We start from the raw sequence: 247,991 nt of genomic DNA on the forward strand, positions 1-247,991 counted from the left end.
GTGACACCCTCTGGGCATGTTTCAGAGCTTGAGGGGACTGGATGCATGAGCAGAACTCGAAAAATTTGTAAATGTTGCTGTCTCCCACTCGGGGAGCACTATAGGCCCTTTTTATGATCCCGGTGTGCTAGAGAGGCGAGAATGGAATGGTCTCAGGTAGAAAGGTCTGTGGCGGTCCGGTTTGGGAGAGTGGTCCGGTGGAGTCCGGCGGAGGTTGCATTTTTTTTCGGTGGGCTAGACAGCGTTTGCCAGTGTTCTTCGACAGGTCTCAGTGAGACCTTTCCAACGATACCATCCCGGTCATTTTAGGTGGCCTCGATCACGATGTGCTAGAGATGCGTGGCCGGTGTCGTTGGAAAGGTCTCGGGCAGCCCGTGTTCGGTCCGGTTCAGGAGAGAAGGCCGGCGGAAGCCACTTTTCTAACCGGGGTCATGTAAAAAACATTTATCCGAGGTGTGTGACACCTCTGGGCATGACAAATAGCACAAAGGGCCTAGAGGAATGTGCAGAAAGTAATTTCGGGACAGGGTGTAAGAACCATGTCCTAAACCATGCATGCTCAGTCCGAGCAGGGTGGCACATCTTGGGTAGAAAGCACGCTTGAGTCCTCCTGGAGGGTCCAAAAAGTTATATTTTGCATTTGGGTATTTGCATATGTTATCCTGCCAGTAACATATACTTTTCTCAAAGATTAAGCCTTTCAGGTCTAAGTGCACACGAACTGTACAATTAAACTGCAAATGGCTCATTAAATCAGTTATGGTTCCTTTGATCGCTACCCACATACTTGAATATCTGTGGCAATTCCAGAGCTAATACAAGCAACCAAGCACTGACCCCACAGCCACTCCGGGGGTGGCAGGGAATGCATGCATTTATCAGACCCAAACCCATCTGGGACGGGCCTCGTGTCCAACGAAGGCAGCAGGCATGCAAATTACCCACTCCCGACTCAGGAAGGTAGTAACAAAAAATAACAATACAGTCTCTTTCGAAGCCCTGTAATTGGAATGAGTATATCCTAAACCCATGGGTGAGGACCCATTGGAGGGCAAGTCTGATGCCAGCAGCCGTGGTAATTCCAGCTCCAATAGCATATATTAAAGTTGCTGCAGTTAAAAGTTGCTGCAGTTAAAAAGCTTGTAGTTGGATCTCGGGAGTGGGCTAATATTCTGCCGTGAGGCGAGCCACCACCTCTCCCGGACCCTGCCTCCTGGCGCCCCCATTAGAAGGGTTTGTGTCACTAGCTGAGTGTTCGGTCCTGGGGCCCGGAGCGTTTACTTGGAAAAAAATCTGAGTGTTCAAAGCAGGCCACGTGGAGCCTGCTGCTTAATATGACTCAACACGGGAAACCTCACCCGGCCCAGATATGGAAAAGATTGACAGATTGATAGCGCTTTCTTGATTCTGTGGGTTGTGGTGCATGGCCGTTCTTAGTTGGTGGAGCGATTTCTCTGGTTAATTCCGATAACGAATGAGACTCCCGCATGCTAAATAGTTATGCGGCCCTGTGCGGTCGGTGTCCAACTTCTTAGAGGGACAAGTGGTGTTCAGCCAAGCGAGAGGGATCAATAATAGGTCTGTGATGTCCTTCGATGTCCAGGTCTGCACGCACGCCACAATGGGTGGATCAGCGTGTGTCTACCTTTCACCAAGAGGTGTGGGTAACCCCTTGATCCCCACTCATGATTGGGACTGGGGATTGCAACTACTTCCCATCAATGAGGAATTCCCAGTAGTCACGGGTCATAAGCTCACATTGATTAAGTCCTTCTCCAAGGGAACTTACCTTCAACTACATCGTGGTGCGTTGCTATAGCAGCTACAAGCAAAGCACTGACCCTACTGCACATCTCTGGGGGTCTTTGCTTCGGGAAGAACACCACTTAGCGAACACATGCCACTTCAGGGAATACAGCTGACTTGTGAGGCATGCAATCATCGACACCGAGTCTAACTCCATGCCGAGAAAAGAAATGCTCTGAACCGGGGAGGGCTTGCACTTTACCCAGTTGATCTGAAGCCCTAGATGGCTGAGGTGCGTGAGCACCAGGTCCCTGTGTGCACACAGCAACTCTTGAGAGTGTGCTAGGATCAGACAGTCATCGAGATAGTTGAGTATGCGGACGCCCACTTCCCTTAACGGGGCAAGAGCTGCCTCTGCGACCTTAGTGAAGACACGAGGGGACAGGGACAGCCGAAGAGGAGGACCTTGCACTGATAAACCCAGCCGTCGAGAGCAAACCATAAAAAGGGTTTGTGTCAAGGTGAAACTGAGACGTGAAAGTATGCGTCCTTCAGGTCTACCGCCGCAAACCAATCTTGATTCCAGATGCACGTCAAAATGTGTTTTTGCATCAGCATCTTGAACAGGAGTCTGTGTAAGGCCCGGTACAGAACTTGCAGGTCCAAGATTGGCCGCAACCCAACACCTTTCTTTGGTATGATGAAGTAAGAGCTGTAGAACCCTTTCCTCATCTCGGCTTGAGGGACAGGCTCTATCACGCCCTTGTTTAGAAGGGTCACGAAGTGAAGCGGACGCCGCTGACCCGGGGAGGGTGAATGGGGAATTGAATTACATAGCTGAGTCAGATGGTCCTGGCCAGCCACCATGACAGGTTGGAAAGCATTAGCCAAGCTCCGGGCGAGGGGCACTAAGGGGACAACTGCGTCTGACGTACCTGGGGTTGGGCCCTCGTGGGAGGGGGGAGCAGGCAACGCCACATCGAGGCACTTACATTGCTCGGCATAGGGCGGGTTAGCGACTAAGGAGGAGGGCCTCTTGGGCCATCCTCGAGTCTCATCACAATCGGCTGGCCGTAGATGTGGCGCGGCCGGGCGCACGAAGGCAGGGGGCCACGATCGTGACCATGGCAAGTCTAGCAGCATTGTAGGCTTTGGTCGCCAAGTTAGAGATAAGTGTAAGACATCATTAGAGACTATAAAGGGTCTACTTTTATTTGTGTACATTCACAATAACAACAAAACCTTGTACTTTTGTAAAATAAAGAAAATAAAAGGGTGAGCTGTCAGCAGTCTCTGGGTTTGCGAGCATATATCTGAAACACGTCACAAAAATGAACTGAAACTCTGCGAATACTTATCACACAAAAATGAAACATATGTCTAAAGAAAGCTTAAAATTTCTACTTTTAAATAAAACAATTCAAATTTAAAACAAATATTCTCCTGCAATGTATTCTGTATGAAACATAGCGATGTACAGTTTCTACTGGCTCAGCTAATTATCTCTAATGTGATCACACCCACTGACAGAGGGCACCATTCATACGGTAATGTGCTGAGACGATCAATGCAAACGGTAAACGCCCCCGACTGTGCCTTAAAAACATAGGTCATTCACTTGTCTGTGCGTTTGAAAGACAGCACGATACACGAGTGAGAAAACTGCTGGATCGTAATGAAGAGTTAAAATTTTCCTCAGAAGAAGAGCGGGACTGACTTGAGTCAGCCGAGGATACACTTTCGGACAAGTCATTTAGTTTTCATTAGTTGACATGCTATTTTATATAATTTACAAGTGGGACTGTTTCCAGACTTGCCAGCCAGGATTCAGAGTACTGCAATTTGAAATATGTCCTAATAAGCAAGTTTTAGTTACATTGAAATGCTGTTTCGGCTAAAGCAGATATTTAAATTGTATGCTGTATGATATAAATATGATATGTAATATGATATAAAAATAATATGAATGTTTAGATTTTTATTTAAACTAGTGTTTATGCTGCCTCATTATCATCAACAAAGCTTGTGCTTGCAAATATGTGTTCAGGATAAATGAGTAAAATGCACTTTAAATATGCCCATATTAGAAAATCAGCATATTATAATGATTTCTGAAGGATCATGTGACACTGAAGACTGCAGTAATGATGCTGAAAATTCAGCTTTGATCACAAATTGCATTTTACAATATATTAAAATAGAAAACTGTTCTTTTAAATTGTAAAAATAGTTCACAATATCAATGTTTTTTTTTTTTTTTTACTGTATTTTGGATCAAATAAATGCAGTCTTGTTGAGCAGAAGAGACTTATTTTAAATTGTAGTGTAGGTCTAAAATTAAGTAAAGTCTTTATGTAAAGAAAATGTATAGACAGATTAATTCTTTTAACTTAAAACTTGATTTTGATCATTAAGTCCCCTCACATTCATTCTCTTTCTGTCACATTCCTCATTGATAGGCCCAGAGGAGGGGTCTTACAATCAGTATTCATGATAGTTCACGCCTCCTCACATAAAAAAGTGTCCTACAAAAGTTAAATTACTATATTGTTTTGTATATATAATTTGGTGTTGCGGGAATTGCCTCCATGGCCGAGGACACTGGCTTTGGGACGCAGAGGCTACAGGTGTTGGCTCTGGGATGGCCGAGGCTTCAAGAACAGGCTTGTTTGCCGTGGCAGGCATGGGCGCTGGCTCATTGGCCATGGCAGGCCTGGGAGTCTCGGACGAGAGAGCCGTGGGAGGCTTGGACGAGGGAGCCATGGTACGCTTGGACAAGGGAGCCGTGGGAGGCTTGGACGAGGGGCGTTTACTGTGGAAGGTGATCCAATGTCCTCATCCACCTACAGTGAAAGGGGAGTCACAAAGTTGCAGAGCCACCTCCACCTAGTTTTACAATGTCCAGTGAGGATCCGCCGGAGACATCCGTGCCTGTAGTGCACTATTTAGACTGAAAATCACCAGAGCACTGTCATCATAGTGCACCATGTTAGCCAGTAAAAATGCACAGACATGATCCTCAATGGGAGAAAAAGCTTGGGCAGAAAAATTCTGACAGCCGCTAGATCAATCATGGTCAGACTTTCTATGACGAGGTAGGCAAGGGTTAAGGATCTATGGGCAGCTTTAATAAAACAAAGATAAACAAATTAACTCTGAATATAAAGAAACAAAACACAGGGACCCAATCATAAGGTAACACATGCGAAGACTGACAAAAGACCCAGGGGAAAGGGCTTAAATACACAAGGGAAAACAAGTAAATGATGAACACCTGGGGAAACAATCAGGATAAACCAATCATAAAATTAAACTACAAAACTAACACAGGAAACAGAGATGGGGAACTAAACAAGAATTTCAACATAAATGTCTAGGAAAAACAGGGAATGTGACATACACCAGTTACAGAAGCACATCACTAAACAAATGTGTACTTTTTATATTGTGTATGATCTATTAGCCTATATTTCCATGGTGTCTGGCCAAGGTCCAAATTAAAGGCATTTTCCAGGTTCAATACAAATTAAAGGGATAGTTCACCCAAAAAGGAAATGTCTCTCATTATTTACTCAACCTCATGCCATCCCAGATGTGTATTACTTTCTTTCTTCTTCTGAACACAAACAAAGATTTTAGAAGAATATTTCAGCTCTGTGGGTCCATACAATGCAAGTGAATGGTTCAAAAATTACATAAATGCAGCATAAAAGTAATCCATAGGACTCCAGTGGTTAAATCCATGTCTTCAGAAGCAATATAATAGGTGTTAGTGAGAAACTGATCAATATTTAAGTCCTTTTTTCCTATAAATCACTCAGAAAGTGAAAGTAGAGATTTATATTAAAAACGGTATAATATTAAACGGTATTATATTAAATATTGATATTTAATATGGTTTTAATATTTAAATACGGTTTCTCAATCAAAGTGATTGCATGGCTTTAGAAGATATATATTAAACCACTAGAGTCATGTGGATTACTTTAATGCTGCCGTATGTGATTTTTGAGCTTCAAAAGGTCTGATCACAATTCACTTGCATTGTGAGGTCCAACAGAGATGAATATTCTTCTAAAAACCTTAATTTGTGTTCTGCAGAAAGAAAGTCATACACATCTGGGATGGCATGAGGGTGAGTAAATCATGAGAGAATAAAAAAAAAATCTAGGTTACTGCAAGGCACTTATAGTGGAAGTGAATGGGGCAAAATTTTGGAAGGGTTTAAAGGCAGATTTGTGCAGTTTATAATTTTATAAAAGGACTTACATTACTTTTCCTGTTAAAACTTGTATAATTTGAACTGTAAAGTTCGTTGTTTACTGGATAACAGGGTTTACGGCGTTAAGTCACGGCAACTAAATTGTTAAATTAGATACAGCTTTACACAAAAGGTTAGTAAGTGATTTTTATCACACTAAGATCATGTTAACACACATATTGTTTATGTCTTGTGTCTATAATTTTGAAACAGTGAGTATTTGAAAGTTTGACAGATTGGCCCCATTCACTTTCATTGTAAGTGCATCACTGTAACACAGATTTTTTTTTTTTTTTAAAGAAAAGGCTAAATTCATTTTTGTGGTAATCAACTTTATGCCACAAATGCTGTTAATTGAGCTTAACTTGTATTGAACCCAGAATATTTCTTTAAAAATCAGATCACTTCCCCATTGCGAGTAGCATGCATGATGCCCCATCAGAGTCCTACCAGTTCTACCACTCTTTACTATTTTTGACACAGAGCTATGACAGGAATGGTAAGAGTTGTAAGGGTAGTATGCCATTCCAAACTTATCCATGGTGAAGCACAGCACTCAGGCATATCTCACAATTATGTGTTTAGAGCCTCTTGTGTTTGATATTCTACAGTTAAGCATGGATTGGTGGTGTCTAAGTAGACTAAAACATATAACTGGTAATCAGAAGGTTGCTGGTTAGATCCCCATAGCCACCACCATTGTGTCCTTGAGCAAGACACTTAATCCAGGTTGCTCCGGGGGGATTGTCCCTGTAATAAGTGCACTGTAAGTCGCGTCTGCCAAATGCATAAATGTAAATGTAACTTCAAATATCTTTCTTGTTTTTCTTTCTTCCCCCCCTTGTGTAAGCCAATGTATCTGTAAGGGGGTTAAGGGAAAGGAGGAGGCAAGAACCGGCTTGACAATATAAATAATAGTTTAATGAAGAAATAAACGAAAAACACACAAACATAAACACACAGAGCAGCTGCCTGTAATTCTCTCTCTCTCTCGAACTGTTGTCACCGGCCGCCTTTATCCTTCGCGTGCCCCCATAATGCTGATTGGGGACCGGGCGTGTGTTCTTCTAGCCTGGCCCCGCACTCTTCCGCTCTACAGTATCATTTTTATCCTTATATCTGAATGTTTCTAAAACATCGTGAACATGTCATATACAATATCTCTTTCACTGAGTAACGTTCTTCAAAAAAATTAAAAATCCTTCAAATGCAGGCAAGATGGAGAATTTAAGCATTTTTGTGAGCTTTTTCAATGTTCCATATAATTTATCTGTAACCACATATATGGATATATGCTAATAAGATGATGTGTGGATAACAAAAAACTAATTCAAATAAATATACTAAAAATATCGCTAAATCGTGCCATAGGAAGCAGTGTAATCGATCGCCACTGGTTGCTAGAAATGGTTGGCTGAGAGCTAGCCAGTTAAAGGAATAGTTCACCCAAAAACGAAATTTTCTCATGATTGACTCACCTTTAAGCCATCCCAGATGTGTATGACTTTCCTTGTTCACCACAACCGAAATTAAGATTTTTACAAGCACATTTCAGCACTGCATGTCCATACAATGCAAGTAAACGGGTGCCATCAGTTTGTTTGACAGTCCAAAAGTCATAGTTAGGCAGCATAAAAGTAATTCACACCACTCCAGTCGATCAATGAATTTTTGTGAAACAAATCAATATTTTTGTGAAAAAAAAATGACATTTTTATTAACTTTAAAAAAAAGCTTCCTCCCAGCAGTCGACGCGTCACAGAGCTTTCCTGTTACGTAAGCAAACTGCCTTGTTCACGCGAGAAGTCAGAAGTGCGTGCATTGTTTAAAACAGAGGACTGAACATTATGCATGAGTTAGGTCATTTCTAACAGCAACCGGACATTAATTGATCGACAGGAGTCATATGGATTACTTTTATGTTGCCTAAATATGATTTTTGGACCATTGAACAGCCAGCAGCCTGATGGCACCCATTCACTTGCATTGTATGTACATACAGAGCTGAAATGTGCTTATAAATATCTTCATTTCAGTTCTGCTGAAGAAGGAAAGACATACACATCTGGGATGGCTTAAAGGTGAGTAAATCATGAATTTTCATTTTTGGGAGAACTTTCCCTTTAACTTTAGGTATCAATTTCCTCAGCCTGCTTAAATAGTAGATGTTGAGATGTGAAAACAAAACAAAGGATGGTTTGGCAGAAGTTATCCTGTTACATGTTCTCTTTCTATTAACAACTGAAATAAGTTCCACACGTTCATCACTGTAACACTTGAGCAACGAGGCAGACGAGGAGATGCGGATCCAAACGCAGTTTAAACTTTATTTAATAAACAAACAGGTAAACACAAAGGAACAACCCACAATGGGGAAATCAAACATAAAAACTGTTAACTAAACACGATGTAAACAAACAAGGACTCGGGAAGGAAACACACACCAGGCTAACATCAAACAACGATAGACAAGGACTGAACAAAGAAACAGGGTATAAATACATAAACATGGGAAAAAGGGGCCAATGAACGAACAGAACTCAAACAAGATAACAAGGTGATTAACAGAAGCAAAAGGCAAACTAATGAGGACAGGTGAAAACAATGACAGAAAACACGAATGCTAACAAAGAGACTATGGAGTTACATAAGGGACTAAAGTGAAAATTAAGAAATGCAAAAGTGACAAAAATGGCAAACAAAAGGGCAACAGTGAAACAAGACAGGGTATACATAACAGAGCCCCCCCTCAAAGGATCGGCTTCCAGACGATCCTAGAAGACAAAAGACAAAAAACCCACAGAGAACAAATGATGGCACCGGGGGCAGACAGGCAGACCGGGGGCACAAGAACAAGGAGGCAGTCCAAGGGGCACAGAGGGCAGGCAGGAAGTCCAAGGGGGACCACGAGGGGAAATGAGACAGTCCACGGGGGCACAAAGGGAGATGAGACAGTCCACGGGGGCACAAAGGGAGATGAGACAGTCCACGGGGGCACAAAGGGAGATGAGACAGTCCACGGGGGCACAAAGGGACAGGTTTAGGAGGCCGGGGTGGTATCGACCAGGCAGGGACAGGTTTCGATGGTCTGGGAGCTGGCCACCGGGCAAGGGTAGGTGCAGGAGGCCTGGGAGCTGGCCACAGGGCAAGGACAGGTTTGGGGGACCTGGGAGGAGGCCACTGGACAGGGACTGGGTCAGGAGGCCTGGGGGGAGGCCTCAGGACGGGAACTGGGTCAGGGGGCCTGGGGGGAGGCCTCAGGACGGGAACTGGGTCAGAAGCCCTGGGAGGAGGCCACAGGATAGAGGCCGGCTTTGGTGGCCTGGGAGGTGGTCGTGGGCCAAGGGCCGGTTCAGGGGACCTGGGAGGTGACCACAGGACAGAGGCCGGTTTTGGTGGCCTAGGAGATGGAGTGGCCACTGGGGAGGCCGGCGGAGCCGCGTGAGGCGGAGCCAAGGAGGACCTCTGAGGCAGAGCCGAGGGAGGTGATGGCTCAGAAGGCGGAGCTGAGGGAGGCTCAGGAGGTGGAGCTGAAGGGGGCTCAGGAGGCGGAGCCGAGGTAGGCGGTGCCGTGGGAGGCTTTAGGAACGGAGACCAGGAAGGCTCTGGAGTCTCTGGGGGCAGAGACGTAGGAGGCTCTGAGGGTGGAGCCGTCGAAGGCTTGAGTGGCTCGAGAGGCGGAGCCGTAGGAGGCTCGGGAGGCTCTGAGGGCGGTGCTGAAGGCTTGAGTGGCGGAGCCGTCGGAGGCTCGGGAGGCGGAGCCGCAGGAGGCTCGAGAGGCTCTGGGGCGGAGCCGTAGGAGGCTCGGGGGTTGGAGCCCTGGAAGGCTCGAGAGGCGGAGCCCCAGGAGGAGCAGCTCTGGAAAGCTCGGGAGGCTTGAGAGACGGGGCCCTGGAAGACTCGAGAGGCTCGAGAGGCGGAGCTCTGGGAAGCTCGGAGGGCGGAGCTCTGGGAAGCTCGGAGGGCGGAGCTCTGGGAAGCTCGGGAAACTCGGAAGGCGGAGCCCTGGAAGGCTCGAGAGGCGCTGGCTCTAGGACGGGCATGACCACTGGCACTGGCTCTTGGACGGTCCTGGCTACGGGCGCTGGCTCAGGGACGGTCCAGGCTACAGGCGCTGGCTCAGGGACGGTCCAGGCTACAGGCGCTGGCTCAGGGACGGTCCAGGCTACAGGCGCTGGCTCAGGGACATCTGAGGCTACAGGCACTGGCACACTAACGTCTGAGGCTACAGGCTCTGGCTGGGTTACCGTGGTATGTGCCGGCTTGGGTTCGCTGGGCGCTGAGGGCAGAGCCAAGGGGGGTTTAGGGCATGAGGCTGCGGCAGGCGGAGGCTGGAGTGCAGAGACCTCTCCCTTTCTCCTCTTCCTCCAGGCTGATGCGACTGGCGAAGCTGGGATGCTGTTCCTGTTCAGCGTGGCTTCAGGCTCGCTGGCCTTGGCTGACGAGGACTCAGGCTCGCTGACAGTAGAGGCCGTAGGTGCTGGCTCGCTCACTGTGACATGCGTGGCCGCTGGCTTGCTCACCGGGGCAGGCATGGCCGCTGGCTCGCAGACTGGGGCAGGCGTGGCCGCTGGCTCGCAGACCGGGGCAGGCGTGGGCCGGGAGGCGGAAGCCTGTCTTTTCCTCCTCCTCCGGGTTCACGAAGTTGGCCGTGCAGGTTCAAGGGAAGCCATTGGCGTGGGGGGGGGGGTTGTTCGCTGACAGGAGGGGCTGGTTTGGTAGGGAGCGCTAGGGACGACTGGAGAGTCACCACCGTGGGTGGAGAGGTAGGGTCCTCCTCAACGACGCCCACGGTGAGCTGTGAGCCGCAAACTAGTAGGGTCGCCTCCAGGAAGTCGCAGAGCATCCAGCCGTGCGTTGCCTGTGGCAACCGCTCCCTCAGCTCCGTGTTCAAATTGCCCCTAAAGAAGACCACCAAGGCTGAGTCCGGGAAGTCTGAGATACTCGCCAGGTTCAGGAAGTCGTGGATGTGGTCTTCTATAGGGCGGTCTTCTTGCCTTAAGCAGAGCAGATTGTAGTTAGCTCGCTGAACTGCTGGATCCATTGTTTGTGGTCTATCGTTCTGTAACGCTTGAGCAACGAGGCAGACGAGGAGATGCGGATCCAAACGCAGTTTAAACTTTATTTAATAAACAAACAGGTAAACACAAAGGAACAACCCACAATGGGGAAATCAAACATAAAAACTGTTAACTAAACATGATGTAACCAAACAGAGGACTCGGGAAGGAAACACACACCAGGCTAACATCAAACAACGATAGACAAGGACTGAACAAAGAAACAGGGTATAAATACATAAACATGGGAAAAAGGGGCCAATGAACGAACAGAACTCAAACAAGATAACAAGGTGATTAACAGAAGCAAAAGGCAAACTAATGAGGACAGGTGAAAACAATGACAGAAAACACGAACGCTAACAAAGAGACTATGGAGTTACATAAGGGACTAAAGTGAAAATTAAGAAATGCAAAAGTGACAAAAATGGCAAACAAAAGGGCAACAGTGAAACAAGACAGGGTATACATAACAATCACAAACTCGCTCTAGCCGACTGGTTAGAAGCATAGTGGGTTCGGCCAATCTGTTCCTCCAATTGAGACCAACAGAAACAGGTATTTCATTCAGAAGTGTAGAGACCAGCCACAAGATTCAGCTTAACTTGCAAGCAAAAAAAAAAGTTGAAAAGTTTTGAAACTGCACATAGAAAAATGAAAATGTACTCGCAGTGCACATAGTTTTGATGGCTTTTTACTTGAAATGTGTATATATATATATATATATTTTTTTTACCGAGATAATTAGTTTTGATATTAAATACAGTATTGCATCAAAAAACCACAAATGTGACTCAGCTGGTACTGCTTTGAGGGCTAGTGATGGCAGAAACTAAGCTTTTAGAAACTCTGAATCACTTGAACCAATTGCTTCACAAAATGATTCACACTTTTGAAATGATTCACTGCATTTGTACTTTTGACCTTTTGTACAATGGAGTCTATATTCTTTATTATACAAACTTGTTATAATGGCTATTACTGTACATTAAAACAAAAATTTCAGCAATATTTTAATCAAGGGATAACTGAGGAAACCCGAGCCCTCATTGACTGGCGGACGGCCAACGAGAGTCTTTTCACCGGCAGGCGAAATTATTCAAAAAGTGAATGGGAGTGAGTATTGATTTTGAGTGATTGTATCATTGCCTGTATGTCTGGGGAAGGGTTGGAGCCAGATTTGGGCAGTCTCCATTCATAATGATTAATATCTTATTGAAGTGGCAGTGTGTCACTCTTTGTTTATGTTTTTGTAGGACAAGCGCATCTTGTACAGATCCTGGACTGCTAATGTACACATCCATAAATGCGCCCTTGGCCTCACAGATGCCCTGCAGTAGCATTGAGGGGAAAAGTTTTCTGTTTATGTAAAATTTCTTCTGTGGCTCTGCAGGAGGAAGAATCCTGATGTGGCACCCATCAATGGCACCGGCAGCACAGCGGAATGCCTCATGGCCAGCAAGGCGAACAAAGCTGACCCCACCTCCATCTCGTCTGGTTTGGGGAAAAAATAGCTCTGTGGAGGATGGTCATCATTTCCACCACGATTTTGCGCACGGTCCTGCAAACTGTGGTTAGTTGCATGTCAAAGATGCCTGCAGTTACCCTGTAGGAGGCTCCACAGGCAAGCCAGTATACATTGACCAGCACCTCAAATTCATGGCACCATCCATGGGCTTTTTGTCAGGGCAGCATCTGGACCAGCATGTTGATGCTGAAGGCTGGTTTCAATTCAGCTCAAGAAAAGAACAAGGCGAGGATAGGCACATCATTTGTGCATACATTTGTAAGGGAATTTGGTCCAGTTAAAAAATTAGATTAGATTAGATTTGTTTTTTAACTTTGTTTATTAATTGTTGTTATATGTATTATGTATTTATTGCTTATTTATGTGTTTTTACTAATGAATATTTATTCAACTTTATTCTAAATATATTGTCTGATATGAATTGTTGAAGTGTACCAGAATTAAATTTCCCTCTGACATCAGACCAGTTTGGTCAGGTCAGTGGCGGATTTAGCAATGGACCCCCGCCCAAAAAATTTACAGACTGAATGGTGGATAGGCAGGTAAAGCTAATCTATGGCCCGTAGCAAGCCTACAGTGCTTTGGTCGGTGGCAGCAGGATTAGCACAGCTAGGGCTTGGGCTATTACTACACTGTAAAAAAAAAAAAAAAAAAAGTAAAAAATAACTGTGAGATTTACAAAAAGATTTTCTCTGGCTGATTATAAAACACATTCGTTATGGCATGAAAATCCGAGAGAAAATGTGATCAGGTGTTGTTGGCTATTTATTGATGATGACATAATCATTATGTAGTGGCCTGATTCAATGATCTACAGAGAGGAATGCTTAATACGAATTAATATTTCACGTTTTTGAGTATTAAAGCTCTGTGAACCTACCGCATGCGAGCTAGCAGTGACAAACAGGTAATCTGAAGAACTTTAAAAACACATGGTGTACAATAACAGTTTTGAACTACAGTATGATGTAGACCAACACAGACATCAAGAATCAGCATATGAATCTCAACAACGGTGACAATCAACAAAATAATCAGATAAAACTCTGAACATCACAAAACAAGCTACTAAAAAGTTGCAACAATAACAACAGCAAAAATAAAAGCAGATAATAATAATAATAAAAGAAAATACTAAAGGTGATGATACACAGGGCAACTTTTTGAGCAATGTTGCCGTCAACAGGCAACCAGATGAGACACAGGGCCTACGACCGATCTAAAATATCCAGATAGAAATGTATTGCCCATTTTCAATGGGAAAGTGCCCAAGCAACATTGCTCAAAAAGTTGCCCTGTGTATCATCACCTTTAGGCAATTCAGCATAATTTATTCATGCTGCAATGTATGCTGGGAGATATTGATGAGTTTTGATTAATGGCTCCCATCATACACTGCACTTATATCATCACAGTTGTTGATAATGATTCATTATGCTGAATCTTGATGTCTGTGTGTGTGTCTGAAAGTTCAAACCTTCATTGTGCACAATGTTTTACAAATTCTTCAGGTTAACGTTATCACAACATATGATGGATCACATGCTGTAGAATCATAGGGCTACTACAATTACGTTAGTAAAAAAAAAATGTTTTACCGTAAATTTCACAGGTTGACTCACCAAAGCCTCCTCATCGCTGTCAAAATGGCCATCACTGGACAACTCTTCCTCAGTGTCAACCTCGATAACACTGTCGGTGACGGCGGGCGGCAACAACACGATGTCCTCTTCAATTTCTTGGTTGACGTTATCCTCACCTAGCATCACTTCACAGCTAGCTGCTGCTGTAGCGGCATGTTCAACTCGTTGGACCTTTTTATTCCTGTCTGTATCAGTAACGTTAGCCGTAAAAAAGTATGTCATCTTTGGCAGCGTTGCCAAATACTTATCAGCGTCTTTTCGCTTTTTTCTTTTAATTGAGCCGCTTGGGTAACTTCTTTTCATTTTCGTGTTTAGACTCGTCTTGTTTCGTCTCTGTTTGTGTACATCCCTGTCCTCCTGTCACTGTGTGTTTATCTTTCATGGCGCGCACCGTTACTGGACTAGTCCATTTCATTGTGAAAATAGGGGGTGTATGTGTAGGGACAGATAACCATGAACTGGACATTTTAACCAGTACTTCAACGTTTCAACGTATTTCTTAAGAATGTTAATAAAATGTACTATGCTTTAGAAGCGTTCATGATGATAAGGGGCCTTTTATTTGATTATTTCTTATTATTTGTTTTAGGTTGGTTGGGGGCCCCCCTACTTCGACCGCTGGTAGGGGGCCCCAAGCAGCCGCCTACCTATGCCTCTATGTTAAGACCGCCACTGGGTCAGGTACTTGCTTATGCTTGAGAAGGTATCTATTTCATTCATTGCTTGATAGGCAGTATAAGAGCGCACCTGTCTCCCCTGGTTCTGAGTCAAAAAGTTACTGTAGCCTAGGGGCGTTTCTAGGACTGGAGGAGGTTTAGGGTTTGGCCCTGCCCCATTAAAGTAGGTGTGGCTTTAGGTGACCTATATATTTTAAATAACACGCTCAACCTTTATGTTTTTTTTCTGCACTCTGGCACCTTACTTACAATGAAAGTACAGTGATTCCCACAGGATTTTTTGCGAGTATGGGGGGTGGACCTCTAATCCTCTAGGGGGGTTCTGGGGCATGCTCCTTCGTAAGAACATTTTGTACATTTTAAAGTTAAATACTTCCATCTGGTGCATTTTGAGAGCAAAATTAAGAGGCTAATGTTGCGCTCTTGTAAACAATTTTGTGCTCTTAAAGCTGCAGTAGGCAACATTGAAATAAATTGAATTGTGAGAAACAGTGGCCCCAATTCTACCCCATATACATGAAGCTCATTGCCCCCATCCAGGGTTTAATTGACAGAGCCAAGGCCTGCCTCGCCAAAAGCGATTGGCTAAAATTATCTAGACTGACACTACCCGACCCACAATTTTCACTCAGAGATAGAGTCTGTGGTGCTAATTAATCTCTCACAGGGCCTGATTTAACTTAGACATGTATCTTCCTCATCTGGGGTTTGACATCTCTTAAAATATTTTTGTATGCTCATTCTGAAAAGCAGGGTAAAAACTAGGGATGTCCGTATTGTTTCCTCAGACGCAAGTGAAGCCATAAGTAGTGTAACGTTATGCCAATTAACCTAGAAACACTAACGTTAATTTACGTTAATCATCATGATTGTAACTTCGGCAATAATATTATCTGTTTGCTCTTGTACACTGATGATGATAAATTGTGTGTGGAGTAGTGTACAAATGCCTTTGATACATTTAATGTTAGTTAACATTAATTACCTCAAAGGTTACCTCCTCAACCAAATAACGGATCCAGGAATACTCCAGTGCAGATATCTGAAAGTGTGTATGAGTGCGTGAGTTTACAGCAGCGGGTGAGGAGCTGACTGGTGCGCGAGAGAGCGCAAAGCACAACCTTTTATTTTATGTTATTATGACTGAGAAGTGCAAAAATATTTTAGATGAGAAGTGTAAAAATGTTTTTGGTTCATCATGAGACCGTGGCGGGGCAAATGAGACTATGGAGGGCCGGAAGAGTCTAGTCAATTAATGGGAAACACTGACTGAAGTACATGTGCTATTCATTGGAAATTTCAATGTGTTCCTCAAAAATGGCTAATTTCCTGATTTATCATTAAACAGTAAAACTATTTATTTTGGTGTAACATTAGTTTATTCTAATATGATCATCTAAGCCAGTCAGTAGCTGGTTACTAGCATAAGTGGACTTGCACACCCCATGCAGACCATTTATAACAGGGTTCAAAACAGTGCTATTATGAATGCAATCTTTAATACAGTGAAAAAGACACTCTATTAGCATAATATAAACATATATAAATAAATTGAAAGTCCATGAACTAAAATAAATTATTTGATGCCATGTGTGTACCTTCATTTACTATTACTATTATTTTGAATGGCCATGTAAAATGAAGCAAAGTGATAACAATTTTACCTCTTTCACCTTTTGCTGACTCTTTATGCATCGCAGAGCAAATGTGTGCTTCTAAATCACTTGCACCTTTATTAGCAACTGACACATAAGTGCCAGTTTTACATGTCATACATTCTGCTTCCCACGGATCTCGACCTGGACGAAAGCATGGGGGTTATTTGTCCAAATCTTCTGTAAATTCGCACTTTCGTTTGGGCATTGTTTCCACTCAGCTGTAATTTGCTGCTACCGTCAAGAATGTGTTGGATGCTGAACACAACGGCGCTTCGCGCGTTCGCGGAGAGATTGACAGGCAGGAATTTGGCCAATAGTTGCTGCAAGCCTCTTATAATCGACCAATTGATTTGCGAGAAGGCGGGACTTACAAAGAGGGATTAAAGCAATGCAAATATGCGCGCGCGCACACACACACACACACACACACACACAATGGAGTATTAGACCAGATGCACGTCATAATGCAACTAAAGCCGAATCCCGGCCGGACGGTTTTTTAAGGTCCGAAAAAGAGGACGTATGGTCATTTGGACGTCCTAGACCAGCCCACAAGTTTAAAAACATTAAGCTAAACATGTAGGTAACATTAGTTAAAACCTCACCATTTCACTTCTTTTCAATAAACTCCAAAAGGCTGCGTTGCTTTTTTTCTTGACTTTTAATTTTTCCTCCAGAATGACACAAGCTGCCTCTCTCTAGTGGCAGAGGGGGAGGATGTCACGCCACGTGAACTTCAAACAAAAGGTAGCAAGTATTATTGCGAGTAGCCTACATTCTTCGAAGACCTGCGTCATGAAGATTATTGCATATTCATACATAAATATTTTTGTTGTTGTTGTTGAGCTGCACCAAACATGTGTTGCCTACATTTAAAATTACTTTCGGGGCTACAGTCAAAACTTTCGGGGCTGAACTGCCCCGGAAAAATGACCTGGCGACGCGGATGCTTTAGCCTACATGATTATTGTGTCATAGACATGCAATGTCCTGTTTGTGTAGTCTGTCCTGGCTAATGACTAATGATGTAGGCCTACGTGACACATATGAGGTACAGGTACTTCTTGCATTAATGTGTAGTGATGTGTGTGCACCTAAATATACAGAGCCTGCCAGACTGAATATCAACCTGTTGATGTTTGAGTACCAAGAATACAAATGGCTGGAATGTAGGCTAATCCTTTTCAATTTTATGAATTAACCTCCCCTGGACTTGGTAGTTTATTAGGTAGACCTAGATAATCTAATGCAGACTACAACAGCCCTGCAATATATGTTAACATTATAACCTTGCTGAGGTTTTTTTTAAATTTTTTTTTAATGTAATCTGTTTTTGAGAGGTGTTTTTCCATGCCATTTATATGAATGAGGAAGTAGATAGGCCTACGCCTCTCAGTATAACCCAGGAACGTTCAACAGCACCAAACTACAACTGACACAAAAATAAATCAACACCTTTCTAAAACATTAAATAAAGACTTTATACAATATGCATTACTTTTGTTTCTCCTCATTCATTCATTAATTCGCCAACGTCCACAACAACAACCTTCCACAACCTTTTCCCTCCTCTGGCTTTTTATGTCTATGAACATTCAACATATATGCATATTAATATTTTAAAACGAAAAGAGACAGGGATTTGTTTTATGTCTTATTTAGTTTTATTGTCGTATATTGCCAAGACGATCGAGCTGAGATGGTGACATCATCAAGTAGCCTACGCGGCTGTTCTGTACTGCGTCCTCCCGTCGAGCCGAATTTGCCAAGTCCGAACTTGGCGTACTTGGTATTGAGAAACGGCCATGGCAAATCCATCCTTCACAGCCTGTTTCATTCCCGTCAAAAATCATGGATGGCGCTACTGAGCATGCCCTTATTAATATTAATAAGCCATTCGCCGGAGTAGAACTGTATTAATATTAATGAGCCATGGTTTCTCCATAGTAGGGACCTTATTAATAATAATGAGCCACGACTTCTCCTTAGTAGCATAGTATTAATATTAATAAGCCATGACTTCTCCATAGTAGGATTTGTATGGCTGTTCATTATCTCCTCACCGTGCACAAGGAAAAAAAATAATTCAACTCTCGCGATAGACGCTCACTTGTACGGCCGCCATATTGTGTGACACTATTTTGATTCTTATCTGCTGAAAGCGAGAAAGGAAGAGAGAAAATACGGGGGGAGCAGAGGGGGGAAAGAAGAAGAGCTGTCAAAAGAAATCCCCAAGTCTGTGAAACAGCGGGAGGCGGTGGCGCGGTGTTCTCCGCTCATCGCGGTCTTTAACGGAGTTAGGCCTGGGTTCTGTCAGCAGTCCGGCGGCGTCTCGGGGGTTGAAGGTGGCCGGGGAGCGGCGGCTGACACGGTGAGAGAAACGCTTCAGGGATAGGCCTTTAAAGTGTTTATGGAGTCGGGAGAGGAATGAGATGTCAAACAATTCCGCGAAGAACGCTTTTGGTGTGTTTTTGCTATTTTGTGACGTGTGCTGTGACTGTATGTGTTCCCGTGCCGTCGCTTTATTGGCCGAAGACGCGACGAGAAAAGTTTGAAAAAGTTGCGAATGTTCTTCAGCCCGTCTCGTCCCTGCATCCGGTTGAAGATTGAACTGCTGTCTCTGATCGGTCTTATTCAGTCAAACGCGCTATTTTTATTTCTTTTCAGATTGTTGACGTTTAGCATTTCCCATTTTGTGTATTTGATGAGTTGTCTGTGGAGTTTTGAGCTGATGTGTTCGTTAAAGAATGTCGGTCTGTAACTGACTTCTAACAGAAGTCTGTCACTGTCGGTTTCTTGATTCTTTTCGTCATTAATCGACTAAAAGCTGTTATACAGATAGATCGATCGCTGGGTCAGAACTTTTAGAAGGGAAATGGTTCACAAGGTCCTCAAAAGAAATCCGTACCAGGGTGGTTATCAGGCCTTCAAATCATTGGTCTGTCATATTTAAAGAATAATACTGGAAAAAATCAGGGTATATTTTCAAGGCATATCTTCATATTGTAACAGTTCAGACTAGTGTAAAGTGGCCAATGCGTTTGTGACGTTGAGCACGTCTGATGGGATGAAATGCTAAGGCAATGGACCTTATTTTATGAAGTGTATTTCACAGTCTTCTATGATGGGTTGACTGCAACGTTAAGTAGTTCAAGATATTTTGACAAAGTCAATAAAGTTGGGCCTGTAATTTAGCTCTAATAATTCCCAAAGCAATTTACTGATAACCCTTCTGCGAACGTTTTAGTTTTTTCGCTTATTTTGACTTTGTTAATGCCAACGATATACATTTTTGCAAAAGGTGTGTATTTTGGGAGGGATTTAGATATTTCATCCTCAGTTCCTATAATACACTGTGTACACAAAATAGTTACACTCATGAACTTCAGGATAAAAATGTCCCCAATGAAACCCATTAAATCTGCAATATGTGATCCGAGTGCCATTAAAGCATAAAATCATGAATTCTATGACATTATGCTTTCATTGTGGAGCCCTGGCTAGAAAATATATATATTTTTTAAATATTTTCCACCAGATGGTGCAATTTTTCTCATGTTTAGCCTATGGAGCAAATACATGCTTTCCCCCCTATTTTCTGGTTGCTGTTTCATAGAGCACTGCAGGCCAATTGAATAAATGATGCAGCTAAAATTGTGTGTTTTAAAAAATTTATTGTAGATCTGCACGTTAAAGACATAAGGAAGGAGGAATGCACACACATAGTGCACCCAGAACTGTGACGTGCTGTTGCTCTAGTGCAGTGGTTCTCAACCTTTTTTGAACAAACGCCCCCCTGACCTCTTCATGATCCTCTTAACCCCCCCTAAAAAACTGCGAAACTTGTGTACATTTTGATTGGACACATTCTTTCTACCACTCTGACAGCTGCGGCATTTGTTTTTAGGCATTGCTATGGAGATCATTTGCCGGTAACTATCCGAGTGGGTTATTAGCAACATTTAAATATGAATTCATTAATTTGCACAGACATAATTTTATTTTACATTCAAATGAACATTGTATGTGTTGTCAGAGGCTTAAACGTTGTGATGAATAACAGTGAGTAACGTAGGGTGACCACCTGGCTATTGCTCTGTTGCAGGTCAGCAGACCTGATTTTGCGGGACACGAGGGAGAGAACTTAAGTTACTATTATTATACTAGGTGAATAACTGCAAAAAGACATCTAATATGAAATCAATATTTATATTATTATGACTTTATTATTCCCACCGGCCAATTACACATTGCAGAGTAGAGATGCGCGGATCAGCTCTAACGTCACCCAAATCAGCTGTTAAAAACAAACTCACCATCACCAATGATTTTCTCCGATTAGATATCTGTACCCGATCATCACATTACAATTAAAATTCTCAGGGCCAGATGTACTAACGCTTTTGCGCCCACTTCAGGCGTATTTGTTTCGCAAAGTGCGCATAAAACCATGGCGAGTACGAACGGGACGCACCGAGATGAAAGCGCAGATTGCCTGTCGCAATTGAAAATGGGAAAATGCGCTTTTCGTGTCATGCATATGCATTCATGGGATGGACAAGGGGAAAGTGGGAGTGTCACATAAATAGATGGGAGGGGAAGCGTAAACTGCGCCTAATTATGCGCCTAATTATGTATTCCGCGTTATGTACAGATTAGCCGGTGAAAGCGCGCCTCTATTTTGCGCTGAAAATTCTCCGCCTCTTAAAAGCATGTGTAACTTAGGAAGCGGCTCTCCTGGCATATCCTCCTGGTGAAGTGGCAGCAGTAATCCGAGCAAGACGAAGACATAGGCTAAGTTGAAGAGCTGAAAAGATTTTTGCGCAGGCCGCCTGTTGAGTACCTCTGAGTAACGCCCCCCATTTGTGCCTGAGCGCCTCCCTCTCTGCTGCCTCTTTCACACCGCCCCCCAACACTGTCCAAACGCCCCCTAGGGGGCGGTACCGCCCCCGTTGAGAAACGCTGCTCTAGTGTCAGTCGCTATTACACCTTTTGAGGCCAGGGGAGTGAGGTTTACACGTACCACACAACTATCACATACCAGCTGCTCCCGTTACACTCACCCCATCCGGATCATGGCACCACTGTTACCGGTCCTACTCGACACGCTCCTATTCGAACCGGGGTTGCCGGCATGGGAGGCGGGCATGCTAACAAGGAGGCTAAAGGATACAGCTCTTAGCGTCAGTGGCTAGTGTGCCTCTTGAGGCCAGGGGAGTGAGGGTTACACATACTGCACAGCTATCACGTACCAGCTGGCTGCTGTTAAACTATAAAACACAAGTATTTTATAAAAAAAGAGAGAAAGAAAATTGAGTACAATATCCCTGAATGTGACCGTTTTGTTCTTTAAAACACATGGGGTTCAAATGTGGCTTTGATTAATTGTTTTTGCGATATTATGTTTTTCACATATATAAAATTTGCAACTTGGATTGAACCGGCTAATGTAGATACCCATGTTTGACACATTTATCATTGCATAAGATTTTCACAAAATAGTAGTCAAAATATATTGCAAAGCATGCATTATGTAATAGTCAAGTAGGCTATTCTTGTTTCTTTTGAAGAAAGCAAGAGTAGAGATGCTTTTTATCCTCCAGCAAATCAATTACCAAAACCTTATACCAAGAACTTATAGGACATTTTTATAAAATCAGCTTTATACTTACCGTTTTTTAGAGACTTATTTGAAAGGCTATGAAAAATCTATTTAAATAAATCAATGGTTCACATTAACAAGAAATATATTTAATTATTAATAATTATATTTATTAAAATGCTTTCGCTGAACCCCCCTCCCAGTAAATAACAAGAAATTATGACATTTTGTAATATGAATTTATATATATATGCATTTCCTTTCCCTATAAACCCTGTACTAAAATGATGCTGTTTAATCTTGAGATTCAGTTCCTTTTCGTTAATGTCAACAATTGACAGGATCACAAGGCAAGAAGGGTGGATATTTCATTAGTAATTAGCAGCTTGTGTCTAAGAGGTTCTCCACAGTAAAGTGTTTATAGGTGCAGTACATTAACTCATTCCATGTGTGGCTGCGCTGCCATGTAAAGCAAACATACAGATACACACCTTAAAGGAATTATTCACCCCAAAATAAAAATGGTAGTGCTGTCAATTTTATGTGTTAAGTGCAATTCATTATATAAAAATAACATGTAAAAAGTGTTTTTTTTACTCAGTTAATCATAGCCCCAGACTGTAATAAGGAATATTCCTGCCATCGGATCAATTCAGGCTTGAAGTACCACCTTCGTGTTTTTGTGAGTCCCACAGGGGCAGTAAGCACACCTCTAGCTGTACAGGCAATGCTCGACTTTACAGGCAACTATTCACACTACTGAAATCAGGCAGCTGTGTTTATGACGTGACCCAATCAAAGCGTCCGTCTGACGTGTTCAAAGACGCATAATTAGAAAATCTCTTCTAATAAGTCTACTTCAGACAGATTGGTCAAATTGCAAAATGGATTGTAAGCCAATGATAAACAGTATATTGCCTTCTAATGCCAGTTTTTATATTGTCTAATCAGTGCTTTACTCATATGCCACAATAATGTAATGTATTTTAATCATGAATTATTATTACATTTAAAATCTTTTAACTATATTTTTAATGATTATATGTAGAATTATTTTTATTTGGGGGCTTTTTTGCCAAATATTGATATGAGAGTAATTTGATTAATTGACATGTCGTGTAATTAGTTAGATTAAAACTTTTAATCAGTTGACAGCCCTTGAAAATAATGTAATCATTTACTCATAGGACCCATAGGACTGTCATTTTTCAGTTGAACACAAATGGAGATGTTTGACTGAATGTTGGCCTCAGTCAACTTTCACATTCATTGCAATTTTTTTTCCTATTCAATGAAAGTAAATGGTGATTTAAGGCTTTCATTCTTCCCAAACTTTCCTTTTATGTTCCTCTGAAGAAAGGAAGTCATACGAGTTTAGAACAGAACAACACATGTATAATGATTTAAGGTTAAATGATGACTTAATTTCTATTTTTGTTTGAACTATCCCCTTATCCCTTTCTGGAAAATAGGGATGGACATTTTGAGTCATTTTGTAGTAGAGTACTAACACAAAAAAACCCAAATCGATTACAAAGTTATTAAATAAAGAGGATGACACATGCGTTTAGGTGCGAGAAGCAGATTTAAAAACGTAAAAATCCAATGTGGCTGGTAGATGAAAAAATTATATTTCTTTCTGGCCAATTTTTATTCCATTTTACAAATGGATTTTACAGACATGAGAGACAAATAAACAATACTGTAAGCATGTTTTAAAAAAACTGCTTTTTTTAAAGAATTGTATTGTTGAATTTGATTATTTATGAAATAATTTCAGATTTTTACCTTATTACAACAAAACTAAATTTGTATTTTAAACTACATGTTATCATATTAACAACATTAAGTAACTCTTATGAGTCTCCTGAGCCTGGTTCAGTTGGAGTTAATTCAGTCAGCTCCAATTCATTCTTTGATTCACTAAAAAGAGCCGGCTCAAAAGAATAATTTATTTGGGAATCAGACTACACTGTTGCGTGTTATGTCTCGTGCTGTAGATAAAAAAAAAAATGTCTCAAAATAGTAATTTGATTCGGAATCTGTTTACTTTGGTAGAGCTTTATGTCTCGCGCTGTAGATGCAGAAGCAGTGGCGGTTGATGCGGCTTGTAGTACTAGAAAAACTGAGTATTTTATTCCAGTTTTTTGTCTGATCTATCAGAATCATCATGGTAAAAGAACGAGCGATGGATGGATCCTCATGAATACTGGCCACATATGATTTGATAAGAAGCGTCCGTAACCATCACTTCTGTAACACATTATAATGAGGATTTAAACTAAAGAAGGGAAACCATTTGTTCGTCATGTGTTTGCTTTATACAGAAAGGATCGTCTCTCTGGAAAATTATTAGTGTTAAAATAAAGTGAAAATAAAGAGTCCTTTGATCCCTTTTGCAATCATGAAATATGGCTAGTTGAAAATGTTGTTTTAGAAATGGTGCACGCCTTATGGATAAACAATGCAATTTCATAAAAATTCCATTATAGCACTGTAATGCAGGAAATTATATTCCTAAATTGGACCTTTTAAAATATATATTTTCCCTTTGCTTCAAACTTTTATTTTTCCATGGTAACGTTGACATTTCCATGGAAAAGTCCATAAGTAGACTGTAGACATATCCTAACTGAATGAAACCTTATAATGTGCATTCAGAAAGTATTCAGATCCTGAAAGTTTTTTTCACATTTTGTTATGTTGCAGCCCTATGCTAAAATGCTTTAAAGTGGTCATGACATGAGAAACCAAATTTGCCTTGATCTTTTGGTATATAAAGAGGTCTTTGTATCATTAAAACGTCCTGCAAGTTTAATATTTTAAGACGTCCTCCCCATTCTAAACGAATCATTTATTTAATCAAGCTCAAAATACAGCTCGTTCTGGATTCATGGTTAGAAGTGACGTGACGGTTAGAAGTGACGTACCAGCATTTGCATATGACCGCCTCCAGCACAAGATAACTACGCTCATTTCGTATCGCCGTGCACCTCACAAGTGTTCAGTCGATGGACAGCGAGCTCTGACAGAGACTACTTGTGCACAGGAAAATTACGATGCCACACAGATGTGCTGTTCCTGGCTGTGGTCAAACAAAACCTCTGAATAAGCTGCCGAAAGATCCAGACGTCAGGGAAAAATGGATGCAGTTTATTTTTTGCGGACGTCCCAGTCACGGCAGTGTTAACTTAAGCGTTTGTTCTGTACATTTTAAGGATGACTGTTTTGAGAACAAATCTCAATATGATGCTGGCTTTGCCAGAAAACTGTTGCTCAAAGATAAGTCCGTGCCGACTATTCTGGGAACAACGACGACGCAAACTGTAAGTAATCTATTTTAAACTTTAAACTACTTTTTAAAGCGCAATTTCATTCATTATTTCAATAATCACAGTGTTTTTACTTAGTTTACTTGCATATTGTTCTGGCTGGGGGCGTCAATAATTGATACATAGGCACTGACGTTAGCCAATCATAACTGTGGGCGTTAACACTGAAGTCTTAAATGGAAAACGCCCCCAAAACAGACTGTTTGAATCAGAGGATGAGAAACAGGGTGGGAAAAGGTCATAAATCACTAGATTTTAAAAGTTTTTCTTAAAAAAAAATATATTAATACTATAATTGCACCTAAGGGAACATAATAATACAATAAAAAAACCCATGTCATGACCCCTTTAAATAATTTATTTTTTCCACATCTGTCTACAATCCATATTACATAATGACAAAGCAAAAAACTAATTTTTGATAACTTTATTTCTACACTTTGATTAGAATCCACCTGTGGCAAATTCAATTGATTAGACATGACATCAGAGCAAAAACCAAGCCAAAAGGTCAAAGGAACTCCCTGCAGTGTGGAGGCTTCAAGCTATTCTTCGTGGCACTATTCTCTGCAGCATCCAAGCACAACTCGCCACGAGAGCAAGAACCACACACTATAGTGACCACAAGGAGGTTACCCCATGTGACTCTACCCTCCCTAGCAACAGGGCCAATTTGGTTGCTTAGTAGACCTGGCTGGAGTCACTCAGCATGCCCTGGATTCAAACCCGTGACTCCGGGGGTGATAGTCCGGGAGTTGACGTCACCCAGCAGGGAGTTCCCTACTGGGGCGCTATTCAGGACTCCATTCAGGGTCTTCAAGAAGGCAACAGTCAGAGTCCCCCCACACACACACACACACACACACAACCCGTAGGCATAGGGAGGCGACCCTCTTGTCCACCGTGGTAAACTCCAACGTTGCAGTGCTCAGCCTGGGACTCGTGAGTATCCCCACACCCACACCCTCCCATCGCCTCACACCCTGGGAAACTCCTGAGAAGAATAGAATCCATCCCCTATCCAGGAGTTCAAATCCAGAACCAAGATTGTTTGTTGAAGTAAGCCCCACCAGAGCCAACTGGTAGTGCTCCAACTCACTCACCATTTCCGCCCCCCCCCAGCGAGGTAACAAGCCTAGCCTTTGCCGCCAGGTTCTGGACCGTCGAGACCCCCGGCCTTCACTGCCACCCATATGGCAGCACACCCGACTCCTGCGGTTTCTCCAATGCGGGGTGGGCCCAAGGTACGTAGAGGGGGTGTCACGTCACTTCTTTGGGCTTTGCCCGGCCGGGCTCCGTGGCAAGCCCAGCCACCAGGTGCTCGCCGACGAGCCCTCTGTCTGGGCCTGGCTTCCTCCGGGCAGGGTAACTCCTCCTCTTGCCATTATTTCCATTGAGTCTTTGTGAACCATTCATAGTCTGGCCTCACCTGAGACCACTTTGCCTTGGGAGACCCTACCAGGAGCACCTGGCTCCAGACAACTCAGCCCTCAGGTTCAAAAGGGCACACAAACCTCTCCAGCACGATAAGGAGATGGTTCCCGGAGGGAGATTTTTAGATATTTAGTATAGCTCCTAAAGTAAATGTATGCAGTTTTAACCTGTTGATACACACCAGCTTTTTGAGCACAAACCGTGAAAATGGCATACCTGAACTTAGTGTTGCATTTACTGGACCCTTTGGAGTATGGACACAGTTGTAGTATATTTTGAAAGAAGACATTTTGGGCTTTATTTCCTAAATTTCTGAATTAATATATGTTGTTATTTTTTAAAGTTAGAGAAGATGAAGTTTATAGTAATGGAAATATTTTGTGCTGAACATGGTTTTATAATCTAAAAAAACTATAATAAAAGTGCCAAGACAACCCAGAAAGTCACTCAGTATGCCCTGGGATTCGATAGCAAAATCCAGGGGTGGTAGCCAGCGTCTTTACCACTGAGCTACCTAGGCCCCCCTTTTGTTTTGTCATTATGGGGTATGAATTGTAGATTAATGTTAAAAAAAATGATTTAACTGCAAGCATAAAGCTGCAACATAACAAAGTGTGAAAAAAATTTAGGGGTCTGAATACTTTCTGAATGCATTATATGTTAATGATCTGCACAAGCTACAGCTTTGCACTATACAAATAGGGCTCCTGCTCAATATTCCAGGCTATTAGACCAATCTTTAGTGACCATTCTTTTACCGGAATCACCTCTTCTCTTTTTCTTCCCCCCTTTTTGACCAGGTTCATCAGCTCTTCAAGATTAATCAGTGGAATTATCTTTGTAATAGTCTTTTTAGTCTCAACATTCCTCTTCTCATCTGTCAATAGATGTTCGGTCCCCTCTTTAGAGTGAAACACTCAGAAGACTGCAGCTTTTTGGGCACATTATCCTCTCAGTTGGACTCAGCAGCTCAGTTTTATTATCAGTCAGCTGAAGCTATGGTTTGTAAAAAAACATTGTACATGGGCGTTTACCATACATGTCCACTGGTGCAAAGAGAGCGGTGCTGTGCGGGCGTTTTTTAATTAGTTCACTATGAGAGCTGAGCAACAGGTTTGCGCTGGCGATTGTGGGACAGTGGAGTGGAGGAAGCGATGAGTGTCAAAGTTGAGAAATGTTCAACTTTTTGCCAACAAGAGGTTAAAACCTCCTGGCGTCAGCTAATCACTGTGGGGTGAAGGCAGTGACGTGTGTCATAGAAGTTTCAAAATGTATTGGTAGTGCTGGAGTTGCTAGTGGATTCAGTGCTCGGATCACATCATATCCTTTCATTGTGGCTAGTCTGTGGCTGGTTAACAACAGTGTTTTAAATTGACATCATATGTGTACTTTGGGTATTTGGAAATAGTTTTTGTATTTCCAACTATAATCAAGCATATTCACCTATATGCCAGATAAACTAGCGTGTAGCCATCTTCAAAATTTTGTCTCTGAACTTCTGGTCTAATGTTTTCTATATAGCGCGTGTTTACATGTTCGTCCTTGCGCTGATTACGCTTAATAAGCCGACAACGCAGCTTATCGACCTAAATGGACATAAACGGCTTATGAATAGCCAGATCGACACGAGTTGATTTTTGCCCATTTCGTGTGCCATGTAGACACCTTACCTGGTGTTCTTATTGGCTCATCCAATGTGCGCATGTGTTGAGTGCATGCCTCTTGATGGTTTGATGTCAAATGTAGAGAGAAATGCTATTATTTCAAATGTCATGTAAATGCAGATTTCTTGCCTTGTCAGATTTTTTTTAAAGATGCTGATTTTAGAGAGCAATTAGCTTATTGGTGTGCATGTAAGGGCACTTAGGTGTTGATGTCAAATTGTAATAAGCTAGCAAAGTGGATTTACTGGTTATAGTTGCCAAGTTATCATGAGTATTTTAGAGAGTTTAGGGGATGTCATAACTGGAAGCAGAGTGGGTAGATTTTAAAACATGTAATTCTTCCATTGCATTATAGTTAAGGTGAGCAGATTTTTTGATTGATAAAAGGGAACATGTGGAAGTGTATGTTTTATTTTATATTCAGTTTTCAGCTATTTTAATCACATTTAATCTTCTTAAAAATGTGGGGTGACAAATTAATTTTAAAAAGTACAAATGTAATTTCCATTAATGTTATGAACTTGGATGTGAAATAATACAAGCTGTTAATGTTTGAAGTTTGATGTCAACTACACATTTGAACACAAATGATTTAACTAATCAAGTTAGAACCTAAAAATTAAGCAGATTTACAAGTTTAACAATGAAATACTTGTATCATTAAAAAGTGCAGTGTGTCATTCTGTAGCTGTCCGAACTTGATCTGCCTGGTCCAATTTACCACAATGAGTGTCGGAAAAATGAACATTTATTGTGACAGCAAAACAGCTTACTAGAATTTTCACATAGTGAAGGGGTGGTGTAGACTCACAGCATCAAATCTTGGTGAAGAATACTTTCTGTTAGTGTTGTCACGGTACCAAAATTTCAGTAGTCGTTACCAATACCAGTGAAATGTCATGGCCCTCTATACCAATTTTGATACCACAGCATAAATATGCTAATATTATAATGTGCTATTGAACACACCAGTTTAGTTATTTTTAATATGAAAACAAACCAATGCAATCCAGCTTACTCTTCAGTTTTCCACCCTCAACATCCAGATTTATATGAAGCCAGACCCAAGTATATTAGTCCTTCTGGCATCCGTATAAAACCCCACTTGGAATACATGGACATTAATCTAGACCTACTAACACAAACCCATCTATACTCTATTCCTCCCTGGAATCTAAGAAAATGAAACATCATGTTGAATTTGGCCCAGCAAAAGAAGACAATGGTCCATCCAAATGAACACAAACAGGAATTTATAGAAATGAGATATAATTTTCCGCTTCATAAACCTGTGTACACAGATGGATCCAAAACAGAGAACGGTGTATCTGCAGCTGCAGTATTTGGACAAAAGATCTTCAGTATCCGTATTCCAGGAGAAAGCTCAATTTTTACAGCCGAGGCCCGTGCTTTACTCTTGGCTTTAGAGCAGATAGAGAGAGCACAACAACTGGATTTTTTAAATTTGTACAGATTCCAAATCTTACCTCCAAGCACTTAAATCATTAAAAACTGATCACCCCATAATTGTTAATATTATGGCATAACTGAAAGGAAATACTGCTGCAGTGAAAACTCTGACTAAGAATTACAGACTGTCAAGTTCCACCATCGGATCTCAAACCCGTATTGAATATGTATACCATATTATATAAAAAGTGGCGAATGGAACAATTGCATCCATAATAAGGTGTATGAAGTAAACCCAATTATAAATGAAAGATCTTACACAAGTTTTCCTTTTCAGTGTAGATATGACCAGACTGTTTACACGAGATGCCGTATTGGTCATTTCGCTCTTACTCATATGTTTTTATTGAAAGGTGAAGTGCCACCAACATGTGATTTTTGTCAGACACCACGGTCTATAAAACACATTTTACTGGAATGTCCTACTTTTAATGCCACTAGGTATAAGGTTTTTTTAGTGGGTGTTTTCAAAAATGTCTCACCAGCGAAATTTTTTAATTTTGATCAAATATTGAAATGAAAGGTCTTATATAATGTTTATTGTGTATTATATTGTGTATATTATCTTTTAAAATTACCTTGATCTTGCCATGAAAAAAGCCAGTGATGCTGATATGGAAATAAAAAGAAATAGGTTATTTTTAATTATTTAATGATTTAAATTATTATAGTTTATTATTATTTTCCAGAACTTTCCAGAATTTATATTTTTTTATTGTCTCTTTTCTCCCCAATTTGGAATTCCCAATGTGCTCTAAGTCCTCATGGTGGCGTAGTGACTCAATCCAGGTGGTGGAGGACAAATCTCAGTTGCCTCCGCATCTGAGACCGTCAATCCACGCATCTAATCACGTGGCTTGTTTATCGCATTACCGCGGAGACATAGCGTGTGTGGAGGCTTCACGGTATTCTCTTCGACATCCATGTACAACTCACCACTTGCCCCACCGAGAGCTAGAACCACATTATGGTGACCACGAGGAGGTTACCCCATGTGACTCTACCCTCCCTAACAACCGGGCCAATTTGGTTGCTTAAGAGGCCTGGCTGGAGTCACTCAGCACACCCTGGATTCAAACTCGCGACTCCAGGGGTGATATTCGGCATCAATACACGCTGAGCTCCCCAGGCCCCCTACAGAATTTTTTTTATAAGTTTAATTTCATCATCAAAATGGTGTCTTATCAATAAATTCTTAAAATTCTTCTTTGAAAATAAAACTTCTCAACATGAAATTTAATTTTTTTGCCAAACATTTATTCAATAGTTGTCTTGCTTGTGATATATTCCCTAAGTTTTATTATTGTTATTATTATTATTACAGTGAATATTTAAATTTACTATGTTTGTAATATATTTCTGTCACAATTTCTTAAATTTCAGGGCTCTAGCTTATAATTTGAAACATGCTTTTATTATGATGTGTATTTTTGCCGGAATCTTTGGATAAACAGTTTGCAACATGGAGACTTTTAAGTCACTTCTGAAATCTCATCTCTTTACACTGGCCTTAGAGTGTGACAAATTAAATGTAGAACACAGTTTTGGAGTGTTTGTATCTTATATTACTGGTGTTTGTGTATTTGGTCATTTTGAAATGTTTCAAATTGTATTACTGTGAAGCACTTTGTCAACTCTGTTGTTTTAAATGCTATATAATTACGGGTGAGATGAGATTAAAGCGCAAATGCTGTGATTTTAATTCTATAAATATATAGTTTACATGTGCTGCGTGGTTCACAGTAGATTAGTGCACTGCTTTGTCATCTCGTACAACGTGAATGATTCTTAATGTCTGTGGAGTTTTTTTAGTGTTTAAGCAGTCAGATTTAAAGTACGTAGCTCGTCCACAGTAAGATTGCAGCCTTTAGCAGTTTAATAAATCACACTAGGACATGTGACAATTAAAATTGTATTAATTGTCCATTTCAGTGTACAAGGAGTAACAGAGCATGTGTTCAAAATAAGCCTGTTAAAGCTGTCATGTGTCAGTCAGACTACGTGCTGTACCAGATAGAGTTGGTACTCAGTACTACTGGTACTGCAGAAACACTGGCACAGTCACATCTTTTTTATTTTTTTATCGACTTGGTATCAATGTACCAGTTCTTTTGACACAACTTTATGTACTCTACACACATAATCCATTTTGATCAACTCTTCTCAGTAGCTTCAATACAAACAGGAAGTAAGATGACAAAATTCGGAAGAGCGGAGTGTTGAAAAGGGACAGGGTTGAATATATGATGACTTTATTGACAATGTATTAAAAGGAATCATGGAATAGGGCTGGGTGTTGATACAGATTTATATATTCGATTCCAACTGAAAAGCTCTCAATTGATTTGATTTCAATTCCATTATGAGCTAATGTCCATTTTGTTTACATATGAAATTCTCTCTCAGTTAATGCTGTAAAATACAGGGGGCCTTCTAACGCAGTGATGTTAAAATATATTTGGCCCTTCCTGATTCCTTCTATTTTTGTGTATTTGTCAGCCTAAATTGTTTTAGATCTTCAAACGAGATATAACATAAAACAGAGGCAGCCTGAGTAAACACAAAATACAGTTTTCAAAAATATATATTTTTTTTATTAAAGCAAAAAAACCTAACCCCTATATCACCCATGTGAAAAACGAACTGCCCCTTTAACTTAATAGCTGGCTGTCACCTTTAGCAGCAACAACTGTAAGCAAACACTTCCAATAACTGGAGATCAGTCTTTCACAACTCTGTGGTGGAATTTTGGCCAACTTTTCTTTGCAGAACCTCTTAAGTTCAGCCACATTGGAGGGTTTTCGAGCATGAACTGCCCATTTAAGGTCTTGCCACAGCATCTCAATTGGGTTCAAGTCAGGACTATGACTAGGCCACCCCAAAACTTTAAATTAGCTTCTTTTGAGCCATTCAGAGGTGGACTTACTCCTATGCTTTGGATCATTGTATTGCTGCATAATCCAGTTGCGCTTAAGCTTCAACTCATGGACTATTGACCAGACGTTCTCCTTTAGGATTTTCTGGTGGAAAGCAGAATTCATGAATTATTGCAAGTCACCCTGGCCCTGAAGCAGCAAAGCATACTCTCACCATCACACTATCATCACTATGCTTAACCGTAGGTATGATGTTATTTTTTATGGAATTCTGTGTTTGATTTACACAAGATGTAATGGGACCCCTGTCTTCCAAACAGTTCCACTTTCGACTCATCAGTCCACAGAACATTCTCTCAAAAGGTTTGAGGATTATCAAGGTGTGTTTTGGCAAAATTCAGATGAGCCTTAATGTTCTTCTGGGTTAGCAGTGGTTTTCACCTCACCACTTTTCCATGGATGGCATTTTTGGCTAGTGTCTTTCTGATAGTGGGTAGTCATGAACAGTGACCTTTATTGATGTGAGAGAGGCCTGCAGTTCCTTTGATGTTGTCCTTGGCTATTTTGTGACTTCCTGGATGAGTTGTTGCTGTACTCTTGGAGGAATTTTGGAAGGTCGGCCACTTCTGGGAAGGTTCACTACTGTGAAAACTTCTCCATTTGGTGATAATGGCTCTCACTGTGGTTCTTTGGAATCCCTATGCCCTTGAAATAGCTTTGTAACGCTGATGTATTTCAATCACCCTTTTCTTTATAATTTCTGGAATTTCTTTCGGCCTTGGCATAAGTGTGCTACTGGGTGAGACCTTATAGACTACTTCATGCTGCTGAAAAAGTTCTATTTAGGAGTTGATTTGATTGAGCAGTGCTGGCAGTAATCAGGCCATGTGTGTCTAGTCCAGCTGAACCCCATTATGAATGCAGTTTTATAGATTTGGGGATTTAGTAACTAAGGGGGAAAATACTTTTTCTTAACACTGTAGGTACATAGTGAAAATATAAAGTTTACACATTTTATTTTATTGTTAGTTTTTCACAGCTTCCATATTTTAGCTTTATAATAATGTAGGCCTACAAATCCATATTCTGTCAATGAATAGGATGTCTTATAGTTGTATATTGTATTGCATATTTATTTATTTTCTTATATGTTTATTGTTTATTTGCAAGACAGGCTAAAACTGTACTTTCTCTTTAAGAAAAGCGTCAGTTCAGCGAGCGTCTCACAAAAGTTATTTTGTTTTCCTCGAGTGGAATTGAATGGCTTCTTTACCACATCCATGGTATGTTAGATTGGAATTAAATGTTTGTTTTTCATCAAAAACTGACTGTAAAGAACCGATAGGTTATTCAATGACAAGTGGATTGTGTGGATCTCCTCTTTGGACACACATTACATGGAATGAGCCAAGCCAAACTCTTTAACTCTCAATGAAAGTGTCTCATACTGAATTCTTCACAAATATACTACTCAATCAATCAGTGAGAAATCTGGTGTCAGAGTGAAATCTGATAGTTTATCAGCCTATGACCAATCACAGATATTTTTTTTCACATTGCATGGAATTTGGTTGCATACAAGTGATCTACAATACGTGCAATTTAGAGGGTTGCCACATAGTTAAAGGTCGATCTTGGGATTTAAAAGCATTTTAAATTATTTAATTAGCATTTAAGTGATATTGGGATCGCTCAAATGAAGGTCTCAATGCATTGGGAAATCATTTTTTACCCAGCCCTATAATAGACTGTACCGAAGACTCTTGCTGTACATTTTAAAAGTACACCGCGAAGCGGCACGTCTCTGGCATTTTGAGAGTGTTTGTTCCTTGGTGGTGGACATGTGGGTTACGAGCACTTGAGACCAATACATCCTCTCATAACTGTTTCTTGTCTTTTTGAACTGCTTTATCTCTCTCTTCTGTTTGTTTCCTTTACTGTCTTTGACTCAGCCAGACAGGATAGAGACTTTTTGGAGATAGGCACTGGCATCTCTGTGCTCAGGATAAGCTCTGACAGTGTGACTTTATACAGCAGTGAGGGTTTCCTTTAACATGACAGCCAAATATAGAGGCTAAAAGTGTACGCCTCATACCACACTACACTATTTTACACCCTGCACCATGCTGGTAGCAGTGTGCTAGATATAGCGACTTGTGCAGGACACACTAAACCATACACTTCATTATGATAGCTTGCATTATAAAAGCCAGATTTACCTCTTCTTGTAGAAGAACTCAACTTTAAGAGGAATAGTTCACCCAAAAATGAAAACTATCATTATTTACTCACCTTAATGTCGCTCCAAACTAGGATTGCAATGGTATGAGATTTTCACTGAATGATAACAGTCTCAGAAAATATCACGGTTTCACGGTATCACAGTATACGGTATTACACAATTACTATTATCAGTGAAAACGACTATATCAGTGAAGAAGTGTTTTTTTTAATATATTTACTTTTGAGCAAACTCTTTTTATTATAATTGAAACTTGACACCATTTATTTTATTGAAGTATGTGTAATAAAAAAAAGTCTCCCTTTTGAAATAAAATAAATAGAAAAAATAAGAAAGCTAACAGAATTATAAACATGATAAAAAATATCATGTAACTATAACATGTTATATAACTAAAGCATGTTAGTTTAAATGTTAAATGAACTAATACATGAAAAATAACATGAGCTGTGTGAGCTTTTAAAGTAATGTCCTATGATTATTCACAGTTAACATATACTGTAGACGCTCCTGTCTGTACCTTTAACTCAGTGTTTCTCAACTGGTTTTGCTTCAGGACAGATTTTACATTGGAAATCAAGTGTCGACCTGCCATAGATCAAACATAACCTGTATTTAATGTATCCTGGGTCGCATTTCCTTTTATGTTGCAATGTTTTGTTCATGGATTTCCAGTACAAGGACATGCATCAATTGACATTGTTTTTGTTGTTGATGTCAACATCAAAATCTACAGGAATTGTCTCTTCCCCCTTTTATAAATTGAAGAGCATTGTATTTATTACTTTTGAGATAAAATGTTCTGCATTGAATTGGTCTTTGTATCTTTTAAGCCCAGAAATAGTTGTGTACTCAATATTCTGAAGTGTATCTGTGACTAATGGGACTATTCTGCAATTGCCTAAAGTATTCTATTGCTCTACAAAGATAGATACTTTTCTATCAGGCATTAAAAAACTGAAAAAGGTGGAGATTCTAATTTGTTTTTTGCCATCTCTACTTCCCTGTTAATTTCTTATTCAGTTTTAATAATAATAATAAAAGAAAAAAAAAGAAATTTATAGGACTTTTAATGTTTGTCGCAAAGCGGGCGAGTTTACTTTGCACAAATAAAAAATACATTTACATATTCGTCTCTGGCTTGCTTTTGCTCGCATGTCAATGATTACCCCTCCACGTGTCAATGATGCTGAGATCTACTTTTATATTTAATTGAATCACTGAGAATGTTTACCTGCAAAATTAGTAGCACCAATCATCACAAGCAGCCTCAAGAATGGATACAGAGTTGCCATATAACACTTTTCCTTGAGCAGAATATTGCACTACAGATCTTAAAATTTTATCAAAGGAGGAAGTGAGACGTGTATGGTTGCCAGATTGCACAAAATAAGTATAACATTAGGCGGAATATTTCCAATTTTGCATATATAAATCTCAAACTGGTGGTGTTTTGTCTCTTGTCTGGCAACCCGGAGCATGTTAAACGTTTGTGGAGACGCGTTAGGTCCCAATGAAAGTTAACTGAAATATCCAATGAAAAATATAAAAACTAGTTTACGATAAATGAGCCTGATAAATGAGGCTGTAAATTGCCCATGTCTGCTTCAGCTGTTTGCGAGATTATCATTAAATCTTTGTCGGCAGTCCTAAATAGTCTATCACTTGGGCGGCCGCCGAAATACCTTCAATGGGAGAACCATGGCATTGTTCTTTCCCTGCTGTCAATGACCAAGTCCGAATAGACCAGTTGAGAAACACTGCTTTAACTCCCACACAAACTCATGTCAGACCCCCTCGCCTCGCTTCTCTCAGATATTTTCTGTTCACAAGTTGACGAGTCTGACAGGCAGACAAGAAATAAAGGAGATGCGCACGTGCACGTGAGATTCTCCTTCCGGTTGCATTTTTTTCTCAATACCGTAGATAAGCAAATGTACAAGGTATGATAACCGTCAGTTTTCAAACCGTGGTATACCGGGAAACCGGTATACCGGGAAACCGGTATACCGCTGCAACCCTATTCCAAACCCATGTTGATTTCCGTGGAACACGGAATAGTTGAATTCCGTGGAATAGTGATGCCGTGCTGTCAAGCTCGAAAAAGGTGAAAACATAAAATAAAACCACAGTAAAAGTAATGTTATGCACTACTGTATATGCACTATATTTCAAGTGACTCAATGACGTTTGGTCACAATACGCCATGAGAACCCAAGAGGTTTGATGTTATTGAAGTTGCTGGCATATTTGATTGACATTCTTTTAATATGTTTTGATTTGAGTGTGAAGGATACTAGAGATTCTGAAATGTTCCATCAATCTCAACTAAATGTCTTGGTGGGTTTTTTTTCCTTAATTTGTATCTCTAGTTTTAATTATTTTTTATTTTATTTTACGTAAACACTCTACATTATGGCTCTTCTTTTCAGTAATTTGTTTCCTAGCCAGACGTGATGCAATCATGTGCTGTCTTGCATGGTTGTACTTGGACTCTTACAAAAATCGACTTTTAACAATTGCTTGAAAAGGTATTTAATTATAACTTTAATAATTAAGAGTAGAGGTAGACTGCTAAATTGGTTTACAGATAATCGGTGCCAATAGTTGCGGCAAAAATCGGTTATCGGCAAAAATGTATTTAATTTACTGTTTTCCTCTGTAGCCAGCACTGAAGGATTCTACAGTATAACAGTGGCCTTTAGAGGTGAAATTAAAACAATCATGTGGGTATTTGATGTATTTAAATCTTGCATCATTGAAAATATTCATCCATATTTTTAGCCTCACTTCATTCCATATTTTTAATTGTTGCATTTCAGAATAAGAGTCCCTTGTGTGTTTTATATATTGTTAAAAGTCCCACATTATTCACCAAATAAATTTTTTTTCTGGTTATAATTGGGATTTTGGTTGAACAATAAACTGCATTTGAGTATTTTAGCCTCTGTTTCTTTGTCCATCATAGTAACAGAAGGCTAAGACATTTAAAACATTTTTAAATCTATTTTAAAAACTACTGGCCAATTAATCGGTTATCGGCCTTTCCACCTTATTCATCGTATCGGCAAAATACACCATTGGTCAAAATGTATTGAACAGATGAAGCAGATGAAATCGTGAGTGAGGGCACCTTCTTGCTAAATCAGTTAGATTGCACTTAAAGATCGATGTTAATATTTAGGCCTATATAAAAGAAAAGTCATAATAATACGTAATTTTGAATATGTGCGTTTATTATTACTTGCAATGTTATTATTACTTGTTTATTATTACACGATGTGACGTGGCAAAACTAGATCCCTCTGATGTCACACACCTGCACTGTAGACAGCTTTGTTGATTATAAACACACGTGAATGATTTATCGTGTTGCCATTTTAAATTGTATTCGTCTGTGTGGATTCATTTACTTACTCCCATTCCCCACATTTTGAACGTGGAACTTGAGAAGTTGTTGAAATTGTGCTCAATACCTGCAATACTCTGCGAATTACAGGTCTTGACCGTTGTGTAGGTTTGTTGGTGAACCACTCAAGTTGGAAGATTAAAAGGTCTGTATGTCAACGGGTTTACTGTGAACTGCATGTTTTGAAATTTGAAATTAAAAACCCTATAATGGGGACAAATATGCTTGATTTGAAATTGTAACAAATAATTGTATATGTATGTGTTAGCAATACTCTACAAGTGTGCTGTTGACACGGCTTTAGCCATTAGAGGATTTACACAGAATTAAGGAAAATACTTAATACAATAGACTCAGTGTGCACTGCCATTCATTTTCCAACCAAAACACGTTGCTTGTTTAATGGATACAGAAACATTTGTTAAGTTGATAATTTTCTTAAGTGGAATTGGAATAAGTTTCCTTTCATTTGCCTGAAGGCCAACAAATACATGAACACTGAAAAGTTTGCCAGGCACCAGATCTGTATGAGAACCCAGGGCTGTATGAGAGTTTAGCAAAAAATAAAATCTCAGTAAGAACTCCGATGTGCTGACACCATAATGCAGCTCACTAAATTGTGTTGCCTCCGACTTTTTGACCCCCCTTAGCGAGTAAATTATCCATCTAGTGACTAGCGACAATTTAACAACTTTTGTAGTCTGCTTAGTGACAGTCTTCCACATCTGGCAACAGAAAAAACATTAGCTCTATCGTGAATGACGTCTTATGAATTTTTTCTGGTGTTCTAGAGCCCCCTATGTTTTAAGCAAGGCTGCAGTTAGGAATTCTTGGGCCCGGTACAAAATGTTTTCAGCGGGCCCCCCCTCCTGTCCGTTGTCTGAGGGGGTGGGGGTTGCAGACAGTTCAATTAGTAATCGCTAAATTATTAGTTGTTAAATACTAATAGTTAAATGATTAGGTCAATGACCTAACACTACTCCTTAGTTAACACTACTCCTTTAAAGTATTGACTAGCTCTTTATCGCAATTTCTTTACGTATGTAAATTTGACATCTTGCGTAATAAATGATGTAATCACATGATTTTGCTACTTTTAATGGCTTTTCAGCAAGCCTTTGGTTACTTCCCATGAAAAATTGTTGGAAACACATTTCGATTTCATTTCATCAATTAATCACTCCTCAGAAATAGAGTAAGCTTGCATCTCCTCTGTGTCACTGTGTAATTTAATACCCAGTGTATGAACTCTTTATGTCCAAGAACATTTACCTTTACACGATCATTAAAGTGAATCTGGTGCGCTTTGGTTTCACTATCAAAGTTTGTATTTCTCCATTTATATTTGTGCTTGAGTTTGGAGTGCGCCTCTGCTGACAGGAGCTGCTCTGGTTGACGTCTGGTGGTGTGGCTCAGTGAGGCTTGGAGATCAACTGAATGACACACAAATGTGCCGTTCATGGCATTTATATATTCGCTTAACATTCACTTATTTGGGCATGAAAATGTGATTGGAAATTGAAGTGCACAATAATCACGGTTATCACAAATAACCACAGTTAATTAATTCATTAATCAATTATATAATTATCGTGAATGGCCTAGTTGGAGTTCAGTTATACCCCGTGCTACTGCTAGTCTCTTTTCATGTTATAGTATTTGGTTCTGAATTGTTCGCTTAAAAGATTCTACCTCACATCATGTGCATCAGGTAATAAATATAAAGTTACTCCTTATTCTTCTAGCTGGATTTTTTATTAAAATATTTTTCATTCAGTCCGGATAAAATGCTGCTTGACATGACATCACCACAGCCAGTCAGAACACTGATGTTTTATATAGCCTGATTAGGACAAAAATTATGGGTACACAGTACGATATTGGCCAAAATTTTGCCATCTGAGACTAATTTCGAGAATGGAAAAAAAGCTTCTCACTCCATTCACTCCCATTCAAATGCATCTAAATGCAGCAGAGCGGAAACGCAAGCTCATGCAAGAAATGTTGTACTATGATACAAACCAGAGTTTAGGCTTGGTGAACTCTGAACCATGAATTAGTACGACAAGAGGACGCGTGACCAATAGGAGACCGAATCGTCACATGCTGACCTCTTGGCTCAATTCAAATTATACTTATTTCAAAGCTGTGAGATTTATTATTGCAGGAAAGTGAGTAGACAATATACACTACCGTTAAATAGTTTAGGGTCACTTACTCATTCTTTATTTTTATTTTTTTCTCTCCACATTTTAGAAGAATAGTGAAGTCATCACAACTATGGAATAATAGAAATGGAAATATGGGAATTATGTTGTGACAATATTTGTAAATATTTGACTAAAACTGTTATATTTTAGTATAGGCACTATGTGTGCACACGCATGGCGGTGCTCTGTTCAGTTCAGGTGCATTGATCGTGAAATCAAAGTAATGCAGGTTCAAGCATTCACACATTTCCAAACATTAGTAACAGTTACAAGTAGGGCTGTCATTCGATTAAAATTTTTAATCGAATTAATTATATGGTGTCCCGATTAATTAATCGCATATACAAATATTTGCTGAGAAAGCACTTCATATAACAATAATTCAATATATAAAGATTATACATATTAATATCAACATATAATTATACAGTTATCTTTATATAATATTAATATATATATATATATATATATATATATATATATATATATATTCAGATAATTAAAATGCATTACATTCCTGTAGCAGAAGAGTTAATCATTGATAAGACAATACAAAAAGCGGCTTTAGAATACAATGTATTGTTTACTACCATATTATTGATCATAAGTCAGTCATTGTCATACAGTTCACAGCAATCCATTTCACAAGTGAATCAGTTGGAGATTTATTATGAGGGCTTGTTTAAGAGCCCTTCAATGTTCATCTGCGTCAGACATGCTTGTGTGGCATCTTGTGTGCATTGTGTCATAAACATAAAATGTTTAGGTCACTGTTTTAAGTTAAATATAGTTTAATACTCAATCTTTAAACACATCTTGAGATGCCTTAGTTCGCATTTGCGCTCCTTCAAGTGTTTTGAATGCAAGAATGTAAAGCATGTTTGTGTTGTGTGTCTGCTGAATGTTGTTTTCGTCACTGTATAAACTGTGTGTTGCTCATACAGCTGAAATTTCACTTACTGCCCTCTGGAGTAAACAGGTGGTACTACAAACTTGCATTTCTCAGGAATCTTCCCTATTATGGTCCGGGGGCATTGCTATTAATTGCGTAAATTCTTTTAACACGTTTTCATGTCAAATTAATTGCACTGAATTAACGCGTTAAGTTGTCAGCCCTAGTTACAAGTTATTATACAAATCTGCACAGAATAACAGAAAAGGAGATTAGAGCATTTCGTGAAATGCAGAATATTGTAAACTGTCAAATACACATAGCCTTTCTATGTCAAAATAAAGCTCATTGTGAAGTTGAAGTAAATACTGCAGCACCTTCAGTGTCAAAATAACAAAAATAGATTACTTTTGTATAACGCAAATCTAATAATCAGAATAACAATGATAATTCAGCATTATGTTATAATAATCAACCTGACGTGTCCCACAGTAATAATTTAGTATCATGCAATGCTCAGCTGGGGTTTCAAAAAGAAGTCAGTGAAGTAGCTTTGCACACCTTGTTCATTCACAAAAATGTATTATTAAAAACATTTGATGGTAAATAATGCTTTTTATTAAGTCAACCTATGATCCCATTTTGAGGGGCCTCTTCATTTATATTCACACAATATAGTATATTGTAATTGTAATTTTTTAGATTTTGATTTATGATTTTAATAGGGCTGCACAATATATCGTTTCAGCATCGGCATCACGATGTGCGCATCCGCAATAGTCACATCGCAGAATGTGCGATGTAATAAGATAAACATATAGTCTACAATATTTCTTTTTCCAATAGGAAATGTAGCATTATATCTGTCTGATGTTACGTAATTTACTCCGATTTATGGGTTCATAGATATACAGAGTTTATTATAATAAAAAAAAAAAAACTTTCATTGCTGCACGTTTTTGACGTGCAGGCTCTGCTTGCGCCAAAAGAAATGGAGGATTTTGTTGCAAAATTAAATGCATTGTCAGTTATATGGAAATATTTTGTCTACAGACAGGATGATGTTGACCAAAAACAGATACTTTGTCGAGATTGTCTTGTAATTGTTGCCACAACACGAGGAAACACGACCAATTTGTTTGATCATCAAGTCAGCGCCACAAATCTTTGTATGTCGAGTGCAAAGCCAGATCTAATGCCGTCCAAAGCAAAAAACTATTTCAGATGCCTTTGCCAGTGTTACACCATACGAGAAAGTTTCCAAACGGCAGAAGAAAAATAAATCAAAAGATTCACAGATTCAGTAACATTTCACCTTGCGAGAGACAATTTACCAATTAACACGTTTACCAAAGAGGGTTATAAAAACATGATCCGGTCACTAGACAAGCGGTATGTAATACAATCACGCAACTATTTTTTAAGTTATTTCTTTTAGAAACATTTAATTTTTTGTTCTATTTTTGTAAACCATAAAGGGCTGGTGTATAGCTGCACTTTTTTGCCCAAAGGGTTTAAATTGAAAGATATTTATTGTTTACATTTCTCAAAAAATAAAAAGAGGTTTGTAATCTAATTTGTAATATAATAAAATGTTAAATTACTTATTTTGTCATTCACATTAATGCCCTATTGCGATAATGAAACTTCCTTAGTGTAATGCTCTGTTTAACCTGGTTTGAGTACAGAGATAAAGCCTCCTGTAATCTCCCGAATCCCTTCTAGACACCACACTTCATTCACAAATGAGCCCCTTTATTTTAGGGTAAGCAACTTGCATTATTAATATCATAACATGTTAGATCATTGACTTTAGGGTGAATTGATAGAGGAATATAACATGAATACAATGGAACCATGGTGAATTAAACAGTGTATTAATTATTATAATAAAGTAATCTACCCAAAATAAGTCAAAGTAAAAAGTAATTTTCAGTTTCTTTTCCATGAAGATGCAGTTCCCTACAAAATCACCCCAATCATTCTAGAATAATTAATTCTTCGCCAGATGACATGAATAGCTCTATTTGAGAAGTCATCCTGTATTTTTTCATATCGCAATATATATCGCAGAAAAACAAAATATCGCAATGTCAGTTTTTTCAAATATCGTGCAGCCCTAGATTTTAATCACATTTGAGCATTTTAGAAATGTACAAATTTCACATTCTATCAATTTAAATGTCATGAAATCTAATTTTTAATAATGATACAAGCTGTTGCCACTGTTTGAAAATTCGTACACATTTTTAACAAAACAATTCACAAGGTAGGAACCTAACAATGAAAATTAGGGGTCATAATTGTGAAATTTGACTGACAATTAATTGTCAAACAAATAATTGCAATTATGATGATTAATTGCCTGTTTAAGGGCTATGATGATAAATTGTCTGTTTTAGGTGTTTCACGAATATGACGATTAATTACCATACAAACTCACTATGTGTGCTTCATGCACACAACAGTCATTTATACAAATTTTGCTTGTCATATAATAAAATAAGGGTATATAATTTCCTTTTCAGGCTTCAAAACCGTATGAATGACAGTCAAATATAAAAGTATACAATTTAAAATAATTAAATATTTTAATTATCAAAATATGTCTAAATAACTAAAATACTGAAATAACTAAAAATAGTTTCTTTTGCTTCTTTTGTAACTCAACCATCTTGTATAGCAACTATATTTATATTATATTATAGTAAAATATGTTTGCCTTAAATTCTTTCTATTTTAAGGCTCTCTGATTAACTCAAAAGCACTTAATTCTCATGAAGGAAGACTTTGAGATTCTGTTTCTTGGATGTTATCATCTCCACAGAAATAGAGCAGGGCATCTCCTCTGTCTCACTGCCTGTTATTAACACTGCGTGAATAAACCCACAATGACCACAGACATTTGCATCACATGGCCGTTAAGTGAATCTGGAGTGCTTTGCGATCACAAAATTAATACGTTTATACCTTGTTTATATTTTTGCGGGAGTTTGGCGCAAGCCTGTGTAGACTGTGTGCACATCAGAGCGCTTGAGAACTGGTTCATCTTCACATGCTCTCAAGAGAACTGCTCTTGTGACGTCCACTGTGCGGTTCCCTGAGATGCTCGGAGTTCAACTGAATGAGACACAATTGCTTTTTCCTGCACGCTCATGAGATGGCATGAAAGATGAGGCTGAATCCAGCTTCTTAATCAACTGCTATTTATTCAGTAAAAGGGCCTCAGTGCTTCGACACTACACAACTCTATCACTACCGAGTGAAATGTTAGTATTTACTTGCCAGTGGCTAATTACAGACATTTTGTTGTTCGCATAGTGCAAAATGTACTTGCATATGCGAGTGATTTACTTGCAATGTAGAGGGCTGTTAAGCTACTTTGTATCATTATATGCAATATAAATATAAAGTGTATATCAATGAAAATTATTGAATTTCATTCCCCTTGTGTTTATTTTATGAAAAATTTGTTATTATATTTTTATTTAATGTCTTTAAAATATTTAATCTACTTGGCTACAATGTCTGTTTGGATAAAATGATGGTTCTTCTGATAAAAAAACAACAACAAACAAACAAACACCTTTGAGCCATTTTAGAGCAAATAGATAATTATCAAGATATATATTGAATATCGTCAATGGGCTGCCCTTCTGCATGATAACAGCCTGGTGTTTCTTCTCTACTGTAACTGTTGCATATCTCCCACAACCTTGAAGTCTTTACTGCTCTAATGAAGTCTCTCATCCAAAAGCTGATAAAGATCACAGATGTCTTGTAACGTTGCACATTTTGTAAGAAAGAAGTCATGTAGCAATGCTTTAAACCAACGTGACTTGCAGTTACACTTATTACAGGTTCAGTCCTGCTGGAGTAACCTGTCTTGATCAAGGACACATTGTTGATGGATCATCCCTTGAGGGCATTTGTCAAACTAGGGATGTGCAAAACTACATTTTTGTGTAATCAGGCTGGTTTGGGGTAATGTCTACCAGACACAATCAAATGGTAGTCTTTTTCCTGGGTCAAAAATGGGCTTTGGTGGTGACTGACGTATAAGGTCATGTGCTCGAAGTTGGTTTATTACATAATTGCATTTAATTAATATAATAACAATTTCTTAATTGCATTTCATGTTTATATTGGATTTTCACCCTCTAAGTATATGGGAACACTTTGAATTCAGTGCTGATTTTTTTTCAGGTGCGGCCGAATAACAGCCGTGCTGATGTAGGGCCATACAGTATTCTTGCTCATGTGATATTGCTATAATATTATATTGTACTGTAGTATATTGTAATATATTATTCTATATGCATTGTAGCACCAGAAAATGAGACCGGAAGTTTCAGCATTCATGGTATTTCTATATTAGCTTAAGATTCCCTTAATAATGACAATTCTCTCAAATAATAGTTAGATCAAATAATCACCATGAAGTGATTTTTTTTAATAATTGCAACAGGCCTACTGTCAGCGCACTAAAAACCCTTTTCAGAAAGTTGTGTCTGTTTTTACAACATCGGTACTTAATTTACTTAAGCTTGAAAAACAAGTCCACCTCACTAATCGATTAATCTGTTGTTGAACTGGTCGAATATCAAGATCCATGCCTAAAATCAGCAACTGTGCATTACCATCCCTGATCTTGACCCATTACACCAAACTACCTGTTTTGTGATGTCGTTGACTGGGTCCAAAACCAAAGGTAGATGTCTTGTTGCCTCGCTGCCCTATCATTTTATGACTCAACAGACAACGTTTGCTTACAAAGGTCCCTCCAGAAACTGGTTTTGGACAGACTATATAGGCAGCATAACGTCACATCATTGCTAGGGTACCAGCAACTGATTATCGCCATCTGGTGTCCACTAAATGTAACGCGTCTGCTTCATTCAGTCCAACCGAACCACAATGGTCTAATAATATAGAACAAAATCATGAGAGTTTTTGCGATAAGTGTTTATTTGATAACTACAATGCTACTATCATGCTAGAGATGGAATCAAAAGTTAGAAAAGTGAATAAAACGTACATTATACACAAATTGGCTGTCAACTGCCTCTTCTGCCACCATTTGTTTTCTTCAGCTCAACCGCTGTGTATCCGCACGCACAGGATTGTGGGATTTCATAGACAGCTAAGGATACAGTTATGCTGCCTTCAAAAATCGATCAGGTGAAGGTATCATAGTAGACATGATGTGACGCAAACATTGGATTCGGACGTGCCATGATCCCTTCCTGCCTCCATATGTTTTGCCTCCAGAGGCAGCATTTTTGTGGTTTCAGACGCAGCCGTTATGAGCAGCATTTGTATCTCTTTCTATTTATGTTTTGCGTTCATTGTGTGGGTGTGGCAGACAGTTTAGCTCTCAAGGCATCTTGCAAAACAGTGACTGCCGTGGGCAAGGGATGGATCAGCTGCCTTTCTCTCAAACAAACAAGCAGTGGGAGCACTGTATGAAAATGGCATTGCTTATGTTTGCAACTTTTGGAGTGTCTTAAATGGCCTTTTTAGCCTTGGGGAAGACAACGGCACATTTCCCAAACAGTGAAATGACTACATGACTTCCATTTCTCTTTTTTTACTGTTGCGTTTTCTCCTCCCACATTCTTTTTTTTTTTCTTTTTTACAGATTGCACAATAGTGTCACAGATGTATACAATATCTTATCTAACAAAATATTATCTAGGCTAATGGCTGAAATCAGTTTAGCCATTTAAACAGTGTAGGACAGTGTCTATTCCCAGAAACTTCAGAATTCATGACTTTTAGAAGGCCTTACAGCTCCACAGAAAACCCTGCTTTTACAAAGCAACTATTATTATTTTAATTATAATAAATTTTTTATTTTAATTGTATGGGAGGTTAGTAGAATATTTTCAGTTTGAATCACAACTTAAGTGTGTAAATTTACCAGGTAGCTGCGTTTCCATCCAACTATTTTTATTTGCATTTTGAAAATGCGCATAAGAAATCCTGAATGATATGCGCTTGATATGCGAATAAACTCTAAAAATTTGCATAAAATTGTATGCGCTAGGAGGAGGTGGATTTTCTGTAGTTTTAAAGAGTGATTAAAATGCGCATTAAAGTGATGGAAATGGTTAATTCACATGAGTGATGACATGTCATGACCATTTGTAATGCGCGATGGCAATGTGCTCATTGAATGGGCTAGATGTGCGAGAGCTTGCTGGGACTGGCTCAATGAAAGGCCTGACCATGTCACACAATTCTTTTTTTTTTTTATTATCCCCCTTTCTCCCAATTTAGAATGCCCAATTCCAAATTCTACTTAGTAGGTCCTCGTGGTGGCACGGCTACTCACCTCAATCTTGGTGGCAGAGGACAAGTCTTTGTTGCCTCCGCTTCTGAGACCATCAGTCCGAGCCAAACAAGTCAACAGTGGAAAGAATTCAACATTTCTGGGAGTACAGTTGGAAAAGCACATACACTGTAAACTATGTCCATTTCTACACACCAGTGTAAAATATTGACAGTCCCTCACGTTCGCACATATGCGCTCCTACATTGGGGAAATCCTGGAGTTTGACGTAAGTGGGTACCCCACTATTGCAGCGCAATTCCACTGCAGGTTGCAATAGAAATATAAGTAAACAAACACTGCAACAACTCTGGAATATCTGAAAATAAAGTGAAGCAACAGAGAATAAAATAGCCAAGTCTTCTTCGGATGCCATGTAAGTTATTTACGCAAGCGTTTCGGGGAAATTATTTTGCTGTGGAGAAAGCTGCTTACTGATCGAGCTGCATGTTTACAGGAATAAAGAGTATGCCGCTTATACAGTGCATGTAAATGGGAACAACACTTTCTCGTAATAAGCCGCTTTCTGGCATCCATGTAAACATGTGGACTGTCACTGTAGTGCAATAAACATTGCCATCTTTAGCAATTAGGTATAATTTTGGCTGATATTCCAAATCTCTCCATTTGCACCATTCAGGTGTGCACACAGGCTAGTTTGATTGGCTAGCAGAATCGTACCATAAATGTCCAGTGGCATGGAAATGAATGGCCTTTTTCAATTCACCCTCTATATGAGCTGAGCAGCAGGCCCACACAGGTCAAAATATTCAACTTCCTGGCCAAAAACCACCATGCAACAGCTATTCAGTGTGAAATCTGCTGATAGTGCTGTAGTTTCTGCTGAATTCAGTGCTTGAATCACATTGTTACATATTACTGTGTTAAGATTTTGGTAACACTTGACAGTAATGTTCCATTCCTTAACATAAGTTAATGCATTAGTTAGCATGAACTAACAATGAACGATATATTTATTTACAGCATTTATTAATCTTTGTTAATGCTAGGTAATAAAAATACAATTGTTCATTGTTAGTTCATAGTACCTTAACTTAAGTAAAAAAATTCAACATTTGATTTAAAAAATGTATTACTATGTTGAAATTAACATTAACCAAGATTAATAAATACTGAAAAATAATGTTCATGTTAACAAAAGGAACCTTATTGTAAAGTGTTACCAAGATTTCAAATGCAGTTTTTTTTTTTAAGGACACATGACCGTAATAATATATTTGGTAACCGAGCAATATAGTTTGGCAAATGCCTTATACATGTTTTTTTATTGTTTGTTTGTTTGTTTATTTGATAGATTTGTTCTGCAGTAATGCAACATGATGGCTTTCCTCATTTTTCATGAATTAGTTCCGTTAGTTGAATTAGTTAAAAGCCCTCTTGAAATCCTGTTTAAGGTTGTGTTGAAGCTAGGGATGCACCGATTGTGAAAATCTGGGCCGATGCCAATATCGATGTTTCAAAGAAAAATTTGGCCGATTTATTTATTTATTTTTTGTTTGTTTGTTATTTTGTTTTTGCTGTTATTTAATCCCCCTTTTGTGCCAGTGAAACAAATAAATCTTAATTATAAAAAATAAATGAGCTGTTTTTATGTCTTTCAGCCCTGCATCACATTATCTTTGAATGAGCACAAATTCAATCATACAAATTTATGAAACAACGTTTAATGTGACCTTTTCAAATAACAAAGATTTTTTGTGTGAAAAATTACTTTTTCAAGAGCCTTTTTTAGCCTGCTATACACCTGCTCTACAGCAGAATTTTTCACTAAATCACAGACCAGACAGTAAAATACTCCCTCTCCAGAGACATTTTCTTGCACTTACAAACACACACGAAAACAAACCACACGTGCGCACGGCATCTGTTGCCCCCTTACGTCATGCCAGAGTCGTGTCTAACCAGTGGCTGTGGGTGGTATTGTAGTTCCACCTGTTGAATCTTCTCGAAACTGCAGCTGGGTAGGCAACTTTTGTCCAAGTCGACCGCAAATAAACAAGACATATAAACAGATAAACATCGGCCACTGCCATCTGTGAATGACATTGTATTTGCCAATAGGCCGATGTCAGTCAACATGGCGAATATCGGCCGATACTGATGTTTGGCCAATACATCGGTGCATCACTAGTTGAAGCTGTGGTTTGTCTTACAGTAGTTTTGATGTAGTCCTAAGAAAGCCTTTCTGCGTATGTATGTTGCAGGAACATAGATTTGATCTTGTATGCAATAAAACATTTTTGCAAGGAAATGGCAGATTCTTGCAAAAACGTATTTAAAATACTTTTTACTTGACCCTTGGATAAGCTCCGCACCTCTTGGTTACCACTTTGACAAGCTTTACAGAACTTCCCATAGGCATGAATAAGAGTTTTCCATTAATAGTGCAGTTTTTGACAAAATATTCTCATAAACGGAATAGATAATATTATTACCGTAATTTCCGGTCTATAAGCCGCAACTTTTTTCCCACGCTTTGAACCTCGCGGCTTAAACAACGATGCGGCTAATATATGGATTTTTCCCGCTTTCAAATTTTATAAAAAAAAAAAACAAAAAAAAAAACATTCTGTGACGTGCTCAGTTTTTTGCCGGCATGAAGCTTTCATTAGACCATTAGACCGGTACATTGAACAAATGAACTTTACACAGGCTTTAACGAAACACGGCTTGTAACAAAAATAAATAAGCTTTAACGAAACACGGTGTGGCAGCGGGGGCGTGGTCAAGCGCCCGTCCGGGAGAGAAAAGCGGTAAGGGCTCTTACACCTGAGCTAATGTCTAACACCTGTGTCTAATTTCAGTAAGCCTGGGTAGAGCGGCATCAAAAGGCAGCAGAGACCGAATGAGTGAGAGAGAGAGAGTGAGTGAGTGACAGACAGACACACACACGTCAGTCTAGTGTTGGCGCATAGAAGACCAAGAATTGAGAAACTTTATATTATTGATTGTAAACATTGCTGTGGCCATTAAAAGCCTTACCTGGAACGTCAAGTGCCCTTCTTGGGAAAACTGTCAAACTGGCACCAGTGTGACAGTTTTCAGCACTTGATGTAAAAACAGCGCTTTTCTCTCCCGGACGGGCGCTTGACCACGCCCCCGCTGCCACACCGTGTTTCGTTAAAGCCTATTTATTTTTGTTACAAGCCGTGTTTCGTTAAAGCCTGTGTAAAGTTCATTTGTTTCAATGTACCGGTAGGCACCTGCGGCTTATAGACAGGTGCGGCTTATTTGTGTTCAAAATAATATTTTTTTTAATATTCAGTGGGTGCGGCTTATATTCAGTGGGTGCGCTCAATAGTCCGGAAATTACGGTATGTGGGCTGGAATGAAGAGTGACATTGTAAATCATATTTATCTGATGTTTTTTTTGTAAAAGAAATTGTTAAATTACACAGTAATTTGATTGAGAACGATGGAGACTGAATCAGAATTGAGGCAAATGATTATTATAGTCACTTGAAAAGAGAAAAGCGTAATTTGATAGCAATTACACACCTTATAACATTATTTTAAGTAAACAGAACTGCTAATAACATCTCATAACACACTCACTGTGATGTTTTTAACTCTATTTACTATCACCTTTACTTAGCCTGAATCAATACGTAAATTAATTAGTGTTCATTTATTAACTTTAATTTACGTTGGAGCAAATGTAAGTCCTTGCTGATGTTATAAGTTTAATCCATAGCATACTCTTCTTGAGATTTATTTAATGATTAAAAAAAAGAAAAAACACTTTGTGTCCTCTCAAATGGTCAAGCAACAAAGTTTACATTTGTTTTATTTTTTTAATACATTTTTTTTTTTTTATAATTTCTACAAAATTACTCTGAAAACTGCTCAAACAGACATTACTCCCATAGACTCATAGGAAGCATCATATGTTTTGCAGTGTAGAATCAAAACAACCGACTCAAGAGTTATTTGTCTAGGAATTTGACTTCACTGATCGAGCTGTATGTTTCGAGTTGCTGATTTTATTGACTGTGTTGCAGTGCTACTGAATAGGAAACACTGTCAAGAATATTTTAATGCAGTTTTCCAAAATGGTTTAAGACCATTAACGGAGCCAAAAGTTATGAAAATCATACAGTTCTGGGATTATCTATTTATTTGTATTTTTCAAATTGAACCGGTTCTGATAAAAAAAAAATTGTTTTAGACTAAACGTCTAAAGAATATAGTTCTGATGTGCGGCAAAAGATTGTTGAGCTTCACAAAATGGGAAGTGTCTAAAAGAAAATAGCTAAAGCATTGAACTACCCATTTCCACCATCAGGGCAATAATTAACAAGTTCCAATCAACTGGAGATCTTAAGAATCGTCCTGGTAAAGGATGTGTCTCTATATTGTCTCCATGCACAGTGAGGAGGATGGTTCAATTGGCCAAAGAATCTCCAAGGATCACAGCTGGAGAAATGCAGAAAGTAGATGGGGTCAGAAAGTCTAAAAAAATATATATCAGACATCACCTACATCACCAAAAGTTGTTTCCAGAATAAACCCTCTGCTCTCATCCAACAACAAACTTAAGTGTCTTCAGTTTGCCAGACACTACAGGAAATTCAAATGCGACCGGGTTCTATGGTCAGATGAAAAAAATGTCAGTGGTTAAATGTGGTGCTGGAGCTGTAACATTGTGGGGCTGTTTTTCTGCCAGAGGTCCTGGACATCTTCTTTGGATACATGGCATCATGGTCTCTATCAAATACCAACAGATAAAAAATCTAAACCTGGCTGCCTCTGCCAGAAAGCTTACAATGGGCTCTGATGGGATCTTCCAGCAGGACAATGATCCAAAACAAACATCAAAATCAACACAAAAATGGTTCACTGACAACAAAATCAAGGTTCTGCCATACCAGTCCCCTGACCTAAACCCCATTGAAAATTTGTGGGGTGAACTGAAGAGTAGAGTCCATCAACATGGTCCTCTGAAGTTGAAGGATCTGGAGAGATTCTGTATGGAGGAATGGTCTCAGATCCATTGCAAGGTGTTCTCCAACCTCTTTAGGCATTATAGTAGAAGACTCAGATCTGTTATTTTGACAAAGGGAGGTTGCAAAATGTGTTGAATAAAAGGGTGCCAATAAATGTGGCCAATGCATTTGGGAGAAAAATATTTATTTAAAAATGAGATATTCCCCTGTTTCAATTGTTTTACTTCAATTAAATGTTAGATTTTTGTGATTTATTTAATTTTTTCCCCCCCGAATGATAGATCAAAAGGATAAACGATGCAGATTTTTTTCACAGACTTCTATATTTTTGGTCACAACTTTATATAATGTGTGCAATATATAGGGTTGTCAAGATTATGTAATTTGGCTGACGATTAATTGTCAAACAAATAATTGCGATTATGACTATTGTTTTAGGGTTATGAAGATCAATTGTCACGCCTCTCGCATATGACCTTTCTAACACTAAAAGCGTCTTAAAGTATGAATGAGTGATCAGGATGGTTTTCACATCATTTTGTAGCACAAACTCTAGGCTGCAAGATCCAGTTCTCAAAAGTCTTGTGGACAAATGTTTAGTATGTGTTATATGACCTTATTTCAATTAATTAAAATTTTAGTTTTTTCAAAAACCATGCATAAACGTTTGTATTTTTGAGAAAATAACATTTACACACATTGCTCACATATTATTGTAGCCCAGTTTATGCTGAATACAGTGTTGTCAGTCTTCAGTCATTAATATGTTTCTAAGCAACTGAAAAGTTCAAATAATTGAGACACTCAAACGTGCTGTTCATACCCTTATTTGGACAGTAAAATAAAGTAAAAAAAAAAAACTCGATCAGATGGTTATTTAATAATTGCGACAGGCCTAGCAATATATACATTTATTATCTTCACCAATATACTAAACAATCACTGGTGAGTTAAAAACTGAACAATTATCAGCCAGTGGCTAATCTAAACTAAAAAGATTATTTAGTATGCAAGTGATTTACCCTCATTTTAGAGGGTTGCTGAATAAAGATACATTTTGGGATTTAAGAATCGAAAATGAAGACTGCTTCACTTCAATATTTTAACTACACATTTTGTTCTTTTTCATTTTTGTTTCTGGAACCATTTTTAGTCCCAGAATGTAATTGCCCCCACTTTTCACAAAGCACTGCACTGTCAGTGGAGGTTCACGCCAAACTACAACAAAAAATTTTGTGAGGATTTTTGTGAAAATTCTATTAAATTGCCGTCCTATTGGATTTAAAAAAAAAAAGTCCTTCCCTACTTTAGCTGATTCCATTGTGTTCAATTTTTGTTTCTTGATTTGTAAACACTGTAAACACATCTGTGCAGATCATATTGTATGCTGCTTAAACTATTGCTGGATTAACTGGCTGATGGTATGAAACGACAGCATGGAATGGTATGTTTAATCAATCATGTCTCTTCATTGCTGTGTCATGTGACTTGGCTGCAATTGGTCTTTTGGTTGGCCTCAAGGTAGGGAGTAATATTTTAGCAGCTGCTTAAAAGCATTTCCGCTACAACGGTCTCCTCTGCTATAGACTCTGCACAGATAGCCTCGGCTCACACACAGCCCACCACACTGTGTATGAATAATGAATCAAATTCAAGCAGATATTCCCACTGTTTGACTTCCAAGCATGAGTTCTGATTATATTATTAGTTCTGGTCATTTGCAGAAGCCTAAATTGACCTTGAATCTTTAATAAAAATGTGAACTTGCTCTTCCGGGGATATGGCTGACTTTTCTCTGCTGACGTATGCAATGCAGTTAGGCCAAGTTTTTAGTCTGTTTTCACCCCACCCCTTTAAGAGACATGTACGCAAACCTTGTGTCAAAGCAGATAATGCAGAGATGAAGAGGTGTATTTTTGTTTGTTTCCCTCCCAAAGATCCTGTTCTCTACCCCAAACAACTATGGTTACGGGCCTGCCGGGTTGAATTTACAATTTGAAGGAGGAATAAATGCGAATTTGCGGTTGTGTTTTGTAACATTTCACAAACATTTCCAGAGGTGATCACTTCAGAATACAACACGAGTCTGTTTCGTCTGGAGTTCATTCATATTTTTTAATGCAGGTATCTTAGTATGGGATGTACAGCATTAGTAAGTGTTCTTTTTCCCCCTTTATATTAAGTGTATTGTGATTCAAAACATTGAGATTTTGATGATCAGTGTTAGGGGTAACGTGATAAAATTAACGCGCGCTAAGTAATCAGATTACTTTGAGTAACGCAATAATTTTTATTTTATGAAGATTAACATTTTGTTGTTTCCAAAAAGAAAAACAAAACATATATACAATGACTTTTAACTCCCACAACTTTTAACTCCCACTACTACCCCTCCCAATCAAGAACCCCACCCCGATCCCAAACGAACATCCCAGTGGTCTTACATAAGTACACACACACGCACAGAAAATAAAAATAAATACAATATATATAATAAAAAAATAAATATATAATAATCATACAGCTCTAAAACTATGCCCCGCTCTCCATAGTCCTTCTCCGAGAGTACCAAAACATCAAATAAGTACCCCATTTAAATGAATACCATATTCCCACCCTTCTACACAAGACCTCTTCGAAGGCTGCCACCCTCCCCATCTCCTTGCACCACTCCCGAATTTAGGGCAACAGTCTGGGGCCAAACAAAATCCGAATGCCCAACACGTCACATACAAAACTCTGTACCTTCAACCAAATTTCCTGGATCTCAGCACACCACTCAAAAAAATGGACCATGTCTCCATCCTCTGATTGGCAACACCAGCAGGTGGGTGTGTCTTTAATACCAAGCCTATACAATCTAGAGGGATTGTCCAATAGAGACAATGTAAAATCTTGAATTGCATAAATTGCACCCTTGCATCTCTAGATACAGACTTGACGTTTTTTAGAATCCCAGCCCACACTCCCTCCTCCAATACCAAATTAAAATCTTTCTCCCATAATCTCTTGATAGAATTCTGTCCACCTGACTCTGAACTAGCAGGGAGTAATACACTGATACCTCATCACCTTTTCCAAAAGCAGTAATCACCACTCCCAGAGTGTCTGCCACTTTAGGGGGGTGTATGCTTCTCCCTAAAATAGTATGAGCAGGTGGCTAAACTGTAAATATCTAAGAAACTGAGATCTGGGAATTCGCTTTGCTATCAAATTGCTTGAAATAAGAGAGGGGGTCATCTACAGGGAGCGACTGTAGCAGGTAGTTACATTTTGGAATACAATTCATTTTAATAAGATTAACCTTGCCAATCATAGATAAATGTAATGAAGCCCACCTGCCCACATCACTCAAACCATTTTATTATATGGTCAAAATTAACTCTAACTAAATCACACATATTTGCTGGGAATAAAATGCCTAAATACTTAATGCCCTGTTTGGACCACTGGAAGTTGCCCGGTTGAAAAGCTATTAATGAGCAGTACTCTGTCAGAGCCAAAGCTTCAGATTTAGACCAACTGACTCTGTATACTGAGAATTTATAGAAGGAATTAATAATCCTGTGGAGGCAAGGCAAAGATCTAGTGGGGTCGGAGATGAATAATAAAATATCTGCGTAAAGTAAAAGCTTATGCGCCACCCCTCCTGCCATCACCCTGTGGCTGCTAATGGTTCCAGGGCAAGACAGAACAATAATGGGGAAAGAGGGCAACCATGCCGGGTGCCCCTATTCAGAGTAAAATATTCTGAAATTAATCCATTTGTTTGTACCATTGATCCATTCAATAAAAGTATTTATGGACCCACATATTTTCAAAATCTTACAAATCTAATCCCATTCTACCATATCAAAACGCCTTTTCGGCATCAAGTGAGATGGCAGTGACCTGAGTCTGGTCATTCGCCGCTGACCACATGATATTGATGAAACGCCTATTGTTATCAGAAGAGCTATGACCCCGAATAAACCCCACCTGATCTATATGTATAAGACATGCCATAACTTGATCCAAGATGGCGGCGCGGTAGCACGCAGCAGCCACTCCGGATCCACAATTGTGCTATTTTTGTTAAAAAAGCCCGACTTTTGCAACACATGGACATCGGAGCAACCGGTGTTCGTGTCTACCATCGCCAGACACTACTGAAATATAAGACTCATGCAAAAACCAAGCTGCATGATGACCTGCAGGAGGCGCTACACGTACTCGGCTTGCTGCGGAGACCAGCCCTCGGCGTCGCCTGATGCCGGTGGCCGGGGGAGAGGACGTCGTAAGCGGTGTGCGAGAAAGCGGAAGTGCGGAAAGAGGGCGGGGGTCCATGCTAGGCTAAAAACAAACCCTAGCCGGCCGGCTCTCCCGTCTATCCTGCTCTCAAATGTTTGCTCCCTGGACAATAAACTGGACTATATCCGACTCCAGCAGGCTATGCAACGTGAGTTTAGAGACTGCTGCATCTTTGTTTTCACGGAGACGTGGCTCAGCGACAGAGTTCCGGATGCCGCCATTCAGCTAGACGGGCTCGCCTCGTTTCGTGCCGACAGAAATACAGCTCTCTGCGGTAAGACTCGCGGTGGTGGCTTGTGTGTTTACATCAACACGAATGGTGCAAGAACTCTATGCTAGTCTCTAGTTACTGTTCATCGCTGTTGGAGCTTGTGACTGTTAGATGCAGACCTTTTTATCTACCACGGAATTCACCACTGTTTGCATAACCGAGTTTACATTCCCCAGCGCTAACACTAAGGAAGCGCTCTGTAAACTGTATGGGGCTATGAGCGAACTGCAGAACGCTCACTCCGACGGACTGTTTATTGTCTTCGGAGATTTCAACCATGCAAATCTCAAGACAGTGCTCCCTAAATTCCATCAGTATGTGGACTTTGCAACGAGAAGGGCTGAACGCGCTTGATCTTGTTTACACAAACATCCCAGGCGTGCACCGGTGGAGCCCCGCCCCACCTCGGCTACTCGGACCACATCTCTGTTATGTTAATTCCAGCATACAGACCGCTCGTCAGACGCACAAAACCGCTTCAGAAGCAGGTGAAAACCTGGCCAGCAGGAGCCATCTCTGCTCTTCAGGACTGTTTTGAGTGTACTGACTGGCACATGTTCAGGGAGGCTGCAACATATGGCGATTCTACCAACTTGGAGGAATACACAGCATCAGTGATCAGCAAGTGCATTGATGATGTCACTTTCTCCAAGACCATCACCCCCGCTCCAACCAGAAGCCGTGGATGACTGCGGAGGTGCACACGCTGCTGAGGTCCCGAGACTCCGCCTTCAGAGCAGGCGATAAGGCAGCCCTAAGAACAGCTAGGGCCAAACTGTCACGGGCAATCAGAGAGGCAAAGCGCGCACACGCCCAGAGAATCCACAGTCACTTCCAGGACAGCGGTGACATGCGGCACATGTGGCAGGGCATCCAGGCCATCACCAACTACAGGACAACATCAGTTGCCTGTGACAAAGATGCCTCCCTTCCAGATGCGCTGAACGACTTCTACGCTCGGTTTGAAGTGCAGAACGACGTGATGGCGAGGAAGTCCACCCCTCCTCCCAACGACCAGGTGCTCTGTCTTACCACGGCAGATGTGAGGAAAACTCTACGTAGAGTCAACCCACGGAAGGCTGCTGGACCAGACAACATTCCTGGCAGAGTGCTCAGAGGATGTGCAGACCAGCTAGCAGATGTTCTTACCGACATCTTCAACATCTCTCTGAGCAGCGCCGTCGTTCCAATGTGCTTCAAGGCCACCACCATCATCCCCATGCCAAAGAAGTCTTCAGTGTCCTGCCTCAATGACTACCGTCCCGTCGCACTTACACCCATCATCATGAAGTGCTTCGAGAGGCTCGTCATGAGGCAGATTAAGACCCAGCTGCCCCCCTCACTAGACCCACCGCAGTTTGCGTATCGTTCAAACTGTTCAACGGACGATGCCATCACCACAACCCTCCATCTGGCCCTCACCCACCTAGACAATAAGGACTCATACGTTCGAATGCTGTTCATAGATTTCAGCTCAGCATTCAACACAATCATTCCCCAGCACCTGATTGGAAAGCTGAACCTGCTGGGCCTGGACACCTCCCTCTGCAACTGGATCCTGGACTTCCTGACTGGGAGACCTCAGTCAGTCCGGATCGGGAACAGCATCTCCACCACCACCACACTGAGCACTGGGGCCCCCAGGGCTGTGTGCTCAGTCCACTGCTGTTCACTCTGCTGACTCACGACTGTGCAGCAATGCACAGCTCGAATCACATCATCAAGTTCGCCGATGACACGACCGTGGTGGGTCTCATCAGCAAGAACGAGGAGTCAGCATACAGAGAGGAGGTGCAGCGGCTGACGAACTGGTGTAGAGCCAACAACCTGTCCCTGAATGTCGACAAAACAAAAGAGATGGTTGTTGACTTTAGGAGAGCACAAGGTGAACACACTCCGCTGAACATCGACGGCTCCTCTGTGGAGCTCGTCAAAAGCACCAAATTCCTTGGTGTTCACTTGGCAGAGAACCTCACCTGGTCCCTCAACACCAGCTCTATCACCAAGAAAGCCCAGCAGCGTCTCAACTTTCTTCGAAGGCTGAGGAAAGCACATCTCCCAACCCCCATCCTCACTACATTCTATAGAGGGACTATTGAGAGCATCCTGAGCAGCTGCATCACTGCCTGGTTTGGGACTTGCACCGCTTCGGACCGCAAAGCCCTGCAGAGGATAGTGAGGACAGCTGAGAAGATCATTGGGGTCTCTCTTCCCTCCATCAAAGACATTTACAAAAAACACTGTATCCATAAAGCAACCAGCATTGTGGACTGACCCCACACACCCCTCTCACAAACTCTTTACCCTACTCCCGTCTGGCAAGAGGTACCGAAGCATTCGGGCCCTCACGGCCAGACTGTGTAACAGCTTCTTCCCCAAGCCATCAGACTCCTCAATACTCAGAGACTGGTTTGACACACACGTGTCCTGAGTTGCACTTTAATTACTGTCACTTTATAACTGTCTGCTACCTCAATAACTGCTATGTGCATAGAACATTATCTCATAGTATGTTATGTTTACATTTTTAGAAACTGTCATCTTTTTGCACTACTGAGTACTGGTCGGCGCTGCACTGTCTATTGTCCTGTTCATTGTCAGAAATTTGTTGTACTGTCCTGTACTTTTTGCACATGTTTGCACGTGCACTTTATATAGGTATATGTAGGTTTTTTTATATAGGTATTTTATTTCGTTGTGTTGTCTCATGTGGTCCTGTGTTGGTCCTTTGTTGTTTTTATGTAGCACCATGGTCCTGGAGGAACGTTGTCTCGTTTTGCTGTGTACTGTACTAACTGTATACGGTTGAAACGACAATAAAAACCACTTGACTTGACTTGAACTTAATCAGTTAGCCAAAATTTTGTTTGTCAAAGTTTTAACATCTAGTTGAATCAGAGAAATTGGATGGTAACTCTTACACTCGATTGGTTCTTTGTCCTTCTTAAAAATCAGACTGATCCGGGCTTGTGTCATGGTTGGCTGAAGCTTTCCATTCTTTAATGATTCTGTATTAACTTCTAACAAAAGTGGAGCCAGCTCTGTAGCATAAGATCTAAATGATAAGATCAGTGGCAAAGCCGTCTGGCCCAAGAGCTTTGCCTGTAGGTAAAGCCTTAATTACCTCATCAAGCTCCTCCCATGCTTATCTCAGAATCAAGATAATGTTTGCTCATTCATCAGTTTAGGGAGATCTAATGGTTCCACAAAGTTTCTAGATATCTTCATCAGTAGATGAAGACGTGGAACTATAAAGATCAAGATAGAATCCTTTAAAAGCATTATTAATATCAGTGACCAAAGTAAATATTTGACCACTAGCAGTTTTCACTGAGGGAATGGTAGAAAAATACTCTCTCTACTTTATATATCTAGCCAAAAGCTTCCCTGCTTTATCCCCTGAATAGCCAAAACTCCACCTTCCGTGACAAAATAGTATTACATCTGTATTTCAATCTGGTCAATACTCTGAGGCCATCAGACGACATTTGGTGCTTCAGCTGTGCCTCAGCATTTTAAATATTACCTTTTAACTCCATGAGTTAAAATCTCGTGCTTTGGATTTTTTGATGAATGAGGCATACTGTATGATCCGGCCCCTAAGAACCGCCTTAAATACCTCCCAAGCCACGACCACAGAGGATACTGAGGACCAATTGGTCTCCCAATAAACATTGATTTCAGCCTTTAGCATTTGTTGGAATTCAGGATTTTTCAAAAGGGATACATTAAACAACTATATGATTTATTTTTCTCAAAATGTAGCAACACTTCTAAACTCACCAGGGCATGATCTGAGACTAAAATGTTTCCAATTGAGCAATCCACAACAGATGAAATGAGGGAATTAGATATATATATAAAAAAAAAAATAATAATATTCTAAAATAAATCTTATGTACTGATGAAAAAAATGTATATTCCCTACCAGATGGGTTCAAAAGTCTCCAAATATCCGTGAAGCATCAATGTTGCTCTAGGGGGCTTGCACACTTTTGCTTCACTATGATCAAGGACTGCGTCATCAAAAGATGAATGTCTCCTCCCAGTATTATATCTTGAGGGGTGCCAGCGGCTTGCAACATCCCTTCAAGATTTATAAAAAAGCTCTGATCATCAACGTCAGGTGTGTAAATATTAGCCAAATCAATCTTTGCCCCTGAATTTCTGCTGAAATAATAATGACTCTTACTAATTTATCTTTATATCAATGTAGTGACTCCCGTGCTCTTACTTGAGCCAGCACTAAAGAAAACATGTCCACCCCATATCTTATTATATTTCTTATGTTTAACAAAATAAATAACCTTCCTTCCTTTTTATGGTGTGCCCCAACCCATTCACATTCCACATGGAGAGTGACAATCCACTCATATTAACATTTCACATTTTGACATATTAGAAAAAATGTATTGTGTGTCAAAAATAAAATTATAAAGACCACATTCCACATTGGTGCATCAGTCAACCCCCGAGCTTTCCCCAGAACAAAACAAACAGAAGAATGGGATGAGAAAAGACTTGGATCAGTAGCTCCGAGCCTTGTCCTACATCGATTGTGTGTCCAGAGAAAATGTCTTGGTTTCTAAAAATATTCTAAATTTGTGTTTTATAATAAACAAGTAGTTTGATTCATGAAACAAGCCGATTTTATGACATTTTGATAGCATTAAAAACTATTCCATTCAAGTACATTGAATAATGCACCTTGAAGTTGTGGCATCTGAATGCACTGTGGATGAACGCAAAACAAGCTTCAACTGAGATGACTTAAGTGAAAAAGATTTATTTATTCATCAGATTTATTCCTTGAACATATTAGACTGGCGTTCCCCACTGAATTTTATCCTGACTTTTTAAAAACATCTAATGTTGATTCTGGCATTGTCTGTGGGCACAGCACACAATGACATTTGATGAAGGTTCAAGTGGTTATTATTCATATTCGCTACCATGTTGATGGAAAAACAATCATGTATATTCATGCTATTGATTATTTTTTATAAATATGACGTGAAGACCTACTTTTTAAATATTTGTTTTTATCAAAATCAAATACCTTTATTTTCACTCAGCCATATACACAAGGGCAACAGGGAATGTATTGGGTGCAGTTTCAAGCAACATAGTAGTATGACAATTACAATAAACATCTGATTTACACATAAGATAGTTTTCACATCATGTTACACAACACAATATGCAGTATACACAAAATCAGAAGACTGTATACAAAAAAAAATTATATACAGTATATACACAATATACTGTATACAATAAAAATACACTGTAACCCCCATGTAATCAGTGGAAATAAATATGAAGTGTTGTGATGACAAATAGCTGTTCAGTCACGATTCGGTTTGATGTATGAGGTTTGATATCTCAATTAATTAAAATACTTAAATGATACTTGAAAGTATGACAAAAATTATTATTTTTTTTTATTCTGATTAACCCTAATCAGAATAAAGTCATTTAATACACAATATGAATTCTCAATGTTCAATTAATAAAGTCTCATTTACCTTCTCTATAAGATCACAAACAAATAAACTTTGCAAAATAGTTGGCTACATTCATGCTGATCAGTTGCATGACAGGAACAAACAGAATAAGTCCTGAAAAATATGTGAAAGTGATTTTTTTAATTTAATTTGTTTGTATCACATTTTAACTTTTTCAAATAAGAAATTCTACATTCGATTAATATTACAGCTGAAGTCAAAGTTTATATACACCTTATCCAAATACATTTAAACTCAGTTTTTCAAATGTTCTGACATTTAATTAAACACATTCCCTGTCTTAGGTCAGTTAGGATCACTATTTTAAGAATGTGAAATGTCAGAATAATAGTAGAGAGAATTGTTTATTTCAGCTTTTATTTCTTTCATCACATTCCCAGTAGGCAATGCTAAAAAATGCAATTTTTTAGCATTGCCTTTTAAATAGTTTACCTTGGGTCAAATGTTTTGGGTAGACGTCCACAAGCTTATCTTCTCACAATAAGTTGCTGGAATTTTGGCCCATTCCTCCAGACAGAACTGGTGTAACTGAGTCAGGTTTGTAGGTCTCCTTGGCTCGCACATGCTTTTTCAGTTCTGCCCACAAATGTTCTATCTGATTGAGGTATGGGCTTTGTGATGGCCACTTCAATACCTTGACTTTGTTGTCCTTAAGCAGTTTTGCCACAATTTTGGAGGTATGCTTGGGGTCATGGTCCATTTGGAAGACCAATTTGCGATGAGCTTTAACTTCCTGGCTGATGTCTTGAAATGTTGCTTCAAAATATTCACATAATTTTCCTTCCTCATGATGCCATTTATTTTGTGAAGTGCACCAGTCCCTCCAGCAGCACAGCACCCCCACAACATGATACTGGGATGGTGTTCTTCGGCTTGCAAGTCTCACCCTTTTTCCTCCAAACATAGCAATGGACATTATGGCCAAACAGTTACATTTTTGTTCTATCAGACCAGAGGACATTTCTCCAAAAAGTAAGATCTTCGTCCTTATGTGCACTTATAAACTGTAGTCTGGCTTTTTTTTATGGCAGATTTGGAGCAATGGCTTCTTCCTGAGCAAACTTTCAGATTATGTTGATATAGGACTTGTTTTACTGTGGATATAGATACTTGTCTATCTGCTTCCTCCAGCATCATCACAAGGTCCTTTGTTGTTGTTCTTGGATTTATTTGCACTTTTCACACCAAACTATGTTCATCTCTAGGAGACAGAATGTGTGTCCTTCCTGAGCAATATTATGGCTGTGTGGTACCATGGTGTTTATACTTGTTTACTATTGTTTGTACAGGTGAATGTGGTACCTTCTGGAATTTGGAACTTACTCCCAAAGATTAACCAGACTTGTGGAGGTCTGCAATTTTTTTTTTTTCTGAGGTCTTGGCTTATTTCTTTAGATTTTCTCATGATGAGAAAAGAGGCACTGAGTTTGAAGGTAGGCCTTAAAATATCACAAGTACTCCTCCAATTCAGTACACATCCTATCAGAAGCTAATTGGCTAAATGCTTGCCATCATTTTCTGGAATTTTCTGAATTTTCCAATTAAATGTGAAACAATCTGTCTGTAAACAATTGTTGGAAAAATTACTTGTGTCATACACAAAGTAGAACACTGGTCTTGCTGTCTCACATGAGGTATTTACAAGGGCAGTGAGTTTTGCTACTGGTTTTTGACAAAAGTTGTTGCAAAACTAAGGCGTGAAGATTTAAGTTGCAGTGCCAGATTTTTAGATGTTGTAAGTGCCGATTTGTGATTGTACTGTGAAAATTAAAGTACAAAATGTAATGTGTAATACAAGTTTGTGTCTGTAATTGTATTTATGTGAATGTAATTTTACACATTTCTGAATAGTTTGCAATTGTGAATTCAAGACACAAGCTTTGAATTATTGTCTGAGTACAGATTGCAACATTCAACTTCAAATATTTATTGTACAAGTTCTCAAATCCAATAATGCAAGCTCTCAAGTTTTGCTACTGATTTACCTTCATACTGTCAGCTCGCGAATCACACAGAGTTTAAACTTTGCCTCAGCTCGGATAATCCACTCCGTTTAAAATCTTGGTCCTGATACAGCCGCCAACACCAGTTATTTTTCAGTGTAGAAGCACACGCATACTAATTTGGCCACACGAGAAATGTAGCGCATTCTGGTAGGAGCGGAAAGTGAGTGGCCATATCGGAGCTGAGCGCGGTCTCGTGAAATACGCTCCTGCTCTGCTCACATGCTCTGCTAGACACCGGCTTGTCTATTAGGCTTTGATCTCACAGGCAGAAAATATCTAATTGTTTTAGCCAGGCTGACTAAAATCCGTTTAGGTTTTTGTAGTCTGAACAGGACAAAAACAACACAAATGAATTTTTCAAGCTCATTAAAATCAGATTTTTCTTAATGTTTCTCAGTCTGAACAGTCAGATTGGATTTCATGTGTTTTTTTCCCCATCATTTGTTGTGTGCGACTGGTTATTTTGTCAGGTGTTGCGATGAGAAGACATGTACTGCATTCCAAATGGCATAAACGTTGCCTTTACAGGATCATTACAAGATAATTTTCAATAAAAAATAATGTAAAAAGTGAGTTCAGCATGACCGTTTTATTAAACCTTTCAGCCCTCCGACAGTGGAAGGTGAAGTATGAGGGATTCTCTTCTGATTGGAATGTACCCATATGTATGTTACAGGGTGCTTGAGCATTTTGAGCGCTTTAATACAGGAAAGGGGTCCTCTTCAAAAGTCTCGCTGTCCGACCCTTTACACTTTAAAATGGGCTACAAAGCCTTCAATAGGAGATGTTTCGCTACCCGCTAAAACAATAGGCTTGTCCCATTTGGGATGAATAAGGGGACATCTGGCAAAAATGGGACAGTTGTAATCCCTAGCTGCAATAAACATTGCATATGCTACGTCTTCTGTTTTTAAGCCATTTTCTGTGAAGAATGTGTAAATATTTGGATGCCCTCATGAAAAACATCCATTGATAACACTCATGCATGGTGAACAAATGCAAATTTTCAACATTACATGACAACTAATGTGGATGTGCTAGCAAAAGCGACTGCAGTCTGAACAGCAAAAAATCAGATCTGTCCACATATGGTTATGCAGTTTGAACTGTTAGTCTAAATTTTTTTTAGACTTTTTCCTACAGTGTGAACAAAGCCTTAGGTTACACTTAAAGTCCGACATTTTGATACAAATCTGCATTTTGTCCCATTTAGGCGCATATCCATAGTGCAGGCCCTCTTTGAGTACACGCGCGTGCGTGTAAAGCACACACACACACACACACACACACACACACACACACACACACACACACACACACACACACACACACACACACACACACACACCACACACCCACACACCCACAAGCCACCTGTCAGTTAAACGGCACACGACTACAGAGGCGAGGAAATAAAAAAGACTTGCATACTTTTCCTTGTTCGATGAACAAATGTCTATTTTGATTTAAAAATTTGGATTGAAAATATACTTTAATTCTGGAACTTCCACAAAAAGAATACAAATCTAAATAACACAAAAAAAAAAATTTCGAGACCGACCAGTGGTTGTCATGCGATCGATGTGATGAGCACTCCTGGTCTCAATGTAGATCATAGGTTCAAAATCGAAAACTACTCTAATTGATATTGAGGATATCAGATGAATTTTTCTCCCAGATGAATGTCAAGAATGTTTTATCGCCCAGCCCTACTATTGAATCCAGAATTATGGATACCGCACCATATGTCGGAGCACTGACCTCAAGAGGGCTGGTACTGGGAGAGTTTCACAGATCCCCTTGCTGAACACCAGCAACATTTCTATGGAAAAGGGGTTTCAGAGAGGTTTCAAAGGAATATATCTCCTTCAGGTTCATGGAGAGCAAGAACAGGTGTTGAGTAACCCAACACTGCTGCCATACAATGCCAAAATGCAGTAACTAGGCCAACACTGAAACTGAGAAAAATGGCTTCAATGTTTTTTGATTGTCCAACTAAATGTACATTATAAAATAGTATGTTTTCTCTAAATCTGAGCATAGTGAATCCTACCCTTGGTCAGCAGTGACAGTCAGTCCAGGCTATGGTTGTGTTCTCGGAGAGGTTGTCGTGTTGACTGACAGCTAAAACCTTGGCATGTTTCCTATACCACCATGTTACAGGCCTGTATGTAGCAGGTGATGGTCTAGATTCCACACTACACCCTCTTCATACTGTGCTAAAGTTTCTCAGAACTGACACAGTCCAGCTTGCTTCAATATCATCCTCATTTCCAGACCTGAAGACCCTCTTCATGTTGTAATACAGTCCTACTTGTCATTTTTATTTTCAGCAGTAAGCCATTAATCAGAATATGGTCTGTGGAAAGAGCTTTATCCACACAAAGCATCTCAAACAATCCAAAAATTACTGTTAATGTCAATGTGAAATCAAAATGGAGCCCATTTAAGTGGTGGCGGCTTAGTGGGCTAAAGCTCATAACTATTAATCAGAAGGTCGCTGGTTCGATCCCCACAGCCACCAACATTGGTTGCTCTGGGGGATTGTCCCTGTAATAAGGGCACTGTAAGTCTCTTTGGATAAAAGAAAATGCTTAAATGTAAATGTAACAACTTTCTCTGCCTCTAAAACAACTAAAACGCCTTGTTGATGTGGTCACTTCGAACCTTGAGGCGAATAGGCTACAACAGCAAAAGACAATGTCGGGCACTTTATTAGGTTCATAGTGGTCCTAATAAAGTTCTCAGTGTGTAATATAATTAGGATCTATGACTTGTTTACGATTTTTGGCATTTTGTTGTTACACAATTCACTAATGTGTGCATTAAGCAACTGTGTGAAGAGGCTTAGACCATGTCCACTTTAATACATTTTAGTTTGAAAGCGCATCTTTTTCTCTCTAAATGTTGGCCTTCCGTCCACACTGAGATGGCATTTTTGTCAGCAAAAACTGAGCTTTTTGAAAATGCTCTCCCAAGTGGATACATTTGAAAATGCCATCTTCACGTTGTAGTGTGGACTGCGGAAATGGATATATCGGAAAATGTTTGTTATTTGTTGTCATGTGATCCATTCAACCCAAAACAATCAAGATGGCTGCCCATGTTTTAGTGGTGCTGTTGTGCCTGATATTCATTTTGATAGCATTTTTAAAGGTAAATGTTACTTTGTACAACCTTCACATTGCATTCCATCAATGGCAACAGAACGTTTACTCACAATTGGTGTTTGGCAACAGAACAAGTGTACAATTACATTTCAGCCGTACATGCAACAGCGTTTTTTTTTTTTTTTTTTTTGCATGCGCATTAAGGGGATATAAGCATTTTCATACATTTCATTGACGACGAACAACTTTTGGAAAACATTTAAAAGCGGCAGTTTGGACAGCGTTTCGAAAACGAAAACAGTGTTTTCAAATGTGTCCGGATTGATGTAGATGTTGCCTTAATGTTTGAAGGTTAAACTGTGGTATTGTGACAAACTTTTATGTATACATATGTAATTCATGAATATTTCTAAAACAAACAAGCATATTCATCTGAATAACAGCATGTCTGAAAGTGTAAATTTGCAAATTCTTAGAATTGCCAACAATTCAAGCAAGTTCTCCTTCAGTAGAATTGCAGTGTATGTATGATTTTGTTCATGCTGCAATTAAAAAAAAAAAAAAAAGACTGGCCCAGAATCTAGGCACAATCAGCCAATCACAATCTGTGAATCCTGACTTGTCACATCTGCTGCCAGAGCTCAGTGCTTTTATAATATTTCAATATTTATATTACCAGTCCCCAAAGCAAAACTTCACTGTTAAGAACAAAAGTCTAATGATTAAAGTCTAATTTGTTAGTCAGACAACATTTATGTTATTCCAGTGTGATCTTTAAGTCAAGTCAAACTTTATTTATAGAGAACATTTAAAAACAACAGGAGTTGAACCAAAGTGCTGTTCAATCTAGAGGAAAAGTACATTACATAGTACATTATTGAATAGAAATAGCCAGAAAAGGCATTATCAGTTGAGGAAGAACTCGGTGAATCAGCAATCCTTCAGAGGAATGTTTTTGTTACTGCAAGTGTTGAAATGATGTGGTTAAAAGTAACACGAAGGGCAGGGCCTGAATTTCACTGCAGCATTATGGGTTTGCAAACAATTATAATCATGCCTGCATATTCTACTTTCATAATGCAGGAAATTCTTGTTAATGTGCTTTAGCAGACTGTTAGGGGTATGTTCATATTAGTTGATTTATTAATGTTTCCCTTTCCTTCTTTTTGAACTCATTAGAAGGCCTCAGTAGAAGGTACACACAGTCTGTGATTTCTACGGAAAGCTCCATGGATTTGAAAGCTTTTCGTCCACAAAGTTCCACACATCTCAGTATAATTGTTCACTCAAAAATGAAAATTCTGTCATTTAAATGTAATGTCTTCCCTCCGTGGAACACAAAAGGAGCAGAAAATGAGTACAGAAAATGGTTTGCCGATTACATTTGGGCCTACATAGTAGTCGCTGTTTTTAGCTTATTTTTTATTTTTCAATCTTTTTCAAGGTGTTTATTTCTACTACATCAGAATCTGCCCCACATGTTTTCATTTCATGCTTTTCCTGTATTTTAATGGTTTGTTCACACAAATGTATTTGCTCTCTCTCTCTCTCTCTCTCTCTCTCTCTCTCTCTCTGATGTAGAAGATGCTGAGTTAGTGTGAGTGTGTGCTGTGGTCGAGTCCGTTTTGTTGTGGCAGTAGACGAATGGCACAGGGAAACCAGCAGATTGATAACCAGGTTCTGTACCACCTGCGCCAGAAGTTTCCAGAAGTTCCAGAGGACGTGGTGTCTCAGTGTGTCCTAGAGGTGAGTCGGACATACTCTACCCTACCTGTGTGTCTGGAAATGGTCCTGTGTGGGAATTTTATAATGACTTTAAAGGGGTTTAAAGTGTGAAATGTTTTTTCGATATACTTTCTCCTTTCCTGGTTTAAGACCGAGACAACTATTAGAAAGCCATTTGTACGTTTTTCATCTTTTTGGTGCTCTACAAAAATGCTGTTTGTTCGAGCAACCAGACACCGCAACATTGACTCAACCAGTGACGTGAGTTTGAGCAATACTATCTGTTATTTATTTTTTTTCGTTCAAAGGCAGTTGTGGGGGAGTATTCAGGAAAGGAAATAAGAAAAATTTCACTCTGTTTGTTTTGGTGACGCTTGTGGTGCAGAAATTACACACTTCAGTTTTTAAGGTATTTTTAAAGGCACAAGTAATTTTCTTGCAACAATCTGTTGATCTGAAATAAACACTCGAAAGCTTGAGAAACAGTGCAAACGCAATAGCAAGTGTTTTCTGCAGGTTATCTGATGTGAAGCATGTTTTACAATTCCTGGTGTCTACTCTCCAACATCCACTTCAGAACTTGAATAACTTGAGAAACAATGAAAGTTAAAGTGTTCACAGGTTGGACAGTACAGATTCACTGGGTTTTTACCAGCATGTCTGTTTGCATGAGATTATAACCAATCGTTATTTTAACCGGATGTTTTATAGAAGGTAAAATAGCCTACGCTTTAATCTTTATCTGCCCAGGAACGTGCAGTCCGTCAAAAGTCCATAACCTATTCGCATGGGATTTAATTTAGGGAGACACCCTAAAAATAATTCACTACATTACCCTACATCCCCATATAAAACTAACATCCAGCATCTATGATCCTCAAAGGAACAGTAGAACATTAAGTAGGTTAAAAGTGTCAATCTTCGTTACCCTTTACGTGAACTTCCATGGACATTTCTGGAAACATCAGCCAACAGATGAGTTACGATAATTGGAAAATTTAATTTACAAAATCAGTATTTAGGTTGTTTTTCTAAAACGTAATTTTCTGAATGTGTATTGCATTTTTTAAAAGGGAAAATAACAGAAGTCATACATGAAAAATCAATGGGTGCAGACCTCTAGCTCACATTATCAGGTTCTTTTAGCCATTCGAAATCAGTGTTTGTTCATAGAACGAGAGTCGTCTGCCTTCTACTGATCATGTATCTCATGTGCCACCTGACGGTGTGCGATACAATGTGAAATTGCAGGATGTTTTTTTTTTCATCCTCAAAAGTACTCATTTTATTAAACCTGGAACCTCGTAGATGTGCGAATGCTTGTTCCTTGTGTGAAAGGCTCCATAGGAATCAATTGTTTCTATTCAAAATCGGCAAGAAATCGTGTTATGAGCATTATGACGGTTAGTTCTAAGGATCACTCCCCATTTATTACAAAGTTTTATGTTGACTTTAAAGACTTTTTTTTTTTAAACAAAACTGGTTATTTTTTAGAAGTAGATTTATGATGTATTGAGAAATAATATAAGTACCATTCTACATTGATCCTGACATAAAGATATGATTTATCATTATAATTTTTCTCTCATATTTGATACTGACAGATTGCTTTCTCAATTTCTTTCATCTTTTCCTTTCTCAGAATAAGAACGATTTGGCTGCATGTTGCAATTACCTGGCCAAGGTGAGTCCTGGTTTCTTGTATAGTGAAGGCAGCCAAAGTTTGACGGACCTTCGCAATCACATGACCCAGCTGAACCTCGGCGTCTCTCAGAATACCCATGGTGCTGTTCAGCGAGATGTAGTAAGGATGAATGGCAGCAGGACTGTCACCCCAAGTGTGAGCGATGGGCCTTTAAACGCTCCGTCTCCCACCTCTGACTTCTATAAGCCTGAAGCGCAGTCTGTGCCCGCACACACACCCACAAGCCTCAGCACATTTGGTGCCATGGAGTCCGCTCGCAAGCCACAGCCTCCTCAGCACCTTGGCCTGTACCAGATTGGGGGCAAAGGTCATGGGCCACATCCAACCCCACGCTTCAACCCTATCACAGTGACACTTGCACCTAACACCGGTCGAAATACACCTACCTCCCTCCACATTCATGGAGGGCCTCAATCGGGTCTGAACAGTCCAAATTCTATCTACATTCGCCCGTATGTGACCCAGCCGGGCTCTACACGACAGGTACAAGGCAGAGCACAGTACAGTCCCACCTCACAGCCTGCTCAGCAGATATATCAGATCACCCATCCTGCAGGCTCCCAGAGTTCTTGGAGTGGAACCCAACATCAAACTTCACATGTATACATGCCAATCAGTTCACCCACAAACACCCAGGCCCCCTCCATACCCTCGGCAGTGGTGTCACAGGCCTCCTCTTCATCACCCTTGCCCTCCTCATCCTCCTCATCTACTCCCAGTCCAGTCTCATCCTCCTTTAGCCAGTACAACATCCAGAACATCTCAACAGGGCCAAAGAAGAATCAGATTGAGATAAAGTTGGAGTCTCCTCAGAGAGGAGCCGGAGGTTCGGGCACAGCCACCGCTACACTCCTGCGCTCCAGCTCCGTCCCGCGACCTGCCCCCACATCTTCATCCTGTCCATCTTCATCTTCGCTGGCTACCAACACCGGATCCTCAACTCCGATCTCAATTGGAGGTCCGGGACTCAGCCGCAGCCAGCCCACGGTTTATATATCTGCATCTCCACCCACTGCTGCTACAACTCCATCAGATGAATGTGCCATCATCCCTAACACCCCTCGTTCACAGCCCAAGTTCTACATTTCTGCCAACACATCAAATGATGATGGAGGGGGACGAAACCCGGCCACTGTTTACTTCTCGGCCAATTCATCACTTCAGGGTTCTTCTCGAGGTTTGGGAAGCCAGGTAAGTCGGGTTGTCATAAGTTGAACTAAAATGTACATGCTAAAAATTTAAATGATGTAATGATACCAGTCTTTCTGAATCAATTCCATATGCGCACGCTGTCTGACATGCGGCTGTTTTTGAACATGCATATTTGAGTATTAACAGTGCTCGCACCTCACAGTAAATGTGGTAATGTGGTTTCACATTATAAGTCAAATGTGCTTCATTGTCAACTTGAAGTATTGTGTCTTAATTGAAAAACACTTGAAGGAAACATGCTATTCTTTTATTCTAATGTGTTCATTTTTACATAAATGTTTAACTTTAAAATGAATTACTGTGTTCAATAACATATTGGCTACTTTGCTGTGGTATTCAAATTTATTTTGAGAGTCAAGAAATTTCACTGGTATTGGGATAGTCTACTCAAATCTTGTTATCGAAACAACCCTACAGGTGAGCATGGGCCCCGCCTACATCCACCACCACCCGCCCAAATCTCGCCCCTCTGTGGGGGCTGGAGGCACAGCTTCGTCACCTCGTGTGGTGGTAACACAGCCCAACACCAAATACACCTTTAAAATCACTGTCTCCCCCAATAAACCCCCGGCTGTGTCTCCTGGAGTGGTATCTCCAACGTTTGAGCCCACTAACCTACTCAGTCTACCTGGCGATCACCATTACTCAGAGCCAGAGCCTCTGTACCATTCTGACCCGCTTTCACCTCACGTGGACAAAAGCTCAGAGCCACGCAGACTGAGCATGGGTGCTGAAGATGCTGCTTACACACAAGGTATGTGAATCAGTTGGAGGGCTGGAGAAAAGCTTAGTGTTTGAGTCGAGTGTGTCTGCATGTTTTGCAAGTTTTAAAGTTGACATCAGAATTTACTTATGTAATTCAAATCCAAATAATGTCTTATTTGGCATGATTTACCTTGATGCATGTTATTCTAAAGAGTAAAATGGTATTTCCGTAGTCTTTCATCAAAATGCAGTTACTATTCTACTGATGAAACAAGGGCTGCATCGGCAGGGAAAATAATATTCAAACTCAATATTTAAACTCAATTGTGTAGCCTACATTTAATATCTGATTTAATTGAATAATGTGTTTTTTCACATTTTATACTCATAGATTTCCATTTTTTGCTTATGGGAAGAATCAGATGTTTTTCTGTTCTAATTGTCAGCATTTCACAGATGTTGTACATAGAGCATGTACAACTTGAATTGGACCCATTGAACCTTTTAAATGTGTTGTCAGTGCTGTTTCACATTTTCTTTCACAAAGGATTTTTTATTTATTTTGTAAAATTGTGCAATTTTGCGTTATACTTTTATAAGATTCCTCTGTACCAGTCTGGACTGTTCTCATTATACACATCTACAGACTAAGCTGATTTTCAATATTTTCTCCTTTCTGCTGAAAAGTTTTTATTGTACTTTTACTTTAGGCCAATATACAGCCTAACAAGAACCTGTTATAGACTCCGAGTCCTCCTGCTTTATTTAAATAGTTTAAAGTTCTACTAAAAACGTAACGTGTGATTTATACTAAATGCTTTATGTTGTACACAAACACACTGAAACACGTCCAGTTCGCTGGGGCCCTATATGAGAAACAGTCTGCCTGTAAGGCACACTATATGTTTTATATGTTTGTTGTAAAACTTTTTCTACATGGCGCTGCCAAGAACATTTTTATTTGATACTGGTATATGCCTGATTTGGGATTTGCGTTTGTCGTGTTGATTACGCGCAGATTTTTTCCGAACTGTGAGCACAGACTTACTCATGAACATTACTCTTACACAGACTAATCTGTGTGTAACTTCCGGCTGGTGTGTTTTAAGAATGGGAATGAATGTTGAGCTGTGTGTGACATGTAATGAGCAGTTGCATTGCTGTGTTGCCTTATATGGATTTTTGCCCTGATGAAACAAAACTCATTAACAGTTGTCCATTTACACTTCATGTTCTGCTAGGTGGGTTTCCATTTTAAGGAAAGCATGATGAATTATCATTTATGTCACTATATTTGAATCCAGTTGGTATACTTTACCTTTTTAAACCCCCTTTTTATATTTTATCTGACTACTACAACTCTTAAAACCCCAAAACAGATTCTGATCCAAGTATGTGAGTGGAGTGGCAACAATTTCACCTCTGCTCAAAACATTCTATAAACACTCCACTCCAGATTGTCCATTTCTCACTCCATGGCAATATTTGTGCCTAACTACTCCAATTTATTTCAATATGGTTTTAAATATCACAAATATCTGTGCAGAATATGTATTAAATGAAAAATCAGCCACAGTATTAATACCACAGTTCTTGAATTTCATGTGTAGGAAGCAGGAAAAATGGGCAAGCGTAAGGATCTGAGCGACTTTGACAAAGGCCAAATTGTGATGCCTATACAATTGGGTCAGATTATCTCCAAAACTGCTTGTTTTGTGGGGTGTTCCCAGTATGCAGTGGTTAGTACGTACCAAAAGTGGTCCAAGGAAGGACAACCGCTTTACCGGCGACAGGGTCATGTGGGCTCAAGGCACATTGATGTGCGTGGGGAGTGAAGGATAGCCCGTCTGGTCCGATCCTACAGAAGTGCTACTGTAGCACAAATTGCTGAAAAACATAATGCTGACCATGATAGAAAGGTGTCCAAACACACAGTGCATCGCAGCTTGCTGCTTATGAGGCTGCATAGCCGTAGACAGGTCAGAGTGCCCATGCTGAACCCTGTCCACTGCCGAATGTGCCTACATAAGGCACGTGAGTATCAGAACTGGACCATTGAGCAATGGAAAAAGTGTGGTCTGGTCCGATGAATCATCGTGGACACGTGTGTGTGCGTCATTTACCTGGGGAAGAGATGGCAGCAGGATGACCTATGGGAAGAAGGCAGGCCGGCAGAGGTAGTGTGATGCTCTGGGCAATGTTCTGCTGGAAAACCTTGGGTCCTGGCATTCATGTGTATGTTACTTTGACACATACCACCTTCCTAAAGATTGTTGCTGACCATGTACACCCCTTCAGGGCAATGTTATTCCCTGATGGCAGTGGCCTCTTTCAGCAGGATAATGCACCCTGCCACACTGAAAAAATTGTTCAGCAATGGTTTGAGGAACATGACAAAGAGTTCAAGGGGTTAACTTGACCTTTAAATTTCTCAGATCTCAATCCGATTGAGCATCTGTGGGATGTGCTGGACCAACATGTCCGATTCATGGAGGCTCCACCTCGCAACTTACAGGATTTGAAGGATCTACTGCTAACGTCTTGATGCCAGATACCACAGCACACCTTCAGAGGTCTAGTGGAGTCCATGCCTCAACGGGTTAGAGTTGTTTTGGTGGCATGAGGGGGACCTACACAATATTAGGCAGGTGGTTTTAATGTTGTGGCTGATCGGTGTAAATATACAATACTATGAGAAAAGCTTTATTATTTACATTCAACAGTATTATTTACTTTCGGTCTTGAACTAACGTTAGCGCAAATCTATATAACATTTTATAAATTGGCTTGCATGTCTGGAACATTACCAAATCCATAATATTAAATAAATTACCAAATAAAATAAATTTTATATATATATACATGTATTACCAAAATGAAAAACATTAACCCTCCTATTGCATTCAGGTTTTTACCAGGGATAGGTAGATAATAATTTTTATACCACATTGTTTTTAGTACAGGATCCAAACTTTGGGACTTTGTTAAGACTATCAAAATAAACAATACATTTATTTCAGATTTTTTTTTTAATAAAATTGTTACATCTTTTGCGTTCGTGGGTCAATTTTGCCCCGGGCATCAATTTTAGATTGAATATGTAGATTTTGTTCATCTATGAATTTGATTTATTTCTTATAAGCGTTTTACTTAAATTTTGCCTCTTTCCCATACTCTCTCACATACTTTTCTGTCTCTCACTGGGATTGCATCTTGTTTACAAACATGCGCGCGCGCACACACACACACACACACACACACACACATTCCTGTAAAAATCAGACATGACAGATGTAATAAACATAACTAATAAACTAAACCAAAGGTACTACTGTCTAAATAGGGCTCGAAACAGGATTTTCTATTTTATTCAGGTTATTTTTGCAGCCATCTGATACTGAACCAGCTTGCGGCAGTTCATACGAGTAAATAGAATTGATTTAGCTTAAAATCATAGAAGAGAAGTATTAGTTGTTTACTTGAGTTGTTTTAGCTGAAAATAAAAATACTTTGGTTTCATACATTTTGACCAAGTTGTATTGTGCAGTTATGAGTAATAGGAAATTAATTCTCACATTAGATGTCAATTTAAATAGTATATTATGTTATATTTAGATGAAATTTCACAGAAATGTTGATTAAAAAAAGATGCCTTCACTTGTATCGCTCTGGTTTTGCTGTAGTTTATGTATATTTTGAAATGTCAAAGAATGTCTCAGTTTATTATTTCTAGAACAATTGCATATTATTTAACTTTTACATTTGTCATTTAACATGCCGGAAATATCAATATTTTTACATGTATGAACATTTAAGGACTCATTAATGACTTGCATTATAGTTTTAGATGAAAACCATTGGGTTATGAATGATTTATAAGCTTGAATTCCACCGGGTCAGAATTGACCCATGAATGCAATAGTTGTATGCAGATTCTGAAAGCAACAGGAGGGTTAAATTAGATCAAATAAATGAATTAACAAACAAATGTTTTTATTTAATATATAAATTAACCTAATGCTACAATTCTGTGAATGAATAAAAAAGGTTCTCTCTCCCTTAGTGATATCAGAGATTCCATCTTTCATGCCAGTAGTGTAACACTGCTTAAAACATGGTGAATTCTAAATCACAAACATCCTATCGTTCATTTATATCCCACTCAGTATGAACCGATACAGTGTCATTAGCCTGGTATGTGTATTTATCCCACTAATGGAGTACATTATGAAATGTCCAGGACCAGCAAAACTCAATGTTTACTTTTTGAAACAACCCTCAACATTTATATATGTTCTGGCATCACTAGATCATTAAACATTACTGAAACTGTTAATGGTGTGCGTGGTGTGTGTGTGTGTGTGTGTGTGTGTGTGCGTGTTTTATGAGTAATGCCCCCGATTAGTGTGTAGAGTGTAAATATATACATTTTTGTTTTCAGCACTGTGAAAGTCAACAAAACAAAATTGGCTCTACTGACTCTATTATTGCAAAGAACATTCCTGGCTGTTAAAACAGTAAAGTGCATTAAATAAAAAATAAAAACTGTTTTATTCTGTTCATATTTTAAGTCAAATGTACAACGAGGGGGGAAATGCTTCAATAGGCAGTTCTGTGTTAACATGGTGTTACTCTTGCCCTTGGGCCACAGTATATACTACCATAGACACAAATATACCACAGTGTTTTTCATTAATTACAGCTGTATGTAGGGTAGAATCATTCCCAGATAGCAGTGGTATTCGGCTGAACTCTGTGGTAAAGCGGATCATGATCCCTGGTCAGGGGCTGTTCAAACAGACGGAACACAACAGAAAGGACCAGAACGCGAGGATCTCGACCCGCACATTTCCAACTTGAACTCCTGTACAGGCAAAACCATTGCTTAATGTGAGAAATGCTGATAAGAGAGCAAGACACAATGGCCAAAGACCTCACCTACTGTAAGGGGTTGTTCACACCAAACGCTTTTGCAGCCATACAGTTTACCATTTTTTTCTATGTAAACACGCAAGACGAACGTCTTTTTGTTTTTCAGTATCATGGAGGAGTACTGTTGTTTAGATGCTGTGTCAAGTTAAAAAGAACTTTAAACCGTGTCTCGAGACACCTGGTTTCTGTTGAAGTGTATTTTGTTGCGCTTCATCTAGCCTTTTTTTACTGCAGGAATGCGATCGGTCTGAAGTTATTGCCAGTGCTTGTCACACATCCAAAATTGGAACGTGCAGCTTTAGCATTCGAATGTGCGCATTTGTCTTAACTCGACGATTATTCAAAACATTTTATTTGACAGCTGTAGTTGAGATGGAATCAGCAGATCGTGTGAAAGTTGGAAGCTCGTTCCACCACAGTGGAACAGAGAAAGTGAACAATCGTGAAATAGACTTTGAGCCTCTTTGTGATGGACCACCAGGTGCCGCTCGTTCATAGGTCACAGAGAGTGAGTCGGAGCATATAGACCATGAGAAGTGAATTGAAGTAAGACATGCTCTGGTCTTATTGTGCATGATTCTTAGATGCATGTTGTTCTAAAGAAAAACAAATGTTTTTGTAATCTTTCATTAAAATGTAATAGCTTGCTTCGCCTCTGAAACAACTTACCTTTTCAGCTGACATCACGAAGGCTGGGGCCAGCTATTGGATATTGTAAACCAATTGCCAAATAGTTATATAGGCATTGTTTAGGCCGCTGTTGGAAGGAATGCAGCATTTCTAAAATTAGCCTTTCTAATAAGTAGTCTCAAAGTCTACAAGAATCTGCTGGATCTGGATGTATCTAATAAAGGTCTGCTTGTATTCACAGCTCTGTTAGTGCATCAGCGTGCACGTATGGAACGGTTGTGGCATGAATTAGAGCTGAAGAAGAGAAAGCTAGAGAAGCTGAAAGAGGAAGTCAACGAGATGGAGAATGACCTCACGAGGAGACGACTACAACGCTCTAACTCAGTCTGTCAGATACCATCTGTAAGTTTATGTATCTTTCTCCATGACTGGTGTGAATATTTGCTCTGACAATGATTCGATTATGATTATTAACAAAAACGATGTATCTAGAAATCTGCTATGGCTGATAGCAGGGAGTCTTGGGCCTGCATCTGTTCCTTTTGGTTTTCATTATAGAGGGAGTTGGGAAGTTCACATGGGGAAAGTCTTGAACATGAACTGGCTTTAATTGTATTTTGGAAATGAATGTACATTGTGTGGAGCAGAAAGAACTTAGGATATCTTAAGCCCTGTACACTTTTACAGCTACTTTATTGCTTGATGTCGCTAGTCTCTCACATTCGTGCTTCTTTCGCTCTAACGTTATTGGTGGACTTAATGTTTGGCCATATCTTTAAAAAATGTGATCGCGTATGAGATATATTGCTGGTAAAAATAAGATCATTCAGATTTGACAAGGAATCAGTTCTATTGTCCCTAAAATGTTTTTATATAAACTATAGCATTGCTCAGTGCATCATATCATTAACAAGATGAACGATCTATCAATATATGAATCAAACTCACTCAGACTGCCAACAATTTATTTTCCATACATCATTTTATATTATATCCTTTATGTGGTTACAGACTAATCATATGGATCAGTGAAATCGCTCACAGAAACTTCTCCCCTGTCTTGCCTACACTCGACTTATCTCAAAGGAGACGGGCGATGTGAGCTCTAGTGAACACCGTCTTCACTCATATTGGTTGTCGTTGCCCCTCATTTGCATAAAGTTAAATTTATGTTTGTTGTGTTGCTCGCCACGCCCACATCTAGTCGCCAGAGATCGCTGTCATTCGTGTCACCAGAGGTCGCCTGCTCTCAATGAAAATTAATGTGATCAGGTCGCTTTGTTGCAGGAAGTCTGCATGTGTGTATGTGGCTTTATAGGAATTAGGTCTTAGTTGTTTTTTACATTTCCCTCCTTGGGTCGTAAGGTTGAATTAAATTGTTTATTAGGATATCTCATTTGTGCAGGTTGATTTTGCTGTGTAGAAACAAATAGAATGACGTTTTAATTTGACATCACCCAATTGATTTAGTCTAACTTCGTGCCAAGAAAACATTAGGACTGTGACAAGATGGGGAAATGTATGTTTTCTGAGAGAAAGTTCTCTAGAAGAAAAGGACTTTGAGTTATGGTTAACTAAGGCAATGAATGTAAAGCTTATTGTGCGATCTGTAAAAGGTCTTCAAAATGGCATGAATGGGGAATGAATTCATTAAGATCACACATGCAGTCGGCGAGTGACAAATCCTTTGCCAAGTGGTTTCTGTCTATGGCACATTTCAGTGCTAGGTTAACCATCATGCTTAGCCCAAGTGATATTACTAACACTACCATGGTGGCCGATGTCTCCAGATCTGCTTAAAAGCCCAGCAACGTCAAAGCAGCATTCAGCCCGACTGCTTTATTCCGGACTAAAGTTAACTGAGGGTTTTTTTTTTAATTAGTCCTCCAGTAGGTAAAGTTGTTGTTTGATTGCTCTCAGAATAAGTCTGTTCCCCTCATCTCAAAATTCTGCATGTACAGTTTGTTAGGTTGTAGGTAAGAGGCATTGAGATGCTGAAGCTTATGTAATGGTTTTTATATTAATACTAGGGCTGCAACTAACAATTATTTTGCTAATCGATTAATCTCCTATTATTTCTTTGGTTAATCGGATAAAAAAAATAAGTTTTATTTACTTTATTTTATGTCTTGTTTTTAAATAGAAATGATAAAGGGTGTAAGGATTTGGTTCGATTTACATTCCATCTATTTCATTACATTCATGATTCTATACACTCACAAAACTTAAATATTGAACATAGCCTGAATCATGAAAAGTTAAGTTTGAATTTATTATTATTACTTTCAGTACATATGCAAAACAGGTCCTTTCATTACTTGTAAAATATTATAGAACAAAAAGTACTGTTCATTAAAGAGTAAAATGTTCCATCTGGGATTGAGTGGGACAAGAAACAACAATCACTCTTTTAGTGCACCTGACTTTTTGTGCAGCAACCGCGACACATTAAACTGTATGCTTAATATGATCTTCTTTGAAGTGTTTATTAAGTTTTCTCGTGCGCTGGAAAACTTGGTTTGTGTACTTCAACTTGTCTCCGTTGATTTTCAAATGAGTTTCATAATGCAACATATTGCAACAAATGACATCACTGATGGAGCTTCTCCATGCTCATGGCATATATCCAAATAATCAATAATGAAATTCGTTATCAATAATAATCGCAGCCCTAATTAATACATTATGAATATTAATAACTACAAGTTATTATACAAATCTTAAAATGGGTCACAGTATCACAGAAAAGGAGATGACAGTGTTTCACTAGATTTGTAATGCGGAACATTATAAACGGTCAAATACTCACCGCACTTTCTGTGGTCTGCAAAATAAAAGTTCCAGGTAAAGGTAGAGTAATTACGACAGAAATAATATTACTATTGAACAAAACAAGTATTATCCTCATTATAATATTAATAATTCAGTATTTTATTCTAATAAAATTCAAATGGGCTCCCAAAAAGTGCTTGAACTTGTAGTTTTAGTGCACCCTGTTCGTTCACAAAAATTATTTTTTGTAAATATTAAGGTATGAAGGTCAGTATTGCTTTTTATTACTGTATTGTTGTACTTGGTGCATCTAAATATAAATTACTTAACTTTTTCTCTCAACACGCAGTGAAAGGCTGAATGCTTCCCCACAATAATTTGCACATGGAGTAAAAGAGTGATCTTGGGATTTATGAATTGATATCGAGACAAATCAAGATTGCGCTGCATCAGAAAATAGATATCTTTACCCAGTCCTAATCGTCAATAGGTATTGATGCAAAGTAATATGTCAATGTTATGTACACCTTATACTCTTGTTTTTCAGATTGAGGAGATGCAGCAGTTGAGGTGTAAGAATAGGTTACTGCAGATTGATATTGATTGTTTAACCAAAGAGATCGACCTCCTTCAAACACAAGGTGAGCCATGCTAGTCTTTCCCTTTCTATTCTGTCCACACTCAAAAAAAAAAATCTGCACTCCCTTTACCTCAAATTGTTGTCTTTTTATTTCTAACATATCAGGGTTCAAAGATATTTCAGCCTTGTGGTCTTCCTCAGTCTATCACTGTCACTTCTTCAGTGTCTCTGTTCGCACTGTTATTCCAAGGAATGTTTCATGTGTTTTCTGCACCCAAACCTGCTTTGGATCACCTTTTATTTAGGAAATTTTCTGTAAACATTTGTAACGTTTAAGAATTGTATATAAAGCCATTGAAGAATGTATGTGTTCAGATTTGTTATGCTAGCATTTTATAAATATTTAAAACACACAATTGTGTCTGTTTTTGAAGACAAACAGCTTAATAACATACCCTTATAAAATATGTTATCTACACAAGAGTGGATTGGAGCAACAGTAATTTCCCCTCGCTATTCAATGCATTCAACTCCATTCTGCGTTTTCTAATTAATCGATACTTGTTGTTTAATAATTAGGTATGTCATAAAATATTGATATATATTGATTGTTGATCAGCATATTGATTTATCGATATATTTTTGAGGCATCAATATTTTTAAATGATCCAACATTTAAATTAGAAGCCCAATTTGTATGCTTTCCAATTGTCTTATTTGGCCTCCATTTAACAGTCTGGTGTAATAGCATTAGAAGACCACAAGAGGGCGATATAACATGTATCCCACACACATACACAGGACAAGCTGAAGTGGCACAAAAGATAGTCCAAATTTTATAAGGGTTTTTTTTACTTCAAGAATGAGCAAAGTGGGGTTGAATTTAAGGTTAGTGAAACTGGTAAAACTGCACAAACTGAACGATTAGAAAAGGCGACGTTTATTATGCAGTTTCTCTGTATGTACAGTAGCATTTAATAGGTCTTTTATTCAAGCTTTCAAACTACAAAACAACATATTTGTAACAAAATAAGCTCTGTGAATAATACATTTTCAGAATAGATCATCTAGTGATAAATAATCTTTGTCCTTTGATAATGATCTGGGTCTAATTTAATGGAAAACTAAAATAGTTTAGCTCCGTGGCACTTCAGAATGTTGATGCTGAGTGTCGGTGGTGTGTTTGTACATTTTGTAAAAAATAATAAGTTTTAGACGGTACCATGTCATCCGGTGTGCGACCCCCTTTAATTTACCCTGCCACTCACACTTTACCAATGTTGTGTTGACAAATATGTCTGAAGAGACAAAGACTATTGTGCAACGAGCAGCCCTTTTTATACAGTTGAAGTCAGAAGTTTACATACACTTAACCTGAAGTCATTAAAACTCATTTTTTAACCACTCCATAGATTTCATATTAGCAAGTTGTTTAGGACATCTACTTTGTGCATGACACAAGTCATTTTGTGACAGATTGTTTCACTTTTAATTTACTATATTACAATTCCAGTGGGTCAGAAGTTTACAGACACTAAGTTACCTGTGCCTTTAAGCAGCTTGGAAAATTCCCAAAAATTACATCATGCCTTTAGGCAATTAGCCAATTAGCTTCTGATAGGCCAATTGGCTCATTGAATTCAATTGGAGGTGTACCTGTGGATGTATTTGAAGGCCTACCTTCAAACTCAGTGCCTTCTTTGCTTAACATCATTGGAAAATCAAAAGAAATCAGCCTGAACCTCAGGAAAAACAATTGTGGACCTCCACAAGTCTGGTTCATCCTTTGGAACAAATTCCAAATGCCTGAAGGTACCACGTTCATCTGTACAAACAATATTACACAAGTATAAATGTCATGGGATCACGCAGCCATCATAACGCTCAGGAAGGAGATGCTTCTGTCTCCTAGAGATGAACATAGTTTGGTACGAAACAAATGCAAATCAATCCTAGAACAACAGCAAAGGACCTTGTGAAGATGCTGGAGGAAGCAGATAGACAAGTATCTATATCCACAGTAAAACTAGTCCTATATCGACATAACATGAAAGATTGCTCAGCAAGGAAGAATCCATTGCTCCAAATCTGCCATTAAAAAAGCCAGATTACTGTTTGCAAGTGCACATGGGGACAAAGATCTTACTTTTTGGAGAAATGTCCTCTGGTCTGATGAAACAAAAATGTAACTGTTTGGGTTAGGCTTGCAAGCCACTGAACACCATCCCAGCCGTGAAGCATGGGGGAGGCAGCATCATGTTGTGGGGGTGCTTTGCTGCTGGAGGGACTGGTGCATTTCACAAAATAGATGGCATCATGAGGAAGGAAAATTATGTGGATATATTGAAGCAACATCTCCAGACTCAGCCAGGAAGTTAAAGCTCTGTTGCAAATGGGTCTTCCAAATGGACAATGACCCCAAGCATACCTCCAAAGTTGTGGCAAAATGGTTTAAGAACAACAAAGTCAAGGTATTGAAGTGGCCATCACAAAGCCCATACCTCAATCTGATAGAAAATTTGTGGGCAGAACTGAAAAAGCGTGTGCGAGCAAGGAAGCCTACAAATCTGACTCAGTTACACCAGTTCTGTCTGGAGGAATGGACCAGAATTCCAGCAACTTATTGTGAGAAGCTTGTGGAAGGCTACCCAAAATGTTTGACCCAAGTTAAACAATTTTAAGGCAACGCTACCAAATACTAACAAAGTGTATGTAAACTTCTGACTTCTGAATGTGTTGAAAGAAATAAAAGCTGAAATAAATCATTCTCTCTGTTATTAGTCTGACATTTCACATTCTTAAAATAGTGATCCTAACTGACCTAAGACAGGGAATGTATTCTATGATTAAATGTCAGGAATTGTGAAAAATATTTATTTGGCTATGGTGTATGTAAACTTCTGAAAAAATCCCGATATATATCGATAATCATCTGGAAAATCTTCTGATTATTGATGCATGAAAAAGTCATCGATCTCAAGCCTATTAATAATGATAATAATTATTCAGTATTATATTGCAGAAGTTTTTTACAGCAGTGTGAACACCCTTAAAGAGCTCCCTTTTCTCTTTAAATTGGCAGCAGAGCAAGGGCAAAACTTGACTTAATTTGTGGTCAGAAGTAGTGGTCGACCGATATGGGGTTTTAAATGTCCTCTGCCGATATCCAGAGAGCAGGAGACCTATATATCACACAATTTAATAAATAAAGTAAATAAACATAAAATTGCTAAAAATAAAAAAAAGAACAACTCTTATTTAGCACTATATTTACTCAATTTCACACAAAACAAACAAAAAATAATAATAAAAAAATATATATATTGTATTTTAAATGGTAGATAGCAGTTTCTTCTGATTTCTTTTTAGTCATAACATTTTAGTAATTTATTTGCACATGAAGAAATTGCTAATATATTAGGAAGAAGGAAATGACAGTACACACAGTAGACCAGCAAACATGGATGGCATGTGCACATTAACAATCGCATTTACTCATTTACATTTAAGAAATACAGATTCAAACCAGTAGTTCATACAGTGCATAGTGAATAAGACATTTACTTATAGCACATGTGACGTGCTTTTACCTTGGACTGCATCTGAAAACGTAGGCAGCTGATTTGCTACCTTGCTGCCTAATCAATTAATGGCTTAACTGACATCTATTTTGAATGAATGGAACTCTTAAGGAAACTGAACAGTTTGAAAAGCACCTTATTTTCATCGTACCTCCGAATGCAGCATTTTCTTGGTTTTGGATGCCGTGTTGAAGTTGCACTCGCACGCTCATGCGGATCCAGCTCGAGCAGCAGTAATCTCGTGATGCTTTAAATAGCCCGGATCGCCTGCTTGGATTGTTACGGACTTACTGTTATGATTTGTGAATCAGAGGAACTTGTGATCCTGATCCTGAAGTTTTGATTCTGGCTGATAGAATACGTGCTTCAGAGGAAGATATTCGATGAGTGCACGATGGAAAGAAAACACTGGATTTTCATGAGGTTCATGAAAAATAGATATCTGCATATTTGCAAACAGTATATATAACAAAGTTTTTGCCTTTTTCTTATTAGACAAGACAGGGAAATGTTACAGGGAACTGTTGAGGAGAGAGAGAGAGAGAGAGAGAATGAATCACAACAGCACTTTAACATTATGAGCTTTTTCTTCTCCCTACACTGGAAATTTTGGACATTCTTGCTCATGCAGTGAAAAGCCGAGGGAGAGGGAAACGGGCTGGTGCGCTTGTGCTTCGCCATCGAGGATTACACACACACCTTTACCGGGAATATTTCTCTCTCGCGTGCGTTCACTGCCTAACAAACTGGAGGAATTACAACTGCTGTTGGGGAAAAACAGGGACTTTTCTTCATCTACTGTTTTGTGATTCACGGAGACGTGGCTTTGTGGATTAATACCGGACTCTGCGCTGCAGCTGGTAGGCTTCCAAATTTTCAGAGCGGACAGAGACACGGAACTTTCCGGCAAAACTAAAGGTGGAGGAATCTGTTTTTACATCAACAGCGGTTGGTGCAACGATGTGACAGTGATCCAGCAGCACTGTTCTCCTGACCTGGAATCTTTCATCATAAACTGTAAGCCTTTTTATTCATCCCGTGAGTTTGCTTCATTAATTCTGGTTGGTGTTTACATCCTGCCACGGGCCAACGTGCTGGTCGCACAGCGCATGCTCGCCGACCAGATACTGTGTGTGGAGCGGACCAACCCGGACTCTTTAGTTATTGTCCTTGGTGACTTTAACAAAGGAAACCTCACTCATGAACTCCCTAAATTCAGACAGGTTATTAAATGCCCGACCAGAGAGGAGAACATTCTGGATCACTGTTACACCACAGTCAGGAATGCTCGTCATGCCGTCCCCCGTGCTGCACTGGGAAACTCTGACCACGTCATGGTCCACCTGATTCCTGCGTACAGGCAGAAACTAAAGCTCTGCAAACCTGTAGTGAGGACATCAAGGAAGTGGACCAGTGAGGCTGTGGAGGATCTCCAGACGTGTTTTGACTCTACTGACTGGGACGTGTTCAGGAATGCTACAAACAGTCTGGATGAGTACACAGAGGCTGTGATGTCATATATCAGCTTCTGTGAGGACTGCTGTGTTCCATCATGCACCATGGTGAGTTACAACAATGACAAATCCTGGTTTGCAGCTAAACTCAGAAGGTTAAGGTTTGATAAGGAAGAGGCCTTCAGGAGTAGGGACAAAGACAGATTTAAAGAGGCAAAGTACAAGTTTAGCAAGGCGGTGAAAGGGGCTAAACAACAGTACTCTGAGAAGCTCCAACACCAGCTCTCAGCCAACAACTCTGCGTCTGTCTGGAAAGGGCTCAGGCATATCACCAACTACAAGCCTAAAGCCCCCCAGTACATCAACGATCGACGCCTAGCCAACGACCTGAACGAGTTCTACTGCCGCTTTTGAAAGACAAAGGGACAGTCCTGTAACCGTTCCCCACGACACCTCCCAACAAAGGGACAGTCCTGAAACCATGCCCCATGACACCTTCCAACAGCTCCAGCTACAGTGCATCACCTCCATCCCCCCCACTCACCTCAGTGACGACTCTTTCTATCCATGAGAGGGACGTCAACAAACTCTTCAGAAGACAGAACCCCCGGAAAGCTGCTGGACCGGATGCTGTCTCCCCATCCAGCTTGAAGCGCTGCGCTGATCAGCTGTCTTCAGTGTTCACAGACATTTTCAACACCTCACTGGAGACATGTCACGTGCCAGCCTGCTTCAAGTCCTCAACTATCATCCCTGTTCCCAAGAAGTTAAGGACCACAGGACTAAACGACTTCAGACCCATTGCCCTGACCTCTGTGGTTATGAAGTCCTTTGAGCACCTTGTGCTTTCACACATCAAAGACATCACCAACCCCCTCCTGGATCCCCTGCAGTTTGCATACAGAGCCAACAGGTCTGTAGACAATGTAGTCAACTTGGCCCTCCACTACATCCTCCAGCACTTGGACTCCACAGGAACCTACGCCAGGATCCTGTTTGTGGATTTCAGCTCTGCCTTTAACACCATCATCCCGGCTCTGCTCCAGGAGAAGCTCTCCCAGCTAAGTGTGCCTGACTCCACCTGCAGGTGGATCACTGACTTCCTGTCTGACAGGAAGCAGCATGTGAAGCTGGGGAAACACGTCTCCGACTCAGACCATTAGCACTGGATCCCCCCCAGGGCTGCGTTCTTTCTCCTCTGCTCTTCTCCCTGTACACTAACAGCTGCACCTCCAGTCACCAGTCCGTCAAGCTTCTGAAGTTCGCGATCGACACCTCCCTCATCGGACTCATCTCTGATGGTGACGAGTCCACCTACAGGTGGGAGGTTGACCACCTGGTGACCTGGTGCAATCAAAACAACCTTTAGCTCAATGCTCTAAAGACAGTGGAGATGGTTGTGGACTTCAGGAAGAACTCAGCCTCACCTGCACCTGCCCCCATCACTCTGTGACTCCACAATCCTTCCTGGGAACTATCATTCTATTCTATTCTATTTACATTTAATAGAATAGAATACAATCTCCCAGGACCTCAAGTGGGAGCTGAACATCAGCGCCCTCATCAAGAAAGCACAACAGAGGATGTACTTCCTGGGGCAGCTGAAGAAATTCAACCTGCCAAAGACAATGATGGTGCACTTCTACACAGCCATAATCAAGTCCATCCTCACATCCTCCATCACTATCTGGTATGCTGCTACTACTGCCAAGGACAAGGGCAGACTGCAGTGTGTCATCCGGTCTGCAGGTGATTAGCTGCAATCTGCTGCCGCTCCAGGACCCTGAAGCGTGCTGGAAGTTGTGGCTGATCTCTCCCACCCCGGCCACAATCTCTTTGAGACACTCCCCTCTGGCAGAAGGCTGAGGTCCATCAGGACAAAACCCTCACGCCACAAGAACAGTTTCTTCCCATCCGCCACTTGCCTTACAAGGCCCGGTACCCACCCTGACACTCTCCACACTCCACCTCGTTCTCTACATGCCACTGTACTTACTCTGCTTTACTGCTCTCTTTTAGTTGTATTCTTACTTTTAATATATACTGTGTGGACATATTTATATTGCTTATATTTTAATACTTGTTTCTTATATTTAGAGAATGTGTGACATGCGCCTACAACACCAAAACAAATTCCTTGTATCCGTAAAAAACCTACTTGGCAATAAAGCTTTTTCTGATTCTGATTCAAATGTGTCTGATATGCGGACAATTTAGATGACAGAGTGTTGCACACCAGTCTATTATTGTAGTAACACGATGGCACATAACAACAAAACACCATGGTTGGTCGTTTACATGTCTCAGTCACTTCACATGCAAGCAGGCGATTTTCTGCACCCTCAAGAAACCAAATGGCTGAATGGGAAAATGTATTGGCTGATTTATCGGCTTCGGCGATATATCAGTTGACCATTAACTACTCGGAAGGCATTATTTGTTGTTTGTAGTTTTCACACACCCAGTTGAACATGAAAGCTGCTGTTGCAATGTGATTTTTATGCCTTTTAGACTTAAATGTTTACCTTAGCGCAGTTCAATTCACAATAGTCTACTGACTTGTACTTACACTATGGTTGCATATGGTTGCATTTTGTTTTGCTGATATTTTTAATATGCTTAAGGTGTATTGTTTTTGGACTTAAGTGACTTCGGCTTTCTGTCAAGTATAATCATTTTACTTGTTTGAAGGACAAGTACTTGACTGCTTGTTCTTCTGTCTCTTAGGACCAGACTTTAATCCAATTGCAATTCACAATTTTTATGACAACCTTGGATTCAAGGGTCCTGTACCTCCTAAACCTCCCAAAGGTCCTGCAAAGCCAGGTTGGTCTAAAAGAAACCCTCTGTCCTAATCTCTACACTGGTACAATCTATGCACATTTTTAAAGTGCTTCTGTTGTTTTTATTGATTCTAGGGCTGTCGATTTAACGCGTTAATTCAGTGCGATTAATTTGACCAAAAATTACGCAATTAATCGCACCATAATTAGGAAGATTCCTGAGAAATGCAAGCTTGTAGTACCACAAGTTTACTACAGAGGGCAGTAAGTGAGATTTCAGCTGTATGACCAACACACCGTTTATACAGTGAAGAAAACAACCCACAACTTAAACATGCGTTACGTTCTTGCGTTCAAAACACTTGGAGCGCAAATGCAAACTAAGGGATCTCAAGACGTGTTTAAAGATTGAGTATTAAACTATATTAAACTTGACACAGTGAACTAAACATTTTATGTTTATGACGCAACACAAGCATGTCTGACGCAGGTGTAGATTGACGGGCTCTTAAACAAGCCCTCATAATAAATCTCCAACTGATTGACAAATTCACTTGTGAAATGGATTGCTGTGAACTGTGTGCCAATGATTGACTTATGATCAATAATATGGTAGTAAACAATACATTGTATTCTAAAGCCGCTTTTTGTATTGTCTTATCAATGACTAACTCTTCTGCTACAGGAATGTAATGCATTTTTATTATCTGAATATATATATATATATATATATATATATATATATATGATAACTATGTATAATTATATATTGATATAAATATGTATAATCATTATATATTGAATTATTGTTATATGAGGGGCTTTCTCAGCAAATATTTTTATATGCGATTAATCACGATTAATTAATCGGGACACCATGTAATTAAGTCGATTAAAATTTTGGATCGATTGACAGCCCTAATTGATTAACTTATCTGCATTTCTGTCTATGAAACCTTTAAACTTTGCAGTAACTGTCTGCATTTCTCTATTTGATCTTTTTATTTTTTGTTTTGTTTCGTGAAACATCTACAGCTTTATATCTCCACCTCTACATTTCATTCTCATCCTCAGTTTCTTCTTTCTTTTTTTAATTCAATCTGTACATCGTGTTGTTGTGGTCATCAAGGTGCGGATCCCACGGGCGCTCTAGACAAGAGGCGACGCAAAATAAATGTCAGCTCCAAGTTAAAGCGAGACCCCTCTCTACCTCCTGTACCACCTCCTATGGCTGTACCCATGGGTGGGTCTCTCTCTCTTTCCATTTTTTCCTTCTAACTTTCCCTCTCTACCTCTAACTCTTCAGGCTTTTGCCCAGTTTGCAAAAAATACTGTCATTAATTATTCACCCTCATGTTGTTCCAAACCTTGTATGACTTTCTTTTTTCTTGTAGTTGACACTTTCTCAACTTCTCAGATATTCAACAAATGAACTAGTATCTAAAATGTTTTCTTTTTTGTTTTGACTAAAAACCTCTGAATAAATTATCTTTAAAACTATTCTATTCAAATCTGTTGACATTGTGTGCAAACTTTTTCCTTCCTTACAAACTAGTAAAGAAATGCCTCAATAGACAGTTCTATACTAGCTTGGTGTTGCACAGTATTGTCGCAGTACTCAAGCTTCAAAATCCTGCCGGAACCACAGTATTTCTCTTTAAGGAATAGTTCAGCCAAAAAAGAAAATTCTCTCTTAATTTACTCACCCACATGCCATCCCAGATGTGACTTCTTCAGCAGAACACAAATTAAGTTTTTTAGAAGAATATCTCAGCTCTGTAGGTCCATAAAAAGCTCCAAAAAAGCACAGACAATAATTTTAAAAGTAATCCATACGACTCCTGTGTTTAAATTAATGTCTTCTAAAGCGAATTGATCGCTTTAGGTTAGAAACAGATAAATATGTATGACCTTTTCACTATGAAGCTTGTGAACAGGGTTCTCTTGTAAACAAGACAAATGGACAAGTAAACAAATGGAGCTGCACTTCTGGTTGTATTGTAGCATTTCTCACATGAACATGCTAATGCGATGACGACGTTTGAGAGGCGTCAGCCGAGTCCCCTCGTGGACCCGCAATGGAGAGCGGCACTTTCCAAACTCTCTCAAGAGAATCTTTTATCTTGCTCGACTGCTTGTGCCGCACACCGCGCAAGATAAAAACATTTTATCTCTTGGCGGCTGCCGCTTGTCATTGACCAATCTGAGGGGATTTTTTTCACAACCAATCAAATGGCATGTAGCTTTTACATAGTAGTACTCACTGTGTAAGATTTTTCTGAACTTTATAACACAAACTTAAATGTAGAACTTGATGTGATTATTGTTATTTATATGTTATTTAAGGTATTTGTGAATACAAAGTTTCCAATAAAAATATGAAATATCAAAGTCTGTTGCTTTAACCACTTGCTAAAGTAAATGTAGAACTCACCTGAGACACAGAATACAATATTTACCGTAATCACCTCAGAGACATGGCATCTTGGTGCTCACTAGCATTGTTTGAACTGAAACAGTAGGGGGCATCACTGAGATGGCGCTTGCACTGGCACACTTCGCACCGCCTCTCATGTAAATGAAAAACGCCTGTACACACGAGAGGCAGGGCATGATCACAAGGAAAGCCTGCCGCCCACCGCGTCCCATGTAAAACCGCCTTTACACACTGCAAAACATCTTCCCCTTTCATGGAAGAAAAGAAGTCATGCGAGGTTGGAAAACATTGATGAGGTATTGATGACAGGATCCCACTCCTTTTATACCTCATGTAAATGGCCTTTGTGTCTTTGTTTCAGAGGGCAGTAGGAACGTGAGGGTGACGTTGAAGCCTGAGGAAGATGAGGGAGTTCCGTGGAGCTGTACTGCCTGCACTTTCCTCAACCACCCTGCCCTTATCCGCTGTGAAGAGTGTGAATTTCCACGGCATTTCTGAGCCTCACACATACACAAAGACGCATAGACAGCCACCGTTTTGCCTTCATCAGGAATCTTGGACAAACCTGTTGGAGGTTTTTCGTCTTTGTATAAAGTTTCCTATTTTCCGCGCAGTGTCAGTGTTTATCTGTTTGTGTTGTGGTGTTCACTGAAGACTGGATGATGTTTACAGCTCTTTTGTCTCTGTATAGAATGTGTGTTTGTGTTGAGAGTGAGTTTTGTGTGTTTCATGGGAGATTTCACGCACTCAAGCAGCTGAATGCTGTCAGTGATATTATTACATGTTTATAAAATGCAAACACACACAAACACTTCATACGTGTGGGTATGGATGCCAGCGTGCCTTTCGTCAGGGGACCTGTTCGTGCAAGCCACCTGAATGGAAAAACAAAAGGACTTCTTTTTTGGATGGAATCTTTTTAATTTCGGAATCTGCTAAACTCACATTTCTTTTGTTTGGTAAATTAAACCGAAAATGAAAAAAAAAAAAAAAATGCATGCTTTAGATGTACAGTTTACAGAGGAGAGTCTCCACCACACAGATTTTTCTGTACATAGTTTTAGAATGAGCTTTTCAATGCCTATTTCTTTCTGAAGATTTCACATGTATTTCCTGTAAGTATAGCTTTATAGACATCATTTATTTCTATGTGTTATTTAGTTGTTGTTGTTTTTTCAGATAATGAGCTTTAGGGTGTTTTGTGAGAACTTAAAGGGATGCTCAAATGTGCAACGGCAAATGGGGGAGAGAAAAAAAAAAGAGAATGCTTTGTCAAGCACTCTGTCCGGCGTACAAGCTGCAGACGCAGCAAAACTGAAAAAGATCACAAACTCATTCATAAGGTACATGACCTCTGAGCGGTCAAAAGACTTCACAAGAAATCCAGTAAAGCCTCAGACAACCAATGCCTTCCTATATGACAACTGGAATGTAGGTTTACTATTAGTTGAATTTATACCTGTGTGCCAAGAGGAATGATTCTTTGCTATGCATTCATAAAGCTTTATCAGAGTATTTGATATAATGTGGATTGAGAGAAAAGACTTGTTCGATTTGTCTTATGGTGTCTGGGTGCCCACCATTCGAGTATTCGCGAGGGCTTTTAAAACACTGAGTACTCACCGTTAGCCTTTATAGATTTTGAAATTTGCCAAAGTACATGAAGTGAATATCATTGTGTTCCTGAGTGTAGCGCAATTTTTCACAATGTGCCTTCAGCCTTGTAGAGGTTCTCTGTTACGGATCATGGTTTGTGACAGTATGCACAATGCCGCCTCTGCAGATGTTACAGAATTTAAACAGGTCCTTTCAAAGGTTTTCTAACTTAATTCATTGATCTAACCTTTTATTTTCTTTTTCTTTTTTCACTCAGAGGAATGTTTTGTTACCTGTCCTCAGAAGACTGCTAATGCATAAGTTGTGCATTGAAAAGTTCTGAGGTCATTATTTATAAAACAAATGAATACATTCAATTCCCAGAATGCAGGTTTCTGGTATCCAGGCTAAAAATAACTTGGAACCAAAATGATTCTAGGCTTGGAAATAAAAAGCACATAGAATAAATGTTCTTAATGTTCTCCAAGAAACTGGTTCAGAGTCATGTTTCATTCACTTTTGAAAAAGCCAAAGAAATAATCAGATCCGTCTGTCAACTTGTCATATGTGTGTATGGATTTTTTTTTAAAAAGGGGGAGAAAAGTCATTTGGATATCTAATGTTTTTGTTTTTAGCTGGGAAAACTGTCTTTGTAATAGATAAGTTATTTGTAAAAACAATTAAAAAAAATCTGAATAAATTTTGTCTCCTTTGCCTTGATTTATTCTGATTTGCTCCAAAAAAAAAAAAAAAAAAAATTTTATCAAGTAATTTGTAAAAATTAAAAAGTATTTCTTGAAACAGTTAAAACAATTTTGTCCTGATGGGACATTCTGTAAAAATATAACACTGTGTATAATGTATAACAGATATTACAGTGCCTTTGGTTACTAGAATCTAAAGTTATATGCCTTTTAATATCCTTTATCCTTTTACTGTTTTTTTTTTTTTTTTTTTTAATCGCTTTTGATGCTATTTTCACATGCAAATGGTCCATTTTCAAAACTCCAAACTGATCACACTTGTAACAAAATCATTTTCAAAACCTGCTAACATGCTTTCATCAGGGTTGTACATATTTCCTTTCATATAATCATTTCAGAACACTAAATGATTGTGACGTGTAATGGAAACATTTGCTTTAATCAACCAAACACAACAGAATGATCATCTTTCAATTGAGTCATTTAATCAAACTGTTCATTCTGTAGCAAACAATACAAGATACATGTTTCAAATGAACTTTAAAGATGATACAGTTATAAAGTCACATTAGGAAATATACTTACATTGCATGACCAAATTGACAGTACTGTAAATTCATAATGTTTATAATATCAACCCAATGTGTAATCAACAGGTGTGATCAGTGAAGAGACCGTATGATGCTGGACTGACACACTCGGTCAATCTGACAGTACAGAACATGTTCCCAGTACGTGATACTGTAAGAATTGTGTAACAAGTGCAGTAATGTATAATGTCATTTACTTTTCACTACTTTACAATATGAATGAATTGTCAGTTGAACTTTTCAGATTGGGGTGAGTTATCACATTTACTTTTAGTCATTTAGCAGATGTTTTATAGTAACCAAAGTGACTCACAAAATTGTCACAGTCCTGGAATTTGCTTAATAGTAGTTAGGGCTTTGTTTACTGAATCACATAGTGACATTGATGGTCCAGATCCTGCCTCTGATGCCCACCTTTGTGACCTCTCTGACTGGCCTCCAGTATACAGTTTCATTGTTTGATCCTGCACTATGATAACAAACTGCAAATGCTCAAACACATTCTGAATACATATGATGCATACTGTAAACAATAGTGGTTATGTATTATATAAAATGGCAATATTGTAACTAATTCATTGTTTTCCTGTTCTGAACATGTGATTTATTGTAGATGTTGATATTTTATAAAACAGTCAAACCAGTTGAAAATCTAGAGATATACCAAATAATTAATTGATTAACCATTAAGAAGAGTTGGATAAAATGATTCTCAAAGGTGTTCATATGAAGGAGAACAGATGCAAAGTTTGATGGTCATGGCGTTATGAAAGGTATATTTAGATGAAACTCTAATTTGGTTACTTTGAGATTTTGTGTTTGTACTTTGTTGAACATAAGCTGAAATGTTAATCAAAAATATATATAACATCGATATATGTTTTTTTATGTTATATTAAATCTAAGAGTTCTGAAAATGCATCACTTGAAAATATTACCAAAGCAAATAAAAAGACTTTAACATGATTAACTGCAAACTTTAGTTGAAAGTGACCATTCCAAAGAGCAATATGCAGTGCTGATGTTGAGACCAGCTCCTCCAACTACAAGTCCAATAATTGACACATTTCTGAAAGCATAAGGCATACAACATTGTGAGTCATGGACCTGCAAATTAAAGCCAAAGATTTAATAACGGACACCTGTTCATTACAGTATTATGAAGGTCATACAAGTATAAAACTGGCATGCATGAACTGACTTGAAATGTTTAAAGGACTGTGCCTAAAAAAGCATAAAGGAGATTTCAAAGAAGATGCCCAAGAATACCGCAGTTTTTACATGTCATTAGTAGAGCTGTCAATCTATAAACATTTTTAATAATCTAATTAATTGCATGTACAAATATTTGCTGAGAAAGCACTTCATATAACAATAATTCAATAGATAATAATGAAATAATCAGTTATCTTTAAATATTTAGAAATTATATATATATATATTCATGTACATACGCCATTCTATTTTATATGTCTCACTGTAATGTTCTGTGTGCACTTGTTTCTCCAATCACCAAAATAAACAAATCTATTTATTGTCTATTAGAAATTGTATTTGTACCAGCCAGGCAACAACATACTGAAATCTCAGGGAAATACACTTATTGCGTCCATCAATAAACCTGTCTGTGGTCTGCTGGAGGGTTTGTTTGCTGATCTCAAAGAGCTGCAGCTGCATTGAAAAAAAGAGAAACGTTTCATTTAGCTCACTGCACCTCTGTGTGGTTCTTAGCGGTACTGCGGTTTTTACACGCTTTGGTACTATTTTATTTATTATTATTTGTATTTATCTATATATTATTAAGAGGTACATTTTCAAAACAGTACTAATATCAAAACAGATCATTAAAATTCAGTTTTTGTATCTGTTCTCATTCAGTTTAATACAATTGTCTATCAATTTATCCAACTCATCTTAATGGTTAATCAATTAATCATTTTGTATATCTCTACATTTTCAACTGGTTTGACTGTGTTATAAAATATCAACATCTACAATAAATCACATGATCAGAACAGGAAAACAATGCATTAGTTACAATATTGCCAATTTATATAATACATTCACTATTGTTTACAGTATGCATCATATGTATTCAGAATGTGTTTGAGCATTTGCAGTTTGTTATCATAGTGCAGGATCAAACAATTAAACTGTATACTGGAGGCCAGTCAGAGAGGTAGTAATTATAGAAAGTATCAGGGGTTAAATTCTGTGAACTACAACACAGAGAGACATGTGTGGCACAAAAGGTATATCTTTACATTTTGCAGACGCTTTTATCCAAAGCAACTTACTAAAGAGCCCTTATTTCAGGGACAATCCCCCCCGGAGCAACCGCCTTACTCAAGGAAGCAATGGTGGTGGCTGTGGGGATCGAACCAGCAACCTTCTGATTACCTGAGTACCAGTTATGTGCTTTAGACCACTACACCACCACCACCTAATACAGGAGTACACTCCTCAAAATAGGTATATTATGTAGTGACCAAAAATAAATAAATAAAACAAAATTATGATCTAAACTATCTAACCTTTGCGTAGATTCCAGCTCCGCACACTCAGATCATCCTCTCAACCAACTTCTTAAGGTGCATCTTTTTTAATAATATTGAAGGAGTTTTCACGGGGGAGGATGGACTGGCGACCTGTCCAGGGTGTCCCCCGCCTTTCGCCCAATGTTAGCTGGGATAGGCTCCAGCCCCCCGTGACCCTGTACACAGGATAAGCGGTTGACGATGGATGGATGGATGGAGTTTTCACGTATGCATCACTTGACTGATTTTCCATCACTATCTTGGTTAGCTCATCCATTTAAAAATACAATTAATTATTACTCAAAATACCATTTTATAAAGAAATTCATTCATGGAATGTAATTTATACTTTACAAAACGAATGTCAAGCTTGTAAACCTAAATCTTAGCTCAAAAGGCTGCTTGTGTCGCACGTGCTTAAGTCCGCCCCTGAGCATTAGTGTGTGCAGAACAGTTCTGCACTGTTCTCTTCCTCTGAATTCCTTCCTCCTTTGAGCATTTTCAGTGTTTGGTGGCACATTACTGTACAGTTTGTAACAAATAAAGAGCTACTGTTTCATTTCAAAGGATCACACATTTGGACAGGAATAAAAGGACAGTGTGTCAGATTTGTGATATTGACCATTCTCCCTATTATGAAAGGTCTGATTTCCTTGCTTCCAATCAAGTACACAAGGTGCTCTTTGGAACATTCTCAAATCACGCTGGATGAAATGGATCATCAGGTTTTGCACAAACTTGTGGAGCCCATGCCAGGTGCATGATGTCATGAAATCACAAGCGGACTTGTCAAAAAATAGGAAGTTCTAAAATTAATTTAAAATTCCATTTTTCATTCAAATTGTTATGCTGATACTATAGGCTAATTTCCAATTATATTTGAAAAATACAATTTATTAAATATATATATATATATTTCAGCAACAATCCACATTGTCCTTCATTGTTTAATTCACAATTATTCTGCAAGCTTATCAGTAATAACCATGACATGGGTTTATAAGCATAACGCTTTATAGTCTCTTCATACAAGAGAATACATGGATACTGTATATAATCTTCCAAGATGTGTTACGTAGATGTGCTATTGAAGGATTTAAATATGGAAACAGTTCATTGGTCAAATATTATCCGAAAAAAAATAAAAAATAAATAAATAATATATATATATATATTTAAAACAAAGGGCAAAATGATAAAAAATGATAATACAATGATCCTTGGAATACACAGCTATTTAAACTGCTGCAAGTAATTTTTTGGTAATAACACACATATCATTTCTCTACCTGACAAATATTAATAAAATTTGTTGTGAGAAATCAGGCATGACTCTTTGAAAGCACAAGACTGTCTAAATAAAAAAAGAGCCAGGGAGTGGCCTGCCTTTTTTGACCAATCAGAAAATGTAGCCAATAAGTAACAATCTTTCCTTTTCAATCATTTTGCACTCTCAGGATTACTGACAAGTCTGACAAGGGGGAGCGTTTTATGGAGTCTCTGTAGCTTCAGAAAACAGCTCAAATCCCTTACAGCACCTTTAACTATGACACAGTAAATACAATTTGACATTATAGAAAATAACATGTTTTTAGATTGCTCAAACAATATACTATAAGGCCATTTAACAAATCCATCACACATTTGTTGCACAAGTAATTAAAGAGCAAAGAAAGCTAAGCTGGCAAAAAGTATTCCAGTTTAACATTTAATAATTTGACTTTAACCAGGACCAAAGTCATCTAGAAGGGACGAGGGAAACATCCTAAATCATCATTACATTTTTGTTAAAACAGTATTTTAAAAAATAACTTCTTTAAAGATGAATCAATGATACTATAACAACAACTATTGATAACAGTTTTTTTATTATTATTAAGCACATACATTTATTTATTTGTTTGGCATATTGTTGTACAATAAAGATTAATCAACACTAATATTTTAGTGTAATAATAAAGGCACTGAACAACAGATACTGAACCACTTCAAGACTGTTGTTGTTCCACAGACTGACCTTCATTGACTGAGGTACTGTATATCAATGCTAACCCTGCCATAACAACTCATTATGGTCAATGTTATAGTTTAAAAGCAAATTTGCAGAGCCACATGCCTTTCAAATTGTTATTGAGTTAAACATTATAAAAATATACTGGGAGTTATAAAAATGTGTCCATAAATGTCTTTGGAAATCTATTGTAAATGCATCTGTCTATACACAATACAAACTTCAACTCATTTAAAATATTAAAAATATCTTTGACAAATCAAATACAAACAGTTCAAGCAGCAGCTTAGAGCTTTAAAGGCCCAAATTAAATTGGAAATTTGTAGATTTTAGTTCATGTAGACAAAATGAACTTTTAGCAGTTATGCACATTTAAAAATGAACACCATTGCTCTTCCAGGAAAATTGACCAAAGATATTGACACATGTTGCAATACACAGATTTTTGTTCAGTCAAATGTTGTTGAGGGCACAAATGTAATAAAGGCCCTAACTGTAATAATTCTTACATTTTACACCAATGAACCATTTATCAGTTAGTTGTATAATGTGTAAAGTTCCTACAGGCCATTTTTTTTAAAGAGTGACTACATAATGCTGCTAGATTTCATAAGTGTACTTAGTAAATGTGAACAAATTAAGATTTGTTTAATATATATATATATATACCCAAATAATATGGATAAGGATATATGTGATAATAAACTTATGGCCATTAAACCATACACAACTGTGCATAAAGTAAAGAAACAGTACCGTTTTATCTTCATCAGCTATAACAACATCATTATATTAAATCATCAGCTATCAAAAATGAGTGCATAAACATCTTTTATGTATATATACTAATAAATGCAAACACAAAATTAAACTACCTTAAATATACCAAACAGCCTTCTGACACATTAGTATAGATTTAGAACCAAAGTTTTTACATTTAGGGCCTTTATTACATTTAGGAACAGTTGTTACATTTGTGCCCTCTAAAATGCTTTCTAATGTAAATGCCACTCCCCTTTATACCACCTGCAATCAACTAGCTAATTATGGTTTATGGCTATTTAAAAAAAGTGATGAGCCATTCAATAACCCATACACATGTTTGTTTTTCTATAATGACAGGGACTTTCCACTGTGGCAATTATATTTTCTATCTCCTAACCCCCCACAGAAGCCCTTTTGCATTTAAATATTTTCATTAATACATTATTTAGAATGCTTATTAAGCCATTTTCTCATTGTTTGGTTCTCAAAATAAAGCTGATTTCAAGGTGCTATCCTTGTGAGAACACACGCTTTCCTTAGATGTCCTTTTATGGTTATGGCTGTAGTAATTGTGTAGTAGTTCTTTGTTGGTGGAATGTTGTGAGCCTGTGATACTCTGATCAGGGCCTTCAAACTCTCCCTCACCCTGACTATCAGTTTCATACATCTACTGCTGTATGGAGGGACACAATACTGCTTCCACAGAGTTCGCAGCATATCATCAACACTGCTGAGCTCTTACAGGTTAATTGTCCATTCTGCAAAATGTTAAAGACTTCAAACAGGCTAGATGTTACAGGTCACCCCTGCATCCTCCAAATGACCACAGTTGGTTTTGCCCCAGCCTGAAAACTTACACTGGTGAATAGTGTCCTCAGTGCCAACACAAGCCACATCGTCCATCCAGATAAGACCAGTGCCTAAATATAGACGAAGATGGTCAAAAACTGTTCAAATAAATCTTATCTGCCTTCACAGTTTCATATCACAAGACAGGAGTTGAAGGTCCAAGGGAACCCATTACACTTCATTAAGATTATGGACACAGAAAAACTCTCCATTTCTTTATACTTCACAAAAAACATTGCCTCACATATGACTCTCAAGTTCACACATGTGGATTGGCCTAGTGAACATTTGTGTACTGATACGGAACTGCAATATAAGAACAATTCAGATATTTTTAAGAGTTTACTTTCACATTTTGAATCAACTAGGTTTTGTCTGCCTTGAAGTGATTCTTACCATGTCCAAAACGGGCTGTTTTGTAAATTTCTTTGGCACCTCGGTACCCAAGCATCCTACATACAACGTCTCCATCTTTCATGTCCCATACATCATCACACACAGTCCCCCACCGACGCTCGTGGAACACCTCCACTCTACCCTCATGAAGTCCGGAGCCGTTCACCAGCCTTACCAGAACTTCCTCAACTGAAATATAAATATTCAGACAATTTACTCAATTACATCATAAGCAGCTTCTTGAAAAAAAAAAAAAAAAACTGTACATATCAAATTACCAACTCATTGTAGGAGACAATTTTCTACAACTCCCTAACTGCACAAAAGCTGCACTTCATCTTAGAAGGACCAATCAGCTATGAGTTCAAGGATAAGCTTCAACAACAGAGTGAATAACCTGTACCCTACTTTATTTTCAACAGAAATCCATTGGTATAAAAATTCATTATATTATTATTATGATAATGTGATTTCCCCGCTGCAAATGCATATACATATTATTAACAGCAAATCATAATTCAGAAAAAGAAAAAGTATGTAAACCCTTTTGAATTATCTGGTTTTCTGCATTAATTGCTCATAAAATGTGATCTCATCATCATCAATGTCACAAGTATAGACAAGACACAATGTGCTTAAGTTAACAACAAACAAACAATACAAATCTTTCATGTGTTTATAGAACACATACCATTAAACCCATTAAAAAATTGTTTGTGAAGAACACGCAGCACTACTTATGGGGTAAAAAGGGCACCACATGCCAACATGAAAACATCATCGCAACGGTGAAGTACGGTGAAGGGAGCATCATGATTTATGGCTGCTTTGCTGCTTCATGGCCTGAACTGCTTGCCATCATCGGGAAAAATGTATTCCAAAGTTTTTCAAGATATCCTACAGGATAATGTCAGGGTGGCTGTGCGCCAGCTTAAGCTCAGTAGAAGTTGTGTGATGCAGCATGACAATGACAGTAAACATCAAAGTAAATCCACTATAGAATGGCATAAAAAAAAGAAAATCCACCTTTTGGAGTGTCCCAATCAGAACTCAGACCTTAACCCAATTGAGAAGCTGTGGAATGACCTCATGAGAGCTGTTCACACCAGACATCCAAAGAATATGGCTGAGCTGAAGAAATGCTGTAAGGAAGAATGGTCCAAAAATCCTTCTGAACGTTGTGCAGGTCTAATTCGCAGCTACCGAAAAAACTTGGTTGAGGTCCACAGCACTCTGAATGTTTAATGGGATGTGTTCAGTAAAGACATGAAAGATGATAATTGTTTGTGTGTTGTTAGCTTAATCACATTGTGGTTTGTCTAAACTTGTGACTTTGATGAGATCACATTTTATGACCAATTAATGCAGAAAACCAGCCAATTCTAAAGGGTTCACATACATTCTCTTGCCACTACATATATATATATATATATATATATATACTCAATGACCACTTTATTAGGTACACCTGTACATCTACTTATTCATGCAATTATCTAATCAGGCAATCGTGTGGCAGCATTGCAATACATAAAATCATGCAGATACAGGTCAGAAGCTTCAGTTAATGTTCACACAAACCATCAGAATGGGATCTCAGTGAAAAATATAGCCTGGTCTGATGAATCTTGATTTCTGCTGAGGTATCCAGATGGTGCAAATTGTACAACAAAATGAAATTGTACTTAAAGGTGCACTCAGTAACTTTTGTCTTTGTGTCATCTTGGACTTAAACTGACATCTAGCAGCTTGGATGCAGCATCAATTAAAATCAATAGTTTTCAGAGTTTAAGATGCCATTGTAGAAATGTAGTATTCAGGTCAACCATGATTACTTTAATCAATGAATGAAAGTGTCCAATAACTAATGCACTGACACAGAGGAGTAGATGACAGCATTTCTCCAAATCTGGAATGAGGAGTTTATAAAAAAACTTAGCAACTCCTTGCCAGTTTAATAAAACAATGAACATTAGTCAGTGATTCATACACCAAAAGAGGTTAATGTTCTGTAAAATTATTATTGTATCATTAATACTGTTTTATTTAACATCAAAGCTATTTAACACATCCAGATATTATTTTTGTTAATAATATTATTAACTACAATGTAGCATTTGGTATTTCTAGCACGGGAGCACGACACCGAACTGATGCGGAGCATGAGAAGCAGAGTGCCCATCTGTGTTTAGTGTTGCAGGTATCTACCACTGACTCGGCAACATCAACAACGGACGGCACGAAACAAATACTGATCAAAGAAAATTCAAATGAAGAACGTTATGGATACATTCATTTTGAACTATATCAGATTTCAGGGGAATTTTTTTCTTTGCCCAGAGCCTACATTAATTTTAAACCCTGGATGAATTTAGAGATGGAGATAAGAGATGCAACAGGTGTTTAAGTGTCTCTCTTCATCATGTAGCTGTATATTACACATAGCATTTTTGCTATTTCTGCCTTTCTTACAAAAGTGATGCATTATGTGAGGGAACGCCAAGAAAGGCACACTCGTTTGGAATGTTAACAACTTTGTTGATTATAAACAGAAACAATACATTTGTCACGTTGCTCGATTATGGAGACGTGGTATGATGCAATTTATCAAACCAAATAAACTTTCTCAACCTGCATTTACTGTTAATTTTGTCAGATGGCATTTAAGGAATTTCTTGCTTGACCTGAAATTGGCCTTCTTCAAAAGGGTCTTTCTTCTATAGCCACATTTACCATTCAGGCTGAATTGAGTCCTGTAAAATCTGGATTATGTCTGGACAGTCTCTCATAGCCTCTTGATCACTACTCTTGCCCTTTTTGAACGGCCTGATGTTAGTGTCTGGGTTATGTCACGTATTATCCAATATGCTACAATGGACCTCATAGTGCTGCTAAGAAGGTTCAAAGTTTGCCAATCTTTTATAACCCTTTCCAGCTGGTTTTCTCCAACCAACCTCATTTTGAAGAAGTTCCACTAACACTTTGAGACAATAGGGTTGATCTGATGTTTTAGTTGTGAGACCTCACAAATTGATTTGAAATGAACATGAAGGTTTTCCTTTTAGACTTACAGTAGGGTTCAAGAGTCCACCTGTTAAAATGCTTCTTAATTATTGCTCCTTAGGTAAAACAGAAGCCAACATCTTAAAGTTTGGTGTTTATTGACATTTTATGGGGCAGTCTGAACTAGTCTTAAACGGCTATACTATAAGTAATGTAGGCAATTGGTGTTACACAACTGGCTCATCACAAAGCCCTAAAAATGTTACTGACATATCCCACCTTATCCCCAACTGTTGCCATATTCTCAGACAAGCTATGTCTAGGGAAGTCCTGTGCAGTTGGATGGTTTTAAATGCTTTCAATTAAAAAGATGCAAGAAATAATAAAAAAATACAGTAAAATGTTGATGCAGAGACACCATATAATAGTGACACAAGATACCCAGAGAGAATACACAATAATTTTTCCCTTTTCCAAATCTTTAAATAAATCTTAAGAATTGCATGGTGAAGATTACTCCTATTTGTCATACCCAACATGCAGCTAATAACAGCAAGAACACCGTCTAGGTTACGTATGTAACCTCCATTCCCTATTGGAGGGAACGAGACGTTGTGTCGAAGAAGTGACACTAGGGGTCTCTCTTGAGCGCCGAATATACCTCTGATCTATGAAAAAAGGAAAATGAGAAGTTGGTGGACAGAATTTGCATGTCCTGCTCCCGGACATACGGGTATAAAGGCAGGGAAATGCGTCTTTTTCATTCAGGATTTTTCTGAGGAGCCGGAAATGGTCCAGCCACAACATTGGCTCGGCTCAGCGACGTAGCCGTTCATTCCATTAGGGAATGGAGGTTACATACGTAACCTAGACGTTCCCCGTCTGTCACTCACTTCGCCGTTGTGTCGAAGAAGCGACACTAGGGGTCCAATTTAAATCACGCCATGTGCTAAGCCGTGTATGCGTACTGCTGACACAGGAGCGGGCAGGTACTTGTACCAGCTGTATCAGACTGCACGTACCCTTCCCCAATGCCCCATAAAGTTTTCGGAATCCTTATAGTTACCCTAGGCAGGGCCTCTTTTCTCTCTATGTTTCTCTCATAGCGCAAAACGGCTGGGGCCCTTACACGTATCGTGGGAAGGGGGTCTTACCCGGTTTCCTATTTTTTCAGGGGGAAAAGACCCTGCGGAGACCACACCTGCCCAGAGAGGGGGAGGTAAATGTGCTGACATACACCACATGGGCTTTTAGGTCACATGTGGGAAGTGGCGCGGTGGTAGATCCCACCTCTTTGGAGGGAGGAGTTGCTACAGACACTGCGACCGGGAGGAAGTGGGCACTGCCCAAGGGAGACACGGGTCCGCTTGTGAGGGGACCGTACTGTGGAAAATACACACGGGGGGGAGTCCACGTAAGAGCCCTGACCTGTGGAACACCTATTCCAGTACAGGGTAGATTGAGTACCCGCAGTAGATTAGGTCCGCGAATTCCTCTGCTGAATTGCAAACCCCGAGGGCTAGGGAGGAGTCATCCAGGGAGCCGAGTGAGTGGGATCTCCTGGCAGAAAAAGCGCACGGTTTTACCTCAACCGAGGGAAAGGGTGCTAGGTGCAAGCGATCCACCCGGTCAGTCTGTCAACGTGTTACAGAGTTCTACCGGCTCGGACCTGAGAAAACACGGGACGAAACTTTCTCTACCCTGAGATTGTAAAATCTCGCAAAGGTATTAGGTGTTGCCCAACCCGCTGCTCTGCATATGTCTGCCAGGGAGGTGCCTCTGGCCAGTGTCCATGAGGACGCAACACTCCTTGTTGAGTGTGCTCGGACCCGCAAGGGTACCTGGTCTCTGAAGGGCGGGGTAGGGACCTTGGGCACGTAGCCCGGCCGCGGTCTTAGGATCACATGTGTGTCTGCCAGACCGAACTCCAGGCTAGTGTCGCTGACAGAGAACGCTTGAAGGTCCCTGACCCTCTTGATGGAGGCAAGCGCGATCAGCAGGGCCGTCTTTAAGAAGAGGGCCCTGAGTCCAACTGATTCTAGTGGCTCGAAGGGGGGTCTCTGAAGGCCCGAGAGGACCACTGAGAGATCCCAAGAGGGGAACAGGCTTGGCCGGGAGGGATTTAACCTCTGGGTGCATCTTAGGAACCTGATAATCAAGTCATGCTTACCCAAAGACTTCCGTCTACTGCATCATGGTTGGCTGCGATAGCAGCTACATGCACCTTCAAGGTGGACAGGGACAGCCTCCCCTCCAACCTCTCCTGCAGAAATGAGAGCACCGACCTGACTGCGCACCTTTGTGGGTCTTCGGCCCGAGAAGAACACCAATTCGCAAACAATCACCACTTTAGGGCGTTAAGTTGCCTGGTAGAAAGGGATCTGGCTTGGTTGATTGTGTCTATGACAGCAGGTGGTAGATCATCTAGATCTTCCGCGTCCCGTCCAGGGGCCAGGCGTGGAGGTTCCAGAGGTCTGGGTGCAGATGCCAGAGCATGCCCCATCCCTGAACAGGCAAACAGGTCTACTTGAGCCTTGCCAAGCGTTCCCAAATCAGCAGGACCAACTGGGGGTGAAGCCTCCACTCTCCACTGGGCAAGCGTTGTCGTGATAGCGCGTCCGCCACCACATTGAGGTTGCCGGGGATGTGAGTGGCACGCAGCGACTTGAGTTGCTGCTGGCTCCAAAGGAGGAGACGACGGGTGAGTTATGACATTTGGAGGGAGTGTACGCCTCTTGGCGATTTATGTACACTACCGCGGTGGTGCTGTCTGATCTGATCAAGATGTGTTTGCCCTGAACCAGCGGGAGAAAGCTCCGCAAATAATAAAAAATGGGCAAATAATACAGTCAAAAACTCTAGGCAGTTGATGTGCCAGCGCAGCGGGGCCCCTTTCCAACGGCCCACAGCTGCGTGCCCGTTGCACACGGCACCCCAACCCAATTTGGAGGCATCAGTCGTGACCAGGACGCATCGGGACACCTGCTCCAAGGGGACTCCTGCCTGCAGAAAGCAGAGGTCTGTCCAGGATTTGAATATTTGGTGGCAGGCGGGGGTGACCATCACACGGTGCGTGCCGCGGCGCCATGCTCGTCTCGGGACTCGAGTCTGGAGCCAGTGCTGAAGTGGTCTCATATGCATCAACCCCAGTGGTGCGACTGCTGCGGAGGATGCCATATGCCCCCGAAGCCTCTGGAAAAGATTTAAAGGGACCGCAGTGCCTGGCCTGAAGGCAGCGAGGCATTCCAGCACTGACTGCATGCGGTTGTTGGTGAGGCACGCTGACATTGATACTGAGTCTAACTCCATGCCGAGAAAAGAGATGCTCTGAACCAGGGCGAGCTTGCTCTTTTCCCAGTTGACCTGAAGCCCTAAGCGGCTCAGGTGCCTGAGCACCTGGTCCCTGTGGGCGCATAGTAACTCTCAGGAGTGGGCCAGGATGAGCCAGTCGTCGAGGTAGTTGAGTATGCAGATGCCGGCTTCTCAGAGCGGGGCAAGGGCTGCCTCTGCGACCTTCGTAAAGACGTGAGGGGACAGGGACATGCCGAAGGGGAGGACCTTGTACTGATATGCCTGGCCGTCGAACGCGAACCGTAGAAAGGGAGACGTGGAAGTACACGTCCTTCAGGTCTACCGCAGTGAAACAATCTAGATGCCGGACGCAAGTTAAGATGTCTTTGCCTGAGCATTTTGAACGGGAGTTTGTGCAAAGCCGGTTGAAAACTCGCAAGTCCAAGATCGGTCGTAAGCTGCCGCCTTTCTTGGGTATGATGAAGTAAGGGCTGTAGAAACCCTTCTTCATCTTTGTTGGAGGGACAGGCTCTATCGTGTCTTTGTGTAAGAGGGTCGCGATTTCCGCGCGCAGAGATTTGGCCTGTTCGCCGTATACTGCGGTAAAGCGGACGAGGGGGGGGGGCCTGGCAAACTGAATTGCGTAACTGAGTCGGATGGTCCTGGCCAGCCAGCGTGACAGGTTGGGAAGTGAAAGCCACGCATCCAAGCCCCGTGCTAGGGGCACTAACGGGACGAATATTTTTTAAGCCCCGCCAGGTACGTCAAAAATATTCGTCCCGTTAGTGCCCCTAGCAGGTAGTACGGCGTCGGGAGGAAAAGGTGCATTCCGAGGCTCTGGTGGTCCGGTGGAGGCGTCCTCTAGACTCGTCAGAACCGGCCGGCCGGGGAACAGTCATGGGGCTGAAGGCTGGGGGTCCGCGCAAACGGCCCCGAGGGGGTGTGGCAAATAAAATAAATTAAAATAAAGATTCTCCTCCCCTCCACCAGGGGACGAAGTGGTCTGCTTACCAGCTCCAGAGTGAACATCTCGGTCTCTGGGTCGATCATCTCAGGAGTGCCTGGGAGCCTTCCGGATCCTCGAGGGGGTCCGTGTGCTTCCTGCGGGCGCTCGACGCTGGGGCTGAGAGCTGGGTCCGGGTTGAGGCGGAGCTGCACATTTTCTAGCCGTAGGAGGACGCCCTCGGTGAGCTGACAGGGCTTGGCCCATAGCGGCAGGAATGCGGCGGGGCAGGATGTGTGAAATGGCCTCCGTCTGCTTTTTCACCACGGAGAACTACTGGGTGAAGTCCTCGACGGTGTCGCCAAAGAGGCCGAACTGGGAGACAGGGGCGTTGAGGAAGCGTGTCTTGTCCGTCTCGTGCATCTCGACTAAGATCAGCCACAGATGACGTTCCTGGACCAGGAACCATGTGGACATCGCCTGCCCGAGTGACTGCGCTGTGGCCTTCGTGGCCCTGTGGGCAAGGTCGGTCGCTGAGTGCAGTTCATGCAGCACGTCAGGATCAGGACTACCCTCGTGCAGATCTTTAAGTGCCTTGGCCTGGTGAACTTGAAGGAGGGCCATGGCATTCAGGGCGGAAGCGGCCTGTCCGGTGGCGCTGTAGGCTTTGGCGGTCAATGATGACGTCGTACTACAGGCCTTGGAGGGGAGCACAGGGTGACCCCACCAGCTGGCGGCATTCTCGGGGCATAGGTGGATCACAACCACCCTATCCACCTGGGGAATCGGCGTGTACCCGTGAGCCACTCCGCCATTGAGGGTAGTGAGAGCGGATGAGCGAGGGGCTTTGTGACGAGTGTAGAGGGGTGCTCTCCATGCAGTCGTCAGCTCATCATGCACCTCCGGGAAGAAAGGGACCGGGGGAGGGTGTAGCTGTGAGCGGCACGCAGACCCCAGGAACCAATCATACAGCCGCGACGGCCCGGGCAAGCATGTCGGACATCTAGGTGTCAGCCTCAGCCTGCTGGCCCGAAGGCGGCAGCCCAGACGAGTCATCCGAGTCAGATGCCGGACCGCTCTCCGATGCAGCGGCGAGCTCATCCAGCTCGGGGGGCTCCAGAGGATAGAAGTCAACGAGCGTGCCGGGGGGGCGGGAGGTTCGCGGGGTACCGAGCCATCCCCGGATCGCATCCATCGCCAGCCGCGTCGTCCTCAATCCCGTGGGAAGGAGCGACGCAGGGGGCGTTCGGTTGAAGGAAAGACACGACCACTACGTTGCCATGGTCATGTTCTTGCAGTGAGAACATGAACCATCCACAAACGCTGCCTCTGTGTGATCGCAGCCCAGCCGCACGAGACAGCGCCTGTGGCCGTCTGAAGCGGACAGCACTCTACCGCATCCAGGAACTACACAGGGGCGGAAAGGCATCTTTATAAAGACGCGTCCTGAAAAGGACGTTCAACGCCGCTGTGTATTGCTCTTTTACAGGGAATTACTCTTTTAGAGAAAATTACTCTTTTATAAACTCTTTTAAGTTTTGTGCTGTCGAAGCGGCCAGGGGCAAACTGCACTGCCGTGTAGAGAAGGAGAAAGCCACTGAAGTGCACCGTAGATCCAACAGCAGTATCGCTCAGAGGTAAAGGAACAGGTGTGTGACATGCAGCTCGCTGCATAAACGACCATCGGCTCCGAAAAAGAATTCTGAATGAAACAGATGCATTTCCCCGCCTTTATACCCGTATGTTCGGGGCAGGACATGCAAATTCTGTCCGCCAACTTCTCATTGGCCTTTTTTCATAGATCAGAGGTATATTCGGCGCTCAAGAGAGACCCCTAGTGTCGCTTCTTTGACACAACGTCGAAGTGAGCGATAGATATTCCATGAAAAATTTAAATGAACATGAAATAATTAACGTCTTGGTTCAGGTCATTGTCTACAATGAGGCTAGTAATTAAAGAGTTCACAGTATTGTAGTATGTTCAAGAAACTTTAGGAACAGTTCTGTTCATTTACACTAATGTTATCAGTTATAATCACTGTCAAATTTACAGTCTCTTTTCAGTTGACTATAAGAGAGCTTGTTTAAATTCTGATTTGCAGTATATGCTATTTTTAATCCTGTTCCTGCATAATTTAACAATTTCTTGAAAATGGGAGGTAAAAATTCCTCACACCTTATTCCAGCCCAAGTAAGAATGATATCTATATCTATAAATGCATTTTACCGAAAAGCATGCTGTTCAGAAATATTTCCATTTCATTCCTGTGGACTATTCTGTAAAGCTTGTCTGAGCGAGCAACAGAAGGTGGAGCTTGGTGAAGGGTCAATTCAGTTTGTGCTTTATATAATTAGACAAAAGATGAGTACTAAAAAGCAAGTCAATATAACTAGAAAGTAAGTAAATGTATTTGTACTATCCATTTACCATCATCATCTCCATCAAGCTCCAAATAGGACAAAAGTATAATTAAAGTAACATAGAAGTAGTCCATGACTCCTGCGCTATATTCCAAGTCTTCTGAAGACATGCAATATGTTTGTGTGAGGATCAGATCAAAATTTAGGTTGTTTTTTTACTGATAATTTTCCCCACCTTCTCATCTAGAAAATTGGTGTTTGGTTACCCACACACAAAAGCCAGTGCCATTTGAGCATCATTTTTTCATGTTCAACAGAGGGGAAGATTATCAGTAAATAATTCCTCACACAAAGCTAACATATGATTTCAGAAGACTTGAACATAGTGCATAATTTTTTTTTAAAGAATATTTATACTCTTTTTTTTTTGGAGCTTGATAGATGTGGTCACTGTGATCTGTTGTTGTATGGTAAAGAGCTGCGTAAAGATATACTATCATCAAGCAATTCTGTAATTGGGTGATGCATTCAAGAAGCTATGGCCACCATCAGCAGGACAGCACACTAGAGACTGTTTTTCTAAGAGTTCAAAGTCCTCGACTTCACATTAACCTACAACATCTATCGTTCCATGAAAGGGAGCCTTTTGTGTCTCTCATTAAAGGGGTCATGACATGCCTTTTTATAAATTATTTTAATATGTTCCTTGAGGTTCACTTATAATATTAGTAAAGTTTTTTAAAGTCATATATTTGTAAAACATGATCATATTTCACCCTCATTCTGACTTATTGAAATGCTCATTTTTGGTGCTTCTTCTCCTTTAAGGGTGCTTTCACACTTGGTTTGATTGCTTGGACCAAACCTGAGTTTGTTTCCTCCCCTACCTCTGGTCTCTGTTCACATCATATTATATGTGTCTGAACCACGGTCCGATTGCATCATCAATGTGAGTACAACGGCAGCTGTTTACCACTGTAACTATATAACAAGTCAAGAAGATATCAGCTTCACTGTTTTATTGAAGTATTCATCTCTTTGGATTTACCATCAAAACTTCACATTTAAAGAATGGCATTGCATTTGTCTGCCATGGATGAACTGATTGTGTAATGATTAGAGCTGTCAGAATTAACACATTAACACATGCGATTAATTAAAAAGGTTTTTATCTCAGTAAAGTAAAGAATCTCTGACATCGCTTCCCTGTCAGTGATAAAATTATGAAGAAAGGAGCTCTTTGGACTATTTGATGTACAAAACAAGTCCAGAGGTGACTTGTGATAGAAATCTTTGCTATGAAAAACTGTCTTAAGAATTAACATTGTGTGGTATTATGATACTTTAGCCGGCATAGTATCGTATGATATGATTATGGTATTGTGACAAGCCTCATTTTGGGAGCTTTGTTTCAACAAATGCTCTTTTTGCAGAAAGGAGGAAGTTTTGAGTTCTGAAACTTACAGACTGTTTTTATAGTACAATGATGATCAAAAGAACAAGGAATATGATTCTTCATGTCATGACCCCTTTAACATGTGTAAACAATGATTTAAACATGAATAGCTGACACAAACCTTTAATGTGTTTTATTATTATACTGTGTGTTTTTATAGGCATCAATACGGTAACTCCTTCAAAATACCTGCATCTTCCTGAGATCTCTTTGAGTGCACGTAAAGTACTGTTGCTGAAATAGTTATTAAATCTCCCTAAATAATTTAATCACACCACTGTAAAAGTTTTTCCACTGTAAAAAAATTATAGTATTGAATAGTGAATGAATAGTAGTTTTGATAAATTAAAATGATGTTCACTCACATGTGATGAAGACTCCAGTCAAATCAGTGGTTTAAAAAAGCTGCTTTATTTTACAAATGTGCCCTCCCTCATGATGGCTGCAATGTTGAGATCACTGGGGTCAAGGGTCAGAGCATAAGATTGAGTTAATCATGCTGCGTGAGTTTATTGGCGAAAGTTTTACCTTACATGAGATTAGTGCAGAAAACGAAGGACAGATGAGTGAGATGGTACAGCTGGCCTCCAAAAAGTCAGAGAAATATGTCGTAAATGTGTAACAGCTGTGTGATTTCTGGCAGCAGAATCACACCCACACAGCAGATTAAAGCCACATGCAAAGGCCATGAGTGTAGAGAATGAAAGACTGCATTACAGTGAAACAAGTATAATGATATAGAAAGTGGACAACTGCTTGAAAGAAGATGATATACATTTATTGAGATTTATTGGTGATTGCTAATTAATCAAGCAACTCTAAAGCAAGAAACATACTTTACACAAGTATGTCAACGCACACGAAAATGCTTGGTCAATGCATTGCAAGTACAAGTTTCTGTTGAACATATTTCCGTACTGTGGTGGTAACATCAGTACTCAAGGGGCAAATAGAGTAACTACAGTATCAAATCTCCTCGCCATTAAAGGAATATTCCGGGTTCAGTACATGCTGAGCTCAAATTACAGCATTTGTAGCATAATGTTGATTACCAGAGAAAATATATTCATCTGATCATGGTTACAGTAAGGCACTTATAATAAAAATAAATTGGGCCAGTTCATAAACATTAAAGGTTACACTTTATAATAAGAATCCATTTGTTAACATCAGTTAACAACAATGAAAAATACTTTTACAGCATTTATTATGTAAATTTCAACATTTAGTAATACATTTTTAAAATCAAAAGTTGTATATGTTAACATCAGTTAATACACAAACTCACATGAACCATCAATACAATTAACAATTGTATTTTTATTAACCAATACTGACAAAGATTAATACATGATGTAAAAAAATATATTGTTTATTGTTATTTCATGATACCTAAAGTATTAACTAAAGTTAACAAATAGAACCTAATTACAGTAAAATACAAAAGTACAGCCACAAGACATCAACATTATACATGTTAACATGATTTTAGTGGGATAAAATCGCTTATAAGGATTGCCAGGGTTGTGTCAACATGCAAACAGCAGTTATAATATTGGAAGGAACTGGAGACTGATAAAGGTTAGTCATTGTTAACACGTACAATATTTAATCTTGTGGCTATACTTTTGCAATGATCTGTATTTTAATGTTTATGGAATTGCCCTTTATATTTCCATTGTGAGTGCATTACTGTTCCAAGATTTTTTCTTTTCTTTTTCATAAAGCTGGGATGACTGGTATTCAATATTATGCCACAAATGCTGTTGATTGAGCTTAACTTGTATTAAACCCCTAACCTTCCTTTAAACCAGATGAATTTTTACTATTCAGATAGCTAGGTATCTACATACACACATTTATTCTTGTGCGACCCCGCGTCCACATGCGTGGACATTGTATTTTGGCTTTGATATACGCAACACATCATTTAATTTAATTTAAACTGACTGATCTCAGAAAGAGAAGGCTCTGTGCTCTCAGTAAAGTGTTAAACTTTATACTGAGACATGTGACCAAACAACATGACGTCGATCATAGCAGAGTTTGTGTTTGGTTGACAAAACAAAACTACATCTGTTAAGAAACCTAATTAAGTTTTTTACATTGAAACCTTGTTTGAATCAAAAGATTAGATTCTTTAGTTTCATCCGATATGCCATTTAAATTTTTTTAGAGATATATTACGAAACAGCAGGCCTTATAGGCCTCATTTTCCTTAAAATATCCTATATTTTCTGTGCAATATCACGTTTAGAATTAATGGATGCATCCAAAAACTGGAAAATGTTGCTTTCAGAGTCTGTATATGGACTTATGGTGAAAATAAGGTGCATTTCAAACTGTTTTGAGACTAGTGCAGACAGACAGCACACTGGAGGTTAAGTCATTTACTAAATAGAGAGCAAGAGATCAAGGGAGCATCCTATAGCTCTTTATGCAGATCAAACTTTCAATCCAAAACCATATCCATTCAATCCAAGCTTCCTGGCTGCAGATGATTTTTGAACCACTCAACATGTTTTGGCAGACATGGTACAATGATAATTAGTACATAGATTCAGAATTTATAATGTATCGTTTTATTTTAACATGATTGACAGTTATTGGATAAATGCTTTGATGAATACTTTGTATCAGAATTAATTGTGCTAATTTCTGATGTAATTTCTGTAACGTCTAAAAAAAATAAAATAATAACCAACAATCCTGGAAACATAATAAACAATTTGATAAAATAAACTGACTTTGTATAGTTTGGTATTATTTAAAGTTTCACAACTTAGTCTCACTGTCAACATATGTGGACATACTATTTGGTCTAAATGTTTTTTTTTTGGCATGTTTATTAGGGGCTAACTAGTTACAAATCAAATGGGGAATGGAAATGTACACAGCAGTCACCCTTGTGTCTCAGGAAGTTATAAGATCTCTGTCACTAAGCAAGATTCTCTTCAAACTGCTGCTCCGTCATGACCTGTTGTAATTAACCACAGACCTTATACTAAACTGACCGTAGAAGAGTTTACAGAATTGCTCGCTATACCATCACTTTTAAAAAGAATAATGACTCTGCTAGTATGTAAAATGATGGAACGTTCTAGAGAAACTTCAGAAATTTGTGAATAACCAAAGACACAAGAACAGATTTGTCTGTAAGCATGACAAAATCTAGTTATGGACTTTGACATCTGTTGTGTTCATACAACCACTGCAAGCATAATCAGTTTACCAACAGACCTGTAAACTCTCAGCAGCACGTTATTTGTCATGCAGTAAATAAAGATATCTAGATATGTAATATGTTAATGTGTGTGTTGCTAGATAGTAACATGTGCGATTCGGACAGCGGACACGCTGTCACGGCAGGTAACACTCAGCGGAGAGTGGAGACTCAACCCTCAGGTGGTCCAGCTGATTTGGGGTCGATTCGACAGAGCACAGGTAGATCTTTTTGCCTCCCAAGAATCTACACATTGCCTGCTCTGGTAATCTCTGATGGAACCCCCCCTCGGCACAGACATGCTGGCACACAGCTGGCCCCGGGGGCAACACAAGTACTCATTTCCCCCAGTGAGCCTACTTGCACAAGTCCTATGCAAGGTCAGGGAGGACGAGGAACAAGTCACTCTCGTGGTCCCTTACTGGCCCACTCGGACTTGGCTCTCGGATCTCATGCTCCTCGCGACAGCACCTCCCTGGCGGATTCCCCTGAGGAGGGACCTTCTTTCTCAGGGACGGGGGTAACCTCTGGCATCCACGCCCTGACCTCTGGAACCTCCACATCTGGCCCTTGGACCAGATGTGGAAGATCTAAGCAGTCTACCACCAGCCGTTGTAGACACAATCACTCAAGCCAGAGCTCCCTCTACCAGACAGCTTTATGCCCAGTTTATGTAGCCGCCATTGTGGCTCACCATGACACAGTGGATGGTAAGTTGTTAGGGAAGCATGACCTGATCATCAGGTTCCTTAGAGGCGCCCGGAGGCTGAACCCTCCTAGGCCATGCCTGTTCCCCTCATGGGATCTCTCTGTGGTCCTCTCTGGCCTTTGGAGAGCCCTGTTTGAGCTGCTTGAGTCAGTCGAACTAAAAGCCCTCTCCTTGAAGACGGCCCTCCTGATTGCGCTCACTTCCATCAAGAGGGTTGGGGACCTGCAAACGTTCTCTGTCAGTGACACTTGTCAGGAGTTCAGTCCAGCAGATTCTCACATCATCCTGAGACCCCGACCGGGCTACATGCCCAAGGTTCCTATGACCCCCTTCAGGGATCAGGTAGTGAATCTACAAGTGCTGCCCCAGGAGGAGGAAGACCCAGCCTTAGCATTGCTGTGTCCGGTGCATGCTTTGCGCACCTATTTGGATCGTATTCAGAGCTTTAGACATTCTGAGCAGATCTTTGTCTGCTTTGGTGGACAGCAGAAAAGGAACACTGTCTCCAAACAGAGGCTTGCCCACTGGATCGTGGATGCCATTGCCATTGCATTGGCCTACCAGACCCAGGCCATGCCCGCTCCCTTGTGGGTTCGAGCACGCTCTACGAGGAGTGTGGCATCCTCGTGGGCACTGGCCAATGGCACCTCTCTAGCAGACATCTGCAGAGCAGCGCGCTGGGCAACAACCAATAACTTCACAAGATTTTACAATCTCCGGGTTGAGCCGGTGTCGTCCCGTGTTTTGTCAGGTCTGAATACGTAGAATTCGGTAATACAGAACAGCTGGCCGGGTGTATTCCTTGCGCATAGCGCCTTTCCCCTCTCCTAAGACGAAGACATGCGCTCTACTCCCCCAGTCAAGTTCACAAGTCATGGACCCTGGATGTCCTTCCTCCCTAGCCCTCTGGCTCTGAATTATACGGAGGAGTTCGCAGCCAGACTCACTGCACTGCGTGGCCTGCTCCCATGCTAGTTATGTTGCTTCCCCCCCCTCAGGGATGTGGGGAACTACATTACGTCTTTTGGGGTGTTGGGGAAGGCTACATGCAGTCTGATGCCCCTGCAATTTTAGCACGCTGCAGCTTGCTTGCACCTGCATCTGCAGTCCACATAACACGGTTCAGTGTTGTGGCATTTTTAGATTGGGACCCCTAGTGTCACTACATCGACACAACGTCGAGTGAGTGACAGAAGGGGAACGTCTTGGTTACTGTTGTAATCTCCGTTCCCTGATGGAGGGAACGAGATGTTGCCTCCCTCTTGCCACAACAATGTACTAGCTGCTGAAATGGCCGGGACCTTACTCTCGGCTCCTCAGTTCAAAACCTGTCTGAACAGATGCACGCTTCCCTCCTTTTATACCCGTATGTCCGGGGTAGGGGCATGCAAATTATGTTTGCCAATTCTCATTGGCCTTTTCTCAAAGATAAGAGGTAACCCGATGCTCTCAAGAGAGACCCCAATTGTCACTACATCGACACAACATCTCATTCCCTCCATCAGGGAACGGAGGTTATGACAGTAACCAAGATTTTTTCATCCTTTTTAATCACCTTTCAGAATGGTTTTAAAATAGTTTTTACATTTCAAGCATAAACAAACTTTTAAAATGGTTTTATCATGAAATTTGGAATGCCTTGAACTTTCATGTCAACTACCCAGAAAGAAAAAAATGTCCGCACGGCTTCTTTTTGCCGCTGACCCTAAGCTGTCGGCTATAGGTGCGTCCCACTGGCGGGGATGAAACGTTTGCCGCCGAATTCATCACTCCCATCTCTTGCGAGATGCCGCCGGGGGACGACTGCTTCATTTTCTCTGGCGGTTGCCTCCATCTAATGGACCGCGGCCGGCTGGCGGCAAGACGCTTTGAAATGCAAGGATTTCTACTCTCAAAATCGACCAGCCATGTTGGCTATTATTATTTTTTGCTCCATTAGGGTTTATAACAGATTCTTGACTCTTGATTCCATGATAAGGTAAGGTTTAGGAAATGACATTTAAATTCTTTGAAACTCTGAAGCGATTATACAGTAATATATGTAAAATATATTGAATTATTTTATGCAAGGTGAAAATTGTTTACATTTCTTTTTCACATTTGAGACATGCACCAATAAACCAAAAATAATTCCTTTTGTAAAACTTACTTGGCAATAAATATCTTTCTGATTCTGATTAGGTTTTAAAATAGATATTTAATTCATGGTATGAACAATTTAGCAGAATAAATTGATGAAGTTGTACGTGCACAAGCGTAGTGACGAACTTCCGCTGTCGCCAGAAGTCGGCAAATCTTTTTACGGTTTACTTGCGTGTCGCCCAAAATGTCTGTTTTTACTCTATGTCTCCAGGATCTTCCGAAAATAAGCATCAGCGATGTTCATCGCATTGTTGATGCCTGGTCCCCTGCTCCGACAAGCAAGAGGGACAAGGGCTTTAAACTCTACATATCGAGTTATCCGCACAATTAGAAGGGTAAGTATTTTAATCTAATGTGGTGTGCCGGCAGATAGCGGCTAAGCTAGTTCGCCACGTGTTCATTTTTAATGTAACGTTAGTATAGAAGCTAGTTTTTTCTTAGTTTTAAAGCAGACTGTTTGTTAATTTTTTTGATAATTGTAATATCAATTGTATTAACTTGCTCTCCTCTCAGTTTCTAATAAAGATCAGGGCACAGGCGAAGTCACTGTCAGGGCATTGTGCTACAGGTCCATGAGGAAAGCAGAGAAACCTCACAGTTTGAGTGTATGGTGAAGCTAGAATTGATATGACAGCAGTTATAGGCTTGCTACTTTAATAGCCCGGTGTTCCCAATGTTCCTGGGGACTCGGCTAAGGTTATTCGTGTTTAATGTAACTCAGATCAAATGAAAACAGTTATTGTAGGCAGGTAAGTTTCCCTAGCTGGTCCCCTCCAGGTAAAATGTGTTCTTATTCAAGTTTTCAACTCAGTCATTCATTTAAGATGCAATCTTGTGTTATAAGTATTAGGCTATCATGATTATACAGTGAGCAAGCTATATAAATAAGTATTTAATATAATTAAAGTGTAGAGCGACAACCGAGGGTGTAAGGTAAAGGCTGAATATTGTAGATTTATTACAATATGTTGCATGTTTGAATTAAAATACCTGTGGATATGCAACTTCCCACTCATGAAAGTTTTATGTTCTACAAAGGAGCACACTCTACAAAGGCCTAATGGAGTAGGGATATAACAATAGCAAATTTCACTGTACAGTATCAACCAAAATCTGTATACCAATATTTCATTATTTTCTTTTTCCTCCCCTTTTACAAACAAATATTCTGCTTCAAAGAAAAAAAATGAAATTGATTTGATGTTTTCATAAGGGTCCTTCATTATGAACTTGTATGCCATGCATAACATACTGTGGATAGAAATTACAGGGAAAGTTACTGGTATGATAATTGTGGTTCTATTATATTACTATTATATTTAGTGTATTGCTAATCAATATATTGTTACTTCCCAGGTGACAGCGGCTCACTTCAAGAGCAGGTGAAGCAAGTTGGGACAATGTTGAAGACGTTTGCTCGCACTGGGCAATCAGGTACAACTTGCAAACAACACCTGTGGTTGTTGGTTTAATTCCCACTGGGGCCACCTGTACATGTAGTAGACCTAGATATAAATGTCATAGTTTAGTAGTTGAAGGACCAGGACTGACTACTTATTTTATTCTGGGAACCCCTGTAGGTGCAGATCAGACCCTAATGCTGCGACGTCTTGGAGAGTTTGGCGATGTTGTGTGTAGCATGGACAACAAAATGGACACTATGCTGCAACATTTCAGTGCCAATGTGTCTGTTGGAGAGTTATCCCTGCCAGGGGATCTGTTACTCCCCCTAGACACCCAGGAAGATTTGGTGTTGCTTGACAACAGTTTGAGGCAGGATAAAGAGCTCCAGCAACGATTTGTAAGTGCGCTGATTTCGTTTATAACGCCATAGGGTCATCTAAAAAGTCAAATTAAGATCGTACACTGCATATTCTACAGTCTGAATCCACAGCCTGTCACATTTTAAATTTATGAGAAGCTTCAGAGAAATGTAATTTGTAACACATTTGTTTTTGTATTTTCAGCTTCGGTTTTTAGCAATCAAATGTGGGAGGGACCTAAAGACAACCATGTGGTGAATGCTTCAGATTATCTTCTCTAATCACATTTCCATCAATACAACCTGGACTGGTGTAGGGGATACAGCATGTTTTAGAGACATGTTCCTGAAGACCATTGTTCAAAGTAAGTTGGATATTTTTTTATATTTAAGTAGATGTGTATGACCTTATGCCATTCAAATGGAATGACAGATCTTTATTTTCTACAGGAGCCATCCGGAAGAACCCGGCAACCCAGGATGCCACTGATGAGGCGATCCAGGTTAACGTTACGCGTTACCTGAAAGGAGCATCTGACCGTGAAGGTGGGAAAAGGCGCCGCACAGCTGAGAGGGACCCACAGCCGACCCCTTAAACCTAGGCTGACTACTGACACCCCAGCATCACTGACAACTGGAACCCTTTCTTTATCCTGCAGTCAGTAACATCAAGACCCCTAAAAAAGCCTGCTAAAAGTGTCAGACTACACTCACCCAATCCACACTGTTCACTGTGGAAATTGCTCTTTTTTTTTTTTCTCGTGACCCTGCTTTGAGGGCAGCTCCTTGGATGAATATGGGATGGTTTGTCCTTTTATACAGACGCACGAGGAATCACTGAAGATATGCCAATTTGCACTGCCTCATTCTGGAGGTCGGGGAAAACCGGTGATTCTTAGCCCACTACGCCACGCAGACCCCATCCACTCCAGACATTCTGATTGGCTGTGTTCTCTACAGCTGGATTTTCAGCTGTTAATTTCATTTGTTCCCACTTGTTGTCATGTGTAAGTTGAATGTCAAAATTTGAATGTCAAAAGTTATCCTGCGCATTCTTTGTGTAACGTGTGTAGGAGGAGGCAGACAGGGAGTGAGGATCTACGTGCAGGCTTTATTAAACAAGAATGGAAAACATGACAAACAGGAACAAATGAAACATCCACGGTGGGAAACTGAAACTAAAACATGAAAACATTGGGGGGTACACAAACTGGTTAAACACGGCAAGACAGGCAAGGCAGGCAAGACAACTATATCCAGACACATCAACGATCGACAGGGGAATGGAGAAACAGCAGGGTTTAAATACACAGGAGACATGATGATGACAAACGACAATCAGGTGAGCACAATGACACAGGGCTGGCAGTGATGAGGGCCGGGAATCATGGGAAGTGTAGTGGCTGACAATTGACAAGTGAGACACGGGGCAGACAACAGGGGATCGTGACACTTTGATACCAAAGATCTCAATTATTTCATATACAATTTGCTGCTTATTTCATTGTTACAGTGCTTAACTATTCTATTTTTAAATATAGCTTGTAAATTCTAGATTATACATCTAATACTTGATATCTGCACATTACCTGGTATCAAATATTCTACTTACCATGACTTTTGTATTGGCTTATTTCATTCCGTCAGTGCTTAACGATTCTATTATAGTTTGTAAATCCTATTTCATGCCTGATATTTGATATTGCACATTACCTGGTATGAAATATTCTACTTCATTCCGTCACAATGCTTAACTGTTATTCTATTGTTAAATATAGCTTGTAAATCCTTGTGCCACAGGTCAGCATTGCAGTTATAATGGTATATTCTACTCCAGAGCTTTACTCTAAATTATTACCACTTAACCTATTGTTAGAAATGACTTGTAAATATGATGTTATACCTCAATTTATTTGGTATCCTTTCTTTGGTACCAAATATCCTCATTGCTTATGTTTACTGGTAATTATTTTCATCCCAGAGCTGACCTCTTTATATTATTAACAATTATTTTAAGTGTTAACAATAGTGTTTTTTTATTTTTTTTACCAAAATTGAATTGGAAACCTGCATGTTCTTTAGTGTGTGTGTGTGTATATATAATGTTTGTATTTTTCTGTTATTTATATTTCAGTGATCTGACATCTTGTTTCAATGACATTTACTGTACTTTGAAATGTGGAATTAAAACACCAAATGGAAATTTGTCTTGTTTGATCAATCATTATTCTTGATAAACTGCATGCTATAAATATAAAAAAAAAATATATATATATATATATATATATATATATATATATATATATATATATATATATATATACACAATAAGCGGCGGCAGATCGCTCGAAAATAGCGTTTGCCTCCGACGCCCTGCGGAAGGTCCGCCTTTGATAAAATGGCGGCGGAATGGCCGATGGCCAGCGGGCCGGCAGTGGAACGAAGGCAGTAGGAAGGCGGCTGCCACTTTTAAAACCGGCTGCCGCCGGCGGTGCGCCATCAAACGTGTTTGCGATAACGTCATTCTGCCGCTTCTACTGCCTCCGGAGCACCGCCAGCGGCCCGCCGACTCATCGCTATCTGGGTACCCACATAACAATGTGTAAATGTTTATTTAGTGCAAAGAATTTATATTATAAATAACATGTAATCATTTAAACAGGGCAGATACATAGAAACACAATACCTCAAAATATATTTAAAATTAAACAATTGTTAGTCATAATATACTCGTACCTCTTAAAGAGCAGATTTTTGTAGATAGGTTAATATGATTAATGTGCAGATTATTGGCTCATCTTTTCACTTATTTATTCTTTAAGTCGGCAGTGTATGAATTTGTTGCCCAGATTATTCTTGAAAAAACATAACAAGCGCCTTTGTAACGTACCAAAAGTACAGTAAGCCTCTCAAGCAGCCGCAAAAATATTTACATTTTTTTTACATACATTTTTTTCTGTATTTGTGTCAAACTTGAGCACTTTTGAGCAAGATGTGGCATCTGTGAATGGTTATACTGTGATAGGTACTCTAGGTCCCAGCAATGCACTGCAACATGAATACATAATGCAGTTTACCACGTTACTGTTTATTGTTTCACTGTTTTCTGTTTTTATTTCTGGTGTTGTTGTTGTTTTTGTTATAATTTTTTGTTATTTGTTATTTGGTGATTATTGAGAGCTCATCTTTTACTTACTACAGTAATATGTTGTTTTTGGATTTCACTGTCATTGTGTTTTCTGTGTTAAAAAAATTGATTTGATTAACTTTCATTAAAAGAATTATCTTTTACTGTGAGAAATTTGTGATTTAAAAAAATAATAAAAAATCCACTTTTGTGTTCCACACCTAAAAAATAAATAATTAAAAAACAAATTATGACAGAATGACTGCTCATAGTTTCCGGGCACACATAATTTGGAAAATGTTATTAGTACTCGTGTGATTTCTACAAACTGAATGGCTATGCATTCTGTGAAATGTAAACTTCTGGCATATTGTATGACTATTTAGACTATCTTTGCTATGCACGGCGGTACTCCTTATTACAATTACACAACCTGAACTGTTATCCTCGGCTTGATTCTATAATGTATGTCACCTGCAGGGCTGTCAGAATAGTTTGACACTCGTATTATAACAATAGCATCTCTATGTGCTGAAATTAATTGACAGGAAGACATCATGTACCTTCCTGTCATCATGTACCATCAATGGTTTTAGCCTTGACATCTTAAAACCTTTAGCTAAAAATAAATATTACGGTGATCTTGGAAACAATTGAAGATTTGCTGCTTAGACTTATAAAAATCATAACAGCCAGGATATGCTATTGCTTGCTATAAATATGTAATGGCTTCATGGAACGGAACCTGTTCAACCCATCTGGATACAGTTACCTACCAAAGCCCTGACTGAAGAACAAGTATGTTTGTGATCAAGGTCATAAAACTGCACTGGTTGACTTTCATTACATCACATATTTTGGATATTTAAGCAACATCACATGAGCAAGACCAAAAAATCTGAATTGCTGTTATTGGTCTAGGCACGAGCAGGGTTGGGGAGTAATGCAATACATGTAAAGGTGTTACTTATTTTAAATACAAATTATTAGAAACTGTATTACATTACAGTTAAAATTAGGCCTGTCGCGATGATTAAATAATTGTCTGATCGCAGTTATACTTCAATTTCCAACCACATTTTAATGCCAAAAAATAAGGGAATTTTAAGGGATAGTGAACGCAAAGCGCTCCGGCTTAACTATAATGGTCGTGTAATGACCTGGCCACGCGGTGTTAATGACACAAAGTGAGGAGGAGACACATTTCTGTGGCGTGAAATTAATCACAAAGGTTTTGCTTCATGAGAAATAAGGGCTTATCATCTCTATTCCTATGAATGTACATGGTGCTTCACTATATAACATATTCGGTAGAATGGTATGTTTATTTATGTACATTTTCTGCATGGATATAAATGTTCACCTGTTTTAACTCCTTTGTCTCCATGCTCTCCCTTCTCTCCTTTCTGTCCTTTCTGTCCTCTTTCTCCTCGCTCACCTGCGGGATGAAGCACACAGTTATATTCACCTTTCAATATGCCCATTTGTGAACAGCACATTTGACTGTATACTCCCAAACATCTTATATTTCATTAAAGAGGACAAAACACAAAGAACTACATTTTCAATGATCTTTTATGGTACAAGAGCTTGAAGTATTATGAAAACATCGATTAACCCTAACTCTCAGAACTCAAGACCATCTCCCCAGTCCAAAAAGAGCATTTATTGAAACTAAGCTGCAAAAACATCTAGCTCTGAACTTGAGCTTACGTGTTTACATGTCATTAGTCCCTCATCATTAGATCATTAGATGATTCGAAACTTCTGAACAGCCAGTTAAGGTTAAGTGATGAATTGTTTTAATGGATAACAGATAGTGCTCAGGGCTGGACTGGAAAGCGCAATCGGTCAGGGATTTTACATCGCAACTGGCCCAAAAATACAGAGCAACATTGAATATTCACAATGGACAAGGATATAATTTTAGCGGAGAGCTTCTTTTGAACTTCACTATGCCAGAGTATGGATTGCAGTATGGATTAAAAAGAGGCTGCTTGGAAGTTTTTTTTTTTTTGGTGAGCATCTGCCAAGCCATCTTTGCCCGTGGAATTTTGCAGTGCAAAGGTACGTTTCAGTAATTTCAGTAAGCACAGACCTACTGATGCCGAATACACAGTAAGATCAGCCTGACAGCACAACCTTTTAACAACCATTAGCATTTTGTTTTAATGAATATATACAGTATATTCCACAGATTTCTGTAAAATTGCAATACCCATTCAATAAATCTGCGGGAACATCCAGAAAATGATTCACGTGCACGTCCCCAGATAACACGATCACCAGTTGATCCATAAAAACAGTTCCATCTTTGTCACTCTCTTCGACGTTGTGTCGGAGAAGCGACACTAGGGGTCTCTCTTGAGCACCGAATATACCTCTGATCTATGAAAAAAGGCCAGTGAGAAGTTGGCAGCTAGTATTTGCATACTCTGCCCCCGGACATATGGGTATAAAGGCGAGGAAATACTAGAGTTCATTCAGAAATTTTCTTGGGAGCCGATGGTTGTGCATGCTGTTTGCTATGAGTCACACCTGTTCCTGTATTCTTCTGACGCTCTGCATGCTGTTGGATTCTACGGCGCATTACAGCGGCTTTCTCCTTCTCTGCAAGGCGGTGCAGTTGTCCCTGGGCGCATCGACAGTGCAGTTAAAAGAGTTATTTTCTAAAAGAGCAAAATACACAGCTGTATTTGGGGCAGGCGCCACGGGCGATGAAGGCGATTTGGGGACATTGACGGGCTCTGTTCGCCGGGTAAATCCTCTCGAACCACCCGCCTCCCAGCACGCTTGCTGGCTTCCGTCCGAGTTCGGGATGAGCGATTTCTCTCCAATGGGTCAGCCACCCCCCGCGCCTTGCCTCTTTCCTACGGGATTGAGGCAGGTGCCGCGGGTGACGGAGGCGATTTGGGGATAATGATGGCTTGCGTTCGCCGGGTAAATATCGCGAACCACCCGCCTCCCCGGCACGTTTGCTTGCTCCCATCTGAGCTCGGGATGAGTGCGGCCGCTTCGCGGTCCCTTGAGCTCCTGGAATTGGATGATGATAATCGCGCCGCATCGGAGAGCGTTACAGCGGAGTCTGCTGATGACTCATCTGAGCCACCGCCTTCGGGTCTGCGCATCCAGTCTGAGCCTGATGCACAGGAGGTCCGCTATGCTTTGCCGGGTACCGCAAGCACAAGGCTGGACCGGAAAATCCTGCCCCCCCCACGGCTACTTGATCGGGCATGTGCGCCGCTCACAGCCGTGCCGCTCCCCCCGGTTCCTTTCTTCCCAGACGTGCATGACGAGTTGAGTAAGCCATAAAAGGGCACCTTCAGGTCAGAAGCACCAGCACTCGAACGGGCGATGGCCACCCCTGTGGTCCAGAAACGCAACCTATGTACTGGACCTGGTCGAAATACAGGCACCTTCTTGAACACCCCCGTCTCCCCGCTCCGTCCATTCGGCGGCACCGTTGACGACTCCGCCCAGCAGTCCTCAGCGGTGAAGAAGCAGACGGAGGCCATTTTACACATCCTGCCCTCCCGCAAACCTTGCTGCTCCACCTCAACCAAGAGTGGGCCCAGCTCTCAGCCCCAGCGTCAAGCATCCCGCAGGAAGCGCACGCCCACCGTCTCACGGAGCACTTCGAGGACCCGGAAGGCTCCCAAGCATTCCAGAGATGAACGACCCAGAGATCGAGACGTTTGCTCCGGAGTTGGTAAACAGACCACTCCGTCCCCCGGTGGAGGGCCAGGAAGAGAAACCTTCAGTTAAAGGTACTTTGTTTTTGCACGTTTTTTACTAACAGAGCAATTTCCTCTTTCTGGGTCACCTGGCCTGCAGATGCTGTTCTCACGGCACTCTGCCGCCACAGTTCAACAGTCCCGGCACGCTGGACGCGGACACTCCGCCCTCAGCCCCACGACTGTTCCCAGAGGACGCCGCTACAGGACCTCCTCCTCAGTCACTAACCCGCCCCCTGCCAGGTGTGTGGAGCAAGGTAAGAGCTTCGAGTCCTTTCTCAGCACTAGAGCCTCGGGACGCGTCCTCACCTCCCGACGCCATACTACCTGCTCCGCCCCGCTGCGAAGCCCCGCCGGGTACGTCAAAAGTTATCGTCCCCTTAGCACCCCCCAGCACGGAGCTTAGATGTGTGTCTTTCACTCCCCAATCCGTCATGCTGGCTGTCCAGGGCCATCCTACTCGGTTACGCAATTCAGTTTGCCAGGCCTCCACCCCCTTCGTGGGCGTCCGCTTTACCATTTTCCAAATCCATGCATGTGGAAATCGTCTCTTTCTTAAAGACATTATATAGAGCCTGTCCCTCCAACCGAGATGAAGAAGGGTCCCTACAGCCCTTACTTCATCATACCCAAGGAAGCGCGGTGGCTTACGACCGATCTTGAACTTATGAGTTTTCAACCAGGCTTTGCACAAACCCGTTCAAAAAATGCGCACCCAAGAACACATTTAAAACTTGCGTTCGGCAGCTAGATTGGTTCGCAGCGGTAGACCTGAAGGACGATTTAATCATCGGGTTCCTAAGAGGTGCCGGATGTTAAATCCCTCACGGCCATGTTCCACTCCTGGGACCTCTCGGTAGTCCTCGCAGGCCTCCAGAGACCTCCCTTCGAGCTGCTAGAATCAGTTGGATCAGGGCCTCTCTCTTAAGACTGCCCTGCTGATCGCGCTCACCTCCATCAAGAGGGTCGGGGACCTGCAAGCGTTCTCTGTCAGCGACACTTGCCTGGAGTTCGGTCCGGCAGACACATATGTGATCCTAAGACCGCGACCGGGCTACGTGCCCAAGGTTCCTACCACCAGGTAGTGAACCTGCAAGCGCTGCCCCGGGAGGAGGCAGACCCAGCCCCTTCATTGCTGTGTCCATTACGTGCTTTGCATACCCACCTGGACCGCACGCAGAGCTTTAGATGTTCTGAGCAGCTCTTGTCTGCTTTGGGGGACAGCGGAAAGGGAACGCTGTCTCCAAACAAAGGCTTTCCCACTGGGTAGTGGACGCCATTTCATTGGCCTATCACACCCAGGCCATGCCCCCCCTGCGGGTCCGAGCTCACTCAACAAGGAGTGTTGCGTCCTCCTGGGCACTGGCCAGGGGGACCTCTCTGGCAGACATATGTAGAGCAGCGGGTTGGGCAACACCCAATACCCTTGCAAGACTTTACAGTCTCAGGGTTGAGTCTGTATCATCCCGTGTTTTCTCAGGTCCGAGCCAGTAGAACTCGATAACACGCTGATGGGCTGGCCGGGTGAATTGCTTGCATTTAGTGTCCTTTCCCTCGGTTGAGGTAAAATTGTGCATTTTTTCTCCCAGGACATCCCACTCCTCGGATCCCTGGACGATTCCTCCCTAGCCCTCCTGGGTCCAACTCCAACTCGGACTACCCCTGTGTGTATTTTCTGCGATACGGTCCCCTTACCAAAGTGGACCCGCGTTTTCCTTAGGCAGTCCCAGGCTGCCCTCCGGTCGCCGTGTTGTAGCAACTCCCCCCTCCTTGAGGCTGGATCTACCACCACGCCACTTTCCACGTGTTGCCTAAAAACACATGTTACGTATTCACCACTCTTACCTCCCCTTCCAGGCAGGTGTGGTTTCCGCAGGGTCTTTTCCCCCTGAAAGAATAGGAAATTGGGTAAGACCCCCTTCCCTCGATGCATGTAAGGGCCCCGGCTGTCTATTGCTCTATGTGAGAAACATAGAGAGAAAAGAGGCCCAGCCAGGCTTGGCCCGTTTGTCTAGGGTAACCAGAAGGACTCCGACGACTTTTTTGGGGCATTGGGGAAGGGTATGTGCAGTCTGACACAGATGGTCATCTTGGCACGTAAGTCACCTGCCCGCTCCTGTGTCAGCAGAACACGTACACGGCTCAGCGCATGGCGTGATTTAAATTGGACCCCTAGTGTTGCTTCTCCGACACAACGTCAAAGAGAGCGACAGACGAGGAACGTCTAGGTTACGGATGTAACCTCCGTTACCTGATGGAGGGAACGAGACGTTGTGTCTTCCCGGCCAGGTCGCTGAGCCGAGCCGCTGTAGTGGCCGGACCATTTCCGGCTCCTCAGAAACATCCTGAATGAACTCTAGTATTTCCTCGCCTTTATACCCGTATGTCCGGGGGCGGGGTATGCAAATACTAGCTGCCAACTTCTCATTGGCCTTTTTTCATAGATCAGAGGTATATTCGGTGCTCAAGAGAGACCCCTAATATCGCTTCTCAACGTCTCGTTCCCTCCATCAGGGAACGGAGGTTACATCCGTAACCTAGACGTTTTGACTACGTAACCACTAATACTTAAATAATTTGTTTTTATTATTAACATGTATTAACAAAAATTTACATTGATTGTAAAACAAGTGCTAAACCAGTACTGTCTCTTTAAGAATAGCGGCAGCATCTCACAGAAGTGTTTGAGCCGTATTAACTAGAGTGGAATCGCATGGCTTCTTTACTGCATCTGTGCTGTGTGAGATTAGAATTAAACGTTTCTTTTTTTTGATTGACAACTGACAAACACCTATTCACACCAAATCTGAAACAAATTTGCTGTACATACCACAGACAAGGGGTCTATTAACACATACACTGAAATGCATAAAATGAAGAAAAAAAAATTTCACCTCTGTAAAGTAGGTGGCACTGTTCTACAAACATATTTATTCTGGTTCATTGCCCGGACATTTTAGCATTCAGCTGTTAATGACTGAGATTAATATTTCTAACACTGTTAAAGCATTTATTTATGAATTTGGCATAATTGTTTCATTATTTTCTTTCCAGGTTTTTGATGCTTTTTTAGGAATATAAAATCTGTATTTTTAAGCGAGTCAGAGGAGTAAAGAGCACTCCCTGCTAAAAAGATCCCATGCTGGTCTAAGCTGGTTAATGATGGTTTGGTGCTGCTCTAGATAGAGGACCAGTATAGCCATGCTTTTCACCAGCAAAACATAGCTGATGGTTGACCAGCATAGTCTTTCAGGTGAAGGTGGTTTAACTAGTTAAGAAGCCTAGTGGGGACACCAACACACCAGTATCACTTGGCTGGGGGACCAGCAAACAAAACAAGCTGGCGATCAGCAATGCCAGTCTTTTAAGCAGGGCTGTTGGATAAATATCAGTCCCCTGTCTATATATTTATGCACGTGTAATCTGCTACGAGTATATTCCAAACAAACTCCTGAATCCAGCTTCTCTTTTTTTATGCCGGGACAATGTAACACAAGGTACAGTGATTAAATAGATGTGAAACAGTGTTAAAGGGGACATATTATGCAAAATAAACATTATTATGTGTCCCCAGTGTGTGTAGACAACCACAAAATATGGTAAAAGACCATCCCCTCGTTTCTTTCCTTTCCCCATCAATAAATAAGAGTGTCTCCGAATGAGCCGTTCAGGCTTGCAGCCCATTATTAAGTCAAAAAGATTCACACACACACACACACACACACACACACAAAAAAAAAATAATAATATTATTATTCACAAACATAACAACTACACCTCTCTCCACTGTCCCTCCCTGAAAGCCTTCCAAAAATGCCAGATATTTGGCCCACTTCCTCTCAAACAATGAAACTGAACATTCATTTTTGTCAACAAAAATATATATATATATATATATATATTTCCCTTTGTTTTAATCATTGGGCATTTGCTGTCAGCCACGCTAACCCCCCCACATTGCACGTGTATATATATATATATATATATATATATATGTCAAGACTGCAGAACAGATATTCTCGAAGAAGAATACCGATACAAATGGCTCAGCATTTATTTGTGCATTCAATTACACATACTGCATGACTTATGTACATGTGGATGGTATAATGAACAAAGAAACCTGTATATTTGTGCAGTCTTCTGGTGCATGAATTTGTGAATTGAGCATGTGTGGACCTGTTGCGTTCATGTGTGGATTAGTTGCCTGTGGATTCTCGTGTGCATTTGCCAATCTGTTGCATGCAAGTGTTCTGACCAGTCACTGTAGTTAACACTGCGCAACCACAGACAGAAGATCCCATGCACTTATGTGCGGAATCCGAAAAGCATTCGTAGTAATGATAGAAGATAGACATACTGTTCATTCCCCTAACAAATGTAGCCAGTTTGAACAGGAACACCGTTCCCCCACGAAATTCACTCTGTGGACTCTTTTCCCCATATCCTCCCCTCCCCCCATTTCCAGCCATGACTGTAACTCATGAATGTAACAGCCATGACTGTAGTTCTCTAGCCAGAGTTTCCCTAATTGACACATAGTCATTTTTTTAACATGTATGTGTAAAATGTTTGTTAAGCACAGTCATGCTCTTTGAAAATATTGACGCATCCATTGCAGAGGAGCACAGTCAGAGCAGCCACACATTTACTGAGGCCCTGGATCACAGTGAATGTTATTGAGGACGATTCAATTACAAAAACACAGTTCTGAGTCTCAATAAACACCTCGAATGAGGCAATAAAAACAGGCGAATTGGGTGGAGTGTTTGGTAAAGTTCAGAGTGGGGGATGGACTGCTGATCTGGAGAACATTAGGGGAATTCATTATATGTTTTGGAAGGTGTTTAAGCAGCAGTGCATGTTCAGAGGATGAGATCAGTGTTTTAGTTTTTGAGCTCAAAAAAGAGATTCAGGATGAAAATAGAGATTTACAGAGAAGTGAGTAAAGCCTGGAATTTGTGATAGTTGTGTTGAAAGCCCAGTGCTTTACACTATGTCCTAACCAGGTCCTAACAAAGTTCCTAGAAACAGAGAATACCTATCCATACTCAACACGGAACTGCTGCACGATGTGACACAATCACAGCCAATCCAATCATATTTGAGGTTTCATATTTGAAGTTGTGTGGGGCAGAATTTTGGAACCATTTAGACATTTCACATTGGCCGTGGCTACCTGGTGTGACACAGCAGAAATAGAAACCTAGGGATTGACTAAAGGTTGTGATGTTCACCTCGTCTTACTGTGTACAATTCATCTGTGCACATTATTTCAAAGAGACAATATGTGTCAATTATCTTTCATCAAAATCTTATCTGTTAAACATAAAACACCTCTGAAAAAGTGTCCAGTTCAGCTGACATCACCAAGCAATCTCCACAATCAAAAATAGATTATCCTGTTATAATTGAAGAAATCACATCACAGATGTAATATGGTTGTGAATACGGTTTTTGTTGACTTTAAGCAAATTAAACACATACATTTGTGTGTTGTCCACAAGAAGCTTTAATTTTCTGTGTAGGTTACGACAGAGCTAAGTGCCATTTACCGCTGGGTAAATGGCACTTAGATTTTATTTTCGGCCAAAACACTAAACAGCAACAAAAATGACCACCTTTTCTTATCACCTGTTTATCACTATACACTGCAAAATATTCCTAATCCATGAGATCACTGCACGCAATGTCTAAAATTTGATATTCCAAATTTTGCAAATGTAGCTAATGAGAACCCCTGAAATTATCACATTTAATTTGAGGCAAAATCATTATTTGTCATTTTCAGTTTTGTTCATGGTGATTAAATCGTCTAGGTTACAAATGTAACCTCTGTTCCTTGATGGAGGGAATGAGACGTTGTGTTAATGTAGTGACCAAGGGGTTCGATCTTGAGAGTCCCAATCACCTTTGCTTTATTCAGAAAAGGCCAATAAAAATTGGCAAGTGGAATTTGCAGCTGCTCTCTGCCCCGGACACACAGGTATAAAAGGAGATGGCATGCACCACTCATTCAGATTTGCGCTGAGGAGCCAAGAGAGAGTCCTGGACATGTCAGCGGTCGGTTCAGCACCACAGCAGAAGGGACACATTTACATTTATGCATTTGGCAGACACTTTTATCCAAAGCAACTTACAGTGCAATTATTACAGGGACAATCCCCCTGGAGCAACCTGGAGTTAAGTGCCTTGCTCAAGGGCACAATGGTGGTGGCTGTGGGGTTCAAACCAGAAACCATCTGATTAACAGCCCTGTGCTTTGGCCACTACGCCACACCACTCCATCTCACCCACAACGTTTCGTTACCTCCATCAGGGAACAGAGGTTACATTCGTAACCAAGACTCATGAAGTACAAAGGAGCAGATACGGGCAAGCTGCTGCGTGCCTCTCAGCGAGCACCCGACCACATCGTGACCTTCCAGCGAGTTAGGTAAGGCATCTCCCCGATCCTGTTAAGGGTGAGTGGAGGCACTTTCCGGAGGACGCTACAGGCAGTGGCCTTTCCTGATTTTCGTATTAAGCAATTTCCCACCAAGCACCTGCTAGAATAGTGTTGGAGAAGTGCTCTTCCCTCTCCAGGAGGGAGAGCATACAGAGACCACATCCTACCAGAGGGAGGTTAACATGTGGGGAATCCCTCACATAGACTTACCCACGGGACGTTCACATATTGAATGAAGCCACTGGAGGACCCTATCTACGGAGAGGGTACACAGCAACATCGGCCGAGGCAGAGCGAAGCTCTGTCGAGGGGAAACACAGTGTTCACCTAAGGGGAAACCGAACAGTGGGAACACCTCATACGGGATTACCGAGGGGGGAATCCAAGTATGCAGGCTCACCTGAAAAGAGGCATACCACGAGTACTGGGCCTGGCGGCATTACTCCTCTGCCGAGTTCGTCACCGAATAGTGCTTAAGAAATTAAAGAGGCATCCAGTGTTCACCGGTTACGGGTAACCATTGTGGACAAGATAGCGCACATTATCACCTTGAAAGGGGAAAGGCGCAAATGCAAGCGTTACACCAGCCTGGTCTAGACTCTGGAGGTTGTAGAACCTCACAACAGTATTGGGTGTAGCCCAACCCGCTGCTCTGCCCCTTGCCAGTGCCCAGGAAGACGCAACACCTCTAGTGGAGTACGCCCGGACTCCCAAGGGGCACAAAAGGTCTTGTGATTGGTAGGCCAAGGAAATGGCATCCACAATCCAATGGGCTAGCCTCTGTTTGGAGACTGTTTTTGGAGTTATCCCCTTCTGCTGTCCTCCAAAACAAACAAAGAGCTGCTCGAAGCATCTAAAGCTCTGCATGTGGTCCAGATAAATGCTCAGGGCAGGAACTGGACACAGCAACGACAAGGCTGGGTGTTCCTCCTCTGAAGGGAGCGCTAGCAGGTTCATCACCTGATCCCGAAAGAGAGTGTTGGGAACTTTGGGCTGGGGTCTCAAGATCAGGTGAGTTTGTGTCGGCCCGAACTCAAGGCATTCGCTGGTGACAGAGAGCGCCAGAAATTCCCCAACTCTGTTGATAGAAGTGAGTGCCACAAGAAGGGCCATCTTCAGAGACAAAGTGCTGAGATCGGCCTGCTCCAGGGGCTCAAAGGGAGCTTTCTGTAAAGCAGGTAGGACCACAGAGAGATCCCAGAGGGAATCAGGCGCAGTCTTAGAGGATTCAATCTCCTCGCGCCCTTGAGGTACCTGGTGATCAAGGCGTGATTTTGTGAGGGTCTCCCGTCTAGTGAATAGTGATATGCTGCTATAGCAGCCACGTACACCTTCAGGGTGGAGGGAGAGAGCCGTCTCTCCAGCCCCTCCTGTAGGAAGGACAACACAGACCGACCACACATATCTGTGGATCTTCCCCACGGAAAGAACACCAATTTGCGAAGAGACACCACTTCAGAGCCTACAGCCACCTCATAGAGGGGGATCTGGCCTGAGTGTTCATGTCTATCACCGCTGTTTTGCAAAAAGAATTTCGGCACCTGGCCTTCACAAACACAAGTGCCGGAAGTAGACCCCGAAGCTGCCGCCAGGCGCCGCCATTTGCGCCATTTAGAATTTCAGCCGCCGCCAGCCAATAATTTCGTAAGCCAAATTGAGCCGCCATCTGATAAAGTTTCGCTGAGCCGGCTAGAATTATTTGCATCAAATAATAATTCTATCACATAGTGACATACACACACGAAATATATAAACAATACACAAGATCTATTTTCCCACTGGATTCATAACAGCACAGTCTTGTGCTCGTTGCTACGATACACAGACTCACAGTGAATTGATGACCAATTAAAATTGCTCGTTTTCCGTACAGAAGAAGCGATGCATTTTTTTCTCGCACTGAGGTGAAATGGCGGAAAGAAGCAAGCAGGGTAATTTTGATCTCACTTCTCACATACTTTCCTAATTCCTACTTACTTTTTTTTTTTAAATTAGGCCTACCCAGACTTTTGTTAAATCTTCAGGGCACGGTTGCACAAACACCTGAATCAAAGATTGATGTTATGAACCAAATATTCTGGAACGGAGAGATTTATACGGAGAGATTTATAGCACTGAACGTGATATTACTGCAGTAACAAACCACCGTTTCCACATTGCTAATTCACGACGCATACTTCAGTGTACATTGAAGTGAAATGTGCAAAACTTTGTCCAAAATAATAGGCTACTGATAACAGTGTGTGTTTATATTAAGGCGAGACACGGCAGGCAAAAACATCGTTTTTTTTTACTGGTCAATTTTGAGATTTTTGGATATTTATCTTCAATAACATGTCTTCTTTCAGACTTGTGGTGAAAAAAAGTCCGAAATACACATTTAGGTCTTTATTTTACTACACTTCGTCTGTTTGCGTCTGTAGATTTCTCATAAATACAACAAAAGTTTGCGTTCTTAATCAACATACTTCTCCGCGATCTCTGCCGTCACGCAGGTAGTGTGCCGGTGGAATGCATGTTTAGTTCCACTGGCCTACTGCTCAATGGCAAACGATCATCACTTGCTCCTTCAAGGTGTAATATGATAAGCTTCATCCATGATAATGCCAAGTTATTGTATACAACTTAGCCTACATACATTTAGCCTAAACACAACACATTGTAGGCTATTTGAAAATGTTTAGTAGCATACAGACTACAAAATAAATATGTACATACGTTGTGAAAGTAAAATCTTGTGTTTTCTTTATTACATTGTATTGGATTTTGTAGAAATATAGTGTAAGCCATGCATTGCTTGGAAATATTGAGATCTAGTAAATCAGTATAACATAGACAGTGGTGGACGAAGTACACATACCATGTACTTGAGTTAAAGTAAAGATACTCAAGGTAAAATATTACTCAAGTAAAAGTAGAAGTGCTGCCTTTAAACATTCACTTGAGTAAAAGTACAAAAGTATTTGCCAAGTACTATGATTTTTTATGGCCATAATGTCCTATTATAATTTGTCACAAGACTCTTGCTTAGTCTACATGAAGACTAATGACACTCTTGGCACACCAATCTATTAATAAAATGACATTAATTAGTCAGATATATATATATATATATATATATATATATATATATATATATATATATATATATTGAATTGAATACATTTTTTGTGTGTTTAATTTTGGAGGGAAGGGGCTGTTCCCATAAGGTATAATACATTTACAGTTTTTACTGTATATATTTTTCTCAAGTGTCTATGGTCATAATTATTAACATCCTAATGTTATGATACATTCACATAAACCTGCACAATGCCATTAAATATAAATATATATATACACATACACGTGCACACATATATACACACACACACATACATAGAATATATATATATATTCTATGTTATGGGAGCAGCCAATTTCCCTCCAAAATTAAACACAAAAACGTATTAATGCAGTGTTTCTGCTACTCCCCAGAAAAACAATGCTATTATATGAGTCATTTTAGTGTCAACATAATAAGCAATGTACATTATGCGTCAATATTTACCGATAATTGCTGCAATAATAGCTGCTGCTCTCTGCCCCGCTTAAAATCATTGGCAACGCAATTTGTTTGGAACTATTGAGAGCTACATGAATCACGTGACCGCGCGGCGGCGAGATCACTGTCGCAACCATCTATGTTCGCAACTCTCATATTTAACGGCTCTGGGGTGCGTTTCCCGTACAACGACGTAACTTGCTGCTCCACTACCGTAGTACGATGCACTGTTGAAGAAATCAACTTGCTAGTCACGACTGTTTCCCGAAACCGTATTGTCGCAAATTGGTTGTTCAACCACGTTGGTTAATGATGTCACACATGTGGTGGAGTAAAAACTACTTTTAATAAATCTGTTTGTGATCGAATTAATGCTAGATGTTTTGCTATAAATTACGGACATGTCATCTGAGGACTATCTCATATTTTTCTCAGTTATTTGCTTTATTTCCAGATTCAATCATAGGCTCGTTCTTACGCACTAGAGCACGTTCACACATGCGCACTCTTCAAAAACGGTGCTTTAAATCTATTGACAAACTAAAAGACATAAAGGACATTTGTATGTCTTCTAAATAAAAGATACTGATTGTACTGAATGTCATCTTGCTTATTTGGCTCAAGATAATAATTTTTTAAGCCCACATGTTATAATAACAAGAAACTCTGCTTCTAACCACAGGTCGAGAGCTGTCGTTCCAACCTCACAACTCTGCGATGCTGTTTGCGAATGTTCGTTGGAACGATGGTTTCGGGAAACACCGACTCGTTGAACTATGATGATAACGACGGAACTTTCGACCATAGTTGGCTAACGATGCTTTTGGGAAACACACCCCTGGTTCGCGCTTAGTAGATGCCGCCAAGGCAAGTTCAAAATAAAGTTCAAAACGCTGTACTGTGATTGGTGGCTTGTTTGACCAGTTACGTTTTTATCCACTCATAAATAAATAGGAACGACTGATTTTGAAAATGTAGTAGAGTAAAAAGTAAGATATTTGACTTTGAAATGTAGTGGAGTTAAAGTAAAAGTCTCCCCAAATTTAAATTCTTCAGTAAAGTACAGATACACAAAAAAGCTACTTAAGTACAGTAACGAATTACATTTACTTCGTTACTGTCCACCACTGAACATAGACATCTGTAGACATGAAGTGGCAGCTTCAGCCATTTGCAGCTATGAAAAGTTTGGCGGCTGCAGCAGCCATTTAGGTTTTGGCTGAGCCGGCTAGCCAGCCAATAACTTCATCAGCCAGCCATTATTCTCAAAACAAATGGCTTCGGGCTCTAGCCGGAAGGGCAGAGCATAGGAGAAAGACCCAGAAAGACATATCCACATCCAAATCACCCACGACGCTCGCCGAGAGCGGCATGCAAATTCCACTCGCCAATTTTCATTGGCCTTTTCTTAATGAAGCAAAGGTGATTGAGGCTCTCAAGATCGAACCTCTAGTGTCACTACATCGACACAATGTCGAGTGAGTGACATACAGGCAACAAATGTTTTTTAATAACTATCCAATTAGTGAAAGAATAGTAAGGGTTTGTGTAAAAAGCTTCTCTGTTGAAGGTGCTAAAGACCCCCGTAAAACACATTGTTTTTTTAAGTGGGGCAAATAGACTTGTTATTAAAAATGTTCAAAGTGGGCTCACATTGACTGATCCAATCACAATGGTTATTGATTTGTTTTACACCACGTTTCTGTTGAATGCTTGATTCTGATTAGTTGACAGACGTTATAAGGTGTGCAGAGACCAGTTGAATAAAACTGTTTCAGACTAGTCTTACTAGTTGGTCGTATAAAATGTTGGTCTTAATTTATTCAGTCAGTTGCATAAAAACTTCGATCAGTCTAATTTAATACCAAAATGTAAGACAGTGCACCACTAGGCTAACTTTTGTACACATTCCATGTTGCCATGGAAAATAATTGTCAGCTGAGCCAGTGGGGGCTTGAGTTGAGAGCTGAAAGGGGCTTGAGTTGACTTTAACTTCAACAATGCTAACAAAATGTCATGTATTTTTTATTATTTGGGTTAAAATCACTAAATTTGTTCAATAGAATCAATTTTGAAGCACTCTAGTCCTCTAATAAACAAATATTTTCAGCGAATGAAAACTGTATTGAGGGTCCACTGTCAGACATTTTTTTTAAAGCTGTTAAGGTGTCTTACATTTCCCACAATGCAACAGAGGTCGACCGATTAATCGGCCTGCCGATTAATCGGCCGATTTTTATCATTTTTTACATAACCGGCATCGGCCATTATCCAAGTATATCAAGCCGATTATTAGGCAGGCGCATCTGTGGGCAGCCTAGTGTTGTTGTGGAACACGTGTTTGACGCACACTGCCCCAGAGTCATTTTCCAGCAGAGTGAGCAGACCTCATCCAGTGCCTAAGGAAGGAGCTAAGTTCCTTGGAGAAAACAGTAAGGATTAAATTTGTATAAATTCGCAGTCAGAGAGAGAGAGAGAGAGACAGAGAGATCTCGCGCACAGCCAGCACAACACAGCCCAGCTAAATGAGTGACAGAACTAAACATTCAAACGTAGCCTGGTTTAGATCTGTGATATTAGTCTGATTTTATTTTATATTTCGCCTTCCAAAGATTATAAAAAGAATATTTATACATAAGCCGCATTCTGTCTAGCACAACTTCCTTCCCTTCCACAGCGGTGCACTGACATTTCTCCCTAAAACTCCGAAACACACCGCAAAGAGACAAGCAAACTAGGCTATTTTGGGTTTCATGTGCGCGTCTAAACGATCAACTATACAAAAAATATGTCAAAACGACCGGCTTGGAGATTCACTTAAACACAGTTTATGTCTTAAATGGACGTAGTTATGGAAATAGTTGGGAGAAAATATGCTGCATCAGGAGTCTATTAGATCTGAACTCGGTCTTAAAGGGGAAGCATCCTAATAAACATGATGACGATTGAGGCATTACTGCGAATCAAACAACAAAAGGCAAAGAGAAAATCACTTACAGCTCTTGAATGAATAACTTCTGCATTAATCTATCTATGATAAACAATGCAGTGTTATTTCACAATTGATTACTAGATTATTAGATTTCGTTTTAGACCACACCTGAACAGTAATGTTAGTAGACCTTCCTGAAATTAAATCACTGTGCCTATATAACGTTTATATTTGTTTGATATATATATATATATATATATATATATATATATATATATATATATATATATATAACAAAAAGAACCGTTAAGAATACCATTAAAGTACCGGATCGATAAACAGTATCGTTAAGATAGTAATACCATTAAAACCTTAACGATACCCATCCCTAGTTATGCCTGTGCTTCTCTTGGATGCTCTGAATATTGGATTACGTGTCTGGATTGCCCCTTAATTAAAGCTGTATTTGGATCTCAACCTTCATGTCTCGGAGCAGTTCGTAACACCTGCTTTGTTTATTTAATATATTTGTTATACATTATTTATACAATATGTTTTTACATTATACATTTTTAATTTAAGTGTCAAGTGTTCAATAAATGTATTTGTTGAGAAATTTTGTCTATCTTAAGTAATTATTTGTGTTACATTTTATCTTACAAATAAAAGGTTCAAATAAGAGGTTAAAAACAAGCACATAAGCCAAAATAAATCGGTGCATTAATCGGCCATCGGCCGACCCGGATTTCAAAACATTGGCATCGGCCTGAAAAAACCCATATTGGTCGACCTCTACAATGCAATGTTAAAATAGACTGTCTTACTAAAGACAACTGTGAGCTTGTTTTATGCAACAGGCTATCTATGCCATCTTTAGCTAGTCAAACTAAATGTTAGATGCAGTTAATGTCTATGTTTATGCAAACAGCCCCAGGTATTTCAAAGAACCATACAGGCTATCACAGCAAAATAACCATATAAAACAAAGACATTGGCTAAGATAAGAAAGACAAATAATGTCTATAATATCCTAATTTTATTTCAATTTCAGTTGAAAGGCACCCTTGCCTTCCCTCTCACTCTCTCTTTTTTTGCTTGCACCCACACCAATACTCACTCACTCACTCACTCACTCTCTCTCACACACACACACACACAAAAACACAGGCCACAAAACACGATTGAAGCAGTGAAATTACATAAAAAATTTAAAATAAACAGAATTACATTTTCGAACTAGCAACGGAGCCTCCGGATGTACCAAAACACGACGCTGAATCTGTGGCAGAAGTAATTAGTTCCACTCACAAGGGCGTTTTATGGATGAAAACCAGAAAATGTATTGAGATAAAATCCTGAATGATGTCTTAATGTATGGTAACCAAGGTATAAGTGGAATAATTGACCCTGGCCCTTTTAATTATTGAAAAATAATGCACACCCGATGTGTAATGGGCACTCAGCTGCATGTAGTGGCCACATTACCACCTCGAGGTATGCATTGTTTTTTTTATAATTCAACGGTCCGTCGTCAATTATTCCTTACATAGTATACTTGAGATGTTATGAAATGCCAAATGTGACCTGAATGAACAGAAAATGGTTAAAACTTTTCTGAAGTGGTTATTTTGTATAAGCATCATCTTAATTTGTTACTAAAAAAAGCATCATACTGTCTAAAAAGTTGATAAACTTTGCCCTATATCTGTTGTAGCCTTTTACCCCAGGTGTGGGGTAAAAGGCTTCCTCACAACCTTTTTTTAATCAAAACAACCTTCTGTTACTATTAATTTTCTCACCAATTTTACTGCTCCAATCTTGTAACACTATGTGGCAAAAAAACAAAAACAAACAAGTGCCTTAAAGTGTGCCTTTAGCCCCGTCGTACCCTATCTATCCATGTGGAGTTCTAACCTTTTGGTCCCTCAGGCCCGATGTCTCCTTTTTCTCCATTGTGTCCATCCTGACCACCTGGCCCTGCCAGTCCCCGATGACCCTGAATGCCCTTTTCCCCTGGGAAGCCTGAAACAAAAAAAAACTGAAAAATTTTTAAAACAAAACACACATTTATTCGGGACAATTTCTCTTGAACAAGATATCTAGCATAAATTTTCTTGAGAGCCTTGCATACCTCTGGATTTGAGAAAAGGCCAATGAATAATTAACAGACAGAATTTGCATGTCCCGCCCCCGGACATACGGGTATAAAGGGAAGTGGACGTGCGTCTGTCAGGAGCCGAGATTAAGGTTCGGCCGTTTACATTGGTAGGACAAGTGTCATGGCAAGGGGGACACAATGTCTCATTCCCTCCATCAGGGAACGGAGGTTACAACAGTAATCATGATGTTCCCTTTCTGTTACTCACTCAACGTTGTGTCAATTGTAGTGAAACAAGGGGTCCCATTTAAAAACGGCATGCACTAAACTGTGTTACGTGAACTACTGACACAGGCGCAAGCAAGCTACTGCGTGCTAGAAGCAACTGTATCTGCCGCACATAACCCATAACATAGAGCAGATCTAATTCTCATTTTAGACAACAACTTGACAGGAACGCTTTGAATACTTGATCATAAACATGCACTATATATGTGTAAAAATAAATAGTGGTGTGTGTTTTCTTATTCCACAAAACAATCCCTTTTAAGCATATTTCGACCATAAGCGATCCGAATGGTCGCTATGTGATAGTATCTGGTCTCATATTCTCTGTTCATGTCACATTTCTAAATATTTATGGACCAAATTTTGACGACCCAGCTTTTATTCGGAAGCTTATCAAATATTACAGAGCATGCCAGACACGCATTTAAAAATAGGGGGGGATTTTAACCATATTGGTTACCGTATTTTGGATAAATTTCCTGCCTGAGCTGGTGCCCCTCTGGCCACTTCCACTAATGTTTTAACTATTTAACTGGCTCTTATAACTTAATTGATATTTGAAGATTGAGGCACCCAGCCAATATGCAATAGACATATTTTTCACACATACATGAATCATATTCTAGGATAGACGTTTTTTTACTTGATTCTAAAATCATTCCCTCTGTTACCTCAATCAAACACCACAATTGAATAATCTCAGACCACTCTCCAGTGACCATCTCCCTTGACCTTTTTGAAATTAGACCTAAGCATAACCAAATTTGATGCCACCTGGCAACCACTCTTTAATCATCTGTCAAACGTAAGTAATAGTCAAGTTAATGATTTAAATTGATTACCACCCCTGGAGTTGTGAGTTCGAATGCAGGGCGTGCTGAGTGACTTCAGCCAGGTCTCCTAAGCATTCTCCTCGTGGTCGCTATAATGTGTGGTTCTTGACTTAATCAAGAACCACAAAGACTTAAGGACCTCTGTGTTTTTCCCCCCCTCCTCTGTCTCTCTGTGCCTTGTGATTCCTGTTCAATTTGTCCTTATTTTGTCTGTATGTTATGTTGTCATGTCTTATAATAGAAAATAAAAACATAATATTCAAAATAATAATACATTTTAGCTGTTATAAAAAGTGTGTGTGTGGTATTTTACCTCTAATTCCTGCCAAACCAGGAAGTCCAGCAGGCCCCAGGGGCCCTATATCACCCTTTTCACCCTTTGGTCCTGGTGGTCCTAAAAAGATAAACAACAATTAACACAGTTAAGGTCCAGATTTACTTCATACTAATTTTGAAAAAAATCTGGCCAAAAAGGTGTTTTTGTGTTCATTTCGGCGGTTCGGAACAGCTCACCTGGGCAAACTTTTAGGAAAACTTTTAACCTGCTGCTAAACACCTTACTCCATTGGTCCACGTTATCGATAGGTGTGACCTGAAGCTGCACCTACTACTTTGTTTATGTTTTTCAGTCAGTATTCAACGTGAACACACCAACTTACAAGACCATGTCATGTGATTTTCTTCCCAATTAATTAGTCTACAAAAGTAATCAAATCTACTCAAATGTGCCATCCGCAGCAAAAGCCATTCATACATCGCCCAAAGTAAGATATGGCTCTCTTATCATCATTCTTTTGTCTGTATTCTAAACATTATTACTCTTTTATACACCAATGTTTGCAGTTGTATCAGAGTCATCAAAAATTACTATTTTAATCAGTGCATATCATGGCTGTGTATAGCGTTAGCGCATTAATGTTATGAATTCAGAATGTAAGACAAATTAAACATTTTCTAATGCATATGTATTACTTTAAATCATCATCGAGTGGTTAAAACAATTGCTTTTACTGAATTCTACTCATAGAATGAGGCATAAAGTCATTGATAACACATTTTAAAGGTCTTACATGTATTCCTCATATTTAAATGTTCCTTTAAATGACTCCCACAGTGGTGTGACTGGTGTCTGAATGTTCGCAAACAGTATACTGTTGCTCGGCTGTTTAGAACTTCTTTTTACCCCTGAATGAATAATGAAGAACTTCTCCGGAAGTATATCGGGCCTTTAGGGGTGCTTTCACACAATTGTTTTGTTCCCAGCTAACAATTCTTGGTTCCCAGAATGTTCTGAGAATGTTTTTGGTTCCCAGGACATAACCCAGAATGGACATTCCAATGTTATCTCTTGGTTCAAAGGAAAGTTTTTTTTATGGAAATAGAACTTTCACTGCAGGGTTGGAGAACACTCCCCTTGCATCTTATGTTCTCCTAACTTTCTCCTGACCTCTTATATACTGATATCCTTTCTGCAGCCTTTCTGTATGTCAATAAATCTACAATGTCTTGTTCTTATCCATAGTATAATTAATTATTAAAATAAGCTCATCTCACATAATATGTAGTGACATATACATTAATTTCCATCCATCCACCTTTTTTTCTACCTGATTTTCCTATGTAGCCAATGGGCCGTGGAGATGCTGGAGCCTATTCCAGGTACCTCGGGCCAAATTAAAACAGGATTTTTTAAAACATGTATTTTTTATCTAACATTGTACCATACTGAAAACTGAGCCTTCATTTTTATGTTTCCTCAGCTAACTCAGCACTGGACATTACTAAGCAGATATTGAAGTAAATATCTAATATATTATTCCAAATAACCAATGATTTCAACACAGTCAGGGATTTTAAAATCAACATTTTATTGACATACATTAAACATTTTATAAACATTTAATTAACCCTAAAGTGTTAACATTCATGTCATTTCTTATCACTGAAGTGTACAGTTTAGCGGATACATTTGCTTCTCTTCATTTGAAGTCAACAATCAAAAAACTTCTTGGTAACAATCTGTAGGGTATTTACATTCAGTTAAAATATGTATTTTGCATGCATTTTACCATCATTATATGTAGGGTAATTTGCACGCATGGTAAATTTAGGAGGGAATTTAGGGTCTTGAAATATGTGAGCTATGAACTAAATTAAACTGTCCTTATTAGGTAATGAAATGTATAACGGAATTAGTCTTGTTCTACAACCATTATAAATTAGATAAATGACAAATAACTAGATTATTTGTCTTAATAGATTCTCCATCATTGAAAACATAATTCAGCATCTAATTATATCAGCTCACAATTTCTACTGTAAGGAATTAGCTTTAATAAGTGAATTATTAATTCACTTATTGGAGTGATATTATTCTCATGGCTTATTTCAATTAATATCACATGTATTTAAGTACAGCTTTGAAGTGAAATCTTTCAGAAACAGAGATGAGATTATTTATCAAATATACCACAGTCAAGTCGTCTTTGAACACAGACAAACTGTATTACTATTCTGAACATAAATCTAATCTAACACTTTTCTATACATGAGACAGGTTGGTGAATAGTGACAGAATGTGAAATAACTGATCAGTACAGTGAAGATTCACTCTATGGAGTCTATCGACAATGCCACAAGAACCATTTCATCCTTCTTTGAGTCTACATCGATTTGCTATCGGATTACACAAAATATTTAATCAATTCACCAGCAATTTGGGCACAATACTGGAGGTGTTACTTGCGTGTCCTGGTGTCCTTTGTGTTGCTCGGTTCTTGGTCGAAAGTTTGTTCCATCGATGTTTTGATCTCTTTGTATGATCAAATTTATTGTCTGTATGAGATGATGATTTTAGCTGTGACGTGAGACCTTCTCACTCCTTCTCGGGACATCGAGTCCCGAGTTCCCTTGGATCTCACATGGGAGGAAGAGTGTTCAGAGAGCAGAGAGCAACTGAAGAGCAAGATGAAGAGAGTGCAAGAGAGACCAAGAGGACGAAGAGTCAAGAGAGGGGTGTTCTTCCAGTTTGGAACTATTTGAACAGAAATTGGCCACATCCCCCAAAGGTGTCCTGCGCCAATCAGAAGTGACTTTTCAGAGTCACATGGTCAACTGGGCTGTCTTTTCCGACAGTTGAGTTATGTTTCAGACTCTTAAACATTAAAAATAGTGCATATTTAATCATGAACTTTATATCTTTATAGCAAACGGTACAAGAGACATGAAATTCACTGTCATCTGCTTTCTCTCTGTAACCAAACAAATTGCATACCAAATATGAAATTGTTTATGGATATTATACGTGTAGGTAACAAAACATGAGCCTTAAAGTTACCATTCTTTGTAGAATGAGATGAATCATACAAAATTAAAGATTATATTTATCAATTATAGGTGATTGCACATCGCTACACACATTTTAAAGAGTTCCATCAGTCTATAATCCTTCATTTGTTAGGTACAAACATTACCACAATTCAAAGTGATTTTCAGCATTATCTAGCAAGGCTAGATTAAGATGAAATGTCTTAGAGTTCTTAGTGGTCCTTGTAACCTTACAAAAGAGAAGTCTGCTTAAACTGTGTGTGGAAGATCAGGTTGCAGAGGGGCCTGAAAGGCTGTTTTTTTTCCTAGATCCAGATACAGTATATGTTGTTTTAATTCTTCTGCATATATAATCTTACAACTCCTACATCAAGTTTTTTTTTCTTCGATAATATGAGTCAAACCTTTATCAAATCAGTAACATATTTATTGAATCTCACATCTAAAAGCAATTATTTATTGAGGAAATTGACAAATGAATGTTACTCCACCAATGGCAAGGGTGTTCCTCCAATGAACATTGGTACACTTATGACTCAGTCACCAGCGACATGTTAACGAGCTTACACATTCAAGCGCAGTTGTTATTAATCAGCAGCATCATGTATAAATTACACTATTGTTCATTGTCGTTGAAGATATTCAAACAAACAGATTTATTATAACAGATAAATAAAGAAATACAATATATATGAGTGTATTTTAAACCTTCTTTTAATAACTCTAATATTTAAAAAGATTGTTTCACTTTCATAGTAATTATGAATGAAAGACATTACAAACAACATCTCTTTTAAAAAGAAAATAAGGCTTGTACTTCATAGTTTTACACTTGTACTCATCATCTAATGACATGAAAGACTACAGAAGACATGATGACATTTCCAGTAAGTGAACATAGTGAGCAAAGGTGGTCCCTGGTTTTTAAGGTGCATTGTGGGAATTTTTTTCAGTGCACTGGAATGAGTTTGCAATTGAGCCATAAAAATGGCAGATTCACTGATCAGTGCTCTGACTACTGAACTAGGGAGCTGTTTGAGACACCCATTCACATGGGCGGCACCAGAATTTTATCATTGCAGTAGCTTAACAGTTGCTATATGACCGCAAGGAGTTGCTTGCCAATTTTCAACAGATGAAGAGTTAGTCGAAGCCGACATACACAGAGTGGCAATCGTTCTTTAAAAAATCGCCACCCCACCGCAAACGCAGAAACAGACACACACACACACACACACACTCACTAAGTTAAGGTAATAAGGGCAGAGCCTACTCACCAATAGATGTCAGTCAAAGCAGGACAATGCATCTGTTGTTGTGATTCATGGCAAAAGCGTCTATGATGTCCTCCACATCAAGGCTCTTGCATGTTCTGCGTTGATGGACAGCAAAGCCAAATTACTATTCCTTGAGTCCCCACTGTTGCTCCTCAAGTAGTTTTTAACACACCGTAAACATGAAAAGCTGCGTTCACAGGTTGCAGACATGACGGGCAGTGTACACGAGATACACAAAAGTCTGTGCAAATCAATAAATGTGTCCTTGTATGGCCGGAGAACGGAGAGGAATTCATGTGTGGTGTTCACAGTTTGTCCCTGCTGCATTTTTCGGTCAAGAAGCCATCGAACTTGGTGAAGTTCAGCAGACAGGTTTTTTGTTATTACCCCGTAATGCTGGGCCATGGGTGATAGAACGCTCATCTGAAGGAATTACTTCTTTTGGGGGTTTAAGGCAGATGTGCCCTGTAGAACACCACAAGATTCGGGCGAAAACAGCCTATTCATTTCATTGACAAGTCTATCAATGACAGGGTAGTAGCAGTGCTTTCGGATGTCATCGATGGAGGTGAGTGGTGGACGTTTTCCTGTGTGGGCGTCAACTACAAATCCCTCCAGGTGGAATGCAGGCTGACCTTGTCGTCGATCTTGTCTGAACTGAACGATGATCCCTGTCTTGGTGCACAGGGCCTGTGCTTTGTCCCAAATGTCATTCCATGACTTTTTGTTTTGCTTTTCGGACAGGGATGCAATTACGGACTCAAGATCCACAGCAGATGCTAGTTGCAGATCTGGGGACTGCAAATGGTCAGACAAGAATTTGGTGGTGACGAAAGAGATCCTCAAATAGAGTGAGCTGCAAAACAAACTGTCAGTCTATCAGTGCCTTTACTGCTCTAGCTTCTGTTTTTCTTCTCGCCATCGACTGTTTGATTACATAATCAAGTGTAGCACAGATTGCTGGCAGTTTTTCTGAATGGCCCACAGTGCTGCATACTGACAAGCACATCTGGTTTTGGACATCTTTTTTAATTCAACCGACTTTTCTATTGGTTCGAGTTCCTTTTGCTTCTTGAGGAATACATTGTGTAAAAGAGAGCCAGAAAAAAAATTATGCAGCATCTGCACAACTTCAAAAAAGTCTCCTGCTGGTCCTACATTACTGACACAGTCTAATAAAACTAAATTTAAACGATGGGCATGGCAATGTACATACAGAGCATGCGGTACTTCTCTCCAAAACCTCTCCTGCACACCGCTATTACACCCTGACATTACGGCGGTGCCGTCATAGCACTGGCCAATACACATGTTGTAATCGATGTTGCATTTACTGAGTGTTTGTTTGATAGTGGTCAAAAGTGAATCAGCGTTTAGGCCATCAGCTGGAGTGAAGTGAAGGAACTCCTCCCGTATGTCATTGTTATGCAAGTACCAAACCACCACAGACACCTGCTCCTTTTTACTCACGTCTTATCCACCATCAGTGCAAAAATTCCAGCCTCCTGTACTTCCCCACTGATTTGGTCCCTTAAAATATATGCCATTAGCTCGATTAACTCACCTTGAATGTTGTGGTGTGTGTACTGGGCATTTCTGGGATTGTTGGATATTTTGTTTGCAACAGTTTTGTCAAACTTGCCAAGTAAATGTAAAAGTTCGATGAAGTTGCCCCTGTTTGATGTACCCTCCTCCTCCCTATGTCATCTTTGGGTGATGGTTTGACATGAAGTGTAACGCAATGCCTCCACAACAGCCCACATATAAACAATGTTGTCACGTACCGTCTTTGAATGTCCCTCGCTGAGTTCATTGCTGATTTTTGAGCCGCTCTCTTTTCTGTATTTTAAACTCAGACCATGCATCAATGGCGTGTTTATGTCCAGCACTCACATCATGTGTATGTAATGACTGTGTAGCTTTAACCCATGTGCTAAACCACATAATGGGTATACGCAGTTTATTTATGGAACCTGTGGCCCTGGTGAGCAAAATACCTGCAGGCAAAACAAAACGCACAGTCCATGGTCATTGAGTACTCGAGCCAAGGGTACTGTTCATACCATCGGCGATTGAACGACCGCATTTGCTGACCGTGCTTCTTTGCCAGGTATTTTCTCAACATAGGGCACCTTGGTCCATCACTGGTTGACCGACTGATGTATAGCGCAGAGGATGGGGGCAGCGCTAATTCCACTGCAGCTCGGGGTAGGGGCTAGCTGGTCCTGCTGTGAGTTACATGGCACAGGCACCTGTTCTTCATCATGGTCCAAATCCACCCTATCATGATCCTCATTGTTGTCTACCAAATCCTTGGAGATGGCAGGGTTGTCCATCACCGTTGGATTTTGCATTTTACACTGATTTACAAGAAACTTCTCCATTTTCGAACTCACCTTTCTTTCGCTATCTACATTAGCCAAGTTTACCGCCTTATTACATGAACCTCCCTGACATGCTCTCGTGAGACTGTCTAAAAGTTAATAAATAGAATTATTTCTCAACGCTGTCTTTAAGATTTTCAAATTACTTAAATATGTATATGTATGTGTTTTTCTTTCTTGAAATATATTTTTTGTTTTCTTAACAAAAGCCTTGGGGTTTCCTTGGGGTTGTTTAGCAGTTACAAGCTACCCCATGGTGCCGCCCATGCCCATTCAGTATAATTTGCATCTTTGCAGGCTACCGATGGCAATTATAATGGTATAATGCATTTCTCATCTGTCCAAACAAATCGCCTCCAGAAAGCAGCTCACATTCTTTACATCTCTTGCTATGCATCCGCAGGCTCGCAGCTGTAACATTCTGTAACATTCATCACATCATTGTACATTCATTGCATGTGTGGCAGACAAACACAAATGTCGTTCTGTGTAAGGTAAAGTTTTTGTAAAGTTTTGGAGGTAAATCCAAACAGATGAACACTTAACACAGTGAGGTCTCACCAACTGTTTCTAAGTTACAGTGATAAACAGCTGCTGTGTGTACTCACATTGATGGTGCAATCGGACCATGGTTCTGACCCAAATAATAGGGTGTAAACAATGATCAGCGGGGGCGGGGGCAGGAGGAGGAGGTGGGAGGAAATGAACAGTTCGGTCCAAGCAATCTAGCAAGTGTTAAAGCACTCTAACTTAAATTTCAGAAGAATTGAGTTCCTTTGGTTCTAGATAGAGTGCACTGCAAAAGTCATAAACAAGATAAGTGAATATGCATGGCAGAACCAATTCTGTATTAAGTTAAAGATATATTTGTCATTCATACTTTTTTTTTCCCATTGGCAGGCAGACTGGCTCTCATCAAATTACTCTTGACCTAAACTAGCATGCTATGATCCTTTGTTCAGTCTTTGTTGTACAATGGAGAACACATGTTTCCCTGCTCTTTAGTGTGTGTGTGTGTGTGTGTGTGTGTGTGTGTGTGTGTGTGTGTGTGTGTGTGTACATTTTAGTCTACTACTGGGAATGTAGTACAATCTTTGATTGGGATAGAAATGGCAATGGTGAATTAAATTAAATAAAATATACAAATGTTATAAGAACAAAAGATGTAATAAAGGTTCGTTCACATATAACAATAATATGAAAAATAAAGTGCAAAGATGTCACATTTCAAATGGTTAACATTACTTAGCATGATAGAATTCACAGCCCGTGGACGGGCCCTTAAATGTACAAAATAAAAGTATGCGATAAACAAAACTGCTGTGTGTTACATTGGTACACATGCCACATATCTTTGGAAAGCTAAATTTCTTGATTTTCTATTGATATAAACCATTTTAAGATACAATCACAACAGCAGGTACAATCTATATCTTTGTCAGACCACCAACATATAAACAACCAATAACAAAATTTAGGCAACTCACCTATGAAGCATCATAGTATTCCACTGATCCATAACTTCCCGACAAAAACGGTGTTGTTTCATTATCAAATGTCCAAATGATCAAATCAAGTAAAATGTTTAGTCCAAATCACATTATTACATCAATAAATATCCACAGACTCTTGTTGCATCATTTCAAAGCACCTGGCAGCTGTACCTAAACTTTCACATATTATCGGTAATAACTTCAGTTCAGATGTAAACATTTCCTATATCCGGTATCAAAATGGAAGCACGCACTCTGACCTTTCGATTGACACCTCATTTGACCCAATAGGAGCTTCCATGTCCTGTCCAAAGCCTTCAATACCCAATCACAGTCTGTGTCGAATGTAAGGGCATACCCACTTTCCTTTGTTTACTGATCAAACCAATTACATCGAAGAGTGGATATGACTGACGCATCGTATAGCCAATGAAATTCTGAAAACAGTGATATGCAGCTTTAGTGGGAAGATTACAGCACGGTTCTGTAATGTGTGTGCGCAAAATTGCCTTGCCATTACCGAGTGTGTCGTGCGTCTGTGCGTAAAAATATTGGAGAGCTGTTTTGGAACTGTTTACACATTTGGCGATTTAAATATGGTGAAACGGACGCGAAAAACAGGATTTTCACCCCAGGATGTGATATAAGAAGGCATTTACTGTGGAAATGATGAGTTTGGAGATGAAATTTCTGAAAACAATACGGATAATTCGGAGGCAGAGGAAATGTTTATGGAGAGATGAGACATTGCTCTGGACAAGTAAGTGTTTTCTTGTGTTTTATAACATATATTACTGTATATTCTGCATAAATAAGCTTTAGTTTGAATAATGAATACACATTTTGTAATTACCCTTTGTCATGTGTTTCCTCAGTGAGTGTTTGAACCGTTTGTGCGTGTTTTTTGTATTTGTTTGTGCGTGTGTGAGTTCATTGAGTGTTTGAACCGTTTGTGCGTGTTTTTTGTATTTGTTTGTGCGTGTGTGAGGTTTTAGTTCATTGTTTGTTTCAGATCTATTGACATGCTATATAGATGTTTTGTATATTTACTGTAAATATGTATTTATATATATATATAAATGGACGCGAAATATATATATAAATAAATCAATAAATATAAGTTGAAAATAAGAATATATGTTGTGTTTGAGAGTCTATTTGTTACAATGCGGGGAGGTGGGGGAGGGGTAGGCGTAGGCCCATCTATTTGTTACAATGCTGAATTCATGGGGGGAGGTGTAGGCCCATCTATTTGTTCCATAGTACATTGGCAAAGTATACAGTATTTGCAGTAAATATACATACAATAATACATATTTACACAGTCGAAAAGAAAAACTATATATATATATATATATACAGTGAGGAAAATAAGTATTTGAACACCCTGCTATTTTGCAAGTTCTCCCACTTAGAAATCATGGAGGGGTCTAAAATTGTCATCGTAGGTGCATGTCCACTGTGAGAGACATAATCTAAAAAAAAAATCCAGAAATCACAATGTATGATTTTTTAACTATTTCTTTGTATGATACAGCTGCAAATAAGTATTTGAACACCTGTCTATCAGCTAGAATCAAAGACCTGTTAGTCTGCCTTTAAAATGTCCACCTCCACTCCATTTATTATCCTAAATTAGATGCACCTATTTGAGGTCGTTAGGTGCATAAAGACACCTGTCCACCCCATACAATCAGTAAGAATCCAACTACTAACATGACCAAGACCAAAGAGCTGTCCAAAGACACTAGAGACAAAATTGTACACCTCCACAAGGCTGGAAAGGGCTACGGGAAAATTGCCAAGCAGCTTGGTGAAAAAAGGTCCACTGTTGGAGCAATCATTAGAAAATGGAAGAAGCTAAACATGACTGTCAATCTCCCTCGGACTGGGGCTCCACGCAAGATCTCACCTCGTGTGGTCTCAATGATCCTAAGAAAGGTGAGAAATCAGCCCGGAACTACACGGAAGGAGCTGGTCAATGACCTGAAAAGAGCTGGGACCACCGTTTCCAAGGTTACTGTTGGTAATACACTAAGACGTCATGGTTTGAAATCATGCATGGCACGGAAGGTTCCCCTGCTTAAACCAGCACATGTCAAGGCCCGTCTTAAGTTTGCCAATGACCATTTGGATGATCCAGAGGAGTCATGGGAGAAAGTCATGTGGTCAGATGAGACCAAAATAGAACTTTTTGGTCATAATTCCACTAACCGTGTTTGGAGGAAGAAGAATGTTGAGTACCATCCCAAGAACACCATCCCTACTGTGAAGCATGGGGGTTGTAGCATCATGCTTTGGGGGTGTTTTTCTGCACATGGGACAGGGCGACTGCACTGTATTAAGGAGAGGATGACCGGGGCCATGTATTGCGAGATTTTGGGGAACAACCTCCTTCCCTCAGTTAGAGCATTGAAGATGGGTCGAGGCTGGGTCTTCCAACATGACAATGACCCGAAGCACACAGCCAGGATAGCCAAGGAGTGGCTCTGTAAGAAGCATATCAAGGTTCTGGCGTGGCCTAGCCAGTCTCCAGACCTAAACCCAATAGAGAATCTTTGGAGGGAGCTCAAACTCCATGTTTCTCAGCGACAGCCCAGAAACCTGACTGATCTAGAGAAGATCTGTGTGGAGGAGTGGGCCAAAATCCCTACTGCAGTGTGTGCAAACCTGGTGAAAAACTACAGGAAACGTTTGACCTCTGTAATTGCAAACAAAGGCTACTGTATCAAATATTAACATTGATTTTCTCAGGTGTTCAAATACTTATTTGCAGCTGTATCATACAAATAAATAGTTAAAAAATCATACATTGTGATTTCTGGATTTTTTTTTTTAGATTATGTCTCTCACAGTGGACATGCACCTACGATGACAATTTCAGACCCCTCCATGATTTGCAAGTGGGAGAACTTGCAAAATAGCAGGGTGTTCAAATACTTATTTTCCTCACTGTATATAGAATACAGAAAAGATGGAAAAGTTGTGTCTAGCTTTGTAAATTACATTTATTTATTCTCACTGAATCAGATAGCGATTGGGAGCCGGATGCGGGCCACATAAAGTGGAGCAGCAGGACAGCACCTCATCAAGAGAGGAGGGCTTTCAGAGAGACCCTTGCTGAGGAGCTGGCAGAGTTGGGGTCTCACTCCACAGCCAGACCCGTATCTCCTGCTCCACGAAGAGCACATCACAGGCCATTGCACATCACCAAATCTTGCACCGCTGGTCATCTGAAGTGCAGGCAGTGTCATGCAAAGACACCAGTGAAGTACTCTTCCTGTGATGTGCCTTTGTGCTTTGTACCCAAATGTGACTGCTACAATGACTGGCATGTTGCTAGAAACATGTACAATTTTATAATGGTTTGTAAATACTTTGTGTACAAAATTCATGTAAATAGTTTGTTGTGTATTTTTTATATAAACAAATTGTCCACCATAGCACTAGTTTTGACACTTTTATATGCACAACATTTAGTTTCAAGAAGGGAAAAGGCACTCTAATGTGTTTATGCATCAGTTACTCTGTGTCAGCAAAACTAATAGTGGATCTGGATATGGAATATGATAGCTCTAAGTGTCATCTTTCATTAGAGCCCAAAATTATGACTGTACGTTGAAGCGTTCAAAAGTAGTAGCCTTTTTGTCCTAGGTTACCAAAGGGTCCTTTTGGAGTATCCAAAAGGCACTTTTGTAAAACGCCTGGGTGTACCCTTAGAAAAACATGTGTAAAATATTCATTTTTTATGGTATTGTTATAACATTTGAACTTGGACTAGGTAAGGCTTCATGCTGTGATCCCATTGTGTTCTCAAGCTAATAGCTACAAGTTATAGTCATCTGCAGGCATCTGTATGCAAAAAAAAAAATTCAGGTGGAAAAACAAACTTCTATTTCATTGTGTTCAAACTTCTATTACTCAAAATCAGTAGCACTTACAGTAATTCTGACTGCTGGGGAAAAACTTCAGAGTGTCCCCTTTCAAATGTCACCAAAACCATGCATGTACTCCAAACGGTTCAAGAACAGCTTTAAATTTACTTTGGGTATGCCTTGATTAGGCGTTTTAGGCTAATTTTACAGGATTGGGAAGAGGTTAAAATATCAGGGGGGGTACTTCAAAGGAGAATAGCATGGGCCTCCACGCACGGAGCACTGATCCCGAACACATGGGCTCACCTGATAAAGGGTATACTGCGAGTACTGGGCCTGGTGCTGTTACTCAGCGGAGGAGTAACAGCACCAGGCCCAGTACTCGTAGTATACCCTTTTTCAGGTGAGCCCATGTGCTCGGGATCAGTGCTCCATGCGTGGTGATTCCCCCTTGGTAATCCCGTATGATGAGTTGAGTTTCCACTGTTCGGTTTCCCCTTAGGTGAACCCTGTGTTTCCCTTCTCTGCCTCAGCCACTGTGGCTGTGTATCCTCTCTGTGGATAGGGTCCTCCTGTGGTATCATTCCATATGTGAATTTCCCCATTGGTAAGTTCAAGTGAAGAATTCTCCACATGTTAACCTCCTGGAGACGGAAGAGCACTTCCAGTGCTATTCTAGAAAGTGCTTGGTGGGAAATTGCTATACAGCAATTCAGGAAAGGCTCTGCCGGTAACCTCCTTGGGTAAGTGCCTCCTCCCCCTCTTAACGGGACTAGGGAGAGGCCTTAACTCGTTGGAAGGTCACGATTTGGTTGAGCGCTCGCTGTGAGGCATGCAGCAGCTTTCCCGTGTCCACTCTTCCGTACCTCGTTACACGGTTAAGCGCCTGCAGTGTTTCCTATAGGAACCTCTAGTATCACTACATCGGCACAACGTCTAGTGAGTGACAGACAGGGAATGTCTAGGTTACTGATGTACCTCTATTCCCTGATGGAGGAAACGAGACATTGTGTCCCTCCTGCCGTGGCGCTGAACCGGCCGCTGACATGGCCAGGACTCTTTATCGGCTCCTCAGCATAAATCTGAATGAGTGGTGCAAGCCATCTCCTTTTATAAGCGCATTTCCGGGGCGTTGATTGGCACGCAAATTCCACTCCCCAATTCTCATTGGCCTTTTTTATCTTTATTTTAAGCAAAGGTAATTGGGGCTCTCAAGATCAAACCCTTAGTAACCAAGATGTTTTATTTAAATCACAAAGGTGAAACCTATATTAAAACTGTTGTACCAGATGTGAAGGGAGAGAAGAATTTATGTGCGTGTTTGGTGTTTCAACAAAAGTCTTCTGCATAGAATCCACCTCGGAAGGCCACCTCCTTCCTCCGTCCTCACTTCCTTTTTAGAATTAATACATCCTTCATGATGGCAGACTTTAACAAGCTTGAGGACGGAGGTGGGAGGTTACAAGGAAGCATCAATTAGGGTACTGATAAGCACCCATGGTTCACAACTGTGATGTAACTAAAGGCTATTTGCTCTTTAAAAAAAGGTGTGACTAGCCCATGGATACGTCCCACCTAAACTTGCTTTCATGGAAGTAATTTCATGGGGTCTTTAAAGGTGTAATTTTTATTAATTTTTTTATGTTAAAATGATTTCTCCTATCCCAATTAATGTGCAAAGACAAATAGAAGTAAGCCAGTCATAGGCTGATTTAATGTTCATGTTCAGATTTATATTGATTAAGAAAGTGTATTAGCAAGTAGGAACTTTAGGAAGTAGATGCTTTTATACTACAATGACAGTCACCCTAGAGCTACATGAGGTTAGGCACACACACACACACACACACACACACACACACACACACACACACACACACATGTTGTGTTTCCATGTTTTATGGGGACTTTCCATAGACATAATGGTTTTTATACTGTACAAACTTTATATTCTATCCCCTAAACCTAACCCTACCCCTAAACCTAACCCTCACAGAAAACTTTCTGCATTTTTACATTTTCAAAAAACATAATTTAGTATGATTTATAAGCTGTTTTCCTCATGGGGACCGACAAAATGTCCCCACAAGGTCAAAAAATTCAGGTTTTACTATCCTTATGGGGACATTTGGTCCCCACAAAGTGATAAATACACGCTCACACACACACACACACACACACACACACACACACACACACACACACACACACACACACACACACACACACACACACACACACACACTTCTATTGATTCATATAAAGCTATATATAATGACTACAGACTCCCCATAACCTAAACTCTGTCCCTACCCCTAAAAGAAAACTTTCTGCATTTTTTTAATAAAAACTAAAATGTATGTATGAATAATTTTCCAATAGGGGACATCCCCTGGTGTCGCTAAAGAGAAGTTTTGTCAGATTTAGCTCACTTTAGGGAACAATTAAGTAAACCAAGATACTCTATCTCTCTCTCTTTCTCTATCAAACACACACACACACACATTTAACAATTTAAATTACCTTACCTTATTTTCATTGAAAACACACATATTTTTATATGTATTAAATATTTTTGATTTTCTCCCCTTTTCTCCCAATTTGGAATGCCCAATTCCCACTACTGAGTAGGTCCTCATGGCCTCAATCCGGGTGGCAGAGGACAAGACTCAGTTGCCTCCGCTTCTGAGAGCATCAATCCGTGCATCTTATCACGTGGCTCATTGTACATGACACTGTGGAGACTCCGCATGTGGAGGCTCATGCTACTCTCTGCGATCCATGCACAACATACCACGTGCCTCATTGAGAGCGAGAACCACTTAATCGCAACCACAAGTAGGTTACCCCATGTGACTCTACCCTCCCTTGCAACCGGGCCAATTTGGTTGTTTAGAAGACCTGGCTGGAGTCACTCAGCACACCCTGGATTCTAACACGTGACTCTGACTTTAACTCGCTGAGATACTCAGGCCCCTGACGACACATATAGTTTTATAAAGAACTGCCTCTGCATCTATTTGTATTCTGGGGGAATGTAGCTCTGTGTTCTGGGGTTAAGATCAGTTTCTCTGTTTTTCCATTTATTATTTAAGGATTTCTGACAGGTCATGCACATTAAAGCAGTGCTCCTAGATAATATCCACATGATGCCATCTGGATTAAGTCACTTCCTCTTCACAAAAATATCCAGTGGGAATGCAAAACCCACTGAGCATTTTCATTTTTTTTTCTAGTGACAAACCAATGTGCACCAAATCACAGCAGTGAGTGGAAGTGATCTATATTGACTTAAATTAGAGAGTTTGTTTGTAGCCTGCTTAAGATGCTTAGCATTGCTTATTCTTATTCTCAAACGTTCATCGTTAGATTCATCGTTCATCGTTATATGCTTTGTCATTTTACCGCACATATTTCACCTGCATCCGCGTTCCATTTTTATCGTGTTTAAGCTGCATGCATTTTTTCAGCGCACACCCGTTTTTTCTCCTCTACGGTACACAGATTATTGCAGCAATCTCAAAGCACCGCTTATCAAGAACAACCAACAACAACAAACAATTTTGTGAGGGATTCACATCAATCTCAAACCCTCACCGCTCAGGAACGACAAACAACAAACAGTTTGCAGTAAGTCATGGCATCCGCTCATGCTATTTCTTCCTGCATTGCATGTCACATGTTTACAATAGCCTCCTCCGTCAGCAATGAGGGATTCACATGTGATAAATGTAAGGAATTAGTCAAGCTGACGGAGAAGGTTAATGAGTTAGAGACTCGCATCCGAATGCCAGTGGAGGTCAGTGAGAAAGAGAAGCCGGTAGATACTGTTTCGGATGTGAGTAGTACAGAGAGCAACATACACACTTTGGTTCCGGCTGTAGAGCCCCTGCAGCAGGTCTCGGCGGCATACTCGCTCCGCAAAGAGACACCACTCTCTCATTCCTGTTAGGATTTCCAATCGATTCTCTCCACTCAGTGATACAACCACTGAGAATCATGTTAAAAGAGCCCTTGTTATTGGCGATTCTATTGTAAGGAACATGGAAATAGAGACTCCAGCCACTATGGTAAAATGCATTTCGGGGGCCAGAGCGTCTGACATCAAATAAAATGTACAAGTGCTGGCTAACGCTAAACGTAGATTTTCTAAAATTGTTATCTATGTCGGCACTAACGATGTCTGGCTTCACCAGTCGTAGATCACTAAAGATAATGTTAAAGAGGTGTGCGAATTTGCAAAAACGATGTCAGACACTGTAATATGCTCTGGTCCCCTCCCTGCTTGTCGTGGTGACGAGGTTTACAGTAGATTAGTGGATGGATGTCTGAAGAATAAAATAGGATTGTAAAGCAGTCAATGGAAAGGAGGAGGCGAGAACCGGCTTGGCAATATAAATAATAGTTTAATTATAAACTTAAAAGACAACAAACACACATATGACGGACATGTCCGTAAACTATCTCTCTCTCCCGCACAATCCTCCGCAGTCGGCCTTTATCCCTCTCGGAGGCTTGATTAGCCTGATGAGGGACAGGGTGTGTATGATCACGACCCGGCCCTGCCCTCCGCCCTGCCACAAGGATTTATAGACAATTGGAAGAGTTTTTGGGGTAGACCTGACCTGCTAAAAAGAGATGGACTCCATCCCTCAAGGGAAGGTGCCGCTCTCCTCTCTAGTAATTTGGCTCATAGTCTTAACAATGATAGTATTTGACTAACCAAGGCCCAGGTCAGGAAGCAGACAAACTGGTTAATCTGAACGTCTGCTAGCTGCCTTGAGACGTCACACAGGTCACATAAACTAAAACACATAGAGACTGTATCACCTAGATATCTCATAGAGACTGTGTCTGTTCCCCGAACTACCAAACTCAATACCATCACTAAATCATTTAGAATTTTTTTTATTAAGGTTAAACTTGATCAGAACAAACAAATTAAAAATACACGTCATATAAAAATAGGGCTACTAAACATTAGATCTCTTTCTACCAAAGCACTAATTGTTAATGTAATGATTACAGATCATAGATTGGATGCACTCTGTTTGAATGAAACCTGGCTTAAACCGGATGAATATATTAGTTTAAATGAATCTACTCCCCCAGGTTATTGTTATAAACATGAGCCTCATCTGAAGGGTCGAGGAGGAGGTGTTGCTACAATTTACAGTGAAGTTTTTGGTTTTACTCAGAGGACAGGATATAAATGTAAATCTTTTGAACTATAATGCTTAATGTGACACCGTCAGATATAAATAAAAAATCTCTGTCTTCTTTTGTCCTTGCTACAATGTATAGATCACCCAGGCCTTATTCTGATTTCCTTGGTGAATTTGCTAATTTTTTATCAGATCTTGTAGTTACTGTAAATAGAGCTTTATTTGTTGGTGACTTCAACATTCACATAGATAATGAAAATGATACATTGGGATTAGCATTTATCGATATTGTCAACTCTCTTGGAGTCAGACAAAATGTAACAGGACCAACTCATCGCCATAATCATACGCTAGATTTAATTCTGTCATATGGAGTTGATGTTGATAATATAGAAATTCTGCAGCAGAGCGATGACATCTCGGATCATTAGCTCATCTCTTGTATGCTGCAATCAGCTAATGTTATTCAATCTACATCACACTATCGTTCAGGTAGAACTATTCTTTCGACCACTAAAGATAGCTTCACTAATAATCTTCCAGATCTATCTCATACACTCAATAAACCCCAAAGCCCAGAAGAACTTGATGAAATAACAAAAAATATAAATGCAGTCTTCTCTAGCACTCTTGATATTGTCGCCCACTTTGATAAAGAAAATGAAAGAAATAAGCCAAGACTACAATGATCACACTCGTGCTCTCAAGAGAGCAGCTCGGAAAATGGAACGCATGTGGAAAAATACAAAATTAGAAGTATTTCGTGGTGCATGGAAGGATAGTTTCTGTAGATACAGACAGGCACTAAAAGCTGCCAGGTCAGCATATTTTAGTAAACTCATAGAAAATAACCACAACAATTCTAGATGTTTATTCAGTACTGTGGCTAAATTGGTTAGGAATAAAGCCTCAACAGAACCAGATATTATGTGGAATTATGCAATCATCTGTCATAGCACCTGAGAAAACAGTGTCTAATAATTTTCTTCATGTGCAACTTCAATCCTTCTCTGTCATAGGTCATGAAGAGCTAACAAAACTTCGAATCATCAAAAGCCACAACATGTTTGTTAGATCCTATACCAACTAAGCTCTTAAAAGAGGTATCTAATGTAATTTCAGAACCTCTTCTTAATATTATTAACTCCTCACTATGCTTAGGACATGTCCCAAGAAACTTTAAAATGGCAGTTATCAAACTGCTTATTAAGAAGCCACAACTTGATCCTGGAGAACTGGCTAATTATAGAATATCAAAATCCACAAAAGGAGGTAGATCCTTTTCATATTTGGCTCCTAAACTATGGAATAGTCTCCCTAACATTGTTCGAGATGCAGACACACTCCCTCAGTTTAATTCTAGACTAAAAACTCATCTATTTAACCAGGCATACACCTAATTTATCCTCTGTGGCAGGGCGGAGGGCGGGGCCGGGTCGTGATCCTACACACCCGGTCCCGTATTAGGCTAATCAAGCATCCCGAGAGGGATAAAGGTCAACTGCAGAGGATCGTGCGAGAGAGAGAGAGAATTACGGGCATGTCGGTCATGTGTGTGTTTCTTTATGTTTATTTTTAAAATATTATTTATATTATCAAGCCGGTTCTCGCCTCCTCCTTTTCCATTGATCCCTTTACACTGGGTGCTCTGCAGTCGACCTTTATCCCTCTCGGGAGGCTTGATTAGCCTAATACGGGACCCTGGTGTGTAGGATCACGACCCGGCCCTGCCCTCCGCCCTGCCACATCCTCCTACCCACAATTAGGCTGCTTTAGTTGGATCTGCTGGAACCAGAAACCAGAAACATTGATCATGATTTATAACTCTGCAATAAATTGAATGGCATCTATGCTTATATTATTTTATTTGTTTCCCTGTCTCAACCTCGGAATCCTATCCTGAGGTCAACAGAACCGGCTGGATCCAGCACCATTCCTGCTTCGTGTTGTGTGATTCGATAAGTCAGGAGAAGCGATCTATCTACAGGAGTCTGCAGTTGTATGTAAGTGTGTTTATTTCATTGTTTTTAACGTCGTTAGAGTGGTATTCATTGCTAGATCAGGTGCTGTTTGTTTACTATCTTGAACGCAGGTCGCTTAAACGTGTGTTTGGTGTGTGTGTGCGCTATATTTGTGTTGACTTGTCCCATAGTATTCGCTGCTAGATTTGTTTAGACTTGTCACATAGTATTTGCTGCTAGATTTATTTAGACTCGTCCTGTAGTATTCACTGCTAGATTTGTTTTGACCTGTCTTGTAGTATTCGCTGCTAGATTTGTTTAGACTTGTCCCGTAGTATTCACTGCTAGATTTGTTTTGACCTGTCTCGTAGTATTCGCTGTTAGATTTAGGGTTGGTTATCCAGTGTGTGTAAATCTATAGTCGATTTTGTGTCTGCAAACAGTGCTTCACAATTTTTGGAGTATTATTTATTGCTAAAGGGCAGCATAATTTATTTGCGGTGTGTGGAAGTCGCGTTTGTTCCAGCGCAACCCTCAGTTTAAGTAGCATTAAGGCGTGGCCGCTTTTTCCACTGAATGACTCGTTAAAGTGTGTATTTATTGGACTGAATGCTGATGCAGAAGCGGCAGTGGAAGTGGTAGCCCTCGTGTCTAGCCCTCCTCGTGTGAAGACCTACTTGGGTAAAGACCAGCAAGTCTACCTGTGCAAGTCCACCGAGCAAGGACACTGACAAGTCTCCACTCACCAAAGCACTTAAGTATTTTTGTATTTTTTATTATTTTACTTATACATACATACATACTAACATGTCTAGTTCACTAATAACACATGCCTTCAAGCACATCCCTGTTATCTGTTGTAGACCGTTCAGAAGATACAGATGCAAGACAAAACGCAATCCACACAACCTACGGCCGCTTTGCACTTCAACACCTGCTCCACTCTCGTTCTCAGTGGGACTCTGGAACTGCCAGTCTGCTGTGAACAAAGCTGCCTTCATTCCAGCTTTCGCCACACAGTCCACCCTCAGCATCCTGGCACTGACAGAGACATGGATACGTCCTGAGGATACAGCAACACCTGCTGCTCTCTCCAACAACTTCTCCTTCTCCCACATCCCTCGACATACTGGTATGGGTGGGCGAACAGGTTTGCTCATTCATAATAACTGGACTTTTTCACCACAGGCTTCACTATGTAACAATACGTCTGTTGAATTCCATGCTATTACTACAATGCGACCCACAAAAATACATGTTGTTGTCATCTATCTCCCTCCAGGTCAGCTGACAAGCTTTCTTGAGGAGTTGGATGTTCTGCTGTCCTCCTTTCCAAAGGATGGCAGGCCACTTGTGGTTCTTGGCAATTTCAACATACACAAGACAAGCCCCAGGCCATTGAACTGAATACTCTTCTGGCCTCATTTGACTTGGAAAGACTACACACCACAGCAACTCACAGATCGGGCAACCAGCTGGACCTCATTTTTACACGTAACTGTACCACCTCAAATATTCTTGTTACACCTTTACATGTCTCTGATCACTACTTTGTTCAATTCAACATGATTCTCCCATCCATAGTAAAACTGACTCCACCTTTGGTTTCCTATCGCCGTAACCTCAATTCCCTCTCACCCTCTCACCTTTCCACTGATGTCTCTGCCGCTCTTCCCACAATAAATTTATTTTCCATGCTTGATGTAAACACTGCCACAGACACACTTAGCTCTACTTTAACAACCTGTCTAGACAATATCCGTCCTCTCTCCTCTAGACCAGCACGTACTACACCACCCACCCCCTGGCTATCTGACGTCCTTCGGGAACATCGGACTGATCTCAGGGCAGCTGAGAGGAGATGGCGGAAATCTAAAGGTCCAGCCGATCTAGGTAAATATCAGCTTCTGCTTGCAAGTTTTTCAGATAATGTTAAAGCTGCAAAAACTTCATATTACCAGATCAAGATCAACAGCACCACAGACACTCGTAGCTTGTTTAGAACATTCAACACACTTCTCTGCCCTCCCCCTCCACCACCTGACACATCACTGACAGCAGATATCTTTGCCACATTTTTTACTAATAAGGTTACAGCCATCAGCAATACATTCACAGCACCACACCCTGTCAAACACCCACCTCCTGTATGCAACTCTTCTTTATCTATGTTCTCTCCTTTAACTGACACTGAGGTCTCTAAACACCTTCTCTCCAACCACCCCACCACCTGTTCCCTCGACCCCATTCCATCACACCTTCTCCAGGCCATCTCTCCGTCCATCCTACCTGCACTTACACACATAATTAACACATCTCTTCTTGCAGGCATTTTTCCCACTACATTTAAGCAGGCTCGAATAACCCCACTGCTGAAAAAACCTGCACTTAACCCCACACAGATAGAACACTACAGACCAGTCTCTCTCATCCTATTCATGGCACAAACACTTGAAAGGGCAGTTTTCAATCAGATCTCTCACAGAACAAGCTGCTGGATGACAATCAGTCAGGCTTCAAAAGTGAACACTCCACTGAGACTGCCCTGCTGTCTGTCACTGGGTCAGGCGATAGAAACAGGCGAGTCTCATGTGATCTCTCCATGTTCCTTTCAGGCCTTCAGAGACCCACCTTCGAGCCGCTAGAATCAGTCGAGCTCAAAGCCCTCTGCTTGAAGATAGCCCTCCTGATCCCTCTCGCTTCAAGAGGGTTGGGGACCTGCAAGCGTTCTCTGTCAGCGACACTTGCCTGGAGTTCGGTCCGGCAGATACCCATGTCCTAAGACCACGACCGGGCAATGTGCCCAAGGTTCCTACGACCCCCTTCAGGGACCAGGTAGTGAACCTGCAAGCGCTGCCCTGGGAGGAGGCAGACACAGCCTTTTCATTGCTCTGTCCGGTGCTTGCTTTACGTACCTATGTGGACCGCACGCAGAGCTTTAGATGTACTGAGCAGCTCTATGTCTGCTTTGGTGGACAGCTGAAAGAGAATGCGGTCTCCAAACAGAGGCTTTCCCACTGGGTTATTGACACCATCGCCTTGGCTTATCACACCCAGGCTATGCCCGCCCCCTTGCGGGTCCAGCACACTAGACGAGAAGTGTGGCATCCTCGTGGGCACTGGCCAACGGCACCTCCCTAGCAGACAAATGCAGAGCAGCAGGCTGGGCAACACCCAATATCTTTACAAGATTTTACAATCTTAGGTTTGAGTCGTCTCATCCCGTGCTCCCTCAGGTCTGAGGACGTAGAACTTGGAAATGCGGAACGTCTGACCGGGTGTTCCTTTTGCAAATAGCGCTTTTTCCCTCCACTGAGGTGATCATGTGCGCTCTTTTCCCCCAGGAGAGTCCACTAGATTTGCGCTGAATGTTCTTCCTCCCTAGCCCTCTGGACCGCAAATTCAGGGGAGGAATTACCCGACCAGACCCATTACGGGTACTATAATGACTCTGTACTGGAATAAGTGCTCTACAGGATGGGCCTTTGTGGATTAATCCCCCTGTGTGTATTTTCCGTGGTACAGTCCCCGCTGCCCCTGGTCACGGTGTTTGTAGCAACTCCTCCCTCACATTTCCACGTGTGGCCTGAAAAACCATGTGATGTATTTCGCCACTCTTTACCTCCCCCCAGCCTGGGCAGGTGGTGGTCTCCGCAGGGTCTTTTCCCCCTGAAAGAATAGGAGTTGGAAAATAATGCCTTCCCCGATGCGTGTGATAGCGTTAAGATAGCCCCAACCTGCTCCCATACTTGGCATGTCGCTTTGTTCCCTCTCTCCGGGATGCCGGGAACCTAAAAGGTTTGCTGATTTTTTATGGGCCGTTGGGGAAGGGTACGTGCAGTCTGACATGCAGCTTTGGCATGAGGGGTGTCAGTACTGCTTAAACGGTTCTGTTTTTTAGACTTTTTGTAAAATTACATTGGATTTATTTTGCTTAAACATGGTTTTTATTTGCACATTTTGCACCTCTTATGAATTAAACATCCTTTTAGAACACCATCCCTTCCCTCTGGTGTGATTCTCCTCACGATGACAATGCCAAATGCATAATTGTAAATGTATAAATTTTGGGTACATTTTACATGCAAGCCCCACTTCATATATTTTTACATTGGTAAAAATATGTAAAATGTTGTGTACCCCGATTTTTTACCTGTTTAAATCTGGCAACATTTCTATAAAGCACAAAGGACAAAAATGTCAGCTTTTCAACAGTAACCAAAAACTCTCCAGAGTTTTTCAGAGGATGACAAAGCACCCAGAGCCAACTGAAAAAACCACACAGGCAGAGTTATGGACAAAAACTTTATCTTTAGATGTCCCGCACAAACAATAGGAAATACAGGGAAAAGACAGAGGGGGTTGGGTTGAAACTATGTTCATTAAGGAATTTAAAGCTATAAAACAAAATTGGTCAAAAACATGCTCCTACCTTGTAATACAGTTAGGTTTTTGAGGGCCATGGAGTGTTCCCATTCCTTCAGTCTCAGATCTGCTGTGATGACATTCAGGATCTCAATCTCATTCCTCATCTGTTCTTCAAGGTGTATCTGTGTTATTTTCATGCTTGTGGCTTCATGTGATACATTTCCAATCTTCTCCTGTAGTTCACCGATCTTCACCTGGTGCAGTATCACATCTCCACTAAGTGAATGGTTTAATGTCTGTACGGTCCAGCCCACCTCTTCCAGGTGCTCTTGTAGGGTCTCTACATTTGCCACCATTGTCTTCAACATCGCGTCCTGTGCTCTGATAGAGACAGCAGCAAAGGCAAGCTCTTCTCCCAGACTGCTGCTGTTTTTTTGGCTGGAATGGCTCATCATGACCAGGTGATCCCAAAGCTGAGCCACGGAGTCCGTGGTGTGCTCAGAGAACGCCTGCAAATCCTTGATATCACGCTCCAAGCCCTGCGTTAGTCGCCCTAGTCATATTAATAACAGTAGGGTATCTATTAAAGACACTTGCAGAGAAAATTTCATTTTTTATGCTGATGTGTTCACACAGGTAGCATAAATGCAATTTGAGTCATCAGACTCGAATACATTTTGGGATTTAGTGATATTTTGCCAAAATACAAAAAGCAATGAGAAATCTGATTTATTAAGTCATTCTAGTAATTCTAGCCAAATTCATACAGTGGGTCCAAAACGTCTGAGAAATGCTTGTAATTGATTTTTTTAAATTGAATACTGCTTTTTTCTTCATTATATATTATAATCCGGCTTATAATTTGAGAAAGGTTGAATTGAAAAATTCACAACAATTTCTGAATTTCTGAGAAGGATATAGATGTAGGCATCACTCCAAAAAGGGGCGGGAGCTCCAAACTGTCATTACAGATATAGGGACCCCCTTACCTAACACTTTCCCTAACCTCCCACATGGGTGAAAGTGACTTTCCCTTCTGGAGTTTTGGAGTAACCACGCCCTCCTTTGGAGAATACGCCCCTATTTGAAGGTCTCTGGCATGCAGCTATACCTACATGGAATTTCTTAGTCAATTTTGCTTTAATTACCATATTTACATGCACTTAAGAAAACGGTTTATTCAAGGGTTTTTGCAGAAAGCTCCATTCTTAAACGTCATGTAAACGAGAACACCGAAATCCTTACACCATTTAATCTCTGAAGGTGTTTTTTTTTTATGATTTCCTGTCTCAGTGGCATACCCAAAATTAAAGGCTTATAACTTGACAAAAAAAAAAAAAAAATAGGAAGGTCAAGTTTTTTGTATCATTGTAAATCAAATTCACTCTAAAAAAGAAACTGCTGAAAAAAATATTTTTTACTTATTTTTCTGATTTGATATTATACAGTGAGGAAAATAAGTATTTGAACACCCTGCTATTTTGCAAGTTCTCCCACTTAGAAATCATGGAGGGGTCTAAAATTGTCATCGTAGGTGCATGTCCACTGTGAGAGACATAATCTAAAAAAAAAAAATCCAGAAATCACAATGTATGATTTTTTAACTATTTATTTGTATGATACAGCTGCAAATAAGTATTTGAACACCTGTCTATCAGCTAGAATTCTGACCCTCAAAGACCTGTTAGTCTGCCTTTAAAATGTCCACCTCCACTCCATTTATTATCCTAAATTAGATGCACCTATTTGAGGTCATTAGGTGCATAAAGACACCTGTCCACCCCATACAATCAGTAAGAATCCAACTACTAACATGACCAAGACCAAAGAGCTGTCCAAAGACACTAGAGACAAAATTGTACACCTCCACAAGGCTGGAAAGTGCTACGGGAAATTGCCAAGCAGCTTGGTGAAAAAAGGTCCACTGTTGGAGCAATCATTAGAAAATGGAAGAAGCTAAACATGACTGTCAATCTCCCTCGGACTGGGGCTCCATGCAAGATCTCACCTCGTGTGGTCTCAATGATCCTAAGAAAGGTGAGAAATCAGCCCAGAACTACAGGGGAGGAGCTGGTCAATGACCTGAAAAGAGCTGGGACCACCGTTTCCAAGGTTACTGTTGGTAATACACTAAGACGTCATGGTTTGAAATCATGCATGGCACGGAAGGTTCCCCTGCTTAAACCAGCACATGTCAAGGCCAGTCTTAAGTTTGCCAATGACCATTTGGATGATCCAGAGGAGTCATGGGAGAAAGTCATGTGGTCAGATGAGACCAAAATAGAACTTTTTGGTCATAATTCCACTAACCGTGTTTGGAGGAAGAAGAATGATGAGTACCATCCCAAGAATACCATCCCTACTGTGAAGCATGGGGGTGGTAGCATCATGCTTTGGGGGTGTTTTTCTGCACATGGGACAGGGCGACTGCACTGTATTAAGGAGAGGATGTATTGCGAGATTTTGGGGAACAACCTCCTTCCCTCAGTTAGAGCATTGAAGATGGGTCGAGGCTGGGTCTTCCAACATGACAATGACCTGAAGCACACAGCCAGGATAACCAAGGAGTGGCTCTGTAAGAAGCATATCAAGGTTCTGGCGTGGCCTAGCCAGTCTCCAGACCTAAACCCAATAGAGAATCTTTGGAGGGAGCTCAAACTCCGTGTTTCTCAGCGACAGCCCAGAAACCTGACTGATCTAAAGAAGCTCTGTGTGGAGGAGTGGGCCAAAATCCCTCCTGCAGTGTGTGCAAACGTTTGACCTCTGTAATTGCAAACAAAGGCTACTGTACCAAATATTAACATGGATTTTCTCAGGTGTTCAAATACTTATTTGCAGCTGTATCATACAAATAAATAGTTAAAAAATCATACATTGTGATTTCTGGATTTTTTTTTTTAGATTATGTCTCTCACAGTGGACATGCACCTACGATGACAATTTCAGACCCCTCCATGATTTCCAAGTGGGAGAACTTGCAAAATAGCAGGGTGTTCAAATACTTATTTTCCTCACTGTATATATCTTGGTGTAAATAAGACAGCTCCAAAGAAAATGCTTTTGTTTGGTTCACAATCATGTCAACTGTATCTGACAAAAATGTTTTGTTGATATGACAAAAAAATCAGTTATAGCATTACAAAAATAGTTTATCCTAGTGAACAAAGATGTCACCATTTATCCAAAAGCCTCTCCAAACAAATGAAACATAATAATTGTTCATAATAACTAATTGCAAATGCAAACACAACAATGATCAAAGGTTTGCATAGCATGCAGACATGATTTTAGCAATACGATTTCAGTCATCAGTGAGTTTGTCATGTACTTGGCACCATCTCCTAGTTGCCATATGTAACATTGTGCTTTATGTAGATTATCCAATGATCTAGTATTTTATATTTTATGTTCCATTTATTTTTTGTGAAGTTATAAGTGAAAACACGGCATATAAGCAAAACCAACATAATTGTCAAAGACATTTACTTATCTATTACTCGCTACATTTATGTATTTGGCAGACACTTTTACCCAAAGCAACTTACAGTGCACTTATTACAGGGACAATCCCCCAGAGCAACCTGGAGTTAAGGGCCTTGCTCAAGGGCCCAACAGTGGCATCTTGGTGGTGGTCAGTAACCCTGAGCCTCAACCACTGAGCCGCTATATTGTTGTCTGTGAGTAAAACAAATAGGCTGGTTTTATTCTACTCTTTGAGGGCTTTCCAACAACATATGACACATGACTATTTCATGAGTTTGATGTTTTTACTGATTGCAATATTACATACAGTGTAGGGGTGTAACATTTTTCGATAAAAAAACGTAACCATCCAATGTTCGGTAAGCATTGGCACGTGGTTCACCTCTAGTTTAATGATGCATCTGGAGCACAAGGTTTGAAGAAAACAAAGCATCAAATAGACGTGCCATACAACCACCGCTTATGCATCTGAATGAATCTGTAAATGGATACGTTCCGCCTATGTTTCATGTGGGTCAACTTAACGGCATCACAGCTGTATGTTGTGTGTAGTTAAAAAAGGCAAGCGCCAAGCGGAGAAAACCATCCGCTGATAGAGAAGCCACCTGCGTTATTCAAATCTCCTGTCTGGGAACATTTTCTTTTTGCAGTGAATTATAAGCGATGGTCAAAAAAACGTTTTTGTCGATCACTCGACACGAGTGTCGTATACTGGTAATCAGGGTTGGGAGGGTTACTTTTGAAATGTATTCCACAACAGATTACAGAATACATGCTGTAAAATGTAATTTGTAACATATTCCATTAGATTACTCAAAGTCAGTAATGTATTCTAAATACTTTGGATTACTTTTTCAGCACTGGTAGATTTTTTCACTTGTTTTGACTTTATAAACTCTGTTAGTACAGTAAGAATAAATACACATGTTAAAAATACATTCTCTGAAAAACCTAAATATCTTATGCAGTGTTGTTTCAAAAACAAGATCAATCAAATTGATCTTGTTTTAAGGATTTTTAGATATTTTTACAGGAAAACAATACAAAAATTGTTATCAAGAATATGATTTTTGCCCTAATATCAAAGGTCTTACTAGACAAAAACAAAATTATGAGCCAACGTGAATTATCTTGATAAAAAAATATGACCGTGTCTGGTAACATGTGCATGTAAAATGGCTAGAAATAGCATTTTAGCTTAGCATAAAGCTGACAATTTACACAAGGTTTATTTCTATTTCTTCTGCTTCAGACTTACCTCAAACTTACTTCTCTGACTGCTCGTATGAATGTAACACATCATAAGAAAGTGTTTCACTGCTGTTCAAAAGCACTTTGAATCACATCATTTATATGGATAAATGTTTTCCATCTGAAAGGACTAAATATAAAATTAAACAAATGACAATAAATTGAAAAAGTAATCTCTTCAGTAATCTAAATACTTTTTGAATGTAACTGTATTCTAAATACAAATGATTAAAATTGTAACTGTAGTGGAATACAGTTACTTATATTTAGTATTTTAAATACGTAATCCCGTTACATGTATTTCATTACTCTCCAACCCTGCTGGTAATACATCGATATATGATTAATCATTACGACAGCAAGGAAAGATTCCACACATTCTGCACACATTTTTAGCAGGCACTCAGTGCTAATTCGGACATGAAACTACAACTAAACTGCTTAGAGTGTTTATGGCAAAAGTTATTTTGACTATTTTGCCTTAGATAAGGGTGTGGGATTTCTGCGTATTAATAAAACACTAAAGCCACGTAACGACAACCCTTCTCTTATTCATTTTAATAACAAAGTTCCTTCTATAGTGATGTACAGCTTCTGAGTGTAAAAATGTATGTTGAGTTGAGTTTGAAATGCACTTTATGTTGATTCATGTAGCGTAATAGTTCAGGTATTAAGTTCAAATGTTGAGTTATTAATTAGAGAAAGTTTTTTTATTTTTAGTAAAGGTCCCTAATGAAAATTAACTATGGTTTTACTATAGTAATATTGTAGTAACCATGACTGCTGTCACCATGATTTTCTTTGTAGAAATCATGGTTTTCATAAGGGCTGCAACAGCTAATCGATAAACTCGATTATTATCAATAATGGAAATAATCGACAACAAATTTCATTATCGATTATTTGGATATATGCTGTGAGCATGGAGAAGCTCTGTCAGTGATGTCACTTTACAGCCTGGTGGAGAATATGTTGCATGATGAAACTCATTTGAAAAAATAAATAAACGGAGACAAGCTGAAGCTGGAAAAACATGACCCAAGTTTTCCAGCGCACAAGAGCACTTAATAAACACTTCAAAGAAGATCATAATAAGCATACAGTTTAATGTGGAGCGGTTACTGCATCATGTGCGCTTAAAAGTTGTTTCTCTCCAGCACATGAATTACATTTTATTGCTATTATCTGTTTTTAAATATACATATTATTAATTAAAACTCAGATACATATTTCTGTGTATTTTGTTTTTTGTTTTTACCACATGTGAGTCTCCATTAAACTTCATTGAGCAAGCGAGCGCACTAATTCACATCAATCAAACCAGTTGCAATGGAGAAAGGAGAGCAATCACTTTGATTAAACTCGGGCAACATAATGCCATGCATTCAGTTTCAATGTAATCAATTGTGCAGGTTTCATTGCTGCCATGCTGAAAGTGTGTGGTTTAATGTGTTTTAATGTATATTAAACTGTATTGTAATGTATAATAATGCTAAGGGTCCTGATATTTGATCGTCCTGATAATGTAATGCCAAATGTAATGTCTGATTCCACTAGTAAATTTATACCATGGCAAATTTTATTTTACTGGATAAACATACACATATGTTTTTAAGTGAATAGTTTAGAATAATTTTATCAGCGACAATACTATTTTAAAACCTACAATATTAATTTAAAATACTTAATGGTGCACTCAGTAACTTTTTTCTTCTGGACTTTTGGACTTACTCTGACACCTAGATGCTTGAATGTAGCATCATTTAAAATAAACTGTTTCGGATGCCATCGTATAATTTTGTATTCGAAGTTAGCCATGAAGCGGATTTTGCCCAGGCCACCACAAAAGCTAGAACCACTACTGTTAATGTCTTTATGAGTTAAACATTTTTAATGAGGATAAACTTACTGAGTGCACCTTTAAAATGTATGTAATCAATGACAGTGTTCAAGCATATGTATCTAAAATAATTATGAATTTTTCAGCTGGACAGAATTCTTAATTTTTCTATTCTGGTGTCACCATTGCCCCCTGCTGGGCTGATTTTTTTGTCCCACTCCATCCCCAATGGATCATTTTATTCTTTAATCAACAGTTATTTTTATTCTACAAAATTTTACAAGTAATTTAAGGAACTATTTGCATATGTACTGAAAGTAATAATAATAATAATAAATTCAAACTGATTTAAATTAAAATTTCATGATTCAGGCTACTGTACCTTTAAGGAATGCTGCTTCCTAGCAAAAACCCGCTTTCTGGTGTCCATGTAAACATAGTCAGTGACAACATGCATTTGGACTTTTTTTGGTCCAAAAATATTTACCCTGTATAGGGACTATTTTATTCTATTATATTCTATTCTTCTACATGCCAACATTTGGCAATTGTTTGAGTAGGAAATGGGTATAAATAGCTTTCTAGAATTTTCTGTCTGTGGTGGTTACCGAGCTGCTGCAGCTGATCACTGTGATTCTGAAAGAGGCTCTCCAGCTTCCAGATGTTCTCCAGAAGGTCAGTTTGTGAGGGGAGCTGGTTGAGAGATCTCTGCATGCTCTCAGAGCGTTCTCCCAGACGAGTCATGTTCTCCAGCAGAGCTTCCTGCCTCTCTGAGGTTGCCTGGTATCTAGACACTGAAATAGCAGAGAAATGGAGCGAAATGACTTATTGTTGACAATCATGGCTGATCCAAGCTTGATCAAAAGAAACTAATCCCACATTGCACAAAGCTGAGGTAATGATGTATGAGATAAAGTCTTAGGAGATGAAGGGATAACATACTCTGAACCACACGTGAACATTCTGAATTTTTACAGTACTTTTATGCTGTGTGGCTATATTGGTAACTGTGAAAGAGCACAATATTAGATATTTACAATACTTGTAAGTATATTGATAAATATATTTAATGGAATTATAATTCTCTCATCATTTATGCTGCCTCAAACTTGAATGACTTTCTTTCATTTGCAAAACAACGTAAGGCAATAGGGCCCAAAACATTCAAGATACAAAGAGGACATGAAGGCAGCATTAAAGGTAACCTAAATTACTTGCATGGTTTAATGTCTTCTAAAGCAATACGATCACATTTGATGAGAGAAAGACACACATTTTTGACTTGCATCAGAAGGGCTGTCACAATTATGAAATTTGGCTGATGATTAATTGCGATTATGGCAATTATTTGTCTATTTTAGGGCTATGGCGATTAATCGTCTCTTAACACATTTAACTTGAAATACACTGGCAGCCAAAAGTTTGGAATAATGTACAACGTTTGCTCTTAATGAAAGAAATTGGTACTTTTATTCACCAAAGTGGCATTCAAATGATCACAATGTATAGTCAGGACATTAATAATGCGAAAAATTACTATTACAATTTGAAAAAAAAAAAGTCAGAACTTCTTAAAATACTTCAAATAGTTCTCATCAAATAATCCTCCATGTGAAGCAATGACAGCTTTGCAGATCCTTGGAACACTAGCTGTCAGTTTGTCCAGATACATAGGTGACATTTCACCCCATGCTTCCTGTAGCATTTGCCATAGATGTGGTGGGCACTTCTCATGCACCTTACAGTCTAGCTGATCCCAAAAAAGCTCAATGAGGTTAAGATCCATAACGCCATGGTTACTGTTGTAACCTCCGTTACAACGTTGTGTCGAATGAAGTGACACAAGAGGTCTTCCTGGGACGCCAAACATACCTCTGAATCTGAGAAATGGCCAATGTCAAGTTGGCAGACAGAATTTGCATGCCCCCCCGGAAATACGGGTATAAAGGGAAGCGGGGCAGCAAGTGCCAGTCAGGATTTTGCACTGAGGAGCCAAAAATAAGGTACGGCCATTTACAGTGGTAGGTCTAGTGCTGTGGCAGGAGGGACACAGCGTATCATGACATTCCCCTTCAGTCACTCACTCGACTTTGTGTCGAATGAAGTGACACAAGGGGTCCCACATAAAAACGGCACGCACTGACTGTGTTACGTGAACTGCCGAGACAGGTGCTAGTAGGCTACTGTGTGCTAGAGGCACCTGTGTCAGCTGCACGTAGCCCTCCCCAACGCCCTTCAAGAGATGTCACATACAGACCTTAGGTTTCCCGCACCCCTGGGGGGTCAGGTGCTAAATGAATAGCATGGGAGCAAGCCCGGCAGCCGTGGCCTTCTCTCTCACTATGTCTCTCACATATGACGTGAAACGGCTGGGGCTATCTTAACGCTATGAAACACGTCGGGGAAGGTAGTCTTTCCCGGTCCTATTCATTCAGGGGGAAAAGACCCTGTGGATGCCACATCCTGCCCAGTCTAGGGTGAGGTAACATGAGGCAAATACACCACGAGGGTTGTGAAGCCGTACGTGGGAAATGACGAGGTGGTAGGTCCAGACTAATGAGGGGGGACTCTATAAGCACGGCGACAGGGGCAGCGGGGCTGCCTGAGGGAAACGCAGGTCCGCCGACAGGGGGACCGTACCGCGGAGAATACATCACAGGGAGTTTGCCTGGAAAGAGAACTAAGCCTGTGGAGCCCGACACCAGTACAGAGCACCTGTGACTCGTAGTGGGTCTGGTCACTACGAGAAGGCTAGGGAGGAGAACATCCAGGGAGCGACGCATAGTGGCTAACCTGGGATAGAAGGCGCACTGGATCAACTTGGTGAAGGGCGCTGTGTGCAAGCAGAAAACCCGGTCGATTATGCCGCGTTACCGAGTTCTACCGGCTCGGACCTGAAAAAACACAGGACGAGACCGACTCAACCCTGAGATTGTAAAACCCGGCAAAGGTATTGGGTGTTGCCCAGCCCGCTGCTCTGCAGATGTCTGATAAGGAGGTGCCATGGGCCAGTGCCCAAGAGGATGCCATACTTCTCGTAGAGTGTGCTCGAACCCGCAAGGGAGCGGGCACGGCCTGGGTTTGATAAGCTAAAGAAATAGCATCAATGACCCTGTGAGCTAACCACTGTTTTGAGACGGCGTTCCCTTTCCGCCATCTGCCGAAGCAGACAAAGAGCAGCTCAGAACATCTAGAGCTCTGCGTGCGGTCGAAATAGATACGCAAAGCACGTACCGGACACAGCAATGAGAAGGCTGGGTCTGCCTCCTCCCGGGGCAGCTTGCTTGCAGGTTCCCGACCTGTTCCCTGAAGGGGGTCGTAGGAACCTTGGGCACGTAGCCCGGTCACGGCCTCAGGATAACGTGAGAATGTGTCCAGGCAGGTGTCGCTGTCAGAGAACGCATGCAGGTCCCCAACCCTCTTGATGGAGGCTAAAGTGATCAGGAAGGCCGTCTTCAGGAAGACTGAATCAAGGGCACGAAGGAGGGTCTCTGAAGGCCGAGAGGACTACAGAGAGACCCCAGGAGGGGAACAGGCTAGGCCGGGGAAGGTTCAGTCTCCGGGGCCTTTCAGGAAACTGATATTTAGTCGTGCTTACCTAGGGACTTGCCATCTACTGCATCATGGTGGGATGCGATAGAAGCTACAGACACCTTCAAGGTGAAGGGGACAGCCTCCCCTCCAGTCTCTCCTGCAGGAATGAAAGCACTGACCGAACTGCGCACCTCTGCGGGTAGAACACCAATTCGCGAATGGCTTGGTTGATCGTGTCTATGACTGCAGGTGGTAGATCACTCAGATCTTCCGCATCCCGTCCAGGGGCCAGACGTGGAGGTTCCAGAGGTCTGGGTGTGGGTGTCAGAGGGTGCCCCATCCCTGAGAAAGAAGGTCCTTCCTCAGCGGAATTTTCCAGGGAGGTGCTGTCGTGAGGAGCATAAAATTCAAAGAACCAGGCCTGGGTGGGCCAGTAAGGGGCCACCAGGATGACCTGTTCCTTGTCCTCCCTGATCTTGCACAGCACCAGAGCGGTGAGGGAGTACCAGAGCGGGCAGAGGGAGTTGTCTCGGGAGGCAAAGAGATCTAGCTGTGCCTTGCCGAATTGGTCCCATATCAGCTGGACCAACTGGGGGTGGAGCCTCCACTCTCTGCTGGGCGAAACCTGCAACGACAGCGTGTCCGGCTTTGTGTTGCGGTTGCCAGGGATGTGAGTGGCGCTCAGCAACCTAAGTCGTGGCTGACTCCAAAGGAGGAGATGGCAGGCGAGTTGTCTACTACTGCTACTGTCGCGGTGCTGTCTGAATTGATCAAGACGTACTTGCCTCGGATTAGTGAGAGAAACCTCTAGGCAGTTGATGTGCCAAAGCTGCCGGGGTCCTGTCCAGAGGCCAGCGGCAGGGTGCCCGTTGCACACGGCGCCCCAACTCTGTCAAGAGGTGTCTGTGGTCACCACAACACGTCTGGGCACCTGCTGCAAGGGGACTCCGGTCCGCAGAAAGCAGAGGTCTGTCTAAGGGTTGAAAGTCTGATGGCAAGAAGGGGTGATTGTCACACGATATGTGCCGTGGTTCCATGCCCATCTCGGGACTCGAGTCTGTAGCCAGTAGCCTCTGGAATTGTTATAGAGGAACCGCTGTGCCAGGCTCGATAAGAGAGAGGGACCTGAGCACTGACTGAGTGTGCTCGTTGGCGAGACGCACTGTCACTGAGACTGAGTCTAACTCCATGCCGAGAAAAGAGACACTCTGAACCGGGACGAGCTTGCTCTTTTCCCACTTGACCTGAAGTCCTAGACGGCTGAGGTGCCTGAGCACCTGGTCCCTGTGAGCGCACAGTAACTCTCGAGAGTGAGCCTGGATGAGCCAGTCGTTGAGGTAGTTGAGTATGCGGATGCCCACTTCCCTTAGCGGGGCAAGAGCTGCCTCTGCAATCATCATGAAGATGTGAGGGGAAAGGGGGAAAGGGGGAACGCGCCGGGACTGTTGAGGTGTGGCGGCAGAGTGCCGTGAGAATGGCATTTGCGGGCCAGGTGACCCAGAAAGAGGAAATTGCTCTATTAGTAAAAAACTTGCAAAAAATACCTTTAACTGAAGTTTCTCTTCCCGGCCCTCAACCGGGGGACGGAGTGGTCTGTTTACCAACTCCGGAGCAAACGTCTCAATCTCTGGGTTGTCCGTCTCTGGAGCGCTTGGGAGCCTTCCGGGTTCTCAAAGGGGTCCGTGAGATGGGGGGCGTGTGCTTCCTGTGGGGTGCTTGACACTGGGGCTGAGAGTTGGGTCCACTCTTGGTTGAGAAGGAGCAGCAAGTTTTTTTTTTTTTTTAAGCTGCAGGAGGATGCCCTCGGCGAGCAGACGGGCCATGGCCCCTCGCGGTAGGTTTACGGCGGGGCAGGATGTGTGAAATGGCCTCTGTCTGCTTCTTCACTGCTGAGGACTGCTGGGTGGAGTCGTCAACGGTGCCGCCAAATGGACGGAGCTGGGAGAAGGGGGCGTTCGAGAAAGCGTGCTTTGTCTATCTCCCGTATTTCGACCAGGTCCAGTCCATAGATTGCATTTCTGGACCACAGGGGTGGCCATCGCCCGTTCGATTGCTGGCGCTTCTGACCTTCGTGGCCCGGGGGGCGCGATCGGTCATTGAGCGCAGTTCCTGCATCACATCAAGAACAGGACTACCCAAGTGCAAGTTTGAAGTGCCTTGGCCTGGTGTTGGTTGCAGGAGGGGCCGTGGCATGCAGGGCGGAAGTGGTCTGGGACCGCTCCACCATCGAGGATAGTGAGAGCGGAGGAGCGAGGAAGCCGGTTCCGGGCAGTAAAAGGTGCCCTTTTACGGCTTACTCAGCTCGTCATGCACATCCGGGATGGGGGGGGGGCGTGGCTGTGAGCAGCGCATATGCCCGTGGGACCAATCAAGTTGCCATGAGGGGGGGGCAGTATATTCCGGTCCAGCCTTGCACTCGCGGTACCCGGGAAAGCATAGCGGACCTCTGTGCATCAGGCTCAGACTGGGCGCGCAGACCCGAAGGTGGCGGCCCAGACGAGTCATCAGCATCAGACACCGCTGTAATGCTCTCCGATGCAGCGGCGATGTCGTCATCCAATTCCGGGACCTCAAGGGACAGGCAGGCCGGCCGCGAAGACTGCCACACTCATCCCAAGCTCAGACAGAAGCAAGCAAGCATGCCGGGAAGGCAGGTGGTTCGAGGGGATTTACCCGGCGAACGGAGCCCGTCATTATCCCCAAATCGCCTCCATCACCCGCGGCGCCTGCCTCAATCCCGTAGGAAGGAGGCAAGACGCGGGGGATGGCTGAAGTGGCTCTCATGACAAAAGAAAGCTGAGACTGCAATGCTGCCACGGCTATGTTCTCGCACTGAGAACATAAACCATTGGAGAGAAATCACTCATCCCGGAAACACGTCTTTAAAAAAGACGTTCAACGCCAGCTGTGTATTTGCTCTTTTAGAGAAAATAACTCTTTTAACTGCGCTGTCGAAGCGCCCAGGGGCAAACTGCACTGCCGTGCAGAGAAGGAGAAAGCCGCTGTAATGCGCCGTAAATGACAACAGCAGGCAGCGTAAGAGGAACAGGAACGGGTGTGTAACTCGCAGCTGACTGGATACACGACCATCGGCTCCAAAGAAAATTGCTGGATGAACTTGACGTATTTCCTCGCCTTTAGACCCTGGGATTAATATTCCATTTGATCCAAAATGTATCTTATTGGGGGACGATTCAGTTATGGACCTGGAAAATGGAGCGAACATACGATTTATAAAGATGGCCCTAATAGCAGCAAAGAAAGGCATTGCTTTGCAGTGGAAATCTGCAGACCCTCCTACTGTTACTGTGGCTCAGTGAAATATCATCTAATGTTTCAGTTGAAAGAATAATGTTTACCCTGTTTGAGAAGATTTGGAACAAATAAAATATGAAAGACTGCAACAGTGAATGTGAAAATGTGATGTATTTGTAAATGTGAATGATGTAATGTAACAATTTGATGCTTTGTCTATGAGGGAGGGTGGAGGGGAGAAAAGTTCTACACTATGTTATCCTGTTGTATTTTTTGTACACTGTTTTCATTGAAAAAAAAAACAATAAAAACTATTGATAATAAAAAACAGGTTTATTGTGAATTTTAGTCTTTCTACATAAGTTCCAACCCAGTTGATACTAAGGCCAGATGTGTGATTCATCTCCTTTCTTTCTAAATGTTAGAGCTATGCTGTTGCCTATATGTCACAGATAGGAAATATGTGTTTCATTAAATTCACACAGTGTGCAGACTATCAGCCCAGAACAATTACTACACAAGATGCCTGAAGAGCTACCTCTCTACCATGACAGTGAAAACAAAGGAACCGAGAGGACAAAACACCATATTTGGGACTTGTGTACAAGAGGAGAGGAAAAAAGTGTGGGGTCTAATCTAAAGCACTTGATGTATGTATGTGTGGGGGAAACTCAAACTGGTGTGAGTCATTTGTTCTAAAACTCTGCAGTTTAAAAGCCAATTCTCTCCATGTTTTTCTCTCACCCTGTTTTTCTCCTTCCCTTGTGGATCCTCCTTCCTTCGATTTTGTTCATATTAAATTTCAAGTGAACTGATGATGTAATGACTTCTGCTGTGAATGACTCATTCCAACTAATAACATGTGTGTGTACATGCATCTGCCAAAATCAGAACTCCACATTATTACCTACCACTTACAACATGGAAGATATAACAGGATTACTGTATATCCTTTGCATTATTATATCTTGGTTTTATTCGTATTTTATGGCAGAGTAATCTTTCAGCCAAAAATACATTACAATTAGTTGTCTCATATATTTCAGGTACAAAGATATGTTCATGAGAAAATTTCAATGCAGAATTATCACTTTTCCATAACAAACTAACAATCAAACATGAACAAGGTATCTCTGTGTTACACTAACCTATGACTGTCTAACATGCCCTGGAATACTGTATGTTTTACTGTCATATGATTTTGCTAGGGCAACAATTAGAGTCCATAACATAAACATAAAAACCCACCATGTCATTAAGAGCTAGTTTAATTGTGTAGATCTGAAGTATTTGTTTAAAGTTACTTTTCCACGAATGCTTAAACTTTTTTTTTAATTTTCTTGTGTAAAGTAAATTAATGAAAAGTTCAGACACAAAGAGAACTCTATATAAACATGCACAACTGACAATGGTTGACAGGAAGGGGCAATATTCAAGAATTGTAGAGCAGGAAATTAAAACACATCTTAGAGATGCACTGCTCAAACTAACAATCCTGTAATCATTCAGGGTGAAGAGTATAATTTATGTGTTACTAGCATCACCAAACGAAATAGCAAAAATACACTATAAATAATTTTCTTGTTTTCCTGTAAAAATATGTAAACACCAGAGACACTATTATTTTGGAAATAAAATTGTGCAAGATAAAATGGCTTTTCAAAGAACTACATTTTGTTTGTAAGTATGAAAATCTTATAAATTATTGAGATTCCGGAGATAAAGAGAGTAATATTCAGCTGTTCATTTGAAACCGATAATTTTACTTTTTGCATTTTAACTCTTTAAACTGGAACTGTAAGTTAAATAATTAAAAGCGGCCGCGACTCTGACCCCTCACCAGCAGCTGCCGCCATCCTTCTACTCAACCCTGCTCTGGAGCTATCTGACCTCATCCCATCTCCAAACCCTGCCCCCTTCCTGGAGCCTCCCCCTCGGCAGCCGGACCCCGCACCCTTCCTGGAGCCTCCTACCTGGCTGCTGGATCCCGCCCCCTTCCTGGAGCCTCCTCCCTGTCTGCTGGATCCCGCTCCCTTCCTGGAGCCTCCTCCCTGGCTGCTGGATCCCGCCCCCCTTCCTGGAGCCGCCCGCCAGACCCTTCTGGTCTGCCCTGCCGGCTCCGTCATGGACTGTCCTGGCTTTAGCGTTTTCTCATTCATGAGATTCTTGGTCCAATGCTTTTTGTTTTTGTTATCTTGTTAGTTTGTTCGTTTATTTCTTTTCTTTGGAGTTTTTTGTTTATTGCCCTGTTGGAATCAGTCTGGGCATTTTTGTTAATTTCTTTTAATTTAGCTTCTTGTGTATTATTTTTTGGATTTGTTCTCCTTAATAAAGGACTTAAAGAGTTTCTGACTGTCTGGATTTGGGTTCTTCATACCAAACCTGACAATGAGTCATAACGTTGGAAACCTCAACTTGTAAAATACAACTTGTAAATGCACATTAGTTTCACTCAAACTATATTTATTTGTTGGCCAAGTTAACATTGCTAATCGCTCTATTAAGATTATTTCAGGATCTATGGACTGTGATCACATTTGTTTAATGAAGTAAGAAGCGTAACCGAGGCAAGATAGCCGCTAAATAACATAACAAATGTTTTGCTTATTAATTCATGAAATATTAACATAAAATGGAAAAGCAGCATAGCGTTACTGACAGCAGATGATCCATATTAAAATTAGCTCAAAACAACATTAAATAGTGCATAGATGTTGTAATAATCCTCATAGAGTGACCTGATGTTACGAAGGCAGACGAGGGCAGACGAGGAGTGGGGATCTAAATGTGGTTTTATTGTAAATAACTAGACAAACACAACTGGAACAAACAAAACATCCACGATGGGAAACAAAAGATATAAACAGGGGAAATCATCCACAACGGGCTCAGGCAGGAACACAGACCAGAATATACAAGGCATAAACATTCACTTACAACATTCACATCCAAACATCTACATTCAACGATCGACAACGACTTGGGAACAAACAGGGTTTAAATACACAAACACAATGATGACTAAACGACATGCAGGTGAGAACAATGAAGTGCATGGGCAGTGATGAGGGCAGGGAATTATGGGAAGTGTAGTTTATGACAATTGACAGGTGAAACGCGGGGCAGACAACAGGGGATCGTGACACCTGACATGTTAACTTGGCTTTAAACACTGTTTCTGCTTCTTTCACATGCCATGAGTGTGCATGCGCACTGATGCTTGAAACAGCCTGACAACCAGGGAACCCACACACAGTCAGAATGAGATTCTCTAGAGCAAGCAAATAAGCCATAACAAATTATCAGATAAAATATTGCAGGTTATTCCACTAATAATATTTTGTTATCGGACAATACTAAAGTAGTCGCCTATATATCCTGCACCCCTAATCTCAACATGGCGACACTCATGAATGTGCTCCCAGCACCACATGAAAATTAAAAGAACCTTCTTCACAAAGACTAACAAAAATACTATTCTGCTATTACTATTTATTTTTGTTTAAAATTTTGGCAATTTGCAAAAATTATTTAGTGCACCTTTGAGGATGCTTAAATAATTGTATTGGTAACCATTAGTAATATATAAATATCGGCATACCATTTATAAAGCACTGAAATGTTGCCGGGTGAAAAACAACCTAGAATCATGTGTAATACTCTTCTTTGCAACCTGAACTTCTTCAGAAAGTTGAATCTTTGTGACACCTGCACTAAAAAAAGCTAGAAGCAGCCAACACAATGAATGCAGAATGCAGGTTTCTCAAGATTTCAGCTCTATGTAACTTGACACTGCATCTAAAAAATGGTGGTCCTGCGCAAGAAGCTGAAAAAAACTAAAAAATCAAAGATATGCAGTAAAATGGTCATAGACCTCCGTCCAGTGTGTGTGTAGATACATACCTGTCTTTTATGTGGTGTAAAAGCAGATTGTGTAGTTTCATTTGCAAGCCAACCTAAATTATTGCTGTTGGAATAGGTGGCTTAGGGGTCTACTCTAAACACATGGAGCATATTACAAGAAACTAGGATGAGTAGAAGTATCAGGATTAGGGCAGAAACAGGAATTGCAGAGGTGAAAAGGACAGAGAGGAGATCAGAAAGAAAGAGGTAGAACAATCACTGCAAGCCAGAGATGCTACAGCAGTTATTAGAGAGATATTTCATAGAAAAGAAACACAACCCCTTTACCATGGCAGCAAACTCAACTGCCACATGTAGAGCACGAGGAGAAAAAGAAAGCATTAGATAAGTTGGCAGACTCCACTTAGGAAAGAAAAAAGTGCCAAAGAGCAATGCCAAATTCCTGGGAGAGAGCTCAGGAGTGGTTGACTTTCCTCTGGGAATCAATTACATAAGTATCAATTAAAGTATATAGTTGTTTATTTACCTTGAGCATTACTTGCTATATGAACATTCTCTTCAAAAACTTTCATTGTGAACATAATATCATTTTGTTAAAGCAGTCCTTTGATACAGAACTTTGCTTACATGAGAACTATTATGTACACTGACAGGGTATAACAAGATAAATGCATGAATATATGAAAGCATACAAGGACTTGAGTTTGCACTTTTTTATCTTATTATCTCCCTACTTACCCAGTTAACTTACAACTACCCAGCACATACAGTAACAGCACAACACTAAACTGCCAGCCATTAGCCACGTTTACACTTTCGGGCCAGTGTGAGCCAGGGCTATCAACATGTCAGCCAGGGCCAAAAGCCTTGGACCTCGAGTCGCGAGACCAAAATCGTCCTGTATTCCCACCAACGGGCCAATTGCCCCACAGCATTGCCCTAAAACCCGCCCTTAAAGGAACTGTCATCCAACAAAGAAAATTCTCTCATGATTTACTCACCTTTAAGCCATCCCAGATGTTTATGTCTTCTTCAGCAGAACTGAAATGAAGGTTTTACATTTCAGCTCTGTTTGTACATACATTGCAAGTGAATGGTCCAAAAGTCATATTTAGGCAGCATAAAAGTATTCCACACGACTCCTGCTGATCAATTACTGTCTTCTGCAGCAAATCGATAGGATTGAATAAGAAACAAATTTGATAAATAAAAGTTTTTAACTTTAAATCGTTGCTTCCAGTTGCTGTTTGAAATTACTTAACTCTCATGTGACATTCGATCCTCTGTTGTAAACAAAGCATGCGCTTCCAACTTCTCGCGTAAAATCACCATCACGGTTATGTCATGCAACAGCTCCATGATGAGTCGATTGCTAGCAGGAAGCATTTTTTAAAAGTTCATTTAGTTTTAATTATCTATTTATATTTTTACACAAACCTTCAGAAGACATTAATTGATTGACTGGAGTTGGGTGGATTACTTTTATGCTGCCTAAATATTTTGGACTGTCAAACAGCCAGCAGCCTAATGGGACCCATTCACTTGCATTGTATGTACATACAGAGCTGAAATGTGCTTAGAAAGACAGAGAAAGAGCTGAGAAACCAGACTCTAGAGGCTAGCTAGCCCTCGAAATGAATATAGTGGAGACCGAAGCTGCTGTTTGTTTGCTTATTTTGGTCTTTGCTTGATGGAAAGCGAGACCTGACTCAGCAAAACCCCGCCTCAATCTTCGGTTAGCCTTCTTTGGCCCACGAATAATCGGAGGCTTGGCCTTGCATCATTACGTCATGTCAGTGAACATAGGAAAGAAGAACCAGCTGTCTATTTGTGGCGCCCCAAACCCAGGAACCAATCGGCTAGCCGTGAGGGCTGATGGGGGGGACGGAGGGTTCCAGACGAGCCTGTCACGCAAGGTGGCCCGGGTAAGCATAGCGGACAGCTAGGCATAGGCATCAGCATCGGAGTGGTGGCAAAACTCTCATCCAGCTCGGGGGCTCCGAGAGAGACGTAAGGCAAATGAGTGTGCTGGATAACGGGTGGTCTGCGGGGATTTACCCAGCGAAACTGCGCCCATTAAATTACCAAAACCAGCACCAGCCGCGCCGGCCCTATACCCGTGGGTAGAAGGTGCGTTGCGGGTGGCGGCTAGAGTGGCATTCCCTCGGAAGAAGGAGAGCCATGACTGCAACGTTGCCATGGTCATGTTCTCGCAGTGAGAACATGAGCTGTCCATAAACGTTGGCTTTGTGTGATCTCTGCCCAGACACGAGAGGCAGCGCTTGTGGCCGTCACAGGCAGAGAGGTAACGACCGCATCCAGGAATGACACAAAGATGGAAGGGCATCTTGAAAAAGACGTGTCTTTAAAAAGACGTTCAACGTCAGTATGTTTACTCTTTTAGAGAAATATATACTCTTTTAGAGGGCTGTTGAAGCACTCAGGAGTGTAGTAGAAGAGAAGAAGAGAAAAGATGCTGAAATGCGCTATATTTCCAATATGTATGCTCTTTAGAGGTGAGTGGAACAGCAGTGGGTTTTACTCAGCTCACTGAAACACAACCGCTCGGCTCCAATTCCCTCCTTTTATACCCGTATGTCCGGGGGAGGGGCATGCAAATTCTGGTAACCGAGGCACTTAAGAAAGACCCTACATTGACACAACGTCGAATGAGTGACTGAAGGGGAACACAAGACATGCTGCTGCTCAATTAGACAATACCCATGTAGCAGATCTTGACAAGTCAAGCTGGGGAGGTAGAGGTTCTTAGAGAAAATTTAAATATTAGGCAAATTGAAAGTACGCAATTTATTGTCTACCCAATTACACGTCAAAGACCTATCAGCTTACCATGTGAGAAGATTGGCTTGATATATCACATGTGAGCGAGCTGATTAGCTAAAAGATAATAAGTTCAAAGAATCAGATTGCGCCATTCAAAGTCGCATGCCTGAACTTAGTCATTTCAGTCATGACAACTCTTATCATGTGGGTATGCAGAGCCGGCCCAAGTCATAAGCGAACTAAACGGCTGCTTAGGGCCCCCGTGGCCACAAGGAGGCCCCCAAGAGCACATGAAATGACAGTTTGATTTTTATTTTTGTGATATATTATGTCAATGGACAAAGGGAATTATACAAAAATGCAATATTAAATACAATATTATGTTAACGGGCTGCAGGATTCAAGCACAGTCAGACAGTTAGTTGATTGAAGAGGCAGCAGCATTGCAGCAAAACAGCAATGTCACAAAAAAGGATATATCCCTCTGGTGCAGAGAAATGGAAAAAGAAGAAAACTGAAGAAGAGAAAAAAACTGCAAGATAAAGGTATGTTAAGTAGCTAGTAGCTAAACGTTAGCTGGCTAGTTAGTTAACATAGCCTAGGTAGCATATCTTCTTGTTTTAGGAAAGTTCAAGTTTGATTAAACATCTGTATAGCCTTATATATTATAATACAACATATTACTTACTAGTTTTAGATAAAAGTTTTTATCTTCTGTATAAAAATAACTTGTTCCTGGGTATATTGTTTTTCATAAAAACAAGCTTATGTTCCATAAAATTGGTACTGATTACAGCTTAACATTATTTACATTTGTCTTCCAATTTGGGATCTTTGCTATTATTTTCCAATATCATTATGCCTTAATTAGCTAGTTATATATTAAGAGTTGTTGTTTTAAGTGTACAGATGGCTAGCTGCTGTGTATAAAATTGTATGTTGTTAAAATTACAGTCTGTTCTGTCAACTATGTACTCTTATGAAACTTCCCTAGGAGCTCTGTTGAAATACTTTGGAGGTGGGGAACAACCAAAGCCACTTTCTCCAAGTGCCAGTGCTACAGCAGGTGTAGTGGTCTAAAGCACTAAACTGTTAATCAGAAGGTCGCTGGTTTGATCCCCACAGCGACCACCATTGTGTCCTTGAGCAAGGCACTTAACTCCAGGTTGCCCTGGGTGGATTGTCCCTGTAATAAGGGCTCTGTAAGTCGCTTTGGATAAAAGTGTCTGCCAAATGAATGAATGAATTGGTGAGTTTTCAACAATCCCAGATCAATATATTTATATGGATAAACCAAGCCTTTTGTTAGATCTTTTTTTATTTTTGACAGGCCTTCTAATAAGACATCTAACATGGCTAGCTTTTATAATTATAATAATAATTATTATTATTATTTTCATCTTTCATCAGGTCCATCCACTGCTGGCGAGGAGCACTTCCATGTCTGTTTCAACCTCAGCAGATGTGGCAGGTAAGTTAACAGCACAGCAGCCTTTGTATTTGCTCAGTTTACTGTAGAATATCCTGAGATTAATATTTATAACTATAATTATTAATGTAATTTCCTTATATGTCCTTCTACTTCTTGTGGGGTTCATGTATAATATCCATAAAAAAATGTCATGTTTAGTATGTAAACGTTCGCTGGCGTATGCAGAGAAAGCTGATGACAATAAATGTCATGCGTCTTGTACCATTTGCAAGATATAAATTTAATGATTAAACATGCACTATTAAACAGGACACCTTTGGGGATGCAGCCAATTTCAGTTCAAATGCTTCCAAACAGGAAGAACACCCTTTTTTTCCTTTCTTAACATCTTCCCTCGCTGGTTGTCTCTCCTGCTCTTCTGACTGCTCAGACTTCACTCTGACTCTTCGCTTGTGGTCTTCTCTGGATCTTGTCGGAACCAGATACATGCCATGTGAGGTCCAAGGAAGCTCGGGACTCAAAGTCCCGAGGAAGCTTGTCACTCTCTATGGTTCACACACCCATGAGAAGGCCTTGCTTCAAAGCCAACCTCATCATTCATACAGACAATAAATATCCGATCTTACAGAGGTCCAAAACATCGACGGAACAAACATTCGACCAAGAGCCAAGAACCAAGCAACACAAAGAATGCAAGGAAACACCACTACATGCATGTTCATCTCCAATATTGTGCTCAAAGTGCTGGTGTATTTCTTAAATACTTTGGGTAATCTGATAGCAAATCGATGTAGACTCAAATAAGGTTAAATGGTTCTTAAGGTATTGTCACCAGACTACATAAAGTTAATTTTCACTGTATTGATCATTTATTTCACATTCTGTCACTCTTCTCACCAACCTGTCTCATGTATATATGTGTTAGATTAGATTTATGTTTAGAATAGCAATAAAGTTTGTCTTTATTCAAAGATGAATGACTGGAATATTTTGATAAATAATCTCATCCCTGTTTCTTATCGATTTAGCTTCAAAGCTGTACCTAAATACATGTGATATTATTTTCAATAAGCCATTAGAATAAGAGATGTGTAAGACCAGATGTACAACTAAACAAGAGGATAAGTACATCAGAGTCTCTAGTTTGAGAAATAGACGCCTCACGTGTCCTCAGCTGACAGCTTCATTGAATTTTACCCGCTCAACACCAGTTAAAGGGAAAGGGAAGACTCAAAAGTGCAGCCTTATGGAAAGAATTGCAAAGAGAAAGCCACTTTTGAAACAGAAAAACAAAACGAAAAGGTAAGAGTAGGCAAAGAAACACAGATATCGGACAACAATTGGAAAAGACTGTAAGGTGCGTGAGAAGTCCCCGTCACATCTATGACAAGTGCTACAGGAAGTGTGGGATGAAATGTCACCTGAGCATCTGGGCAAACTGACAACTAGAATGCCAATGATCTGCAAAGTTGTTATTGCTACACATGTAGGATTTTTTGATGAGAACTCTTTGAAGTAGTTTAAGAAGTTCTGAACATATTTTTTCAAATTGTAATAATAATTAGTTATCAATGCCCTGACTTTACATTGTGATCAGTTGAATGCTACTTTGGTGAATAAAAGTACCAATTTATTTCCATAAGAGCAAACTTTTACCACCAGTGTATATGAAAACGTCCTTCTAGCTAAGTTGGTATTTTGTTTATTAGAGGAAGTCATTTACCTCTGTCTCCACTTTTTCACTTCTTTCTATCTGAAGTGTAGAGTGTGCTCAATTCTTTTTTAGCCATTTGAGAGTCCACCTCCTATATTTTGTCTCTCATCTGATCATACAATGTATTGTCAGCTCTGAAGTTTACTGACCAAATAAAGACGACTGAATGAACTAAATCTCTATTTGATTCTTGGCCTGCTTAGCCGAAAGGCTTAAACGGCTAATGACCTGACTCATTATGTGTACCTGGACCAGGAAAGCCCAGAGCTTTTTTAACTAGTTACTTAGCCTAGCTATGCGTGGATTTATTTAAACAAATGGCCTAAGATAGCAATGTGTGCCAGTATGGGAATAGCTTATTTTGAAAAAGGTGTGCTTCTATGTGTCAAAACAGACCTTCCTGTGAAGGCTAACTTACAAGCTGAGAATATTTAAATGCTAGGCAAAAAGAGAGTACGCAAGTTCATTGACTATTTGATTAGGTCGAAGGACCTATCAGCTTACACCATGCAAGTCAACTGACTTGAGATATCACATGTGAGCGAGCTGATTGGTTAAAGCTGCACTATGTGCTTTGCCAAACAGATAACAGATAAACATCATCCAGATTGCTGTGATGCTGTCCTGAACTGTGTGAGTGTGGCTGACTGGACTGAACGTAGTTTCTCCAGCCGGAACATGAGACAGCCAGTCTTTCTTTCCTGTGTTTAAGGACATGACGTAATGACGCAAGGATGAACAGCATAAGCCAGTGATTTCATGCCAAATCCCTCCCTGACAGCTCAAAATAAAAATACAAATTTCAGGCTTACCGTAGTGAATTGGGGTTTTGAACACTGTTTATGTACTCAATCAATAATGGAAATTTGTTAATTTTTAACCAAAAAACATATGTCTTACGTATTGCCGCTTCAACAGATAACAAGTTCAAAGAAACTATCAGCTTGCACCATTCAGAGTTGCATGCCTGAACTTGAACACATAGCAACCAAGCACACGAGACAAGTGTGCTCACTCTCCTCTCTCTCTCCAGAGTCTAAAACATTTATGTGAATCGGTTTGATGGTTCATATAAGTGAACAGGTTAAAACAAATGATTCACTCACTTAATATGACTTGTTGCAAAGTCATATTATTTTTAATAAATCAATTTGTTTGGACAGTATATGTAAGTGAATCAATACAGGGGTCAAAACAGCCACTGGTCAGGCATAAGGAGAAAATTACTTTAACTGCTGGTCTAGGGTCAGTTTCTCCTAAACCTTAACCCACTATTGGGACAGGAAAATTTGACTAGATCAGTGAATGGAGTCAGCTTTTTCTTCTGCAGAGAAAAGTTTATAATTTTATATATATATATATGCAGATGGTGTATACATAACTAATTTTAAATAAAAAAAATAGTACAGTTCGTGGAATAAAAAGTATTTATAAAATGATACCATTAAAAAACCATCTCCATGTTTACATTCCTATGCGAGAACCTAGATCAATCTCAAAACTAACCTGGGCTGCATTTCTTGATAATGATGGATCTTAGCTCTTAAGTGTATTATGCAAAGTTATGAATGTTCTTTCCATTTTCATATGGATTGCAACAACCCAATAAGTGCTGCATTGTTTTGTGTAGTTTTGAATCAGATGTAAACATTGTACAGGTATTTAAGTTAATGTGTTGGCAAAGTTGGTAAAAATGCTTTTGTTTGGAATTTGTCGTTCTAGGAGTCAAGGTCAGGAAATCTATTTAAAATGTAATTTTAAAAGCTTTGGGAGGGAGAAACCTTAGACTTCACCCCACACTTAGTAAATAGAACAGTAAAAATAAAAATAAAAAGTTCAACCTTAGGATATTACTTACTAAACAGTGGTTTACTTGACATATATTGTAATTACTTTGTAAAGTATCGTTAGCATAATGTCTCAGATCATAAAATGTGCACCCCCTCCCCCCACCCCATTATAAAACTATTATGTTATACCAAAACTTGTCAAACAAGTTGGACCAAATTTAGCAGAATTATTTGTCCCAACACAAGTTAAGTTTTAAGGAAAGATAAAAATGACAAAGAAAACATCCTTACCTGCTATGCAGAGGCCAAACACGGTGAGCAGTAGCAGAATATAAAGGGACACAATGGCATATTTGATTGCAGTGAAGGAGTCCAACTGACCACAGCAATTATCTGGCTTTCGCCTGTGTTTTACTGAACCTACTGTGAAAGACAAACACTGATCAATTGAAGCAAACAAATACACTTTAAATCAGGAACCACTGAGGTAAACACAGGTTTGGTGCCCTGTTTATTTAGTTAATAGAGTAACCCTAGACAACCAACAAAATGTTACTCAGCATTACAACACTACCACTGCATCCTGAAGCCTAGGCTTTCTCACCACCCAGTCAGGCAGCAATTTGCATATAAAGGCACCTCCTAAAGGCCAATTTACCCTTCTGCATCAAACCTATGACATAGGCTTTGTGTAGTGGCATCTGTATAGTTCTGCATGGTTGTGTTTGTGTCGTTCTGTGAGTACACAGCCAGATTGCTAGTGTATTTAAAAAAGATTTCTTCATTTATGAAATAATGATAGATTTCTTAAATAAACAAAAGCAATGAAAATGTATTAAATTATTGTAGCATTAAAAAACGAGTTCCCATTAATTAAGAAATAACTAATCAACACAAAATTGGTGTTGTTTTAAAGATTATAAACTGGACTTTACAACACATATAGGCAATATAACCAAACCTTAACAAGTGCTTTTTAATTTGCTGACAAATTAAAAGTATTCTGTTTCATAATTTATGAAATATCATTATTTTACTGTACATCATACTGTCAAACATAGTGAAAACATCATACAGATCAGAAAGTTCTCAAGTAGAAGACAACAAATATTTTGTCACTCACCTACCAAATATATATTGAGTAAAAGCCCAGGAAAATGTATAAGAGTTTATGTTTATAGTTAAAATTAATAGTTTAAAAGTTCTTAACAAATGTGTCTTTTTTTGTCACATTTTCACTTTGTACAAAAGTCCCCGCTTCGCACATGCCTGAGGCGAAGCATTCTGTTTAGTTTGATGCATGTATGTATATTTCAGTTCTGCATCTTCAGTGTGAGAGAGTTACATAGTTTCCTGGCTTCATCTTTATTTGTTTAAAAGTCTGTTTTTTCATTGGGTGGTGTTGCCGTGTGTTTATGGCGAAGCAAGTAATAATATTTATCACTGTTTCAATATGTTTTATAGTGTGTTGGTATGTAACAATTTAATTTACCACAGAAACATTTCAATGGTAATTACTGTGTAATAGTATGATAATCAGCTACTCAACAGATTTCCCAGTTATATTTTATCAAAGAGTTTGTTTATCACCACAAGTTTATTCTTTACTTTATATATATATTTATATATTAGGGCTGTCTATTTAATGCGTTATTTTTAGTAAAATTAATCACACTGAATTAACGCGTTAAATCGACAGCCCTATATATATATATATATATATATATATATATAAGTCAGTCATTGGCATACAGTTCACAGTAATCCATTTCACAAGTGAATTTGTCAATCAGTTGGAGATTTATTATGAGGGCTTGTTTAAGAGCCCATCAATCTACACCTTCATCAGATATACTTGTGTAGCGTCTCACGTTGCATCATAAACATAAAATGTTTAGTTCACTGTTTCAAGTAGTGTTGTCACGATACTAGAATTTCTTACTTCGATACGATACCTTGAAAAATATCGATATTCGATACCATTTTCGATACCACGGAGAAAAAAAACTGCCACTATATTAAGGGGGTAGAACTAAGTCTAGAACATGACAATGAGGTATATTTTACATGAACAAAATGTCCAGAGGTAGTGCACTTGTTCAAAAGCCTCTCAGATTGCCATACATTCAAAAACCAATAAAGTGCAAGTAAATAAAAAGTGCAATCTTTTGTATTTCCAAGTCAAATCAAATCCAATCTCAATGTCAACAAAAGATACTTAAACGTCAAGAGGGGGGTGTTGGGGTTGACTAGCTTTCATAAGGTCTCTCGCTCTCTCCCTCTCTGCCGTGCGCGCTATGTATGTTGTCGTGCGCTATCTATGTTATGCGCAGCAGTATGTTCTGTCTCGCATGTGCTTATAGATTCCGGGAGATTTGAACTAATTTGCGGGCATCAGGGAGAAGCTATCAATATGCGGGAGACTCCGGAACTTCCGGAGACTTGGGATGTCTGGCTTCATATCAAAAATATTTCCAGATAGCACTCCTGCTGTGTTCTTTATCAACCAAAACTGGTCGCGGGGGCGCCGCATGCACTCGCCATCTTTACATTCACTTCACTTTTGCTATTTAACCAGAGCGAATGAGACGAGTGCGTGTGTGTGTGTGTGTGTGTGTGTGTGTGTGTGTGTGTGTGTGTGTGTGTGTGTGTGGTGTTTGTCAACGCGCCTTTGGAGAGAAGTGAAAGTGACAGCTCGGCTAGTATCGATACTTCGGGAAATTAATATTGGTACCGTTCAGATATTTTAGTATCGATATTTATCGAAATATCGATATTTTTGACAACACTAGTTTCAAGTTAAATATAGTTTAATACTCAATCTTTAAACACATCTTTAAACACATCTTGAGATCCCTTAGTTCGCATTTGTGCTCCTTCAAGTGTTTTGAAAGCAAGAATGTAAAGCATGTTTGTGTTGTGTGTCTGCTGAATGTTGTTTTCTTCACTGTATAAACTGTGTGTTGCTCATACAGCTGAAATTTCACTTACTGCCCTCTGGAATAAACAGGTGGTACTAAAAGATTGCATTTCTCAGGAATCTTATTATGGTGCGATTAATTGCGTTAATTTTTTTAACGCGTTATTTTTTGTCAAATTAATCGCATTTTGAAATCATATTACATAGATAAATGTTCTTGTTCACTGCTGTATAACACAAGTTTCAAATCGTATATAATAATTGTTACCAGTATTATTACATTGCTGTATGGTTGCTTAGCATATGCACAAATATTTATCATGTTTATTTCTGTTTTTCTTACAGAAACCATACTTACACCATACAGTCACACATCTTATGATTCTTTCTTTACAATAAATATTTTGGATTGTAATCTGGAGTAGCTGCCATTCTTTTAAAACCGAGGAATTAGGCCAGTTGATGCACAATCAGTCAATTAATGCACAAAACATCCCACACACTTGTTACTTTGTGAAACATAAACAAAATATAAAAACAGCTGATTTTCCCACCTGAAATAATCTAAAAAAGGTGACACGATCATTGATCAGTTGATACAATAGTTCTTAAAATAATCCTGAAACAATGCACAGCTAACTCATATATATTTTCTGTCATCCTGGGGGACGGTTCAATCACAGTGGTCTGCGTTAATGTGATGCATTATTACATATTTGAAGAGTTGCACGTCAGGCTACGGCATAGGTGTAGAAGTATAATTTGGCTATAAGGATATTGGTTTCAGCCAGAGTAGTTCTTATACTATACTTTGTGTCAAAAAATGATTTATGGCTTAATTGCTGTACCTTTGACCTCTCCCCTTCCGCTCACCCCGCCCCGCACCGCCCCACCCGCCCCGCCCGCCCTCTTTCCCTCCCACCCACCTTCCCCCATTCCGGTGTGTGTGTTGTGGTGTGACGTGTTTGGTCATATCTGATGTTATATGTTTGCAGAGGTATCCGCCCCCACAACTGTGTATTTAAAAAGAGTTTAGGTTTGAAAATGAGATGTCAAGATAATGTATGGTTCATGATGAAATAATTCATTGTTGTAATCATTGAGTTGTTTTTCAGAAACATGTTAAAGTAATGTGTGTGTGGGGTTCATTTGGATTTATTATTATTATTGTAAGACATAAAAAGCAGTATTATGTTTAAAATGTGTTTAAATGACATCTTTAATGAGCGTGTAATGCTTGGTGTCAAACATGGTACAAGTTTTTTTATTAACAAAAGGGTGAAAATGTGTTTTCTAAAACAGTGGATATTGGATAAGACAAAAAACATTCAGATGGTCGCTTTAAAATAAGGATTTAATGGTTAATGATTGTTATTTACTTTTTAACAGAGGAGAAAATGTGTTTTCTAAAACAGTGGATATTGGATAAGACAAAAAACTTTCAGATGGTCGCTTTAAAATAAGGATTTAATGGTTAATGATTGTTATTTACTTTTTAACAGAGGAGAAAATGTGTTCTCTTACGAGAGGTTATCTCGTATTGCGTAAGCTAGCTTACCCCCCTCACCGCCTCGGCCTAAGATTGCGCTGAAACCTGAACAACCGAAGTCCTCCTAGCTTTGTTGAACAAACGACGGCTCAGTCTCGCCGCGGCCGGACCACCGTCAAAGCTTCGCCCCCTGTCAGTCCCCTAAGGTGCTTGCAAAAAGAGCGTTCAAAATGCTTACAATCAGGAAACTCCTCGTGCATGTGCGCCAGGGGGACTGGTTTATTTCTCTCGATCTGAAAGATGCATACTTTCAGATTCAGATAAATCCCCGTCACAGGCCATTCTTGAGATTCGCCTTCGACGGCCAGGTTTATCAATACACCGTCCTTCCGTTCGGCCTGTCCTTAGCACCCCATACTTTCACGAAGTGCATGGATGCGGCGCTCGCACCCCTGCGGAGTCAGGGTTTGCGAATTCTGAACTATTTGGACGACTGGCTGATTATGGCTAAGTCACATATGGAGCTTCTGTCTCACAGAGCAGTTCTCCTCAGCCATCTGAACAGTTTGGGTCTTGCAGTCAATTGGACCAAGAGCTCACTACAGCCCAGTCAGACAATTTCCTTCCCTGGGATAGAACTAGACTCCGTGGCAATGACGGCTCGCTTATCTACACAGCTGCGCGTGTTCAGCTGACTAGCCGCATCTTTTCAGATGAACAGCCTCACGCCTCTGAAGAAATTCCAGAGAGTGCTAGGTTACATGGCCTCAGCCGCATCAGTACTTCAGCTGGGTTTACTGCACATGTGCCCGCTTCAGCATTGGCTAAGCACCCGCGCGTCTCGCCGGGCTTGGGCCACAGGCCGCCAACCCATCAAGGTGACTCAGACCTGTATTTCAGCTCTGCAGCCTTGGACAGTGGCTGAGTGGTATCAGCGAGGAGTGACAATGGGAGCTGTATCTCGCTGAAAAGTCATCTCGACAGACGCGTCCAACACGGGTTTGGGCGCGGTCTGCGAGGGCTCTCCGGTTTTCGGCCTATGGTCAGTTCAGGAAAAGCTCCTTCACATAAATTGTCTGGAAATGATAGCGGTCGAGTATGCGCTCGTGCGCTTTCTCCCGGTCATTCAGGGTCACCACGTCCTGGTCCGTTCGGACAACAGATCTGTGGTATCCTACCTAAACCGTCAGGGCGGTGTCAGATCCAGGAACCTTTTCCATCTGACGGAACGCATACTGAGTTGGTCCCAGTGCCACCTGCGCTCGCTGAGGGCGACGCATGTGCCAGGCCACCTGAACGACGGCCCGGACAGACTGTCCAGAGACAATATTCCCCCAAGGGAATGGTCCCTGCATGCTCAAACAGTCCAGACGTTATGGCACCTATTCGGCAGAGCAGAGATAGACCTCTTTGCGTCAGAAGAGAACTCTCACTGCCCGATATTTTTCTCGAAAAGCGAGGACGCGCTGGCCCAGGACTGGCCCAGGCGCCCGCTTTACGCCTTCCCCCCGTCTCGCTATTGCCACAGGTAATGCAGAGGATCAGGGAAACGCGTCACTCGGTGCTCCTCATAGCCCCGAGTTGGGAGAATCAGACATGGTTCCCGGAGCTTACGCAGCTGTCACTGACAGCGCCGTGGCCCATCCCAGTGAGAGCAGATCTCCTCTCTCAAGCTCGCGGCACAATCTGGCATCCCCACCCAGAGTGCTGGGCACTGCATGCGTGGGTGATCAACGACTACCCGTCGCTCTGCCAGAAGGAGTAATAAATACCATTATACACGCTAGAGCCCCTTCCACAAGAAGACTCTATGCGTCAAAATGGTCTGTGTTCTCAAAATGGTGCACCGACAGAGACCTGGACCCGCGGACATGTGGGGTGTCGTCGCTGCTCGTATTTCTACAAGAGCTGCTGGATAAGGGCAGATCCCCATCCACGCTCAAAGTGTATGTGGCAGCCGTTGCGGCGTTCGCTGAACCCCTGCACGGCCAGTCATGGGGAAAAACGAGCTGGTCATCCGCTTCCTTAGGGGAGCTAGAAGGATGAACCCCCGCGCCCCCATCGGTTCCTATCTGGGATCTTTCTATAGTTCTCGAAACTATGAAAGCCCCCCATTTCGAACCACTTCAATCCGTGGATTTGAAATACCTTTCACTCAAAACCGTTTTTCTGACTGCCCTGTCATCAGTCAAACGTGTGGGAGACCTTCACGCGCTGTCTGTCAGCGCTGCGTGTCTTGAGTTTGGACCAAGTGACTCCAAGGTCATTTTAAAACCTAGACACGGCTATGTTCCCAAGGCGATCGGTACTCCTTTCAGAGCACAGGTCATTTCCCTATCGGCGCTACCAGCATCCGATAGCGAACGCGACGCCAATCTCCTTTGCCCAGTCAGAGCACTGAGATTGTATACCGCGCGCTCCGCTGCTTTCAGACGCTCTGAGCAGCTTTTCGTTTCGTTCGGAGGGCGCACCAAAGGTCTCGCCGCCTCGAAACAGACACTATCTAGATTGATAGTGGAAGCTATTGCTGCTGCATACGCGTCAAAAGACCTGCCATGCCCGTTGGGCATTAGGGCTCACTCCACTAGAGGCATGGCATCCTCGTGGGCATGGTCCAGCGGGATTCCCATTCACGACATATGTGTGGCAGCGGGATGGACTTCCCCCTCCACATTTGTCAGACTTTACAATATGGAAGTGCCCGCTCTGCAGGCAAAACTACTAGCGGTTTAATACGCTACAGCTCCCCTGGTGAGCTGCACTGATGGGACACATTCCACACAGACCGGCACCGGCGCTCTGTCGTTCCCTTCCCACTATGTGCTTATATATTACACAAACACTGACCCGCATTCTTGCCGGCCAAATCTTATTTCCCCACTCATAAGGGCTCCCCGGGTTCCCCCTTAATTCCCTGAGGCTCATACAGTGGATGCTTGGCGCGCACGGCGTTGACAATGGGTTCCCGTAGCGTAAGCTAGCTTACGCAATACGAGAGAACCTCTCGTAAGAGAACGTATCGGTTACCTAACGTAACCTCGGTTCTCTCTAGATGAGGGAACGAGTATTGCGTAGCCGGCCGTGCTCGCGCCACGGCGACTTTTTGCTTCAGTCAATGAAAACCAGGGTTCCAGCCTACGAACTACGCTTATATGCACTCTAGTCACGCCCTTTTTGGCGGGCTTTGATGCAGTGAGCGCGGACGCCTCTCATTGGATGCGAGTTCGCCCAAGCTCATCTATAGGCTGCAGCAGTTGCCGCAGAGCAACCAATGAGCTCGCTAGCTAGCCCGCTCAAGGTCTGCAGCTGCCGCACTGCGTTGACAATGGATACAAAATTAAGGATAATTTTTTGGCTTCAATATCTCAGAAAAGATGAATCTTTCCCGTAGCGTAAGCTAGCTTACGCAATACTCGTTCCCTCATCTAGAGAGAACCGAGGTTACGTTAGGTAACCGATATGTTTTCTAAAACAGTGGATATTGGATAAGACAAAAAACTTTCAGATGGTCGCTTTAAAATAAGGATTTAATGGTTAATGATTGTTATTTACTTTTTAACAGAGGAGAAAATGTGTTTTCTAAAACAGTGGATATTGGATAAGACAAAAAACATTCAGATGGTCGCTTTAAAATAAGGATTTAATGGTTAATGATTGTTATTTACTTTTTAACAGAGGAGAAAATGTGTTTTTAAACACCTCTCAGACTCCCATATGGTCTAGAGGTTAGGATTCCTGGTTTTCACCCAGGCGGCCTGGGTTCGACTCCCGGTATGGGAGAGGTGTGGCATGGTAATCAACTGAGCTCTGATCTACGTGGAGTTGTTGTGAAAACAAAGGCAATTCAGTGGCATTCTCGGCACAATGACGTGGTTTTCAACAACTATAGTCTTTGATATTGGTTTAACAAATACACGTATTATTAAAAACAATATTTCATTTAATTGCAGTTCTAACAACAGATGTTTCTAAACAGTGGATATTGATTGATCAAAATCAAAGGATGCTAGTCATTTTTAAAAATAATAAATAAATCGTTAGCAAATGCATATGTGGTATTTTATCAGTGACCTTTTTTATAGATCAAAGGTTCAGATTGTCAAAACACATCAAAGACATTTTTAAAAATATTGAAAATAGTTTATCATCCTTAATCTTTGATATTAGATTAACAAACACAATAATTAATTTTATCTGTAACACTAACAAAAGGTCTTACATTTTAAAAACAAAATAGTTCAGCTTTATAAAATACAGATTTAACACAAAAATCTTACATTAGTTCTCGTGCAGTCCTTTCATGAGCTGAGGGTTGCGATAATGGTTTAAGAACAGTGACAAATGCAAGACAGTCCTAAAACCTGTGTTAATTTCATATCATCATTTCTCTTAGGAGATATGTGTGTGTGTGTGTGTGTGTGTGTGTGTGTGTGTGTGTGTGTGTGTGTGTATGTGTGCCCTATAGAGGGTTGATGGATAGATAACTACCTAAACGTGTGTGTGTGTGTGTGTGTGTGTGTGTGTGTGTGTGTGTGTGTGTGTGTGTGTGTGTGTGTGTGTGTGTGTGTGTGTGTGTGTGTGTGTGTGGCCTATAGAGGGTTGATGGATAGATAACTACCTAAACTTTGGGTCAAAATTGGGCTTCCATGCAGAGGGGGGTAACTTTTTACCATTTGTGCGGTATGTGTGTGGAAATTGCGCTTTAACTGACAAAACATGTGCTTTGTCACTACAAATGAGTACCGTCAGTATTTTGGTAAACAGGTTTATTTTATATAGAATTCTGACGAAATATCTTTAATACAAAAGTTTGTTACATTTTTTTTTTAACCATGAGAACAGTGGATATTGAATGATATTAGTTTATTTTACTCAAACAGACGATACTGGCAGAGCAAACTCATTTAGACGGACACTTTATTAACAAGGGTTAGGCTATTTATTTTTACCAGAGACTAAAACGTATTTTAAACCAAATGTTCAGATTGGCAAACACAATATTGTCATTGAAATAGTATGCATTATAAATTGTAACTTTAGCACGTGTTGTATTGCATTTTTCCAATCAAATTAATAAGGCGTTTTTGATCCAGACTTTAAGGCGACGATCGACAAATGTTTTGTGGCGGGGGGGTGAAGACGCGCCAAGATTTCGAAGTGTCAGGGATTTTGGTATAGTCTGGACAGTCCTTTCAAATTATTCAGGCATTAAACTATCAAACATATCAATGTTGATTTATTCAGTTCTAAAAGAGTGTAACTAAACATACATCCAAGAAATAGTTTACACAAATTATATTTGTAGGCTACTATTAATATTGTAAATATCCATGGGTGCGTTTCTTCACGAGCATTCGTCTGCTGCATTTTTGTCAGATCTATATTTACCTACAGTCATAACAAGTGACATAAAAAATGCACATCCGATATAAACTCAAACAATAGAGCAATTTACTTAAATCAATGAGTGGTATACATTTAAAATTGATGTGTACCAAAATAATACATTCTGATGATTGTGCTCATACTTGTGTGAACTGTTGAATACTAATTGGGAAAATGAGCAAATGCAAGATTGGCTATGAGAGAGCAGCCAGACTTGATTGCCTCCACCTGGGTGTTGTTGCGGAAAGGAAGTGGAACGCGGGCAAAAGAGAGGATGAGGATCTGTTGATTTATTTGCAGCCTGGACTTATTAATCTGATGTTTAATAAAGTAAACTGTCTTTGTGAAATAGTCTGAGTGGTTGTGTGATTTATCTTCTGGCATTGACAAGTAGGCCTAATGAAATAACATAACTGTTACACTTGCAAAAGTTTTGACAAATGCAATGTATGTTTAACAACACGTCTTAAACATGAGAGACAAAGGCGGTTATAAAAGCAATGGATACATGAGACCATTGAATTGAATCTGAAGCGTTATAGAGAGAGAATGCCAAACGAAGTGCAAGTTCTCGATATGTGACTGAAAATGATAGAATTAAACTTAAAAAGTACAATGCTCAGAACTATGCAACCAACAAGCAACATCGTATCAACATAAAAGAACAGAGCGACAGAAGTATGCCAATATCAAACAGCTACAAAGGATATAACTATTTCTTCTTTTCGTTGTAAAAAGCAGGCTGAACGGTGTGTTGTTTACACTTTCAAACCATATGTTTGTTTACTTCTGTAAGGGGTTAAACCATTTCATTAGGTAATACGAGGTTTATACACGTGTATTATTCGGTAGTCAATCTAAAAATATTTTATTTTAAGCCATAGTAAAAAACTCATTACATTACATGTGGTCTTCAGATTTGAAAACACAACCCATTTAAAACAGGCTGTCTAGTGTATTTTGTGTGCAAATGTCACCGATGAGACACGTTTGTGTGCGAGACGGCAGCGGGTGTTTAACAAGTGCATTACTCTTTTAAAATGATATTTATCCAAGCTAATGTTTGGCATTAGTTTAGCAAACACTTTTATTTCACTAAAGCACAATAATATATATTGTTTTAGCTATAGCTCTAACAACAAATATCTTACATTTTTACCTTTAACAATGTTTCCAAATCATTGGATATTGGTTGTGAAGCAAACTCATTCAGATTTTCACTTTTAAAGATAAGGAATAAATGGTGTTACGAAAGATTACGTTTAACATTAGTTTAACAAACACGGCTATGTTACTAAATTGCAGTAACACATTTAAATGCTAATTTAGATGCATCTTTAGCACAAAGATTCTTAAATTTATTAAAGACATGAAAAGTATCTTTCTAAAACGATGTGTAAAGGGTGTGCTGCAAATTAAATCCACATTCACTAGGCAATACAGTATTTTAGCAAACAGGTTTATTTGACTAAAACGCTAATAATGTTTTTAAAGAATTCTGACGATATCTTTAATACAAAGGTTTGTTACATTTTTAATTTAAACATGAGATTCTAAAACAAAGTCTACGGTTATGCAGCAAAACACACATTAAGTTTAAATATGAACAAATATTTTAACAAAAATAAAGTTTTGTGTTTTGATTTATATTACTAAAACACGATAAAGCATTTCACGTAATTTTAGATGTATCTTTAACACATGTTGTCTTGCATTTTTACTTTTTGACAAAGAGAAATGTTTTTAAACATTAGGCTGTCTAACACATCTCTAGCAATGACGCTTTAAAGATGCTGAACATAAACTTTACCATAAAATGTATTTAACATTTTTATTTCAACAATGATCATTTTAAATGAAATACCATACATTCATTGTAAAATGTAACAAAGATTCTTACATTTTTCCACCCAAAGTCTTTCAATCGATACTGAGCTCTTACAGGAAGTCAGAGGTCTGGGGTGGGAGGTTTTTCAGAATACGCACACACCCCCCTGATCAGACCTAATGGTGTCTTGTGTAATTCTGTTCAACAAAACAATATGGTGCCATGAGTTTCCTGGTGTTTTATGGTTTGCTTTCATTGAAAAGCATGGTGACAACCAAAAGTGTGAAAGAAGGGAGATAAAAGGGTTTATTTTGTTATAAAAGTTTTTCTTTTTACCCATCAAGTGCTCCATGTAACGTTGTGAAACATGGTAGAGATGTGGTTAAAGAAGTATTGCTCTTTGTAATACAGGCAACAATTAAATATAATTACTTAAAAGAATAGAAAGTTTTTAGAAATCATTTGCTAAATCAATAGTTCAAATTCAGAGGTTTTTATAGTATGCTGTACACAGTTATCATAAAACCCATGTAAATTCAAGTGTGAACATTTCAAAGAAATGGGGTGCTAGCATACTGGACAACAATCAAATGACTTGTGATATACACACACAAGATATTTGAACACTTAATTCACACCCTGAAACTACATTCATGGTACTGTTACGTCAGTTCGGTGTCAAACACAAATGCAAAGGCTGAGTTTACTTTGACACTCATATTTTTGGTATTAATTTACTCATTCCTGGACCAAACCCCACACTCAGAAACGTGTACATGAACAAAAATGTGTACTGTTGTGATGCCAACTGATCATCGCTTTACTGATTTTTATTTCAAGAAAACCACAAAGTCTACCAATAACTGATGAAGTAACATGTTTACAGGTGTGCATTTACTCACAAAAGTTCCTTTATTGCCACAATTGGATTTTTGTTTGTTGTAGAGTTATCCTCATTTGTAAATAGTTGTTTGTTTAAATGTTGCGATATTTTCTAGTTTACAAAGATGTCAGTTTTAACACACACACACACACACACACACACACAGGTAAGTATCATTATAATATCAAATTCACAACGACCAGTCCTTCTATACATTACACTAATGTAAGTACATTAACTTTGTCGTACATTGACTGAACCACAATAAATGTTACTCCAAACCTGGAATAAAATAATTTGCCAGAGTACCAGATTTATTTATTAGCCAACAAACATCCGGGTCAATTTTGAACAAATGTTGAAGTATTTTAAATATTACTTAAATCACAATACAGTTCTGGGTTTTAATGGCATGTGACATATGACTACAGAATGTTGCATATGAATAAAAAATAGTAAAATAGCGAAACTTCATGGTTGAGGGTTTTTCTATGATGAGTTTATCTCTTATTTTTGCTATTGTGTGGACATAGTATCACTTCTTTTACATTTGTCATCAGTGTTTACACTCAAATCTGGACACAGACCCTTCAATTCAGAATAAAATGACAGAGAGCTCAGTCAGATGTTTTATCACTTTGATTTACTTAATAACCACAGCTTGATGTTACTTGTTCTTTTAAGAAAGTTCACTTTCACAAAGATCTTCAGTCACTTAACTCTTGAACTAACACTGTTAATTTTACATCGTTCTTCTATTGCATTATTTTATAATAGTTTATTCAGTTTTTAAAATACTAAAGTAATATTTTGAAATTCATGGCATTTCAGTAAACATCAACAGTTTTTGACAGCTAGACTGTTTAAATATATCATGTTTGTTGTAATCACTATAGTTTTTCCATGAAGACCAATAAGAAGGGTTGTTTTACAAGTATTTGTTAAAAGTATCTAGTTGTCTGTAATGGTTGTATCGGAACATCACACCATACAAACACTTTACTAACTACACACATGCACAAACAAACGCTGTACTGACACACTATTTGTACCTGCATGTATTTCACTCTTCCTTGTGCTTTAGATGTGTAAAAGTAAATTACATTTTGCAGTCATTGTCCTGCAGATCGATACCGCGTTAAGTGACTGAAGATCTTTGTGAAAGTGAACTTTCTTAAAAGAACAAGTAACATCAAGCTGTGGTTATTAAATAAATCAAAGTGATAAAACATCTGACTGAGCTCTCTGTCATTTTATTCTGAATTGAAGGGTCTGTGTCCAGATTTGAGTGTAAACACTGATGACAAATGTAAAAGAAGTGATACTATGTCCACACAATAGCAAAAATAAGAGATAAACTCATCATAGAAAAACCCTCAACCATGAAGTTTCGCTATTTTACTATTTTTTATTCATATGCAACATTCTGTAGTCATATGTCACATGCCATTAAAACCCAGAACTGTATTGTGATTTAAGTAATATTTAAAATACTTCAACATTTGTTCAAAATTGACCCGGATGTTTGTTGGCTAATAAATAAATCTGGTACTCTGGCAAATTATTTTATTCCAGGTTTGGAGTAACATTTATTGTGGTTCAGTCAATGTACGACAAAGTTAATGTACTTACATTAGTGTAATGTATAGAAGGACTGGTCGTTGTGAATTTGATATTATAATGATACTTACCTGTGTGTGTGTGTGTGTGTGTGTGTGTGTGTGTGTGTGTGTGTGTGTGTGTGTGTGTGTGTGTGTGTGTGTGTGTGTTAAAACTGACATCTTTGTAAACTAGAAAATATCGCAACATTTAAACAAACAACTATTTACAAATGAGGATAACTCTACAACAAACAAAAATCCAATTGTGGCAATAAAGGAACTTTTGTGAGTAAATGCACACCTGTAAACACGTTACTTCATCAGTTATTGGTAGACTTTGTGGTTTTCTTGAAATAAAAATCAGTAAAGCGATGATCAGTTGGCATCACAACAGTACACATTTTTGTTCATGTACACGTTTCTGAGTGTGGGGTTTGGTCCAGGAATGAGTAAATTAATACCAAAAATATGAGTGTCAAAGTAAACGCAGCCTTTGCATTTGTGTTTGACACCGAACTGACGTAACAGTACCATGAATGTAGTTTCAGGGTGTGAATTAAGTGTTAAAATATCTTGTGTGTGTATATCACAAGTCATTTGATTGTTGTCCAGTATGCTAGCACCCCATTTCTTTGAAATGTTCACACTTGAATTTACATGGGTTTTATGATAACTGTGTACAGCATACTATAAAAACCTCTGAATTTGAACTATTGATTTAGCAAATGATTTCTAAAAACTTTCTATTCTTTTAAGTAATTATATTTAATTGTTGCCTGTATTACAAAGAGCAATACTTCTTTAACCACATCTCTACCATGTTTCACAACGTTACATGGAGCACTTGATGGGTAAAAGAAAAACTTTTATAACAAAATAAACCCTTTTATCTCCCTTCTTTCACACTTTTGGTTGTCACCATGCTTTTCAATGAAAGCAAGCCATAAAACACCAGGAAACTCATGGCACCATATTGTTTTGTTGAACAGAATTACACAAGACACCATTAGGTCTGATCAGGGGGGTGTGTGCGTATTCTGAAAAACCTCCCACCCCAGACCTCTGACTTCCTGTAAGAGCTCAGTATCGATTGAAAGACTTTGGGTGGAAAAATGTAAGAATCTTTGTTACATTTTACAATGAATGTATGGTATTTCATTTAAAATGATCATTGTTGAAATAAAAATGTTAAATACATTTTATGGTAAAGTTTTTGTTCAGCATCTTTAAAGCGTCATTGCTAGAGATGTGTTAGACCACCTAATGTTTAAAAACATTTCTCTTTGTCAAAAAGTAAAAATGCAAGACAACATGTGTTAAAGATACATCTAAAATTACGTGAAATGCTTTATCGTGTTTTAGTAATATAAATCAAAACACAAAACTTTATTTTTGTTAAAATATTTGTTCATATTTAAACTGAATGTGTGTTTTGCTGCATAACCGTAGACTTTGTTTTAGAATCTCATGTTTAAATTAAAAATGTAACAAACCTTTGTATTAAAGATATCGTCAGAATTCTTTAAAAACATTATTAGCGTTTTAGTCAAATAAACCTGTTTGCTAAAATACTGTATTGCCTAGTGAATGTGGATTTAATTTGCAGCACACCCTTTACACATCGTTTTAGAAAGATACTTTTCATGTCTTTAATAAATTTAAGAATCTTTGTGCTAAAGATGCATCTAAATTAGCATTTAAATGTGTTACTGCAATTTAGTAACATAGCCGTGTTTGTTAAACTAATGTTAAACGTAATCTTTCAGTAACACCATTTATTCCTTATCTTTAAAAGTGAAAATCTGAATGAGTTTGCTTCACAACCAATATCCACTGATTTGGAAACATTGTTAAAGGTAAAAATGTAAGATATTTGTTGTTAGAGCTATAGCTAAAAAAATATATATTATTGTGTTTTAGTGAAATAAAAGTGTTTGCTAAACTAATGCCAAACATTAGCTTGGAAAAATATCATTTTAAAAGAGTAATGCACTTGTTAAACACCCGCTGCCGTCTACGCACACAAACGTGTCTCATCGGTGACATTTGCACACAAAATACACTAGACAGTCTGTTTTAAATGGGTTGTGTTTTCAAATCTGAAGACCACATGTAATGTAATGAGTTTTTTACTACGGCTTAAAATAAAATATTTTTAGATTGACTACCGAATAATACACGTGTATAAACCTCGTATTACCTAATGAAACGGTTTAACCCCTTACAGAAGTAAACAAACATATTGTTTGAAAGTGTAAACAACACACCGTTCAGCCTGCTTTTTACAACGAAAAGAAGAAATAGTTATATCCTTTGTAGCTGTTTGATATTGGCATACTTCTGTCGCTCTGTTCTTTTATGTTGATACTGATGTTGCTTGTTGGTTGCATAGTTCTGAGCATTGTACTTTTTAAGTTTAATTCTATCATTTTCAGTCACATATCGAGAACTTGCACTTCGTTTGGCATTCTCTTTCTATAACGCTTCAGATTCAATTCAATGGTCTCATGTATCCATTGCTTTTATAACCGCCTTTGTCTCTCATGTTTAAGACGTGTTGTTAAACATACATTGCATTTGTCAAAACTTTTGCAAGTGTAACAGTTATGTTATTTCATTAGGCCTACTTGTCAATGCCAGAAGATAAATCACACAACCACTCAGACTATTTCACAAAGACAGTTTACTTTATTAAACATCAGATTAATAAGTCCAGGCTGCAAATAAATCAACAGATCCTCGTCCTCTCTTTTGCCCGTGTTCCACTTCCTTTCCGCAACAACACCCAGGTGGAGGCAATCAAGTCTGGCTGCTCTCTCATAGCCAATCTTGCATTTGCTCATTTTCCCCATTAGTATTCAACAGTTCACACAAGTATGAGCACAATCATCAGAATGTATTATTTTGGTACACATCAATTTTAAATGTATACCACTCATTGATTTAAGTAAATTGCTCTATTTTTTGAGTTTATATCGGATGTGCATTTTTTATGTCACTTGTTATGACTGTAGGTAAATATAGATCTGACAAATCTGCAGCAGACGAATGCTCGTGAAGAAACGCACCCATGGATATTTACAATATTAATAGTAGCCTACAAATATAATTTGTGTAAACTATTTCTTGGATGTATGTTTAGTTACACTCTTTTAGAACTGAATAAATCAACATTGATATGTTTGATAGTTTAATGCCTGAATAATTTGAAAGGACTGTCCAGACTATACCAAAATCCCTGACACTTCGAAATCTTGGCGCGTCTTCACCCCCAGCCACAAAACATTTGTCGATCGTCGCCTTAAAGTCTGGATCAAAAACGCCTTATTAATTTGATTGGAAAAATGCAATACAACACTTGCTAAAGTTACAATTTATAATGCATACTATTTCAATGACAATATTGTGTTTGCCAATCTGAACATTTGGTTTAAAATACGTTTTAGTCTCTGGTAAAAATAAATAGCCTAACCCTTGTTAATAAAGAGTCCGTCTAAATGAGTTTGCTCTGCCAGTATCGTCTGTTTGAGTAAAATAAACTAATATAATTCAATATCCACTGTTTTAGAATCTCATGGTTAAAAAAAAAAAATGTAACAAACTTTTGTATTAAAGATATTACGTCAGAATTCTATATAAAATAAACCTGTTTACCAAAATACTGACGGTACTCATTTGTAGTGACAAAGCACATGTTTTGTCAGTTAAAGCGCAATTTCGCTTTAACTGACAAAGCGCAAAAATATTGGGCAGTGAGAGTTCTCTTCTGACACAAAGAGGTCTATCTCTGCTCTGCCGAATATGCGCCATAACTTCTGGACTGTTTGAGCGTGCAGGGACCATTCCCCTGGAGGAATATTGTCTCTGGACAGTCTGTCTGGGCCGTCGTTCAGGTGGCCTGGCACGTGCGTCACCCTCAGCGAGCGCAGGTGGCACTAGGACCAACTCAGTATGCGTTTCGTCAGATGGAAGAGGTTCCTGGATCTGACACCGCCCTGACGGTTTAGGTAGGATACCACAGATCTGTTGTCCGAACGGACCAGGACATGGTGACCCTGAATGACCGGGAGAAAGCGCACAAGCGTGTACTCGACCGCTATCATTTCCAGACAATTTATGTGAAGGAGCTTTTCCTGAACTGACCATAGGCCAAAAACCGGAGAGCCCTCGCAGACCGCGCCCCAACCCGTGTTGGGCCGCGTCTGTCGAGATGACTTTCGGCGAGATACAGCTCCCATCGTCACTCCCGCTGATACCATTCGGCCACTGTCCAGGGCTGCAGAGCTGAAATACAGGTCTGAGTCACCTTGATCGGCTGGCGGCCTGTGGCCCAAGCCCGGCGAGACGCGGGTGTTTAGCCAATGCTGAAGCGGGCGATGCGCAGTAAACCCAGCTGAAGTACTGCTGCGGCTGAGGCCATGTAACCTAGCACTCTCTGAAATTTTTTCAGAGGCGTGAGGCTGTTCATCTGAAAGGATGCGGCTAGTCGCTGAACACGGCGCAGCTGTGTAGATAAGCGAGCCGTCATTGCCATGGAGTCTAGTTCTATTCCAAGGAAGGAAATTGCCTGACTGGGCTGTAGTGAGCTCTTGGTCCAATTGACTGCAAGACCCAAACTGTTCAGATGGCTGAGGAGAACTGTTCTGTGAGACAGAAGCTCCGTATGTGACTGTGCCATAATCAGCCAGTCGTCCAAATAGTTCAGAATTCGCAAGCCCTGACTCCGCGAGGGGTGCGGCGCCGCATCCATGCACTTCGTGAAAGTACGGGGTGCTAAAGACAGGCTGAGCGGAAGGACGGTGCATTGATAAACCTGGCCGTCGAGGCGAATCTCAAGAATGGCCTGTGGCGGGGATTTATCTGAATCTGAAAGTAGGCATCTTTCAGATCGAGAGAGATAAACCAGTCCCCTGGCGCGTATCTGCGAGGAGTTTCCTGATTGTAAGCATTTTGAGCGGTCTTTTGCAAGCACCTTGTTCAAACCCTTGAGATCTAATATTGGTCTGAGGCCGCCGTCTTTCTTGGGAACAAGAAAATAACGGCTGTAAAACCCCGACTCGCTCAGCGAAGCATGCAGGCTGCTTCCGTGTTCACAATAGTTTTGAGCCGCGCTCTGAAGCGGGGAGGGCGGCGATCGAACTGTAGCAAATAGCCCTGTTTTATTGTGCTTAACACCCATTTGGATATCCCTGGGATAGCTTCCCACGCTTTGAAGCGTAACGCTAGAGGGTGAATGGCCAAATCGCCCTGATTGCTGCACACAGCAGCTGAACAGAATGTGTGAGCGCTTACTGTGCTTATGCATGACTGCTTCGCAGACAGCAGGGACAGGCTGTTCTGTGAGTGACTTCCCGATTGAGGTGAATGGGTAAAGAGTCACATCTGTTAAGTGATGCGCGAGCATAGTCACGGGCACGGGACTTACATACAGAGAAGTGTTTGCTGGCCGTGTGACAGAGCGGGCAGAGAATGGAGCGCGCGCGCGTATTCGTGAGCGCGTTTATTGACTCTAACACTCGAGCGGGCTGTGTCCGCTTTATGTGAGTGGGCTCTGATCGGGACACAGGAAGTGTAATGCTTGTGGGTAGAGGTGAACACTGGATTGTGGGCACATTTTCTACACATAAGGCTGGTCGTGTGACAGAGCGGCCAGAGAAGGGGCACGCGCCACGGATTAGGTGGCGCGTTTATTGACTCTAACACTCGAGCGGGCTGTGTCCGCTTTATGTGAGTGGGCTCTGATAGGAACACGGGAAGTGTAATGCTTGTGTGTAGGGGTGAACACTGGATTGTGGGCACATTTTCTACACATAAGGCATGTTTGCTCTTTACAAGATTTCTTTGGGTCGCCGTGAAAACGCCGTTTGAGTGCAGGCAAGCGGGCAGTATCACCGGCTTGTTGGCTGCTGAATCCACCACTGTAGTAGCCTGAGAGAGGGGGACTGACAGGGGGCAAAGCTTTGACGGTGCTCCGGCCGCGGCGGGACTGAGCCGTCATTTTTTCAACAAGGCTAGGAGGACTTCGGTTGCTCAGGTTTCAGCGCAACCTTAGACCGAGGCCCACGAGGCGGCGGTCTCGCGGCGGCTGTCTGAGCGCTGATCGAGGCGGCCGCCCTGTCGACGCTGAGAAGTCTGACTTTGTTGAGCTGGGCGCTGTGAAGATGCTCGTGCAGGAGGCTGGTCACATGGGCGGCCTGCAGAGGAGCTAGCGCGACGCGGCAGGAAGAGGTTCATGGCTTGGGTGGCTTTCTGGACTTCTGAAAAGCGGTCAACAATGCCACTCACCGCGGAGCCGAAGAGACCGGTCGGAGAGAGCGGTGCGTTGAGGAACGTGGAGCGCTCTGCTTCTCCCATGTCGGCTAGCGTTAGCCACAGGTGTCTCTCGGTCACAGTCAGTGAGGCCATGCACTTCCCTAGAGCTTGGGCTGCAGCTTTGGTGGCCTTGAAGGGCAAGGTCCGTCGCGCTTCTTAGATCTGTAACAGCCTCTGGGTGCCTGCCTTTCTCATCCCACTCCCGAAGAAGGTCCGCTTGGAGGATCTGTAAGACGGCCATGGAGTGCAGAGCAGATCGCGGCTTGGCCGGCGGCGGAATAGGCGCGGCCAACATAGGCGGAAGTCGCTCTGCAGGCCTTAGAGCACTGGCTTAGACCGCCATCTCGCGGAGGGCGGGCAAAGGTGTGCTGCTACCGAATCCTCGACCGGGGGGATGGAGGAGTAGCCCTTCTCGGTGGCGCCGTCCACCGAAGCAAGAGGGGTGGAGACGTGGGAACGGATCCTAGCCGAGAAAGGCGCGTTCCACGACTTTGCAAGCTCAATGTGGAGTTCCGGCAGGAAGGGAGCGGCCCGGGCCGCGGGTGTTGCGTGGCGACGGCTCTGAAGAAAGCAGCCGTCGAGTCTGTTGGGAGCCTGCTCAGGGGCGGTGACCACTCGAGCCCTAGGCGGTCGGCGGCCTGTGTGAGGGCGTGTTAGTTCCCCGCCGACTCGGCGTGGGTCCTGCTGGATTCCTGGGCGAGGAGGAGGCGTGGGAGCCTGACCACTCCTCGCTGTCCGAAGCCATGATGGAACAGCCCTTATCCTCCGCCTCGTCCTCCGAGATGGCGCAGTCGCGGCCGCTGGGCGGCAACTGCGGCGTCCCGGGGCGGGGAGGGTGAGAGCGATGCTTTCGAGGAGAGGCTCGGCGAGGCAGTCGCTTCTATCAACGGTTCTGGCAGCCTTTGGGAGCGGCGCTTTTCCTGCGTGGCGGAATGGAAGGCGGCACGGCGGCTTCGGTTCTGAGCGCCGAGTCGAGCCCGCAGGGTCGACATCAGAAGCTCCTCGCAGAGGTCGCATCCACCTTCAGCGAGGCGAGCTCTGCATGCCCCAGTCCCAGGCAGAGAGCGCAGATGATGTGGCGGTCTCCGCGCTGAGAGGGGCGGCATGAAGTGCAAGTGGTGCGAGGCATCTTAAAAAGACGCTTGTTACTCTTTTGTGAAGTTCGTTAAGAACTAGCTTGCTCTAAAAAGGATACGTCGCCGGATGGCGTAGCTTCGCAGGATGGCTGAAGGTGGCGGAGGCGGTCGGCTTCTTCGGCGCTGTCCAAGCTTGCTAGATGCCCCTCGAATGGCGACGCGGCTTCCAGTTCAGAGATGCGAAGAGCTTCGCTGAAGAGATGAAAATCAGGGTTTCAGCCTCACGAACTACGCTTATATGCACTCTAGCCACGCCCATTTTGGCGGGCTTTGATGCAGTAAGCGCGGATGCCTCTCATTGGACGCGAGTTCAGCCAAGTTCGTCTATAGGCTGCAGCAGTTGCCGCAGAGCAACCAATGAGCTCGCTAGCTAGCCCGCTCAAGGTCTGCAGTTGCTGCACTGCGTTGACAAATGATACAAAATTAAGGATAATTTTTTGGCTTCAATATCTCAGAAAAGATTAATCTTTCCCGTAGCGTAAGCTAGCTTACGCAATACGAGAGAACCTCTCGTAAGAGAACTTTATGTTTAAGTTATAAGCTAAAATATGCAATATATTGAACTGTTGGTGGTGCTAGAGGATTTGAGATAGACAACAAAAATTTGGTTGAAAATGTACTATTGGTGAAGTGTAGTAACAAAGCAATAAGAATACTGCTCAGGAGTAGAATACATAAATTAACAATTGTGATACAACAAAATGATGATCCTTGTCTGATACTGAAAGCAACATTTTTTGATTATTACAATGATCTAAAAACTAATTCCTAAATTCATGTCAAGTGAACAACGTAACAAAAAATTGAATTTGAAAATACGATTTTGGCAACATTAAGCTGCAATGTGAATGTAGCCCATTATAACCTTTTTAAATTGTTGACAGTTCTGGTCAAGTAACAGTGTCTCTTAAAATTTCCAGCCCAGGTTTTAGGTTTATTTTCTCTTTCGTATGAAAACTGCATTTTTACAGCATTTTTAGCAAACAATTTTCAGTGGTAAATTTTAATGCAGTGACCCTTACCTTCTTCACAGAGGTTGAGTTTTGATAGATTCATCCCATCGTAGCCCTCCTCATAGAATGAGTTGTTATCCCTATCTTCATTGGTGGTGGTTTGGTACATTGCCTTATGTTCCATCCACAACACACTGGAAAACAGGCTAACACACAATAAACTTATTCAGTTGATTACACTACATTCTGTGGCCAAAAGGTGAAGTTGTAATTTTTAACACATTTTTAATATCAAATTTGGTTACATTTAAAACACAAGGTTAATTATTTGGGTTCACAAGGTACTTTGCAAGAGCAGAGCTATTAGTTCATTCCATCAGACATTTTCATGAATAAAATGTACTAAAATGCAAATGGAAACCATTCCAAAAAATTAAACAAAAGAACTTTCTGATTACCAACCATTTAATTTGTAATACAATGGAATACAGTTACTAATATTTTGTATTTTATATATGTTTTTGCATTACAGCCATTCCATTACATCCTAACCATTTTGATGACATATCAAAACTTGAGATTTGTTCTATATATTTTCTTACACTGCATAGTCTGTGTGTAGTTCATTACAACCACTGTCAACTCCTAAGAAGCAAAACCGAGTCTTGTTTAAAAATGTCATTAAATTGAACTCTATCTGGGCTCCACTGATTACAAAAGTGCACACTGTCAGTACAGCATAAAGAGTGGACAGCACTGTGAGCTCATGTGGCTTTTATTCAACTCACATCACTGTATAACCACTAGATAACTGGAGACCAGGAAAAAAAGACCCACATTTCGCATCTGTCTCTAACATTTGTCTCCTTTCATTTGATTGTGTATCCTGAACTGCTTTCGCTTCAGGATCCAGACTGGTTACATCAAGTGGTGAACTAGCACAGTACTAAAACTTGTTTATCATACAAACATAACAAAAAATGTCCTCAAAATCAAAGATTCACATTTACAAATATTTCACCATGAACCATTAACAGGTTCATTCTATAATGTAGGGTACATTTACTGTCCATTTGATGATAATTATATATTTTCTAACCATTTTCTTCAGAGATATCCCATTTTATTGATTAGGGGAAAGCATGTTATAATATCACACAAATATTTTGTGCACCCCATATTTCATTTTGCTTGAAATTGCCATTATATTTCTTTAATGACCATTTTTGCATTGTCTGTTTTTGAAGTGAGTGGGTCTTAAGCTAAAATAAAAAATGCTAAAGTCAACATTCCCCGTCTGTCGCTCACTTCGACGTTGTGTCGAATGAAGTGACACTAGGGGTCTTTCTTAAGAGCCTCGCGTATCTCTGAACTTGAGAAAAGGCCAATGAGAAATTGGCAGACAGAGTTTGCATGTCCCTCTAAAAGGAGGGAATCATGCATCTGTCCATTCAGGTTTTGCACTGAGGAGCCGAGCGGTTGTGTGATCAGCGAGTTGCAGTCACTTACTTTCCACTCATCTCTGTAGAGCGTATGCTGTTGGATCTACAGCGCATATCAGCGGCTTTCTCCTTCTCTGCACGTTAGTGCAGCTTTGCCCCTGGGCACTTCGGCAGCGCTTCTAAAAGAGAATATTTTCCTAAAAGAGTTTAATTTCTCTAAAACAGCAATACACAGCAGCGTTGAATGTCCTTTTCAGGACGCATCTTCATAAAGATGCCCTTCCGCCCCTGTGTAGTTCCTGGATGCGGTCGATTTCTCTCTGCTCCTGACAGTCACAGACGCTGCCTTGTGTGTCTGGGCAGTGATCACACTGAGGCAGCATTTGTGGATGGTTCGTGTTCTCACTGCGAGAACCTCACCATGACAGCGTTGCGGTCGAGGCTTTCCTTCTTAAAGAGGAACACCACTCCAGCTGCCCCCCGCATCACTCCTTCTTCCCACTGGATTGAGGATGACGTGGACCTCTCGTCTCTGGACCCACAACTGCAGCCCTCCGGCCGGCCGGTTCTGACGAGTCCAAAGGACTCCTCAGTCACTAACCCGCCCCCTGCCGGGTGTGCAGAGCAAGGTAAGTGCTTTGAGTCTTTTCTCAGCACCAGAGCCTCGGGACGCGATTCTGCCTCCCGACGCCACACTTCCTGCCCCGACCTGCTGTGAAGCCTCGCCAGGTACGTCAAAAACGATCATCCCCTTAGTGCCCCTCGCACACAGCTTGGATGCGTGGCTCTCACTTCCCAACCCGTCACGCTGGTTAGCAAGGAGCATCCAACTCGGCTACGTGATTCAGTTCGCCCGGCCCCTGCCCCCTTTCGGTGGCGTCTGCTTTACCTCGGTGCACGGTGAAGACGCCAACACCCTACGTGCAGTGATCGAGACCCTTTTACTCTAAGACGTGATAGAGCCTGTCCCTCCAGCTGAAATGAAGAAGGGTTTCTTCAGCCCTTACATCATCGTACCCAAGAAAGGCGGCAGCTTACGACTGATCATGGACTTGCGAGTTTTCAACCGGGCCTTTCACAAACTCCCATTCAAAATGCTCACACAAAGACATATTCTAACTTGTGTCAGGCATCAAGATTGGTTCGCAGTGGTAGACCGACCTGATGGACGTGTACTTCCACGTCTCTATCTTGCCTCGACACGACCCTTCCTACGGTTCGCGTTCGACGGCCAGGCATATCAGTACAAGGTCCTTCCCTTCGGCGTGTCCCTGTCCCCTGTGCCATGTGCAACGGGCATGCAGCCGCTGGCTCCTGGACAGGGGCCATGGCTGGGTTGGCACATCAACTGCCTAGAGTTGCTGGCTGTAATACTTGGCCTGCGGTGGTTTCTCCCACTAATACGGGGCAAGCACTTTTTGATTCAATCATACAGCACCGCTACGATAGCGTACATAAATCGCCAAGACGGCATGCGCTCTCGTCATATGTCACAACTCTCCCACCATCTCCTCCTTTGGAGCCAGCAACAACTCAAGTCGTTGCACGCCACTCACATCCCGGCCAACCTCAATATGGCAGCGGATGCGCTCTCATGACAAGGTACGCTCAGCGGAGAGTGGAGGCTCCACCCCCAGGTGGTCCAGCTGATTTGGGAGTGGTTCGGCAAAGCATAGATAGACCTGTTTCCATGAGGATTGAGGAGCCGAGCGGTTGTGTGATCAGCGAGTTGCAGTCACTTACTTTCCACTCATCTCTGTAGAGCATATCTCTGTTGGATCTACAGCGCATATCAGTGGCTTTCTCCTTCTCTGCACGGCAGTGCAGCTTTGCCCCTGGGCACTTCGGCAGCGCTTCTAAAAGAGAATATTTTCCTAAAAGAGTTTAATTTCTCTAAAAGAGCAATACACAGCGGCGTTGAACGCTTCCCAAGAGACCTCCCATTGCCCTAACTCTGGTACTGGCACACAGCTGGCCCCGGGGGCTGTGCAAGTAGGCATCTCCCTGGATGACTCATCCCTAGGCCTCTGGTCTGCGAATTTAGCGGAAGAATTCCCCGAACAGACCCACTATGGGTACTAAAATAACTCTGTATAACTCTGCGAAAAACATAGAGAGAGAAAAGGCGCGGCCTGCTCCCATGCTTGGCACGTCGCATTATGGGGTTGGGGCACCCCATAAAAAGAAGGAAGGTTATTTATTTTCTAAAACGTAAGAAAAATGATATTGTGTTTCTACAAGAAACACATCTTTCCTGCAGGAAGCTGAAAAATTTGGGAAGATATGGGGTTGACAAGGTTTCTTTAGTGCTGGCTCAAGTAAGAGCAGGAGGGGGTCATTACATTGATAAGTAAACATCTACAATTCAAACGTCTCAAACCGATTAAAGATAAATTAGGAAGAGTCATTATTGTTTTAGCAGAAATTCAGGGGCAAAGGTTGATTTTGGCTAATATTTACACACCTAACATTGATGATCAGGGCTTTTTTATTGATGTTGAAGGGATGTTGCAAGCTACTGGTGCCACTCATGATATATTGGGACGAGACTTTAATCTATTTATGGATTCAGTCCTTGATCATAGTGAAGCAAAAGAGTGTACAACACTGGGCAACACTGACACTTCCCAGGATGTGTAAAAATCTTGGTCTTAAAGATATCTGGAGACTTTTGAACCCATCTGGTAAGGACTATACTTTTTTTCATCAGTCCATAAGATTTATTATAGTATTATAATTTATAATATCTATAATATATAAAATATAATATCTAATATTTTTTTATATCTAAGTCCCTCATTTCATCTGTTTTGGATTGCTCAATTGGTAACATCTTAGTCTCAGATCACACCCTGGTGTTGCCACATAAGGAGAAAAAGAAAAAAATCAAAATCCTGATTTCCAATGAATGATAAAGGCTGAAATCAATGTTTATATGGAGACAACTGGTCCTCAGTATCCTCTGGGAGCGTGGCATGGGAGGCACTTAAGGCAGTTCTTAGGGGTCGGATCATACAGTATGCCTCATTCACCAAAAAATCCAAAGCACGAGAACTCATGGAGTTGGAAGAGAATATTGAAAGTACAGAGACAGAACTGAAGTGCCGAATGCCGTCTGATGGCCTCAGGAAATTGACCCAATTGAAATACCGATATAATACTATTTCGTTGCGGAAGGTGGAGTTTTGGTTATTTAGGGCAAGTTATATTTTGAGTCGGGCTTTTGGCTTTCAAGATTTTTGGTTGAGGGTTCAGAGTTATTTGTGTGGAATTAATAGAGGGGGTTAAGTATTGATTCTGTTTGTATATGTTTTTGCTTTTATTTGTTTAATATTTGAATCAATAAAACATTTTAATCACAAAAAAGATTTACAATTGTTTGATTGTTGCATTTTCTTATTTGCATTTAGCATCCCTATCAGAGCAGACGTGTGACCCACTGTCTTACATGAGAAGTTACACATTTTTATTGCAGAATTCTGTAATATACATAAACAATTTTTATGGTAAAACAGCCTTACCATAATCATTTTCACAAAGACTTCAAATAAAGGACATATCCATAATTAATGATGACATATGAATGAGACTTACAGGGTATGGAATAATATAGAATTAATATTACCGTAATTTCCGGACTATTGAGCGCACCTGAATATGTCTAACACCTGTGTCTAATTTCAGTAAGCGTGGGGAGAGCGGCATAAAAAGGCAGCAGCCACAGAGCTGAGAGAGTGACACACGTCAGTCTAGTGTTGGCGCATAGAAGAATTGAGAAACTTTATAAAATTGATTGTAAACATTGCTGTGGCCATTAAAAGCCTTACCTGGAACGTCAAGTGCCCTGCTGAAAACTGCCACACTGGTGCAGGTGTGACAGTTTTCCCAAGAAGGACACGTGAAGCAGGGCACTTGAAATTAGACACCGGTGTTAGACATAATTTAGCGCAGGTGTAAGCACCCTGACAGCTTTTCTCTCCCGGACGGGCGCTTGACCACGCCCCCGCTGCCACACACGGCTTGTAACAAAAAATAAAAAATTAGCAGTAAACAGCAGCCTACCAAGAAAGTCATTGGTCACTATCTTCCTCGTCCTGTGCACTGAAATAACTGAAGTCATCTCCTTCGGTGTCGGAGTTGAATAGCCTCAGATTTAGTTGTCTTTTTGCACTGAGTCAATTCCTCACGCTGCTGTTTCCAACGTCTTATCATCGACTCATTAAGACCAAGCTCCCGTGCAGCAGCTCTATTTCCTTTTTCAACAGCCAGATCAATCGCCTTCAACTTGAAAGCAGCATCATATGCATTTCTCCAGATTAGGGTGACAAAATGACTACCCCAATCAGAACGCTCGATTTAATCTAAACAGTAAACAAAAAAAGTTGTTTGACCTTAACCCGTTCGGCAATTTCATTGGTCTAATGATAGCTTCATGCCGCCTAAAAACTGAGCACGTCACAGAATGTTTTTTTTATTTTTTTTTTTATAAAATTTGAAAGCGGGAAAAATCCATATATTAGCCGTGTCATTGTTTAAGCCGCGAGGTTCAAAGCATGGGAAAAAAGTTGCGGCTTATAGTCCGGAAATTACGGTACAGTTGCTCACCATGGAAGACTTAATAGAAGCAACTTAAATGATAAAACCTCCACTCCCATCTAATACTCCTTCATGTCACAATGCAGCAAAAATCAAGTATTATAGTGAGATGAAAAGGAGGGATTATGTATTTTTTGCAGTTTGTGTACACGTTATTTATTACTGTAATGTCTGGATTAACTTGTATTTTCTCTTTCCTTGTCACGTTGACGTCAAAAGAATAGCGATACTCAGTGGTGTCCCAACCACCTAGTTACCCCCAAATTTTCCCAAATTTCTCTGCAAAAACACATTTCAGGTCTTCATGCCTATTTACAGCACATATCATGTAATAAAACCTGATGACTATTAAACCACTCAACTTTATGTGCATATGTTTCTAATGTTCATATGTGTCCACTTTACATTCCCTGACAGCACACATACAGCTCACAGATGTCTATTAGATGTGTGTGTTTAGATCTGGAAGATCTGGAAGACTCATGGAAAGAAATTGGTACTTTTATTCACCAAAGTGGTATTCAACTGATCACAATGTATAGTCAGGACATTAATAACATGAAAAATTACTATTACAATAAAAAAAAAAGTCTTCTCTTTACTGTTGTACATGAAACTGGTGTTGAGCGGGTAGAATTCAAGGAAGCTGTCAGCTGAGGACAAGTGAGGTGTCTATTTCTCAAACTAGAGACTCTGATGTACTTATCCTCTTGTTTGGTTATACATCTGGCCTACCACATCTCTTTCTGTCCTTTTTAGAGGCAGTTGTCCTTTGTCTCTGAAGACTTTTTTACTTTTGTAAGTAGTTTTAAAAAGCTTTTACTTGAGTATATTTTAAGTGCTGTAACTGTATTTTTAATGCGCTATATTCACACCGTCTGTGTTTGCTACTTCCCTGTTCTGATTTTATTTTTATCTATAAACATGATTGGCTAGGGAGAGTCTCGTGACTTCCATCCAATCAAATCAGAAGTAAAAAACTTGAACGGCAGCTGCAGACCTGGCGCCAACTGTGGAGCATGCCTCGAACACATTTCAACACCTGAACATCATAGCCACACATGAAAGGGCTTTTTGCAGTGAAAAAGGCCAATTGCTTGATCGTGTCATGTGAGTTTAACTTGCTCAAGCCAGATATCAGCATTAATCCTGCCTCTAATTTGAAGAAACATATCAAGGTAAATTTCATATTTCTGCTTACTAGATTCTGTGTGTCTATAATGTAGCCTGTAAATTAGCTTTATATCACTGAGAATATTGGGTTGATGTGAGAGATTAATGCAATGTTATCAATAGGGCTGGGTGATAAAACAATCTTGATGTTTATCTGAAAAAAGAGAGATGTCCGCAATATTGATGATACATTTTGTGTAATTTTCTATACTTTGCCTATGAACATCTAGAACATCTAGAACTGGGGTGTTCATTACATAAATCATGATAGCAAGACAACCACTGGTTGGTTGATCTAGATAAAAATATAAAAGATTGACTTTTTATTTCCTGACATCTGTAGCTGTGTGCTGTTTGATTGACAGACGGCTAATGTTTGTGCGTTAACGCAGTATGTGCCTAAACGGTCAAATACACTTCATAATTCTGCCAATGTCCATCTTGGTGAGGATCTACAGTGAGTGTAACAGTGTACAAAATCGTATTTGCATCAGAATATTGGACTTGAAGTGTACATGTATCTGAATTGAGCACTGTCTAGTAGGCTATGTTATATAAAGGCTATTAATCACACAACAAGGAAACGAGAAAACTACTCACTACTTTTGGCTGAATAACTTGATTAGCTTTAAAAGTATTCATGTAATAGAATAAAACAGTGATATTTTTTATAATATTGTTAGTTTTTTTTAATAACACCGACCCCTGATGTAGAGAGTGTGTTAAATTGATAATAAATTACCAGGAAAGTAGAGATGATAAAATTATTTAAATTTATGCTCAGCCTTTATCATGTTTCTTCTAATGCCTGATAGAAAAGTATCAACATTTGCTGAGCAATACTTCAGGTAGAACATTCCACCAGTCACAAACTTCAGAAAATTGTGCATAATACATTGGAATGAGAACACAACTATTGCTGGGCTAAAAGATAGAACTAGAAGAACTAAATCAATGTGGAACACTGGATCTCAAAAGGAGGACAATGTGGCCCCCCGTGTGCTATTAAAGAAATAGTTCACTCAAAAATGAAAACCCTCTCTTCATTTAATCACCCTCATGCCATCCCAGATGTGTATGACTCTCTTTCCTCAGAACACAAATTAAGATTTTCAGAAGAATATTTCAGCTCTGTAGGCCCATACTATACAAGTGAATAGATGCCAAAATGTTGACACTCCAAAAAGCACATGAATGCAGCATAAAAGTAATCCACATGACTCCAGTGGTTAAATCCATGTCTTCAGAAGTAATATGATAGGTGTGGGCGAGAAAAAGGTCAATATTTAAGTCTTTAATTCTTGCTAGAAATTCTTCTTCTAACCCTAACCCACAAAGAATGTGAATCACCACAATCAAAAGAAGAAGAATGTGAAAGTTATTGTGAAGATTGACTGAGCATTGAGGAGAATTTCTAGCAAATATTTACTTAAATATTGATCTGTTTCTCACCCACACCTATAATTTTGACACCCATTCACTAGCACTGTATGAACCAAAGAGCTGATACATTCTTCTAAAAATCTTAATTTGTGTTCTGCTGAAGAAAGAAAGTCATACATATCCGGGAGGGCATAAGGGTGACTAAATGATTAGAGAATTTTCATTTTTGTGTGAATTATTCCTTTGAAGCCCGATGTGGCCCCTGTACCAAAGCACAGCTCTACCGCCTCTATTGTGTGAGACATAAAGCACCAAGTGACCCAGCCTTTTTAGTGGCTTTTCATAATTTTTCTTTCTTATTATTATTATTATTATTTTTTGCACATTATATATATCTTTTATTGTTTTGAACATGTTTTATCTGCAACAGTAACTCTCTCTCAGTCGGCATTAAGGGGAATTTAGAATGTAATTTGTTTCATACAATATGATATTGAAAATAACTTTCATCTTTTCATTTCTGTATTCGTTTTATTTATTTATTTTAAATCAGATTCATGTAGTGTTTACAGTTGCATAGATAAGTGATGTATTGTAAAAGTTGTCAATCACAAAGACCAATAAAAATACCTATTTTATTTATTCTTTCTGGCAAACAGCCATAAAAGGGAATGTAAATTGCGGTACGTGTGCTACATTTTTAAATTGCAGCATAGAGTTTTTATTACAAAGGGGCATAGCTATCGCAATTCAGTACTCAATACTCACTACTCATGAGTACTTTTAAATTATCTACTCTTTTACTCTTACTTGAGTAGATTTTAGGACAGGTACTTTTACTCCATTCATATGACATTTTTTAAGATGTAAAAGTATTATTTTTCAGTACTCTTTTCACCCCTGATTCTGACCTACATGAAGTACCATTAAGATGTACTTATGCATGCCAATCTTCTGCCAGCAGCTCATCTTTCAATTTGGATGTAGATTTTTTGCCATCCGACAAAAAAAAGAAAGAAAATACAATTAACAAGGAAAGCCAAATCACAGAAACCGCAAAGACTGCATTGTAATATCTAGCAAGATACTCGCCTCGATTTCTCCGCTCAATTACGTAATGTTATAATTATATTTATTATTTCACTGGGTATATTATAAGCTGTCACATCTATAAAATCATGCACATTTTATTTGAATAGGCTTTTTAAAAGAAGTTATTTACAATGTATAATTAATAAACTACAATTATTTTTATTTATTTATTTATTATTTGTAATTATTTTTTAAATGATAAGTCATTTTAAATTTAAACTGATAAAGTTTAAAAGATATGTTAATTGTTCACCTAAATTATGGCCCACATCTAGAAAAAAGACACTCTCTGTAATAAACACGGAGATCTTTAGTCCGTCCGAATCAGCATATTTAATCTCAGATGTCAGGTGATACAAATTTGAAACTCGAAAGTCGTTTAGAAAACTAATCCATCATGAATAGGGCAGCACAACTGTAACATGCAGTGTCTGAAATTCGTGAAACTGAATTGCTTAGGCCTATTATATAACTCTTTCACACACATCTTGGCAGTTTAATCATGTGTACAAATAAAAACGAAATAAATAAGTGGTGACGTTCCAATGGTAAACAATAGATTAAAAAAAACATGTTAAACAATTGCGAAGGTGGACGAACTCAATTTTGTGCACACTCACTGAAACAGCCCCTCTTAAGTCAATACAAATAGTGCATGAAAAAATGCTTTTATCTCTCTGTGTCATACAGTCTTCATTTAACCTGTCAGCATTGAACTAAACCATCTGAAGTAAAAGAGCTGTTTGTGTCATTACCGGAGTCAAGTGGACGCTGAGAGCCGCAGGTTCTTCTTCAAACTGATGCGGTCACTGACGGGCACCGGTGCAATAATTCCGTTTTTATTAGTTCACAGACGCGAGATCTTCATGACGTCTTCATCCGTCTTCTGTGTAGAGAGCGAATATATTCTTGCTTCAGTCCATCGTCTCGGGTCCTCAGCACTGAAGAAAGTGTCCTATTTCATGCGACTCCCACATGTGGGAAAATACACAAAGTGCAATCCAGGGTTGCCAGATTGAGGTGAAACTGACCCTCCATCTCCATACACATCCCGGTCAATGATGTGACGCTCATTTTTTTGTGCCACGTCTATAGGCCTATATATTATTAAAAAATACATTACAAATCCAGTTCACACAAAACAATTAATTGAATACACCTCTTCTATGATGAACAAGTTTTCAATTACTAAGTTCAAAGTAATTTGGATCATTTTCTGGGGCTTAAAGTAAAAAATGACATGTTGCGCAACCATATGGAGACAGTAAAAAAAGTCCATTAAAAGCTGAAATTCTTAAAAAATGTTGGCATGAGTTGTGCTTAATAATCTTTAATTTTAATTCAGTGAAAGAATTATATTTTAAAATATGATTCATTTTTGAAAAACATTTTATCCACCAAATCAAAGTCATGTGGTGCACCCAACAGTAAATAGAAATGTTGTTGTCATGTGACAAAAATCATAAAACAGAGAAGATCTCACCTTGAAACATATGTTTTAAAAAACAAATTTGAAATGAATGATGAAGTTGTGTACACACTTAGGTGTTCAAGTTGCAAGGTAACTATTTTTATGCGTTTTACTTGATGGGTGCACCACATGACAAACAACTAAAAACAACATGAACTCAAAGATTACATACTGTATGTACAAACTTGGCACGTGTTTAAAACCAAATTTTTATCACCTCAGACAAACTTATTTGTCAATGACACATTTACAAACAATCACCAGAAGAAACAAAAGTTAGTAAGCCAAATTGTGGTATATTTTTTTAACTTTAACTATTTTAATTCTATTAAAAATAGAATACAATAGAATTAGAATATTCTTTGAATATAATTTTCTATTACTGTAAATCTTGTAGACTTTGAAGTGTGCTGTGAAAAACTGACAAATACAAAATAGTTTGTTGTGTCGGAAACAGCAACTGTGTGACAGTTATCATTTTTTGAAAACATGATATAAATCATTTTCAAATAAAAACAGTGTTCATTTAATTCTTTGTTTAGATCATCAAAGTTTTAAACATGTATTAATTCATAATTAATTCAATTTACATGTATAAAGTAAATTAATGTATAAAGAAAATCTGTTATTCCATAACGGAGTTTCATAATTTAAGATAATTTCATCTAGGTCTGGGACAAGGGTAAAACAAATTCTAAAAATAAAAAGCATTTAAAAAGTAGCTAACATAAATGATGAAGGCAAGATAAAAAATTTTTCCAAGACAGTTTTAATGTGACCTTTGTATAACAAAAAGAACAAAAGTTCAAATCTTATATATTTAAAATCAACCCCTGTGACAATTTAAGACATTTAAGAAACACCCACCTACACTGCACCTAGAATAGTTTATACCTGTAAAAGCCTGAAAGTTCTCAGTTTGAGTTGAACATACCCAAATTTGATGACATATCTCTTACTATTAGTGATTAATGTCAACATGAAATCATTAAATGAATTTATTTATTTATTAGTTGTTGTTTTTTGTGGTCGACCAATATGTGGCAGAGGCTGACAAATCGGACAACATTCTGACTTTTTTAATTATCAACACTGCCCGAAAATTTTCCCATTTGGCCGATTTGTTTCTTGAGGATGCCGAAAATCGCCTGCTTGCATGTGAAGCATCTAAGACTTGTAAACGACCAGTCACAGTTCGTTTTGTTATTACATGCTACCATGTTACTACAATAATAGATCGGTGTGCAACAAGTGTCATTTAAATGGTCCGCAATTAGAGCCGGGCAGAGCTGATAATGTTAAAGTGCTCACATGTTTCATTCTCCCTCTCTCTCCTCAACAGTTCCCTGTAACATTTAAAAGTATTATCTAATGAGAAAAAGGCAAATATAAAACTAAATATCATAAACCGTCTGCTAATATGCACATATCTCGTTTAAACATATGTAATAACCCAACCTCACACAACTTCACCAGATCCACCATCCTTTGGAACATTCATAAATCAACGTTATTAAAAATATATTTTTTCTAATAATAAAAGGTAATGTGATAAATTAATGATAATCAATAAATTTTTTATTGTATACCATTTGCAAATATGCAGATATCTTGTTTAAAGCAGATGTCATTCACTAACCTCATGAAAATCCAGCATTTTCTTCCCGTCGAACACTCAACTAATATCTTCCTCTAAAGCGCGTATTCTATCAGCCAGAACCAAAACTTCAGGAACAAAAGTTCCTCTGATTCATAGATCATGACGGTCTGACCTGTGATAATCCAAGCAGGCGATCCGGCCCATTTAAACTGTCAGGAGATTACTGTTGCTTAAACTGGATCCACACGAGCACGTGAGTGCAACTTCAAGGCTGTGTTGAAACTAGCCAGGAAAATGTTGCCTCCGGAGGCTGAATATGGAGGTAGGATGAAAATAAGATTATTTTCAAACTGTTCGGAGATCAGTTTCCTTAAGCGTTCCATTCATTCAAAATAGATGTCAGTTAAGCCAACTGTCACGTGGCAGAAATTACATCATATCTTTCCTCACAACAAACAGCATAGTGGAGAGGAACACTTTGACTGATGAGGAGACTCAAGTTTTTCTCAATTTTATTAAACGACATTACCTTTATTATTAGTTGATTAGCTTGCAAGATTCCTGCAGCATTCGCTTGAACAGTGGCTGTGCTGGATGTAGAGATAGTGGAGATGGAAGGGAGCACCTGAGGGAGAGAAGCCAGTCGGGGCTCTGATGTACATCCTCTAAAACTGAGTTTCTGAACTCGTCAGGAAACAGCCAATGTCTCTTCATATTGTGCTCACGAAATTGATCAAAGGTTGACCATAACTGTAGTTTTAGCGCCTTGCTGTAGTCTAGAGAAAATGCACGCTGGTGATTGGTTCATTTTTAATCAGCAAAGGCTGCGTTAAATATTTTGTTGTATTGGTTTAAAAACTTATATAAAATTATATCTATATTTATACACTGCCTATAATCTACAATCAATGCAGTTCTGAATACTTTTCAGAAATATAATAAATCATCAGCAATGTCATTAAATACGTTTTTTTTTTTTATGTATTCCATATTTTATCAGACTTCAAAAGTAACCCGGGCCCTGGTGGCCCCTCGATTCCACGATCAATGTTTGGTAGCCTTTTTTTAAATGTAGATATGGAGCTGCTACAGATATTCCACATAGTTCAATAAGGTGGTTCCACATGCAATAGGTGTCACAAAAATCAAATGCCTATTAACAACATTTGACTACTTTGCCTACTTTTGACAACACTGGATTAGGAAATAGAACTATGTATTTTCCTAGTCCAATGTGGTCAAAAGAATTGTTCTGGGATCCAAACAGCCCAATCTGGCAACATTGGCTCACTGTGCTGCCTCAGGACCATATATTGTAGGCCAACTATTTTCATCAAAAGTTTATAACTTTGTGATGTTTTGAATTCTGTTTAGTGAACCTAAAGCATCTGAAATGTTTGTATAGTCCATGTAATTTCATACATTTATTTTGTAGCATAGATGTCTACAATAAACTGACGCTATTGTAGTGTACTGCACAGTCATTTTTTGCAACAAATATCATTCATATATCTATGGAATGCTGAAAGTAAAAAGCAAAGGCTGATTCACAGGGGATGTGGAAAAAATTCCACGTGCCCACTTTCTCTTTTATTAAACATATTCTGTAGTGGACTCTTTTCACAGACATGTTATGACGCGTTTCCTCCTTTAACAACGTAAATATCTCAGATTGTTTTATATTTAAAATTTATAAATATTTAATGTACATTTATGACATTGAAATTTGCATTACATTACCATTAAATAAGTTTTAAAAAATCGGTTCCCATGGCTGCGATGAGGTTTCTAACACAGCTTCTGAGGGAGTGACAGAAATTTGGACTGTTTCTCTCTTCTTACTGCTGTTATTCAGAGCTCTATATTTAGGACCAAGCACTGAATGTTTGAATGCCTTATTTTTCTTCTAATGATTATTAGGGCCTAAGCACTGAAAGTGCAGAGGACCTTTTGGTCTTCTAAGGATTCATCTTCTTCTTTTCAAGGTTTTTGGTAATTTGGGGTAGTTAACATGGATGAAAACTCTCAATTTGCACGTGCATCAGAGTCATCGGCCATTAGGGCTTGGCAAAAGTTCATACATGGGTGTGTAGAGGGGGCTCTGTAGTGCCACCTAGAAGATGGGCATGTTTTGGCGGCTTTGTAGCATATAGCTTTTGCGCACAGATCTGAACAAACGCACAAGTTATTTTCTCCACACACGCAAAGCTGAAATCTTTACGCACACAAGTCGGTTTTGGCACTCAGGGGCGGGGCCCAATCCTTTCTGTTAACAAATGCTATTGGCTGCTGACAAATCCTGTATTGATTGGCTGCATCTCTTTGAATCTCTCGTGATTGGCTGTTGGACGAGGACAGACTTGTTCTTGTTTTTTTATTGACAAGATAAAACATACAAAACTCTCGTAGGGGAGAAATAAGAATAGGAACAATGCAATTATTGTCAGTGTAAATGAAAGAAAGGCGTCCCCTACACAATACTGAACAACAAAAAGCAAACAACGAGGGGGTATTACAAAAAAAAAAATACATAAAAAAAAGTCTCGAGAGCAAAAGGCTAGACAAAAAAATTAAAATATTAAATAAAAAATATAAATAAAAGCACAATTTAGACGTAGTATACAAGTGATATTTATCAAAACAATTGGATATATCACTACACATCTTTCTTGCAATTTCATAAACCATGAAAAAGAAGGCTTTGAATATCTCCTCTTACAACAATGTATATGATATTTACCAATGAGAACAATCATATTAACCAAATCAGATAGGGATTAATCTACATTATCCATATAAAAGAGAAATAAGTCAAATGCCGGGATGTCATCAATCTTAAATGACAAATTATGTAAATCCGACCAGAAGCTTTTGGCCATAGTACATAACAAGAACAAGTGTTTCAGAGTCTCATCAGCTGCCTCACAAAATAAACAGGGATATACTTCAAATTTAAACCTTTTTTTAAGAAAGTCAGATATATTTTATACATTATTTAAAAGTGAGTCTCTTTGACTTTAGGGGAAATGGACCATTTGATGAATTTGAAATGTGTTTTATCTATGGACAAGGCATTCATATTTGGAACTTGTACACACAGTCCTCTATTATAATCCAAAAACATTCAAGATTATAAAAATGTATTAATACATTTGTTATTACATTTACTGTCATATAAATTACATTAATGAATTACTAGATTTGGTAAGGTTGGTGAAAGTCTTATTCTCGCATACATCAATTTGTTTTGGATTAATCATAATATTTTCTATAAGTGCGGTTAAGATTTACTTGAGCAAAAATGCAATATGTTCCAAGAAGTTACCATTATCATCTAATATATCATTCACAAACACAATACCCTTCTCATACCAATCACTTTTAAACAATGATTTTCTATTAATTATAATGACCCTGTTATTCCATAGGGTAGATCCATGGGGAGAAACGTTGTGGGTAAATATAATTTTACAGTATTGGAGAAGTTGTTTGTGGAAGTTTGATAATTTAATAGGAATCTTAGATACCTCAGTCACATTTTAAAAGAAATTCAGGCCCACCTATTGTATTAAATAGAGATCTAGAGATCTATAACACCATTTACACGTAAATGCCCCTGTGGCAGCGGGGGCGTGGTCAAGCGCCCATCCGGGAGAGAAAAGCGGTAAGGGCGCTCACACCTGAGCTAAATTATGTCTAACACCTGTGTCTAATTGCAGTAGCATGAGGAGAGCGGCATAAAAAGCAGCAGCAACAGAGCCTCGTGAGAGAGAACCCGACGCCAAGACAAAAGAAGAGAAACATAGTGTATAGTGACTTGTATATCATAATTAAAATGAAAGAATCTTACCTTTGAAGCCGACGCTGTTTCCCGTGTCTTCCTTAGTGGAAAAGCTTCACACTGGTGCCGAAACCTGGGAACATTGGAAAATTTTCTGCAAGTTATGGAACAGAGTCGCCCCATAGAGTCCTCCCAGCTGGCGGAAGTCCTCCAGTCCCTCGCTACACTCCATCAGAGCCACCAACAATCCCTGCTTGAGCTCCGGCAAGACCAGGATCGTCGGTTCTTCGAGATCATGCAGGCTCAAGCAGAGGACCGGCTCGCCATCCGGAGCCTCCTCAGCCAGGAGGCCGCTCCAGCTGCAGTGATGCCTGCCAGAGGTGGCGGGGGACCGCTACGTCGAGGGACTGGTCGATCAGGTGGTACTGGAGTAGTTTGTTCAGCGCTTGCCCAGGAGAACGGCGGAGTGGGTCCAGTGCCACCGCCCGGCGTCGCTGGAGGAGGCCGTTCGACTTGCGGAGGACCACATGGCGGCGATTCCGAGAGCAGATGAGCTCTCTCTCTCTTTCTCTCTCCCCTTCCCCTGAGTCTTCCCCTGTTTTTTCCCCCTCCCCTGTTCCCTCTCGCTCTGCTCTCTCCCCAGGGCATGGAGGATTCTTGAGACCAACTTCCCAGCCGTGGGAGAACCCGCCTACCCCTTCCCCGTCCTTCAGCCGCTCTCCTCCTCAGGTGGGGGTGCCCGCCAGCACGGGTGCGGCCGTGGCGCCTGGGCCGGCCTGCTGGAGGTGCGGAGACCCGGACCACTTCCAGGATCAGTGTCCGCTGATGGAGGTGGGGACGGTGGTGCGGGTCTCCGATGTCCCGCAAGCTGCCCCCGATCGGGCTGGAGCGTACCGTATTCCGGTAAGGATCCAGGGGGGTACATACCAAGCATTGTTGGATGCCGGCTGTAACCAGACCACCATCCACCAACGCTTGGTTCAGCCCGGGGCTTTGGGCTCAGCTAAATGGGTGTGGGTGAGGTTTGTGCATGGGGATGTTCACAAGTATCCCATGGTGACTTTGGTGATCAAATTCCGGGGAGGAAAACATAGTGTGGAGGCAGTGGTTAGTTCCCGCCTCACCCATCCGCTAATCTTGGGTACTGATTGGCCGAATTTTAGAAATGTATTAGAGGGAGTTTGTGCGGATGGGTCCTGCATGAAAGTGAAGAGATGTGTGATGTGCGATGCTTTGGCGGGGGAGGCAGAGCTGGGCCATCCTCGGCTGCTCCGAATGACGTGGGAAGGGGTGAGGTTGTCGCCCCTCCTCTCAGGGAATTCCCGGAGGGGGACTTCCCCTTGGAGCAGTCGCTGGATGAAACCCTTAAGCACGCTTCTGACCAAGTGAGAGTAATCGATGGTCAACAACTCCGGCCGGGCGTCGCCATTTCATATCCATATTTTTCGGTTATTAAAGATCGGTTGTACAGAGTGACGCAGCACGCTCAAACAAAGGAGGAGGTGACACAATTGTTGATTCCACGGAGCCGCCGGGAATTGGTACGGGCGACGCCCACGCAGGGTCCTCGACGTCATCCGTGAAGCTTGGGAGGAGGGACCTTCTAATAGTAAAAATGAAATTCAATATGTTCTTGATCTTCGAGCAAAGCTCCACACACTGCGGCAATTAACACAGGAGAATTTGCTCCAGGCTCAAGAACACCAACGCCGGCTGTATGACAGGGGTGCTCAGCTACGGGAATTTACACCGGGAGATAAAGTGCTTGTATTACTCCCAACATCGAGCTCGAAATTACTCGCCAAGTGGCAAGGACCCTTTGAGGTCACACGACGAGTAGGGGATCTCGATTATGAGGTTAAACGTACCGATAGAGGGGGCGCGCGTCAAATATATCACCTCAACCTCCTGAAATTGTGGAGAGAAGAGGCGGCCTCTGTGATGTTGGCAACGGTAGTTCCGGAGAGGGCGGAGCTCGGACCGGAGGTAAACAAAGCCTGCAATCCTAACACCCCGGTTCCTTGTAGAGACCACCTCTCACCGCGCCAACTCGCAGAGGTTTCGGAACTACAAAAGGAGTTTGCAGACGTGTTTTCTCCACTACCGGGCCGTACAAACATCATACAACACCACATCGAGACCGAGCCGGGCGTGGTGGTACGCTTGCCCGAACATAAAAAGAAAGTAGTTTGGGAAGAATTGGACGTGATGCTTGAGATGGGAGTAATAGAAGAATCCCACAGCGATTGGTCCAGCCTGGTCATCCTTGTTCCCAAGAGCGACGGGTCTGTACGTTTCTATTATCTGGATTATAGAAAAGTCAACGCGGTGTCTAAATTTGACGTGTACCCAATGCCCCGTGTTGATGAACTGCTCGATCGGTTAGGTACTGCTCGGTTTTATTGGACCTTGGATCTAACGAAGGGTTATTGGCAGATCCCCTTGACACCAATATCCCATGCCGGGCTCACGGCAAACCTGGAAAAGTGCGTGGTTGGGCGTGTGGAGGTACGGTATCTGGGGTTCCACTTGGGTCATGGCCAGGTGCGTCCCCAAATTGACAAGACCGCGGCGATTGCGACTTGCCCTAGACCCAAGACCAAAAAGGGGGTGAGGCAGTTCCTGGGGCTGGCTTGCTATTACAGAAGATTTGTGCCTAATTATTCGGATGTCACCAGCCCGCTGACTGACCTCACTAAAAAGGGGGCTCCAGATCCGGTCCAATGGTCGGAGCAGTGCCAACAGGCGTTTACACAGATTAAAGCTGCACTTCGTGGGGGGCAACTTTTGCATGCACCTGACTTCTCTCTCCCTTTTGTTTTGCAGACAGACGCTTCAGACAGAGGGCTGGGGGCCGTACTCTCGCAGGTGGTGGAGGGAGAGGAGCGCCCGGTGCTGTACATTAGCCGGAAGCTCTCCTTGAGGGAGACTAAGTACAGCACCGTAGAGAAGGAGTGTCTGGCCATCAAGTGAGCGGTCCTCACCCTCCAATACTACCTGCTGGGGCGGGCCTTCACCCTCTGCTCGGATCATGCCCCACTGCAGTGGCTCCACCGCATGAAAGATACTAACGCCCGGATCACCCGTTGGTATCTGGCCCTCCAGCCTTTTAAGTTCAAGGTGGTCCACAGACCGGGGGTGCAGATGGCTGCCACTGACTTCCTCTCCAGAAATGGGGGGGGGGGGAGTGGTAGGCAGGCCTGAGTCGGGCGGTGGGCGGTGGGGGTATGTGGCAGCGGGGGCGTGGTCAAGCGCCCATCCGGGAGAGAAAGCGGTAAGGGCGCTCACACCTGAGCTAAATTATGTCTAACACCTGTGTCTAATTGCAGTAGCATGAGGAGAGCGGCATAAAAAGCAGCAGCAACAGAGCCTCGTGAGAGAGAACCCGACGCCAAGACAAAAGAAGAGAAACATAGTGTATGGTGACTTGTATATCATAATTAAAATTAAAGAATCTTACCTTTGAAGCCGACGCTGTTTCCCGTGTCTTCCTTAGTGGAAAAGCTTCACAGCCCCAAAAATGTATTCAAAGTCCAAGGCGTTGATACCACCCTTATCATACTCTTTCACTAACTGTGATTTTGTAATATAATGGGTTTTATTTTTCCAAAGGAGGGAACTCGGAAGATTGGGAATTGGATGATGGCAGACTGTAAAGAGGTTATGGTTTCTTTCTAAATTCCTCCTTAATTTCTTGTAGCTGTAAGATGTTTTGTGTGTTTTATATATATATATATATGTATGTATGTGTGTGTGTGTGTGTGTGTTTTCTGTCTTTGATAATAACTGAAAATAGGTGGAAATATAGAACGCAGCAAGGCGTTTAGTGAACCTGTTGAGAGGTACCCTATCTATTCATATCTATCTATCTAACGTTAATATTGAAGGGAATGTTAGTGTTTCACAAAATGGTAAGTGTAGATAGCTATATGTCAGATAGTTCCCAGCTTGTTAGTGTGGTACTGCAAGACCCATCCACTACTCATCAGCCTCTACATGAATTCATTATGTAGATGAAATGCAGGCTCAGAGAGGAAGCCATTCAGGACCTAGGACCCTTGGGGCTGGGAAAGCACAGCAGGTGCAGCAGAATATGGCCAGGATAGGAAATCAAGTGTACATGAAATATAATATTATTACAGGAATGTCTCTCTGAAATGTTTGATTCTGATTTGTCAGTTGCAACATTATATGACCGATAATGATCATCGTCAGTAGCCAGGCTTTATAATGACCGCTCATTTTCATGTCTCTTATCACACTTCGGATGGATGCACTCTCGTTTTATTCAAATGCAGCTAGTGTCATCTTGCCTCTCATATATATATATATATATATACAGTGCATCCGGAAAGTATTCACAGTGCTTCACTTTTTCCACATTTTGTTATGTTACAGCCTTATTCTAAAATGGATTAAAGTCATTATTTTCCTCAACATTCTACAAACAATACCCTATAATGACAACGTGAAAGAAATTTGTTTGAAATATTTGCAAATTTATTAAAAATAAAAAAATCACATGTACATAAGTATTCGCAGCCTTTGCCATGACACTCAAAATTTAGCTCAGGTGCATCCTGTTTCCACTGATCATCCTTGAGATGTTTCTACGACTTGATTGGAGTCCACCTGTGGTAAACTCAGTTGATTGGACATGATTTGAAAAGGCATACACCTGTCTATATAAGGTCCCACAGTTAACGGTGCATGTCAGGGCACAAACCAAGCCATGAAGTCCAAGGAATTGTCTGTAGACCTCCAAGACAAGATTGTATCGAGGCACAGAAAAATTTCTGCAGCATTGAAGGTCCCAATGAACACAGTGGCCTCCATCATCCGTAAATGGAAGTTTGGAACCACCAGGACTCTTCCCAGAGCTGGCCGCCTAGCCAAACTGAGCGATCGGGGGAGAAGGGCCTTAGTAAGGGAGGTGACCAAGAACCCGATGGTCACTCTGACAGAGCTCCAGAGTTTCTCTGTGGAGAGAGGAGAACCTTCCAGAAGAACAACCATCTCTGCAGCACTCCACCAATCAGGCCTGTATGGTAGAGTGGCCAGACAGAAGCCACTCGTCAGTAAAAGGCACATGACAGCCCGTCTGGAGTTTGCCAAAAGGCACCTGAAGAACTCTCAGACCATGAGAAACAAAATTCTCTGGTCTGATGAAACAAATATTGAACTTTTTGGCCTGAATGGCAAGCGTCATGTCTAAAGGAAACCAGGCACCGCTCATCACCTGGCCAATACCATCCCTACAGTGAAGCATGTTGGTGGCAGCATCATGCTGTGGGGATGTTTTCAGCGGCAGGAACTGGGAGACTAGTCAGGATCGAGGGAAAATGAATGCAATGTACAGAGACATCCGTGATGAAAACCTGCTCCAGAGCACTCTGGACCTCAGACTGGGGTGAAGGTTCAACTTTCAACAGGACAACGACCCTAAGCACACAGCCAAGATAACAAAGGAGTAGCTACGGGACAATCTGTGAATGTTCTTGAGTGGCCCAGCCAGAGCCCAGACTTGAACCCAATTGAACATCTCTGGAGAGATCTGAAAATAGCTGTGTACCGACACTCCCCATCCAACCTGATGGAGCTTGAGAGGTCCTGCAAAGAAGAATGGGATAAACTGCCCAAAAATAGGTGTGCCAAATTTGTAGCATCATACACAAAAAGACTTGAGACTGTAATTGGTGCCAAAGGTGCTTCAACAAAGTATTGAGCAAAGGCTTTGAATACTTATGTACATGTGATTTTTTTTGTTTAAACGTTTTTTTTAAATTTGCAAAGATTTCAAACAAACCTCTTTCATGTTGTCATTATGGGGTATTGTTTGTAGAATTTTGAGGAAAATAATTTATTTAATCCATTTTGGAATAAGGCTGTAACATAACAAAATGTGGAAAAAGTGAAGCGCTGTGAATACTTTCCGGATGCATATATATATATGCACAAAACATCTTACAGCAACAAGAAATTAAGGTGGAATTTAGAAAGAAACCATTACCTCTTTACTGTCCGCATCATCCGATTCCCAATCTTCCTACTTTCTGTCTGTTCTCGTCCAACAACAGCCAATCATGAGAGACTTGAAGAGATGCAGCCAATCAATACAGGATTTTATCAGCAGCCAATAGCATTTGTTAACAGAAAGGATTGGGCCCCGTCCCTGAGGTTCAAAACCGACTTGTGTCCGTAAAGATTTCAGCTGCGCGTGTGTGCAGAAAATAACATGAGCGTGTTTAGATCTGCGCGCGCGTGTGCAGAAAATAACTCGCGTGTGTGATCAGATCTGTGTGGGACCTGTCATGACTCGCGGTTTTGTTATTTCTGCTCGCAACCTGTTAATTTGTGTGCACAATCATATTTTTTGTGCTCGAGTTTGGGATTTGCACCGCTCACACTGTTGAAATTCACATGCGTGCTGTGTTTATGCGCTTGCACTGTTTTGTCCAACATTTAACGCCATAGATTCCCACCAAATTTTGACAAAATTATGCCATGACATTTTTTTATGTTGCTTTATTGCATCGCCATGGCAACAATGTTCAATATATATATCAAAAATCCATTCACAATTTAGCATCATCAATGTCTTGGCATGACGTCGCCCACATTTGGTATCTGCAACATGAACCCCCTAGGAGGAGTATTTCAAATTCCAGAGCATGCATTTTTCAAACAATCCAAAATAGCCAACTTCCTGTTGGGCAGAGCATATTACTGTCAGTGCAAAAGTTGTCCGGCTTGATGAGATCTACAGTTGAAGTCTGAAGTTTACATACACCTTAGCCAAATACATTTAAACTCAGTTTTTCACCATTCCTGTCATTTAATAGTAGAAAAAACTCACTATCTTAGGTCAGTTAGGATCACTACTTTATTTTAAGAATGTGAAATGTCAGAATAATAGTAGAGATAATTATTTATTTCAGCTTTTATTTCTTTCATCACATTCCCAGTGGGTCAGCAGTTTACATACACTTTGTTAGCCTTGCTTTTAAATTGTTTAACTTCAAATATTTTGGGTAGCCTTCCACTAGCTTCGAACAATAAGTTGCTGGAATTTTGACCCATTCCTCCAGACAGAACTGGTGTTACTGTGTCAGGTTTGTAGGCCTCCTTACTCGCACATGCTTTTTCAGTTCTGGACACAAATTTTCTATCGGATTGAGGTCAAGGCTTTGTGATGTCCACTCCAATACCTTGACTTTGTTGTCCTTAAGCCATTTTGCCACAATGTTGGAGGTATGCTTGTGGTCATTGTCCATTTGGAAGACCCATTTGCTAACAAGCTTTAACTTCCTGGCTGATGTCTTGAGATGTTGCTTCAATATATCCACAATTTTCCTTCCTCATGATGCCATCTATTTTGTTAAGTGCCCCAGTCCCTCCTCCAGCACCCCCACAACCTGATGCTGCCACCCCCATGCTTCACGGTTGGGATGGTGTTCTTCAGCTTGCAAGCCTCACCCTTTTTCCTCCAAACACAGCAATGGTCATTATGGCTAAACAGTTTAATTTTTGTTTCATCAGTCCAGAGGACATTTCTCCAAATAGTAAGATCTATATCCCCATGTGCACTTGCAAACTGTAGTCTGACTTTTTTATGGTGGTTTTGGAGCAGTGGCTTCTTCCTTGCTGAGCAGCCTTTCAGGTTATTTCGATAAAAGACTTATTTTACTGTGGATATAGTTACTTGTCTACCAAGGTTCTTTGATGTTGTCCTGGGATTGATTTGCTCTTTTCGCACCAAACTACATTCACCTCTAGGAGACAGAATGGGTCTATGAGTGGCATGATGGCTGTGCGGTTCCATGGTGTTTATACTTTCATACTATAGTTTGTCCTCAATGACTTTCCAGAATTATAGTTTGCTAAATAAAATCTGTGGAGTGGTTAAAAATGAGTTTTAATGACTTCAACCCACGTGTATATAAACTTCTGACTTCAACTGTATATACAGTGCATCCGGAAAGTATTCACAGCGCTTCATTTTTTACAGTTACAGTATGTTACAGGTGGCTGTGGCTCAGTTGGTAGAGCAGATTGGCCACTAATTGCAGGGTTGGTGGTTCAAATCTGGTCCACACAACTCCACATGCTGAAGTGTCTTTGGGCAAGACACTGAACCACAATTTGCTCCCAATGGCGGGCTAGCTCCTTAAATAGCAGCTCTGCTGCCATTGTTGGGTGAATGAGATGCAGTGTAAAGTGCTTTGAATACCATTAAGGCTTAAGAAGGTGCATTATAATTGCAGACCATTTACAGCCTTATTCCAAAATTGATTCAATTCATTATTTTCATACAAATTCATAACAATACCCCATAATGACAACATGAAAGAAGTTTGTTTGAAATCTTTGCAAATTTATTAAAAATAAATAATGAAAACAACACATGTACTAAGTATTCACAGCCTTTGCTCAGTACTTTGTTGAAGTACCTTTGGCACCAATTACAGCCTCAAGTCTTTTTGTGTATGATCCTACAAGCTTGGCACACCTATTTTTGGGCAGTTTCTCCCATTCTTTTTGCAGGAACTCTCAACCTCCATCAGGTTGGATGGGAAGCGCTGGTGCACAGTCATTTTCAGATCTCTCCAGAGATGTTTAAACGGGTTCAAGGCTGGACTCTTGCTGGGTCACTCAAGGACATTCACAGACTTGTCCCGTAGCCACTCCTTTGTTATCTTGGCTGTGTGCTTAGGGTCGTTGTCCCGTTGAAAGATAAACCTTCACCCCAGTCTGAGGTCCAGAGCGTCTGGAACAGGTTTTCATCAAGGATTTATCTTTCCCTCGATTCTGACTAGTTTCCCAGTTACTGCCACTGAAAAATATCCCCACAGTATGATGCTGCCACCACTATGCTTCACTGTAGGGATGGTATTGACCAGGTGATGAGCGGTGCCTTTATGATATATAGTGCAGCAAAAAGTATGATATTATGCTTTGTAATGATAAGTAAAAATAAAAGTTTACAAAATAAAAATACTACCTTTAAACTACTTTAAAAACTGTGATCAAGTTTAATTAGGCTAAAAGCTGCTTTATTGCAAAGGATGGTCAAAAAAAATATTGATTTATTCAGTTAAAAGAAGTTAATTGATAAATAAAAACTATTCATGGTATTTTTTGGAAAACATTCTAAAATTACAGCATTATTTCACAAGTGACTAAAATTTTTCACAGTAATATATAGTTTGCAGGTAGGCTGTCTCAAGCATCTTGGAGAACTTGCCACAGTTGTATGTATTTAGTCTGGCTCTTTTGTATATATATATATATATATATATATATATATATATATATATATATATATATATATATATATATATATAATATATGTGGCTCTCTAACTTATAAAACTGTGTGGATTGTTGTTTTTAATCTGTAATGTGCAACAATTTCATAGAACTGAAACTACTAACAAGTAAACACTGTAATACATATATTAATTGTTCAACTGTGTAGACTGCTTTTGTGTTTTTGTACATTAATAACTTATATGAAACTGCTTACTGGTGTGCATAATACACCAAATACATAGTTTAAGACACAAGAAATGTATGAAATCGAATAAAACCATACATGTTTGTTTGGCAAACAGTGGGTTTGTGAAGTCAGGGGCTTGATTGGGGTGATATAATTCTTTATGAAAATGTACTAGGATACTTCATTAAAAAAATGTAGGCACCATAGTTTGAATGTAAGCATCAGCAATTGAGAATTTAACACCATAAGCAATTTGATAAGGAAAGCAATTTACATATAGCATACAGGTGAAACTCGAAAAATTAGAATATCGTGCAAAAGTTCATTAATTTCAGTAATTCAACTTAAAAGGTGAAACTAATATATTATATAGACTCATTACAAGCAAAGTAAGATATTTCAAGCCTTTATTTGATATAATTTTTATGATTATGGCTTACAGCTTATGAAAACCCCAAATTCAGAATCTCAGAAAATTAGAATATTACATGAAATCAATAAAAAAAAGGATTTTAAATACAAAAATGTCAGCCCTCTGAAAAGTATAATCATGCATATGTACTCAGTACTTGGTTTGGGCCCCTTTTGCATTAATTACTGCCTCAATGCGGCGTGGCATGGATGCTATCAGCCTGTGGCACTGCTGAGGTGTTATGGAAGACCAAGATGCTTCAATAGCGGCCTTCAGCTCTTCTGCATTGTTTGGTCTCATGTCTCTCATCTTTCTCTTGGCAATGCCCCATAGATTCTCTATGGGGTTCAGGTCAGGCGAGTTTGCTGGCCAATCAAGCACAGTAATACCATGGTCATTGAACCAGGTTTTGGTACTTTTGGCAGTGTCAAGTGTCAGTGTCAGTGTACTTTTGGTGCCAAGTCCTGCTGGAAAATGAAGTCAGCATCTCCATAAAGCTTGTCTGCTGAAGGAAGCATGAAGTGCTCTAAAATGTCCCGGTAGACGGCTGCATTGACTCTGGACTTAATCCAGAGACTTGGTCCACTGTGGTCTCACAGTGGACCAACACCAGCCGATGACATGGCTCCCCAAACCAACACAGACTGTGGAAACTTCACACTGGACTTCAAGCATCTTGGATTGTGTGCCTCTCCATTCTTCCTCCAGACTCTGGGACCTTGGTTTCCAAATGAGATGCAAAATTTGCTCTCATCAGAAAAGAGGACTTTGGACCACTGAGCAACAGACCAGTTCTTTTTTTCTTTAGCCCAGGTAAGACGTTTGACATTTGAAGCCCATGTCCAGGACCCGTCTGTGTGTGGTGGCTCTTGATGCAGTAACTCCAGCCTCAGTCCACTCCTTGTGAAGCTCCCCCACACATTTGAATGGCCTTTTCCTGACAATCCTCTCCAGGCTACGGTCATCCCTGCTGCTTGTGCACTTTTTTTCTTCCACACTTTTCCCTTCCACTTAACTTTCTATTAATGTGCTTTGATACAGCACTTTGAGAACATCCAACTTCTTTTGCAATTACCTTTTGAGGCTTTCCCTCCTTGTGGAGGGTGTCAATGATGGTTTTCTGCACAACTGTCAGGTCAGCAGTCTTCCCCATGATTGTGAATTCAACTGAACCAGACTGAGAGACCATTTAAAGGCTCAGGAATCCTTTGCAGGTGTTTAGCTGATTAGAGTGTGACACTTTGAGCCTACAATACTGAACTTTTCACAATATTCTAATTTTCTGAGATTCTGAATTTGGGGTTTTCATAAGCTGTAAGCCATAATCATCAAAATTATATCAAATAAAGGCTTGAAATATCTTACTTTGCTTGTAATGAGTCTATATAATATATTAGTTTCACCTTTTAAGTTGAATTACTGAAATTAATGAACTTTTGCACGATATTCTAATTTTTCGAGTTTCACCTGTACATATAAATATAGTCAAAGCATTAAGCTCCTTTCTAAATGTTATTTCACAATATTGTAAATGTTAGAAATTATTTAAAAATAAAAAGGCTACATAAATCAGATTAATGTGAACATAATGAAATGTTGATTGTTGAAATTATTTGACTCATATAATAACAATTGTACAAATAATAAAGCAACTATACAACACTGCAACAACCCTACATAGAGAAAATAGTCAAATGAATGCAGAGAACATGTTAGAAACAGTACAGTAAACTAGGATTAGACTCTCTGTTACTGTCACGTTCCTGTGTTGTCTGGCCTATGTTCTCCGTTTCACCTATCACATTCCATGTCACATTCCTTGTGGTCCGGTCCGTGTTTTCTGTTTCACTCAGCACGTCAACTTCCATGTCACGTTTTCCTTGTTGTCCGCCCCGTGTTTCACTGTCTGTGTATAAAACTACAATTCCCACAATTCCTGGCCTCTCTCACTGCCTGCACTCTTCATTGGTCTCACCTGTGTCTCGTTTAGTCGTCATTGTGTTTGTGTATTTAACCCGGTTTGTTTCACCATTCCCCTGTCGGTCTTTGATGTTTGTGGATGCCTGTCTCCGTGCTCCCCCTGATGTTTATCCTGCCTGTTCTACCTTTCATGTTTTCCGTGTTTCCAGGTTTTAGTGTCGTTTTACCCATCGTGGTCATTTTCTGTCACGATGCAGGAGGAGGCAGACAGTGGGTTGGATCCAAATGCAGTGTACTTTATTGTAAATCAAAGTGAGACAAAACAAACAGGAACAAAGGAAATGACCACGATGGGTAAAACGACACTAAAACCTGGAAACACGGAAAACATGAAACGTAGAACAGGCAGGATAAACATCAGGGGGAGCACGGAGACAGGCATCCACAAACATCAAAGACCGACAGGGGAATGGTGAAACAAACCGGGTTAAATACACAAACACAATGACGACTAAACGAGACACAGGTGAGACCAATGAAGAGTGCAGGCAGTGAGAGAGGCCAGGAATTGTGGGAATTGTAGTTTTATACACAGACAGTGAAACACGGGGCGGACAACAAGGAAAACGTGACATGGAAGTTGACGTGCTGAGTGAAACAGAAAACACGGACCGGACTGCAAGGAATGTGACATGGAATGTGATAGGTGAAACGGAGAACATAGGCCAGACAACACAGGAACGTGACAGTTACAGTTGGTATGATCAAGGTACGAACATGTGGGGCAGATAAACTGCTGCCCTCTCAAACACAGCACCAATCATTTTCCCAAAGCAAATCTTTGTTCAAAAATGGCAGTGCAACAAGCCCACATTGAGATGCAAAGGTACCAAATGTAACTTTAGTGTGCACCAGCAGTCTTACAGATTGCAAATATGGCGACCACTATTGATAAACTTGTGCATAAGAGCATGTTGTTTCTATTGCAAATTCACACAAACAGGCCATCAAACAAGTTGGTCATGACAAGCTAAACTTTGATTTTATTGAAAATCAAAAGACAAGGGCAGGAGATAAGACATTGTATTTATTGTATGATGAAAAATTGTATGTCTAAAACCCTTGGCTCTCTATTTTTCCTATATATAGCCTACTTTTTTGTTCTTATTTTGCAAGGGGATATTGGGATGCATACAGTAGCGTGTATGCATTTGGCATGGTTTCTCAGAATGTTATCTTGTCACTGTGTTTTTTACATTTTGTTAAGTTTGAATTTTTCGCTCAAAAGATACAGGCCAATTCTAATTATAAATACTTTTTTATTATTATTGGGCCAGCAAGAAGCAGAGGTTTCCAAAAATGTTTCCTTTTTGTGTATATCCTCAGAATGACCCAATATATAAGTATATCTAATTTGGTGATAATATCTCAATCTGTTCAAAAGTTATAACCATTGTAATAAATGTGGCCATACCCACTACATTTTGGCATACCGTTTGATGATGAAAAGTAAAAAATTCCTTTGATAACTTTTTACATTGGTACTCTGCTGAATCTTTCTTCAGTGGTTTGGTTCCGATTGGGCTAACAGCCTTCAACTAGTTTGAGAATGTAGTTTTTTTTAAATAATCTCAAGTATTGAATGATTGTTTTATTTTAAACCAATGGTACTTGAGGCAAAACATTTTCAGAATGAGGAGATCTACAGTATGGTATGAATAAACAGTTTCTTTGTGAAAAATAGGGGTATATACAACAATTAACATGCATGTAAAACACCATAGCACCTCCCGGTGGCCAGTTTCTTTCCAATTTTGCACAAACCTCTTGGGCCAAAAGATAAATAGGCATACCAAGTTTAATTCCTAATTTTATCCTACATAAAAGCTTATTGCCGATGGCAGCCATGATTTTAAAGATATGTGACTGTGCTCATAGACCTTGATGGCACCTTGGACATAGACAGTAGTGGGGGGCATTGGAACCATCCTGCCAAGTTTAGAATCTCTATAACTTAAGGTCTCTGACGCCCAGACACTTTTAGGGCAGAAACATTTTTCTTTTCATATTAATAATCTCTTATCATGTGTCTCCCTCTGGTGGACAAAAATAGTATTACAGCTTTCATACGATATAAATGGCTGTTTATTTAAAATGTGCTGTTATCACCCGTTCATCATAAATCAATGACATTTATTATGATTCCTCAGAATGTCCTGTTTTCCATATTTACACAGTTTTGTGAAGTTAGGCATTTGTGCCAACAAGATACAGGACTATTAGTCATAGTGGGCCACATGGGTCAAATATATTGGATTGTTTCTTCTAGATGATTTAATGGATCAAAATTCTTTCGATAATTTTTTGCCACTAGTGCTGACCTGGGCCAAGTTTGGTGAAGATCTGATAAAAGCACTAGGAGGAGTTCGAAAAAGTTGTGTTTTCAGTAAATTAGAATAGCAGAAACATTTTATAAAATGAAATAAAATGAATCGGTTACCTAACGTAACCTCGGTTCTCTCTAGACGAGGGAACGAGTATTGCATAAGCTAGCTTACGCTACGGGAAAGATTAATCTTTTCTGAGATATTGAAGCCAAAAAATTATCCTTAATTTTGTATCATTTGTCAACGCAGTGCAGCAATTGCAGACCTTGAGCGGGCTAGCTAGCGAGCTCATTGGTTGCTCTGCGGCAACTGCTGCAGCCTATAGACGAACTTGGGTGAACTCGCTTCCAATGAGAGGCGTCTGCGCGCTTACTGCATCAAAGCCCGCCAAAATGGGCGTGGCTAGAGTGCATATAAGCGTAGTTCGTAGGCTGGAACCCTGGTTTTCATTGAATGAAGCGAAAGTCGCTCGTAGCGCGAGCACGGCTGGCTACGCAATACTCATTCCCTCGTCTAGAGAGAATCGAGGTTACGTTAGGTAACCGATTCGTTCTCTTACGAGAGGTTCTCTCGTATTGCGTAAGCTAGCTTACGCTACGGGAACCCATTGTCAACGCCGTGTGCGCCAAGCATCCACTGCATGAGCCCCGGGGGTGGGGGGACCCGGGGGAGCCCTTGTGAGTGGGGAAATAATATTTGGCCGGCAAGAGTGCGGGCCAGTGTGTGTGTAATACATAAGTACATTGTGGGAAGGGAACGACAGAGCGGCGGTGCCGGTCTGTGTGGAATGAGTCCCATCAGTGCAGCTCACCAGGGGAGCTGTAGCGTATTAAACCGCTAGTAGTTTTGCCTGCAGGGCGGGCACTTCCAGATTGTAAAATCTGACAAAGGTGGAGGGGGAAGCCCAGCCCGCTGCCACACATATGTCGTGAATGGAAATCCCGCTGGACCATGCTCACGATGAGGCCATGCCTCTAGTGGAGTGAGCCCTAATGCCCAACGGGCATGGCAGGTCTTTTGACGCGTATGCGGCAGCAATAGCGTCCACTATCCATCTAGACAGTGTCTGTTTCGAGGCGGCGAGACCTTTGGTGCGCCCTCCGAATGAAACGAAAAGCTGCTCAGAGCGTCTGAAAGAGGCGGAGCGCGCAGTATACAATCTCAGTGCTCTGACTGGGCAAAGGAGATTGGCGTCGCGTTCGCTATCGGATGCTGGCAGCGCCGATAGGGAAATGACCTGTGCTCTGAAAGGAGTACCGATCACCTTGGGAACATAGCCGTGTCTAGGCTTTAAAATGACCTTGGAGTCACTTGGTCCAAACTCAAGACACGCAGCGCTGACAGACAGCGCGTGACGGTCTCCCACACGTTTGACTGATGACAGGGCAGTCAGAAAAACGGTTTTGAGTGAAAGGTATTTCAAATCCACGGATTGAAGCGGTTCGAAAGGGGGGCTTTCATAGTTTCGAGAACTATAGAAAGATCCCAGATAGGAACCGATGGGGGGCGCGGGGGTTCATCCTTCTAGCTCCCCTGAGGAAGCGGATGACCAGCTCGTTTTTTCCCAGTGACTGGCCGTGCAGGGGTTCAGCGAACGCCGCGACGGCCGCCACATACACTTTGAGCGTGGATGGGGATCTGCCCTTATCCAGCAGCTCTTTGTAAAAACACGAGCAGCGGCGACACCCCACATGTCCGTGGGTCCAGGTCTCTGTCAGTGCACCATTTTGAAAACACAGACCATTTTGACGCATAGAGTCTTCTCGTGGAAGGGGCTCTAGCGTGTATGGTGGTGTTTATTACCCCTTCTATCAGAGCGACGGGTAGTCGTTGATCACCCACGCGTGCAGCGCCCAGCGCTCTG

The 247,991-nt window shown here is 40.5% G+C and overlaps 2 protein-coding genes and 1 non-coding gene across 7 annotated transcripts; 2 read left to right on the top strand and 1 right to left on the bottom strand.

Moving 5' to 3' along the window:
* The first annotated feature begins 18,695 nt into the window (after positions 1 to 18,695).
* Positions 18,696 to 94,995, top strand: tab2 (TGF-beta activated kinase 1 (MAP3K7) binding protein 2). Of its 4 annotated transcripts, none has more exons than XM_052095877.1 (9): positions 18,696 to 18,944; positions 69,792 to 69,956; positions 71,578 to 72,831; positions 73,270 to 73,606; positions 79,361 to 79,521; positions 82,439 to 82,532; positions 90,234 to 90,332; positions 91,419 to 91,532; positions 93,088 to 94,995. In XM_052095877.1, the coding sequence occupies exons 2-9, from the start codon at positions 69,855 to 69,857 to the stop codon at positions 93,222 to 93,224; spliced, it is 2,298 nt and encodes a 765-aa protein (XP_051951837.1). In that variant the 5' UTR covers positions 18,696 to 18,944; positions 69,792 to 69,854; the 3' UTR covers positions 93,225 to 94,995. The 4 variants fall into 4 exon arrangements, with proteins under 4 accessions (XP_051951837.1, XP_051951838.1, XP_051951840.1 ...); XM_052095878.1 differs by having other exon boundaries at positions 69,795 to 69,956; XM_052095880.1 differs by lacking the exon at positions 91,419 to 91,532.
* A 5,016-nt stretch (positions 94,996 to 100,011) lies between these two features.
* Positions 100,012 to 228,345, bottom strand: scara5 (scavenger receptor class A, member 5 (putative)). Of its 2 annotated transcripts, none has more exons than XM_052096026.1 (10): positions 228,169 to 228,345; positions 215,442 to 215,578; positions 193,157 to 193,288; positions 175,101 to 175,286; positions 167,983 to 168,471; positions 144,382 to 144,462; positions 142,764 to 142,871; positions 125,555 to 125,629; positions 102,175 to 102,363; positions 100,012 to 101,849 (listed from the first exon to the last, which is right to left on the bottom strand). In XM_052096026.1, the coding sequence occupies exons 1-10, from the start codon at positions 228,171 to 228,173 to the stop codon at positions 101,716 to 101,718; spliced, it is 1,536 nt and encodes a 511-aa protein (XP_051951986.1). In that variant the 5' UTR covers positions 228,174 to 228,345; the 3' UTR covers positions 100,012 to 101,715. The 2 variants fall into 2 exon arrangements, with proteins under 2 accessions (XP_051951986.1, XP_051951987.1); XM_052096027.1 differs by lacking the exon at positions 228,169 to 228,345 and adding an exon at positions 225,814 to 226,003.
* trnae-uuc (transfer RNA glutamic acid (anticodon UUC)) lies at positions 200,983 to 201,054 on the top strand. Its single transcript has one exon. It is a non-coding gene; the product is annotated as a tRNA-Glu (tRNA).
* Positions 228,346 to 247,991: the final 19,646 nt, after the last annotated feature.

The sequence above is a fragment of the Xyrauchen texanus genome, chromosome 28, assembly GCF_025860055.1.
Source record: "Xyrauchen texanus isolate HMW12.3.18 chromosome 28, RBS_HiC_50CHRs, whole genome shotgun sequence".
NCBI lineage: Eukaryota > Metazoa > Chordata > Actinopteri > Cypriniformes > Catostomidae > Xyrauchen > Xyrauchen texanus.

Excerpts from the sequence above, each read along its gene's own strand:
- scara5 (XM_052096026.1), bottom strand. Across the intron at positions 168,472-175,100 it reads TGATCAGCTGCAGCAGCTCG|GGCGACTAACGCAGGGCTTG; the intron begins GTAACCACCACA and ends TAATATGACTAG. Across the intron at positions 125,630-142,763 it reads CGGGCCTGAGGGACCAAAAG|GTGAGCGAGGAGAAAGAGGA; the intron begins GTTAGAACTCCA and ends TTCATCCCGCAG.
- tab2 (XM_052095877.1), top strand. The coding sequence starts at position 69,855 with ATGGCACAGGGAAACCAGCAGATTGATAACCAGGTTCTGTACCACCTG. Across the intron at positions 72,832-73,269 it reads CTCGAGGTTTGGGAAGCCAG|GTGAGCATGGGCCCCGCCTA; the intron begins GTAAGTCGGGTT and ends ACAACCCTACAG. Across the intron at positions 79,522-82,438 it reads CAGTCTGTCAGATACCATCT|ATTGAGGAGATGCAGCAGTT; the intron begins GTAAGTTTATGT and ends CTTGTTTTTCAG.